The following is a 288,358-nucleotide window of genomic DNA, read 5'->3' on the forward strand; positions in this document are numbered from 1 at the left end:
TGCCAGTACTTTAAACAGAAGTTACAGGAAATGCTTGTGTTCAGCACTGCAGTGCGTTGGTACCTGCTGGGCATTTCAAGCAGGATAACTCCGTGTGCCCTCCTGCCAGGGTGCCTGTTACACGTGCACACCATGGGGTGCTCACCTACCAAGAGGTGTTTGCTGCAATTTGATGGGTGGGTTCACTGCAAATGCACTGCTCCTCAGGGCAGAGCCAAGCTGGGGGTGTGCAGGGGCAGTCAGAGCTGTGAATAACCAAAGCCATAACCAAACCCTCAGGCTAATGAGGTTTCTTTGATCCAGAGCTGCAGCACTCATCCTTGCTTGGCCTATTTATTATTCCTATAGCACCCAAAGGCCTCCTGGCTGTTTCACCAGAGGTGATGGCTTTGGTGGGTGGGCAGAGGACCAGGGCAGCACAAGGAGCACAGGAGCCTGGCTCTGGAGGGGCTCAGAAAGCTTGAGCAGCACCCCAAGGCCTTTCTGCAGGGAAGTCAATGCTGCGGGGTCCCAAGCCACCCACCCCAGAGCTCTGCAGCCTGAGAGCAGCCAGCCTGTGCCTGGAGAGATGCTGCAGGTCTTGAGAAGGGGGTGGGCTCATATAGAGCTAGAAAACCTGTCCACACCCAGCCAGAACACCCACTGCCCTCCTGCTGCCAGCTGTCTCTGCAGCTGAGTAGGAACAATTCTGATGGTGGGCTGGTTCCTAGGTAGGGAAGCTCCAACCAGGCACCAGAGGACGGGCAATGCCCAGGTCCCTGGTTTCCCAAAAACACCCCTGGTACCTGGAGGTGACAAACCACTTGCTGCCACAGGGACATGGCTCCACACAAGCCAGACTGCAGGCAACAGACAGATTTATAATAATGAGACTTCTAAAAGGTAAGATTAAACCCTTCACCCCACATTGGCTGCTCACTACTCACTTTGATGTGCCAGCTGTGGCCTGCCAATTCTTCCCTTCATTTCAGTGTTTTAAAAAGCCAAGTCAGCAAGAGTGTGAGCTCCTCCTGCCTTCGCACAGATGATCTTCCACCAAAGCAGCAGTTATAAGCAAAAAGCTGCAAGGGCAATACTAAAAAAAGCCCCCCACCCTATCCAAAGTTGTCCCATGCTCTGCAGCAACATAACTATGAGGAGCATTTGGATCATGGACAGCAAACACTAAGGAGTTCAGACAATGGAATAGTCTCCCAAGGGAAGTGGTGAATTCCCCCACTTTGGAAAGTTTTAAGTTTCAGCTCGACAAAGTGCACAGACATCTCATATAAACAACAACCTTAGGAGGGTTGGACCAGATGATCCTTGAGGCCCCTTCCAACCTGACATTCTGTGATTCCATGAGCTGGCCTTGTTGCCAAGAAATAGCAGCTGTGCCATTGGCACCTTCTGGAGCAGATGGCAACAAGCACCAACAGCAGATGGCAAGGGAGAGGAGTGAGGCAGAGGCATGTCTGGCAAGAGACTTGTCCCACCACAGCCTTTCCCAGCCCTAAATGATTCATTATTCCCCATGCTGGAAGCTGTCTTCAAACCTGGTACAAAGCAGCCACCAATGGTTCTAGGCCACGGATTTGTTTAATCATTTATTTTTTTTTAAAAGCAATTTTTGTTTCTAGCTTCCCTAAAATGCCAGAAGCTGGAATTTAGGATTTGTCTGTGTGAGGGCTGGATCTCCCTTTGTGTATCATGGAGAGCTGGAGAAAGGCCTGAGAAGCTCCCTGGCCTCAGGCAGCCAGTGCCTTTGGTAGGACTGACTGCATGTGTCTTTTGTAAAAAAAAAAAAAAAAAAAGCTTACAAAAGGGATGTTTTCCACATGATAAACAGCTGGCAGCTGACCTGGTCTGTTAATAAATTAAATTAATTCATATGGGGAGAGGGGGCTGCCCAGCATGGTGTGCTGTACAGGCTGGACAATAAATCACACTGCACACAGCTGGGCAGGGACACGGGCAGCACTACTACTGGGTGAGGCTGCACAGGAGGGTGCTGGGGCAAGCTCCAGAATAAAGGGCAAGGTCTAGGAAAAAACCCAATTGGTTTTGAAACAGAGCAGATGCACCAGCAGTGGATACTGTCCCTGCTGAGAGGCGAGCAGCCCAGCTCAGCAGCCTTACTTGAGTCATCACAACACCCAGCTGCCTGGGTGGACAAGAAGCTTGCCTTTTGGACAAGAAGAAAACCACATCTTGGAAGTGGAAGAAACTGTTCACTTCCCAGCTCTGTATGTAGACACCTGAGGACCAGAAATATGGAGCACCCAAGGATCTGCAGTAGTTTTGAAAGTAGTAGCACTGGAACATCCCTGGGGCTGGGATAGAAACAATCTGAAGTTTGTTCCCAGGAGAAGTCCCTGAACTACTCTGATGAACAGAAGCTTGTTTACTGCCAGCCCGAGTTTTGACATGAAACATCTGGCAGAACTGAAGCAAAAAAAGGGAACAAATGAATAAGAATGCACAATTGTCATCAGCAAAAATTAAAGAGAAAAGATAGTCTGCTTTCATCAAGGAGCTAACTAATTCTTTTTTTTAATTTAAGTACCCACCTCGCCTTTTCTGCATCTGCTCTCAGGTGTGTTAGGAGCATCATGAGGCTTGGTCTCTGTCAGTAGAGGTGAGCAGACTCAGAGATCTCCATTGACTGTGGAAAGCAGGTAAGAACAATTTTACTACCTAAAATTAGGTAGAATTATGGATGATCTTCAAATTTCAAGTTTAAATTATGTTCTGAATGCCCAGATTTAGTCATTCTCTTTTGAGGGGAAGACTCAGATCCATACAATCCACAACTTATAAGCCTGAGAATGTACCTTGAAAGACAGCTTATGAACAGATGCGTCACTGCCCGTTTGGAAAGGGTCAGGATTTAGACTGTGCTGACAACTCCTTTGCCAGATTTCAGCCTGACACAATTTAATAGTGCACAACAGTGATGGGGCCCTGGGAATCCAGTGCTGCCAGCAGGGAGACTGACAGCTCAGGGAGAGGGGGCTTGGCAGAGGTGTCACCTCACTCCCCTTAATCAATTTGTCTTTTGTAAAAAATACTCAGACACACAGAGTCCCAACTTAATAAAAAAGCCAATAATTCCCTGGGGCTTGGATGCAGCTTCGCCGATAACTTAAGAAAGGCAACACCTGGCCTCATCTGTACAGAGCTGCTCTCACTTCACACTTAAACGAGTTAAAAATATGTTGGAGAGCAACAAGAGGGAGGGATTAAGTATTCTTCTGTAAGGCTCCTCCTATACTGTGGATGCTTTGATTGCTGGATTAACAAAGGAACAGGATTTTATTACATGGATGAGAAATATAATACAAAATTAAATTAATACAACTATTTGTGTTACTGAAAGAGGACAAAACACAAGAGCAGCAGTGTGCTGTGGGTGGTAAAGAGATGAATGCATTTCTTTCCTGACCATAGAGGTTTATAGTAGCAACGAAAGTATAAAGAAACACTTTTAGTTCCCCTCCAGGTGAAACTCACAACTTTCTTTGCTCAAAATAGCTACACAAACAAACCTATTTCCTGCCCACAACCTATGGCAACTTAAACTTGCAAAGATCATATTGGGACTCCAAAACATTTTGCAAGCCAGTAAAGAAACTAGTTAACTTTCTGCAATGCTATAAACTAGGACACACTCCCCACCCCTTGAGCTTTAAACAGAGGCATTCAAGTAAGGCACATTCCTAAGAAAAGAGAGAAATCACACAGTTGGGTGATGCGAGTTTAAGACATCATTCTGAACAGTGATGCAGAGCTGCACAAAGATTAAACAGCTGTTGGATATGTTCCACCATTAACACCAAGAAGCCTTCCCATGCAGCTCTGTTGCTCTCCCAAGATCCTGAACAGCAAACTACAACTCCAGGCTGCAAAGCCAGGACCCTCCAAGGGCAAAGAGGCCCCAGCCCTGCACAGGGAGAGCACGGGTGACAACCAACACCACCAGGGCGCCAGTTGTGCCAGAAACTTTTTCCATCAGCATTGTGAAGCTCATTACAGACAACATGCAACAAAGTGCAAAAAAAAGAAAAAAAGTTCCTGTCATTCTGCAAAGCCTTTGCTTCACAGGCTGACACCAACATCTGCCACTCCTGAGCTGGAACTGTCACTGTCCCTCAGATGCCCGGGCTCTGGGATAATGCCTCCACTCCATCCCCCTGGAGAATCCCATATCCCCTGGAGAGGCCACAAAGCAGATGAGCCACAGCCCCTGCAGCTCCATCAGCTGCTCCTCTGAAAGAGCTCCCCAGGGATCAGCCACAGCCATCCAGCACTGCTCCATGATTGCTTCTGAAGCATTTTTGTGTTCAAAAAAATCCTTTAAGGAATATTTCTAGGGGAAATATTAATGCAGAAAGATTTTTTGCTGTCATCATTTTAAATTTTCCCTTATTTTCAAACTTTGATTTTCCATGTTGGCTGAAACCCTGCACAGGGTAGGCTGGAGGATGACTCCTGTGTTGGAGGAGCCTGGCTGGGATCAAGAGAGATGGATTTCAGCTGATTTCAGCTTTGGCTTTACCAAAACATCACCAACACATATGGAAAAGCCCCTCAAGAGTTACATGAACTGTGCTAGAGCAGTTTGGCACCCACAGCGTTTGACTTTGCAGCCTCAGTACTTCCTTAAGTGTTTGCTTTTTAGTATATCTAACATTAATTGAAAAAATATTTCACAATTATTTAACTTAATTTTATATTAATTAAAAATCCATTTTTATGCGAGGCAACTTCCTGGTTTCCCAGAGGGTTCTGGAGAGAGGTGGCTGTCTCCATGCCCACCTCTTCTCCTGCAGAGACCCCTGAGGGCACAGTGATCCCCCAGGAGAGGGGGTGTGTGGGTGCCTGCCCCTGCCTGCTCTCAGGACATGCTAATCATCTTTGGGAAGCACCAGCCCAGATGTCTGATAGAAGGGGCTTCCAGCCCTACCCATTGCTTTCCCACCAAACAGCCTCTGCTATAAATAAGCATATTTCATCAACAGCCCATAAGGAATGCATCCAGCTTGTGAAACAGATGTATATATTGAACCATTCTCTGATTTCCATAAAGAGCAAATGCAGCCAAGCAGTGCTGGAGCAATAATCACACATTCAGTGAAAGCCACGATAAATAGTTTTGTAACTTGAGAACATCTTAACTTCTCCCCCACCTCCATTTTAAAACTCATAGTTGTCCTTGTTTTCTGTCATTTTTATTGTTTTTCACTTCATCATTCTCTGGCCTTTCCACAGAAAGAATGCTTGATCACTTCTCCTAAAAGCCACCAATAAGAAAATTAAATCCCTTTGGCATCACTGCACAGGGAAGTTGCATAACAAGCTGAATATATATATAGAAATTGCATCCCAAGTGTTTACATAAGACCTCAGAATAACACAGATGCAAGAAAAATCCAACTCAATTTACAAATCAGCCCAGTGGTGCTTTTGTGTCTGATAACTTGGAGGAAGAGGATCAGCTTAGTAGCACTACACAGTTAATACTATTCTTGCAGCATTTACATAACTGAAAAAGAAAGATTAAGAATCAAACAGAAGCAAGCAGAAAAGGGTGATTTGCTTAACTCATGGAGGATACCCTTTCTAGCCAGAAAGACTGGCACAGAAGCTGAGGCTTTAAAATACTCCAAGCTATCCAAAATCTCCGCTTTCTTGTGTTCATGCAAATCAGTGTACATCTTAGATCAGGCTTCCAGACATTTGCTGCACACTCTTCTCCACAGCCTCAATTTAATGCTTGGAACATAGTCCAAAAAAATCCAGGTTTGTTCCACAAGCCTTAAGGTAACTGGACAGGGTCAAAATCCAGGCTTCTAGTAATGTAAAGCTTCTTTCCCTTGATATTTTAAATATCAGAAGAAGCACAGAGTGCAAAGGCACCTGGGAGAGAGAAAAACAGGCTGGGAGAATCTGGGGGGATAAACTTATATTGATTCAAATCCATCATGTATAGCTACAGTCTGAAGGCAGGTAAATTGGTAAACAGGTACAAACTGGAAAGCTCTGCTAGAAAGGGAGACCTCTTCGCTCTCTACAACTCCCTGAAAGGAGGTTGGAGCCAGGGGGGGGTTGGGCTCTTTTGCCAGACGACTTTCAACAAGACAAGAGGGCAGGGTCTCAAGTTGTGCCAGGGGAGGTTTAGGTTAGATATTAGAAATAATTTCTTTACAGAGAGGGTGATCAGCCATTGGAATGGGCTGCCCAGGGAAGTAGTGGATTCTCCGTGTCTGGAGATCTTTCCAAAGAGCCTGGATGTGGCACTGAGTGCCATGGGCTGGGAACCACGGGGGGAGTGGATCAAGGGTTGGACTTGGTGATCTCTGAGGTCCCTTCCAACCCAGCCCATTCTATGATTCTATGATTTTATGAAAGGTCAGCAGCACTGGAAACCAAATCATCTACTCTCACTGAACATGTCTATTCAGTTCCTTGCCCTGCTCCTCTGGAAAGGGTTTTTTTCCAGTGGCTAGATAGGGGCAGCTTTTTTTGCTCCAATTATTTCTTTTCCTAAGTCACCAAAGCCCTGGAAGCTGCTGCTCACTCAGGACTGTCAGCAATGTCTTCAGCTGAGCATGCTCAAGAGGGACAGTTTAGATCTTGCTCTCTAAGACCAGCAACCAATTTCTACCAAGGCTGGCTGTTTTCTTGAAGCAGATTTCATAAGGGATGGGCTATTCTCATAGCAAAATCACATATTCCCACTTCCCATCTAGAACACTAGAGTAAAGAATACATAAGTTAAACTGAAATAGGAATTTTCATACCAAAAATTCTTTAAAATGTTTGCTTCAATCTTTAATAAGCAAATAAAACTCTTAAAACAAGCAGCATCACCACTTAAAAGACCAGGGCCAGACTCCTGCCAGTAAAGACAGGAGTGGGGAAAAAAAACACTCCAGGTGTCTGGAGCCACCTTCAGAAGCAGAAAGCTGCAGGTTTTTCACTAAACATTATCCTTGTGACAAAGTGAGCAGCAGTGAGGACTGACAATGATGTGATGTGTTTCTACATGAAGTTATGTACCAAAGCCCACAGCACAGAGAAGCTTCCAGCCCCAGCCTCCCATCTCCAGCTGTGAAGACTGAGTAGCATCATACATCTCTAAAATGCTCCCATAACCCAGAAGAAAATTATATCTGCTTGAAATTTTCATACTAATTACACAATCTATTTTGTGTAAGATCCCAGAGAAATACAATATGAAATAAGAAGGGAAAGAAGACCAGTGCAGAAGGTGAGTTAACCTTCAGCAATTCCAAACTAGCTTTTCCATACTCCTTTCCAGAGCACTTAAAAAACCCAGGCACTGCAAAACCAGACAGGTTCATCCCCTGGTGTGTGTCCCCTCACCCAGGCCTCCCCCAGCCCTGCAAGAAGAGGTAGCAGGCACAGCCTCCCTCTCAGCTCCTACAGCGAAGTAGCTGTAGGATTTGACAAAACACAAGTATTGTTTTTCCAACAGCCACATTTTATAAAACAAATATTTAACATTTTGGAAACATTTGACAAAAACAAAATCTTGGAAGTTTATAAACAATAAGTAGCCAGAAAAGAGTTCTAAAGAGGACAATATAAATGTTGGGGGTTGGCTTGTTTGGAGGTTTTGCTGTGGTGAGATTTTTTTGTTTGTGTGTTCTTTAAACAGGGGTTAGCCTGCTGCATGGGGTTGCTACACAGAAGCCTTTACAAAGCCAGCCACAAACCAGGTTTAGTTTCAGGTGGGTGCTGAGTGATCCAGAGGAGCAGGACTTGTGATGCAACACCTCTGAAGAACAGCACGCAGACACCTGCCCTCCAAGGACATCCAGGGTCCGAGACACAAAACCTGCAGGGGACTCACCACTCAATTTCAATCAAATGTAAAACCATATTATGAATATTATGTCTCCCCTCAAAAAGCCTTTAAAATTTGAGTATTGGTTCAACCTAAGTGTCCTCTGCACTCTTGGAGAGCATCATCCTTCTGTGTGGACCAGGCCATGGTCTGCATCTCAGGTGTCTAACTTGGAGGGGACTCCCCAAACCTCTCCCACTGAGAGAGGCATTTAAACACTGTCAGCAGCTCAGGGAGGCACATCAAGAAGTCCCTCTCTCCTGTAGGATGGAGGGGGAGGTGAACAACAGATAATCTCCCCACATCCAACAGGGCTTGCAGGTTCAGTTCCTTGACCAGAATTGGTTTAAACACGGAAAACTTGTCCTGGCTTAATATGAAAAGCTACAAGAGGTCAAAAGACTAAACCACAGTGGGAAGGGTAGGAGAAACCTCAGCCCTGAGGAGCAGAGCAATTGATAACACCAGAGAGTGAGGAGCAGCAAGTCCAGCATGGGGGAAGGAAGGGCAACCCCATCCTTCAGTTGGGCATTAGCAGCCCAGCCAGGCATCCACCCTTGAGCGGCTTCCTTCAGTGTGAAACTAGAGTAAGGAAAACCCACGGGAGGTCTGAAGAAAGCTACAGACCACTTGGAGTCATCAACACATCACACTGGGTAGGCACTGGTAAAAATCTGTTATTAACAAGTGTTAAGTATATTGTTGTGTGTATTATAAGCACATGCAAGTACTCTATTTTCATAGAATATGTGTAAATAAGTACAAGTGTAAAGAGAGCACAAGTAAGAGGAGACAAGCAGTGGGTATGCAGCTCAGGAAGGGTCTACCTGTAGGATGACAAGTACAGCTGTGGTAGTGGGCTCATCATCTTACTCTCTCTCCTAGGAAGAGAATAAGGAGACTAGCAAGAAAAGGAACAGATTTTAAAACCATCCCTTAAAATGAGGTAGGAAACAGCCAAAATGTGGGATGTCACCCATGCAGCTCCAGAGACTACCAGGGCATCACCAGCACCATCACTGGTATCTTTGCACATCTGGAGGCAGACAGTTCTCTGCTCCCCCTCTCAGCCTCTATCAATAAAGCTTCAGGCATGGTAAGCATGCTTCTTACTCCTGAGTTACGATGCATATGAAATACAAGAAACCAGAAGGTAAATCATCAAGATAAAACAATTTAAAATATTGAACCAATTTAAAAATGCAATTATACCAAGGACACCAGCACAGTGTTCCTGATCACACACCACCAAGACCACCCCAGCAGGAAAGTTCAAGCCGAACCATCTCTAGGGAGCCAAAATGCTTTCAGCTACATTCTATTAGAAAGTTTTAACTGGAAAATGTTAGAACAGTTAAAATACCAGATTTGGAGTTCCTTCATATTCAGGAGAAAAGACAACCTTGGTTGCAACGATCTGAGAATTTTTTTTAAAGCATAAGTGATAGGTATCTGGAATTAACAGTGTTAATTTTCTGTAATAAAAAAATCTTCCTCCTGCTTAGAAAGCCGGGGCCCTTCCAAAGGACACCACATTGCCACCTGTGCCTTGGGTCCAACCCAGCACACACACTTCTGCCAGCTTCCCAGGACAGATAAGGGCAGGTGGAGGGACAGAGCTCTCCCAAGCTCTCTTTCTTCTGACCTCTCTGCAGCATCCAGATCCAAAACATAGCTTAAAATAGAATTTAATTTTTTTCCTTCTGGACAGTGATGGAACAAATGGCCCCATGGACATCAGTTCAGCCTTCTATTACTGTACATGCATTAAACATTAAACCAGCAATACTCCTCTTCTTAGCAGAGGGATTAAAAATGCACAGAACATTTCCAATTTGAACTCCATAATTATCCATAACACTGTAAAAGTTTTATTTTTCAGATGTCTCCACATCATTTCTCCAGTCAACTTCTTAAACCTCACTCTCCTCCATTTCTGCCTGGCAGCTGCTTAACAACTATGAACTGCTTGGAACACAGGCAAACCTGTGGCAAACCCCCCTTCCCCAAACAGGGAAAACAAAAAATCCTCCTGGGTGCAGCTAACCTTATCTCAGCACCACACCAGGCTTCACTGAAAGGCTTCTTTCTCCACTGGTTATTGGCCACATCTTTGGTATCGTGAATTGGACCTGGTAAGCCAAAACCAGTCAGCAGCAGTCTGTGTGGAACCTGTTTCAGCCATGGCCAAAGTCACTGAGCACCCACTCCTCTGCACCCAGCCTTTCACAGGCACTCTCCTGAGCAAACTGTCCCCTAGCTTGGTGCTCCTGGGTGAGGATGAACCTGCAGATGAGAAACATCTGTAGGACAGGGTCACAGCACCACCAAGCCTGCAGGACCTGGGCGGTGGGAGGGCTCAGGGGTGCCATGCTGTGGGGGGCAAAGCTCATCCACAGGAGACAGGATGGGAGCTGGGGAGAGAAGCAGACAGCTCCAGAACAAAATACTTTTTCTTTTTAAGGCAGCAAAAGCACCAGCCACACACTGTTTACAGCTCCTTCGTTTATACAGTTTTAATTCCAGTGTGCTCTGACCTCAGACGCTCCCCATCAGCAAGGGCAGCCTGCCTGCTGATAAGCATCCATCTATTTTTATTTTTTAACTTTACCGATAACCTTCTGGGGGGTCTGAAAGCAATTCTGCCAAGTTCTGGTGTTACCAGGGGAGATGGAAAAGATGCCCACCACCAAGGTCGCTGCTCCCCTGCCTCCATGGACCCCCTTGGGAAAGGGTAAGAGGGACACAGACCCTGCAGAGCCCCCCACCCCTTATGGAGACAGCCCTTGAGCTGCCCCCTCCTCATCAGAGCTGCCCCATGGCAACACCACCAGCATGGGCACAGCCCCCAGGAGCAGCACCCCAGTGTGTGGCCCTTGGGATCCCCTTGCACCCAATCTCTGGTAGCAGCAGATAAACCACCTGTTTATAAAACACAACTTACAAGCCCAGGCAAATGTTTATCTTCTTTCAAGAGCAGTGTTTTATTGCCTGATTGTATCTGCACAAGTGTAATGAAAGCACAAATACCATAAATCCCTCAGGAAGAGGGGCATTTCTGCCAAGGCAGGTAGAAAGGCAACTTCAGGACAAACAGCATGCAGAACTGAGAGTCAGGACATACAAAAGACATTATCTTAAAACCAAAAGGCAGCCTGCAGCCTGGGTACTTCAGTCATTTTCAGATCCTGACAGAACGGGAACAGTTGCTGGCTCGGTGGCCCTTTCAGGCAGAAAGTTTAGGCTGTGCCCCACAGCAAGCTCCAGAGTATAAAATGTATTTTACCTCTGGCTTAGGCATGGAGTTAGCCCTGTCTCAAATAAGCAAGCTTATGAACAAGACTATTTTTAAATAGCATAAACCAACACACATTCCCAAAACCTTTACATTGTCCCCCCATAGCTCCTCCTCTGCCAGATAAGAGGTGAGCTGATCAGCCTCTCTCTGCAGGAACCTGCTGCTCCAGAGTCCCTTTTCTACCGCAGAATCTAGGGGTTTTTTGCAATATTTAAGGGCCTGGTTTCACATGCCCACAGCCCCTAGCCCATCACAGACAGCTGAAATTGCCCTGAAGCCCTCAGAGGGGACAGGCACCCACCAGAGCCCTGTGCCTCCAGGCAGAAAGGAGCAGGGACAGCATGACCCCACAGAGGGATAAATGGCAAAGCCTGGGACCCCATAGGGACATCCTGTTATGTCTCCTCTCCTCAGCAGGGTCACCCCTGCTCCAAATTCTTCAGGCAGCACTGGGGGGGTTCTTGTCCCACCCCAGGGCAGCAGAGGGGTCACCAGCCCCAGCAGAGGGTTTTCTCTTCAGTCTGGTGATAAACCCAGGCACAAGGTTTATTACTTCAGACTCTCAGCTCTGCAGAAACAAGGTAAACAGACACAAAGCAACAGCCCCAGGTATTTGGGCACCTGTTCCACAGTTTGGATCCCAAAGGGCAGAGCTGCTGAGCACCCAACAGAGGAGCAGGGAGGACCTGGGCAGAGATGGGGAGCAATGCTGGAGGCAGCATGGAACCTTCCCTGCCTGGTGGCTTCCAGAGACATCCCTCCCCTAGTAAATATAACCACAGGCTTCAAGCAGACTTGGGACAGTGTAAGATACTCCCTTTACACATCAGTTGTCCTTGTCCTGGCTGGCCACTGGCACCAATACTCCCCTTGGACAGTGCTGAGCCCTATTAGAGCTGCGATGATTTCAGCTCCTGTGCCACCCAGAGCAGGGCATCTTGCATGGCACGGAGTTGCCATGGAAACAGTGGTCTTATATAGGTCACCCAGCCCCTTCCCAGGGCCCCAGGAGATGTGGCAGTGGGGAGGCTCAGGGGACAGCACTGGAGGTGACACCTCTGCTGCAGCTCCACTGGAATACATGGAGTGGACCCTGGCCACCAGGTCACAACACTTTTTCCATGTGTGCAGACCACATCCAGCAAATCTTTTCATTAGAGAAAAACAAAAACAAAACCCAGTATCCAATTCGAGTCCTCAGAGCTTGATTTAAAAAATCAAAAAGTACCTTTCAGTTGTGAAATCGAGGTCATGGCCTTTGTGCTCAAACTCCCCACCCTACATCTCCACCAGGCTGCCTGGAAATGTCAGAGGTCATGTCGTAGTAGAACAGGGCAGAAGCACCCAGTCAGGGGTGTAGGATGCAGGAGATCCCTCCAGAGGAGACAGGGACCCCACCCAGGGCAGATGCCACCTGAGGAGCTTCTTCCAGCTCTCAGTGCCAGCCACAAAACTCATTTATTTGCCTGGAGGGACCCCAAGCAAATTACTCCTAAGCAGAAAACCAATATGCCCATAAAAAAAAACCAATGAAAAATAATTATGATAAAAATAATCACATTATCCTTCCTCCTATCCATACAAGTAGTAAGAATGAGATTTTTTTTTTTTTTTTTTTTGTATTGGCCCCGCTTCTGCTGGGACCCTGCGATAAGATGAACTCTGCCCATGGTAGCAGCACAGCTATGAGAGGGTTTTTTTCACATTAATGACAAGACCAACGAATAAAACCCACCCAGAAATGAAGTAGCTGGCCTGTTTGGGTCCTTGACTGCCTGCAGAGCTGACAGAAAAAAAATATTTGCATTAGTTTAAAAAAAATGCCATGTTTGAAGTTCTTTAGAAGTAGATGGACTTTCTGCAAAGTCACCTTCTGCAGCACAGCTTTGGATGTGGGTTTGAACTGTGCTTAGAGCAGGATAGCAAAACAGCCACTTTTATCACAAAGCCCGAGAATTTGAATGGAAAGTTTTTCTGTCACCCTGACTGCTTGCTAGAGACTGGATGTGTTGCACCCCTTCAAATACCACTTGTGGATCTGCTCTGACAACCCAGCCATGGTTTAACCCTGCTGGGTGCCCAGAGCCCTGCAATGAAGTGCTGCTGGTGCATGCCTCACTGGGCTGGGGTAGCCCTTCAATGCACTGCTTAGCAACAGCCAATGGTAATTTCAGCAGACAGTCCTTCTCTCCAGGATTCAGCAGCTCCAGATCACACCCTTGCAGGTTTGCAAAAGTTAAAGTCAGAGAATATAAATGAAGAACATATTTTCCAGGAGATGTCCAGAGGGGAGCACTGGGGTGGCAGTGATGCTCCAGCAGGTACAGGGCAGGTCACAACTGGGGCCTCAGTTTCCTGGTGGCACTCTAATTTAATCCAACACCCCCACCCAACGAGCACTTTTCATTTCAGCCCTGACCTTGGGAGCACAGCAAAGCACCCAGCAGCCCGACAGGATCAGAGGGGTTCCTCAGGCAGGACGAGAGCTGAAGCAGTGCTGAGCAGAGGCAAAACCTGCACCAGCACATCTGATTTTGTTCACTGCATCTCCAAACCCTTCAGAAGCCAGGAGAGGGAGGAAAAGCCCAGCAGCATCCACAGCAGCCAGCACAAACACTGCCATGAGCAGCACCTGCTGGCAAAGCTGACTTCTGTGCTGCTAAAGATATTTTTCTTGTTTTAAACAGGGATTTACAATCCATAAGAAGGAGCTGCAGCACTAATTGATAAGAAATGCTTCATCTCAACACACCAACGGAGCACTGGCCAGCTCTGGGCTTGCCAAGTGCCTCCAGAAGAGATGCTCCATGGCCAGGGGGACCCAGCCCCCCAGGATTTTCCCAGTTACTGCCCTGAGCAGGACCCCAGACTCACACCTTTCCCAGTCACCACAGCACAACTCAGCTCTAGGGCTCTTTTGGTACCAGTTTAACTGAAAGATTTGTAGTTTATTATTCTGCCCCAAATTAACTACCTGCTCTTACTTCTTGAGAGCAAATAGACCTTCACAAACCAAAGCTTAATTCACTAACACCAAGTCTGTCTTTCCACTTCTGGAAACTGCAAAGATGGCACCAGCCTCATCCAAATTACCTTTCATTTGGTGCAGCTGAAGTTTATGTTGAGCCCCCTCAAGCCCACAGAGCAGAAGCCTGGTGGTCCAGGTACCACCAGCACAAAGCTGCTCACAGGGAGCAGGGAATGATAATCTTGGCTGAGTGTCAGGTGCTGTTACCAGGGCTGTGGCTTATCAAGATGCAAAAAGGACTTGGCTTGATAAGGATGAAATTAAGAGATGTAGCTGGACAGGTTAAAATAAAGTACCCAACTGCTGCCCCATGAATACATTTCATCAGCATCTCGATTGCTCAACGTGTGTGATTTTTTTGCATTCCTCCTCACAGCGACCCAACAAATTCTGTTTGAATATATCAGAATGTCATACACGTGAATAACAGAACAGAAGAGTTGCTGTTACCCCCAGGAGTGGGATGCCCAGGCATGTCCCAACTCAGGGCATCTCCATCACCTCCAAAGGGACAGCCCAGGGCTCTGCAAGCAAGAACTACCACTGCAGCCAGACCAGTGCTGGGTCAGATCCACAAGGACAAAACCCACAGGATTCCTGCTCAGAGCTTCAGGAGACTGAACAGGCAAGACCCCAAAAAGGCAAATACAGGTATGTGACACAGCTTGGCACAGCAGTCTGCACATGTCACATTCTTTCACCCCCTTAGATGTAATCAAACCTGAAGAGATGTCAAAGCCTGCTGTAACCCAGTCGCTTGTACAGACATGGAGTTTGGGCATAGACAACACCTTAAATCAGTTTCTAATAAAACCTGGGAGCAGTGAGATGCACAGCCAACCCTCCCCATGTTGGTGCAGTGTCAAGGGGAAGCAGGAGCACACACTGGGACCATGGCAGCATCCTGCTCTACAGAATTACATTAACAGATAAATCTTGCTTAGCTTGTTATGAAACAAAAAAACTCCTGTTTGCCTTTCCCAAGATAAGCTTGTAATTGGGGGGGAGGAGGGAGAGAAATGAGGTGGAAACAAGGCTGTGACCTGAGAAATCAATTAAACCTTTACATCTCGTTAGTGCTCTGAAGGGTGGAGCAGTTTTACTGCTGGAGATGCAGCCTTCAGCTTATCAGCCCAGAAGACTCCTTTCAGGAATTTCAGAGCTTAAACAGGCAAAACCAGATCTCAGCAGCTAAGATAGAGCAGCTAAAGGTACCCATGGAAAACTTGGAGTGAGGAGATGGAGATGAAGGGCTTGCTGTTCCAGGGCAAGCACAGGGATAGGCAGAGGGGAGAAGGCTCAGGGAACATCTAAACCAGGGAGGTGGAACCCCAGGACCATAAACCAGGACTTGTGCTGTGCAGGGAGTCCCAGGGGACCCTAGTCCTGTGCTCCGTGGAAACAGGTCTTCAACCTTGCAAGTGCAGGAGAGAAGCTGGAAACCCGAGACAGACAAGTTCAGATTCCTGTGCTAAAACCAGTTCCCCAAGTCTCACCCCTCAGCTCTTCTTCTCTACCCCCTTTCCCTGACGTCCTCTCCAGCAGGCGGAAGTTTCTGTTCATCCAGTCAGTGCTCTTCCAGAGTTTTTTTCCAACATTGTGGAGAAAAGGGAAATCGCATTAAGCTCCAAGTGATGAGAAATACCCGAAGCTGTATCTGTTACATTAGCATGAGGATCTGCCCACTCCTATTTTTATCAGGTGTTCCTCACTCAAGCTCTACTTTTAAGATAAAAGCACAAGTCACCCAAGCTTCCAGCAAGATGGCTCAAGATAAATCTGGTGTCACCATTACACAGCTGTGTTCAGCCTCTGCCTGCCCCTGCCCTCTAGGCCCTCTCTCTTCTGGCCATCCTTTTAACTTACACACCTTGGTTTTTCTGCAGACATGCAGCAATTCCCAGCTTTAAGGAAAAACTGCTGCTGAGGCATCTTCAATTGCTCCCAGCAGACTGAAAATGTGCTTCTCTGTAGGCTCCAGGCTGTGCAGAGGCCTGGAGCTTTGTGCACCTTGTGTGGGATGCACCAACACCACAACTACACCCTCCCAGCACAAAAAAAACCAAAACAAAACAAACAAACAAAAAAAATAAACCAAAAAAACCCCCCCCCCAAAAAACCAAACCAAAAAACCAAACCCACAACCCCTCCCCAAAGGATCAAGACACTGGCACAATTAAAGCCCAGAAAGCATAAACACCACTATAAGCTTAAACAAGCTGGATTTTTATCCTGCCAACATGCTCTGCACAGTCATCATGCTGAAACACATTTCACCATACAGGATTTCCGGAGAAATTAGAGAGGAAATCCAACTGGTGCCAGCATACAGCCATGTTACAGACACCACTTGCACCACACTATGAAAAACCCACACAAAATGCAGGCTAAAGTAGAAGGTACAAGCTTAAACGGCTGGCTAGAGAATCCAAATATCTCTTTTTTTGAGTTCAAAGTAACAAAGGTTAGCAGGTGATCAAGGACACCCCCACCAGTAAAGCAGTTTCTTCTTGCCACACAGGCAGCCAAGTGACCAAACAGCTATGGGAGACAGCAAGGTGGGAAGGACTCACCAGGGTGAGCAGAGCACAGCACCAACAGGACTGATCCTGTCACCACAGGTCTTCTGGGGGAGGCATGAGAGCTTCCCCCACCCCTCTGCCCTCTCAGCCCACCACCCCCCTTCCTCCCCACTCCTGGATCCCAATTTGAAGGCTGTGGCCCAGTCCATGGCCAGCTGTATCCCATCTCTGCCCCTGCTCCCATTGGCACCAGTTGGGAAGCATTGCTCTGACCCCCGCCTCCCTGCTCCTTCCCCACCCATTCCTTCACTGCCAGGATCTGGGGCAGAACCCCCAAGCCCCCCCAATACACAAAGCCCCTTCTCCTCCCCACATCTCCCCTGGGGGTCACCCCCAGTGTCACCCCACACCCCAGGAAAGAGGGAGAAGCAGCTCCAGAGGACCAGGGGGAGAGGAGCAGTGGGGGAGGAGCAGTGGGGGCAGTGTAGGACACAGTGCCTGGTCCCTGGCCAGGGAAGGGAGTGTGCCCCCAGGGCTGGCCAGCTGCTGGGCAGCACAGAGCAGGGAACCAGCCCACACAAGCCAGGAGAAGCATCCTTCCCCCCAAGAACTTAGGGACAAAGCTCAGGCTCAAGTTTTTATCCTCATGAAACACAGAACACATTGTGAAGCCACTGCACTGCTTCTGCTTCACTTCCCAGTAGTTTATTCACTGCAAAATACACTGCCAAGGCATTCAAGGATTAAGGCATGACTTTGTGGTACTGATTTATAGAGATTTGTCTTTTAGGGGCTAGTTTCAGTATATTTCACTTCTATTATTGTCCCTTCTAGATGGTTTTCTAAGATAAAACCTTAGTTGGGTGGGAAGCTGACCAGGTTGCAGTCAACACAATTTATTGTTTTCCACTACCCTCATGATCAATACATATCTCACAAAATTTCTCGGAAAATAAGCCAGGAATGGTTAGACATATCTCATTAAAGAAAGCAGATCTGCTGTCTTGGCATGCTACTGACCTTAAGCAGTGCTGTGATAGTTGGTGGGAGACTTAGAATAGTGGGTGTTGTGCTAAAAACTGAGCTATTTTCAGTTCTTCCTGTAGGTAAGAGCTGCATACTCCCACACTTGCTCCCTGACTTTCCTTTTTATTGTTGGAAATCAGCAGACTGTTAAAGGGAATCAACTCCCATAAGGTGCTTTTACTCAAGAAGAAAAAAGTCTCAAGTCAATAATAGCAAAACTCTTCAAATACATTTATTTTTCACCAATGAAAATACTGTACAATAGCCCAAGAAAATGGGCAGAAAAGGTGATGTACTAACACTGGCTTTCATCTATGTCTTTGTCTGGATCCATCTCTGCAGCTTCACTCTCCTGTTGCTGTTTCTTCCAGAGTTTAGCCATAGCAAGCAGTTTGAGATTAGGCTGATTGGCAGTATCTTCTGGGAAAATATAATCATAGTATTCTTCCCAGCCAGCATCAGACTATGGAAAAAAAATACCACAAAGCACGTTTAATTTGCATGTTAATGTTAGCTATTAGAAGGTGCTTCTAATAAGCGTAACAGTGAGATAAAATTAAAATAAAGTGTTTGTTAAACCATCCACAGCAGCTGCGCCCACTGAGCTGAATGGGTGTATGACAGCACTACTTCTGCTGTGCATAATGAACAGACTGATGTGATGAACATTCTGGCTGCAGATTCCCAAAGTTAAGAAACAAGCAGTATCTGCACAGTACTGCCTGAAGCTGTTTTGATTGGTTTATGGCAGGAGTAAATGCAGCTTGAGCATGTGTGATTGTTTGATGCTGTGAGTGTTTCACTCTCAACCCACAACCCATCTTAGTCTGCTGAAGAGCAGGAGCTCAGCAGCATGTGTTTCAGGACAATGTTTTTTGTCAATTACTGCAGTTATAGCACCCACCATAGCCAATTGTGTTTTATGTGACAGAGCCCAGCATAAGGCCACCAAGGTTTCAAAGTGATGACTTGCATGATTTTCCCTCTTACCCCATCTTCTGCCTGCACTTTTCTCCTCTTCTTTATTTTTTCAGGCATAAGCTTATCTATCCTCTCTTTAGTGGTATCAGTTCCAAACTCGTCTTCAAAGTTCCTCCAGGACTCCAGAAGCATCACTCTCTCCTCCTTCTCCTCACAGTTTCGCATTGCCTTATTGGCCTCTTCATAAATCTGCCTGCATCTTGACAAGTTCTCCTCCCTTCCAGAAGACAGCTCGAACTGAGCAAAGCTGATCCAGACCTGTGGTGAAAGCAAATCAAAACCAAGCTGAAACCTCCATTCTGGAGGCTGATAGCTGAGTGATAGATTAAAAAAAAAACAAACACAACAAAGCAGTCAAAAAAGCAAATGTCAGAGCAAGTCTGAAGTATTTTTTCACAAGCAGATTCCTAGTAAATTCACGTTTGTTTCACATGTGACATTTGCCTCATTATGGCAAGACAGAATATTCATGTAAGCCATGTAGACAAACTCCTTGAGGTTGTTTCTGGTCATGGTAAATCCATCTGAATTTAGTCGAACAGCAGCACTAAACTACACTGAAAAAAATCACAATTATTTTTCCCTTGCAATGATTTTTGCACCTAAAATTCCAATGCTACTCAGCAGGCAGAGGGATGTTTGGAAACCTGCAAAACTTTCTTCCATGAGAGAAAAGCCTGTTGTTGTATGCAAATTAGAAATGTCCTTTCCCTCTTCATGTCTCAGACATGGGATTGCACTTAGGCTCACTGCTGATGTGAAAAAGCCAAGGCAGCCAAGGGTTCCCACCCACTGTGGACCAGATCCAAGAATTCTGTGCTCTGGCTGCCCATGAATACCTTAACGTGCTGTGTCCGCTGCAGCAGCCTGCGGTAAAGGTTTCTTGTTTTCTCGTATTCCTCTTGCTCAATCTCAAAGTCAATGAAGGACTTCCAAAGAACCTGCAAAAAAGAAGTCTCTTGTTACATCACAGCAGACTGAGATAATGGAAAAAAAAAAGATGGAAGTGGAAGAGCATGGATGAATGTGGAACTTCTCAGAGAAGTTTCAGAGCTCAGAATATTAACTGACTGTGCAGGCCAGGATTATGACTGAGCAGTGCCAAGTCCTGTGCAGACAATCCGTTTAGCTCACTCCTGTGAACACATTTCTCACTCCACACCTTACCAAGGGGTTTGTAGCCTTGTCACCCTGCTGAGAAGCAGATGCTGCATTAACGAGACACAGGCTAAGCTGCCATGGTAAGCAGTGCTGTGCAAGCTCGTTGATTATTCACAGTTTAATTAGCCGCACTAATAAATACCCTAAAATGGTGCCAACTGTAAAGTTCCTCCCCCCTTACCTCAGGCATGTCCAGCCTGGGCTGGCCAATAGCCAGCTCATATATGGCACGGGCTCTGTCAATATCCCCCAGGATGGTCTCCAGCTCAGCAAATTTAATCCACGATGTGCAGTTTTCTGGTGCAAATTCCAGGAATTTTTCATACAGCTTTCGGCACCGATCAAATTCTCGCAGTTGTAACTCCAATTCAATATAACCTTTAAACAGTTTGTTTTTTGGACATTTACCTATGGATGTCCCCTGTTAAGCAAAAACAAACAAGCAAACCCAAAAAACCCCACTTAAATATCTTGCAAGGAAAAAAATCTCACTCTAGTTCCTACACATCTCTTTACCCTCCAGTACTGGAACTACAATTCATTTTTGAGCAGTTTGGTTTTTAAGAGTCTGGGTCAGGGCCAGTGTGAAATCCAACCAATGTTTGCAAAATGAGTGTGCATCCGTGAACACCAACAAAAACTCTGAAAGCAGAAAACTTTCTACATAACATGGATTACTCACAAAGTGTGAGCTGAAACTCACCCTGCCTCACCAAATGAACACTTCATCTTGCATCAAAAGCTGAAGAAAGCACACTGCCAGTTCGAACCATTCTTCAGGTAAAACAAACTATGTGAAGAGAACCTGTCTCCTGGACTACCATTGCTATTCATCATCCCACAGAGCACTGTCCATGCTCCCTGCCTGCTGACTTATGATAATGGGTAGGTGGAGAATAAGGTTTAAAAAAAATGTTTCCTTTTTGATATGTTTCAGCATCTGAAGAAAACTGTGTCCCAAGGCACAGTGCCAAGCTGTGAGAAAGCAGTTTCTGATTCTTAATCTGGGAATGTTCTAAAGCAAGAGTTATGAGTGGGCATATCTGAGACAAGTATGTAGGAAGCATCACTCTTTGAGTCACTTCAGTAGACAAGTATTATTTATTAAGCACTGAAGCCTGTGTTCCCTCAAGTGTTCACTACTTAATGTGAATTAAGTAGTTTGAAATCTAATTCCCTTACTGCAATTCTTCTGCACAGCTTTCCTATACACATTGATTCCCTTGGCACTTATTAACAATGGAGGAAATCACTTGGAAATATCAATGTGGTCCCCATTATGGCCCTCCAGCTCTACAGAGGGCTCTTCTATATATATGCTTAATTCTTCCCCACAAGCTCTCATCACTATTTTCTTAAGCAGCACAGGGTCCAGCTGATCTGCTGTCTCCAAGTCCAAACATCTCTCAGAACCTGCACACCACCTGCAGCCAGTGAAAATACAGCAGAGAAAGATGCCTGCATGCTGGTGAGGGCTTCAGCTTCTGGAAGTGGAGCTTCTCTTCTGTGGGTGACACAGCGATGTCCTGAAACCTCAGGACAGGAGAAAGGCTCCTTGCCAAAAAAGGGGTTTCAAAGTCAGCTCATTGCAAAAGAAAGAAAGAAAGAAACTGCTTGCCAAATGTGGGTCTGGTCCAAAAAAGTATTATGGCTGCAGGGCAAAATCTGGTTTCCTAAGTAAGAAAAAAGTGACCTATTTAAAAAAGTCTATCAAATAAATCAAACAACAACAGGGAAAAAGACCAAGAAAAGAGAAACCTAAAAGGAAATGAGGAAACTCTGTACTTCTAGGTGGGCACCCTTTTCAGAACCCAACATAACATCTACCCCCAAAGCAAGGCAGCCAGAAGCAGGGTGCTCACTGGTGACTATGGGGATATTGAGCAATGGTCTCTTAAGCCAAGCTAGAACAGCAGCATGCTTCAGGACAGCTGGTTGTCTTCTCCTGCATGGAGAATACTCTCACAGGTGACTTAACTGCCCTGTCCTGATTAATTTTTTTTCTGGTTGTGGACAGGAGTCCACTCAGGAGACAAGGCCTTACCAGCAGCCTGGGGCCAGACCAGGTCCAGGGATAGCTATAAAAGCCATTCCCATTTATGCTCGGACCACTCCTGTGCCACAGATTTGGGGGCAACCCCATCAATTTCCTGTTTAAAGTTAAACCACCTCAACTGTAACCAACATTAGCTTTCTCTCAAAATTCCTAATGCTATCCCCGAGATTATTTAGAGCACCTGAACTGAAGGGACAGAAAGTTTTTAGTTTCAAAAGGTTTTACTGCCCAAATGTACTCCATTGTTCTGTGATGTGCTGACATCCACACAAAGAATCAGCACAGAAGCTCTTCAGCCTGCTCAGTCTCTGTAATTGCTCTGAATCAGCAACCCAGTAGCTGGGACTCAAACCCTCTATTCACCAGGTCCTAATTTCTGAGAGTCAAAACCTCCTATTGATTTAAAATGCTTTTTAAAACACTGTTGTTAGTACAACTATCAATTAAAGAAATCAGCAGCAGTTAAAAATTTTCAAGTGCACTAAGCTGCTTTGGGTACTCTTGCATTCATATGTCTGTTTTGTCAGCTGAAATGAGAAAGCTGCATTCATTCCTGCCTGTGGCTAATTCATCATATCAGGCTGTGCTTCTTTTTAAATCATACATGACAGTAAATACTGGTCCCTGCAGACTTCTCGGATGCTTTATTTAAGTGGATTAAACCAGCAATTTATAAAGGACAATTTAAGATCTTTTAATGCCACCCTCTTGTTCCTATTACTTAGTAAAGTCAATTATGGAATTAACAAAAGCTCACCAAAGCTCTTCTGGCAAGTGGAAGATTTTTCTGGCGTATTTCAAACTGTGCATACAGCAGCCATATTTTGGCAAATGTAAACTGAAAGAAAAAGAACAATGTGATGCTTGGCCTGGAAGCTTAGTGAACAATACTGCATATGTTATTTTAAAAAATAACCACTCTGTCTATACAAGATATCACTGCTATTGCAGTTAATTTGTATTTGATCCTGCTGAAATGTTACAAGTTCATAACCCCACACAACCTTTCTAGAACTAGACAATATATTCCTCCATGGATGAAAGCAAAAATGGCCAAGACAGAAGTCTTTTTAAAGCAGGAAAATGGTCATTAACCAACTGATTAACTGATGGATAAAATATCAAATAACACAGAATCAATTAATAGTCAATTGCCTCTTATTAATCACAGATTAATCCTAATCTGCAATTTGATATTCAGATGACTTAATTAATGACAAAATACAACAGGGAATCCATAAACTAGGATTTCTTGACACTCTAAGGTGATGCTGATTGTTTTAAACATTCAGCCATGTGGGTATTTTAGTTAAAGATCACTAGAAAAAAAAAAAAAATCACAAAACCAAAACCAGTCTTGCAGATGGATTGTAATGGAGAATACACACATGGAAGGTGGCTTATCACATGAACCTTCCTCAACTGGGATCATGAAGGCAACCAGATAAAGCTGCTATGAATTATGGGGTAACCCCACATAAACAGACTGAGGAGTATTCTGCAGAGGGTGTAAGCACCTAGGCTTAGAGCACCTGGGAAAGAGTACCTTGAAAAAGGACATGAGGAAATGAAGGGTTAGAGTCCTTCCCTGCTGCTTATTAGTACTGGATTATCCTTTCTTTGTGTTATTTCAGCTTCTTAAGAGCATACTTAGTAACAGAAAACACTGGTGAAAACCCTTACTTTGCCTCTGCATGAGGAAATCTGATATTTCCTATCCAGTATGCAAATGACAGGCACCCAACATATAGCTGGGAACAACGTATAGCTTGGAATCCAATGTATAGCTTGGAACAAAAAATCCTATCAATTTTGGAAGATTAACATTATGAAAAACTGGAAGGGATATTTAAAGTCATGAGTAGAGTCTTCATGGTTAGTCTAGCAGCCGTGTACTGCTAGACCTGCTTACACACCTGAACTTTCAGGGAAAAGAAAACTGAAGGATCTTATTTTAGGAATTTTAACCCAGGACCCAACACAACCTGCTGGCAGAGCCATACCTTCTTGTGGGGAATGAGCTCGATACAGGCCTGGTACACTTGTCTGGTTCTCTCAGCATCCTGTAAGAACAGTCAAAACCAAACACTGCATCCACTGATAAGATCACAGTATGGATTGTGCAATGACTGCAAAACTGCAGAATCCTATTTTTAAGTCAAGTTACTTAGAATAATGTATACTTAGGATAAAAATGTAGTTTGTGTGCACAATACAAAGTTGGTAACTTCTGAGAATCAGGCATCTTTTCAAAATGAGATTAGCACTAAGATTAGACCATAAAACCAGCAGTGTACCCATTCTGGGGGGGAGGGGGGGGAAGTATTTTTTCCTTGTATAGTCAACACAACCTTATTAAATAAAGAGCAGCTACAAAATACGAATTAAAAAAAAAAACGAAATACTTACACAGCCCAAAAAGCAAGAATCTGACTGCCTCACAGGACAACTTCAAACAGTTCTGTTAAATACAAAGCTACTTCACAAGTCCAGGAAACAGCCTGGAACAGGCAATTCAGATGTGGCTAGAAAGACCTACTCCTGCTTTTATTATCAGCATTTTTCTGGATAAATTGGGGTGAAACTGAAATATTTCCCCCCCTATGCATGGAAGGTGAAAAATTAAGGGAAGAGAACTGTACTTTAATAGCAAGTCCTGTAGCTGGTTACACAAAACAAGACAGTATTTTTAGTTCTCAGCTTTCTTATTAAAATAACTGCAGCTACTTGATATAAGGAAAATACTTGGGAAGGGACAAAAAAAAGCCCGAGTTCTTACTACTTGCCTTTGCCTCCAGCTCTTCATATAATGCATAGTTAATCCAAAGATAGATGTATCTTTTCCAGTGCCTTTTCTCTTGGACTGGGGGTACGTTGGCAATGGCTCTTTCATACACTTCTCTGACAGTCTCAGCATCTGTGTCACTTTCAACCAACCTCAGATAGTCAAACCAGGCGTCGTAGTTATGGGGATTTGCCTTCCAAAGAGAGGGAAGCAGGGCAATGGGAAAGACACTTCAGTTACTACAGATAACAGACCCTGTTGTTCCTCTTTTAAAATACATCATCAGAGCATTAATGAAAACTCGCAGTCTCTCAGGTATGCTTATGCTAAAGCTTTTGGGTTAAAGTGTGTTTCTTTACTTTTATTGTACCTACATTACTAAAGTGAAGGCAAACAAAGTGAGTTGTGAGAAGGGTGTGGAAGTGATGAAACTTGCAGTATTCATTAATACTGGACAGGTGTGGCACACCTGATTTCTCACAAGCAGGTACTTAGACACAGGTGACAGTTACTGTATAACAGAAGTGAGGAAGTTACAAGCTAAACTCTATTATCCCCTGAGGCAACTGAAGAGTACTGAGCTCTGAGTTTAACCAAAAACCTGGGCTCCACAACCTACCTTAGGATGTGGAAATACAAGAACAGTGATTATAAGATCATTCTTTCCCTTGTGGACAGAATTCTACCTCAAAAAAAGAACAGCCTTCCCTTGGCACTTCCTTGGACTGAGTACCAAGGGTAACTTAAAACTCATCAGCCTTCATTTCATGGGACACTTCTGTACCCTGAACAGCAGCTGGAGACACAACGAGCTGAGGGGATGTTTGTGATACAAACCTTCACTTCCTCTTCATACTGGAACCTCCTCTTGCTGACAATGATGTCTTCAATCCCCCTCCTGTCTCCAAACTTCTTCTCAAAGATGGTATAATTCTTGAAGAGATTTTGGGCCTCATGTTTTGGAATTCTATCCAAGGCATACTTGTAGATCACTCTTACTCTTTCAAACTGAAAGTATGGAATATCATTTGAGTAACATTTACAAAGTGGCTTCTACCCTCCCTCACAATTTCTCAATGCTCTTTTGGCAATATTTTATATAATACAGAATATCTCAATATAAACTATTGTTTTAGTACAGGACTAAAGTAAACTTTGGGGAAAAAAACCCAAACCATCTGTAAATACCAAACCCCACCATCTCTTATTCATTTACAGGTGTGGAATGTTTAAAGTATTTTTAAGAGGTTGTACTTTTGGGTTGACAGAATGATGCCAACTCCTTAATGGCCTGGACACTTTACAGAGACCATCTGGGAAAATCTGGGTAATTCAGTATTGTACCATGCAGGCCCACAGCTGCTCAGAACCTTACACATCTGGGGGTAGATATTTGAGTCAGTGACACTGTTCTCAGGCTTGGCAGATTTGGTGCCCACCTATCTTAAAACCTATTTCCTTGATGTCACCAAAAGGCAGAGAGGAGCTAAGCAAAAAAATTGTCTCCTTAACTAAGTCTGCAGGGCAGGATCTGACAAGGTGCTGAAAGCCACAAGTGCTGCAGGGAACGCTCAGTGGCCTGGAGCCAGATGTTCAAGGAGAAACCTTGGGGCAGCTGGTACTGGTCTGATATGTTATCAAGAAGGTCTTACTTCTTTCTGGTTCTCCTCAAACTTTGCGAAGGCCACGTACAAGTGCTCATCCATGTGCTCTTCCCCAAAGAACTCCACTGCCCTCTCGTACACCTTCCTGGCATGAGCAAAGTAACTGTGTTTCTCTTCAAAGCGGGCGTACTTGATCCAGTTCTTCACGTCAGGGTGAACAATAACAAGTGGAGCTATGTTAAAGAAACAGTGGTGGCTGACCTGGAGACTTCAGATTTTCTTCCCAGTGAGTACAGGCCCACAGACTGTACAGAATGGCACATGTCCAAAACACAGCTGGGAAGAAGACACAAAACAGCTCTGTGCATGCAAAGGCTTTCTGTCTTACAGGGAAAAAAGGGATAAAAAAAATTCAGACAAGAATCAAAGAGAAGAGGAAGAAATCTGAATCAAATGATGACTGCAAAAAAGCTGGAAGCACAAGTGATGTTAAATATACACTGTTGTGGCAGGATGTCCACTCACTGAGCTGAATTTGGAGGCACACACCAAACATGCTTCTAACACCTACTGCTGGCTCCCAGCCTGGTGTCCCAGCACAGGGGTGTAAATGGAGACAGAATCAGTGAGAAAGAAATGAAGAGCTTGTTGGGCAGGTGTTGCAATGCACTAAAAAGGATATATCTCTCATAAATGGTGCGTGCCCTGTCCACCTCCTTGTATCTCAGCTCAAAGTTGATGTAGGAATGCCAGGCTTGCTCCTCTGGCTGCCACTCCATCCAGCGCTCAAACACCTGACGTGATCCAGCAACGTTCCCCAACATCTCCTCCATGTACGTGTACTTATACCTTAGAAAACAAAATCAGGGTTTTACCAACACAGTGAACACAGGAATTACAAGGATTTTCAGAGTGCATAAGAGCATTGCTAAGAGTTCTTCGCCTACTCCCCACCTGCACCCCAGGAATGCCCATGGAGGTGGTTGTGCCTGGCAGCACACAAACACCCTCTGTCACCTCAAAAGTACAAAACATTTCCCAAAATTCAACCTTCTTTTTTTTGGAGATGGTATGAAGACTTGGAGAAACAGGAAGCAATGTGCTGCATGATACCCAAGCAGAAAAGTGTAAGTGATGCTCTGCACACACACCAGAACTGGTTGACCCTGGGGAGGGTGGTGATGGCACGGTCCCAAATGTTCCTGGCGTGATTAACCTGGCGGTTCTTCATCTCCATCTCTGCATATTTCAGCCACAGTGTGACATTCCTGTAGTCTACATCTAAAGCACGCTCGTATATGGAACGGGCTCTGCAAAACAAAGAGCAGCAGTGTACACAATGTGCCTCCAAGGCTTTGATAGTGCTTGCCAATGTGTTTTTTTAAAGGTTTATAAGAGATGCCAGCAGCTGCACAATAATTACCTCTGTATTTCTTTCAGGCTTTCCTCCCATTGTGCATACTTTATCCAGTTACTGATAACAGTCCTGTTTTTCCGTATGTTATCTTCAAAAGTCTGAGAAGAAAATTATTTCTGTAAGTCAGCAATGCCTCTGTGCAGACTTGTTATAAATGGCTCATGGAATATTATTGCTGGAATGAATCCTCAGTGTCCTACAGCCACGCTGATCTAGCAAATCATGCTCAATACAACACTTCCTAAAACCTGCACAACAGAGAAGCTGGAAGTATAGATCATCACACAGGCTAGGACTAAGCTCAAGTTCCTGCGACCTGATACTGAATTACTGGTGAAAGAATAACTGACAGTACTAAAATCTTACAGCTGTTCTTTTTTATAATCTCCTGCTTGATGTTTCAATAGCAACATTACCTGACTAGAAGGAAGAGGGTCATTGCAGACAGCCCTGGGTACACCTGCATGCACCACCATCGGTTCAGCCACTTTTAGAGCACTGACACCTACAGGTCAAGGTTTTGTTAAAGCAAGATACCTTCTTCTTATTCTCTGGATTTAATATTCTGGCACAAAATGTGCTAGACAAGCTTCACTGCTCAGGACAACAGTGAGGCCATCTCCAGTGTTTTATTTGGTTATTGTCAGGACCAATGCCACTGGTATGTGACATCTGGATAAGCAAGGTCAATACTTAACGTAGTGGCTCCTTACTGCCTCTCACATGAGATGGAAAAAGGTAACACCAAACATTATTTGTGCAGTTCTGTGGTGGAGGCCCAATTTCAAGACAAGCGTCAACAGTAACTAAGTGTAAAACATTGTGTGCTAAGTAATACCATAATTAAACAAAAGAGAAATATCACTTCCAAACACAGTGTTTTTTAAACAGTTGGGGTGGATAAAGCAAAACCTGAGAATGCCCTGTCCTGCTGACTAGTCAGACATTAGAAACAAGTGTGTGGTTCCCCTTGCAGTGTTCTGAACACACTGAAGATGCATACAGGTGAGATGCTGTGTACCACCCCATTTCATATTAAATAACACAAGTTTAAACAACTTACAACTTTTGCACAAAAGCAGCCTTTTTATGACAACGTTAGGTTTGTTTGGATTTTTTTTTAAGAACTGCTATCCACTGGGGAATATCCACAAGTACCATAGACTACATCTGAAGTCAAAACATAGTACATACAGTGCTTTATACAAGCATGGAGATGAAGGGTGATTGGTTTTCCCTTACCTTCCTTTTCCGGAGTTTATAATCATTTAACTCTTCAACATCTGTGATCTTCTGTTGTGGAGGTGGAGGAAGAAGCTCAAGCTCTCTCTCTTTGGCTTCTCTCAGGAGCTGTTCTGCTGTGATCTGCACTTCCGCGGGCGCTTTGTTTTTCACCTGCAAGGTACGGGGGCTCGAGTCGCATTTGCTTCTACTAATGCAACACCGAGAAATCCCCTCAGGATTACCCCACTCCAGTGCCTTACTACGCTGGGTATTTACTGAACGAGATACGGAGACCCCTCCCCGAGATGGGCTCGGACCTTGTGGCCAGCGCTGGACCGAGCCTGGGCGGCTCCCGCTGGGCTGATGGCCCCGAGGCGGCGGGGCCAGGCCGCTGGGGGGGTCCCGGCGCTGCCCCGAGATCCCGGGCCCTGCCCGGTGGCCCCCCTGGCCCCTCCCGCCGCCTCCCCTCACGCACCTTCGCCACTTTGGGGATGCGCTGCTTGCCGGCCGCCGTAGACGCCATCTTGCCGCCTCTCCCTACTGGCCCCGCCCCCTCACCTCTGACCTCACGTATGCGGCGTTGCCGGAGCAACGGCGCCGCGTCCCGGGCTGGGAGCGGGGAGGGGACCGGTACCGGCACCGGCCGCTCCCTCAGTCGGTCGGTCACTCCGCGGACACTCCGCGCCGATCAGCGCCTGGGAAACGGGCTCCCTGCCGCGGCGGGGACAGGCAGGTGAGTATCCGGCCGGGGCAGCCAGTGAGTATCTAGCGATAAGCAGGTGAGTGCCCGGCGCAGCCGGAGATCCCGCCACCGCTTCTTCCACGCGCCCCCCAGACAGCGCCCCCTTGCGTCTCGGCGGGCTCTGGCTGCCTGTAAGGGGGTGCGGGCTCGGGGGGGTCCGAGTGTCGCGCTCTGTCGCGCTCTGTCGCGCTCTGTCGCGCTCTGTCGCGCTCTGTCGCGCTCTGTCGCGCTCTGTCGCGCTCTGTCGCGCTCTGTGCTGCCGGTGGGTGAGCCCGGAGGTGTCAGCAGTGCGGGCGTTGAGCTCCTGTCCTGCCCTACCCGCCCGAGCCGCGGTCGCTTCCGTCAGGTGAGAGCGCTCCGCCCGGTTCGGGGACTCCCCTTCCTCCGGGCCACCTGAGCCTTTACATTGGGGTCTGTCCCCTTCCCCCGAACCGTTTGGGTCCCGCCCGTTCCTGCTGCTGAGGCAGGCGTGAGCTCTGGGCACGGGATGCGGTGCCGCCCGCCACCTCCTCAGCTGTCCCGGTGCGGCTGTCCCGCAGGAGCCTGCCCTGCGGAACCCTTCCCCGGGAGCCGCTGTGCCTCAAAGCGAGAAGGGGCTGCGGGAGGCCGGGAAGCAGCTGCGGGAAGGGCTGCTTTGGGCTGTGGAGCCCGGGGTGCTGCTCCCGGCAGGAGGGACAGAGGCGGAAAGGCGTGAGCTGCTGCGGAGCAGTGCGTGTCCTGGTGAGAGTGCTGCGGGTTCTGTGTCCCGATGCTGCTCTCTGTCAGGCAGAGCTGCGTGCGTGTTTAGGGGGATCTAGGAGAGAAGGGCTGTGGTTTTTAAAATGAATTAAACTAAACGGATACAGGAACGTGGCAAACGATTTTCCTCAGCTGAAGCAATCGTAATGCTAGACTTAAATTCCATGGCTACACTTTAAAATTCCTGTGTATTTTGATGCCGCGTTGGCATTAATAAGAAAAAGCCAACTGTTTCAGTAGTTTCACGGTTTACAGTTACTTAATGAAATGTGTAAGTGAATTACATGGCCATTTTCGTTGCTTATTTGAAGAATCACCTATCATTTGGCCCCAGTCCTGGTTGCTTTCCACTCCAACAGGCAGAACATCCCGACCTTACAACTTCAGACTTTGAAGTTGCTTACACAAGTGTGGGGGGATGGGGGGGCTGCCTTCTAGGTGTTACTGCTAGAATAAATACTCTCTAGCCTAGCAAGTTCTCTCTACATAACCACTGTTTTGTGTACTAAGTACATGCATTGAAACCTGCAGAGGACATTTAGCCTCAGGTTGGTGCCAGGACCTCTTTGGAAAAAATAAATTTTCATGACTGAGACCTGTGGTATCACCTGTAACAATATCCTGACTGTTCGTGACAGATGCTGCTCTACACGACTTTGTATGTAAAAGGCACAAAATTCAGGGTTTCCTGTGTTATCCCATTTTGGTTGGGATCTGTGGGGGCTAATAAATGGGCACTGTGCCCGGGTTTGCAGCCAGTGCTATGTTTGGCAGATTGGTAAAATTGTTCTGCTAGTCTAGGCATGTTGGTTATTAAGACTTTTTTTGAGTTAGCAATGCTATATTTTGCAGAAGGACATTTAACAAACTTCAGAAAGTTTTTGCATTTGGTCCATTTGTTTTACATGCCTAATTCTTGATTCTATCACAACAGGCCACAATATGGAGTGGCAGCACAGCTGAAAGAAATGATCTGTTGGCTGATAGTCCCAGGTGGTCTGAACTCCTGTTGCCCCTCTATGTTCTGAAGTGTCTAGGCATGTCAATAAATCATTTAGAGCTGGCAAATTCTGTGGATGTGGAACCACAAAAATGTTTTTCTTTTGGGCAGGGAAGCTATAGTTCTTGCAATCCCTTTGGAAATTTAATCATTGCAATTTAATCATTGCAAAATTAATCCTCAAATATTCTTTTTAAAGAAATTTGAGGAGGTATTTAAACAGAATACACTTAGCTCACCTGAAATTGCTGTTCAGTGTTACCAGGGCACCCTTAATATGATTGTTTGCAGATGACCCTCCCAGCCCTTCCAAACTTAAGGCTAATAAATGTGAAATTATTAATGATGAGCACTGTTCTGTTACACAACACACAAATTCCTGTTAAAGGAATGTAAAAACAATTTGTAGCCCATTAAAAACATTTATTTCCCATGTAGAACACACAAAATAGGGATGAAGTATTTATACTTGTGTGCAGTTCACATGCTGTTTGTATGTGCAGGTGGTATGTGCTTTTGTAGAGGTCTATGGGACCTTGGCACTTGAATCACTCCAAATCTCACATCTTCATGGTTTATGTAAAAATCCATTTCATGTCACTATGTTGAACAATGGACTTCAGCAGGATCACCCAGAACAGCAATGTTTGCTTTCTTGTTGCAGTCTGTAAGATGACCACAATAACTTCTGCAGAAGGAAATATGGAGGTGGTCAGTGCCAGGAGAACAGAATCACATGATGTTTCAGATATTATCAGCCTCTTCAGCTATTCTACAGAATTCATTTTTGGAAGGATTGATGTCATGTACCTTTTGTAAGTAGCAGCATTTTTAGGACATAACCTTTCTTTCAAAAAACTTCAAGAATGTTCTATTTAATACGGCAGAAAACATGAGCTCCTACATGGTGTGGCATGATTTTTCACAAGAACAGAAAGAAAATCTGCTTCTGTCTCTTCTCTGCATCACATATGCATGACTAAAATTTGGACTGCTGCTGTCAACGTGGTTGATAAGATTTGACTCTATACTAGCCTCCATATTATGAAAGTGCAGAAAAAATACTTCCGTGTAAAGTTTTAATCACTTTGTAGCTGTGAGCATTCTGTTTTCTTTTCCTGTGTGTGTCTAAACCTTTTCTTTCTTTTCCAGTTGCCCCTTAAAAAATTGAGGTGGTTACTTTTTGCCTCTCTTTATTCTGTCTTGGGAGACAGCCTTTATTTGCTCTAAAATATGTTTCAGTGTACCTCTTCTTTTCATGCCCTCAGGATACCTAATATTCTCCATGCTTTGATATGTGTATCTTAGCTGCTTCTGTGGCAATATCTTTGGTGGAAATAGATGGTTATAGGAGTCTTTTGTTCCCATATCTTCATCACTGGAAAGAGTGATGAGCCTTGTGCACTTGCCTCCTGTGCAATGTTGAACAGCAGAGACAGAAGGTGTGAAATGCTGATGGGTCACTTAAGTTTTTTTTGTTTGATTTGACTTAATGGCAGATGTCTCAAACCTGCTGTTTGGGGAAAAAATAGAAGCATGCAAAGAGAAAATTACATGAATTGTTTTAATGTCAAAATACACTAAATAGTTGAAGTTGAATCATTTTAAATTAGGATGTGGGCAATAAAGTTAAACATGGTTAATTTTGCAATTCTAACAGACTGAACTAGTAGCCAGTCACTTTTGATTGTAGAGTTTTTTCAACTTCTGCAAAATTTTAATGTTTTCACAGAGAAAAATCAAATCTTGCTTTGACACTCTGCAACGAGAAGAATGAGGTTATAGCCAGTGCTGTCTTTCTGGACTATCCAAATTGGGATCTCACTGATCAGTCTGATTGGGAGTCATTCTTGCATGAAAACTATGATAATGATAAATGGACTGTAAGTAAATTATGTAATTTTAGTTGAGTTTTCAGACCATGCGCCCATCAGTCAGTCCAACTAGAAACTGCATCCTGTGATTGTTGAGGAAAGATGGAAAATGTTAACCATAAACTCTCAAATGCTAGGCAGCATGTGCCAGACACAGTATTGGCAGTACTGAATTTCTCTCTAGACAGTCTGCTCATCAGTTTCCAATGTTGTTCTGAGTGACATTAAGCAATGGCTTGCAGAAAAACTGACTAATACAGAATTGTGTTTGAAAATGCTGTGTGCCCTTAAAAGTGATGAAATTATTGCAGCCAAAGAGAACATAGAAAAAGAAAACCATGTAATTTTCTTGTAATCTGTTTTCTTTGTCACTTGAGCAGTATTTTGTGTAGAGGCACATTTCAGGCACAACCACTTCATTCAGTGTGCAGCTGCAGCTGCTCCCCTTGGGCTGGGATGTGCTGGCAGATCCAGGAGCCTTTCCTCAGGCTGCCTGCCTGGCAGGATCTCTTGCAGCAAAGCTGTAGCTGACTCGAGGGTGCAGGGGCATACAAAGAGAGATGACAAAAAAAAAAAAAAAATCTTGAGCATGTTAGGAATTGCTACTCGTAAACAGGAATAAAAGGTACTTTGGAACACTGAGAAGGAGCAGAACAACTCTTTTTCTAGAATGGAGATTATTTTTGAAAATGTGCAGAAGATTCAGCATATGTTTTATGCTTCTGTACTCAAAAAACAACTGAGCCTATTCTGAGTTAGGTAGTTGGTTAGCTGCAGGGTTAAATCCATGCAGGTGTGCTTATAAAACTGAGATTTGAAAATAGAATTTCTTAATAGCTTAGTTGACAAGTCTTTGTCCTAGTGCACTGAAATTATAAGACAGGTAAAAGGTCTCAATAAGGAATCAACTTGTGCAGAATTTAATTAGTCAGGAGGCTTTACAGGACTGCCTGGTTACCATCACTATTCAGAAACAGTTACAGGCCAAATCTTGCCTCCTAGGCCTCTTCTGGGACCTCAAGAACAAAGCTTTTTCTCTTTGTCCTTTGTCTTTGGCATTTAAACTAACAGAAATTTCTAATTTTTGTTTAGAAATGGCTTTTCATGTTTATTCATTACAATAGCCTGTTGCCTTTATGCTGTGTCCATACACTGCCACTTCTGTTAAAATTGTTCTTGCTCTAATGTTGCTGAAATTTGTTGGTGACTCCAGCCATAACGTTTTATTTTAATATCAAACTATTCAGAAAATCTCAAGTACTACCTTTTGAAATATTTCTTAACAAATATTTACTCTACAAGTAGACCTTCATTAACTCAGCTCTTGAAGTTAATATGCAAGAGGAAACAGCAAAATTAATAGCACTTGCCATTCAAGCACAAGGGTTTTCCAGATTAACTGGAGGCATATAGGGCAGAGATGTCTTTCAGTATGTCCTGTTTCTGCCTGGGTATTTAAATGTGCCTAAAGATGCAACCTGAAAACTTCATAATTTTTCTCACTTTTAAAGAAAAGTCCCTGTAGGAGTAAAGTAAGTATGGGATGGTTTTTTGTTTGGTGGGGGTTTTTGTTGCTGTTTTTGTTTTTTAAACTTATGAGTAGTGTCTTTATCAGATAAATATTAAATGAAATTTAATTTTTTATGGTTAAATTAAAATGTTATTAGTCTGGAATTAATGCCTTTAAGTATGGAATTATATGTGTATACTGCAAAAAATAGCAGTCTTGAGAGCTAACAATAAGTACTACAGAAGCACAAATTGTTATATTAAAAAGTCCTTTAATCACATAGCTTTATCCATACATGCTTTGAAATTATCATATATGTGAGGCTGTGTGCAGATCATATATATTGGAAATAAATGTGTATGTTAATGCTTGGGTTGACGTAAATATTAGCTGCATGGTTTTTAGATTTTCATTCCTCATTTTATAGCCTTTGAACACATTGTTCATGCATCTTTTTGTGGCAAAAGAAGAATATACAGCTGGATGTTCCCAAGAAATTGTCAGGTGAGTTCATGGGTAGCTTTCTGTAGTGAAGTATGTGCACTCCTCTGTCTTGGTTTGGAGAAAGTATGGAATTTAAAAATGTCTTAAGGTGATCACTGGATCAAAATTAAATCTGTCTCTAAAGGGTGTTGGAAGGTAATAAAACATAACCTTGTATTAATCAAATATTAATCAAGCAAATTGCAGTGGGTTCTGTGGCTGTTGAATTTATGGTTACTTTGTCACATCAAGACAGCTCATCCGGATGCCAGGTCAGAGATATGGCATCTTTAATTTTTCCACCATGGGGAATTGGTATAAAAAGGAAAATGTTTGAAATCTAAAGATTGGGAAATTAAGAAAGAAACAAAGTAGAAAAAAAATTTAAAAAGCATGTCCAGATAAATTTCGTATGATCTTATTTGTCATAAATAAAATGCTTTCATTTCTGAGCCATGTGGACTCTGGAAGATTAGAGACACTAGAGAGAAAAAAAAAATCTATTAGAAGACTAGCAGTTGTGTCTAATTGGTGTCTGTAATGATGAAAAAAGGAATACAGTTATGTTATTTCTCCAGGAGAGCTTTCATCACAGTACCAGAACTGCAGTTTATACTTCTCTTCATTCCAGCTATTGAGAATTTAGGTAAGATATAATACTATTTCATTCTTAAAATAATGAAAAAAATCTTAGATCCCAATATCATTGAAATGCACTGCATTGGTGGGCTTTTTTGGGTGTGGTTTTAAAAATATCAATAACAGTTTTTTTCCAAACATGCCAAAAACACGATTTTGAAGCATCCTGTAATGGTCATGCCTTGTAAAAGAGGCTGATGTTTGCTCCAGCTGCCTATTTCCTGCAGTGTTTGTGTTTGCCAGAGACACACAGGACTTCAAACAGGAATAAAAATCTTGGAAATAAATTCCCACAAGTTCTGTGAAGATTTCTGGCTGAATATATTCATGACAGTGTATGTATTCATGGGCACACAGGTACTTATGTCCAGTCGTACATGCCAGCCTCCACTTCCCTTCAGCATACCGAGTCCTGACAACAAGATTCTCCAGGGTCATACAGTCTTGGGTATAATGCTAATATTTCTGTAGGGATTTGATTTCTGATGGAAATTTTGTTCAGGTATGGAGTGCTGCATTAATTAGCAAATTAATCCAGTAACAATTATTTTTAATGTTTGTGGTACTGTTACTTCATCTTCATATCTTAAATGTACAGACTGAGAGCACTGTGTCATCTGTGGTTTGAGCTCAAAACTCCGTTTTCCTCTTAACAGTTTTGCTGCTAGTTTAAAAGCTTATATAATGAATTTTCTCTGTCACTCCTAACAGATTGTTGTCATTCACAGAGCTAGACATGGGAAATGTCTTTGAGGAGGTGAGGACAGCTCCAGGTTCAGTACTGGGCACACATTTGACCTTGCTGCTGTGCCCCCGGCACCGCTGTCACCCACAGCTCTATGTTCGCAAAGCAAGGTAGTGCAGTTTGTCTCTACTTGTATGGGCAGACCTCTCTGTGTTAATTGGGAGAATTCTTTTGTTTAGAGCATCAGTGTCCTAGTCAAACTGCTGTGATTTTCCTATATAATTCTGTGGTTATGTTGGTTTTATTCTGTTTCATCATCAGATCATTTGTATTTTTATAGCACCAAGTTGCCTGCAGAAAGAGCAGTGTCAATGGTGTTTATTTTGTGAATCTGCTGGCTTTGCTGTGCATTTTAGTGAGTTTCCAGGTCTCTTAGACCATACTCTGACTTCCAATTTTCTCTTGTTACATCATCAACTGACCAGTGTAGCAAAGCCTAAATGGGAAAGCTTGTTGTCTAAAATAATTAAATAATAGCTGAGTTCCAATAGTCTTTCAGACATGGAATAATCCCCTTTCGTCTTTTGTACAGTTTTTGTGTGTAAGTACTTCATGCATTCACTCTGGCTGTTTTTCAGGGGCACAGGTCTCCTCAGTGTTTGTGAGAGCTTAAAAAAATGATGGGGTAACCCTTTTCCTTCCACTGTGTCATCTATTTCAGTGGACATGCTTTGGAGCAAAGACTTTGCCATATGCTCATGCAACATTCCTTTAACACAGCCTTGCTAAGGTGGACTCTGAATTATTTTCTTCTGTCTGTTCAGCAGTGTCCACTGGACAGAGATGCAGGTTTCTCTAGTAACCTTGCCTGGCTCCCTGTATGGTGGCTGTTACCACTCTTTTTCCCTCCCATTTGGGTTCTGGCTCTGCCAAGTCACAGCTTTGGTGTAGTGTGTGCAGTACATGAGAAGTGCAGTGTTTCTTATTCAATGGGACCTTATGTTTTTCTTTGTAGATGGGCTGCTGTTGCTGTGTAGATGCTGCCATGCAGTGTGGTAGAAGTGTAACTAGTACCTCTTGTGTTTTGATTCACTTCTCCTTACGGTGGGAAGGGTGCATGTAGGGCAGAGTTTTATGAAGCAGCAATTTTATTTGATTCTGATTCATTCTGGAGTTGTTTTTATTTGTTCTACATGTAAGTGTTGCCATGTGGTAATGTAGCAGGATTATGATTAAATCAGCATTTCTAGTCATTGTAGTGGAAACTGAAGTTCAGGGCTGAGCACATCCCTGTATCACATCATACTGATGTGGGAGGTCTGTATCGACTGCTGGTAGTGCCACATCAGGCATACTGACATCCTGCACTGGATTCTGACAAAAGCCTGTCTATCAGAGATGTTTTGCACATGTTTACCAAGTACGCCTAAAACAAATTTGCAGATTGTGCTCTTTATTCTATAGTTTTAGTCAACGTTTGCAATGCCCTGTTATGTGACTTTGGAGCATTTTAAGAAAAAGGACTGAGGCCTGACCTTGACCACTCGACACCACCCTGGTACAGGTCTGGGTATTTCACTATATAAGAAAATTATTTGCATACTAACTTGATCTACAATTTCTAGGTTTTTTATGAGTATTTCCTTTGAGTAGTCTACCATCTATCAGAATGTGAATGAACTCTTAAACTGAGAATTATCTGTAAGTGAATTTATTCCTGAGGATATAAGGTTTTTCCATATGTCTTGATTCCAACTATTATGTTTGGCTTTTGTTTAGTTTGACTCAACTCTTTCTTTTGATGGCCAGTGGCTATGAGACTGGAAATGTCAGGCTGTGCCAATATTCCACATAAAACATACCATCTTGCCTGGGAGTTCTGTAGGTTTTTTATGAATAATAAAAATAATTTACTTTGATAATTAAACAAACTAGAAAACTAACCAGGAAAGTGTTTTTTTCTTTGAGTTACATGGTATCTGGTGATATAAAATTAATACTTTAATATTATCTATCAGTAGATTCTCTGAGTAAGCGAAAACATGTTTGCAGTAGATGCTTTGCCTTTCCTTTTCCTCTGTATTCACCTTTGTACTTCACTGGCAACCATAGTAACATTCTGTGGAGCCCTTTAGAGATGTATCTATGAAAGTTGTCCCCAGCCACCTGCCTAGCAACATGTTCTGGGGCAATGATAGGAAATGAGGGTAACCTCTGTTCCCTCTTCTCTTGCTTGTAGAAGGAGGGGAAAAAGAACCTTAAAGTGATCCTTTGCTTAACCATTAATTTTGAGGTTATTCTCCATCTGACGTCTATGTTGTGAAAATAAATCTGTAGTGCACCAGGAGGTAGATCATGAAGTTTTAATATTAAAAGTTTCTTGCTGATACCTCATCTTTAGATCCTGTCATTTTTGGGTTTGTACCATACATGTGAGAGCTCAGAAATATACAGCTCTGCGAGATGCCTTTATTGTGCTTGTTCTCACAGCTGAGGAGTTTTGTTGTATTGGGTTTTGTTGTTTTGTTGTTTTGTTTGTTTGTTTTAAGACTGTGGTGTTAGTGGAGGATTGCAGAGATGAAAAATCCAGCCCGTGTTTGCTAAAATTAGAAATACAATCTTTTAGCCCACTTGTGTTTGGCCTTACATGTTTCTGGGCTTAGAAGGAGAATTAAAGAGTAGAAATGAAATCCAGTTTATTTTGTTTTTCTGAATTGCTCTATGTGCAGAAATAAGACTTCCAAACTCTAGGTACTAGTACTGAGATACAGCCACGAACCAATGTAAGCAACAAGACCCTGAAGCAAAACATAAGTTTTTTTAAAAATGGAGGGAAGTAATAATAATTCGTAGTAAGTATATTCAGAAATGTGTTTTTACAGTATGTAAAAAAGGAACTATTAAGACTGGTTTTAATAGACATCTTATTTTAGAGATAGTGGAAAGGATATCCCAGTCAGAGACCATGTCAGTATGGAGTAATGGCTTTGTCTGACTGTACAACCTCTGCGGTCCTTCCAGCTCTCGAGCCAGCCTGGTGGCCTCCGTCGGGCGGCAACACTTCAAACTTTTAGGGAGCCAGGGCTTTTCGGTTTTGTTTTTATTTGTACCCGAGGAGTGGATCTGGTAGCCCGGCGGTTCTGTCAGGCGGTGCCGCCAGGGGTCAGCAGAGAGCCGCGGGCGGCGGGAACTCTGCTTCCCTCAGGCGCGGCGGGACTGCGGCTTCCCGCTTCTTGGGCTGCCGGTGGCCGCCGTGCGTGAGGTAAAAGGGTCTCGAGAAACTTCAAAAAAGGTCAAACTCGGAGTATTTTGAGTGTTATAAGTAAGATGATGCGTGCTCCAAAGAGGAGGGGGCAGGACAGCAGGTGGCGCTCTCCCAAGGTAGGTGTCTGTCTGGTTTGCCTCCCCAGCATGCTAGCTGAAGGATGCAACCTGTTATTTCAGAGAAGCCGCTTGTGGTGGTCTCTGTTTCTTTCAGTAAGGACAAATGTTTGAAGAAGTGGGTTAATTCCTTCATCCTGTGGAGCTTGTCTGTCCTCTTCTGTTTGTGTGTGTGGTAACTGGGATAACCAAAAGCATGTTCAGCAGCACTCTGCTTAGGGCCCTGAGGAGAAAGGCTTTTCTCAGCTTGACAGTCCAGCAGTAAAAGTCACTCCTGGATGGCCCATCACAGCCCTGCTTTTCTTACCGCTTTTATTTAGTTGCAAAGCTGTTGGTTGGATCACTTAATTCTTGCATTTTTCAGATAGATAAATGAAAAAGTAGCTTCATCTTCTTATTGAAAGTTCTGTGCTAGAGCTGGTTTGCCATCGGCCTTTGTGCCACGGCTGCATCAGAGGTGACTGAGGAATTCCTTCACTGCATTGGTAAAAGCACTACTTGTTAAACTGACATTGATCCTAGTTAAGAATTAACATTTTTTAAAAAGTTGTTTAATGGGAAAGTCTCTGATACCCATTTAAATAAAAATCTGTGCAGTTGAGGGCCTGTATGAGTTTCAGGGGTGGATCTGGACTCACTGGAAGGGGCTCAGCAGCGTTCCCACCAGCAGCACGCAGCGCAGCCTGGAGGGTTGGCGGCACTTATTGCTGGGATGTGACAGATCCCCACCTATGCAGAAATCTTTCCTGAGGCAGAGGGATGGGGTAATTGCACTTTAGCCTTTGTATCTTTTTCAGTGGTGGAGCATTAACTTGACCTTGAAAAGGCATAATGGCTTGATTTCTGCCAGGTGCCTCCTGCACTGCTGCGTATAATAACAGTAATCTAGACAATACTCAGCACTATTTCTCCCATACTAGAAGGCACACCCCTTCCCCTCGTTTACTCCCTCCCCCCCCTCAGTTTAGTGTTAATTGGGACCGTGTCCTGGGTGAAATTATTTCTGTATGGAGGCTTTGTGTCAGGTACTCATAATACTTACCCATATTCTAATGGAACAGAACAGAAGTATCAGTGACTACTAAAGGTAGAGCTGTAGGATATTACTTCATCTCTTTTTTGTAGGTTGGAAGATTACGATGATCTCATGGCAATCCTGATGGATCAGAATGAGACTCTGAAAGAAATCTATAGTGAATATTTCCTTGCTGATCTCATAGAAAATCAAGATGAAGAAAATCAGGCAGCTGTTTGTGAGGTCAGTCTTCCATGAGCTCTGGTTTTGTCTAATTATAACATTAGTGATGTCACATGTGAGTGACAGCTCACACTGCAGAACTGTCTTGCTTCTGGGAAGTAGAATTCATGATCTGCACACATGCCATGCCCTCTGCCACATGGTTTGTGCTTTTCCTTTACTTAGGAGTAATATCTCCTGTTATGTAAATGAAGCAGCAGTTCCCAGTAGTCATGTAGTCAAGTAATTGGAACAGACCATCTTGAAGAAACCATGTTGCCCTTTTAGATATTTGCATTATAGATAACCAGATTTCATTCCCAGTAAAAATTAATATTACATGTGAAAACTACTAGCCAGAAATACTTTCACAGTTAAAAATGCTGTAGGTTTTTTTCCACCTGCTAGCTTAGGCAGTCAGAATGTTGCTGAATTGAAGACAGGAACCCAGGAATTAATTTCAATAAGAAAGAGGTAGTAATAGTTACCCTGCTGAAAATGCCTGTTAATGTTTTTGTGTTAGTAATTGTGCGTGATACTCTGAGCTGATAGGCAACATAACCTACTTAATTCCTGAAGTCTGCTCTCTTGCAAATGATTTTATAAAATCTTAACATGTAATCACTACTGTTGGAAGCCAAATGGGAAACAATAAACCATTAGTGTAACAGCACATTACAAATGGCTATCTTTATAAATAAAACATTTCAGTTGTACATTTGTAGCTCAATATCATACCAGCAAAAGGTGTTTCGGGCCCTCATCGTTTATACTTGCCGCTGCTGCCACAGATTGGAAAGACACCTCCATGTGAACCAAGATAGATGCCAATTTTCCCTGCAGAGAATGAAGCTGGCAACCTCTTTTTGCACATATGGCAGATGGATTGGTTAATCAGCCTCTGCTGAGCCTTGGGCCTAAAATTACATAGCAGCCAGACAACTGCAGCGACCCAGCTTTTGTTCAGTTACACAAACAAGGCAAACAAACAATCACTTGTTGTTTGAGGGGGAAAAGAAATTAAACTTTATGTATTTATTTTTTTTTATTGGAGTGCTGATGGCCTGGTAAAACAGCTATACAAATCCAACCACTGAAGTTTTTGTTATTTTTATAAAGGAGGCTTTCATTATTACTATTAAGAAAGAAAAAAATATAACTTTGAGTATGTGTATTTCACCAGAAAGTTGCGTTTAGTACTAAAAACTGAAGTGGTGTCTTTCACTAGGCTCACCTTAGCTTAAAGCCAGAAAGCCTCCAGGCATGCCAATTCTCATTTTTCAGAGTTTATTTCTTTCTGGAGACTGCAGCTTTCTGGAAACTTTCAGTAATAGTCAAACATACAGAGTAAAGTGCCATTTTATCAGTGCAGGGATCTTGTAGTTTTCATACTTGCTAGGGCATATCTGTTTTTAAAGACTGGTTCTTGCATTTGTTTTCAGAACTTGAGAATATTTAGTGCACTTATTATTGTTGCAAGTAATACATACCATAAACTGTAAGATATACTTTTATACAATAGATAATTGCTTTCTTGAGTTAATAATTGTAAATGGAAAAGAAAATACACTTCTCAGTTTGAGGACAACTTTGTTTAAAAAGTGGTGTCCAGTAATTAGTCAACCATTATGGATGGGTAAATGCAGATTTTACTTTCGCTACACTTTAAAGAAAAATTATACTTTTTTTGGAGGTATATAGTTAAAAGGTGTATATATTTTTATTTACTGTAGCAAATCTTTTATTGGAACAATAGGTCATTATTTGGTCTGTTAATAGAATCATAATGTTCTTCTAAGTCATAGCTAACGAAGAATTATAACATCTAATATAGAGGTACTAATATTTACATTACAAGGATGGGGGAAAAAATTAGAATATTTTGCCAAAATAGTTCCTTTATAGTTTTCTATTATGCACAGCCAGAGATGGAACACTAATTTTTATGTTTCAGGGATTGTTTTGTTCAATTTTTTTGTCCTGACCCAGAATGGCAGGCTCAGCTTTTCTGCATGTGTGATGCTGCTTTTGTATTTCAGGATGGTGATACTGCTGTAGGATTCATGAGCGTATGTTCTCAAGTAAATGTCTCCTTGCTGCAAGAATGTTTTGACTTGGGGCCTTTCCATGGACTCTGTAAACCACATCCTGAAGATGTTCTCAAAATGCCACAGAAGCCAAGCATTCAAGAAGGTATCTATATTCAAAAATGCTAGATAGATTCAAGGTGCATTTATTTCTAGCTCCTCAGTAAGCAAAAGATTGAAAGAGGATCTAGGTTTACTGTCAAGTTCACAACAAAAACCCCCAAGCAGCTCATAAGCACAGTTCCCCTCCTCTCTGACTTTAATTTTGTTTAAAATGTGATTGGCAGATAGAATTACGTTGTTTGCTGGGGGTGCTGTTGTTTTGTTTTGTTTTCTGGAAGTCTATTGTTAAGCCTTTCCAATATAAGGACCAACCTGTATCCTTGGAATTTATTAAAGTATCAGTCACACATAGTTTTTATTTGCTTATATTTCATAACACATGCAGGATTGTATGAATGCTGTTTTAATGATTGCACTGTTTCTGCAGGCTACTGTATTGGAAATGTACTGCCAAATTGTCCCTTAATGTGAAGGTTCACCAAACACCTTGCATCGATAGAGGATGTGGACTTTCCTTTAATGAATTCAAAGGCTGAGAATTAAAAATGCAAGCTACGTTGCTTTATAGAGTAGTTTTATGTTCCTACATTAAAAACCCCCACATAAAGATATTTTTTCAAGTTCTTTAGCTGGTAAGAGAGATCAGAGGTTGATAGTATTTTCCTTTCAAAATGTAACACTGAATAATAATGAAAGAGTATACAAAAATCTGTCTTTAACACAATATTGATATGCCACTTGCGTTTCGGGGTAATTACAGTAATTTGGTTGTTACTCTATATGGTGTCATGAATTAGTAGCTAGAAAACATTAAGGGAATGATTCAAGGGCTTTTCATCAGGCTTCATGGTGAACTAGCTTCTTGATCCATCTGACTGTTACCTCTGCTAACAACCCAGTAATCAATGAATTATTTTCATTTTCTTTTTATTCATGTTCCTTACTTCTCTAGTGCAACAATATTTACATTCTTCCCAGTCACTTGTGCACAGCATATATGTACACAGTGATGTGGCTGGTTGAGGCATTAAGGGATTTCATTTTGGTATAAAGTCAGAAACAACATATCAATATTTACATGACAACAAGAGACTTGTATTAATTAACTTCTGACACCTGCAAGGCTGTTTATAATGAGAAATGTAGCTGGGTTAATCAAGGCGAGATTTGATCATTTCTGTGAAGTCTCACATCTGTACTACCCTGGGAGAAACTATGATTTCTAACCCCTGTGTTTCTTTTTGCCCTGCACATTGCATCTGCATTCAAGTCTGCTAACAGAGAAACTAATTTTCACATATAAGATTTTTAAAATACTTTTGGCTCTGGTATTTTAAACCTTTGGGTTGTTTTTTCCCTTTAAAAATAAAGGCAGTTACTGTATGCAGAAGTGCTTACATGGGTGAGTGTAGTTTAGATGGATTTCCTGAGTTAAAGCTCAGACACAGGAGTGAAGAATTCTGCTGTGCTGGATTTCCTGAAAGTTTTTTTTTTCTTCTTTTTGGAGATCAAAAGCTTTTACTTTCTTGTGTTACTGGAGCTTTCAAATGCAAGGACATCCTGGCCTGCCTGATGTGTTTTCTGCAGCAGCAATGCCTGCACTTCAAGAATGTATTAATTAGAACTTATTTCAGGCTATATTTTTAAATATAAAAACAAAGTCTGAATGTAACAGTAAAATTAAGGAGGTAACAACATAAGGAATGGCAGAACTGTTGAAGTTATGTTCAGACACTAAAAATACAGTGCCTGACACTTTGCTTTAGTAATTCCAGTGGTTATTCAGAGTAATATATAGGATTCAGTAGTATTTCAATGTTTCTCTTCCAAGTTGATGACTGAAATAATTTTGTTCCGTAACTTTAAATGTGACCCTTACGTTATCACATGATCTCTGGTTCTGAATACCCTCACCTTCCACTAATTTGAAAGAAAATCACCCATCACCATACAGATTTAGGAGCTGCTTTCCCCCAGTTGTGTAGCATACACATGGTGTATGTACAGGAATGGTGGCTGCCTGCTGTCTGGCAGCATTGTGATGTTATGAAAGTTCATAGTTGGTTCTGTCACACTCGTGTCAGGTATCAGAAGGGTTCTTTCTATAGGGCTGTTGTGTGTTGCTGTGTAAAACTGCGAAGATCTGTCTTAAAATAATGGTTGGGCAATTGAAATAAAACGTGTTCATGTGTGTCCCAGATTGGCTTTGGACACTATTGTTGTGGTTTTTTAATATTTTAAATATCCGCTCTGGATTTGGCTCTGGTCAGGGGACTGAATAGCAAAAAATGTGTATAGTGCTACTCCACTAAACTCCCTAACATGTTGATGTTTTAATCTGCTTAAGCATCTGGACAGAGATGCTGTGTATATTTACCTGTGTATATGAGAAGATGGATGTAGCATCATATAGGTGTGTACTGTGGCAGAGAGTGTTTGAATATTGATTCATCAGATGGCTATAGAGAATTTTGTTCTTTCACCTTGGTTATTTGTCTGCCCACAAAGATGATGTTACTCGGGTTGAAGTTAACTAGACTAGAACGTTAGTGTAATGTAATGATTTGTCGTGCAGATATAAGCCTGCTTGCTCTTATTTTGATTGTAAAGTGCCTTCCCTTTTCTGGAGCTCTTTATTTTTTTTAATGTTGCTGATGTCCAAAGCCTGTGGTTGCTACTGCCGTGGTGATTCTATGATTCCTCGTGTGGTTCAATGAGTGTCTTTTTTTTTGCTATAAAATCCTCCACATGTATTCAAAATAGAAATGATTGGCAAAATGCTTTGAAGCAGTTGCTTCAGCATCCAAGGAAAGTGGCAGAGAAGTTAAATTCTTACATCAGAGGAAAGGAGGACATAAACTGGCACAGGCTGATGAAAGAGCAACCACTTTTTTTAAGAAATAAAATAGGTTTCAGAGAGTGAGTTTGATTTAGTAACTGAGAAGAGAATTCAAATTCCTGTTTCGTGTTCCTGCTTGAACCAATAAGTAAGGGTTCTGGTTGGACTGGGAGTTATTCTAAGTTTCAGACCTTATAGGAGAAATCTGAGAATCAAGAGCCCTTGCTCATCTTTGTGATCATCAGAAAACAAGTTAGCCACAGGGTAGATGATATGATTCATTACACTATTGAGTCATGGTTTTCTCTTCAGATGGGGTAAAAAATTCTTACATATAATAGACATATTAGCAATGGCTTCCAAGCTGTCTTGTTAAATTCTTATTGAACAGCCAGTTGTCTGAATTTTTGCCTTGAAATCAAATAGTCCAAGGAAGTTCTAGCCAGGTAACTATAGAAAGGTCTATTTTAACTCTAGGTGTTAAAAATAACCTTTCAGTAGAGGTAGTCTGGCACATTCTAGTTGTTGCTGTGATTCTGAGGGTTAAGCTATTGTTTTTAAGCCTGATGCATGTATTCCTTTTTGTTACTCAGATGAAGATAAAAGCAACCAAACAATTGAAGAAGGGGAGTCCGTTTCATCTCAAAGCTTTGAACATATTCATGATCAGGATGCAGCTGTGCAGGTAATGCTGATGGACTCAGCATTGCTGATAACTTCAAAAGCTAATTTGAAGCAAAGGTGGAGGCTTCCAGGAGCAGTAATGCTTATTAGTTCCATTCCTGCACCATCCTTTGCATGAGCCCACACTTTGCATCTGCTGTTGTGTACAGATCAGAAGCTGCTCTGACCAGGAGCTGGATGGGGTTGGTTACAGTTATTAACCAAATGAGTTTTGCCATTGGAGTTCCACATGAACAGCCAGGTAGCACAGGGGTGGGAATAAAGTGTTGCTGAGGGGGGACATGGATGGTGGTCTGTTTGTGCAGGTCTGCTGCCAAGTCAAGTGTGTGGAAGCAGAGCTCTGAGCAGGCTTATCTGCAGATGTGGAGAGGGTGTTCCTGAGCAGACAGAACATGAGTCCTCTTGTGCTCAAGGGCTGCAAGTCCAGGGGTTTTGTCTTGACTGTTTTACTGAGCTTGACTTGACTGTATTACTGAGCTAAAAACCTGCTACTGTCAGAAAGCCACCAAAGCTGAAAAAGCAGCAACATAGCTTCAGTTTCCCCTGTGATCTGTAGAAGTTAAAGTGCACGTTCTGTCTGTGCCTCTTCTGTTGAGCAAAGCTTGACTTGATAAAAGACCATTATTTTGAAATGTTTTGGTGCAGCATAAATCAGCAAAGAATTAATCCCTAGGAATTTTTCACAATCACAATCTGTCTTCTCATTTCTCTCTTGATACTATCCCAAAGCTTCTCTCATCTTCATCCCATTATTGCCCATTTCCATTTCCACACTATTGTCTGCATTGATGCCATTTTCTTTAGCATAACATGTTTTTAAATTTCACCTATTTTCAATACACATCTGGAAACAACGTTTTCTATATAGCAACATTTGTGACAGATAAAAATTTATTACCTCTCAGTGGTATATTTTAATTTGTAAAACCCTTCAGCAAGAATGTATATATTTTTAAAGGCCATTTTTATCTAGTGCTTCAGAAACATAGTTATCACATTAAAAATACCTACTTGGATTTCTGTGTTTGTCGAAATGTGAAAAGCAAAAACCACATCTCTGTGTCTGCTTGAGAGGCTATAAGATAGGAATGATGTGTAAAGAGGAAAATATTTTCTGAAATATTTTGAGTGATCGCTTGTATATTATTATTGCAGCAAGGTGGAGCCACTGCTGTTTCCCATGCTGAACTGCTGCTAGATGATGTCAAAGATTGCAGAGCCTCAGCATCACACCTCCCTGACACTGAAGAAAAAGCTGCTTTTCATCCAGTGTACAAAGGAGCTTCAAATGCCTTCTGTATCTGTCTGTTTTGTATTGATGAGAAGCATGAAACCAGGTAAGTAGGGATCAATAGTTACTGTTTCCTAATCCGAGTAACAACTTTCAAGGTTATTTTTTTAGGACAAACCTGAAAGCGACAGCACCTGCTGTAGTTAGCTTGGACTTTTTTCTCATCTCTTTAATTTCTGTTTTACCTTCATAATAACTTAGTGAAATTTTCAATCTCCAGCTGCAGCTTCCCATCTCTGTTAGGACCATGTGGGCAAAAAATTAAGAATTTTTTTTTAAAGGAAAAATGCTTGTTGAAATGGCCTTATACTAGGCCACTTCTTGCTCTGAGGACCTGTGAATTCCAAAGCTGGCTAACTGTGAAAAGAGCTGGATGTTACAGTCCTAGTCATCTCACTTGGGTAATAAAGCTGCTTTTTACTCTGCAGTTAAATGCTCTCATTTCTAAACCCTCAGTCTTCCACAACTGAGAGAATTGATTAATTTTTCTGCAATCCATTATAGCAGGGAGGAGACAAAGGCTTTTTATTTTAAAGTGATTGCTGCTGACCTTGAACTCATATCCTGGTGGAGTAGAATAGATCTATAAATGTGGTTTAGAAATTTATTTACCAAATTTCTCAGCACCCTCAAAGAGAGAACTTGTATTCAGCTACATCAGTAAAAGGAACATTGGCCCTTTCTAGTATAAATGGGCTCTGCTCTTGGCTACAGGTCCTAGAAAGAAAGATAAAATGTGTAGGCACTTAAAAAAGTAGACATAAAGTGGCTGAATACACCCAAAAGATCTTCCATGATTTAAAATATGTGCAATTTCAGAGACACAAGGCTCCAGCAGCAAGGACCTCATAGGTGATGATTTTGACAACTGCAGTACTGTTTGAAAAAAACATCTCTATTAAAACTTCTAAGAAGGAAGATCAGAACTCCTTGAAAATTAATTTGTTTATGAAGCAGTTTCTTTCTTAAAGAGGGGGCCTACCCAAAGGCATTGAACACTCTGAGTCTGCTACAGATGAAATTATCTGAAGTTACCAAAGCAGTGCAAAGACATAGCCTTCTTGGTATATATTTATCAAAGAGCATAGCTTGAATTCATTAGGTAGAGAGAAAAAATGCATTACTAGAAGTCCGTGGTGTACTTAGAAACACTGATCAATATACATAGGACAGGACAATCACACTGTGGAGGGTCCATTCCAGAATGGTTAGCTTATGGACAACCTAATCTAAAATAATATTCAAGCAATATATTTATTCCAGAAGAAAATAATTTCTTTTTTTTTTCTACTTTTTTAATACTGAGGTGGGGGACTCACTCAGAAATTACTCCATAATAGTGAGATATGAGTTTCAAAGCTCAGAGCACACCTCTTCGGACATCCTGCCCTTCTTGTGTACTGTTGTTGTTCCTGTTCAAGATATGTTCATGGTGTCTATTGTTGGAACACTGCAGTCCCATTCTTCTTTTCCCTGGAGACATGTATGAAACAGTTTGGATTCCAAGATGGGTATCTGTGGAGAAGATAGCATTCCTTTCTGAAGACTTTTAAGATTAGCACTCAAACAAGATCATCCTCCTCTCAGAGCTGAAGAATCTGTAAATCTTGGTAGTTTCAAAATCTTCACTTGTTTTCTTCCTTGGCTTGTATTTGCTTGATCCACCTGTTTGTAAAAGAAACATTAGAAAAGCAAACATGTTGTAAGGACAGCATGAGGTAATCCTGACTGTTCCTCAGAAATTTTGTCCTGTAGGAGTTCCTGTTGGCCCAGCACAGCATTGATGCAGAAATAGGAGTCTGGTTGTTGGTGAATGTTTCCCTCTCTGAAATCTAGAGCTGTCATGTGGCTTGTTAGAGCTTTGAAAAAGAAACACAAAAGAACTGAATTACTAGTTTATCTGCAGCTATTTGTTACCTTTAAAAGACCCTGAAATATCTCCTGTCACTGTTACTCTGTTCCTTGCTGCTAAGGAGGCACTGGGTATCAGAGAATTGAAAACTACCTTGCAACAGCATTTTTCTCCTGAATTTACTTGTCCTATTAACTAGTCATAATTACATATTAGGTACAGGAGTATATAATACCCCAATCCAAATCTGCATTTATAGCTGTATTTTAAGTTTTCATCAAGCATAGATATTTTAATTAGAAATTATTTCTCTTTTCATTGAGTAATGTTATAAGTGCAGTAATTAAAGAGAGCTTAATTACAGGTCTGTAGGGAGAAGGGGTCTTACCAATATTTTTTAGGTAATATCTATTGAAATTCTTCAGAAGACACGGTTTGTACAGTGGAAAAATACTTTCTGAATCTTCAGCATAACTGTGTGATGGGTTTGGAGCTCTTTGATATCCTACACATAGGAAAAGCTGGACAAATTTGTTATGTTTCTCATGTCTTTCTGAACTCAAATGTCACATTTCACTGTCACCACGGAAGAGAGAGTGGAATTACTCTAAACCAGTAGGTGAGAAGTGGAAAGAAGCAAAGTGTTCAGAAACAATTTGGAAGTATTGATGTTTCTGTTAGCCTGATAAAGTACATCACGTAGGTTTACCAAGTGGATAGCGACAGAACTCTTGGTACCAGATGAAAACATTTTGGACCGTAGCAAGGACTGTTTGTAACCTTCATTAACAGCTGCTGTACAGTAATGCTGCCCTGGCAGCCCATGAGTGAGTTCTGAAAAACTCATGTTGGAGTCCTTTTTTTTTTTTTAAGGGAAGAGCCTAATGTTTTGATAATACTTCAGACATTCAGATTTATTCTTTTTAATACTGATGTTTTAAGCACTAGGAGTCACCAACCCATGTGCAGCAATGCAACATTTGCAGTTGATTTATGATGAACTAGCAGGACTGTCTGTTTAGGTCTGTGAATAAAAGTTCCTTGCACTTATGGGGATGTAAATACTGAAATGTATAGGAGCTGTCTGACTTGTTCTGTACTTAACAATGTTTACTCTTGGTTGCAGATCACTGGATTTTTTGCATTATGTTTACCAGCTTTTTCCAGTACGTATAATTAAAGTTTTTAAGTTTGTGTGCATGTGTGTGCAGTTGTCAGCCAGAATACTAAGATCCCATGCCCAAGCAAGTCAGTGACTCCCAGGAGGATGCTATGGCTAGTTACCCTTCTGAGTCTGACTCATTCTTGGCTGCTTTTGGACTTCAGGTGTTTTGTATGTCCTTTGTGTTCCCTGGAGACCTTTCCAAGATGCAGATTTAGAAAGCAAATCCTTTAAAATCTTGTGTAGCTCCAGACTGTACTTGAATTAAAACAAGGGAAAAGACATGAAAGGAGGTGGAATTAAAGCCTAGAAAACAGCAGTATTAAGGAAACCCATAGTATTTACCAGGGGGCTAAACAGTGGCACTGGAGATTTATGTTTCAGGCAAAGATGGTGTGCAGCAGATAAGGATGGGAATTCCCAGTGCAGAGGCTATTTCACACTGAAGCCCTGTGTGTTCTGTCTTTATCTGAGGTAGCAAAGTCCACTTTCTGAGGCATTCTGAATGCACACTGCTGTGTGTTGTAGCTTCACACTGCAAATTACTGCACAGCAGCATCCTTTAGAGGCAGGTCCTGGTGACTGGAGCTACAGACTTGGCCTGGAATATCACCATGTTAAAAAATGTTGCTTACACCAAAGAAAGTTGCCAGAGAAAATGAACATAAAATGCATTTCCAATCTCTTAAGTAATTTATTCATTCAACAATGGCTCTGTCACTCCTTGCAACAAAATGTCACCAGGTGTAGTGAGAAAAATTAAACATGGAGTGTGTTTAAAGAGAAGGAATGGAGTTGGATTCAAATAATATCTTTCTACTGAAAAGATGCCATAGAATAATCAGCCAGAGTAAACTTACCAAATATTTTCCAGATCTGTGCTACAGACATGTGCTACATCTGTGCTAGAGTCTGGGCATGTCTCTCTCGTGCTGCATGAAGTGTCCTCTCAGTTGTGAGAGTTCTCTAACATCCCTATGTGCAGTGTGGTTATCTTAAAGCATGTATTCAATAAAAAGAAATGGTGAAAGGGAGTGCTTGAGCTGCTTCAAGGGATAAAGTTATTTGTGGCATGTGGATTTATCTCCAGAGGATGCTCTCTTCCATCAGAGAGCATGCAGCAGAGATTCCTGCATTCCTTTGCACCTCTGCAGCACAGGTTTCTGCACACTTACACTGGCTGCCAGTGCAGTGTGTCTGTGTGGGGGTGTGCATGCCAGCAGTGCCAAGCTGGGGACAACCTGGACATCATGGTGCAGATACCAACTTGCACTCACCAAGTCTACTGTGCATGCATGCAGCCAAGTCAGTCTCTGTGTACACACTAGCTCTTTGTTCAGGATTTGAGCATGTGATGCTCTACTTGATGGTCTCACTGGGCCACAAACATGAAAAAGACCCCAGGCAGACGTACGTTGTCCTGAAATTTCACTGCAGGAGAAAACACTAAGTTACAAAAGAGGACCTTTTGAGGGAAAATGTTAGCCTTAAAGGTGTGGGCATATGGAGGTCATGTTCCTACTAGGTAATTGGGCTTAGGTGATCATTGTAGGTCCCTTCCAAGTGAAATACCCCATACTGCTGAGGAAGAAAGAAAAGAGAAAAGGAAAGAAAACAGGAAAAGGATCATTGGGGAAGACTGGGACATTAGCTAATAAGTCTTTACCATGGGAGCTGGAAGACCTCTTCCTGTGAGCCAAGCTAACACTGAGCTCATCTGTTCCTTTGTGCTGCTTCATATCCTCTCAGTGGAGCAGTGCTTGGAGTCTCTGCACATCACAAGAACTGCACTCAGGTTTTCATTCTGTCCTCACTAGTCAGAAGCTTTTTTGTAAAGCTTACATTGAGATCACTAACAGCCTTTATCGTTTGCAAATGTTTTGCAGGACAAAGACTTCTGTGTCATCCTCGTGCCACATCATGTACCAGAGTTCCACCTGATCAAGAGTTTTGTCCGCGTCGTCCCTTTTTGTACTTCCAAAATTGGTCATGAGCTTTACGTGTTCCACCGTGCAGGGTTGCTGAAGTGAGTCATGGACCTGGTGACACAGCTGGCTTCCTCTGAGCAGATTTTGTAGAGCACAGCAGCATCATCTAACCTAGCACCAGATGGATTTCTGTCTCTGGATAAGCTGGCATTGTGTACAGTATGGCACAACATCTTACAAAATGGCAGCTTGAATCCCAAAAACAGTGTAGTTGAATAGCACAGGACTGTGCCTGGAGCAATTAGGAGCAGAGCAAACTAACTTAGCCTTTAAGCTGTCTTGCTTTCTGTTGTGGAGTAAATCCTAAACCTGCTCACATATAGCTCTACAAAACTCAGTGCTAGGCAGTGTAGAAATAGCCTTATATTTTCATTGAAGTAAAGTAGTGACATGACTTCTAGTGAAACAAAAAATGAGATAATTAAGACTGTAAAAGCAAATATAAAAGTCTTCTGACTGCCAGTATTTAGATATAATTATGTATCTATAGATAGATATTAGATATTATATATAACTATATTTAGTGTAGACATTAAAAAAAACTGCAGTGAGAGGATTAATTTAATATTTGCATGTACAGTACTAAATGAAGGTGAACATTGGTATGGATGAGTAGGTGCTTAAATTATCTTGCAGCTGCAAAGTGCAGCATTTGGCCCTTTGGACTTGGGTTAGGTTGTATAACATTGACATGTGAAAGCCTGCTATAGATTTAATCCTTGGAAACATGGTATAGTTCCCTTAAGAGGAATGCAGTAACTCATTTCTAGAACATGCAATACAGAATGCAGCAGTAACTTCATCACTAAGTATTTTGTATCATTTATCTCCCATCTTTTTGTTGAATCATTTATTTCATAGCTTACAAATTCTGTGATACTGTGAGCACTTCTGTAGTCTGAAATACTGGTGAGCAGAGACAGAAAACATCTCTTGTTATGACTTCTGTTAGGTGGTGAGTTTTCCAGTGCTTTGTTTGTATAACAAGCCTATGCACACCCAAACACCAAGCTTAAATAGTGGCACAGTTAGAGATTTTCCTTTTTCTTTTTCTTTTTTTTTTTTTTTTTCTCAATGTAGCTAAATACTGTGTGGTTTCAGAGAAATACTTCTGTTGTAATTGCATACTTAATCACCTTTGATGGTATACAAATAGTTCATGCAGGAACTGGCCAGCTACTCCTGGAGCTGTGCAGAAGCTTTGTACCCTGGGATGAAACTGGGCTCCTGTGCCCTGTGTGAGAATCCAGCTGGCGGAGGAGGAAGCCGCCGGAGTAATTCCTGTTAATCTCAGTCACAGCTGTTCAGTAATCCACCAGTAGGATTGGTAGTCATATGTCCTCCTGTGATTTTGGTCAAAATTGATTATCAGGGTTTTGGTTTTTTAAAAAAAACCAACAACCTTACAATTCTGATTAAATTGTGCATATTCCAAATGATACCAGCCCTTCCATGAAAACTGAACTAGTAGCATTTTCCAAGCCTCCCTGAATCCGTGAGGAAAGTGAGGAAAAATAGCTTTTCATTGAGGTTCAGGATCGAAAAAGGTGTGGAAGAAGACAAATAAAGCTTTTGGAAAGTTTCTGAAGAAAAATCTCAGTGCACAAGAGCATGTGCACTCCTAGCTGAAACTAAAGTAGGAAAAAGTAAAAGATCAATGTATTGTACTTGCACTGAGGGCTTTCGAAAGGCATGTGAGTGAAAAGTCACAGAAAATGGATTAAAAGAAAAACAGGGAGAAGAAGATGGGAATATGAAGACATGAAAGGGCAAAATCAGAAGAGGCACAGGCACAAAATGAGATACTGATTAGTAAAGGTTGTAAAAGGAATAAGAAAAAGTGTTAAGTACACAAAAAGCAGGAGTGCAGCAAATGGAAGTATAGGTCTGCTACTTAACAGTGAAGGAGAAAAAATAACAGATGACAAGGCATAGGCTGAAATGCTTAATGGATACTTTCCTTCAATTTTCACTAAAAAGCATAATAATAATAATAGCATCCTGGTCTCTGAGCAGTCAAAGGATCTGGGCACCTAGAATGAGTTAATTTGTTTCTGGAAGAGAACTGAGCACAGCCCTTGGGCAGTCCTTCCAGCTACTTCATGCTCACAGTGGATGTGGTGGTTTGGTTTATTTTTTTAAAAAGCTCTACCAGTTTTCTACATGTTCTGTTTTCCTTCATATTAAAAAAATTAGGTCATTATTGGCACAATTGCCTCCTCTTGTACAGGGGTGAGGAGCAAGACTCGTGCTCAGTGGAGTGGCTGGAAAATAGCACATTCAGGTTGCAGGTGAACCATGTTGCTGGTCTTGCTGACCATTGTCCTCACCCCTTTGTGTGATCTTCCAGTTAACTGCTTGTGGAAGTGTTAACAAATGTGGAGTTGTCTTAAGCAGATGTGTGATCTTTTATTTTACCATACCATTTGGAATAACAGTCATACAGCAGTCAATTTAAGCTTTTAAAAGACATGTTTGATGCTTGTGGAAGACATGTTTTCTTAAGGATGGGAATTATTTTTAATTTGTCACAGAGCAAACCTCTGCACTCTTATTTTTTTTCCTTTTTACAGGTCATTCAATGTAAGAAGGGCAACAACCAATGACCTGTTTGGTGTCAAAATGCTCATTAACACCCTTAGCTTGAATGAAAGTATACTGAATGACTCAAAGACATTTACTCTGGCTCGCAGGGATCCAGTGAGTATTTGCTAAAAATATACTTACAAGAGCATAGATAAATAATGGTGAAAGCATCCAGAATTTACTCTAAACTATATCATTACATATACACAGTATATAGGTACTCAGGTCAGTGCCAGCACTTGGTATACGCTGTGTTCAGCCTCACTTGGTTTTAATTGAACCTCTGGTGTATCCAACTGCCCTTCTCTGTGGAGTCTCCTCAGATGCAAGAAGAGAAGCAGACTGGATGCATTTTTTTTTGGCCACCCACAGCATGATTTGTTGCTCTTTGTTGCATGGACATCTGGTTGTGTCATGAGCTCGAACCTGTGTTTCCTCACATGATGGGCTATCTTTCTTCTGCCCATGATGTGGCCAGATATGTGCCCATCAGACAGGAGGGAGCACCTGCATTTTGGTTGTGTGGTGGAATATGTTGCAAGATGACAAACCAAGCACTGTCATTAGCCATTTTCTACAAGTATATCTGTCTTAATAAATATGCTTTTCTAAGATCAGAATTTAAACCAGAACTAAATTAGTGGCTGAGCTTAAGCTCTCCTATAGCAGGTAGATCCTAACTGAAACTTTAGTTCAGTAAAGGTCTGCATGGCCAAAAGTCCAGCCACAGACACTAGGAAGAGTGGTTAAACTGGAGTGGTGTGGAGATTGTATGCTGGGAGGGGAAATTATTTAAACTGTGATTTGTGTGGGGAAATACACATGACTAAAAAGAAAGATTCCTAATGAAATGAGAAATTTGCACGTTGTTTTTGCCTTGCAGGATGGAACCCCAGTACAGGCTTTTGTAGCAGAAGTTTTGGACCAAATAGTTGGCATTTCTGTCATTAGAGATGAAATGGTAAATTCTCTTTCTATTTTGTTTGAAAACAATAATATTTTATCCTCAACACTAAAGGCTGAGTTTTGTGCTTGCCACTGTATGTGTACCTAACAAAGTATATTTGAAAGACATTGCTTCTATGAACTTCCTTTCTCTCTTTCCTGACTAGACTATATGATTTCCCTTCTCATAAATGAGGATTGACAATCATGAAAAAAGTCACATTATTACTTGCAAGAAGTTGCTGATGTGTTCTGAAAGTCTGCCTCCCGTACCTCTCCTTGCTTCTTTAGCACAGAGCCATTCTGCCTCCAAATCCATTTATATTCACCTGCTTTGCCCCCTCATTTCCAAAGTCAATAAGCAGCATTGCCACATGTTCTGCAAAGGGGAGAAGTTGTCCTTCTAGACTTGCTTTCTTAACTTTTTTTTCCAACAGTAGATTCTGTGAATCAGACACAACTTCAAAACAAATAAAAAATAGACAGTGTCACACATTGTTCTTGTAAAGTAAACATTCTTGAAGGCTTCTGTGTGTAGCATTCTGCTATGACTGAGAAGGCATGTTTTAGATTGTTCATCAACTGTAGTACTCAGTTTTTAGAGTAGTCACTCCTGTTGTTAAGAGTAGTTTTGTGTGAAGACCATTTTGATAAGAGGATATGGCAATTTCTCTGGAGTGTATAAATATGCAAAAATATCAGCTTATCACTTCAACAGGGAAGGGTTATTGGACCCTGTCTCAGTTCAAGTTTTGTGGAGGACAGTCTAGGCTTTTCTGTCTTGATCTCAGCAAACCTAAGCATTGGTGTTTTTTCCCCTCCATGAATGTCTGTTAACCTGTCAGACATGATTGTGAAAGGGTCAAATATACCTTCCTTGTAAATAAAGGTGGGCAAGCTGTGAGAAGAGATTTTGATGCAATTAAAAGATTTTTAGGAAGAGTATGTTCAGTCAGAGTGCTTTCATTGAGAACAACTTCCAAAGGCTCTTTAATGTCAGTGTTCAAATTCAGTTCCTTGACTGGTAGAAAGCAACTCACTGGCACCTGCTAAAATGTTGTAAACATAGCTGTTTCACCACTGCTGATTTCCAAATTCTTATTTCCCAGGATATTGAATATATTCGTTCACATTTCAACATTGAGGATTTTATTAATTTTAATCTCTACCAGCAAGAGGAACATGGACATCTTTACCACTTTGTCTTAAATCCTGTATTTCATCACTATGCAAAACACTTTCTAAAGGAGATTCTCCGCTTGGCCCACAAATCTTCTCTTTACTATCCTATTTATCCACAGTATGTGGAAGGTCAGGTAAGGAGAAAGTTATTTTTGCTTCTTATATTAAATGTTGTCACCTGAGCTCACTTTATTCTGCTCTTTTCTTCTGTGAATGACTGTAAACAGGAATTTTTTTAGGAAACTGCAGCAAATTGTACTTTCTTCTTGCATGATACAGTCTGCAGTCATGGGCACAGCTGTTGTAAGGTACAAGAAACTCACAACTCCTCAGCTGAGGGGGCCAACATGTAATAGTTTTCATTTAATTGTTCTTAACATGCTACTACACCTGGTGTACATTTGCAAATAGGTTACCAATTGGGTTTTAAATTACAAGGTGTAAACCACATCGCATATCTTTATATTTAACAACAGTGTTTCCTGTCATGGCTCAATATTAGAACCAGATGAAGTTGTACTGTCCCACATACCACTGCTCAGCCACACAATTAATTTTGAGAGGTACCAGTATTATCTTAGATTCAGGACAAAGTGGAGAACAAGGAAGAAAAAAGGAATGATGTCACTGTACATAACGTTGCATGAATAAATGCAGGGGACTTGTATTAAGAACAAATCCCTGTGTTTTATAAGAACTTTTCAAAAGTGATTTAAGTACTCTGGACAATGTTTTGTCTAAACTCAGGGGGACCTAGGCACCCCATTGTCATTGAAAATGTGACTTGTGTTTCTGTAAGTGTCACAGGAGAACCACAGGAACCTAGTGGTATGTGAGAAAATCTGTCTCTAAAAACAAGCATAGTTTGTGGAAGCAAAAGAAAAGATTCTTTCAAAAATACTAATGTATTTGTCTTTTCATCAGTTCCATGTCAGAAAAAGGGACACAAGGTAACATTTTCAAAAGTGACAACTCATTGGTGTGTAGCCATCTGAAGTTGCTATCTGGCCCAGCCTGATCACCTGGGCTCCTGCCAGCTTTAGTGGAGCAAACAGGGTGCATCCAGAGGGCAGTTCATCCATCCATCATAACTGCCTAGCTCAGCATGGGAAGAATTGCCCTCTGGAGATGCTCATCTCTAACTCTAGGGTGTCTGCATGGCCAGCTAGAGTGAGCACCTTGCTTGTAGATAGCAGCTGAGATGAATTCTGTCCTCAGTGACCTAGGTGGTTTTGAAATCACCACTGTTTTTAACACAGGAATTTTGACAGGTTAGACATAGGTACATTTTCAGAAGGGTGTTTTTTCCTGTGCACTTTTGTGGAGTTTTAAAAAGTGTTCTCTTGAGGAACCAATGTCCTTGTGTAGCATTAGGTTCTCAAGAGGCACTTCCAAAAATACAGTTTAATGGGAGTGGATGGAAAAGTTAAATCTTACTAATGATTCCAGTTTCATCTACTTCAGGCTACAGAGTTCCTTTAAGTTACTTTAGCTTATCATTGCTTTCCAATAAGTGGTAAATGTTATATTTTACTCAGTTCTCTACATAGTTACATCAATTTTTTTCAATATTTATGGATGGAATGGTACTTTGGTGTAATTTAGTTTGCATTAATGTTCATTTTCTGTTTCCTGTAATGGTCTTGTTTATTTTTTTCCCTTTCATATTGTAAATTATGACAGAGCCAGTCATGCTGTAATAAATGGAATGCAGCTCTTTCTAATGATCCATGCTATTCGCATTAGCATTAGGGGTTTTGCTCACATCAAGTTTATGCCAATTTATTAACATTTATCGTTTGGATGAAATTAACATTTTAGTCGGTATAGAATTTCTATATAAATTCATAACCATTCTTTGCCAAACAAGCAAAGGTTAGCAGTAAGCAGATAACATAGCTTAATGAGGTCAAATCAAGCTGATTCATGATCACTATGGAGAAAAATATCCTCCTGGGGAAAATACTTGTGCTGAAAAATCCCATAAACCAAACCACTTGTTTATCTGTCATTCCCACAGAGATAGTAATGTAATTACTCTCATAATTATCTTCATTAGTGTCAGGAATTATCTGCAATTCATTCCTCTGCTCTGAGTATGTTTGTTTATTTGCTGATTTTTCTCTCAGATTTAGCCAACAGAGCTAAGAATTTTGTATTTGCAAAGCCATACAACAGACATCTGTGATGCACTGTTCTGACATTCTCTCTGCTGAAATATAGATTGCTGTCTTTCAGTTTCAGAATCCCTGTGCCCATTCTCTGACATCTGCCCTTCATTACATGGTTCCCGTGCGACCAAGACGACAGATTGTCTATCCTCTGGAAGAGCTTGGCATCAACGCTCCGTCAGAGCAGGTCTCCAAGGATCAGGTGGGGAGCAGGAGCAGCAGCAGGCGGGAGGCATCATGCCAGCGAGCGCAGGGTTTGGCAGATGGGGTGGCATTACCATCTTCGTGTTCCTAGCTTGCTTCTTAATTACATCGAACATGGTGCCCATACCCTTACAGCCCCAGCTTTGCTGCTGCAGGGACACCCGCTCTTCTAAGATGAATTTTAAAGGCAGGACAGGCAGGAATCACTGAGCTATATTTACCTACTGAGTGCTTACCGTCTGACAGTATTTTTTCACAATGTTACTTTCAAACTCCCAACACTTTTTAAATGCTGTGGCTTAATGTATAGCCATTTCTCCTGGTAAGTTTATTTAGCTATTATGCTCTGAAAGTGCAAATAAGACAAATAGCCTCTGACTATTTCTGCAGAAACTGCTGAAGTAACTTTTATTTTTCAGTCAGGTTTCTTCCAAGCACAAGATACCTTCAAAGAGCACTTCAGAATATGGGAAATGACTTAACAGCAAAAAAAAAAAGATTGTTTTCGCTACCAAACAGCCCTCCTTTGCATAGCACTCATGCAGTCAGGAGGTCCTGAGCTAAAAGTATCTTAAAATTTCTCATTAAATAACTTACATTTTATCTGCCTTATGTTTTTAAGTAACTAAAATTTGATGAGAAGATGGCTTCTCACAGCACTGACTAGCAAAGCTGAAATATTAGGATAAACACCATTAGTGATGGATACTCTCAGTAGGTAGCTGTAATTTCCTAACGAAACATAATGAGGGAGCTTTATGTCTGTCTACTGACTTCCAGTTGGCTGAGATGTGCTCCCATATAATATTTTTAGTGCTGTCCTTTTCACAGTTAATCAGTAATTTCTGGCATCCCGAACCCTTAATTAGGCAGCAGTTGGCAAAGCAAAATCCAGAAAATGGATGAGACCATTGGTCTGAGTTTGGCTTTGTTGAACTGTCTTCCCTCAACATGGCCACTCCTGCCTTCCTCCTCTTTGCAGAATAAACTGATGCTTTTCTTTACCCAGCTTCCCATTTTATCTTTCAAATGAGCTGCTGTTCTTTTACGAGAAGAGCTCCTCTTAGCTTGGAGCTGGAGAATCACAGACTTCTCATGCCTGAGAGGTTTGCACAGCTGTTGTCTGCTCCATTCCCAGGTTCTTCATGTGGATTGCTGAGTTGCAGGTAGTGTGATAATTGTCTAAGAATTTCTATTAAATAAAATGTACGAGATGTTTGCTAACAGTTTTGCTGGGGAAAAAAAAAAAAAAAAAAAAGGCTAGTCACTGTTTAAATATCTCTACAAATGCACCAGCATTAATTATAGATTTTTGACAGACTGTGTTCTATCAAAACTGACATCTGGGGCTGGTCCCTAGGTGGTAACTTGAGCATAAAGCTAGTCCACTACTGCTGGCTGTAGTTTTCTGAAATACCAATAATTTGAAACCATACAGAGCTAAATTGACTCCTCTGCTGAGTAAGTGAAATGACCTTTGGCCACCATATGTTGGGACAGCTTTATCACCTAGGAGGGGACCTGCCAAAGGGGCTCAGTGTACTTGGGAAAGGAAAGCTGGTGCTGCTTTCAGGTCCTGGATGGTTTTTTAGCTCTGGTATAGCCAGACATAAGACATTTGCCCTATCTCTCTACTCTAATTTTTCATTAAGGAAGATGGAGCCTCATCAATAATCTTGTTCCCTGGAAAATCTTGCAGCTATATTATAAATAAAACTAAGTGGTTTTTATCAAATTAATATAATCAAATTTAAGTAGGCAAAAAATTATGATATTCTGCCTTTTAGTCAGGCAGCCTGCTAAGACATTCTGTAAGCAGTAAGACAATCTGTGCTGCAAAGAGCAAAATATCCCACCAAGGAGCTAAAGGTGACACTTCTGCAAAATGGAAAGGCTGAGAGTTGTCACTTGTAAAAATACTGTGAGACAAGGTGAGGCATATTTTGGTCATGGAAGATGCTAGCAGGCTGGGAAGTGAGGTAAAAGGGAAATGGAAAAACAATGTCATAAGGAAAGCCTGGAGATGAGAGGGACAAAAGTGAAAGGCAGACAAAGCAGCTGGAGTAGGGATTAGTGGGAAGTTGTCTGAGGCAAGCATCTGGGTAGCAGTGAGGAGAAAATGTCTGCTATCGACTTTGTGACAGGGGTTTGAAACAAGATAGCAGCAGGATCTTGCAGGATCTTAAAGGCTTTGGGCAAGCAGAGGTTCAAAGCAACTGAGACTGCTCCTCATTTCTTTATCATGCTTCCCTATTCTGACTCACTGGGCTTGTTTTAGCTGAGGGGGCTCTGCCTTCTCATGTTAAAAGTAACTTCTTTCTGGTATGAAGCCATGCCTGCTTTGTTCCTGATAGCTGGAGGACAGGTTGCCATCCTACTTCTTGATTTAGATTGCTCTGCAGTCATGGAAGGATTTTTTCACTTAAACTACAATACAAAGATTGCAAACGCAAGTCAGTTGTAAAGTCAGGAATGTAAAATTTTCATTTGTCTTCCTGTCCTAATTAATTGCTTGAGTATCTATTGCTTATGATGGAGATAATCGTAACGAAATTCTTGCTTTGATACACACAAGACACCCCTTGATATCCAGCCATCAACATCTGCTTCCCATCTACTGCTTTTACAGCTGCCTTCCTCTTGTTCCAACCTTCTTTAAGCTTGCTCACTCCTTTTCGTGCTACAAAATTTATTTTTCACCAGTAACAGCTTGGAGCTCAGCAGCTCAGCCATTCAGTGTTGAAGCACAGCTCTTGATTTGTGCATATATATCTCTGTAGGCCATTAGTGGCTTAGTATCTTAGAGAGAGTGCACAGTGGGAGCCCTGGGGCTCAATCAGTTTGTGTATCTCTTTAATACCTTCCAGCCTGCTTGTGAGCATGAAGAGATTCACTCATAAATATTGACCCAGTACAGATAACTCAACCAGGACCCACAAGGACTCTCTCCCATTTTCATCTTCCAAAGCCAGAAGCAAAAGCATCAATCTAAATCAGCAAAGCTCTGCCCTCAGCTAATTCCCATGCGTTGCCAGTGCAGATGAATCTCTGCTGTGCTGGAGATGTGGCTTTCCTTCAGGTCTGGATGGGTTGTTACAGAAAGATGAGTACTAGAAATTAAGCCTGTGGTAACTTGTTCTCATTTTCCCACTGTCAAAGTCTCTGTTCTGCTGCAGAGACTGGGAAAAAAAACACAAAAAGTGGGAAATTCCAAGCACTGCCCTGCTTCCAGCAGGCAGTACGTGCTGTGTTTGGGGGTCTTGAGGAAAGCACAGGTCCTTTTTCCTGTAGTCTCTCTGCATATAGGATAGCTGCATTTTAGGTGGTGAGATTTACTCTTCAAATTCAGAAACTTACCACATAAAAGCATAACTCACCATTACCCAAATGACTCCTTAACTGCAGTTTTCCAGCCATGTGGTTCTGTGCATGCCCTTGTGATACTTCCCTTGGTTCAGTACTGCTTCTAGTTTGAGACAGGTTTTTGGTTTGTGTTGCCTCTTTGATTATCATTAAAATGACTATGACTCCGAACAAGTACAGAGTTTAGGAGCTCTACCTGTTCTTCCTCTCTGTTGCTTAGACTTTGGGTTTCAAGGCAATCACAAGTTGTTCACTCTCAAACCACAGGACCTGTCACTTCTCAAGCCCTGGTTCTCCATTTCCTGAGGGGCTCCACATTCTAATGGAGATAGTAATTATCTTCCTGTAACAGTTGCTAATGACAAGGAGTGGAGTAAAAACATACTGTGAGATGGCAGACATTTTACTGATGATTTTCTGTGTCATTTCCTACAAAACTCTCCCATTGCTTTACTGAAGAAATGTTGATATATCTGGTAAGAATTGACTGAGGAGGCCTTTAACCACCTTGTGCCCCATCACATCCCTCTGGAATGACACAGAGTTTAATGATCTTATTTGCATCTTGTCCTGGAAGTGCCCAGAGTTGGGGATGCCTGTTCAGGCAGTGCCTCTGCAGCAAGCACATCAGAGGCTCCACACCTGAGCTCAGCATTGCATCAGGCCACATGTCTGCCATGCTCTGGGGTTTCAGGACACAGACCTTCAAAGGCTCCTGTCTGGTCATTAGATCAGACACTTTGTGCAGCTGTTCCAAGTCAAAATGAAGTCTCTGATTTTTGTATTCTGAATTGGTAACCAGCACTGAAGTGCCAACTGGCAGAAGATCCAAAGATTGAAAATCTTAATTCCCCCAGTGTTAAAACAGATTAGATTATTATTGTTTTGCACATCTGTCAGTCATTGCAGTCCTGTTATGTTAAAAAACACTTGGTTACCACAGAATACTAAACATCTTACAAAGTGCTGCTGGCCTTTACAGTGCATGTAATTATTGGTGGAGTAGAAAACTATAGATAATTAAATAATTTTTAATGATTTCTTCATAAATAAACAATTTATAAACTTGTTTGCTTTCTCACCATCTGGGAGCACTCTGCTATCCATCTGCTTCATGTAATTATCAATAAAAGGGAAGAATAGGTGATATAATTAACAAGAATAACTGATCCACAGCGAAGAATAAAAATGTCACACATCTGTTGAATTGTTTTCTTGTTTTTGCCCCTCCATTATTACTCATGTCGTTGGGTTCATTTTTTTTTTTTTTAAATTTCATGGCTGCATTCAAGCTGTCAGATTATATTGCACAGGTCAGAATTGTTTTTTCTGCTATAGTTCATGAAAAGAAAACAGCAGTTATAAAAGCATTGCAGAAGACACTTTATGATGTTGTATGAATTTCTTTTGAAAAAGCTAAACAAACCAAATTAATTATTAGGTATAATGGGAAAAAAAAGAATCTCAAACATTATCAAGCTTGACATGCTTTCACCTTCGGTGCAGCTTGTTTAAAAAGGAAAATAAGCTTATGTATGAGGGTTTGTATAGGAAACTCTTCTCTAGATGGTAGTGTCTGCCCCAGCAAACTCTCGAGGCGTTTCACTCTCTGTAGCTTCCACTTCTTCATGTTGAGGCCAGCTAAATAGAAGTTTCTTTTGCTCTCTTCAGTGGTACATTAGTGACTCTGGAGTTGGGTCCTATCTGACTACACCTTCCTCAGTACTTACTGAAAAAATTTTACAGGACCTCGAGTCAATGGCTCAGAGTGAGCACAGTGCATTACCCTGACCTGTCACTGAAGAAGAGCAGGAAGGTCTCAGAGCTGTCGTGCTGTCAGAATGGAGGAAGGCAGAGGAAAAGGAAGGGATGTTTGCAACAGATGGCTGCAAGTCCCAGCTCTGCTAGACAGTGCAGCTAGGAAATTACAACTCAGTTGCACTTAAAGATAATAAAATAAATGAGTTAAAATAAGCAGATTTTAAAACATGGGAGGAGAGGCTATTTACAACTGAACAATCTTTTCTTAAGCAAACCTTTTTGCTTCTAACTGAGCAATTGAGGGCAAGTGAGAGAGCAAGGTTTTTTGCCTTATGCATCTGAAGAGTAATGTCCAGCAGGAGTACAGGTACAGACAGGAGTGCTCTGCAGCAGCACAGCCTGTGCTGTGGAATACACTCCTAGCTGGAGTGCAGATGTGTGAGAACACATCTCCTGTGGCTCATGGGGCTGCAGTTCCTCCCCTTCCCGGGCATGGTCTCTGTGTGTTACACAGAAGTAGTTCACCAGGCTTCTGCAGGTACTTTCTCCAGCTGTGCTCTGTACTGAAAGTTGAAAATGCACTGAGTTACTAAGAGTGGTGAAGAAAACTGTTGGTGTGATCTCGTCGTACTGCTGTCTGCCTTACAGAAAGTCTGTTCTGACTTTGTAGAAAATATGTAGGAATAGGAGGTTTCATTTTATCTCAGTTTCAGCTTTGTATGAATTGAGTTGAGGCAATGGAATATCCTGAAAATGGCTAAAATGTCAAAAGTTTTTCGTGGATTTTTTTGGTAACTTTTAAGCTTCTGACAAGAAAAGAGAATAAATGCAACAGAAAGAGCCTAGGTAGGATGAGCAAGAGAATGCACTGCTTTCTAAATATTGGGGTTCATGTTTATCATTAAAACTGAAGAATTCCTATGTGTTGAATTTGTAAATGAACACATGGGTATTGCAAACTAAGGTTTGGTGTGTATCGTTTTCACTTAACCAGGAAAGTAGGATTAATTTTTAACAAAGTAATTGTTGTTTAAGATGCTATTGTCCTGGAGTAATGAATTTTTAATGCTTTTGTAGTATGTGCATGGACTAAAATCCGTTATTTATTGTACCTTTATCTTATTGTAAAGGTGATGATTTTATAGCACCAGTAGTCATGCAGACACAGTCATTCTGAACCAATGGCTGGTAATAAATTTCCTTACTGTAAATGTCAATGGGTTTCGTGTGTTGCTGCCATTACATCTTGTTTGGAAGGCTGAACATTACACAGTTATGGGAGGCACCAGATGGCATCATTAACAGGAATGCTCTGAATGTTTACCACTTATGTGCATGTGTGAAATTAAAAGTAAGATGACCTATCTTTATTTGAAAGCATGATGTCAGTACTATACAGGTGCTAATGACATTTGCAGCAAGCTAAAATAGTAATTTCTGCTCAACAACAGGTCAGACTTGTTTTAAAGCTCTTTCAAAGCATTTTGTGGATTGACTTTGGAAGTAGCATAATTGCAGATTGTAAGGAAGGCATAGATATTTTCCATGCAAAGATGATGATCAGTATTTTACAAAATGGAGAACCACAGCTGCTGTCACTAAAATGTGGCTTTGTGGTGAGCTGCAAAGCAATCTCCCCTTCTATCCTCATACTGTTATTTGGTTACCTTGTGTTCTCTATTTTCAGTGTGAAATGTGATTGGGGTTTTTACATCTTTTTTTCCAAACTTTTAATGTTACAGTTTATTATTACATTTTTCAATGGATTGAGTGCATGTGGAGAATGTTGCCTCTGTTGCCCGAAGTCTTTCGGCAGAGCAGGTGAAGTGGACAGAGTTGCTTCTGTCTTCTGTAGTGCCTCTTGGAACTGGACCAGAGAGGTGAAGCAGGACTTGCTTAAAATCCAAGCTTGAGGAAGTCTTTTAGTTCATTGTGGAAGAAAGGAATCTAATGTGTGGAAATGCTAGCAGCATTTTCAGTTGCAAATAATTTTGTTGTTTATAGGTAGCTCCTGATTTTATTTAGTTTTGTTTATTCTTCATGAAGGTGGTATAATTAATGTATGCTCTGATGGCACAATAACTCTGTAAAACAGACCTGAGCAGTTCAAGAGACACTGTTGCAGTTAATGATGGTCTTTGGCAGGCTGTTCAGACCCTGGCCCTAGTGCAGGGAAGTATTCCACAATCGAAGCCAATTAGAATGAATGAGTGGTTTCCCATTAATTTTTAATGGCTTTGGTTCAGACTGTGTGATCCCAACTTCTTGTGTGAAATTGGTGGTAAAGAATGAGCTTTGACTGAATTGATGTCATTTAGAGTCTGCTTACTTACCTCGTTGGAATGACTTAGAATCATAGAATCGGCTGGGTTGGAAGGGACCTCAGAGATCATCAAGTCCAACCCTTGAAGCACTACTGCTTAATAGTGTGTTAATAATTATGCCATTAAAAGGAGTATTTGAAGAAACATTGACATGCTCTTTGGACTCTGCAGGCCCCAGCCTGTTGTGTGCAGGGGCACAGAGCACCAATACTGATTTTGGCCCAGAGCAATGACAGTGCTGGACCTGCACTGGGGACTTTCTGGATGTGCATGTTAGGAGTAGGCTCAGACACCAAGGTCTTTGTGACTCACCATGAAAGCCAGGCTGGTTGTTGAAATTTGTTCAAGTAACCTGTTTAAAGATGACAGTTACCAAAACTAATTGTGTGAATTACATGTTTAGCATAAACCATTAATTTGGGTAGTTTTCAACTTCTGAAAGTTGAAATGTTTTTTCCAAGTTATTCAATCAGCTTTTTATGGCAGTCTTAGTGGGCTGAGGCCCTTGGATGAGTATCACAAGCTCCAGGCTGATGTGCCTTTGGGGTCAGGCAGATTGTCTCTGGGAGTGAATCATCTGAGCTGCTTGGTGTTAGATGTAGTAGGCTCAGGGTGCTTGATGTAAATTTGACATGCAGAATTGAGAGCCATCCAGCTCAACCTCTCCTGTATTTCTTTCCACATTTATGTTTGGAGTCCAGCCAGATATTACCTGGAAGGTATTGCAAGCTGAAGTTCCTAAGTGTTACTACATTAATGTATATTTTTTTGAATCCTGGTTAAAAATTTTAAAATTCTGTTTACTACCTTCTTTCCCCTCCCTCCAAGAATACCCTGGGGGATAGTAGTTGGTCGTGAGTATATGTACTGTTTTTCCTTGAGCTGAAGATCAGCATTTACCCATATGAAGATTGGTATAGTAATACTGATTTCATTCATAAAGACCTTTAGGATCTGTGGATGAAAAACATTATATAAAGGCTTAGTGTTATCTGTGCAAACTGGTTCTGTAGAGCCCTCGTTACTAAACGTGTTCTTTGACAAAGATGACAAAATTCAGGCTGCGGTCTTCATCACAGCTGTGTTTCTTCTTCCTTTTCCTTCTCTTTCTTGTGCTTGTGTCAATCTGTGAATGTTCAGAGGCAGTTTTTGAAGACATGTTTACTGACATTCCTAATGAGACTTCTTGGAATGTAGCTCGTATTTAGGAAAAAATAGTAACATAGGCTGAAAAAGCATGCATTTTGCAATACTTTTTGTTTGTATCTTCTTGGTAAACATTGATCTTTCTGTTTTCCTTGTGATTCAAATGGAGCTTGAAATTAAAACAGCTGTTTGTTCACCTTCTAATTTGCCTGTCACTATTGCTGACCTCTGCACTACTCTAGGAAGAGGTTTGTTAATAATTTTTACTCCTAATGTTTTTTACAGTAACACAGTTGAAATTATGTGAATCCTTACATTCATTATCAATGCTATAAATCAGTCCCACTGTAGCACATCTTATGCTCTGAGGTGGAAGATGAGTTTTATATACAGGGTTTGTGTTCCCAGGGGAGTGTTCTGAAAAATGCATAAGCATTTTTAAGGGACATAAAATTTGAAGACCTCTAAGTGTACAGCACTGTCTGTCCACATGGACTGTCTGTCCATCAGGAGAGACCATTGTGGTCAGCAGCTGGAAGAAGGCAAGGATGGCCCTTTGCCCCCCAGGTGGGAGCAGTGGGACAGGTGGGGCAGTGGCAGAGCCTGGCAGGTACCAGAGTGGAAAGGGGAGGAAAGAATCTTCTTGACAATCAAAGAAAACAGACTTTTCTGAGCTAGGTATGCCTTTTCTAACAATGTCAGTTACTGCTTTTTGCCTCACATTGGTTAATGATTGCTGTTTTATTTAATAAATTGAATACAAAATAAGCAAGTTAGAGTTTGCGATTGACCTATCAATTATGATGTCTGATTACTCCTCTGAGGAACATATGTAGTCATTTGTCCTGACATTTTGTTAAATAAGGTGGTATTATGGGACCAATCCACCTAATTCCTTACTCCCTGGGGCCATTTAGTGTACTTAGCTGTGAGAAAGGTGATTTCTGAAGCATGACAGCTGTTGGTGTTGGGGCCATTGTGTGGCAAACAAAACCGGTTGTATTCTGCTCATGTGCAGTTATTGACACAGAAGCCATTTCATAAATTAGGTACAACTCTCCCCTAGGAAATTCTGTTGCTGCTTTTTGTTTCATTGTTGCAGTCCATTTTAAAGAATTCACAACACAACACTGCAGTAGATGTTTGAACTTGGTGTTGCTCTAAGGGCTGTTGGGTTTATCCTGTTAGCTGCTGACCTTCCCTCTAGTTATTTTGGTTGATTAGGTACCTACACATAATTTCTCTTTATGTTCTTTTTACCGTTTTATTAATTTTGTTAAAAGCCACATTTCAGCAAAAGCCTCAGTAACATTTTTTCTCCAGGAGGCATTGCTTAGATAGAAGGTTGCGACTCTCTGTGTGCATTGCAAAAATAAAAAAAAAAAAAAAAAAAAAAAAAAAAAAAAAAAAAAAAAAAAATCCTTTCAGGGTTTTTTTCTGCAGAGTTCCCAAACCCAAGGATTTGAACACCAGCACTGGGGCCTTGAGCTCAGTATCTTCACCTCTTTGTGGTCTCCTGAGTTCTTTTCAAGTGTCAGTACCTGCAGAAAAATATATAATATTGTAGTCAGAGTGTACCACAGAGCCCAAGTTTTATTTTGGGCATCGTGGCATGCTTTTAGTAATTGCCATTGGTTCTTCTCATTTCTTAAAATCTCTTCCAAAGTATGACAAGGGTTTGGGCAGCAGGACAGTTGTCCTGTGGCTTAGCCCTGGCTGGTCAAGTTGTTCCGTGGTGTAGGGCTGTGGGCATGTGCCAAGTTTCACACATCTGACTCCATTAAGCAGCAATCATTGGCTGGTATGCTTGTAAAGACATTTTCTGGAATTTTCTTAGTGCAGTCCAGTCTCTGAGATGGATCTGGCTCACCACTGGATGTCATCATTGCACTGTAGTGGACTGCAACCAGAAGAACATTTGTCTGGCTGTAAAAAATAATGTTGCCTGACCACAGAAGACATTAATTTCTCCACATTTAAACTTACTTGATATACAGTGCTGACAGTTTGCAAGTAATTGGTCCATAATCCTTTTTTGAGGAAGAGGAGAGCACCATAATAATGTGTTACACAGACAATTCTCCACCTTCTGTGGTGAGGCCGTGCTGAAACCTCAGCTCTGCATCTCCACCAATGCACAGACATGGTGCACAAGATCTCCTGGGGATCTCAGTGTGCCATGCACTTGAGAAGGCCAATGTCATCACCATAGCTCTAAAGTAAAATACTTATTCTTCAGGTATTGAGTTACTGTCAAGTAATACCTAGAGAATATATTTCTACTGTAATTTCACAGGAGGAATTTAGAGGACTTGATTTCATTAACCCTCTGCCTTCTATTTGTAATAGAGGAAAACCTGTTAGAAGTCTTGGACTGCTTCCTGCCCAAGTGACAGAGCAGAGATAGTGTCTGACAAATGATAGCAGTTCCACTGCCTATTTTTCTGCAGTGCATCTTTGAATCTCCAATTATACATTCTGTGAAATGTGAATGTATACAACCCAAAGCAATAAGAAAAAATGCAAAGTATTGTATTGCAAGATGGAAACTGTTTTCTTGTCTTCTCTCAGAAACTTGAAAACTAAATGTAGTTCAGAGCAGAACACACTTGCCAAATGTAGTATTATCTCTTGACCCTTTCTTGCACAGCTGTTTTGAGAATCTCTGTTAGCTAGTGAGACCTATAGACATGACTTTAAAAAAATATTAAAAAAAAATAATATATATATATATACACAGATGGGATTTCGTCTTAACCAGTGTATGCATTAAGACCAGACAGTGAGAAGCAAGTAAGTAAAAACTGTATAGTAAGATTTTTGGCTATAGTATTGATCTCAGTGGCACTGAAATGCTAGTTTACGTATTTGACAGCATGGCTTTCAGCATAGCTGCTTTGTATTTAAGAAATGAGGAGGTTAATTCTATAATTTTGGAAGAGAGTTTTTAATTAAACATGCACACACCCTCAAGATACAAGTTCCTAGTTAATTCACAAGTAAAACTGTTCCCATAAATAAACCAGCAAGAGTAAAAACCATTCTAGAAGGTATAAGAATGGCCATAACATTATGTAAATGTTTCCCAGGTATGAAGTAAATGGTAATAAATGACAGAAGAGGCAGTGTGTTCCCCTCTCTTACAAGGACTCTCATAGCATCTTTTCCAGGAGAAGCCAGACCATTAAGCTCTGCTAACTTTCTGTCACCTATTAAACATGCTCATACTTCAACGTTTTAATATCTCTTATCTCCTGAGCTATCTTGTGGTGTGCACAGGAAAACCACAGTATTATTCATGTCAGTGAGTCACAGTAAGTTTTGTATGAATGCAAGGTACTGCGCAACTGATGGTTTAATGATTCTTAGCAGGATTTTGCTTTGGGGGATTTAAAATGCATTTCTCTGTCAATTTACATGTTGTGGTTTTGTTTTTTGTTTTGGTTTTGGTTTTTTTGCAGTTGAGTTACTCTTTGAACCACATAAATCGAAAGCTGGTACTGGGATCTAAAGTATCTGTCAACACTAGAGTTGTGGTGGTTGGTGCATCTGATGTTGGAATCTCTTTCCTGGAAACACTCATTTTTTGGTAAGTTTTTTCTTTGGTTACTGAGAAGAATGTGTTACCTTTGTTTGAAGGGGCTAGCTTCCTCCCTTTAGACTGTGCTTTGAGCCTGTATCCAAGTACCAGATGTTCGAGGTCTGAGTGTCTGCAGATGGAAAGGGACAGGCACTTCCATCCTGGCTGGCTCTGGAACTCAAAGTGCTGACAGAGTTGCTAGAGATCCTCAAGGAGAAGATATGCTGAAAATGAGAATGCCACTTACTTAAAATCTCTTTGACTGTTGTTGCACAAAAATCCTTTAAGTGGAGGTTAAGTCCATAGGCTCTCGTGTGTGTTCCAAAGCAGTATTGATCTTTAAAGCCAGTTGTGCCCAGTGGGATGACAAATCCCTGTCTGATTCCCTCCCTTCTCTTGCCTCGCTGTCATGCTGTCTTTTCAGAGCTGTGAAAAAATGAACAACATAAGCTTGGGGAGTTGCAATCTCACTGTGATTCTTCTGATTCTGATAAGACCTTTTGATACCTTTGACTGACCTCCTTTCTTGGCTCTGACATTTTTGCTGTAGAGGCTGGAGTGGTGTAGGAAAGGTCTAGCAGAGGACACTGCTCTCTGGCAGCCACAGCCTGCTTGGTCACCCAACTGAGAGCACAGGACACCAGCATACATTATAGAATTTTTCATCAGTTAAACTGCAAAAAGAATAAAAATGCTGTGGCTGTGCTTGAGTTATGCAAACTGGAGTTAATAGCCTGTATAAACTGATTGAGAAGGGGAATAAAAGTATACAACTGTTCTTCATAACTTCCACTGCTTAACTATCGCTGCTTTCACTTTCTGTGCAGTGTCCCCTCTATACCAGCTTTAGGGGCTTATGTGGAAGTCAGGCTGTGTATGTAATAGTGCATTTCTGTCGTGATCTTATTTTCCTCAGAGATCAAGCATATGTACCAGAAATATCTTTAGAGACTTGCAGAAATGAATGTGAAGTGAACAAAATGTTCATTGCAAAACCTAAGGGAGGCTGGAAGTTTTATGGCTGGCAGAGGATTGAAAGTTTTGGTAGTTTTTTTCAGTTAGGCCAAGAGTTTGCATTTCTACAACATGCATCACAAATTTAAATATCAACATGGCTAGAGAAGAAGTTGAAGTGCTGTACAAATTTTGTTACGTTTCGGGAGCAGTGCAGAAAAAATACCTGCTACTTGCTGGTTTTGCTTAGTTCCTGACTTCTTGTAGAACATCCCTTTGTTATAAATGACCGAGACTCAATATTCTGTTAATGGTTTAATTTAATTAATAAAATTGCAATAAGCAAAACAGGGCTGGGGGCGTGGGGAGTCTCCGCTCCACTCACACGCACAACCCCTAAAACTCTGGAATTACCTTTTATTGATTACAATCTATGCATATTCAAAAGGAGGTGGGTTTACATACATATTCATAGGATTACCTCATGCCATTGTAACATTCATGATAGGTGGAGTCTGGGTGGAGTCTTCTTTTTGGGGAGATATCCGGGGGTTGTCAGGGGGTCTTTGGATGAAGTAAGAGGTCTTCCTCAAGCTTGAACTTTTTACCTTTCTTGATTTCACTGACTTCATTGTATTGTTACAAGGTGATATCAGGCCCTAGCCATAACTTTCCCCTTATCTGCTGGTTGTGACATCTTTATGTTCTTTTTGTGCAGATGTTCACATTCCATTGGTGCCTAGTTAGCTTTGGCAGTGCCTTGTTTTAAGAACAGGACCTACACTTTTAATTATCTTTGAGACAGAAGTTAGCCTCGTTAGGGCCTTGTATTGTTCACACTGTTTCAGTGGAAAATTCCATGTCTCAACTGCTTTGTCTAGCCCCCTATTCACTTCTTCCTCTGTTTAATTCTTTCCTGAATTTTACTGGTTAGGAATACAAATTCATCAACATATATTACACCTTCTTGGGGTAAAATAATTTTCCTCTCATCTTTCTGTTCTCAGCACATTTTAAGTTTTCAGTTCCACTCAAAATTCAGTTCAAAATGTACTTTAAAGCTATTAGCACTTTGTTGTTGTTCATCCTGTGCAGTTTATGACTATGCTTTCAGTATAAAACACTGTGAGGGAAAACCAAAGTGCGTCTATGCTCCAGTCAAGTCTGTCAGCTCTGGCTGTCAGCTAAGTCCTTCTTCTCCACTGCACAGGACATACAGATATTATTGTGTGTGGGACAGCCCTCTCTAGGTGTCCTCCTCTGAGATACTTCAACTCAGACTCCTCAGCCAGGAGTTTTGTCAGAGACATGTTCTAACCTAGGGTTGTTGCAGAACGTGTCCTTCCTGTGCAGAGGAGAGTGCTTGTCCTCAGTGCTGCACAAATGGAGTGCTCCCACTTCAGAGACACTGAGTGTTGGTGTGAGATGCACAGACCAGGCAGCCAGCACTTAGTGCAGAATTTCATAGAATTCATATTCACATGTGTAAACTTAAGAAAGATGTTTTTTTTAATTTTCACATCAACAGCAGATAGTCTCCTGATCAATGTGAAGGCCCTTTAATAGAATTTAGTCTAATTTACTTACAATTTTCTAGCATTCTTTGCAAAGGTTACATGCACTAAAAATAGCTAGATTGAATCAATTCATGAGCCCCTAATCCTTAAAAAGAGGAAGCAGTTTTCTCCTCATTATCCTTTGTACTTAATTATTTGACATTATTAGTCACCATGGAAACACACGACTGTAATTCACTTACCTACATAACAATTATTAGAACTAGATTTTACAAGTGTTTTCAACTTGTTTGAGGATGAAGAAATGCATTTTTCACTTAGGAGAGAAACAGTCCTGAGCGTTACCTCTCCTGGCTGCCTGGCTGGGGCAGAGGCTCTTGGGGAAGGAGACCTTCGGTGCTGTCACTCCTGGGGCAGTACTGTGGAGCAGAGACTCATCAACCCGAACCGAAACCGAGCTTTGCCATCCGTGCAGCAGCGGGGAGCTCCGGCCCGGCTGTGTCAGCCCCTGGAAGCAGATGGTTGCAGAGGTCAGAGCAGCGCTGCACCCACGGAGGTGCCCGTACTTCAAAGGGCAGTGCAGAAATGCTGGGAATGAGTCTGTGGAATGCCTGCCAGCAGGGGAAGCTTCTCCCCAGAGCCCCGGAGAATTGCGTCCCTTGTGCTTAATCTGTCGCTAGGTCAGTGAAGGTGATGTCTATTATTCATGTTTCACCATTCAAATACATATCTCCTGCTGATTTTTTTTTTCTCGGGGTGTAATCACACGCAGACATGTGTTTCCAGCTGTAGTGCTACTTTTCCTGCAGGATGAGTATGAATTTTTAATTCAAGAGCCAGGCACGTGTCAGAGCCTCGCCTGAGGCTGCGGGACAGGTGGGGAAGTGGCTCCGGATCCACTCGTGAGGAGCTGCGGTGAGCTGGGCAGCAGAGCTGGGGAAGGGGGAGCGCCAATTGCGTCATAAATTGCTGCAGTAATTAACTTCCCTGCAGGAGCGTGGCAAGCAGGGAAGGAGTTGTGACTCCCGCAGTTCCTGCGGGAGGCTCCTCAGGGGCAGCACCCGGGTGCGCTGCCCCGGCACAGAGCCGGCGCCTGGGTCACTGAGCTCCAGGGCACGGCTTGGATAAATTGCAGCAGCAGCTCGTTTGTTGGAGCGGTGTAAACTCAGCGATGTTCAGTCTCGCCAGGAGAAGTCGCAGCAGAACAAATACCCCCTTGAGAAGCAGCAGCAGCTCAGCCCGGCAGCGCAGCCCCTGCCTCCATTGTTCTCTGCCCTCCAAACTGCTGGTGCAGGCTGCTGCTCCTGCCTCTCCTTTGTTGTGGGATCTGGGGAGAAGGCTCTTTCAGCATCCCAGTGAATCAAGGCAAAGAAACTCCAAACAGAGGTTAAGCTGAGATGCAATTTTTATTTATTTCTAGCTTCCCTTCAGTGACTTGGTCTTGGTGGAATTCTAAGGAAAAGAGTTTTAGCAGACATTCTGGTAAATATGTGTGTGGCCCCACTTACTTTGGCTGTACTGTGAGACACTAAAGTTGACAAGCTATCATCAATTAAGACCCTCAAAAGGAAGCTGAGTTAAGACTAAGAAAGAAAGTTTTAAAAAAGTTACCCTTTTTTTCTCATCTTGGGTGAGACCAAGTATGTGTGTACTAAATCTATAAAAAAAAAAGATGTTTAAAATATTCAAACTTGCAAGTATTCAATGAACATTGTATCTGAGAATGATTTGCAGTGTAAAATGTTTCAGTGAATACAGAGTATCAGGGCCTACTGATCTGAGAAAAGGGGTAAAGAGTTCATTTCAGAGTTCTGCAAGGATCAGTTCTTGGAGGTGAGACTTAGCAGGAAAAGTATTAACCACCGTTAAATAATTTATTTAAAAACCTGTGAACAGCTAGCAATGAGGATACTGAGTTGCACAGTACTCAGTTAAAGCAGTATTCCCCTAATTGTGTATGCTGGTGAATGTAAGCTATAGGCCAGCATTTCATATTCCCAAGTATTGAGATGCTTTAAAAAAGAACTTCATCACTGAATACTAATTTAGCAGGAGGGCAGAGAGGTTTTTTGTTACTTGTTTTATTTGTAGTTTCAGAATGATGTTCATGGCAGCAGTGTTATGCCAGATGAATATCCACTTTTTAAAAATGGCATTTTCAGTTTATTCTGGTGGCTAGTTCACAGAACAGCATGCTAAATAGTGCTCCCTGACAGCAGGTGATTGAAGTTTGGCTGCAGGAACACCAAAAGCTTGCTCACAGCAGTATCTTGTCATTGGTTCCAGTGTAGTGAACCAATTAGCTTTTTATCCACCTCTTTGCATATAGCTGTGGAAAGCTCTATTGTCTTCTGATTATAGGGAAAACCCTTTTAATCCATAATTTCGAAAGCCTTCTTAATCCAACCTCTGGTATAAACAATGACTTATTCTCTGAGGACATTGGAAATATACATAGTGTGCTACACAAAATAGCAATAAATGAATGGGGGCTTGGATCACATTATATGAAAATGTTGTGCAATATATTCACCTTTTCATTTGGGTGCATCAAAACAGTTATTGCATTGAAAAAGAAAATGGATTAAAGTATATTTTTGTCAAAGCCCTGAACTTTTGAAGTAGAATTAGAATCTAACACAGTAAATCTGTGAGGTTTTGCCTGTAGGATGGTTTTCCCTTTGTGAGTTTAAGTTACCTAAATTAGTGTAGAAATGGTAAGGATTTTCAAAGTGTGGTTTCTGATGGAACAGCTACAACTGCTGTTATCTGGCAGCACAGGATTGTACAATATCCTGCACATCTGTCCTGCCTGGCAAGAGTTAGCATAATGCTTGCTGTTTAATTAGGCTTTTATCTTTGCATTTGTCTGAGAACATCTGAAGCCTTTCATGTTGCCTGTCACTAATTAGTTGACTAATTAAATAGTTAGTGCTTACTTGCTGATCACAGAGCTAACACCTAATGAATGGTTTAGTGATCATCATTGTTTCATACTATCTATCTTTGCCACACCAGTTGATCTACATGTGCTTCCTTTGGACTGCCTTTTTTCACACCAAGGCAAACCCAGAAAAATGTTGTAGTCCACAATGTGTTCAGTGTCACTGGGCCTGCATCCCTCAGACATTGTTGCCTTCCATCATTCCTGGTGAATGGAGATCAAGGTGTGACAGAGATACATCAGACAGGTGATATCTGGCCTTGTTTATTTGGGATCACAGTGAGTGCTGTCAGTGACTGGTACCAGACATAAACTTGGAGAGAGGATACGGGTCAAGATCAGCCCCCCTGACAGCCTCCTGACTTGCCTCTGCCAAAAAATTATAGTCTTCTAGCACTGAGGTGTGCTTATTTTATATATTCTTGCTCTAGAGGCAGTTACCAGTTTTAATTAAGATTATTTCAACTTTAAGTACTTGTCCTTTAAACATATGCAAAAATTTTTCTGAGACCAAGATATTCTTTCACCTTGTAAATTTGTATTTGTAGGCTTTATTTCATTACTATTAATATATGAATACTCATCACTTCTTGGTGCATGTTAAAACTGTCTTGGCAACAGAAAAGGCCTGTTTCAGAATTGAAATTACTCACAAGAATTATTATAGATTTCTACTTTGTATTTATCACACCTCTTCTGGTGACTAAGTATGACATCAGCATGGCTGTTCCAGCAGCTTTGTGCAGATCTTGGTAACCTGACTACCCGAAGCATCTGGTGGCTCTCAGCAATGCTGTTCAAAGCAAATAAAGAAGCATTCGAAGAGCAAACACTGTGCACAGATTTTCCAGTCCTCTGCTGAAGCAGTGGAGGAGATGTACTTTCTCTTCTGTACAGATTTGTTTCCCAGACCTGTTGCAGAGGTGTAACTATGAGTGGTTCAGAGCAGCCTACAGACTGCCTGTGGGTTAATTATGAAGCACAGAAAACTGTTCAGGCTGCTGTAGTGGGTAAAAAAATGAGTTGACTTGTTGTGATCCTTTCATGGTTAGTGTTGATTTGATTCCTGTTGGTGTAACGTTTGTGCTCTACCAGGCAGAGTGTGGGTTGCAGCAGCTGAAGATCACTATTGGAAGGAACTTGCTTGTTTCTGAGTGTCTGGTGAGCTGAAAAGGGAAGGTTCCTTTTCTGGGTTGCTGTGATTACCCTCCAGACCCCAGGAATGAGATGAGTCTGGATGCAGTTTACATTGCAATGAGCATCTCATTGCTCAGGCAGCGTAATGAGGTGGTGACTCTATACATGCTGTAGTCCCTGGGTTCCCCAGACTTCTCAAGTAGGTTGGTGAGGGTAGGTGGAGCTGCCCAGTGCTGTTGCTGGGCTGCTCCCAGTGCCCATGTACCAAGCTGCTTTGTGGTGTGAATTGTAACATATTGTAGTGTGTCCTTTGCTTGCTGAGGAGCCTGGTGGTCAGCAGTGCCTCTGCATTAATCAGATATAATTTCAGTTTCATGTGAGCTGCAGGGCATGGGCCACCTGGGAAGGAGCTGTTGGAGGAGTCTCAGGTTGCCCCTGTTCTCTGGGCTGTTTCATGTCCAGGGATGCAGTCTCAGCCAGGCAGCTGTGCTCCTCGGGCTGCCAGGGCTGCAGGTGCTGCCAGGCCCAGATCCACAGCTGTACCCTGCAGATGTTTCAGACCAGGAATTTTGGCCCAGCTGACTCCTCTGCCAGACATGTCCTTGTCCTTCCTGGGCTGCCAGCTTTCTGACAAAGGACATGGTGCTGGGGTGGTGCCTCAGAACATGCAACTTTTATGAGAATCTTCTCTTTCTGCCTGCTCTTGCTGTCAGGAAGAGAATGTACACAGCTAGGACAAGAACATTGTTACACATCTCAAGCCCTTCAAATTCAAGGGAAGTCAATCATTTAACATGTACAGGCTTTGCTAGGGTGTATACTTTTTCACCTGGGTGAAGGCAGTGTTGCCAAATCTACACCAAGAAAGGCCACAAGGTCAAAGTACTGTTATCCTCTGAGGTAATAGGGGAAATTGAGGTCTGGTAAGTAGACAGATAGAAAAAAAATCAAAGCCCTTTAGTTTTGACATGGGTGGCTGGTTAATAATATTTAATGTGTCCAGTTAACAATGTGGAATTTGTAGTGTGTTATTCACTGAAACATTCACATAGGAACAGGCAAAAGAGCAAAATTTCAACTGCACTCTAGTTTTACTGCCCAATTTATGGTATCTTTATTTGTGGAAAATAGTGTTGATGTCTCTCAACTGTGATTTTGAATCTTCCAGGTGATTAAATTTGAACAGCTAGAGACCATAACCACCAAGGTCATAATCAGTTTTCCCTCATTTTCTGTCTAGAAAAATAATTGCCCTGTTTTATACATTGAACAGGATGACATGCTGAAACATTTATGGAATGGAAATCGAAATTTTAGTAAGGAAAAGCTCTCACTGAAGTAATGATTGGATGGTACTTTGATTTTGTCCAGTTCAAAACCAATTTAATGTTTGGAATAATATTGCCAATCTTATGAACTTCAGAGCTGTTGATGTTCCCACATCAGGAGATGGATGTGCCTGATTCAGCCAGGTAGTTTGTGAGTGCCAAGGAAAATGCTCCTCAGGTTTTCCAGTTCCGTCAGGTAACAATTCATACTGTATGGATTTTGTGCTGATTTCAATAAACTAGATCTGGATGGATGGGTGTTTGAAAGAAGAAGCTATAAAAAGACATATTTGGTACTGTACAGGGGCAAATTGAGATCTTAAGGTGATGTAAAGCTACCCAAAAAGAGAAATTAATAAAGGAACTGAAATGCAGCAACATCAGAGTTACTGATGTTTTTTAATCGTAATTTCTAGGAAAAGGGCCAGCACAAAGGAAAAAAGACAAGCATTAAATTTACAAGATGGAAGGGAATCTAGTACTAACTACTTAAAGGAAAAAACCCAGGAGAGCACTAATTGATCTACCCTAGCAGGAGAATAAAAATTTAACTGGAGAGGAGCAGTTTTTGAGACAGGGAATTGAAGCAGGGTTGGCCACTACAGGGGAAGGATTCCACATGAGCTAGGATCAGTGAGGAGACACAGAAGCTTTGCAAGAATAAGCAGATCTTAAACATGAAAAAAACCCCAAGTATTAAATTCATTATTTGTGTTCCTATCCAGCTCAAGTGGATAAAATTGGTTCCCCAACAAATATGAGTCAGAAGTTGCAGTGAATGATCACTGTGGAGAAGAGAACACCTTCCAGTAGGCATACTGGGGGCCAAAAATATAGTTATCTTCACAATGGTGCTTGTAAGGCTTGTAACAAGTTTGTGGTTTGGTGTTTTGGGCTTTTTGTTGGTCTTGTGGGTACTAGACTTCAGCACTAAGGAGTTGCCTCCAAGTCCTGTGTAGAATCAAACCATTAAGTTCAAAGTTTGGAGAGAGACCTTGTGAGAAAAAGCTGCCAGCTGGGGAGGGAGAAACACTTGAAATGTGCTAGTTAAAGATCAAAGTAAATATTGCCTGTTTTTTTTAATGGATTCTTGGTAAGATTTCAGAAGTGGTGACAGTGGTGGCTCTCATGGCCTGGGCTTATAGGCAGCAGCTCTGTGGAATGCAGCATCTGATAAAACTGACTGTCAGTAAACCTGGTGGGAAGTTTGTGAAAAAACAGTGTCTTAATAAAAAGCACTCTTCCATCAAAGTGTAAGGTTTTGAAGGGAGAATGTTGTTTTGGCATCAGGAGGAAGTAACTGGGACATGATGAAATATTTTTTTGAGGTGTCATTCAAACAAAGTGGCTCTTTTTTTAAAAAAGAAATTACATCTTTAACTTTTTTTAGAATCAGAAGCCAGCATTTTAATCCCTGTTCTGGACAATTTAGAAGAGTGTTTTCTGAAATAAAAAAGGTGGTGAATTTTACCAGTGTTATGACCTATCTTGGAATGGAAAGAATCTTGTTCTGGGAAGACAAAAACGTGAATTCTCCTAGTGAAGGAAACAACCAACTTCTCTAGACCCCTGTCAAAAGTGGCAATCAAATTAAATCTACGCTGCCAACAATTAGATTAACTTATCTTTTTATTCTCCTCAGAGGTGTTCTTTATGTCTTTTGCTGGTCTTGGGAGGAAGAGACATCCTGGATGAAGTTTACAGAAGAAACGAATATGTGGAAAACCCCTTTCCTGACCTCTGCATTGAAAAGTGTCCCAGTAAAGACTTTATTGTTGTCCCCCCTTTCATGAGCAAATTCATTCACAATCTTAACACTTTTTCCTAAGGTTGATCCAATGGAGAACTGGCTTATCTTTGTTTACTCGTAATTAAAGAGGGATAACTTGGAGATGGACATCTGTTGGTGAGCAGTTAAGCTGCAGTCCCATCCTGAGGTCTGTAATTGATGCACTTACATAAGGTTCTTGAGAGCAGACGCTTCTGGTAATTGTTGATACAAACAATAACCCCTTTCTGCTGCCTCTGTTACTGACTCTTGCTGAAAGCTTTATAACCAAGTGTTGCAGGATCAGCTGAGAGCCTTCATACTGCTCGAATGGCATCATGTACCATCACACAGGGAAGCAGTCTGGCTTTTTCACATATCTTCAGTCTTGATTTTGCATTGGTTTCTTACTTATCTGAGGCAAACATAGCTGCCCAGAGAGTGGGAGGAAGTGGAGAGAGGGGAGAGGCTTTTACAGCTCTTCCAGTGAAAGCAATGGCCTTTGTCCAAGCAAACAAAAGCAATCTAGTATAATGGCAACGTGGAAACACATTACTTGTAAAGATTACTTAAACCTATAGTGCTAAGTAAGGCGTTTTCCGTTGAGTGAAACTAGGAATGAGGGGGGATTTCTGTGTTAATAATATTAACAACTTTGGTGAGCTGAGTGTTTCTGTTTGTAGCTTTGTCTAGAGCTGGAAAAGTTATTAAGAAATCTTTTCCTTTTGGAAAAATCTGTTCTTCCAGTCACATCCCAATTACATTGTTCTTGAAAGGCACTGACCTTCCCTTAAAAAAAAAAAAAAAAAAAAAGTCCTACTTTGGTAAATTGTTATATTATTTGGGAAAAAGAGAACTACTGTCTGTATCTGCCTGTGACTTGTACCTGAACACTTTAAGATTCTGTTGTTCACTGAACATCATGTTATTGCCTGCTAGGACTCTTATCCTTATATCTCATTCTGGGCTTCTTCCTCCCACCAAAAATCTTAAAGCTTCCTTTTTTTAATTGCAAGACATAGATTTCTCTGATTTCCATGTTTCATTAATGCAGGAATTTATATTAAAGTTTCCAGCATCTAGTGCTGAGAACAGACTAATTTGTTACTATTTTTAGAATAACTTAGAGTTGTTTTTACAAATGTTCTGCCACAGGGAAGTTGAGGATACAGTATAATTAGGACTTTACTTTTGGTTAGGTTATAATTCCAGATATTAAAATTACTTTTTAAAGATTACATATAGAGGAGAATAGTGCACATAGTTAGCTATTTTGGTAGCCAGATAAAGCATTAGCTTCTGTCAACCTTTTTTATTTTAGTTTTTGTAATAAACAAAAAAATGAAGGGTGATGCTTTGTTTCAAAGAAACTGAAACGCTTACGTTTGTGTAGACTACTTCACTGCACTTTTTTTGTAGCAAGAATGATTTGAGTTATTATTTATGGTAACAAGGGATGTAATGAGAGCAATTAATTAAATCATTTGTTCAGGCAGTTTCTATTATCTAAGCTTCCATCATGATACCGTATGCAAGAGGGAAGAAAAAAGGTAGCAAGACATCAGGCAAAAATACAGAAAAACTAGCAAGGAATATTCTAAGAGATTCACCAGTGTCAGGATATATATAAATAACTAAAACTTTTTTTTTTGTTCCTTTGATTATGCTCTCAGTAAACTGGCAGTCCTCTTTGATTGTGAGGACCAGGGTGTGTAAGGCTTTTTTTTTTTTTTTGTAGCTATCCTCTAGAACTGTGCAATGAAACCCAATACCTTTTACTTATTTCCCTAGATACTCTAATCCCTCCCTGCTTTACCAGTATCTTTGAGCTCTTCTTCCCTTTGTATCCACAGCAACATGAATCCCTGCTGGAATCATTTGCTTCTGAAATGCAGGTGCACTTGTTTAATGTTGCAGTGGTTCAGGCTCTTAACTTGAAGACTTTTTCACCAAATGGGCCCCTCTGCTTTCAGCCTACTTCATATGAGGCACTGTTATATATATGTTAGCAACATGTAAGACTTTTGCTCTCCTAACATGCACTGGCTGTTTCTCAGAGCCTTTGTTGTTTTTCAGTTATTAAGAGCTTTTAGCCAGTAGTAAGTAATCAAAAGCCATAAAAACCAAACCATACTTTTTTTAGCTTAGAAATAATAATAATGCTGTATAGAGGAAAGGGGAGAACACCGCTGAGTGGCAATGTGCCTGGCAGTCACTGGTCAGAATACCCAAACTGTCACCTCCTGATAACTGGGTGTGCCAGTGCCTGAACACCCACAGTTTGCAGGGACTGAGGCGCCTGTCTGTGTATTTAAAACCCTAAGATCAGGCATATCAACTACAGTTATGGAATCAAGTGTTTGTGGCATAAGATACTAGGGTTTTATGCTTACTTGATTTAATGTTGCTGATAATTTCCACAAGTGCCAGGCTGTGCTTAAACATTTGACAAATTTTGATACTTAGTTGAAGGGGATTTTCACCTCTCTTTGAAAACGTGACCATTATTTGCATGACATTGTGCATGGTGCTTGGTGACTGCTTGGAGCCAGGAGGGCAGCATGCTGCCCAGGGCACTGCCAGGGACCAGCCTCTGGGTCTCTGCACACCTCGTAGGCAACTTTAGTCCAACCCTCTTTGTGCCTTGATTTGTGTGAAGTGGGAATCAAAGCTACGACCGTTCTGTCAGTGTTCTAAGGAGATACCATCAGCATTTTGATGCCTACAAGATTAACCAATGCAATGGTGTGTGGGGCATATCGGAATGCCATGGGAGAGGTAGCAGTAAGTCATTAGTTGGTAAATTCTACTGAGTGAAAGGTCTGAGTTGAAGCCTGATGCTCAGTGGGGAGGAACTGAAAAAATACTGTTATGGCTGGAAATCCTGGATGGCTGTGCATCGGCTGAAAGGAGGCAGAGCATCTGCAGAAGAAAACATTATGTGACAAGATCAATAAAGTGCATCATCGTTCAGTCATACAAAAGAGGCATATTGATGTTGGTTGGGACCTGCATTCTTCCAGGTTTTTATGCTTGCTTCCATCATTTTCATCTTAAATATCATTAAATTAAATTCTGTGTCATTGTTACACCTGGATTTAGAGACTCATTGGCAAGAGGCCACACAACAAGAACTGGGTTGATTTCAGCTCTAAGCTGGAAAGAAACTTCACTGCTATGAGGGCAGGCAGGATAGGTGAATGTCTAGGATGTTTGTGTACTGTTGTAGTAATTTTCCTCATAATTCCATGTAAACTAAATGGCAAAAAGTCACACTGTTGAGGTTCCTGTAATTGCTCATGTTTGCACCCCACAAGGAAGGCTTCATAAGTGTGGATGGCATTCTGTACAATTTAAATTCAGCTTAATGTATTTGGCTCTTATTTGCATGAAGACTTCTTTGTATCACGCAGCCAGCATAATGTGGGCCTAAATGAAGAGCAAATTCTATTTACAACCACCTCTGCAGAATGACCTTAATTTAAATGAGAACCAGGCCCATAATCTGTATAAATATATGCACTCTGTTACATTAAGGTTATTTATTACATTGCACTTGGCCTGAGTATGCATGGAGATTTGCCATAGATAATCCATAATCCAGAATTAAACTATTAATATGCATTTTGAAAGGAGCAGCCATAACCTTGAAATTCCTTGGTTTAAGTATGACCTTTAACTTTGTTTGAATATATTTTTTAAACGCAGGAGTAACAAATTAACACTGGTTGACAAAAAACATTCTGATTCCTTCCTACCATTTGTATCAATCCATACTTAACTTACAGAAAGCCTTGAAGATTAGAAGGCTTAATCACTCATAATATTTATTTGTTTTGAAATGTCAGATCACTTTTAGTTCAACATACTGTCAGTCTTGTTCCCCCCCATGCTCTGGTGTTCACAAAACTAGGGTGGGAAGTATTCTTCTTTTTGTGTCCAAAGACACCTGCATCTTAGCAAGGTGATGAAATGCTTTGTACCTGGCCTGTGCAAAGGAATTGCTATCTGTGTCCTCCTGTGTCTGCCACAAAAATCTGTGCTGCTCCTTTGATGTGCCCTCCAAATTCCAGTAGCCCTGTTGCAGGAAGCAGGTCAGGAATTCTTTTTTTCCTTTCCTGCAAATTACAGAAGGTGAGCTATGAACAGCAAAGGTGTTTGAACAAAGGCTCAGTGCTTCTATGACACAATGTGTACTCACGGAAGGGAAGTCCTGCAGGAAGGTCTGAGGAGCAGAGCTTGGTAGGTGTGTGATAGAATCCAAATATCTCTGTCAGAATTGAGATAATATTGTACTGGATGCTGTGCAGATGGAAAGTCGTAGTGATGGACTGGGAAGCTAAGCTGTAAATGCTGTGTATAGCCATACAACCATACCTGAAGTGCAGTTGTGTTGTGCTTGTACCACACAGTGCCTCAGCAAACTTGCACTGCTTCAAATGTGGAATTCTGCTTTTCTCTCCACAGCCCGCATCTGAAGTTCAACAATCTGACCTTGATTTCAATCCATGGCCTTCCAGGAAAAGACCTACAGGGCTCCAAACACAGAAGATTTTTAATTAACAGGTTTGATTTAATACCTAAGCACTTCCATAGCTTCACTGGAATATGTAATACATTGCAATTCTCTATTGTCTTAAATTTTAGAGAGATAAATAGACAGCCTCAAAATAATCCAATCTCTCTATGCAACATGCACTCACCTGTGAAATAAATTGAACATCATTATTACTGGGGAAATATTGCTAAAGCAGTAACCTTTTCCTAAGTATACTGTAAAAAAAGAGTTGTAATAACAGAACTTCCTTCCTGATGGAAAGTTGCAGTTCATAGCTGCCTCACCAGAATTAGCTTTTAAATTTGAGAGCAGATTAGGAGTGAAAATTGAACTCTGCAGGGTATGATTTTTGAAAGCATCCCTGTGATTTTGGACTGTCAGTCTTCAGGAGCTTTGCACCTCAATTATAAAGGTGCTTTTGAAAGCCCTCATCTGTCCTTGATGTCCATTTTATTTATAGATTCCTGCATGATTACAGTTTAGAATTGAGAGTTGCTTTCTTCCCTTACTTATTTGCCTCCGATATTGGTGAGCACAGAGGATGCAGAGCACCTCAGAAAGCCTGATCATTCAGTCCTAAAATTCTTCAGGTCATGAAAGCAAATTTATTTGCTTCTGTGGCATCCTGTACGACAACATTGGGAACTCAGTAAGGATAATTAATGTGTAGCAATCAGCTCTGGTTTAGCAGACTTATTCTGGCACTGATGGCACAAGAACAGCTGTTTGTGCTGAGTCTCCTTCTCTGCTGCGCTCAGTGCTGTAATACAAAGGCATCAAATGCATGCACATGAGCAGAGTCCCCTTCTATTTAATCATATTACATTTAGTCCTGTGGAGGAAAGTGGGATATTTTTCATCACTCATTATCAGTACAAATTAAAGTTCCTGAGCCCCTGACTGGACACGAGCTCTGTTTGGTAGATGGAACATTTGTTCTGCAGTGACTTCAGATGACAGAGGGGGAGAAACCCAGGATTTCCTCATTCCCATCTTGTCTCACAGGTGCAAAGTGCTAGCAGGAGTGAGACTCAGCTTCCTTTCACACAAGATGTGCAAGTTTCATCTTCTTGTCATTTCACTCTCATCTCATAAACCAGGCATCTGGGTGACACCAGACATTTATCTTTTTGCTTGTGTAAAACCTGTTGCATTCTTTTTCAGTAGATGCTACAGATTCATCACTCCACAAACTATAAATGGGTTTGGAATTAGGATTATTTTTCAATGCTACTGAAAAAACCTAACAGAGTTTTGTCTGGTGTAAGTTTTCAGTATCATGGAGGTATTGAGCTCAGTCTAGGTGGATTGGCAGCATGGCCAGCAGTGTACTGTGTGTTTCCATAATGGGCTACTGCAAGACTCAGTGGTGTTCAAAAGTCATAATGGACCTTGTTGAAAACGTTATCTCTTTGCCTCCCCGTGCATTTTATAGTGATATATCTATTGTACATCTGTATTGACATATTTTATCTCCAGGAATCTTTCTTTCTGTTAAGCAGAGAGGGTAATGCAAATGCAATAATAAATAAGTATCTTGGTATTTGCTTAGTTGGGCAGGTTGAGGGCATAGTCTGAGTCATAAAAGACCTTTGGAAATAATTTTAATTTTCATTACTGAGGCATTAAAAGATGTTTTGTTCCATTTGGGTTTTGCTTCAAAATTGGCTGTTTAAATAGCAACATCCGGATTCTTGCTACTTCCATCATACATAAGGATATTATGATAGATTACACTGAAAACAGGCTGTAACACTGCTGAAACCTGCAAAAGTAAACCTTTTTTTAGGTTTAGGTTCCTTAGTTTAGATTTTTAGGTTCCTTAGTTTTTGGTACTGATCCTGAATGTACACTGCCAGATTGTGGGGCTCAGAACGTACCACATGCACCTTGAAAACTGTATTTCTGTCGAGACATTCAGAGACAAAAAGCCCTGGAAACCCTAGCCATGATAGAGAACAAGGTGGTTCTTCTTAGAACAGGCAAACCTTTATATGGTTTGTTACTTAGCACTGCAGGTAATTGCTTTAAAATTATAAAAGTTGCTTCCCCATTTTCAGTAAGAATAAATTGTTGTTCAGTTACAAATGAGTGAAGATTATTATCATCTGCACTGTTGGTGTCTCTCACTCACCTGCTAATTTTGGGTTTTTTTGGATAGCCTGTGTGATAACTTCTTCTTTATTCTTGCTCCTATTCACCTTGCAGAGGAATTCGCTTGCATCTTAGAGACTTGAAAGTTTGAGGGTAGGGAGTCAGTTTAGTATGTTTCAGAATTTTTTGCTTATTAATTCCTGCATTTTGAGAAAGTTAATTTTGAAAGGGTCTCCAAGACAAAATTTGAGATCTCTGCCTTTTACTTCTAGCTCTTACAATTTATTTCTGAGCTTTATTTTTAAGTTTTTCAGATTAATTCTTTGGAATACAGATGTCAAAGTGCCTGTGGTGCCTTCATCACATTTATGACTTACCACAGCCAGTACTGATATAGCTGAGTACCAAATGAAGCAAAAGTGAGGAAAAAAACCCAACTTCATAGGGGAATCTTGTACAGGAGAAAGAGTTAGACAAAATATAATCTTTGCAGGTGTGAAAGTCTCCTACTTACATCAGCTTGCAAAGAAAAAGCAGACTAAAGCATGTATTTTTGACTTTGGTTTTAAATTATGAGGTTGTATGGCTCAATGCTGGGAGGGATTGTTTGGTTTTAGCAGAAAGTTGTCAGTTTGTAACTGAGTATTTCATAATGACTAATCTTGTACTATAGACTGCCATAAGCTCACAGTGAGAGAACAGACTGGAACCACTAGGGGACTTGAGCTAACTCACCAGATGTCTAATTAATGCCTGCTGTCAGCTGCTGAAATGTCACTTACAGATATTCTTTCTTCACAGCCACTGTTTTAATGATGAAGATTATGCACAGATGTCACTTTGTTCCTGGGTTAACGTCGTGGTTGGTAAAATGACTGGCATAAATCGTGCTGCCAAATATGTAGTTGTTTCCAAGAAGAAAAAAGTACCCTATGACTACCTAGTTCTCTGCACAGGACTGAAGTACCAGGTAAGAGTGTATGCAGAATGAAATACGTAATACATATTTAGTTTTTAGAAGGCATAGTGTTTCTGTAACAAATGAAGTAGTAGAGTAGCCCAGAAAGATTTCAGCACTTCATTGTGTCTGTAGAGTGTGGAGGAGATGAGAGGTTTTACAGCCAGCAGAGTCACTGCTCAGTACCAGGTATTAAGAAAAGCTGCCAGTGTTTTTGCCACCATTACCATTAAACCTGCTGAAGAGTAAGCCCAGTTGACATGTGGCCCCAGCCACAGGAGGCTGAACTCCAGCTGGCCTAACGCCATTTGACCTAGTTTTGGCAATGGAGAGAATTCCTTATCAAATTAATTACTCATCTCATGTGATGGCCGTGCCTTGGCATGCACGTGGTGCTCTGTGTTATTGTAGCACATGGCTGAATTTCCAGTGAGATCAGAGCAGACCCTCAGTTGCACGTGAAATGTGGAATCAAGCTCTTCTCCACCCCCACAGGCTCAGCTTTGACTCAGACACCCCAGGTAGGGTTCATTTGTTCCTGAGTCTCATCCCATGGCTTTCACACTGTGTAAACTACCTGGACATCTTCTGTGCAGCCCTGCTGCTCACAGTGAATTTGCCTCCCTGGTTGGTTTTGGATAGGAGTCACCAGCAAGGTGTTTTGCCTTTAAAATCAGGAGATCAAACTGAGCATGTGCCTACAGGTTTTTACAGTGCTGTTCACTGTAAGTCACATGCATGAGGGTGAGCTGTGGTCAGCCCCATGGTGAAATCTGGACCACATGTGTGCAACAGATTTGTGGAGCAAGAAAGCCCCGGTTTTTCTGTAACCACTTTTCAGAGTAGAGCCACACTTTAAACAGCAGTCCTTGTCCACTACTCAGAGGGACTGAGAGAGCTGGGGCTGTTCAGCCTGAAGAAGAGGAGGCTCAGGGGAGACCTCATTGCTGTCTACAACTACCTGAAAGGAGGCTGTAGCGAGGTGGGAACTGGACTCTTTTCACAGACGACCTTCAACAAGACAAGAGGACACAGTCTTAAGTTGTGCCAGGGGAGGTTTAGGTTAGATATTAGAAAGAATTTCTTCACGGAGAGGGTGATTAGGCTATGGAATGGACTGCCCGGTGAGGTGGTAGATTCTCCGTCCCTGGAGACATTTAAAAAAAGACTGGATGTGGCACTCAGTGCCATGGTCTAGCAACTGCTCCGGTGGGTCAAGGGTTGGACTAGATGATCTCTGAGGTCCCTTCCAACCCGGCTAATTCTATGATTCTATGAAAAGTTGAAGTGTGGTCTGAGGGACTTCAAATGCTTGTAGAAAAAGAAGTTTGGAGATAAACTCTGACTCGCAAAATAATTTATGAAAAGTAGTTGCACAGAAAGAGGAAAAAAGCTACAGAAAGCAAGAGAAAACTCGGGTTTTCCTTGCCCTCAAGAAGAAAATCTAACATCATCTCTTGTCACTTTTAAGCTCTATGAAGTTACAAAATAATTATTTTTATCATTTTCTGTTTTATTACACTGAGCTGTAGTCCATCCTTTTTATAAGTTGTCTCTTATTTGGCAAGAAATCAAATTAATGAGTAGTAAAACCTTATCATTGTGTTTAAGAGGATTTACTTGTTGGGTAACTAAAATCTTTTGATGTCATGCCTGGTTTTATATGACTGAATAGTATTAAAGTTGATCCCATTGGCAGTGAGAACATTGTTTAGGATGTTAATGCTTATTTATGTGCTGTAGTTGTCATAGAGGAGATTCGTGTATAATTCTTACTGAATTTGTAACAGCAAAGCAGAATTATGCAATTACAGCTTTACTGAATTCTGACATTTTAACAATCAAGCAGGTATTGGTCCCTTTCTCTGGGACAAATGTCTTAATTTAGAAACCTGATTTTTGCCGACAAAAGTTGGAGGCAGGCATGCTGCACATAGACTTTCCAAGTGTCATTTAAAAGGTGGATGTTACTCAAATTACTGCAGAGACCCTTCAGCCATGAATTTATGCATTTCTGCTGCTTGCTGTGAAGTCCCTTTCATTTGTGTGTGTTGCCCATATGGGTGTTCACTTGTGTTGGAACTGCTGTTGAAAATGGTCACCCCGATCCTGTAGCAAATTTGTAAAATCTTTCCTAAGTTCTCCAAGATATATGCCATATATTTATTCCTCTCCTTTATTCCATTTCTTCTAGGTTCTGGCTCCCACTGGAGCAGATATCAGTAAACTGCCAACTAATAGAGAAGTCATAAGTAAGTGGCCACAAAGACACACGGGGAAAATCCCTTCCAACCATTTTACTCTCAATGACAGCCACGACTGCTTGAAGGCAACGCAGTGGCTGAAAGAAAATGTTGTCAATGCAGAAGGTGAGGGCTTTCCTTCACACACACACATTTACAGAAACGTTTTCTAGGCTTATTGTTTGCTTAATTCCATGGTGTAATTGCTGCCTGATTAATTCTAACAAAGTCTTTCATCTGCTGTGCTTTGTTTTCCAGATAAATTTACAATTTGTTGTCATTTTTGATACCCAGCATATTTAGCTAGGAAAGAAAGGCGTGAGATAGATTAATTATCTGTAATGATTATATAGCACAAAACGAGTCCCAAATGCAAATCTGTCTGGAGTCATTAATTAGCCAATTAAATAATAATTTAATTAGTGGATGTGTTTCTCTGTTGTATAGAAAAATATCTAGATTTGAGGCATAACACAAAAAACTAGGTCTAAATTAGGAAGTGAGGGGTTTTTTTCAGTATCTGTCACCTTTGTATTTGGTTATATCAGTTACAGATTTCCTCATAGAACTTCAGGCTCCCAGTATTTTAACCCTTGAAGTCACACATTTGTGCAGATTTTTGCCCACCATACCTGTGTTTCCTCATCCTCTTCATGTGTGCTTGGTTGGTATATTCATCAGTTCACTGAGCATGTACGCTGTTGAAAGTACCTGGAATCATCCCAGCTTCCGAGTTAAATCCTCAAGTGCAGAATAAGCCATCCAACAGTAGATGAATCCACATCACATCAGTTCTGTGTGCCAGGTCTGAGTCAGGACAGAGGCCAGAGCAGGAAAGCTGTCTCTGGGAAAAGGCTGTCGATGGAGTGCTTCAACAGGAGTTTCCTGAAGGTGTGGTTTACCTGGCTCCTTTGTAGAGAACACAGTCAAAACGGGTAGTGATCTGGTGTGGTTATTTGGGGCTGGTGGTAGCCCCTGCCCACACAGGCCTGCCTGGTGCACAGCTGATGTGCACAGCTGCCTTTGCACAAACAGATGAGGTGGTTGGGTTCTGTGTTCACTGCTGTCAGGCTTTCATGTCAAACCCTGTGTGCCCTGTCTTGCAATGTACAGATATGCAATGTACAGATATGCTGCCTCAGAGCCTGGTGCTGGCTGGGCCCCAGGGTGCCCAGGAGGATTGCTCTCCAGCCAGCAGCAGCTTTACTGCCCTCAGCTTGCCTGGGGCCCAGCACACCTTTACTTGTTACTAGTGCTAAATTAAAATTATGTTAATAGTAATCTTATTGTTGCTACTGACTTGCAGTGCAAATATGGGTATCTTAATTAGGCACTATCCCTGCCTCCAGGTACAGGCTAAATCCACAGCTCCCAGTGAGGCCAGTCCGGAGGGATGTTTTAAAGATATGGTCTGTGGGAGCATGACATCTTCCTTCTCCCTGCCCTGCCTCTGGCTTCAGTTCTATCTCTTCCACTTCATGTCCCCTGCAGGTGCCAGCTATGAGGTGCCCAGCTGGGTAGCTCTCCCTCTTCTCTCACCTCTCTCTGTTCTCCTCCCCTGCTTTGTTTCCCAGCTCTGTTTCTTACAAATGCTGTTCCTTCAGACATGTTCATCACTGCATCCCAGATCCCTGCTCTGTCTGAAAATGAATTCCCCTGTCAGCCCGAAGGCTCTGGGCTGGCAGGGGTGCAGCAGCAGGGTTCCTGTGGATTATTTGGATGCCTGTCAGCTCCCTGCAGGCTGTGCTACTGCTCTGCTGACCACAGTTTTATGTCCGCATTTACTTTTCATCCCGAAATTCTCCAGGTCTTAGTTTTGCCTTCAATAAATGGTAATACTCTGCCTCATACATATTTCATCTCATCAAAACTGTAAAATGTTTCTCAAATTCCCCCTGACCTCTTTAAACATGTTAGAATTGGGAACATTAAAAAATCTGATTTGCTTATGTTTAAAGGAAACAAGCAGGCCAGTAAAACTAAATATGCTGGTTATTGTAGCCCCACAGAAACAGGCATTTCATCTTCTGACTTCAGATATAATAATAATTCTTCTTCTCAGCTTATACTCAGTATTTTCTCCACACACTTCTGTTTGTGCTCCTTGTATTCAGCCATTTGCTGCATTTGTCAAAAGTAGTCTGGAGCCTGCTGTTCCTGCTCTCCCTGCAAGTAAGGCACTAGGCTCTGCCCTGGATCAGCGCCCAGCACCCCTGTAGCCAGCCCGGGGCTGGGGCAGGAGCAACCCCCATGGTGCCCACCCAGCGTGGTGAGAGCAGGGGGCTGCCCCAGGGGGGATGAAAGCCCCGGGTGAGGGAGGGTGGAGGTGCCTTCAAGACCACCTGTAGTCCTGGAGGTTTTTGGAGGGAAGTGTTAATCACTGAGCTTCACAATCCCTGTCTTATTAGCTTAATTGGATGAAATCTTCATTTAGTGGCACTGATTTTTGAGAGCAGCTTTTAATTCAGAGTTAAGATAGGGTTTCTAATTGCTTTTCTTCCCTCTGAGCCCTGTGTACCCCTTCATTCTGGATGGAATCAGTGGATGCTTCTTTGCAGAGGCTGTGAGTTGCTTGGGGTCAGCCTGCAGCAGGTGCTGGGCAACAGGGGAGTTGCTGCAGCCTCCTTCCCGGGCTCCTCCTCACCAGCAGAAGCTGTCTGGGTGCTGCTGGGGGGCTGCAGAGGGTCCCTGGCTGCCCAAGGCCCAGAGCAGGGCAGGCAGCAGCCCCAGGGCTGCGACTGCTCTGATGAAACCCAGCCGGCTAATGCATGTAACCCATTATAACTGTAATTGTGACTAATTGAAATTCATCTCCTATTAGCTCTGCACTTTCCATGAAAATAAAAAGTAGGATGGCAGTAAAGTAAGGAACAAAACTGCTTTAATGGCCCAAAATGGAGCAATTATTTTTTCTCTTTACCTAAACATAGTTTACTGCCTTATTAAAAGCGTGTTTGCAGGAATACTATCGCATTAAAATTCCAGTGCATGAATCACCAACCGGAGCCACCGATGCTTCAGCTAATACTGGTTTTCTCCCTTAGCTTTTGCAAACTAAAAAGATTCAGGTCATGCTAGGGTCACTGAAATCTTTTGCTTCCACTTGTGGAAAATGAATCAGCCTGCTCCGCAGCTGAACACTGACATTCTAGTACTAAATGATAAAACTGCTCCGACGATCTTTATTTATGGCTGCTTTTTTCCTTGGGAGATTATGATGTTTACTCACAAATAGATACATTTTCATGTAGTTAAATAATAAAAGCATCCTGAGGAACTGCTATCTGTCCGGTGAACATAATTTCAGTCCATAATGAATATCAGCAGTTCCTAGACTACTAGCACTGTAATCTAAAAAGCCACTAATATTGTAATAAGCAGAAACCGTAAATTGTTGATTTACAAGAGGTCAGGAAAGGAACATTGCTTTCCTTCATCTAATGCAGTTGTGTTTAATATTACCATATAAACCAAAATTTTAATTTTCCTTAAGAAATGCAGGGCTTGATTGGGATCTTGCCCATACAGAAATGCCAGCAGGTAATGTAAGAACAGAACTTCCTTTCACAGGGGCTGGTTCTGCCCAGTGCTGAGCATCTCTGTTGCTGAGAGTTGTTTGCCTAAGAATCAAACTTTCCTGGGCTGCACCTTTGGAAAGCACTTCTTGTTCCCCTTTTCTATCCACTGCATACTCTTCAGTTTGTTTTCACCCCTTGCTAACTGAAAATGTGTAGATGGAATGCCAGGCTGTCAGCATCCACATACCACAGTCTTACCTGCACTGTTGGAATATTAGATTACTGAAAACTAATAGATCAAAGTTTGTATTTCACTACTGGTTCTGCTTGTTTACTTCTTGCACTACAACCTGCTGCAGTGGTGAAAAAAATGGATTGTTTTTAAGTCTTCCTTATTTTCTGGCTCCCTGATAAGGACAGTACTGCCTACACATGGGCATCCTGGCAGCCAGAGCAACTTTGAAAGTCAGTTTAGCAGTGTACACGTTGGATGGAATTCCCACTACCACACATTATCCATATTCTTTATTACATTTATGAAAGTAGTAAGATCTCTTTCTTCTTGTGATCTCAGATGAATACATTTGCAGGTAAAATTGTTCTGTCCCTCTGGTCATTGATATGAAAAGTAAAAATACACTTTCCATCATTTCTAAGCATGTGTAATCATGGGGCAGTTCTTTTCTCTGGCAGTTGTGAAGAGCTATGTTTATTTGTCAGCTATAAGTAGCCAAGCTTTTATGGACAAATAAAATAACCTTTTATGCAAAGGGGAATGATGGAACATCTGTTAACAATCTTTATTATTAATGTTTTTGGGAGCTAGAGCTTTGTGAATGCTCTGCTCAGTATTGCACTGTGTCACATTCAGTAAAACATGGTCCCAGTGAAATTAGTTTAGCCTATGAAATAACAAAATGTAGGTTGAAGGGGATGCTGTCACTTGCAGGGAGACATAAACGCCAACACTGAAATAAACACGCAAGTTAGTTGCATGAGGCACTCTCTGACCTCTGGTCGCTGGTTGCTGCAGTGAAATGCTGCCAAAAGTCAATATTCAGCCAGTTGTGCGAGACAGGCAGCTGTTGGTCCAGAATCTGGTTGCTGCTGTGTAGTAGAAGGGAGCCAGTGCCAGCCCCTGTCTCTGTCAGTTATGGGCCTCTCCTGCAGCACCTCCAGTGTTTCAGCACTGGTTTTTCTTCAGTACACTCCACCCTATGCTTTTTCTTCAGTGCCAGACTACAAGTTATTTTCATAGAGCTTTTAGAGAGATGTCTGACTCTTGTCCATCAGCCTTCTTGTATGAGGAGGCCCTTTGTCCTCTCTGTTATCCCCCAGCTTTGACCTCCCTTCCCTCAGCTTGGCCGTGGCCCATGTACCAAAGGGTCCTTAGCCACCAGGAAAGGAGTTCCTAGTCTGTCCTTCAAGAGCTATGCCATTTTGCATGGGTTACTTGAAGGGTTAGTGTATCACAGGGCAGAAAAAAGCCTCATGTGCCAAACAGAGAGGAGAGGAGCACATTTCAGTCCCTGCTTATAGGAGGTTTTTCTGTGTTTTATGTTAAACCATCTTTTAAATAAAACAGATGCTCTGATGTGTCCCAGCTCTGCCTCCCTCTTTGCCAGGAGGTCTGTACACATTAGGCTGGAGAGTCAGACTGTGTCACACAGATCCTGCATCCCTCCTGTCATCATGGAGTCACTCTGAGCTTCACCTGCTCTGTGCATTGCTTCAGTGGGAGGGTTTGCAAGATCCCACCAGAGAGCTGCAGCTTTGTAGCTAAGGGCACTGCCCTGGAAGGTGTGAGAGGTGCGTTTGTGTCAGAGCCCTACCAGAACGATGGAGCTGATGTAAATAGTGGCTCCTGCTCTGGTGACAGTGCCCTGCAAAAGGAGCAGGGGTTTCCCAACGCTGTTTTCCTACCAACTGATCAGAAATGTCCCAGCTCTGTGCCCTGCAGCTGGCAAAGGGGTGTGTCAGTAGGGACATCTTCCTTGGCCAGAGATCAGGCTTTGGCAGAAGGAAGCAGCTGCACTGGTGACTTCCACCATTGCACAGTGGCTTGTTTCCTATAACTTTATCTTTCTGCAGTTGGTGGGGTTTTTCTGCATGATGTATTTAATTTGCTCCTGTCCTCCCTGCCCCCAGTAAGTCCAATGAGCAAAATTGAGGAGTGAGGGGAAAATAAAATAAAAATGAGGTGGTTTTTTTTTCCCCTAGCAGATTTTCAATCAAAATAATTTCAAATTATGGGGTCAGAATGAATATCGTACTTCTATGTTAAGTACTTGCCTACTTTGTGGGATGTTTTGTACAGATTCTTCGCTAAATTATCTTAGCTACTGTTGCTAGGTAACATTGTTTGCTTCATAGCATCAGAGAAATAAGAGGGTCAACGAGAGCAATTTTTTGTTATTATCATCTGAGTTATACTAATAAGGTTTTCATTGTATATCTTAGATTTTTCCCCCCTTTTTTTCTCTTAGGGAATGTCATTGTCTATGGGAATACAATTGACATTTACACCACGGTAGAGACCCTCTTATCTCTTGGAATTGGTGGTTCTCGCATACATCTCGTGCAGCCTCCACTCAGCTCAAACATTTCTTGCCTGAACAACAACGAAATTGAAAGTGCTGTTGAGGAGGCCCTGGCAGAGGCTGGGGTGTCTGTGTATCGGGACAGCATCCTGGCACAGTGGGACGAGGGTGACGACCCAGACCTCATCACGTGTGCTGCTTTCACTACTGATACAAAACCCTTTAAATTGCAGTGCTCAGTAAGTATATGCTTCCATTGTTTCTCCTTCAGTCTGTTTTTTTAAGACAAAGACCATCAAATTTAGATGGTCCCTCTCTGATTTATCTATTTTCTCATTGTCTTCAGGAGATTGAACACTCACTGGTTTGTATAAAGGACTGGTTTTTTAAAACTCCAAATGAAACCATTGTTAATGCCCTGACTGAATTGGATTAAAATGTATTTAAGTCACCTGACTCATAGACAGTTGTTCACTGCTGAGTGACAAATAGTCTTAATTCATTTTCTAAACAATTCCAGAGAGCCTTTTATTATTTAAATGCAAAAGTATCTCCTGTCTATAGTTGTGGGCATTTGATCAAGTCATAACAGAAGCCAGTACTGTTAGGACTGAGAGGCTTACCATGTAAATTTGCTTGTGCAAGAGAGTCTCTTGTGATTCTGGAAAGCAAGAGCCATGTGCCTCTCCCAGAGAGGTGCCCAGGAGCTGGGGTCCCTGCTCCCCCCCTGCCTCTGAGTCACTGGGTGGGTGTTCCTAACCCTTTTCTTTTAACATATGGATAGTTAAGCCCTTCCTGATGGAGGCAATGACCTTGCATAGCACTTGTATCCACTAGCAGTCTCCTGACTTTGGCCCTGGGATCAGTAATGATGTTCCTCCCTTCTTTCTTCACATGCAGCTTTTCAGTTTCTCTCATCTTTCCCCAAGATCCCTCATTTTTTGTCCTTCTTCCACAGAAGTATCCCTGTGGTTCTTGCTCTTGCAACTTAACATCTATTCACCACCTGCTCATCAGCCCTCCCCTTTTTCTCCACCTCCTTCCCTTTGTGTCCTGTGCCATTGCTCAGGAAAACCAGGTCCCCATGGTTTGTGTGTTGGTGTTGGCCCTTTTGTGCCCAGTGCTTGTCCTTCCTCCAGCCATAGTTCTTCCCTCCTAAAGTCTCTCTTACTCAGCCTCTTGAATCAGAGACATGCAATTACTGGTGATGCCTGGAGCTTTGTATTCTCCAAAACCAGTTCAGCTGTCCTGCATGGCTCTTGTGTCTGCATTTAGCTGCTGGAGGACGGGCTCAGAGGAGGAGAGGGCTCTGGAGAGCATCCTCCAGCAGGAAGGCAGCTGCCTGTGCCGGGGATCAGGCAGTGCAGGAATCGGCCCTGCAGCGGCTCGGGGCCTTTTGGGATTTCAGCCAATATCAACTGTTGATTGGCAGTTCTTGGGGGCTTAATTTGTTGAGTCCTGCAGGATAAAAACAACGGGAGAAAATCTCTTCCCCTGAAGCGGCAGCCTCCCTCCCTCCCCTCCCGGGCTGACAGATGGCTCCCAGCCTGGAGGTTGCAGCCCTCCCCTCCCCTCCCCTCCGGTGACACCGTCCTGCCTGTCAGCCGGCGGGGCCTGGGGCTGTCCGCTTGCCCTGGCGGGCAGAGCCTCTCTGATTTCACATCTACTAGATGGTTACAATTCCCTTAACTGCATGTAGTCCCTTACTTGTTTTGTACACGAACAAGCCCAGAGGCTCTGGCTCTCCTGTGCAGCATCTCTGCTCTATTGGTGTCGCTGAAATTTGCAGTTCCCTTTCCTTCCATCTGTCTCTTCCAGCCTGGTGTGAGCATCTGACACTCACCTTGAGCCCACAGGAAATCTCTTTGGTGATGTGATTGGGAAACACCTTTTCCCAAGTCACAGCTGTGTCCTTCCCAAGGCTGACACTTGAGAGAAGGGCATGTTACAGATGCTGCTCTGCCCTGGTGCAGTTGTGTCTTGGGCTGTTAGGGTTGAAGGCAGCAGGATAATGAGTGCTTATCTGTTAACTTTTCACCCTTTCCTCGGCTTGTAGTTATGTTTCTTGATGGTGGGCAACAACATTCAACTTGTCTAATCATTTTAAAAGCTGAGGGTGCTGGTGAAGGCTCTTTGTAAAGGCTCTGGAGGTTCATAAGCTGTGTTGTAGCAATCAGACAGTCAATCTTCATCTGTACCCTTTACAGACCATCATGTTGTTTAACACATTTCTCAATCTTGTCATTTTTATCATTTTTAACCCAAAATGTCCAGGGTGCACTCTTGTTCTACTGTATTCTGGGACACTAGTTCTGCCGGGTTTCAGTTTATCCTTTGTAAAAGGCACCTATAAAGACACTGCTTCTAGTTGTGGCTTCTCCTGCTTTGGCTGCCTGTGGCACTGTGGTGGAGGTGAAGGCGTGGGGCAGGGACTGCAGTGTGCCTGTGCCCCTGGTTCCAGGCTTAGCCTCACTTCCCTGCTCCTCATTTCTGGTGTTCCAGAGCTGAGACATCTCTGGAGGTCTCAGAGGGTTTTACCTTCCCCAGTGCCTCTCTTGGCTTCATTTGAACTTGCACTTGTGTCCTTAGTGAGCACATTTTTGGTTCCAGATTTCAGATTTCAAGTCACCTTTAGGCCACGTAGAAAACTCTCATCAAAAGAAGTGTCAGCTGCCTGTGATTCCAAATCCCTTTGTGGGCTCCTCTCCAGCAATGGATGCATGGAACCTGCAGACAGAAGGGGAAGGCTGTGGTAGGGCCCTGCCCTCCTCACTGCCATGCTGTGCTGGATCTCACAGCAGCTCCTCAGGCATCCAGCAGGTTCTGCACATCTGCTCCACACCCATGCCCAGGACCCAGGACGGATTGGTGGCCGCTCCCAGTGCCGCCTGCTCTGTGGTGCTGGTGGCAGTTGTGCTGCCTCAGGTCCTGTTCTGGGGAGGTGAGGTCTGGTGTGCCTGCTCATGTCCCACAGGAGGGAGCGTGCAGGTGCCACAAGAAGACAAAAGAAGGGAATTATCACTAGCTTTTTTCCTTTAGAGGAAATTTCCTTTAGAGGAATTTAAGGATTTAGTGTGATTTTCTTTCAGTGCCCTTGAAGTCTTCCTGTGGGGAAAACGAACTTATGGCTTCATTAGATGCTGGCCCCGAGATAAATCCCACTTCAGAGACAGTGCTGTGAGGAGGAGGAAGGCAGCACAGGCAGTGTTTTCAGAGGATGGAAGTCCCATCTTTTTTCAGTCCAAAACCAAAAGGTAGTGGATAGGCATCTGCAGTGCTCATTCCCAGACACAGTATCTGACTGCTGAATGTGCCAGTTGCAGACACAGCCTCCTCTGGGCTGACCTGGATGACAGAGAGGGATCTGACACCCATCTAGACCTGTGCCCTGTCCCTGAGAGTGTCTACTTCATACGTTTGTACTAACACAGAAAATATGCACATCCACTCTGGGTATTTGACATAGTTAATGTTAGCATTTTTTAACCAAAACTAACCTAATAACCAAAAGTAGATGGATCTAGTTTAGTAATTCTCCCTCCAGTCCAAAGCATAGGATTTGATTTATGAAATTAGTCAGTAAGTACTGTATAATAACTATGCTTACTTACATCATTTTTTAGGCATTTTTTAGCTTTGCCTACAGGGAAGTGGATTATGAAACCTTTAAAGCAATTAATGATGCTTGCCTTGTTTTTGATGGAAGACTGGTGATTGACACTGAGTTCCATACAAATGATGTCAGTATCAGGGCTGCAGGTCCTTTAACAAAGTACTCCAGGAGATACTACGCAGACGAATGGACACACAGCAACTTCAGCTCCAAAGAGATTGGCTTTGAGCTTGCTACGTCTATGCTGAACCTCTTTGATCCAACTTGTGAGCCCACTTCCAAGCCACCAGAAGACTCAGATAGACTCATCCCCATGTACAAAGGGTGTAAAATTAAAGGTATGTCAAAATGGATTTCTGTTACTCTTTCATACCTTCTTTGCTATTTTTGCTGCTATATAATATGGGCAGGTCTGTCTCTCCTATGACAGTGAAGTTCTCAAAGCTGTAGATCTTTGCTAGTAACAGACTAAGTTGTTCTTTCATTTATATTGCAGTAAACGTGGAGTGTTTCCAGTGAAACTTGGTGTCTGTATTCCAAGTTCAAGATGAATAAAACTATAATGAGAACTTTCCAATGTTGGGCTACTGCACAACAATGTGTAAGAGTACAAAAAGTTTATAACATGAGGTCCACCAAAACAAAATAAGTTCTTGTTTTCTTGTCAGAGATATTAAGTAAACAAACAAAAGATTATAGGAGAGGAGGACAAACCAATACTTTATTTTGTTTGTTGCTTATGATTTATTAAATCTCATATTTTCATTTATGGCAGGAGGTGTTCTTCCTGGAGGTTATAATTACTTGCATATTTCCAAACCAGAAATCCCCATCCACTTGGACTTAAAACTTGCACTGTGTGATCATGTAAGTTTAATTATTTAACTCTTCTTTGTTTTGTCCTCCATTTGGAAGGGTGTTCCTATTTAGGATAGTACAGAAGTACCATGTATCTTAAAAAATATCTTGAGTAAGCATGGGTTTAAGTATGCATTTAGAGACTTTCTGGAGCTGGGGCTTATCAGTAAACTATGGAATGGAACAAACCCATACAAAACCAAATCTCTGTGTTCATTTGAAAATGTTCCATTTTTTAAAATCTAAATCCACTGTCATATTTTAAATGTGAAATACATAAAGGTAAGATTATCCAATTAGCTTCTTTACAGCACTTCTTAGTTCTCTGGCCATTAAATCAACCCAAACCCAAGAGGTTTTTGGTCCTTGATGGCAGGAAATATTTATCAAGTCCTCATGCCCTGAACTGTTCATTACTGTTTGTAGTACTTTGGGTTCTGAGAGTTCCCTAATGGGGCACTACAGCTTCAGTCCTTGACCCTTTTTTTCCAGGACTGTTCCTGGTTCCTTAGGCATTTGTTTTAGCACAGGCATATATATTTAATGTAAGTTAGGCATATATATTTTAAGAGCAATGGTTATTAATAATTTAAAAGTCTAGAACATATCCTGAGTGAAATGTCCTAGCAGATCAAAGCCGGTGTCCTGCAGTGGCAGGCAACTGTCTAGTACATTGTGCCATTCACACAGTTTATAAATATTTTTAGAACTGAACCAGGTTCTTCTTGGTATGTCTTCCCTTGTTGGAAGGCTGATCCATCACCTCACACCTTTGACTACTGAAACACTTCTCTACCAAGCCAAAAATGCTTAATTGGTATGTGATAGATCTCTGAGCTGTAACATAGAAGTTTGCATCTAACTGATTGATGTGGGAGTGTTAACCCTCCGCCTGCAATCGTGTTGCTTCTGCCATGTGCCATAAGTTTGGACTCTTCATATGTACCCTTTGCATATTAATATATAAAAACATGTGCATTAGTTACAAATCTGGAGAGAGAGTAAAAGTATGCCAGTGAGTTCTCCATCCATCTGGGTGGTATCCTGCAGTAAATTTTTATATGCCATGTCTGTGCAGTAATATGGACTCTGTATAATAAATTAGGATGAATGGAGTTCAATTCAGTTGCCTAGACAGAGGCATCCAGTGTTGTTTGGGATGCCTTAGGGCATCCCTCATGACCTCCAGCTGCTGCTCCAGGAGGTCACAGGTCTCCCATGGATCCTGTGTCACTGCCAGTGCAGTTCAGATGGCCCAGATACCCTTAGGTGTCTCTATGGCACTCAGGATTGGGCAGCTAAAGCCCATGCTGCTCATGCAATCATTTTGTGTGCAGTTAGTCAAGGTCTAAAACAAACAGAAAATCTTTGTGTCCAGGCACAAGTGCCTTGTGCTATAAACCACGTTACCAAGAATATTCTTGTTTTTAAAAATGGGTTGTAGATTTTAAGGAATGGTAAATATCAAGTAGGAGACCCTAGCTCAGCCTGTACACATGCCACGTTAGATGTTTGTTCCATCTCCGCAGATTTCCTTTATATTCTCTGTTCCAGGGGATGGAGATTGTAACGGGAGAGGCAAAATGTGGGAATTATTTCAGGATACACATTGACAAATACAGTACGGTAGACAGCATCACCTGCTTTTCAGAGGAACCCTTTCCTGCCTCCAACTACATTTGTTTGTATGGACAGCACGAGCGTCTTCTAAACGATCTTTGTTACCGCTGGAACCAAGGGCAGATCACAGATCTTTACAGGTAAGATAAACTCAGCAGTCTGCATAAAATCTACATGCTGGCACAATTCTAGTTTTATTTTATTATGGTTTATCTTTTGGCTGCTTTCTCTTAGAACAAAAGATTTACTTTAAAAAACATTTTCCATTAATTTTCAAAATTGTCAGTGGTACAGTGCAAGCCCTACAGACTTCCTGGAAAGAGCTGTGTGTCTGTATTTATTTAGAGAAGAAGCAGTGGTTTATTTGGACCATTTTTCTTCTCAGAGAACTTCTCCAGTATCTTTGTAACCTTTTCTTAGAATACTCAGTCAGCTTAAATCATTAAGCTGAACATGACCAATCCTTTTTTACTGAAGTTTCCTGTTCAGAACTCACTTCTAAAAGTTAGTATTTTTGTCACTTGTAATCAAATTTTTAAGCCAAATGTTTCTAGGGAGTTTTTAAATCACTCATGATGAAAGTCAGCAACTTGCCTGCTTATCTGGTGGTAAAACAAACCCTAAAAAATCCTCTAGACCGGGTTCCTTGTGTGAGAGAGTTATCCTCTCTTAAGTTTATAGCTGGAGACTTCTTCCACTGCAGCACCTTGTAGCAGTGCAGCAGGTCTCACAGGGTTCCTGGGGTGCTGACCCAGCCTGGCTCCTGGGGGTTTGGTGTTCTGAGGTAACTGAGCTTCTCTTGGGTGGTAGGAGAGACTGAAGAGCCTGGCTATTTCTAGCCAAGATTTATGTGCTTCTCTCTGAGACAATTTTTCATTGTTTTTGGAAATGCAAGCTTAATTAAAGAAGTTATTATGGAGAGAGGAGTAGCTGAAAAAAATGCAGTCTACTGTATCTTTAATCTTCTGCTACTTCTCAAAAATTTCATGTCTTAAAAAATTACCTGGCCTTAAAACTCAAACTTGTTTTGTTCCTTATGACTCCATGAAAACAAGTGCTTTAGAGGTCAAGCTTGATTAAAAGCCAAAAAATGAACCAGGCCTTCAGTTTCATTCATGGGGTAGAATTCTTTGAGCATGTAATCAAAACAGGAGGTAAAGAAGAACTTGCTGATACATCTTACTCTGATTCTCATTTTAAAAATTACCTCACAAGTGGTAGCTTGGGGACCTGAATTGTCACAGGTACAGAAGTAAAATACCACACTGCAGAAGCTGCTTTAGGGACAGAAAGCCAAGCTCCTGCTTATACAACAGGAGCAAATGGAAAATTTCTGTTGTGATACGAAGATGATGGTGGTGCCTTAAAAAGTCTCCAGGTCTGAATTCCTGCACCTCCTGCACAGCTTTTGCACTTGTGCTGTCTCAGTGTTCAAAAGTTTCAGCAGAATATGGGTAAGGCATTGTACACTGGTACGACAGAGACAGGAGAATGTCTGCTGAAAGCAGGGAGCAGGGAGGGAGGCAGCTGGGCCCTTCAGCTCCTGACAGAAGCTGGGTGTGTGCCATGCTTGGAGTGTCAGCTGCCCTCTCCAGGGTGAGCAGGACTCGGGCTTCACCAGGGCAGCTCTCGCAGCTCTTCTGATGAGTTTTGCAGTTGTCTTTACTACAGAGACTAGCTCCTCAGTGTTCCCCCCTCATCTTGCACTAAAAGACAGGGTGAACCCAAACTTCCACAGTCTGGTTGAAGAGTTTCTCTGAAAAAAATGATGCTTTACAAATTTTGCTTCAGGAGACCTTTGTCTGTCTCTGCTGAGAGGAGTGTGAAATTTGTGAATTATTGCTGCTACAGGGACCGACTGTGATTTATAGAAAATGCTGGGTTTGCTTTACAAGAGAGGAATGGCACACAGCAAATGTAAAATTCTCATAAGCAGTATATTGTCAATAGGTGTTAAGTAGAAACTAAAGGAGGATGACACAACTGGATGATACAGGGCCTACAACAGCAGGTAATTTTCTCTCCCGGTCACAGCTGATGCTGATCAGCAAATGCATTTTGAGCACTGGGAGAAACTCCATATTTAGGTTGTAGCAAGGTGTTTCACAGTGTCACAGTATGCAAACACAGATGTGACCTCATCTTTTCTGTGAACCACAGGTGTTGCAGATGCTTACACTTTTGTGGTTATATGTAGTAGCAACTTTCACACAAGTATCAACATCTGGAAGAACAAGTCATCTTGCTTTGGGATTTCTGCCTCCAGCACAGGTAGAGCACTCTCCTGACCCTGACATAACCAGTGCTTGTTCCCTTTCTCTCTCTTGTGGTGTGTTGGGCAGGTAGCTCAGCCCAGGGGTCTCAGTGCACCTGCACTGACCTGCACTCCAAACAGCTACCCAGGGAGAATTTGGAGAGATGAGACATTACTTTCTGAATGGGTGGCTTATTTCTTCATGAGAGAAATTAAGGGTGTATTAGCCTGCCTTGCTCGCATGATGGTGGTAGGGTCCCCACAGCAGACGAGCTGATCAGGGGATTACAAGTAAGATCAAGTTCTAAACATCCACAGAGATTTTTAAAATCTCAGGAGGAATGAAGATCCTGGTAATGATCTGTTAATAGGATGTCAGGACAGCCAATGTTGCAGGAGTGGTAAGTGTGCAGCTCTCCTGATGGCAGCTCATCAGCTCCTGCCAGACTGCTCGTGTCTCAACTGTCCTGTGCTCACCAGGACCCCAGCCCGTGCAAGGTGAGGGTCCCCTCGCATCCCCCTGCTCACTGTGTCCTGCCTGTCCGGGTGGTCTGGCCAGGATCAGCACTGTGCCACACAGAGGGATGCCATGTATCAGGCCCTCATCACATCCCTTGAGCTCTTCTTAATTAGCGACGATGAAATTATTCTGGAGCTGTCTTTTACAGCCTTTAGATGTGGATGTTGTTGGGGATCTTTTGCCTCATTATTTTATCTCACCTCTCATTAGCCTGTGGCAAAATTCCTGAATTGCAGTTGCCAGGATTTTCTTATCTGGTTGTTTTATTGCCTCCAGTCCTGTTTCTCATCTTCTTTATACCTTATCTAAAGATAGGTTTGTTCCTTCTTGCTGTTTGGTCATTTGAATGAACCCACATATGTTGCTCTGTAGCAATTAACATATGCTGCTCTTTAATCCTCTCGCGCTTGTTTCTTCTGGCACTTTCACACAGATGCACACACACACACGTTTCCCTTCATACCACTCTTGATATTTCTGTTACAAATGTCCATTCTACGACAGATTCTCTAGCTAGTCCAACAGGTAGGAGAGAGAGGAGCAGCCCTTCCCCTGCAGTAAGGAAAAGCAAGCCCTTTGCAGTCAGCCACAGCAGCATGAGAGGACCAGTGAGGAAAGGAAGAGATAGGGAGAAGAAGCAGCAAACTGCCTTTAATCTCCACAGAACAGTTCCAGCACAAAGCCAACTGGCACAGGAAATTGCTTCTTTCAGGACGTAGAGCAATGGAAAAAGCCTGGCAATGTAATGTCTCATAATATATAGTATCCCCTATACAATACATATACATCCACATCCACGTAATGCAGTGTTATATACAGTTTATATAAGTATGTGGAAAATACACAATATACAGTGTTAAAAGAGAGCCATGAAGAAGACTCTTAGAAAATCATTAAATTGAAAAATGTTTTAGGATAGGTTCTTTTGTGAGATGAAGATTGTCTTGAGGCTTTTATGCAGATAAAAAGTGGTACCTCTTCTTTTGGTGAGGAATGTGAAAATGCATTTGTTGATTTTTTGTGTGTGTGATAAAAAGAAGAAAAGATGTTTTGTGTGGTGTTCACATGCTCTATAATGATCTCACATGACTGTGTGAATGCAAACCTGATGTTAGGGCTGAATTTCTTTCTGTGACTTTGAAAAAAATCCTTTTAAACTAGTACACATTACACTTACATCCACTTGCAGTATCTTCTAGCAAGTTGTGAAGTGCCCTTAGAAAATGCAGACCATGAAGATGTTGTGATTTGTTAGTTAAGCTTCTAAGCTTGCTGGTTTGAAGCATTCATTCCCCTGCTCTCTTCTTTATGCCTCTGTTTTGGGGAGGCCTTCCCATAAGGCAAGAAAACTCAATTTTTTAATCTTTTGGTCTGCATTTAGATTTCCCAGCATGGCATCTAGTTCCAGGAATGGACACAGTGGAACAGCTGTCACCTGGGAGCTAATTTATTTCTGTGTAGCATGCAAATTATCTTTTAAATAATTAGAGACTGCACCTAGCAATGAATTTCCTCACTGATTTGCGTTAGGTATAAGGGCTGAAACTTAACCCCATGGTACCAGATTTCCTGACCATAATGTGCCAGTGCCATTTTCAGATTGGCATGAACAGCAGCCCCTGAAGGTTCAGCTACCTGCAGAAGGAACCCGTTCTAGTCGTGTGCGTAAAGCTGCGGCTGGTGGCAATAATGAGATAAATAACATTTCCCTTTGTCTGAGAGAAAAGTTCCATTGATTTCAGTGCAAGTTCAGCATGATTAAAAGCTGCAGGAGTTGACCCACAACCAAAAGAAAGACTGAAATCGCTTCTCTTGCTCCTCCCTTGCCCCCACAGTAAGAGCACTGTGGAGAGGCTGAGTGGGGGGGTGCTGGGACTGCCTTAGCCTAACCCCCTGCCAGGGGAGGAAGCCCCTCAGCCCCTAGGTCTGCCAGACCAACAGTCTGGCATCCCTGGTCACACTTATTGTGTGCATCCAGGCTGCTGCCCTTCAAGACTTGAGGTTCACAGATGTATCATCCTAGCAAGCAGTGACCAGAAAGGCACCATGAAGTCATGAGGCAGCACTGCCACAGTCACTGGTGCAGGAGCACACTTGAGAGCATCAGCTCTTCACGAGTTGATGAGGGTACCTACCTCTTCTCTGAATTACAGTTGTCACAGCTCACTGGAAGCCTCAAAACACTTTTGAATTAGATTTTTTTTTTCCCAGGGAAAGGATGCTTTTCATTCTTACAGTTGAGCCAACCAATACTATCTGATGGAACAAAAGTTTTCAAGTTCCTTTTTCCTTTCTTGTTCTTCAGCAGACAGGTACCATGGATGTTTTCAGAGGAGGTCTTGTTGCAACTCCACAACTGCACAGTTAAAACGAATGCTCCTCAGAATGCATATCTGCCTTAGTTGTGATCCCAATGATATAGATATTAGTGTGATAACAACACGTATTAGTCTTTTTCGAAAATGTTTGCCTATAGTTAAGCTTTTGCAGCCATACTTGGGCCTGATTCTCATAGGTGTTAGGTACTCCATGTTAACTCAGAGTAATGTCTGAGTGGGCTCAGCTCATTACTTAGCTAAACATCAATTGTAGAGCCAGTGCTTTTGTTCCTACCTGTGCAAACAACAGGAGGAAATGGGCTGTCATGCCAGAAGATGACCACATCCAGTGAGATCGCTGTCTCTTCTGACTGCTCCAAAATGGGATGCACTTCATCCTTCCAACTCAGGCCTACTGAGGAAGTTGTCAGGCAATTTTTACTGACCAAGAAAAGACTCAGCCTTGCTTGTCATTGTGCTGCAAGAAAAAGGCACCATTGCCACAATGTGATGGTCACTCTTCCATCTGCCTTGTGCCACCACTGTCGGTGTGCTCTGTAGCCACTATGTTCCTCAGTAGAGAGGACTTACAGTACAGTTTTCTGATGGCAGGACAGGCAAAACCATAGGAACCAAACCTAAAGCCGAGGATTTTGTATACAAATTTTTTGTCACCTGGAAATTTAACAGCATTACTCTCTAGATTTGGAATCCAGTTCAGGAAGGAGTTTCTGCAGTTTTGATGCATTTCCCATAAGATTGCATCTCAAAGAGGGCTCAACTGGAATTTGAGCACCCAAGAGTGAGGCTCTTTCCAACAGGCAAAGCTTCTCTTGAAGGAAGAAGAAAGCAAACTCCAGCAGGTTTTATGTGCAGCATCTCCTGTACCACATTCCTTCCCTCCCCTCAGAGGTTTCTGTTGCTTGATTGAAAGCCTTCTCATTCTTTCCATTGCCATAGCAGCAGATAAAAGAGGCAGGGGGAGAGAGTTCCAAAATACTTATTTTATTTTTAAGCTCACAGGTCTGTTACTAATCATCAGTGCTCCATACTGCTTCACAATGGAAGAATGTCACTAGCCAGTGCCACCCTTTTGTATTCTCCTGAGATGAAGACAACTGTAAGGCAGTTGCCAAGTTATGGAACGTGTCCTCAGAGCGGTGGAATCTCCCTCTGCTGCATCTGAAGGACAAAATGGATAATTAGAGGGGTCTCCTGATACTTGGCAACCAAATGGAGGCTCGCTGGCATTGTGCCTTTAATGTGAGATAGGAGTGCTTCAGGTAGGCTTCATTTGGCATCCATACCTGTGCAGAGGCTGAAAAGCACAGGGGATTTTGGTGAAGTGGAGTGACAAGGGAATTTTTTTCCCCATGCCAGAATAGCAGGTAGGATTCAGAGCTCAGATACAAAGGAAGCAAGCGACTTAGCCATGCACAGATGGGTGATGATCACCCCAGATGTCTGTGAGAAGGTCTGTACCCACTGCTGTTAGCAGGGAAGAGGCCATACATTTTTTGAATTCACTGTATAAGCTAAATGCTCAAAAACATTTTGAGCTGTATAAACAGAAGCAGAAGCATCATACTGGCTTGTATGGCTTGTTTACTCATGCAACTCTAAGAAATCATAAAATAAATTAGGAAAAGGAAGAATACTTGATGTTTTCAGTATTATTAGTTAAAGGACTAGGTAAAAAAAATACTAATTTATTACTTCTAGCCTGGATGTTCAGCTATCATTTAAACATGAAATGCATACTACATAGAAAGGATATTTTTAAACCAGACTTTCAAAAATGAAGAATGATTGTTCATTAAGAGAAATACTACAATGTACTGCTGTCTGGAATTTGCTGGATCCCATACTATTAGCACACTGTGATTACATTTAAGGGATTCCACCTTAGGCTTCTGTTCATTATGCAGGCTGTGAGACTTATTTTCTGCAGCAATGAAAAAAAACAGAAAGGAAATATGGCAGGTAGTGAGCATGGTTGAGAGGGACTAATGCCACTCAGTACACTTTACAGCCTAATTAGAGGAAAATTTGTGTGCTTTTTATGAAGAGAGACAGGATAAGGAAAGAGGAACACATGAAGTGATATCAAAGCACGGACAGCTTTTTTTCCAACCAGAATTAAATGCTAACCCTGAGGTGTACTGGAAAGCTCTGCTTCCACAGCAAATCAATATATGTGGTAGACCCCTTTAGGTGGCTATGGATTTCTATATATTAATATAATTTTAAAGGAACAGCTAACTCACTAATGAAGAGCTACGTTACTAAGAAACCCCATGTCCAAATTAGTAAGTAAAGGCTGGTCAGCTGAGTCCTACCACATTAATTTGCAGGCAAACCTTGCTGATTCATATTAGTAATTATGCAAACCATTATGAATGATTGAACTCTGAATTCATAAACAAGTAATTGAAGAAAAGTAATCATACTACTGCACACAGCGTATTTGTTGAGTCAGATTTAATTTCCTTCTAATTGTTTTTCATCACTCATTACATGCGAAACAGCACTATGTGAAAAAATGCAATAAACCTTGCTTCAGGTCAGCCATAATTGTCTGATAAGACGAGCAGACAGCAATGGTTTTATATCCATTTTAAAGAGCAGAGAGTTTAGAAAGTTTGAAGAGCAGTTTGGTGAGAATCAGCCACCTGAGTGCTATATCCAGTAAAGCATATAGACTTTACCAGCCGATTCCAGTGCTGAAATCATGGACAGTATCTCTCAGGGCTGCTTAGACTAGGACAGGATGGCAGTATCTCAACGTGAAGCAGGTATTGCCCAGATGTGCTGCCTGATGGTGCCTCCAGGAAATGGCACTTTGGTGCGACGTGTCTGGGACATTGGAAATGCAGAAGGCAGAAAGGATTTATCAGTCCCAGTGGGTACTAGGCATGGGCAAAGCAAAGGTGCTGGCAGGCAGCACAGAGTCTAACCCTTGCCCCAATCCCTGTGCTCTACAGGTCTCTGCAGTAACCCCCATGAGTTTTTGGATGGGCCCCAGGGGGGTCAGTGGTGTCCTCAATGAGTTCTGGGTTCAGTGTCCATTTTACTCAGGAAGAACCACTGGATCAGCCACACGGCACTGTGGTTTGTGCTGCAGCTGCAGAAAAAGGGGTTTGTGAAACCACAGGTTTGAAACTGGTTGTCTGAACAAGTGACATTGCAGGTCTGGTCACAGTTCTGCTTAATGTGGTAAAAAGCACAGGCTTCCTTTCTGTGATTTACTTATCAAAAAGTACAAAAGAGGTGTCAGCCTATAAATTAGTAAACATAATCATTATTTTCTAAATCTGCCCAGTGAAGTAAATCACAGATTCATTGTCCATAAGACCACTGATTTCACTAATTACTGTGTCAGAGCTGTTGCTTAGTCCTTGATGAGTTAATTTAACAGGAATGACTAAAATGCACAGGCAAACAGATGTTTGGTGAGTAGAACCACAGAGCAAGGAGGTAAACGGCTTCATTGCTCCCATGCTGTTTGTTCAACATTTGCTTGGTTATTGAGCAGTTTTAAGTGAATTTTAAGAAATTGTAAACCAGGGAACATTTTACATTCTTTGTGATTAAGAACAACGCTTCCAGGTGGTGCTTTACTGGATTTTATATAAACTAGTCCTGGTTTTTACCTATGTAAACAGTCTGTCTTTCAAAAGTAGCAGTCAGCTGATATTTAGCAAGAAATGTTCAGTGGTTTTATTTATATTGTCGTTACTATTACCAGTTAAACTTACACTTCCAGCTGTGCTGGAAATATTCTTTATCTTTTACTGGAACCTTTGTAACCAAGAGTCTTTAGAACATCTATATATTGCCTCCAAAACAACACACCTTCTTCTTTCTGGGTGAGAGGGGATGTTTCTTAAGTGCACTTATGTTGGAAAAAAGACTTTTGCTGTTCTGCAGACTGTTTGGGCAGCACCATAAGAATGACTTGGCAGTAAGAACTGCGTTGCATCCCAGCCCACCCAGTGCTCTCTCCACTCCCAGGAAGTGGAATTCCCTGCTCTTCATGGGCACTCCTGGTGTCATGGTGTTGTACTCGAGCCCCTGTCAGCTGACAGGCTGCTCCACTTCACCTGAGTTTGTCCTGGTTGGGTTCATGGTGTCTGCAAGAGCAGCAGCTTGCTTCTTACTGAGTAGCCACTGCAATACCAGGCTGGAGTGAGGTGTATGCTGCAGGGAAACAGCAAAAAAAACCTGGGGGGTTTTCCATCATGTGCCAGAAACACTGATGAGGAGCTCAGTGTCTGTAAACTGCCAAAACACTCAAGTTTAAAGAATTCGAAGGTGGTAGGGAATGACTGTGAATATTATGAGCTCTGAGCATTTGAGAACTGGTAGAGTTCCAGATACAGCCTGGAGATTCTGCATTTCAAGCATTATGTTTTGCCTTTTAAAAAAATAAATTTAAACTTGGAAAAATGAACAGCTTGAAAATTCACCATGTAGTACTGAGTGTGGGAAGCTAGAGAGAGGAAAGGAGACTATTTGCTACTTGCACATTAATGGGATATGAAGTTTGTCAGTGACTCTGCCTGATACTGGGCACTATAAATATATGTGCACTGCACATGCCGTGTCCCAAGGAATGGGTGCCACCTGCCCTTCCAGTTTCTGCAGACCCTGACCTTGTCCTGCTCTCGTGGCAGAGGGAAGTCCCCAGAGCAGCACAGGGACAGCTGCTGAGGGCTGTGGTTGGCATTCCCTCACCTGGATGCTGCAGCAGAGCACAGAGTTCTGGGTGTGCACAGGTAATTGATAAGCACAGCTGCAGGGAGGGATTATTCCCTGTGACTTAATGAGCTGAGGGTGCCCACAGGCCTGTCCACAGTGACACCACCAGCTATCTCTGCTGTCATCAGGAGCATGCAAGCAGCAAGAAAAGGAATGGAAGTAATTAAAAACATATTACAATCCTCATATTAAAAAGAAAACCACTATTTTTCAGGCTTTAATAATGAGATTTACTTTCACAGTAAGAGCAATGAGAAAATGAAACCTTTTTTTTAAATTTTTTTTGATACATTCAAATCACTGCTTTCAGGTTCTTTTTCCACCAGTGACTTGTTTTTTTTAAAGAGGATTTCAGCTGAGATTTTTCAGGAAAAGTACTCAATATGTAATATGTAAAGACAAAATCAACAGTGGTCCTTAGAAGCCCATCTTTAATCATATAAGTGGAAATTATTCAGGACTTGCTTTCATTCATTTTCATAAAGGGAAGCTCAGATTGCAGAGGCTTGGCAAATGTGGCAGTGGTGTGACAAAACTGGTCTGTAGGAGTACTGCAGTTATGCCAAGCTTGTGATAAAAGATCAGATCTACTAGAGCAGTTAAGCTCAGTCTACAGAGCTGGTCTATACCTTTCCACCATTACTTTAAAATTGTTTAGAAAAACATCAGTTATTATTTTCTTTAACTTTACATAATTGCTTTTTGTTTTCTTGTTGCACAAACTGAGTCACTTATTCTGAAGGGCTTTCACTAAATTGTAAGGTTTTCTGGCTTTCACATGTTGCTGTGGGTGATTCATCCTGTGCTGTTAGACCTGCCTGGGAGGGCAGGAGCTCTGCCAGAGTTCAGTGCTGAGTCCTGACTGCCTGGAGTGCTGGGACACACTGCAGGTGTATGGCAGGTTCAAGGTTTGCTGTCACAGAGGCAGATGTCATGTTCTCCAAAAGTGGTGTAAAGTTGCAAATGAAATGGAGAATAAATACAGCTAGGTCCTGAGCAGAAAGCTGTGTGTGTGCACGCTACACTTCTGCTTGCTAGCAGTGGCCAGATTTGTTTGGTTTTTTAACACGGAATGTCTTGAAAAGGGAGAGATTCCATCTCTTTTGTACAGGAGCCCATCAAATATTTTCCTCCTCCTCATTCCTACTCCATCTAGTGAAGGTTGCACATCACAAATAAAGCAGAACAGACTTTAAATATTGTTTGTCAATGGAAGGCGAGACCAGCTTCCTAGCAACAAAAAGGATGTGGCTGATTGTCTTCAAAAGGGGAGACCATTTCATCCCACCTCGTTACAAATGCCTTCCCATGACAGCTTCTGGCAGAATAGAAGTTCAACAGCAGAGGATCCCCCTGTTAGAAAGTGACCAAGTTTGAAAACCCGTTATGCTCCTGGCAGACATTGTCATCTTGTACATATTTAGCCTGATTGCTCTGGCTGGTTATGAAAGAGTAAATGGTGCAAACACATGTGGCAGATGCCGTTCTCCTGATAGTGGAGGAGCCTTTGAGCCTCTGTTGGTCGCATGCCAGCTCCATCCTGTACACTGAAGAGCATTATACTTGCAAGCCATCTACAGCTTGCCCTGGGGGACTGCTGCTGAAGTGGTAATAAAAGTCAGAACGAGCCTCAGAAAGTCGACTTGTTGGTTTGGCTTCAAATGGTTTTTTTCATTATTAAACTTCCCTTTAGCTGCCATATGTAGGTCTGCTTTCTCAGAAACGCCATGTGCCCCACTAGGAAGGTGACTTGAACTGAAAAGATCAGTAGATAAAAATGTAGAGCCAGCCAAGAAAGTGGATTGTTTCTGTGAAGTGTATCTTTAAATTGCTGCTGATGGTTATGTTTCTTTAGGTGAAGGGAAGGGGATCTGGGAGTAAATGTTGTTTACTGGTAGCTTCCTTTAGCATCCATCTAGAAAATACATTCTCCATTACTCAAAAAAAGGTCATTTTATTTGCATCAAATATTGCAAGCTGGGTAAGGCATTTCAGGTTTTTAGCTCCAAATCTGTGAATATTGACAGGAACAACTAAAAATGCAGTTCTGGACTGAGCTGGTAACAGTAGCAGTAATATGCAGCATCCCTGAAACATTTCATAAACATGATTTAATGCACCATCTCAGTGAGACAGGTGAACAGCTTAACCAGAGTGAGGCAGTTGGAAGATGTGCCTCAATCAAGAGATTAAATCACCTTATCAGGGTTAGAACTAAGATACTGACTTGAAAACAAAATGTTTGGCCAGTGGAGCATGGCTTTTAGCAGGGCATATCAGTAGAAACACCCTTTAATTATGTTAATGTGTTATTGTAGAACACCCCTCTTTTCTCTGCTTTGCTATCTAATATAAACGTCAAATTAAAGGTTTGTGTTGGGTGGGGGGTTTCTTCTGAAATTGAAGGGGTTTAAAATATTTGGGGAATATCCTGTTCTCCTCCCAGTCCCCTGTACATGTTATAGGTATATAATTACTTAGAGATTTTTAAAGCTGAGCTCACCTTTTCTAACATTTCACATGCAAATGAAGAGGTAAAATGCTGGCAAAGACTCCTGGGCTGGGCAGCACTTCCTGTCGCAAGAACAGGGTATCTGTAATAGTGGCAATAAATATTTATATTGTGAAACCATCAGTGGGAAGAACCCTGCTGTGGTGGGCACTCTGCAGACCCGGGAGAGGCAGCCCTGGCCAGCCTGCCACCCACAGGGAAACACAGGGAAACACAGAGGAAAGGGGAAGGGAGCTTATGATGGGATGGGCAGGTAAAAACCAGCAAAGTTCTGCCAGGTGCACAGTGTCAGGCATTGTGCAGGGCAGGAGTGGGAGGGGGTAAACGCTGCCATTAGGCACTAATGAAAAAAAAAAAAAGAAAAATCTTCTGCAGAAAGGAAATGGCACGTTAGTTTTCCAGAGACAGATAATGTCAGAATTATTAAACTTGTGTAGCACCTTTTAAGTTGCTTTATCCAGATGGTCCTTTGAGGACCCTGCAATGCGTCCTCCTGACAGCAGGGCCAGGCCTGCCTCTCACTGAAGCTGAAAAAATTATTTTTCATTCGAGAGGGAAGAGAAATCCCAGCTTTGCAATCTATCTGCCACCAGTTATATTTACAGCCTTGAAGTTCTACATTGTCTCCATCCTTTCACTCCTTTTTCACAGAAGAATGCTGTCGTGAATGCTGCCACTGAAAGAAAAAGTTACAAGAGCTTCCTCGAATAGGTTCAATTTAGCTTCTGTGTACTACTGCAAAGAACATATTGCAACACTGTGGTGGCCTGTTTTTCTGGCCTTTATTAATCCAGAAACCTTAATGATGAACAACATTTGTGTCATTGTCTACACAAATTTAATTTGTTTATGCAGCAGTTCAGTTAATCCTGCAATCTGCTTTTCTCAAATGAGGACAGATAATGGAGACACCGTTCTTTACAGGTCTTCAGGCTTTTAAATTCTGATAAAATCAGGATTCTTCACTGAGTCTTGCCACAGCTCTGAATTAAGCCACTTTAAATGTAATTACTGAAGCTGGCTGTACATCAGGAACATCCATTAAAAGAATTGATTGACCATGCTGTTACAGGAGGCATTTTATGAACAAACGATCATGATGGGTCCAGAACTGTAATTTATAAAGGCAAAAAAGCAGGTAAATACTTTATTAGTGGTTAATGAGAGCTTCACAAGATAACTAAATTTCTTCTTTTTTAACCAGCTACTTCAGGGAATCTTGGTCCATGGCCATCTATCACGATCGGTTTATTGATCTCAAGAAGGAACTGCGCCAAATCCTGATCTCAGAACAGGTAAGAAAAGTGGCTGCTGAGTGTATTTTATTATTGAGGTAATTTGTTAGTGTTGTTCACTTAGGTTTCTTCTCTCATCTTTCTCCTATAGCTTTACATTTCTGTTTAGCTATTTTCCTTCAGACACTGGAGCAGACCTGTACCTCACAGGGGGGTCACTAAGCACAGCATGTCAGTCAGTGTTGTTATTTGGGCATTTTTCAAATTTGCTGCTAGAACTTTACATTGCTTTGCTTCCCTTTACAGCATTTGTGCATTGTATGGACAGTTTAGTACAACTTCCCAGCAGAATTTGGAGGTTTGTTTGTCTAGTGACCCCCCCCCTTTTTTTTTTTTTAATCAATGCTTGCTACTAAGAATAAGCTGCAGGCCATCCTAAACATGAGCTGAGGTTGTGAGAAGTAGATTTTTCAATGTCTCCCTATGGGAAATGGCTTTTGTAGTGGGAAGAGTGAAAGCAACTGGCTTTTCCAGTAGTAAGTAGTTTTCCTGAAGGATGCAATTAAAATGTTTGCTGGTGCTGTTTCCAGCTTTGCTGCTAGCACTGTAGACAGAGGCATAAAGTCTCGGCAGGCTGTAACTTTGCCTGCTCAAAATCCAAAGCCCACTGCACCCCATGAAAAGGACTGCTAACTGCAGATTTCCAACAACCCAAGAACTGCCTCCCCCACCCCCTGATGAATTTCTGGCTGATTTCAGACATAATTTGCTGCCTGGATCTCGATACTTCCAACCCACTACTTGGGACCAATTTACGCTCTTTCTCCTCCCGCTGCTTTTGCTTTTGTTTGGAGCAGTGACATTCCCTCTGATAGCAGGATTTTTTAAAGTATTCACTTAAAAAAATTAATTTTTTTTTTTTTACTTGCGGAAAACGAACAGAACAAACTGTAAATGGAGGCAGGGTGACAAAAGGGAAGGAAGAAGCAGCCCACCCATTTCCATGGCCCAAGCTGGCATGCTGTCGTGTGTCACAGCTGCAGCCACGCGTGCGCTCGACCCCTGCCTCCTCCCAGAAGGGCGAGATGCAATTTTCCTCCTATTGTCATGACACAGAAAGTGCCTCAGCACAGTTTTATTTTACACTCTCTTGGAAGACATCTATAAAAGACCACAGAATGAAATTCTGCGCAGAATGGGAGGCATGATGAGAAGTGTTTTTCTTGCTGTCATTCAGCCGCATTTCTCATGCTGTAAGTGTGAACAACTTTAGAGAAAGGGGAATTCGTGTCCTACAAATTAAAGACTCGCTCGCCTTGCCCTCTTCTTGTTGCAGTAGCCCTGACACACTAAAATAGTCTCACTGAACGGACAGAAGGCACCTCTGTGAGCCAGAATTGCTTACAGAACATAGGGGTCAGTATCTGCCTCAGGATGCAAGTTTGTCTTTACTTCTTGCATTTTTTATTTGGATTTTCTTTGTGGTGATTTTAACTATATTTCCTAAGCACCACATTGATGGGACATGTACCTCTTGCGTGTGCCTTCCAGGCACATTGCCACTGCCTAGGAGGTACCATGCACTTATGGAAGGAAAATCCCTGAACTCAATGTATTTCTATGTGGAGCAAGAGACCTTCTGTCCTTGCTTCCTGTTGCTCATATTTCTGCTCACTTCAGCATGCAGATAAACGAGTCATCAAATGTAAAAATGAGAGGAAAAGACACCTTTGAAAGAAAAGTTTAAGAACTGATTGTAAGTATTTATGGAAGACAGACATTTCTGGGTGCAGTTTCCACAGAAACTGGAAATAGGTCTCATGTGTTTAGGGATAATATTTGCAGGAGTGTTCACCAGCAGTAGGTAGTGTGTGCACAGAGGGGCCTGATACAGCTGGGACAGGGACCACGTTTTTAGACTGTGTATTGAAATCCTCAGCCCGGCATGCACTTGTTGCCGGCGTGACTCCGGCGCGGGATGCCGAGAGCCGAGGGATGGCGCGGGGAATGTTTACCCTCCCGCAGGATCCCAAACATGTGTTTGTTTCAGCATGCGGAGCTCCAGCTATGCAAACATGCAGATGGCGGGGCTGGGTGTTCGCACCTCCGTCAGCTGTTGGAGTGTCGCCGCAAACTGAGGGCACACACGTGTGGGAGAGCCTCCTGTCCTCCCGGGGAATAGCGGGCTGGTGTGCACACCGCAGCTGGGGTGGCTCTGCGGGGTCGGCTCGGTGCAGGCGGTACATCAGGCACCGGGGGGGCAGTTTCCTCCGGGCTGCGCTCGGGACGCCTTCGGGGAGGACACGGCCTGGCGGTCCCTGCGGAGGGGCGGGATGCAGCACCGGGGGAGCGGAAAGCCCATGGGGACGCTGGCCGTGCCCGGCTCTCCCAGGGGGGGCTGCCGACCGGGATGCGAGCCCCGCTCGGAGCCCTCCGTCTGTCTCCTCTCGCCCCCGTTTTTGCGGGGTTTTCGATCCCTGCCGCCACACCGAGATCCGACGGCTCTGCCTTGCAGGTTCCCGGGCTATCCCCCGCCGACACGCCGCCCCCGGAGGACCTCGCCGAGCAGAGCCCCGGCCCGCTGGCCCTGTGGGACCCCATCCTGCGCTTCCTGCGCCGACACCGACACCACCTCCCCATGTACGCCCCGGCCAGGATCACCGGCACCGGACCCCCCCCGATGGCAGGTGAGGCGGCAGCGCCGGTTCCGCTTGGCGGCAGGGCTCCACCCGCCTTACCAAAGCAGCGCCTGGAGGGGAGGTGGGAGTGCAGCTGAGATGGGGGAAGTCCTGGTGAGCATCTCCGACGGGTAGGGGGTGGGTTCGGAGTGCAGCCCCGACGGGGGGGGGGGGTGGAGGAGGGGAGGGGGCGGCGTTTCGCTGTGCAGCCCCGATGGGGAGGGGGACACGGCTCTCGGTGTGCAACCCCGGCGGGGGGGCGGCGGCGCGTGCCCGGCGGGCCCACAGCTGTATGCTAATGTCCGCGGGCCGCCCCGCCCCGCCGCACGCCTGTCGCACCGGGCGGGTGGAAAGGGGGTGAACGGGGGGGGCGGCCCCTCACACACACACACACACACACCCACCCATACCCATGCCGCCGGGGTGCCCGGGAGATCGGCAGCCCCGCTGCCGGGCTCCCCCCTCTCCTCCCCTAAGCCCACATCCCCCCCCCCTTTGTGCCGCCCGCCGGGAGGGTCGCGCAGCTTTATGCTAATGAGCCTGACAAAGGCTGCGCGCGGGGGGGCCGGCGCTCGCGTGCCGCCCGCGTGCCCCGCCGCCCCCCACAAAGGGCCGCGGGGGGAGAGGGAGGCAGCCGGCTGCTCGCTGCGGGGGGCCACACCGCAACACCCCCTCCTCCCTCCCCCTGCCGTGTCACCACCTGCGACGCCAAGTCCCCGCGCAGCCCCGGGGCCACGGACAAAGGGTTAAGGGGAAGCGGGACCGCGGGGCCGCGGGCCGGTGCTCGCTCAGCTGCACCTGCCGCGAGCGGGCACCGAGACCCCCGGCCTGCCGCATCCCCGGCGGATCAGCTTCTGGCGGGGCCGTGCTCTGCCGTGACACCGCGCTGCTGTCTGGGGGAACGGGGTGGTCGCCCAACGCTGCGGGCGCATACCCCAGAGCCGTGCCCGTCCCCGCGGCCATGCGGGGAGCTGGGCCGCATGGGGAGGGCGGCTGCGGGCGAGAGTCACCGCCGGTGGCTCTGCCGGCCGCCCGGGTTCCCTCCGTAGCCGGGGACATTCCCCTCACGGTGGCTGCGGAGCGCGGGCCAGAGGGCCCGCTCTGTATCCCTCCCCGCTCCTTAGACCTCTCGTTTAGCACCTGATGCCGCTGGCGGACAAAACCCACCCGACGGCGGGCAGTGTGCCCCCCTCTCCCCGCCCCCTCCCGGCACCGTCAGCCACCGTTAACGCGACTTAGTCGTCTCCAAGTTTCCGTCTCCCGATGCCGACCCGCCTCCCCGACCTGGGGGACCAACGGGGGCAGCGGGACCCCCGGGCCGCCCCCCCCCCTCCGCCCCGGGGCGGCACACAAAGGAGAGCGCGTGCCGCGGAGCGTGCTGGGGGCGGGGCCGGGCGTGTGCCGCCGCGGGGGGGCGGGGGGGGGCTCAGGTGCACCCGCCCCGCCCGCAGCCGCCGCCGCTGATTGGCCGGAGCCGCCGCCGCCGGCCCGAACAATGGCCCCGGCCCGCTTAAAGGCGGCGGCGGCGGGCAGGGCCGGGAGCCGGGGCAGCGCCGGAGCACCGCCGGAGCAGCCGCCGGCGCGAAGATGCCCCGGGGCTTCCTGGTGAAGCGTAGCCGGCGGCCCACCCCCGTCTCCTACCGGGCGCGCTGCTGCCGAGAGGCCGCCGCCGGCCCGCCGCTCCCCTCCGCCGGCCCGCCGGCAGCCTGCCCTGTCGCTCCGCCGCCCGACTCGCCGCCGGTGCCCTTCGGGACGCCCGATGCCTCCGTGCAGGCGCTGTACAGCCCCACGCGGCCCGTCAGCAGGGACAAGTACCTGGAGCGTGGCTTCAGCCTGGGCTCGCCTGTCTCCGCCGAGTCCTTCCCCGCCCCGGCCGTGCCCGGCACCATGGACCCGCTCCTCTTCGCCCCGGCCGAGCTCAAGCTCTGGGCCGCCGCCGCCGGCCACGCCGAACCCCCCGCTGGCCCTGGCGGAGCCCCGGCCGCCCCGGCCGCCCCGGCCGCGCCGCCAGCCTCGGGCCGTCCCCCTCCTGCCAAGCGGCCGCCGGGCGCCGGGGAGCCCGGCCGGCAGAAGGCCCCGTCGGGCAAGAAGGCGAAGGCGATCCGCAAGCTGACCTTCGAGGACGAGGTGACCACCTCGCCCGTGCTGGGGCTGCGCATCAAGGAGGGCCCGGTGGAGGCGCCGGCCAAGGCGCGGGGCGGCTGCGCCCGGCCGCTGGGCGAGTTCATCTGCCAGCTTTGCAAGGAGGAGTACGGGGATCCCTTCGCCCTGGCCCAGCACCGCTGCTCCCGCATCGTGCGGGTGGAGTACCGCTGCCCCGAGTGCGACAAAGTCTTCTCCTGCCCCGCCAACCTCGCCTCCCACCGTCGCTGGCACAAGCCGCGTCCGCCCGCCGCCAAGGGCGGCCCCGAGACGGGTCGGGCCCCGGCGGAGGAGCCGCCGAAGGAGGCGGGGGGCGGCAGCGGGGGCAGCGGCAGCGAGCGGGACACGCCGAGTCCCGGCGGCGGCTCGGAGGCGGGCTCCGAGGAGGGGCTCTTCGAGTGCCCGCGCTGCGCCAAGCGGTTCCGCCGGCAAGCCTACCTGCGCAAGCACCTGCTGAGCCACCCGGCACCAGCACCGGCAGCCGCCCCCGAGCCCGCTGCCGAGGAGCCACCCGCCCCGCCGCCCGCCGAGTGCCGGCTGTGCCCGGTGTGCGGGGAGACCTTCCCCAGCAAGAGCAGCCAGGAGCGGCACCTCCGCCTGCTGCACGCCGCGCAGGTCTTCCCCTGCAAGTACTGCCCTGCCACCTTCTACAGCTCGCCCGGCCTCACCCGGCACATCAACAAGTGCCACCCCTCCGAGAACAGGCAGGTCATCCTGCTCCAGGTGCCGCTCCGCCCCGCCTGCTAGAGCCGCCCGTGCCTTCCCGGGGCTCCACCGGCACCGGGGCTGGGACCGAGGCCGGGGCCGCGGCCGCCCGGCCGAGCGGGTCCCGCGGGCTGCGCCTCGGACTCGACATACGATTAGCTTTAATACAGCTTGTGAACTGCTGGAATCTGGCTTTACACTTACCTTTCCGGGGTCTCTCTTTTTTTTGTTTGGTTTTGTTTTGAGGTTTTTTGTTTGGTTGGTTTTTGTTTGTTTTCTTCTCTTTGGTTTGAGTTTTTAATTTATTTTTTTTTGTTCGTTTGTTTCAGTTTTTATAAATGTGAACAGATCAAACCGCTTGAAGTGATAATTTCCTTTAGTATAGCCACAAATGCCTTGACTCTGCTGTTGATGGTCTCCAGAAAATGCTGTAGAAATTGCCTTAACTGTGACATGCCAACTTCGTTTGTTTTGCCCTTACTGCGGTAGCTCATGAGTTGACTATCTGTATATGTTGGTTTGAGTAATTATGTTATTTATTCGTTATTTATTTATATTAATTATGAAGATTGATATTATTTGATTGCAGATACTCTAATGCGCTTTTTGTCTCCCCCGCCTGCCATTTCACTGTGCGTTTTAGAAGGTCTTTTTTTCTAAAGGGATCTGCTAAAAAGGTTTTAACTTTTATACCTAGAATAACACATGATCTGAACCATTTTATTCTGTGCAACTGACAGCTCTTACTTTTAGATGCAACCTCTTTTTCTACACACATTATTTTCTTAACTGTTAGCTATTTATAGAGTGCTTCAATAGAACTGTTTCAACTGTATAATTATTTACTATTCAAATAAAATATTTTCAAATTCAAGCGTGCCCTTGCTGCCTCCTGCTTCTCCCTTCAGGGCTGGCCCTGGAGGGTTTTGGAGGGGCAGGGTCCAGGCTCTGGACTTCAGCTAGCTGGGCACTGTGGTGAGCACCCCCCTGCTCTGCTGCCCTGCTGTGCCAAGGGGTGCACAGGGACTGCTGCCCCACACCCTGCTCTGTGCTCTGCTTCTGGCCTTTGGGAAGAGCTTCCAGCCATCTTCCCCTCAAAGTGTTGCAGGGAAGGGGGCACCTTCAAGGGAGAGGATATGGAAAACTTGAGCAGTCATCCCCTGTGCCAGGACGTGCTGTTTGCTTGGGTGGCTTCCCCGCTGCGATGTGGGGCTGGGGTCTGTGGAGAAGCTGCATCCTGATGTTGTGAGCCAGGGAGGCTGGGCTTGGAGTGCTTGTTTCGAGGCTGGAGCCTGATCCTCTCTGCTCTTACGCTGCGTGGTGGGGTTTCTGCAGTATCTGCCTCTAATGAGGGGGTTTTGGCAAAACAGGTGTCCTAGAGCTGCCCTCTGGAGTAGGGGAGAACTATGCATGAGGAAACCTGGAGGGGCAAGGGGAAAACGAGGTGCAAAGCACCCCGGTTCACCCAGCCCAGGGAGGTGTGGCCATGTCCTATGGCCCATGGCAGGGCTCTGTGCAGGATACATCTGGTCCTGGGAGCGGTTTTAGCAGCAGCAGTGTGGGGCTACCAGCCCTGGTGTGTGGGGGCTCAGGGCTGGGCTCTCTATGTGGGAATGATGTGAGTCTGGTCAAAAATGGCTTCATTTTTTTTTTTTAGCAAAAATAGTTGTAATACCAGTGTGAGTGGGAATGATGTGTGCTGGGTCAATGACAATCCTCTCCCAGGTATCCCAGTGCAGCTGTATGATCTATCCCTTTGCTGGCAGGAGATGCCACCCTCATGGTCTGCTTGGCACCCCTGCGGGCAAATACCTTATCACCTACTGATGTCCTAAGGGCTAGATCTGGGCTGAGGCATCTCAGCTGGGGTGTTTTGGAACCATCTGTCTAGGGGACAAAAACACCTTCAAGGCTTTTGCTGGCTGGAGGAGGTTTCTAACCTGTTCCTGTCATGTGCACTCACCTAAAGGCTCTTGCCTGAGAGGTGGCTCTTTCCTTGGGAAGGGAAGGAGACCTTCCCAGGACATGACTGCATTTTTTTTTTATATAGCAAAGCTTCTAGAGAAAGAAAAACTAGTTTGTTGGTTTGGGTTCTTTTCATGTTCAGTCAAGCTAAAAGGCTCCAAAACCAGTGCACTCCTCCTGCCTTGATTCCTAGGAAAACAACTGCCTTGCACTTCAGGTCCAGGCGAAGCTGTGGTTTTAGCTGTAAATTGATACTCTGAAAGAGAACATCCCAGCAGCCTGAGAGATACGGGCAGGAAAACATGCCTGGCAAGAAGTGTGGGGTGCTTTTCCTGGCTTCCCTGGCCCTGGAAAGCCCCAGATGCTGGGCTGTCACAGCCTGGGCTGTCACAGCTCTCTGAAGGCAGGCAGACTGGTCTCTCCACTCCCTGAGGGGTTTGCCAACACACAGGGTGATCTTCTTGGGCTGTTGAATGCCGTTTCCATACCAATGCCCAGCACATCCTTCAGAGAGGCTCCATCCATGTCTTCACAGTGGTGCCCCTGCTGAAATCTTTGCTCTAAGCATGTGGCACTGACAGGCCAAAACCACCTGCTTCAAACCACTGTTGATTTCCCAGTAGTCAAGTAAATTTGTGCCTGTCCTGTTTGGAGTTGGATAAAATCTGGTGGGGTCAGAAGACTGTCCCAGGTTTGTGGGGAGCTGCCATCAGCTGCATCTGCTGGGAGGACGGCACCCTGCAGTGGGAGGTGTGACTGGGGAAGGGTCGTGTTCTGGGGGGAGTAAGGAGAGGTGGAACTGTGTCACTTGGTAAGCTGGGCTCTGTTCACAGGCACCTGTGGAACAGGGCCGTGGCTGGGCTGAGTGAGCTGCAGGGCCACTCATGGCCTCGCCCCTCCTGTCACCCATGGTTACAAAGCCACCTGCTGATGGCCAGCCTACTCTGGGCAGTATTTTGTGGAGGGATCTGTCCCACTGCCCAGGCCCCCTGACATGGGACCTCAGCCCAGCTCTCCTCTGCCTCCACCTCTCCATCTCGACAAGTCGAGAGCTGAGCAGCGTGGGTGAAGCTTGCAGCAGCTTCTGGGAATGCAGGTGCTGCCTTGTGGTGCCATGGTCTCCACATCCGGCCAGTGCTGTGCAAACAAAGCCTCCTGCTGTCAGCTAACAAATCAATTTGCCGATGAAGCATCCAGCAGGAACAGGTTTGGGCACCGTGGAAAACACGGATCCTACCTCAAATACTCTGTGAGGCTGTTTTGGCACCGGCGTGGTGGCTGCTGGCTCTGGGCAGGGGTCTCCAGAGCCTTTCTGTGCTCCCAGCATACCCACCTCAGCACATATGCCAAAACGAGTTCTCTGCAAACCAAAAGGAAATCAGGGAGATGAATTACAAGAACCTCTGGGGTCTGAGATGATATAGCTCCACACCATGCCTGGACCATAGGTGCAGAGGTGGCCAGAGGTTGGGAAGAGCTTTTCCTGTGGGGATGACACTGCCAGCACTGCTGCTGCTCCAGAGGAATGGGCTCTGGGTGCTGCTTCTCCAGGGTGACCTGTGTGATCACCCAGACCTGCGAGAAGACCCAGGTAGCTTTCTGAGGAGCTGGCAGGTGGAAACCACGCAGGGAGCTGCAGGTGTTCCTGCCTGCCTGTCCTGGGGGGCTGTGGAGTGTTGGGCAGCAGTGCTGACACACCTCCTGTCTCCTAGCCCACTGCTGCGTCCCAGCGGGCGTTCTGGGCCGGCATGGCTCCAGCACCTGGGTACAGCCAGTACCTGGGGCACCTTGGGGAGCAGGGTGCTGGGGCTGCCTGCAGCTTGCACATTGCGTTCAGACACCTCGAATCCTTCCATGCAGATAAAAAGCCTCATTTACGGCTTTTAATGGTTTTAATTAAATTTCGTTTACAATCCGCAGAAGAAAGGTCTGCCTCCTGGAAGCGTTTGATGTTAATCAGAAAGGGCGTGCGCCAAGCGGGGCCTTTCCTTCCCGGGGCTACCCGGCAGGTGGGGGCTGCAGGGCAGGACACCAGCCAGGATTTTTTGGTTGAAAAACGTTTTTTGAACAAAGCGCACGGCTGAAAAGAAATGTAGTGGCTAGAAAAGGCACAAACATCCCTCCCACACTGACCCCAGGTTCTGGTTTTGCTGTCGCCACCAGCGCAGGCCGGCGGAGACTGATTCGGGCAGAGGCTGAGGAAGTGGCACCGGGAGGTGGCCTCGGACACCCCCCCCTGCCGAGACTGGGGCGTGATTTGTGAATCCACCCGTTCCCCGTGGAAAAGAGTCGCTGTGTATAGGTAACAATAAAGCCGCGGGAAAGAAGCTCCAGTTTCTGATCCTCTTCTAATGCGAGGGGGGGGAAGTGGATTTACAGAAAACGTTGTGAAGCAGCGCAGAGCGGGGACTGAGAGTTTGGGAGGCAGGGAGGCTGTGGGAAGGGTCGGGGAGATAAATGACCCAACTCCAATCTTCCTGTTTGTGGGGTAAAGAGCCGAGTCAACATTTCAGTTGCTAATTTTACAGTTTTCATATGTAAATGGCACGTATTGCAGTAACAGTTCAAAGGGGAAAACAGCTGAAGCCAGAAGAAAACAAACATCTGCATCGGATGGGGATGTGTGGCTTGGCCTGCAAAGTTTTATTTTAATTGTACACACACTCACACATAAAATAGAGAATTTAATGCATATAATAAGTTATAATTCTACCTAAAATAAATATATAAAAATTTTATTACTTATATATAAATTATCTACACAAAGTATACTTCATAATGTCTAGTACAGTGCGTATCACACATATATCTTATGTATTGGCTATTATATCATGCATAAGACATTCCATATGGTGCATAGTATTAATTATATATAATTATTCATACATTATTAATAAATAATTAAATAATATTGGCTTATTTAATTTTTATTAGCTTTGTAGGGCTGTACTATGGAGCATAGACTATGCACTAGATAATGCACTGTTGTGTGTGTGCACATAACAACCTACACACATGGGGGTATGCATTGGGGCACACCTATGTGTGAACATACATATTATGGAGAAGCTGTAGTCTAGGTGTGTTGTACAGACTGCATTGCACTGTCTGTGATGCACGCATAATATACGCACTGTGCAATGTATAGTGACGTATATATTCATTATATAACATAAACTATTCATACAGTGCTGAGATTGTATAACTTTTTTCTTAGCTAAATCATTTAGCAGAAGTATACTACATATGTGCTATGGATAAAATATTATTCATATAGTAATGTTCTGGTTAGTATACTATTTACTATAATATAGTAGTAATATGTTAATTATATATCAACTAATAATATGCTTTAAATATAATAATATAATGTAGTAATATACACATATATCTAAAGTGTATATGACGTGTGCATATATTTATATACACATATAATATATATGTAATATATATGTGTAGCCTAGAATCAGTATTTTAATTAAGTATATAATGAATATTCATATTATTGAGCAGATTTACGAACAATATTTGTTCATGAACAACAATTATATAGTGCATATATAGTATACTATACTGTATGTTGAAGTATTTCACACTATGTACATCATGTAACAGATTATAGATAGATTCTATTATGCTTAATGTTATATACATTATATCTGTATATTTACTATCTATAATATATATCTAATATACATAGGTGATATACATAAAATATTAGATATAGAGATACTATAGCATACAACTTTATATACTTAATATTCTAGATTGTTATTAATAATATGTAGAGCATTTATGTCAATTAATTTTCAATCAATAGATCCAGCAATAAGATCGATAATACATGGAAAAATGTCAGGCATACTTATGTATATGTGTAAATTAAGTTTTTTAAATTTTAGGTTTTTTACTTGATTCTGTTGCTCATGGCTGTCTTCCTGTGGGTGTTTTCCTGTCTGTCTTTGGTTAGGACACGTCAGGGTGTGGGGATGGGATTCTCCATGGGAGGGGAGGAATGTCCCCCATGGCCAGGGGATGTCTGATTAGCCATGTGCTGACTCACCTGCATCCAGGGCTTTAGCTGGAGCCATTTGGGTTCCTTCTCCATCTCTGGCTGAAGCTCCTGGAAGCAATTTCAGGGAGAACTTTGTCATTTCCTCTTCGCAAAGGGCCAGACAGCTCCACGCGTCTTCTCCCACTGCCAAGTGATCCCCTCCCCAAGTGGAACCCCTTCCACTGCCCCTGACCCACGTGGGCAGTGATGCAGGAGCACCCCTGCTGTCATTCTGACCAAGAGCACGGACCCCTCCCTCTCCTTGGGCTGGGAGAGCAGAAGATCCCCAGACCCGCAGAGCAGAACATCCCCGCTGGACTCTTGCTCTGTGTCTGCTCCACGCAGAACGCTTGGCACTGTGGCCTGACATGGCTGGGCCAGCCTCAGCATCGTGTCACCAATGTCCCCTGGGGTTCCCAGCAGTCTGTGACTGTCACCAGCCAGCAGTCATCACCCCTTCAACTCCAGCTCCTGAGGGTGTCCCTGGAGTTCACCACCACCACGTCAGCTCCTGCCCCGCGGTGCCGCACACCCCACCAGGTACACAGGAGCTGCTGCAAGCTGAGATTTATTGAGGTTTTGTTATCCGGTTCATAGTACAAAAAACACAACTGAATTTTTACAAATTGATATTTTTAGTGATTTGTTTTGTTTTTTTCTTTTTTACATCAGTGCTCTTTACATCATCAGTATTTTAATTCTTCCCTGAACTAGAGATGCATGTTGCTATAACAAGAAAAGTCTTGTTCAGAATAATGACTTTGAAATTATTTAAGACCACTTTATTGGATAAGTAAGAACAAGAGAGCCTCCTTATCCAGTTCTGAAAATAGAATAAATTAAAGTACATTTTATTTTCTAATTTCCTTTACAGACACACAATCAGTAGGAAGCAAAACCAAAAAAGGTGAGGCAGGAAATCAAAATCATGCCCCCTTGTAAATGAGGCTCTCCCCAGCAGTGTTGATACATGGTGTCCTGGGCAGCCACGGGGCTGGGAGTGGACACACAGACACATTCACACAAAGGTACAAGTGCAAAAGCCACAGTGGCCCCATGGTGCATTTTGCTTCATTTAAACCACAGCCCACCAAGTGCCAAGGTGTGCATTTGAATGCTGAGCAGCAAGCCAAACAGAAACTGAACAAAAAGTGGATTTTGTTTTTTGTTGTTGTTTTTGTTCCTGAGGAGGGTTAGGAAAGCCGGGGGGGGGTGGTGGTGGTGGTGATGGGAGGGGGCTAATGCACCACTCAAGCATGGGCAGATGCTGATATTCAAACCATCAAAGCAATAAAGGTGACACAGTGGTGTCTGCCTTACAGCCATCTTCTCTCCCTGTGCCCTGCCCCGGAGGCCAGGGGTGCCCAGGCTGATTGGGGGTGCCCAGCCCCAGCCCTGGTGGGTCCAGCAGCCATGGCAGGAGGAGGCTCACGTTCTGCTGCCCATGGAGTGTCCCACCAGTCCCATCACAGTGGAGCACCAATGGATTTCTGCCTTCAGTCTGGCCGTCCTCCTCCACACCACGGGGTAGCAGGGTAGTGCTCAGATTTGTTTCTAAAATACAGGATTTTTAGCTATAAAAAGTTACGCCCCTAGAAACCTATGATACACCTAGACAGAAATACGTTTCCTGTTGAAAATGCAAGCTCTGCTTACTACACAAAGTGCCAGGAGGACCCTGCATGCCCTCCAAAGCCTTCAGTTTTAGTTTATTCTAACTAGAGATGCTTCAAGTTGCAGACTATTGCCCTGATGCATGCTGTGACAAGGTGAGGTGGTTACCTAGGAGGGCTAACTATGCAAACCATGGTGAGCAGTAGTCATGGCAAACATGCAGCAGTTTCTCTTCAGAAAGGAATTTGGTTATTTTCCTAGTGAGCAGTTCACACACGCAGGCATTGCATGCACCATGGCGGCTGGCACAGCCATCCTGAAGCCAAAGCCATTGTTGGAGGGAGGGCCAAGACATGAAGGTAAAACCCAACTGGCCTGGTAGCTGCTCACAGGTGCCTCCTGCCTGCCCTGGTGTTCACATGTGATCTGCTGCACCCGCAGGGCCCTCAGTGCCTTTGGCTCCAGCACTGCAGCCAGCACTGCTGGGTGCCCGTGCGCAGGGAGCGCGGTGCAGGTGCTGAGCTGTGAAACGGGACATTCCCTCCTGCATTTCAGGTAGGTGATCTCTGGCAATTACTAATTCTTTGCTATAGGCACAGAGCCAGTGCTGGATGACCACAGGCTGTAGCCAGGGAGCAAGGCTGAGCACAGCCTGGAAAGCACCTCCACCACCCACCCGCTCCCAGGAGGGGATGCGTGTTTCCTGGCTTGTCAGGTGAAAACCTCTGTCTATTTAAGATTCCCTAACAGACAATTAAGTGCCGACTGGAATGACTACGTGCTCTACAGTTACATTTAAGAACTGGTTTCAGTACGGTTTGTGTCCTCTTGCTGTGACACCAGCCCCTGTGCTTGGGCAGCCACTGCCACCCCAGCAGTGACAGCTCCTGCCAGTCTCTGATGGAAACGGAGTGAAACGCAGGAGGGTGAGCAGGGGAGATATGAGCATCAGCCACCCCTGGCTGGCTGCAGGAGAAAGTGACCAAGCAAACCCCTTGGCTGCTCCCTCTGACACCTGCTCATCCAAACCTGCAAGCTCTGTAGAGGCAGCAAATTATTTATTCTAAGGTCCCTTGGGTGGAGTTGTGCTCCCACAGCCCCTCAGTTGGAAGATTTGCTGAGTGCGCTGGCTGAGCGGCGAAGCTTCCCCGAGACTCTGTTCCTGGAGGCACGTGGCAGCGTGGGAGAGGGCAGCTCTGCTAACTCCAGCCCTACGGTGGCAGCCAGGTCAGCGCTGGCGCTGGTGCTGGTGGTGAGGCAGCCTGGAAAACACAACGGGCAGAGGACACGTCAGGAGAGGAGCAGCCTGCCCGGCTCTGCAGCACAGTGCAGCCCCTCTCCACCTCCTCTTCCAAATTCACGGGGGGTTCCACTCTGGTGACCTTGGCATTGATAGTGGAAATTTGGTGCAGGTGGCTGAGGAGAGGCCATGCTGAGCTCTCCTGGGGAAATCAGGAATTTCTCTTTGCCAGCTTCCAGAGGAAGGGAGGAGGGGCTGGGTGGTGAGCACCCAGCAGCACGCAGACAAGGACTCAGGCACCCAGGGCTCTGGGGCACAGCAAAGCTCCTGCAAAACCCATGTAACAGAACTTGGAAAAATGTGTCTTTCAAGTGTCTTAGAAAATAATTTTTTGCTGTGTGTCACTAACAGCTCTTCCGTATTAAATCTACTACAGAGCTGGAAATGAGTTTTCATAGTGTGAATGCTTTCATGGCACTCTACCTGGAAGGCATCTCACCCTATGCTAAAAAAAAAAAAAAAATTCCAATTTTTTTTCTAATAATTTCCACTATTTCTCCAGGACACTAAGTGCCATCATTATGGTGAGCTCATGGCCACCATTCCAGCACTTTATCTGTGAGCTGGGGAACCTGATGGCTAGAGCAGTATCTCTGGGTTTACACTTTGCTGTTCAACACTGTCAATTTACAGCTCAGTTACTCCCCCCAGGTGATTACAATCAGAGGCCAGGACTAAGTGAGCTGTCTGAATGAGAACAGGAGAGGATACAGCTGTTAACCAGGGAGTAAATGAATAAACTGAGGTGTGTGACTCCTCCCTCTGCCCTGTGGGACGGGGAAGATGCTCTGAAGAAAACCAACATGCATGCTGCAACCCAGCCCTGCTCTTGCTGCTGGGGCTCAGACCTGTCCCCAGGTGTGCCCCGGTGGCAGTGCCATTTCATCACCTCCCTTGGGGCACAAGTATTTTTAAGCCATGCTACAGTTCTCTCTCCAAGCCTTAGCACAAGGGTTTACATTAGTACTGGGGGGAGGAGCAGCCTTGCACTCAGGCACTGGCAAGCCTGTGGGAGAAGGAAGGGAGGCTGGAGCCCTCAGTGAAGGTGGGGGCAGCGTGTGACCAGCTCTGAACTCCAGGCTGAAGATTCTATTTTGCAGCACAAACGTATTTCAAATTCAACAATAGGATGTATTTTTGGCTTGCACCTTTATTTGCTTTGACTTTCTGTGCAGAAAACGCACCAGAACTCAGAAGCTGTGGATGGCTGAGCAAGGGCAGTGGGGAGCAGGGCTCCAAGCCTTGGATGGAGCAAAGTGTGTCTCACTCCCCTAAAACTTCTTGGACAGTCACAATCCAGTGTTTGCATTTCAAATACAAATCTTTACTTACCAGATTTAGACTTCAAAGCAATTGACTGAAGGGGAAAGACCACATTTAAGGAAAAAAAAAAAAAAGGTGAAAAATGTGACAGTGTGTAAAGGCACTTTAAGGCACTTTTTGTGAAATATGTGGTGCTGTCAGTTTTGGATTAAAAACCCAACCTGCAGTGCTGCTGGGGGGAGAAAAGTATGTGGGAGGGAAGGGCTGTGAGGGAGGTGTCGTACTTTACATTCCTGCAGTTCAGCAGAATGGCAGATGGTCGAAATAATACAGTTTTCACCAAATGGACAAGCTCAAGCAATATTCATGCAAGCACTGAACAATGCCTCCCTCGGCTGTGTGTATGAGAAGCCGGGCAGCAGCGGAGGTTCAGGCCCCTCAGCTGGGAGCACCCGCAGCACCCGCACATTCCTGCAGTCCCAACTTTCCTCTGGCCAGTCCTGAGCTATGTGATCAACCTTGGAGCTCCCCCGAAACTGCCATGATTGATCGGGAGGCAGCAGCTGCAGAGTGAGCCAGTAATAACCACGAACGATAAAGGCTTTCATACAAATATTATAATTCCACTTGCAAGCTGTCTGGCACGCACTCTAATGACTTGGCCGTCTTGCAAGGGGAGGCTGCAACTTTGCTCAGAGGGGAGGCTGCGCTGGCCGGGCTGCGCGGGGGCGAGGAGGAGAAGCAGCAGCGTGGTGTGTGATGTGCAGGTGCTGGTGAGAGGCTCAGTTCCTGTTCTTTTGGCAGTGATGGAGGGGAGGGGTTTTTCCTTCTCTGTCTGTGTTTGTTTCAGGGGCCAATGTGAATTTATGAGTTGTAAAAACCAAGCAGCAGCTCTGTGACAGTGTAGTTAAATAGAAAATACTACTTTTGGGCTCAGAATTGGACCAGAGTGTTTAAAATTTACAGCTCAGTCAGACAGCTGCTGGCATCAGCCGTGCCCAGCAGCAGCCGAGGAAGCAGCAGCCACCCGGGAGGGCAGCGGGCACCCCATGGGACTCAATGTGGGGAGTGGGAGGAGAGGGGCAGAGAGACAGACTCAGAGAGTCCAGAGCCACTGCAGCCACCCGAGCACAGGGGGAGGAGGAGGAGGAATAGGAGGAGGAGGAGGAGGAGAGCTGTTAGTGATGGAGCAGAACGCCAGCGGGCCTGCGGGAAGCATCACTCTTACCTGCGGCAATTACCATAACGAGACCGTTACATATTCTAATCTAAAGGGAGAGAACACAAAACGGTGTCAATGCAGACACAGAACACCCACACACCCGCCTGCAGCCCGGCCCGGCTGCTCAGAACCACCCATGGGTCACAGGGGGCACCAGCCACAGGGCAGCTGGTGATGCAGAGTTCACCACTGTGCCCTGAGGAGCTTGGAGAGAAATGGGTCCTCACAGGCTCCTTCCTTGACCCCGTCAGTCTGTCAGCTGGAAATAATAGAGGCAGAAAATGTTGGCAAAACCTGGAACTTTTGCCAGCCTTGCTGATATGGTAGAGTGGGACTTCAGAAATGACATTTCCAGCAATGTTAGTGACCACACAATTGCAAACTGGGTAAAATTGGAGGTTTCACTGGAATATAAACCAACAGAAAATGACCAACATCCATACCACTGGGCCACACAAATATCCCATGAATGGGAATGCTGGTGCATGGAAAACCACAGGGTGGGCAGTTGTACACCCGCACACAACTAAGTGAGCAAGAACAGGTGACAACATCATGCATGATTAGAAAGGATTGTAAAGCTTGATACTCAAGACCCATGAAGTTTTCCCACCTATCCCCTGCCCTCCACTTAACTGATCAGCTGTGACAGCTCTGTAGAAACTTTTATTTCCTTTCCCAGCAAATGCGAAAGTAATGAAGTTCTGGAGAGAATCACACCAGAAAATCTGCTCACCTCTCTCACATGCTCTGTGTTCCACTCACGTGGATGTGGCTGAAAACATGGGTGAGCAGCATCCCAAGCCTGTGTGGTCAGGGGAGTGTGTTTGGGAGGAATGATCATTCATTAAAGCAGTGGCTGTGTTCATCCAACACTACGAATGTTGGATGCTCTGAAATGCTGACACAACAGCCAACTGCATGGAGGTGCAGGAGATGGCATGTCTGCACTTACACCACGTGGCCCCTTGGATGACTTGTCACGGTGAGTACAAGCTGCTGAATTATTTCGTATTTTGTTAGGAATGACAGCTGCTTCACACCCACACTGACACCTTCCATGTACCTCGTGTCTCTGTGCAAACCCCAAAGGCTCCCTGGTTTGACCTCAGCAGCCAAACCCTGGTACCTGAGGTTTGCTCCACCATCTGGTTGTGGAAAACAGGAAAAGCTGTAACTGAAGGGGCAAGGAGAACCTGAACTGCAGGTTAACCACAGGCAGAAACAACCCTCGAAGAAAGCAAACCCAGCTCCCAGCACAGGTGCTGAGTGCCCCAACCATCCCACACCAAGCCCTGACTGCTCTGGAGATTCGGAAATGAACCCTAAATGGACACATCAAAGTTCTAATTAGTCGTGACTGGGAGCAGCCCCTAATTAGTCCTGTGGGGGTCAGCTGGGCAGGGCCTGCAGGAGGCCCACATGGGCAGATCACAGCCGGGGGGCTCAGCCCTGCCCAGCACCGCAGGGCTGACACAGGCAGCACAGGGACCAGGCAGGGGGGAATCATTGCCTGGAGCTCTCTGGGAGCTGACAGCTCGAGCAGCTGGAGCTGTCACCCAGCAGAAGCCAGGGGGCCATCAAACTGATACTTTCTCCCACCCCAGGGCTGACTGCAATGGAGGGAGCCCCCCCCTTGCCATCGCCTCTCCTGGAGAGCGCAGCCGGGAGAGCTCCCTCTGAGACAATCAATTAAATGACAAAAAGAAAGGGCCCAGGCTGAGAGCCCTGGTGCTGTGCTCCCACCCTGCCCTGTGGATCCTGGGGTGACAGTGGTTGCAGCCCCAGCACCTCCAGTACCTCAGGGACATGGCCAGGCTGCAGGGCCTGAGTGATGGGCAGAGGGGAAAGTGCCCCTGAGCACAGGGACCCTCCCTCTGCTCAGCCTCTGAGCCATCCCACACGGGTCCCTACACTGATGACCCAGATCTGGGCATCCTGGGTGGGGATTTACATCAGTCTGAGGAGCTACACGGGGTACAGGGCTGATGCCACCTAACCCTAACCATCCATGGTATTCACTGTGACTTTGCCCTGTTTAACAAAGGGAAAAAATATTACTGACTCCAGGAATTATTTCTCTCCCATGTAAACATGCAACTTCTCACCCTGCAGACATGCCAAACTTTTGCCATGTTACACACAAAGAGGGTCTGGCTGAGGTGCAGGAGTGGGAACCTGGTCCCTCTTCATTCCTTCATACAGAACTACCAGCAAGGGGTTTAAACTCCTCAGATTGCTCCATGTGTGAGCACATTAATCAATTAAGGAAGACAGCACAGCCTAGAAAATACTTTCTCTCACTGACTGAGTCTGAAGGAGTTTGGTGCTTTTTTTTGATTTCTAGTGCTGCCTTTGAGAGTAACAAGAGCTCTGGCAGGAGGAGGGCTGCCTCTCCACCCCAGCATTGCTTCATCAATCAGCAACATTACCATTGTCTTTGTAGCACCCACAGAAATCATTGTGATTTCCTGGTTTTGCCATTAAAAGATCTGGAAAGCAGGTCAGACTTGCAGTGTAATGTTATTTGAATTCACTCGTCTGGGTTTGCCAGGGTGAGAAGGAAGGAAGGAGGCAATGGGAAACATGAAATGGACTGATGCCCTCTGTCTTGCTGAAAGGCATCTCTGGGGAGAAAGGGTAAATTTTGGGTTTCTGCAGAACATCCTGACTTGCCTCCTTCATTAAATCAGGTAATTATGCTTGATTTGATTGAAAATGTCATTTGGCACCTTTTCATTCTCTGCTATCAAGCTGCTACCATGGGCCAAGAGACAATTTTCCCCAGGCAGAGAAGAATCATCAGCCACTGGGCTCTGCCTCTCTGTGATGCTGAGGTGGAGCCAGAGCCTCATCAAGTTCAGAGATGGGCTGGGAGCTCAGGAAGGACCACAGTGGTGGGCAACCTCTGTATTTCTCAGCCAAGGGTTTTGAAGCTGGCGGTGAAGAAAATAAAAAGAAAGAAACACCTTGGGCCTTCTTCACTGCCTCTCCCACTCCTCTGTGCCACCTCTCTGAGCTTCTCCTATTTGTTTGCTGCCAGGACAACCTCTGCAATGGCAGTGCCTGGCACCTGGGATGGCACAGTCCCTCTCCCAACTCATGAGGAGCTCCTAAGGATGCCCCTGCTAACACCCTCACCTCCTGTGCTTCCCTCCACATCTCGGGGCAATGCCTGCACTGGGTAGGGGAGGGCTGGGCACAGAGGTTCCAGCCCAAGCTCCACTGCAGTGTTCTGCTCCAGCCCTGCCAGATGGTTCCAGCACCGCCTCTTCCCGCGGGGGCAGCAGCTGAGCAGGGGGCTCCTAACTGCCAGGCAGCCTGGAATTTCCCCAGTCCCAGCTACAAGGAACTGATTTTTTCAGTTTCAGACAACACTGTCGTATCTCTCAAACCCAACACATGGCATGTGCTGCGGGTGCTGCAATATCATGGCACAGCAACTCATGTTCAGATGTATATTTTCTAAGATTCAGCTCCATCCAGATTCCCTAAAAATATGCTAAAATATTATACAGAACTGGAGAAACTTTTATTTCACCTACTGCACAAAACTGACAAAACATCCTACAGGTTTACAGAGAAAGAAGTAAAAAAAAAATCCCTGCAAAACCAAAGCAAACAAAGCCAAAAGGAATCATTGCCTAGTTAGCATTAAAAAGAATGTATGTCTGTTTAAAACAAGTTACTCTGGGTTTTCTTTTGTTTCTGTCAAAAATATACTTTAATATTACATGGCCATTTGAAATAATCCTTTTGCTTTGAAGTGGTAAAGATAAAGCTCAGCACCAACCAAAAAGTGTTTTAAAATAAACCGAATCCCCTTTGTTGCATATTCATGTATTTTCTACAAGAAGTGTATGCATGTAAAAGTCTGGAGACAAAAGGAAAGCATGTGCCACCTTTTCAACAAAAAGGCTGCAAAATCTCAGTTTTATGTAAATAAGCAGACACGGCTTCCAAGGCTTTAAAATCAGGGAATGCTGAAAACATCTATAGTTCCTCAACTCAAGTGTTGCTCCTAGGCAATGCAATAATATTCATTAAAGAATCCATTTATCAACAGATACCACATGTCAGAGTTTTCCAGCACAATTTTCCTGACACTCCACTGAAAATGATGCTTAAAAAAAATTTGAACTAGAAAGCAATAATCTGTGATGCCTTTGCCTGCTGCTTCATCCCACAGTGGCTATTAGCAACTAAAAAAGTAAAGATTTACAATATATACTTTCTGATAACGTCAAGCATTATGCTTTATTTTCCAAATCATTAGCATGCACAAGAATGACCTCATGGTGAACAGATGCACTTGGATATGGCAGTGATTAGATCAGTCCTCTCAGCAGTCAAGTGTGCCCATTGCAATTAACCCTTTGAAGCACAAACTGCAAGGCTCTGCTGCTGAGAAGTGGGTTTGTGGCTTCTCTTGAAAGTAAATATCTGCCCTTGTGAGCATAAAAACCTCAAATACAAACCTTCCTCTGCTGGGACACTTTGCCTTCTAGAGTATCCAGCTACTTCCATTTCCTAGGAGTTAATGCGATTCTGGCTTCTGATCTTAAATGAATAAAAAACCCCAAACACACCAAGCGCTTTTTAGTCAGCTGAGGTAATTAAAGTTGGAACACTTCCGTAGCTGTTTGTGCCTGTTCCATTTCTATGATTTTTTTTTAATTTTTTTTTTTTAAAGAACACCCAAGTGTTTTGTTGAATAACTGTTTTCCTTTTTGGATGAAGGAGCAAGAACAGAAACAGATCGCAGCTTAAAACCCTGTCCTCTAAACCGAAAGAAATCTGCAGAGGGAAAGGATAAGAATAATTCAATAGCGTTGGATTACGGAGGATTTCCTGGGCTGACTCTCATACCCAGCCTAATTAAAATACAGCATGTAATGTACCAGTTTAACAACAAAGGACCGTATTCTCATCTTTTGTTCCTAATCTGCACATCCCCTAAATGAGTTCAGGGATGTCGGTGCTGCCTACCAGGCTGCATTTTCCACGTTCAGGATATGGAGGGCTATCTCTGGTATAGAGAGGGAGTTTACAGCTCTGCTTCTGAAAAATGCAACAGAGGTCAACTGGATGATTTTTGTGCATAAAATGGAGCAAAACTATTTGTGAGAGGGGAGACCAAGCCAGGGCACAATTCAAGAAACCCCTGTCCCCCAGAGGGGGAGCATCCCTGCAGGCAGCATCGGAAACCATAAAAAGACTCAGTTCAAATAAGTAGATGATAGCTAATAACACACCAGCAATGTGTGTCACCAGCAGCCACTGATGCAATTCATTGCCTCAGACTGTGTTAACTGCTAAAACTATCTTAATTTTCATAAAACGCATACTTAGTCACTGAGCCTTTCCACTGCCTGTGAACAGTCAGTGATGGCAGGGTGACAATTAGGTGGCATTAAGAATAGCATCAGAGAATCTATCTTAAATTTACCTCCGAAGTTTAAGCTAGGCAGGGTTAGCAGATTCAATTGCCTTGTTACTTGAGAAGGGGAAACACAGAGCTGTGTCACCTCCCTACATTTACTGCTCCGTGATCCATTTTTTCTGTTTCAGAACAGAAGTTCCCCTGTTACATGAAGGAAAATGCTGTTTGTGTCTGTTGAGTGCTAGACAGAAGATCTGGGGGACACAGGACAGGTGAATGGGAGCTTCAGGCCAGCCCATGGCTCCTGGGACAGGGCCTGGCCCAGGGCTGGGCTGGGAGGGTGCTGGTCAGCTCCTTGATGACTGCCTGGGTGGCATTTGGTGGCAAACACATCTCAATGGTAATGTCTGACACTGCTCTGCCACTGAACATGCAAGGAAAGCAGCAGGTGACGTGAGGAGACCCTCTGAAGCAAAGAGAACTCCTGACCAGCCTCTGGGTTCTGTGAGAGAGAGCATGAAGTAAACTCTGACCTCACAGGTCCTAAAACCAGGACCTCACCGGGGCAGGTTTTACTCTTAAAAAAAAAATTAAATCACAAAATCATAAAAATGGGCTCAGGTACTAACCACCTAACAGTGTTCTGAAAAGCTTAGGTAGATATTAGGAAACATTTTAAATATTTTTTGCATACATGATCCCAGACAGCATTATCACAGCAATCTGTCCTTCCTCGTCAGCTGAATTTGTTTACAATAAGATCACTGTGTGAAGTAAGAACATGAAAAAACCAAATACCATTCTGTATTTAGCAAAACATTTTAAATAGATCGATACATCTACATTTTTACTTGCTGATATGTCAACAGATAAATGATTCACAGTGCTAACAGCACCAGGCATGAAATCTACATTTCTATTGAAACTGATAATTTTTTTTTTCTCTCAGACTTTTGGCAGAGTGTATAAAAGAATTTAATTCACAGCTGTTCTACTTTTTAATGTAGAAAACATTAATCAAAGCTTTAAGTTATAAGCTTTTCTAATGTTGTTTAGTATTCCAGTTCAACAAAGATCAATAGAGGCCATCCCTGTGTTTCTTGACGCCTCTCCAGGAAGCAGAGGCGCGATTATGTAAATAGCACCGGTCCCCTTTGCTGCTGCCAGCTTGCTTATCTCCAAAGCCTTCTGCCTGCTGCTCCTGGCGACCAATGCAAGGACATGCATATACCTCTTATCTCCTAACAAAGCTCTGAAAGCTCGAGGATTGGAGCCAGCGGCGTTAAACAATGCCACGCGGCTGATTTTATTTGTAAGTGATTTATTTTGGTAAATTTAATTTCTTCCCTCAATTTTTCAGTTTAGATGGAAGATATTTGCTAACAAGTCAGGCTAAAGAGAAATAGAGCAGATGTCCTGAAACACTTATACAGGTTTGAAATAATCTATTAAACAATCCCAAAGAGTAGCAGAGAATAATGAGGAAGTGCCAGCTTCCCCCTATGAGTGTAAAAAAAAAGGATTAAGGAATCATTGTGAGAGTCCGACACACAGTGAACATACACTTTTTGAAGGCTGGAAAAACAAATCTGGAGGGTACCTGAAATCTGCAAGTCAGAGTCAAAGCTTCCTCTCAGGAACCATTTATTGCAGCTCAGTGAAAGCAGCCAAGCAGGGCCCCCCTCTTGCTGACTGCACGCTGGCTTCACATCTCGACAGAGCACGGAAGGAAGAAATTCACAGCACTGGGCATTACATTTTCACCTTCCATCAGCAGGGCTGGTGAATGGCCATCAGCATTCATGTGTGTGCACAGACACAGACACACACGTGTGTGCATCCACACGCACGTTACAAACAGCCCCACGCAGGCTCCAGGCCAGGTGTTGGAAAGAAGCCTGAAATTTGCTCATCTATATTTAAGGGAAAGGTTAGTGTGCTCCATGCTGCTATGATTTTCTAACAGAACACCATTCTTACATTTCTTTTGCATTAATCCCTGACCCTGGTATCTCAGCAGCATAATCCCCTTTTAGCATTAGTAGCAACGGCTTCTACTGTGAGGAACTATTTCTCGATAAGTAAGCACCGATTCAGGCATAGCTTTTGAACAACATATTCCCAGCTCAGCAAGAAACCCACACTCCTGAATGAACCCGAGCACATTACTGAGAGAAAGTTCATTAACCTTGCTAGATTCGGGGGTTAACAGGATAGCTGAAGAAAGGAGCAGAGTGAATAGCTCTGATGCAAAACAAATTAAAATGAATGTCATCATTCCTTTTGATATTCATTAGTTGATTCAGGGGAAGAATGGTCTTCTTAAATTTGCAAGCATTTATCTACAAAAAACAGGTGTACATCTGCTGCTCAAGTGCTTCTTAGTGCTAAATAGAAGAACAACGTGCAGACTCACCAGTTCCACCCAGGGAGTAGCTGGGAGAGGGAGAAAAGACCTGAGCGGCAAAATCCTCGAACGTCATTACTTCTTTATGGTTCTGGATTATTGCTTCGAGATACAGAGCTCTTTCCTCATAACTGCAACCACCAAGTTAAGGAAATGTATGCACAGATTCAGATGTTGCTACACAATGTGCAGGGACACCAGCATCACGGATCCACAGCCACACGGGCCTGGCTGGGCACGGACAAGGGGAGAACAAAATTACCCAGTGCTGCTTCACAGGTCTGAGCCTGAGCAACCAGGAGTGAAGAGGCTGAACGGCTTGGAATTAAGGCTGGTACCTTTTAGCTTTGTGAACGACAAGCAGTGACTCTCTACATCTGACAGACTGCTGAAGTTACTAAGGACAGGGCTGCAGGCTTTTTCAAACCAAACCCCACTTTACCAGGCAAGCTGGGGGCATTAGGAAAGTTCCTGGTAGACAACATTCCTCGTACAATGACCCTGTCAGAATAGAGAAATTATGAGATCGGAGAAACAAGCTATAGGACAGAGGAGAAACCCCCTCCACATGTTTGTTTAATCACTGTATTTCTTAAAACAAATTCAGCACAATAAACAGAATTCCTGAGAGCGTGAAGGCTGTGTTTAAGGCAGGTGCTGGAAGGTGTAATCTTATGTGTGGTGGACAAATGATGTGCATTGGAAAAATCCACCCCACAACTCGCATGCATTATAGTCTGCATAATGCAGGCAACAAAGCAATCTAAAATCAAGACTATTGCCTTTTAATTAAAACTCGGCAACCTGGAACACACAGCATTCAAATGTGTAATCAAAAACCAGTCACCAATAAAACTTACAAGCGTAACAAGCTGAAGCAACTTTCCAGCTGTCTTAATAGGACCCCTGCTTGCAGCAGCTTTTCACAGCAGAGAAAGCAAATCTTTTCCTTTTGTCTGCAGCTTCTGTTTTCTCAGAAGGTGAATCAGACACTTCCAATAACAGGATAACGTCTGAAACAAATCTACAATGGGCTGAAGAGCCTCACGTATGACTTTGTGAATTAAGGCTCGCAGGAGCCAGTATGACATCTCACTCTCCATTTCCTCATTTAAAACAAAAGTTTCCAGCTCCCCATTGTGTTTCTGTGAGGGGGAAATGCATTCTGACTCTTCAAGGCTGTTCTGTGGGAGCAAAGGCCAATTTAAATTTAGAAACTAGGAGCAGTAAGAGTAACACCAGTGACAACATAATGCAGGTGAGGGTATTTGAAACTGAAAAGCATTACCAACTAATATTGAAGTGGCATTTGTGACTTTCACTATATTAACAAAACCACTATGGAACAGATTAAAAAAAAAAAAAAAAAAAAAAAGCCTGATAGTTAAAGCCAGGACATGATGGTCTGGTGTTCTGCCTCATGGGGAACAAGCAGCATGCATCTTATTGGTCTGCAAGTTCCTATAGGTGTGGTGGAAAAACAAGAAAGTAAGAAAAGGAAGCAAGGAAGGAAGCATGGAGGGAAGGGAAAAGGAAAAGAAAGAGAAAAGGAAAAAGAGAAGAGGAGAGGAGAGGAGAGGAGAGGAGAGGAGAGGAGAGGAGAGGAGAGGAGAGGAGAGGAGAGGAGAGGAGAGGAGAGGAGAAGAGAAGAGAAGAGAAGAGAAGAGAAGAGAAGAGAAGAGAAGAGAAGAGAAGAGAAGAGAAGAGAAGAGAAGAGAAGAGAAGAGAAGAGAAGAGAAGAGAAGAGAAGAGAAGAGAAGAGAAGAGAAGAGAAGAGAAGAGAAGAGAAGAGAAGAGAAGAGAAGAGAAGAGAAGAGAAGAGAAGAGATTAATTTTGGGTTTAGTACTAGCAGAGGACGATTGATACGTGATAAATCTTCTTATAAACTTCCCGTGGAAGGCCGAAGAAAGCAAATCAATAGGCAGCAGAGCAGAGCCTGCACCTGCTGGCAGAGTGATTTGCTCGGTGCCGGGCTCCCGCTCCCCGCAGCCCGGGAGGACGCGCTCCTGCCAGCCCCAGCATCAGCCCGGGCTGCCTCCCCATTATGGGCTGAACTCCTGATGACTCCTGTTAATGAATAGGCTGCCAAACTTCCGAGGAGAGCAGGCACACGCCTGGGCCCCGCTCTGAAGGGACTGGCGGATGCCATTCACTCCTCATTAGGGGATGCCGATCCGGCGGGGCTGCTGGGCCGTTGCCAGGGCGGTGGGAGCGGGTCGGGGCGATGGCCGTGCCCGGGGAGCTGCGGGACGCGGGGCCGGGGGGCTGGGGGTCCGTCTGGCCAGCAGCCCCCTCCGACAGGGAGCCGGCACGTGCTGGCGCAGCGGGAGCAGCCCCGGGCGTGACAAATCTCTGAAAGGGCCGGGGAAAACCGGCGGCTGCCGGCCACCTGAGCCTGCCCGCCCGGCAGCACCGCTCCATTCGCTGCGCTGCCTTCCCGGACGCTCCCGGGCCCGCTCTAACCAGGGCAGGGAGAGGAGAAAGGCTTTTCATGCTCTGCCTGGTATTACACCCCGCTGGTTTGCGGGAGACCGCGCACAACCGCGGAGCGAGGGCCGAGGCACCGCCCGTTCGCTCCCATCCGGCTGAACGGCGGCGGCGAGGAGCTACTGGTTAGGTTAGCTTCACACCTCCTAAAATCCTTATTTATGAGATGGAAAATGCCCCGAACGATACAGGAGACTGGGGAAAAGAAAACAAAAAATCAACCAACCTAAACCCAACCCCTCAGCAAACAGCTGGGCAGCTACAGGAGCAATAACCCAGCGGGCTGGAGGCAAGCCAAGGCGCGGGGAGCCGCGCAGAGCTCCCAGGATGGTCCCAATTCAGTGCCACTCCTGCAGATGAAAAACCAAGAGCAGTGCAGATACCACAGACAGGGTGAGGAAAACGGCTGGATCAGCCAGCTGCACTTCACCACCCCTCTCAACTCTCCTTATCTCTCTCCCAGGCTCCCTGGACACGAGCACCAGGAGCACGGGCACTCTGTGAGATTCCTGTATTAATGTCCACTTACAGCCTAACCTGAAAAGTATTAAATCACTGCAAGAAAATTAACATCAGCTCTCTGCTATCTCTAATTTAATACATACACAAATTAGAGAAGGCAGTTTGGATTCACTAAAAGAAAAAGAAAATCAGCTAAGTAATTTTAATGCAGGCATTACGAACATAAGCTGTAAAGAACCCTCTGAAAAATACCTCCAGCCTGTAAATGTAGGTCAAAAAAGCAGCATGACATCACAAATACCATCTGAACTCTTCACACAAAATCCTTGCTCTGTAAGTCACTCCAGTTCTGCTACTGAGATGCAAACAAATCCCATGCCTGTGTCAGACCCTGTGCAGGCATCCCTGTGCTGTCACCTGCCAGCTACCCTGGAGCCCCAAGCCAGGCATTCTGAGGACCTGACAGAACGTAATGTACTCAAAGAGTAACACTACCGGGTGTGTGTGTGTGTGTGTGTGTGAAGACTCAGCATTTCCAGACCGTTTGTACCAGAGAGGTCTGAAATAGTAATTTTCAACTGCAGCCCCAGGAAGCCTCACATTTGTGCTCCTGGAGGAAGACACTCACTCCCATCACCACTCCTGCAATACCTGACCTCAAACCTGCAGCCACTGCAAGGGTGCCGTGTCCTCACCCTTACAAACCACTGATGGGATTTTACTGCCTTACACGTATGAGAACGCTCAGCTGAATCTTTCTAACATGGAATTTGTGTCATCTCTCCTGTGAGTTTTCAGCCTCATGTCTCTGACCCGGGGGTGCTGAGCCTTGCTGTGTTATTCAGCTGGAGACAGCACAGAGTGCCACACAAACTACTACTTTTTTAAAAAATGCAGCACATCTCTCAGCCAGCTCCCACTCCCAGCTCATTGCTATGCTCCGGGTCGAGCAGGGCCAGGAGAAAGCTTGAAGTGCCTGGCTGGCTTTTCTACAGAAGCCTCAAGGCTAGATGGCTGAAGTGAAGCATGCAAATCGCTTTCTGAGGAGGGGCTGCCTCTGAGGAGGATGGGTTATGATCTTGAACCCTGCCCGGTGCAGAAGCTGGACAGCTGGCTACCCTGATTAACTCAGCCCCCCTTTAGCTGAAGGTTTGGGGCGTCCCCTGAGATCTTCAGATAAATGGAGTTATACTAGACAGTCAAAGGAGCTGATCAAAAGCAGCCTCTTTTAATATGTATGGCAATTTGACCCACCTCTCCAACGGCTGCATTATTTTACATTTTGCTTCTACCAAGGCACAGCTCCAGAGCAAAATGTTTTCAGTGGGCACAAACATATACTAAATGACATAGAAAGCCATGACCAAGTGTGAATTATTGACAATGAATACACATAACTATGGGAGGGCAGAAATTTAGCTCCTATTTGACTACAGCAACCAAATCTCAGTATTTGAATAATATGAGGTTTTAGACCTGTTTAATCAGTTTATCAATTATTTCAGTAGTTCAACCATACATTGTAAGCTGCTTGAAAAAAACATCACAATGCTAAGATTAACTGTTTGCAATAAACCATGTCAGCTTACTGCAAGCAGTAGGATAAACTGAGGAGTTCTGTGTTGAAACTCATCCAGGTCCTCCTTTCTCTCCCACATGGAGCCAGTTGCAGACACAGAGTTGAAGACGGAAAGCCTTCAGACAGCTCTCAAACACCTCTCGTTGCCTGGGTTCTGCAGGTAACTGAGACATCCTGGGGGCAAGATCTGCCCAGTGGTTCCCTCTCTGCACACACGATGTTAAACCAGAAGCAACTACATGTTTAGAAACAAGGGGAACATAGAAGACTATTATTCAAATAGATCCTAAAAACTTGGAACTTTTGCTTTTTCACCTTAACTCTTGCTGATCTCAAGAAAAATACCAGCTGCCACCCCTGTGGATGGCAATGGCCATGAGCTCCTACCCACACTACAGAAATTAAAAATATTTTGGCAACATTTACATACTGTCACCAATACGTGGCAACAGCTGTGTATGTTGTTAACATGGCATTCTTTCTATGCAAATAAAAGGGAAATTTTTATTTGTGGGGTTTGTGAAGAGGCAAAGAGAACTGACTGGCTGCTCTCCATGGCTCATTGTTTGCCGTGTGCCAGTGCCAAGAGGTGCAGCCCCAGGACTGGGACCCAACCACTGGGGTCCATGGAGAGCACAGGATGACACGCATGTTCCTCTGGCTCCAGAGGGACTGCCAAGGAAGATAATGCAGGCTGTTGGCATCAACCTACTGCAATTCCCATCTGTGATGTGAATCCCACCCTGAGCAGGGCTTTCAAGGCATCTGGCCAGTGGAGAAGCTGGAAGCATAGAGCAGACAGCTCTTTCCAGCCCATCAGACATCGAAGCTGTCTACATGTCCACATGCCAACTCCTTCTTCACCCAACTACGGAGCCCTGAGGAAAGATAAAATCATTGAACTACCTATTAAAGGCAAGAAAGCCTACTGCCCAATGCTATGCCAGGGCTCGTCAGCTCACCAGTGCCCATACAGGTGTAATGTGTGCAAAAGAGAAGGAAAACTTCTGTTTGCTCATTATTTCAAGATTTTAGTACCAAAGAACACCTGAGAAGTAATTTCGGCCCATCACACATATTTCAGTAGCCTCCTAATCTGTATCATAAGAACCAAAAATGGTTCCACTAAAAGGGTTTGCTCCTGACACCATGACAGCAGTTTTGAAAACAAATGAGAACATAAATGTTTGGGACTTACCCAAGCTGGATAAAGCAGAGGCCATAAAGTTGAGGTTAACATAAATGTCTCAGTGGGTGACCTTTATGCACCTGATTGTCCTCCTTAAGCTCTGAACAGGACTGAGTTACTGTGCTTTTAAAACGCTGAGATAGGCAATTTCAGTGTGAAACTCAATATGCTTGATTGGGCTTGCCATCATTTATGGTCTAGTGGCTGCCACTACTGCATAGAATGAAAACTTTTGGGGGAATTTTAGTAACAGATACCCTTCATCAAACAGGTGCAATTAAACCATACCCGTCAACAACTGCAGATTTATGTGCTCTTCAAAACTGAAGCATCTGAGATTTAAGCTTTTCAGAGTGAGGCATGTCAAATACTGGTTGATGTAACATGTGAGAGAGGGACCAGAGGAGGCTGACTGAAGTGTCCAACTCGAGCCCAGGGTTTTGTGCGGGCGGGGGGTGAGATGGGCTCCCTGCCCGTGGTCACCCCCAGGAAGGCCATCTGTCTGTGGTACCACGGGGGAGGCAGGGCTCTGTGCCCTCCCTCAGCAGAGTGGGGCTGGCTAGTGCCAGGGCTGCTGTTCCTCCTCCTTATCCAGCACAGGCAGATGATCCTCTGCTGCCAAAACCCAGAGCTCATCCTCTCGGCAGCACAATGTTCCTCTGCTCTGCCACCCTCTGTGCGGAGTGCCAGACGGGCAGCCCTCTTCTACCACCGTGGTGGGGGGACTGGTGGGGGGGTTTCCACTCATGGGGGATGGCTGCAGCCCAGAACACCCTGGTGCACCAGAGACATGACTCTCACTGCAACCAACGAGCACGGCCAGGTTTGCAAATGTATTTCTTGTTTGTGGAGCATTTGTCCAGTGCTTCAGCACCATCTCTGGAGCTCTGCCACCTCCCTCCCCCTGACGCAGGGCCTGGGTCTGCACAGGATTACAAAAGAACCTCAGTCCTGACTGATGGAGATGGGGCTTCAGGCACCACCCTAACACAGAGTAAAAGATAACCTGTAATTGCTCCAAGGCCACAGCAGATGCTCCAGCATTGTCCAACCTGCACAGTGCAGCACATTGGTTTCCTCACAGACAGTCACCATTAATTGCTTTAAAGAGGAAAGCAAAACAAAACAGCAACAAAAAACCATGTTTCACATGGTTTCAAGCCATCTCCCTGGAAGTGAAGGAAACAGCACTATTACACCAAGGGGGCACAGAGGCAAAAGGTCCTGCTCACACTCTGGTTGTGTGTTAAGTAGCAGGATGCTCAAGGTGTGCTGCAAACCACCAGCCTGGCAGCAGCACTCCCTGCTGCCCTAGGATGTCACAAATACATGGCACATTAGTCATGCCCAGTGCTTCAGGGGAGAGTTTTGCATTTATTAAGAGTAAGGCAGAAAACAAGCTTTCATCTTAATTTACTACCACTCCTCCTTGCAGAAAGCCCCTGGGAGCAGATACCTCTTACCACCACAGATCAGCCACATGGTAGGAGGAGTGAAGGGAACAATGGGTTACTTCCCTGATACAGTTCTATACTTTAACCACACTCCTATTTATCCCTGTTTGAAGCTTTTTTAATTCTAACATGTAATACTTGAGATGATGTCCTATCAGGCAAGGCCCTGTACATTTGGGGTTGTACAGTCAGCCTTCTAAATAACCTCAGTACACTTAGCAGCTGCACTCCTTGCCTCACCAGAGTGTAAGGCTTCGATGAAAACATTTCAACAGATGAAAATGAGGATGTAATTGCCAATTATCAGTTAGAGCAGCAGAAGCCTTAACTGGTAAATCATTCCACAGGGCACAAAAAGATTTAACCACCAAGAAGCTACTTCTGAAAGTCTTCTGTATTGCAAGAACTACTGTGACTTCAGTTATGCAAGATTTTGGCCCCTGAATTAGTGGGACATGATTCCCCCAGCATCTGTGCTCTCTAGAAGCATTCACATAGTTAGATCCCTCTCCAGTCCTGAGACATACCCTAGGGGGACAGAACCTGCTCAGGTCTGCCCCATGCCCCAGAGCAGAGGGGTGTAGAGATCCTCTCTCCTGAGGGTGGTGGGGTGAGTTCTCTTCTAGCTGTCTCCTCCAGTACTTATTCACCCAGGGAAATACCCTGGAGACTGAAAAATTAATGATGGGTAGGAAAGGCCCAGAGAGCACAGGGTTAAGAAGATCTGCTGGTCTCCCTAAGGTATCAGGAAGAGATGGACCTTCAGAGGAAGCTCATGAAGAGCAGAGCCTTACCACGTCTTGCCTTTGCCTAGGGACTGAGCAGGAGCTGCTGCCATGCAGAAACCTGCCCGGTGACTGCAGAAGACAAATCCCTAGGCTGTGTTTTCATAGAGATGATAATAACACCTTGGTTGTCCCATTTTATCAGTGTATGTACAGCTGCCGATGCTCATGTTCTGCAATTATCTGGCTTGTTCCACAAACGGGGTGATCATCAAGGGATAAATAACTGGAGGAAAGGTCACATGTTACCAAGCAATGCTTCCCCCGTGCTTTGTGGCAGTCTTAAATTTATTCAAACACTAACAAAATGCACCTATTTCAGTAATGCCACTAATGAGCTGTTACTTTTGGACATCTTAGAAAAGGGCAAAGGTATAAAGGTTCAATTATTTGTCATTTACTTATGCCTTCCAGTCCCTTCAGATTGGCAGCTTGAGCACACAGGGATAATGCACCATCCTTGGCCTGCTATTGTTCCCCATGTACCAGCAATCCTACCTCTTTTTCATGTCCCTTTGTCACAGCATACGTGTGCTACAGGGAAGGGGAGGCTTCTTTGGAAAGCTTGCGTATTTTTCCACAAAACCAAAAAGAATGTTTTCCAAAAAACCCCTAACATTCTAATTCACTAAACAACTAACATTCTAATATTTTCTGTTTGTGGCCAGCAGCAGCAGGATTTCCAGGACTGTCAAGTCACACACACACCCTTTGGGAGGGACAGACAGAATGCTGGCAGCTTTTAATGGGCAAATCTTGAGAACTTTTGAAGACCTGCACCCTGTAATACCAGCAATAAAGCCTGATGACTGCAAAGCCAGGTGTGAGACTGAGAGCTGACCTCCTTCCCCAGCAGGCCAGCCCTCCAGAGGCACCATGCAGAGACAGCTCATGAAGACAGGTGCTGCTCTGCATCAAAAAACCTTGTGGAGAAAAACCCCATCCCTGTTTGCATTGGGTGGTTGGCATTTTTAATTCCCATTCTTCAGAGAAGGAAAAGTGATGGAGGAGACAGCAGTGCTGTTTTGGAGCTACATACCCAAGGGCCACAAACAAACCATGACAGCAAGGTGTGTACACAGGGTGCATCTCCCTTCTGCTGAGGGTGGGTGTTCTCCCAGACCCTGCAGCCTGCTCCCCGTGGGTCAGGCCAAGGAGAAATTGTTAACTTGCTGAGATTTGCAGGATGTGAGGACCAAATATTTAATTAAAGCCAGACCTGGTGTGTACTATCACACAACATATCTTATCTGAACTTGCAACATAAAGATGTTGTCCACCAGTGTTGGTGATTGATTCAGCACTGACAGATGGCCAAGCCACATGGTGGGGTTCAGGGTCCCAAGCACAAGATCCTCACCAGGAGCTTGGGGGACCTCATGGAAAGGGCCAGAACACACCGAGTGGGAAACAAACATGCTACATGCACACCAATAAATTAAAGATGCTGAGGAATGCTCTAGCACTTCACCTATTTTTTTTTGTTTCCTAAGCAGGATATGTCCAACATTTCTCAATTTAGAAGAGAGAAAACCATACAGATGGCAGTATTAGTGCCTTCATTTTACAAAGGAGGTAGGTACCAAGAGACTGAAAAATGCACTTAGAAGTTACACTGGATGATTTTGAGGTTAAAGAACTAGAGAATAACTTGAGACTCCATTTTTTTTCCTTAACAGATTTCCTGTCTCACCTGTTTTAATAAATGTAAAATAAGTAAGTGACGTGTTTTTAAAATAGCTCCACTGATACTTTTTTAGAAACACAAAAGTGACTTTAGGTAGGGTTTTTTTTAGTGAGTGGGAATTCTGTAACTTTAAAATGTAAAATTCTTTTTTGCTAAGCTAGAAATTCTCTCTTTCATAAGACCAAGCATCCATTCTCAGTAGCAGCAGCAAACTTTTGTTTGCAGCAGCAGTAGCAAAATACCCAAACTTTTGGTTAGTCCTGGACTTCAGCACCTTTACCTTTGGGCCATGTACATGTATTAACTGGGGAAGCAATTTCGGAGGAGAAGCAGAAACAGTTTTTCTGGCAGCTTATTGTTTGCATTTGACAGCTGTTGGAAACTGCTTACATGCTGGAAATATTAATAGTCTTGATGGAGATAAGTGAGGCAGGCAGGCAGGAATTAGAGGAGCTGTTTATCACATGGCTCTCCTGTATGGCTGCAACTTCCTCTGCACTACCCGGATAATACAATTTGGTCCTAAAACACGTGCAGCAGAGAGTGGAATGTTTACTTGGAGCCCGAGCCAGGAAATAAAGGCTGCAGCAGGCTAAGTAAAAGCCTTGCACCTTCTCCTCACCTGCCAGGTATTTGTAGCCACAGCAATTGCTTTTCCAGCCTGCACAGGAGAGAAGGAGAGACTCTTCCCTCTTTGCTGTGGACCCTGTTTCAGTGAATTATGCCTCTGCCCTTTGGGGTGAGGTTGCTGCAGTGTCCCATACACCTACCTTTACCCTCAGGGCACTCCAAACAGAGCTGATGAGGATGCAGCTGCCTGCTTATTAAGCAAGAACCCTTGCAGGGAGCTCTTTCCTTTGATCATTGCACATATGAAAATACACATACAAATGTAAGCATACATACACATGTGTATCTATTTAAACACATGTACACGCTCCTCAGCATGTTTAATGTTGCTACATCTATTACCACCACATTCTCCAAATGCAAGCACATTCACCTGAAGTAGGATTGTCACCAAACTGGTACACTGCCACAAAAAAATTCTAATGCCAGGTCAGCTCTGCTACTCAGCCCACTTGCAGCTCACATCCTGCAGCTTGTGAGAGGTACAGGTCACTGCACTGCCTCAGTCCAGACTGTCAAACTCCATCACAGCAATACCAAAGTAAAATTTACAGTTAAGAAGCTCCCAGGATAAAGGCATGTTCAAAACCATTTAAATGTGGGATGTACCAGGAACAACCTAAGTCATTCTCAGCTTTGAAAATTAAACTGCCACAGACAGGGGGAGAGGGAGATAATGACAGATTCATAATTCAAAATTCTTGAGAACTGTTCATCTGATTTACAAGACAATTAAGTAACTTGCAAGACAATTTTGCTACAGCAAATCAGAAGTCAACTTTTGTCTCAACATGACATTTAATTGATAAGTAAGAGGAAATTATCAAAATACTTCCCTGCACATTCACCTCAGAAATCAGCAGACTTTGGAAGTTGAAAAAGGGAGAATTGCCTATAGCTTAAAGATGACAAGCAGAGTAAAGGCAGGAAAACATTTGCAAAACACCCGAAGCACGGAATCTGCTTCACCCAGCTGTGCACCAACACCTCACTTGTGGCAGCCCTGCTCCTCCAGGTGGCAGAGGGGCTCCCCACTGGTGGGGGTGCAGCTCCTGCACTCTGCACCCCTCCCAAACTTGCTTTGTAACCTAACTTACTGGTTAGGTTAACATACAGCCCTGCAGAACAGGGAGATGAGATATGATAAAATCACCTAGAAAATCTCTGCTAAACAGGGAAGAGTCCACACTTAAATTGTGTATTTGAGTATATAACTTTCAGAAGCCATAAATCAGACAAGATCATATTAATCTAAAGATTTCCAGGTGAAATTCCATTTCAAGTTTCGGAGCAAGATGTTACAAGTGTTATTTAAATGGGGCATATTCAGCAACGACAAGTTAGGAGAATGTTTTTACCCACTTAAGTAAAAGGAAATTCCCTTTCTTGATTTGAAACAAATGGAAACAAAAACTGTAATTCAATTAGTTTTAAATCAATGTTTTTGTCCAGAATGAGAGTAGAAAGCTGTCTGCCAAGCCAACCTGCATCACACTCATATCTTTTTGATGGAATAATCTATATCTTTAATTAAGGAGCAAAAAGCAGTGTAAGCCTACCTGTTAATTCACTACCAGAGAGGTAGTGAATTAACTACTCCATCGCTTATAAGAATATAATACTCGATGTATCACTCACACAAATAAATTTGATTTCTTGATATTCAATAGTGGGGTTTCCAGCTCTTCAAAAATTAAATTTTCTCCAAACATGAATCCTTGGAAAACTTAATTTCTCTGAAACTACAAGCTTTTGCAAACTCTGAAGCAGTAATAAGCACTTACAAATATTTATTATTTATTTTTGAAAGAGGACATTCCATAAAGGATCTTAACACCTAGTGTAGGAAAAAAAAAAAATCAACTGAGGTACCTTTAATCCTGCAAGATTCCCCTTCCTGAAGGAGCAATGGGGGCTGACAGGATCCCTGGCCTGGAATTCCACTTCCCATCACACACACACACACACACACACACACACATACAAAGGTCACTTCTGTGCTTTGGCTATCACCAACAGGCTAGCAATCTCTCCTCCAAATCCTCACTCTTTGGTTAAGGGCAAATCCTTTTAAATAAATTTATAATCACACGTATTTCACCTACTAAAGGCTAATAAGCCCTTGCTGCCAGTTTGATAAGAGCGTGAGGATCAGGCAGCTACCACCAGAACAAAATATAATTACACAAAATAATTCTGCCCCTTCTAGTATATTACAGATCTTTTCATTATTTCTGAGGCTAACACTAAATGGCTCAGTTTCAGGTCTATTATACTTGATGATTTACATTCATTACAATCAGGGATAGGTAACCGTGGGGCTTATTATCACATCCATTACAAGTGACACCATTTGCAAGATGCTCAGAGCTAAATGTACTTGTTGCTGCAGTGATATGGGCTGGGAAACTGCTCTGCACTAGAGGATGGGAAGGAAGAACACATCAGAAAAAAAGGCCACCAAGAAACGAGCAGAGATGTTGCAGTGTTAAACCAGAAAAAGAAAACAGAGGGGGAGGTTTAAAATCATAATCGGACACACTCATAACTGCTGTGGTTACTCCAAAGCAGAGCAGACCTGGGGAGTGAGCAAAGGACCTCCTGGGCACAGAGCTCTGAGTAATAGCCACAGCACATGGAAAAACATCTTCTCAGGTTTGATTTTGTGATTGTGAGGCCAGCAGAGCTTCACGGGGGCTTAATTTCAAGCCAAGACTTTGGCACTGCCCCTCCTGATTCCCCCCAGGCCCCCTCCTGCTCTACCTGAGCCCAGCAGGGTGGGGGGCAGGCAGCCCCCCCTCTGCCCACCCAGCCCTGCTGCTGGCTCCCTGGATGGCAGTGGGCAGGGAGGGCTCAGCTCCACACCTGGTCCCCTCCTGGGCAGCTGATGGGGAAAGGGCTCTGCCAGGTGGCTGCACTTCAATTACACGAGCTAGGCATTGTAGGGTTAACAAGTATCCCGAGGAAATCTTTTATTCATATAACACAGTATGCCTTTGTTGATCTTCGAATAACGTTGCTTAAAATCCATTAAATTAAAATACTCTTTCAAGCCTGCAGCCTGCAACAGGTACTGCAGTATGTGCCAGCGTGGCTGTGGGCATGCTGCAGGAAATCTGCACCCCAAAAGCAGATGATTAAGTCAGCATTTCAAATAAAATTTGCTTTTTTTTTTTCCCCTGGAAGCAACCTCTCAGCAGGGGGAACAGATTCTCCTTTATTGCATAGCTCAGCCAGTCAGCTTGCTGTGATATCTCTCTGTTTTCCCAGAGGAGTAAATTAAAATTCTGGTGCACGTTTATGAAATCTGCTTTTTTTTAAACTTATAAAGAGGGGGTGGAGGGTGTGCGAGGAGGGGAGGAAACAAAAGTGAAAATGCAAGCAACTCCCTCACAAAACAGCAAGGAAACACAGCAGCTTCCCTCTGCTAACTTCTAAATATTCTACTGTTCCTAAAAAAAATTTCCCCATAGGTTTTAAGCAGCTCAAGTTGGCCACTGAGCTTTATCAGCACATTTAATTAGGAGCTAAGAGGTGAGTTAATCACCGAGCTGTACCTTATGCTGTTTAAACAGCCAAGTATGACATTCAAGCACACAGGAAATCATGGTGAAAATGGAGACTACGAGGAAAGTTGCCACGGTTAAACTAACCCCCCCAAAATGAGCTGCAATCAGAAAACAGATCACTGTGTGCAGGCGATATAATGCACAGAGGAATAGGCACACAAGTGCCAAAACCTGCCTCAAAACAGTGTGAAGGAAAGGAGGAAGTAATTAGATTACAGAAGTAATGTGACAGGCTTTGAAAAACCAGCAAGGTGGTCAGCAATAACAGGCCAAGGGCTGCTGGAGTCCTTTCCAGATCAGGGCATTTAGTCTCTGTTTTCAAATTAAAAGCTATTAAAGTATGCTGCAGCAGAGAAGACAGGCTGGATGGAGCTGGGCTGTGGAAGCTGCAGGTCCCAGGGGAAAGCAGTGGGACAGGCTGTGCCCATGGTGGGGACCCCCAGGGGCTGGGGAGGGGGCACAGCCTGGGTGAACACTGCTCCTCGTAGACAGAGCCCCTTGAGCTGGATTTCTGAAGTGCTGGTGTTGAGACGTTTCAGGTGTAATGGGAGGATGGGAATCCTAACAAGAAAGCAGGAGAGCAGAAGTGGTGAAAGCAAATGGTGGAAGCAAACAGGACCTAGTGAAGAAGCAGCTACACAGCAGCAATGCCACGAGCTGCTGCCATCCTCCCTCACTAGAAAATACAAGTGCAGACTTAGGTAAGATTTTTCTTTTCTCAAGTTATCTTACAATTTTTGTTAAGTCTTAAGTTTATCAACAGAACACCTCTTCAGCTATAAGCTTTCTAAACTACCATAATTAAAAATTAAATTTTAGTTAAGAAATTACTTGTGAAACAGTTCTGAACATGGTACTTTGTTGAATTTGCAACTTCCTGGTTTTACAATTGCAGCTTTTTGAAAGCCACAGTGCCTCCTGCTCAGGAAACACAACAGGCAAATTTTCTGAGTCCTGAGCAGAAAGCTGTGCAGTGGACTAGATGACACTTCCCTACAAGATCCATCACCAGAGGATAGTTTATGATTATTTAACTTACTCTCTCAAAATTCAAACACCGAATCTCACCCAACTCTATAAAGCAGAGGCTTCATCATTCAGTGGGCAACTATTCTGTCTCCTGCAGAACACAACCAACACTGCAACCCCTCCTGCCCAGTGGCACACTGACACTCTCCCTGTTTATGTGCAGGAGGAATTCAGTGAACTGTTTCTTCAGAGTCAGTAACAAAAGGAGAGCCGGTGCCTTTGGCAAAAGTCGGAGTAGCTGTAAACAGCCCTTCTCCATGCAAATTTGTCACTACGACTGTGTCATGACCTACATCAGTCCCCTGCTACGGGAGCCCAGGTCCTCTGAGCAGCCTGCAAAATTTCATCCATTTGCTGGAAAATATCCACTGCAACACGAAATGAGGCCATCCAAATAATTTCACTTGCTAATTAACTTTGGAAATACATTACAGCCTTGTCTTCAAGAGGGATTTTAACAGACTACAGTGCTTATTGCAGTGCCAAGCCTCCTTTCCACTTTCAAACAGCCTCGTTGGGCTGGTGTAACAGCAGCGATGCTGACAGACCCAAGTGGGTTGGTTTAAACTACGTATTTCACTTTTTTTGCAGCACCTGTTTTCAACAAATGCCTTGGCTTTGCCGTGGTATTTATCTGTGCAAGCACAGTGTTATCTGATGGCAGTGAATAATGCTATTAATATTATTGCCTATTTCTATTATGCTACCTTGAGCAAGGTTTGGCTAGCAGGGTATTAGAATCTGCCTATATGAAGCAGATACTGTTCTGCAGCTCAAAACAATGACCAGCACTTCTGAATGAAAAGAGAGAAAGTGAGCATTAGCACATCAAAGGCCCCTTTCTGAGAGAAGAAAAATTGCATGATGCACACTTTAATCTTTCTGACAATCTATGCATGGATTGAACTGAATTCTCTTTTGCACACACATGTGAATGCTTGATATGAGGACATCTTTACCAACAGCAAAAAGAACAGAGGAAGATGTGCTAGTGCAGCCTTTGAACTTTTAAAATATGGATTAACATGCAGTATTATCTAACAACTGATAGAATGACATCCTTCTTATCTCTCTTAATAGACCCAAATAAAGCAACAACACATTTTACAGGCAGCATAAAAAACCTGCTATAAATACTTTAATCTTTAAAAAAAACACAAACTATTTAAGAGATTATCAGTAGGCACATATAGGCAATATTAAAATCTCTTCTAAATGCCTATTACTTAAAATCAGTTACCCATCACAGAACCACTGTAAGTGTAATTCACTTAATTATCACTTCTATTAGATAACTATGGGTGGAATGGGACCTGTTTATAGGCTAAAAGAAAACATTGCTAAAATATGTATATACCATCTATGACACTAATCGTGTTCATCCTGCTGCAGCAAGGGCAGAGGCTCCTGTGTATAGATTCTCTCACACTGCAGAAGCCTTTGATTACCCCTTTTCCATTTAGGCAAAACTTGATTTTATTCCGTCCCTTTAAAGAAGAAGCTAAAAGCTGAGTGCAGGTCACCAGAACTCTGAGGGGGTTTCTTCAGCAGATCCACACCTAGAGATGGCCCAGCAGCTTTGGAGGATTGCTGCAAGATGGTTCCTCACATCCAGATGGACCTGCACTTCCCTACAGAGGGACAAGGAGGAAAGGGAAAATGAGGGAAGGGCAAGATGTTTCTCCTCTCATTCCTGTATCAGGATGCTTTGTTGCTAATATTTCACCAAGATTGTTTGCACATTTTTTCTGATGATGTGTTTAACTGTTGAGTCCAAATAATTGTGGGGAACAGGAAAGGGATGGTATGGAAACAATACCCCAGACTTCATGTACACAGAACTCATCCTTGTAACTACCAGCCTGGGCATGGTTTTACAAACGAGCCTTATTAAATGCACATACTAAATGAAGTTGTTCCTAAAATAAGCCTAATCCATTTGCTTGTAGCTCAATCACAGCCAGTGGAATGACATCTCAGAAGAACTAAATGAGATCACAGCTTTTGACTTGCAGAACGTCACCACTGGAGAAAGGGGGGGCACCAAAGCTGAGCTCACACACCTGACACTTGGCACAAACTGGTACATCCCCAAACACAACCTGCACTTCCCAAAAGGCTTGTGAAAAACACTTTTTTTTTGCATGTACGTCAGAGACCTGGAAGTCAAATCACTGCAGTTGCAAAAAGGAGCAGCAAACCACCTTGAGATTTGCCTGAATGGACGGTCAAGAGCATGAGGTCAGCACTGAGAGGTGAGGTAGCACATGGAAATACTGAAAAAGGAACTAAAAATCAGCATTTGGGAAATCTCATTAGAGACCAGCAACTGAAGGTACAGCAAAAGCTTTTAATACTCATTTCACAAGTAATGCCAGTACTGTGCAGGGCAGGCAACACGGCTCAGTTTTCAAAATACCATGGTTCAGCCCCATACCCAAGACTTTTGCTTCACTTTGCATTTTGTTTCACCAGCACAGACATCCAGTCAAAGCACTGGCTAGAAGGCATGCCAGGGGAGGAAAGGCTGACAGGACAGACAGATGGTCTGCCTTCAGATGCTGAAAAGGATTTCGAGGACATTGAGTAGTATGACTTAATTCTTGTCCTGAATATTCAAGGTAAACACAGCTCAGTCCCAATGAGGTAAAGCACAACTACAGTACTGCAATACTGCACTGTATATAAACCCAGCAAGCAAAAATGCCCCAGGAAAAAGTGTCCTTTTTCTCCTTTCCTCACCTCTCTAACTAAGACACTCATGACAGTGATGTGACAACTAAATTCTGCACAGCTATTGACCATGCATCCTTAATACACAGAAATCTTCAAAGACTGTTTTTCTTAAAAATCCTGACACTTTTGAAGTACTGCCTCTTCTGCCTGAGCAGGGAACAGAAATTTACCTTCATTTTCCAAAAAATGCAACAATTTACTCATTCCACATAAGCTGACTCAGCAGATCACTACAGAGTCAAAACATGCAGAGGAAAAGCAGCAGAAACACTTGAGGTATTTAGGAATGTCTGTCCTATTGCTTTCTCACAATTCTGAACAATTATTACAATAGTTTCTGTAACTCCAGCAGCACTAGTGGATTCCACTCCATCTTGGAATCTCATTCTACTGAATAGTACAAAAACCCCAAAGCCACCTCAGTCCTGATGTTCTAAATGTAACAAAAAGATGAAATAAAAAGGGAGGAAAGCTTGTATCTGCATGTGTTGTATTTCTAACATTCTAATGTTCTTCCAAGGAGTGCCAAAATGAAAAATGAAGCATTTTCTTTACTGGTCTCTGTACATCTTCTTCGGTGGTACAAGGGAAGATTAAAAATTCTTGGTCTGGCCATTCAAAAAACCAGTAAAGCCATGTATTTGTAGGTACCAGTTTTACAGATACTGTAACTGACATGAAAAACTGAATCTCAAAGTAAAATCTCTGCACTCTGCTTTCCAAGATGCTAGCATTTTATGAGTTGACTTCTGGGACTCCCAAATGCACGTTGCTGTGGTATTTAAAAGAGCAGGAAACACTGGCATGCAGATCCCATCCAACAACTGGAGAATACTAACAGCCTTTACAAGGCAAAGAACACGTTAAAAGTTCATTAATTAAACAGTGCTTGTGAACAGATGGAATGGCTATCTGGGCTCTAATTACTGTAAGTTGGTACAGAGGTTTGCAGACCTTAATGAGTTTCAATAAAATGAATGATTACACATCAATCACAATTAGAGAAACCTGTAAGATGAGCTGAATTATCATGGCAACAAGTCATAAAACATGGGAGTACAAAACCCAGCAGGCTGTACAAAAGCCTACAAAGCAAACATTTCTGAATTTGAACAGTTCTTGGGGACTGGGACAATTCCTCTCTGCTGCCAAGTCCATAAAAACCCCATGATTGAACTGTGGGGGCTGCCCTGTGTCCCTCCCTGACACACTGCAGGACTGCAGTACCCACAGGGTTGGCAACAGCAAACAGGGACACGATGGGAATTATTTAAAAAACAGGACAGAAAAATAAACCCAGCTACTTCAATTTTACCTCTGGAGCAGCCTGTGGGAAACTGTTTTCAGAACCTCGGATGTCCTGGCTGTGAGAGATGCTGCCAGCAGGCAGGGGAAGGTGGTAAGATGGAGACAGAAACTAATTGCCAAGGGAGGAGTTCACTTATGACACATGAAGTCTCTGAATACCAGCTTTGGTGCTTGTTCCCCAGAGTAACAGCTCTATACTTTTAGCATCTTCTCTGCCCTGCTACACTCATGTCACCCTACTGGTGTCAGTCTGGCAGACAGAGTCCTTACAAACTCCAGAAGGCAACTTTCAGTCCCAGGAAGGCAATTAAGTCCCACGGATGGCACAAGCTGAGGTGAGATCTTTCAGGAACAAGGCAAAAGAAAAATAATAGCTCCAGTTTATTTTCTAAATTTTAAAATTTAGAAATTTTAACTTCCTGATGTCACTTTCCTGACGCTGATTTTTGGTATCAAGACTTGGCAGTAATGAAAAGCTGAGCTAACTCCAGTTTTGTTTATTCCAGGGACAACATTAAGATTCCTAAGTTAAAGAACTGCTACTTGAACAACTCTGCTTTGCCCAGCTGAAAGGTGGGCAAGGAAATGCCTGTTGTGTTTAAAGAAGCCAACAAACTGTAGACCAGCAAAGTTTTATAAGATCATCCACATAGTTGCAGAGGTGAAAATTAGTAAAATGGGCAATCCTCAACGGGTAATCTAACTGTTCAGCAGAAGTTACAGGCTCTCAAACAAACCTGGCCCAGGCCAATTCAGAGGAAGTATTTCCTGAGGTTTCTTTTAACATAAGGTGCTGTATGTGTAATAGATGGTTACTTAGCATTAGATTTAAGAAATCATTAACAGTCATATGCTCCTGTTTATGTACTCGAACTTCAACAGTTAATCTTACTGTGAAATACACACGTAAGTACAATACTGAGGAGAGCAAAAATAATAACTAAATAAGCTAGCCAATAAACTCACTATGAAAAAGCAGCTTTTTCCTTTTCCTCTCTCTTGCTGTCTCCATGTTTATGTTCCCAGTCTAACAAAAAGTCCCCAGTAACAGGATGGCTTTAAAAGTTTTTTAAGTACATGCAGAGGGAAAGCCTCTTCTCTTCAAAAAAATCCATATAAGCTTATGGTGATACCATTAAAGCAGCTTTTACAGAAAAGGCACAGAAGTTCTGCACCTCATCCTCTTAATGCATAGAATCAGTCAGGTTGGAGGGATTCCCAGAGGTGATCTAGTCTCACCTCCTCAAAGCATGGTCAGCACTGAATTCAGATGCTCATTTTTACTAAGACAGAAAAAAAGCAACTAAGAAAATTCAGAGCTAAACCTAAAAACACTTTTCCTGCTTAGAAAATAATTTCTGAACTTTTGAAAGGAGTACAGCATGTGTGGTTCATGAGAAACATACCCTAAAGTCAGGTTTTCTTTAAAGAAAAGTTTGAGAAGTGATGCAGACCTATGCTGGTGGTTCCATATCTGAATTAATGCCAGTGCTGCATCACTGGGGTCAGGCACATGAAGATGCCCACGGGCACATCCAGCTGGTCCTTCTGCACCTTTGTGGCCTTCTTACCACCTGTGGAGAGGGCAGTGGGCGATTTCAGGGACATGGGAACTGCCTTGCTGGATCAAAACCAGCTTCTGAGGTTGCACCTCAGCTGTGCTGAGGATATGGCACATCACACCAGACCTGATGGGAACCCCACAGACACTCTCAGCCTATCTCAAACACCTGCAAAGACCTTCTGAAGCCAGAACTTCCTAAAATCACTCCCCCTGGAGCACGGCCCTCGCTGATGCAGCCCCCCGGGGGCTCCTGGTAACAACTTGCTCCTGGGGAGCCTGCATCACCAGCTTGGCCACCTTCATCCTTCCCAGCAGGTCCCTTTGTTCCTTTGTTGTGAAGGAGGGAGCAGGAGCTCTCACCACGATGCCTGCTCCGGCCCTACCGCTCCCACTTCCCTGTTGCTTTTTCCTGGTAACAACAGTAACACCTTTTCACTCTCACTTCAAACGAGTCTTTTGGTGACCTACATAACAACTCCACATCCAGGCAGAGTACCCACGTGCCATGCAACCAGGACGTTTGCCCTGAGTTTTGCCATTTAATTTGATGATTATACTCTAAAAATTAAGATGCATCCTTTTAATCTAAATTTACTGAGGGTAATTTCACTTGATTTTATTAAAATGTAGAAACAATCGCTCTACGTTCTGCACAAAGGAATTAGACTGGAAGGTTTAGAATCGGCATCAGCGATCCCAGCAGCTCCCTCTAGTTGAAAACTGTGTTATTATTCTCCCTCGAACAGTGAGCGTATAGGAAAGGTTGCCAGATATTACAAGCTCCTTACAACAAACAGCTTGGTAACTCACGATGTAATATCCAATCAGGGTAGATCTAGTAGCTACACTGCTTCGATTCTCTCTTAAATGAAAATAATTTTTTATGCTGACTTATGCTTTTTTTTGTAATATGTGAATACCAAAAGATTAAAATTTCCCAGCATTTCATAATGGATCTACTTTGGAACAAAAAAAAAAAAAAAAAAAAAGAAAACCAAAACAACAACCAACCGAACAACAAAACCCAAGCATATGTTAGAGCAGTGTTTTGAAAACTGTGTTTTACTGAAATTAAAAACAAGTGCTAGAACTTGCACAGGCTTTAAATACATCTAGGGTTTCATATATTGATCCAGAAGCCACCTCCTTACATTTGCAAGGCTTTGAAACTAAAAGAAGAGGCTTTTTAGCCTGAGGGGTTAAAAGTGTGGGTGTGGAAGTGGGGCTTTTGTTAGAAAAATTAGCAATGCTATGAGTCATTGTGCATTAGCGGCAGAATAGTTTTGCATCTTGTATGAATCCAGACACCATATGCCATGCGAGGGCTCTGCTACTTTATGCGGTGCCGGGCGGACACGTGGGGCATCCCCAGTGGAAGGGCTGCGGGGAGCGGGCCCGGCCATCCGGACACGCCGGACATTGTGGGGAGCAGCAGGAACAGCTGGTAAGCTCGCCCAGCTCGCCCAGCCAGCAGAGCCAGCATGCTAATGAGAGGGGCAGCACAGCACAAAGCCCGACTGCACGGGGTCCCGACGGCACCAAGTTCTGGAGGTGCTGGTGTCAGCCCGCTCCTCGGAACCGGAGGCGCTGCCCCCCGAAGGCGAACGGCACCTGCCCCCTGCCAGCCCCGCAGAGGAACTCCTGCCCACACCAACATGCCCTCCGCCCGGGCAGCACTGCACAGCACGTCTTGCATTTCAGCTTCAGTCACCTTAAACTCTACTTTCTTCTTTTCTTTCTTTTTTTCACCCGTTCGTGACAAAAGCCAAACCAACCCCGGGAAAGGCAGAGCGCCAGGGAGTGCTCAGCAGCAGTTTCCAAACGATACAGCAGAGGCTTTAGCTACACAAATCCCTTCAGCAGTGATGGGGAGGAACAACAAAATCACCAGACCTTACTTTGAAAATACAAATAACACAAACCCTTTTAATTTGTCTGGTGTGTAGGTGAGAAAACACATCTCACAAAAACAAAATAAAACAAAAACAACAAACAAAAACCGAAAAACCCACCACCTTAATTTGCCTGATGTATAAGTGAAAAAAAACACCCCACCAAAAAACCCTCTTAAGATTGAACAAAGTACTGAGTAGTAACCCATCTATATCCATTTTGTTTCCACCAAAGGTTAAAGGGAGCCTCTCATTAAACCCCTCAGAGGTTCTCTGTCTGCTACAACAGAAACCATAAACCACTGTGTGATAGCCCTGTGGACCTCTGCACATCTTACCTGAAGAGAGCAGGAGCTTGAGCTGGCACCTTGCTGTGGAAGGTACACTTAGTAGTTAGTTATAAACAGAACTCCAGCAGACAGGCTGGGGGTTGTTTCTGCAAGTTAAACCCAAGGCAGGCTTCCACCATGCCATGATCACACTAAAAAAACTGCAGCTTCACCAAAGACTGACAGAGACATCTATTGCACTTTGCTTGTGAATACACGAAGACCTACACTGTGCTTTCACAGCTCTGAACTGGATAAACACTGCTGCCAGCAGCCTGAAGAGTGGCAGCAGTACACACACCGTCTGCACATCTCAAGTTGGATTCAGCGCTAGAACACAAGTTTAAGCAGCACTTCAATAAAAAGCCCAGTTTCATCCAAAATTATTCATTAACAGATAATATACTACTGATGAAGAAACAGAATCAAGAAACCAAGCGTCTCATTCAAAGCAGCAGCTTCTTCATGGCAGAGGAGAGTTAGGATTCAAATTCCCAGCTCCCAGCCCTGATCTGCTGCTGATGCTTTATGCACTGCACTGTGCCCAGCAAGATGGTGACTTCCCAGTCTTTGGTAAGAGCTGAAGAGATATGGCTCTGGATTTTAGGAAGCCTTTTTTCCATTAATGCACATCTACATCATTTAACAAATTCAAAGGTGAGTTTGGGTTTTTTGGTTGGTTTGTTTGTGGTGTGTGGTTTTTGGTTTTTTAATTTTTTTGTATTTCTGACACACATCACACAGTACATTCATTTAAAAGAACATTATGTTAGTGATGTCACTTCACCACAGGCTCATTTTTGAAACTACCCACTAAATCACTTAGCAAATAAAACCCTTTCAAACTGCTGGGGTTTATTTACTGATCCTGAAGAGTGCAGTTGCTGCACTAGGACCAGCATCAGGAGGGGCAGCAGCTAGTGCCCTTTAAAACCCTGCTACAGAACCAGCTTGGGACTTTCTCAGCAACTTAGGTGATCTTCACAGCTTCCAGCCAGCTGTGGAGAAGAATAATGATGCTCCATGTTGCAGCATAAAACCGAATTGCACTGTTAACACACAAGCTTCACTGCTGCCTCCCTTGCCTTCTGCAGAATGGGGAGGCTCACCAGCAGCTCACAGCAATGCCTACAGAGGATGTGTCTGTCAAGGGATGTGAACAGGGACAGGTCTGTGGAGCAGCATGCACAAAAATACAGAAACGTAAAGCCGTTGTGTCCACACATCCTTCAGCAGTGCGTGCAGCTCAAACCCGCAGCAGCGGGACACACTCCCTATAATCACAAGTGGGATGCAGTAGATTTCTCTGCAAGTCTATGAATAAGAGCTGAAGAGCCGCCTCCACAATCCCATGTAATGCCACCTAAAAGCTTTGCCTCGCATGACTTATTACAGGCTGGAGCAGATTAGAGGCATCGATCGCTGCCTGGAGAAGGTTCTGGCCGGGAGGAGGGAAGGCGGCGGCAGCGCCAGCCCGCCCGGCCATCGATCGGCTGCCGGGGAGCTGCGGGATGGAGCTCAGAACTGCCGCACCACCGCGTCTCCACCAGCCTCCCTCCCAGAACCAGGGCTCCTTCCTCTCTGCAGCTCGGGCCGGGCCCAGCAGCCACCGGCCCAGCCAAGGACGGGGAGCTCAACCTGCTGCTCCCTGCAGACAAAGCAGCGGAGGGAGCGGCTCAGACAGACGCTCCCGACAGCCAGAGCCCGTGGCTGGGGCTGCGCTCTCAGATGCCATGTCACATCAATTGTCACAGCTCCTCTGACACATGCTGCAGCCTTCCCTAGTCATTTCCAACAGCATCTACACAGCTCGAGGGCGTAACTTCTTCGGATGAAATAAAGGGAACAAATTGTGAACCCTTCTCTAAAAAGACCAACAGCTTTCTATTTCACTTTCATGGTACGATCACACACACCCCCTTCAGAACCAAAGCAGAGCTCTAGATGCCAGCTCAACAAAGCACATTTTGAAAAGTGCACAGAATGTGTTTTCAGGCATCTGGCATTATGTGCACCTACAAAATGTATGACAGCCATTCACACAGTGTAGTCCATCATAGCAAATACCTTTCTTTTCCAGCCTCTGATAAAGCAGGTAAGCTGATCAGTTGCTTTACATGAAATAAATCAGAAATTGGCTTACACCAACAAAAGGAATTCACTCAGAGTTCGAAGCTGTTGCTCTTCGTTTAATCCTCATGATTCCAGACATGACAGACTACTACATAGTACATCTGTTATTAAGTGGATAGGATGTAATGAATTAAAGTCATGGATATCTTTTCTTGTCATGTATTTAGCCAGTCTTTTGATTTTGTCCTACTGAACCACTTGTTTGGCATAGTTAGCAGGCACACCACGGGCATTACAGTGGGTAGTACTTTAAGACTTATTCATGTTTCAAATTACTTCTCCAAATTCAGGGTTGTTTTCTCCTGGCCCACAAACAGGATTGCAAATTGTGAACAGGGAAATGGTGACATCCAGTGCTCAGACATTATCTGAAGCATGGGCATCCTCGCTGTGCTCTGTGCTGTTTGTTCTGACACACAGGTGTGTTACATGGTGGCAAGGTACTGCCTTTCCCTGTGCAGCTCCATGGCAGCTTTTTTGCTCAGACATCACTATCTCCAAGTCCCAATGTCTTTCTGGAGGCCAACAATAAATTATGGACCAACCAAAGTGCCCAGACTTGGTTACATTTTCATATTTGGAGGTTTACTAGCACCTAAACCATCAGCCTAAACAGCATCTGTAAATCAGAGCTGAATGCAAGCTGGAATCTCTACAGAGAGGACCAGGCCCTGGACACGTGCACTGCTGCCACTGGGGGCAACTGGGACTCCCCAGTGTATGGATGTTCCAAAATACTTTTCCAACTTAAAACTAATTTAATATAAGCTGGAAGAGGGCACAAAGGTGCAGTTTTATATCATCACCACTACCATTTTTTAAATATTCATTACCAGGACCAGAACAGACCCTTGCCTAGGAGGTCCTGCTCAACCCAATTACAGTTTCACAAGGAACTACACTAGGAATGCACTGTTTTTCATCACTGTTCAGAACTCCTGAGGCATCCTGCTCATAGACTTGTGTTAGTCTTAAATACTGACAACTAACAACCTCTGATTTAATTTAGTTTAATTAAGAGGAAATTTGCATTTGATACATAATTATTTGCTTGTAAGATTAATTGTTCCTTCCTTTTCCTTGCACATGAAAAGGTTGCTTTAACACTTTAAAAAACTTGCATAAATATATGCACTTGATACAACGATCTTAGTAAGTTTAAATATTATTCCTCTTTGTTTTTATTTCACTCAGGTCACCTTATTGATTATGCTTTCTGTAAAATACAGGGGCACATTTAAAATAAAAATCATTGCCTGACAAAGCAGACTGGTGAGGCTGCTGAAACACATTACCTTGCACTCAACAGTTACTTAAGGATGGTGAGAGCACCAATTAGTACGATCTGCAGCCGCTCAGCCTCAGTGCTTCATTACACCAAGAATGAATGCACTCCTGAAAAAATGGTTAATTTGAACATTTCCTAATGTATAATCATCCGTGACCATGTAAACATTGCAGCAGCTACAGAGACAACTGAGCTCTAACTGTTCAGAAGCCAACAGAGCTATGCATTAACTACCCCAGTTTTGCTCCTGTGCAATGCTGCCGTTCAATGGATACAAAGAGCTTGCAGCCTGAATGGCTTTAAACTGAAGTTTAAATATAGTTATTTTTAATGAATATTTCTCTCACCCGAATGAATTTCTTAAAACAGAAACAGTTGCATAAACATAAAAAATAGATTTAAAAAAAAAATAATCTGACACAGTCTGCTGTAGTTACCTTCCTCATTTTCAAAGAGATTTCCAACAGAAAAATGTATTTGGGCACGACAGTGGAATTTGTGTCATCATGACCAAGCGATTACAGCGCAGCCAGATTCTCCCGCGGCTCTGCGGCCCTGGTCCCCATGGAAACTGGACTCGGATATTGTCCTCCCCTCGCTGGAGCACCGGGACTCGGGAGCCTTTTGTGCCTGATGAGATTTCTTCCACAACCTTCCAGCAACAGACCCTATGCTTCCTCCTGACTCTTTCTTAATTGAGATGCAAATTAATCTCTGTGGCTGATTACACTTCCCTTCAAGCCCCTGACATGTGCAGCTGTAACCGGAGTTTACAGACTTTCCAACAAGTGACTTCAGCTGTCACTGCCAGCAAGAGGCTGCCCCAAATCCCCGGCACGCGACCCCACGCCAGCAGAGCCCCCCTGCCCCACCAGCTCCTTCCCTGCCCCTCGCCAGCAGCAGCTCTGCTCTGCCTGGAGCAGGGGCCCACCAGGGACCCCACACCCTCCACATGGGCACCACGGGCTTGGCCTCTTACCACTACTGAGGCACCTACACCAGAAGTGTTTGTGCCCCGTTTCTAACCAGACCGAAGAAGATGTTTGTCCCCTGACCCCCGATACGGACGTGTGACAAGCAGGGTGCTCCTCAGCCCTGCCTCTCACACCTCTCCAGCACTCACCCCAGCAGCAGTGTCATGCCTGATGTGCTGCCAAGCAGCATCTGCTACTTTTCCAGGATTATTCTTTTAATGAAATTTTTGGAGTTAATTCACCTTTGAGTTATTGAGTCTGACAAAGTTACTATGCTCTTTCATTCCCTGTTCAAACTTGCTGGGTCAGCTTTCCCCTCTCCTCCTGGCAGCAGCTGGCAAAGCAAGCACCTGGGCAAAGGCCCCCCCTGCTTGTGCACCCTCCCAGAGCTGCAAAGCACTGCTGCAGCCCTGGACACATCCAAACACCCCCTTGACACACCCCTACATTTACAGCCCAGCTCCTGCCTCACTCACAATTTATTCTATCCCAAAGTGTTGCATTCCCTACAGCAGAAGTCACAGTCAGCTTTCTCTACCACCCCAGTGTCACCCCGAGGGGATCTTTCCACCACATTCTCTCTGCCCAGTTTGAGAAGCTTCTGCCTCCACCTCCATTCATCAACCAGACAAGGGGCAGTTGATTCCCTGCAGAAATCGTCGGTGCAAAAGCCGGCGCAAGAAGGGAAAGAAAAGAATCTGGGGACAGATGCTGCTTCAGCTAGAGCTCAAACATATGCTGAGGGGCAGCATGTGCCACCATACCACTGCTCCTCACGTTTCCCTGGGGACCAGGAGGGACCCAGAGAGACCCTGTGGGGAAGCAGGAGCACAGCAGGCTGGTGAGCACTGTGTGCTCACAAAATGCTGAAAGGCAAGAGGTGAGCAGGAACCAGAGGTGGTGGGACAAGGAGGGAGGGGACATCAGCTCTTTGTTCTTGTCACCTCTGTTCCCCACACTCATTTTACCACGCTGCTATTTAATTATTGTACATCGACTATACAAGAAAGTGGATTAAGCTAAATTATGTATAGAAGAATTCTGGTAATTAGCTAGATTTCTCTTATGAAACAAAAGTGGAAAACTTGGCAAGTTTTGGATCATCTGTTAGGTACTGCCATGGCTGTGCATGAATTCAACTGCTTACACACAACTGTCTTTGTTTTAAAATGAGCACATGATGGGGCTAATAAAATACAAATTAATTTATCCACATTGCTACTTTTAATTTCTAATGACTTTTGCAAAGTATACTGGATATAATTTAGCCTGTTTTTAAGAAAGCAATATTTTGAGGATATTTTGTGGTTTTAAAATGTGTCTCAAACTAATTCATCAATGTTCTTTCAAAGATCAAAACATGTAATTTACAAACTCTTTCTCAAACTCATATAATTAGAAAAGCCCTCAAATCAAAAGCTCCACAAAGAAAACAAAGTGAAGTGAGTGTTGGTCCTGAGATAAATTTTACAATTAACAAGACAAGCTATAAAATGTTTCTAGAATAACTATGGCATTATGAGAAAGTCCTAGAATAAGTAAAAAACAGTAATAATCCTAGAATAAGTGAAAAGTAGTAAAACACTGTCAGTCTGCATATCACACAAGAATAAAAGTCTATGCTACCATTTCTGTACCAGAGAAGCCTACCATGTAGTTATCTTCCAGCAAGTGTTAGAAAATATGTTCTGAAAACACCCAAACACAGACATGGCTGGAATGAAACTGGAATTTGGGAACTAAAATATCTCTATCTGAGGCCAAATCCCATCTGTTTTATTAATGTCATGAATCCAAGTAAACTCCATTGGACTGCTTTTCTGAAAGAGAAAGCAACACAACCCAGCCATGTGTATTCAGCTAATATACACTGTAGGTAACTCCCCTGAGCCTGAAAGATAACTGAGTATTATCAGTACTTACTGTTGAAAGTGTCAGTGTTAAGTCCAAGCTCAACACCAGGAGACTGCCTGAAGCTGCTGCTGAGAACACTCTTGTGTCTTCTTTTTACAACACTGGATGATAACTGGGTGTGAACAACTGAAAACACCCAGCTTGACACCAAGAAAGCTTTGACCTGTTCCAGTAAAATCAAAGGGGAAAGAGTTTCACTGAAGCTTACCTCTCTGCAGAAGAACATTCAGAAGTGAAAACCCTACCCAAAGGAGCCCTGCCACAGGGGAGGAAAGGATACAAGCTCTGGTAGAGAGGGATGAGTGACTTGACAGCTCTGCTGGCATTGATGCACGTGGCACAGATGAGGCTTGGCAGCAGCTTTGCAGTCACAATTGCTCCATCGAAGAGAGGACCAAAGAAGGGCACCTGTGGACCCCAAAAGAACAATGCCAGTCAAGCCAAGCCAAATGGTCAGCATGGAGCAACTTACAAAACCACCAGCAGAAACACACTGCTGGGCTCCAGAAAGGGAGGTTATCTGGTTCCATTAGAAGCAACAGCTTGCTCTAGGTGTCCTCTCCAGATCCTGGCCAAGAGACTCCTCCAAGCAGAGCAGCACAACACCAAAACAAACCCCCTTGGCAGGTTGTAGCCCCCAGACCATGACCACCAAGGTCCATGAGGTGGGACCCTTGCCAGCACCATGTCCCGTGTCGTGCTTTATAGTACTGACATTTGGAATAAAAAGCATCAGACCAACTAGAGAAGAGCAGTACATTCTGCTGTACAGTATGTGACAACATTATTTTCAACACTGAAATTTCTGGTGTCATTTATCTCCTAACTCTTTAAGTCTTCCATAATTGCCATCACCACACTTTGAATAGGCACATTTCACAGAATATTAAACATGAGCTTATTATTCACATGAACAAAATCCTTATGTGAATTTGAAATCGATGTTCCCTTTTGAGCAGCCATTAAGAGATGTTTACTGTCTCACATCCCAAGAGGAGACCCTGATTCACTGGCTGAATCCTACACGGGCAGGAGATTTTGCAAAGAAGTATTTGTTTCAGTAATCCCCTATAAAATCCTTCCATGGACTTCACTGAAAGGAAAAAAAAATATAATAAGCTGATGCAAGGTAGCAAGGGCTGAGGGAAGCAGAGGAGATGGCAGAAAAACCCCACCTCTCTGAGGCAGTGCCCTGTACAGAGGGTGGGATGGGCACAAGCAGGTGGAACACATCAAGGTGTTCAAACATTGTTCCTTCAGGGTTACCTCCACAGGAACCTCCCCTACAATGTCATGTGGTGACTTGTGGCTCTTCAGGTAAGGGCTAAACTAGGTAGAACAGATGTTTTTTAACAGAGAAAAACGTCCAGAATTGCATACCTAAGACATGACTTTGCCATACCAAACCTAGAAAATTTAAATGTGTAAATATGAACTGTTGTTATTTACAAGTGATCAAACTCATTTCCCTTTCACAAACTCAAAATGAAAAAAAATCCCAAATCCAAAACTCAGCCCAACCAAGCCCTTGAACAGAAGCTAGCAGCAATTATCAATATTTAAGCTCTGGATTTTTTCCATCTGTACAGAGGCTTATCACATAAATAAATACCCTCTATTATTCTTCTGCAACTGCTTGTGGGTGACTGTGACAGTCATTCAATAAATGGACAAAGGGAATAATATAAATCCCTTGCATCCAGGGAATTCCTCTAATTAGAAGTGGCAATGAATTACAGAAGAAATTTGGTTTTAATATAACACCTGCAAATGACAGCTGTCTTTTCAGGCAGTTATTTTGTCATTCCTTTACTTAAAATAATTACCTGCCCCTGCTGCCCCCCAAAATAGATTAGTGTAACATGTTTCCACAGTGGGTTTGCCTTTTTCTTAAATATTACCATTACTATTCAGGCAGCTGAAAAGGAAGGTGACAGGCAGAAAATCTATGCCACCAAAGGGATAATGCTCTAGAGCACAAAGTTTTTCCTCTTTAAGCAATACATTTTTAACAGATACTCTTCTTACAAGTATTGACAAAAGGAAAAAAAAACAACTATACTTTCATGCAAGTACAAATAAGGAGGATAAGTACATACTAGAATTAGAAGTATAACAACATAAAAAAATACTACATCTTTTAAGTCAGATTAGCACTTAAATATGCTACTACTGTACAGGGAAATTCACTCTCAGGGGTCTTTTTGTAAGCTGTTTTTACTTAAAGGACTTTGTTTTACTGTTTTTAAACCACCTGGAGTCTAGTAGATTTTAACACAGTATTACAGAATTTGTATACTTTAAATACAAAGTGTGTATATTTTATACACCTTATATATGAGTATCTATAAATATAGAAACATCTCTATATATTCTCAGATTTAAAAAGAAAAACCTTGCAGTGAGCACCATCCAGAAAACTTATCAAAAACACCTCCAATCTGCCTAACATTTTAAAACAAAAAGGTCAGCAACAGTTTTCTCTGAAGATTTGCTAGTCATACTCCAGAAAATCTGTGTGCAGTACTTCTCTGCACTACAGAATTGCTTTCAAAGAGACAGGCAGGCCAGCTCCAGGAGAATCCTACAGCCCAAGAGCTCTCCTCAGCATCCCTGCACAGTGCAGAGCTCAGAGTGCAGTGGGAGCTCCCCAGCGTAACTTGCACAGAACTGGGAAACCTGTTTTATCCAACCATGTTGCAAATCATCAGATTATTTCAAGAACTGTGTCCCAGGCACACACTTTATCAAGAAGCACACATTTTCCACGACTCAAAGCTGGCACACCCTGGCAGAGAGAAAAAGGAAATAATGCAGAGGTTGGGAGGAATTTTGAGTGAGAGCAACCGATTCCACACGGCCAAGGAAAAACAAAGCATGACCCACGCAAAACCAGACCCCGGGGCAGGGCTTCCCCATGGTGGTTCTGAGGTTTCCAGACCCCTGGACTCACAGCCCAGGAGCACACCAGCAGCCCGAGTGCCTGCCTGGACACAAAGCTGGGAATTATTAATTCCCGAGCAGATCTCCCGGCCACGCTGAGGGTCATTAAAGTCAATGGAACTCGCATCTCGTCAGCTTCCATCTGCACAGGGGGCTCTGCCCTAACGAGGAGCTGGAGGGGGGAGCAGGCTCCCCACGCAGCACTTGTCTGGTGTTAAATGCCCGTTGGAGGAAAACAGAGTTGTGAATGGCTACAAAAATATATTGTGCTTTGATAGGAATCAAAAAAGCAAAGGGAAGCATCCCCTGCCCCAAGTACTCCAAATGTCAACGCAAGTAATCCGTGAAACAAAAATTAATATTCAGCCCACTGCCAACACCTGCTTCACTACAATTTCCCAGAAAAAAATAATTATTTCTGTTGCATGCAGTAAAAGTAGGCAAGGTTAAATAAACCTTTTGAGCACAAAGACTTGCCCTCTATAGCAAGCACCACTAGTTAAAAGAGTGGGGAATGGGTAAATTATTGTACCAAATGGCTGAGAATTAATCTCTGATGACTAGCTGCAATCTAACGAGGCATCTGTGTCCCAGGGAACCCGCAGTATGTCCCTGGCGGTATGTGCAGTGTGTAGAGTCTGCCTGGCATGCTTTGTCCTCTTTTGCAGGCAGCTTTTCGTCTCATTGTTCAGAATATCCTCATGCATCTGTGACGCGTGGAATGCATTCACACTAACAGACTTACTATTGTCTTCCCTCAGAAGCTTTGTCGAGCAAAGACTGCATCACGGTTCCTGATAATTATATTGCTTAATTAATCAAGACAAAAAAAATTTGCAAATCATTGCCCCGTTGCCAAGCAGGCAGATAAAAAATGAAAACAATACAAGCTGAAGCAATATAACAAAAGTAACAGCTATCTGATCAGAAATTCTTATATAATGAAGCTATTAATGCTAAATCGGTTAATGTTAACATTGCTCCAGGTGTCTCTACTTAGATGCAAACAAAAAGGCTAACATTATGTATATAAAAGGCCAAATGTTGCCATGGATTCTGTAACCTGATAGAGAGGACAGCCTTTTCATTTGATTAGGGAATGCAATTTAAATACCAGGGACTGAAGCCAAACAACAGACATTTCTCTCTGCAAGCCTCTTTCATTCACCCTGGGGTCAGTAGCTGGTGAACAAAAGGTCAGCCACACTTGCCCTGGAAATGTCTGGATTAATTTTATTACATTGTAATGGTTTGTACTTTAAATGTACGGATAACACTAAATTTCCAGTTAGCTATTATTCTTTCTGCCCGCTGGGTATTTTTGACTAATATGGAAGATGACATAGCTTTTCTCCATTGGTTCACAGAATTTTCAAGCAATTTCATAACACTGGGATCTGATTTTCCTGATAGAACATTAAAAGCTAAAATTCCCAAGAAGTAAATTGCAGAACTCAAAACCAAGTGTAGGAAAAATAACACAAATCAAGTTTGAAATGTCCACTGGCAAACAATTGGCTGCTAATGTAAAATAGATCTGCATTCACAACTCAAGAAGTATTGTGTACAGCTAGCAAACATCTTATCTGATGTATACATGTTTCCACTGCTGGTTATTCTCTTGGACAATATTGCCCCTCATATAAGGGAAATGGTATTTATCACACTGATTACTTTTATAAAGTGTATTTTATACAGAGTTTTGCATCCATAATGTCCCTGCAAACATTTATTAAGGTAGCTTTTTATATACATAAGTACAGATGTACATACACACAACCCAACATTTTGCAGTGAAAAAAAATTCCATTAATTAAAAAAACCAAAAGGCATTGAAAATGGGGTTGCATAGCAGTTCTTTAAACAGAAAATACTAAGCCTCAAGTACTTTGTTTGATGTAAGGATATCCAAAGCCTACATCATCCCATTGAGTCAGATTACAACGATGGTCTCAAAATCATGTGAGGTTATGCACTATACCATATGTACAACAGTGACCGAGCCGTATGGGGTGAATTAAGAGCAAATTAGGAACTTAAATCTTTACTATTTTGCTGTGTTGCCTGACACTAAAAACTGACAATGATTTGAAATACCATTCTTTGTACAACAACTCCTATGAGTTGAGAATTCTGAAATACTTCCTGAATCACTAAGCATGAATATAAAAAGAGTTAGTAGCCATCTGAATTCCTATTAGTAATTCTAGTTTTAAAACAAAAGGTCATTGCTCAGCATCCTTACACAGTGAGATGGACAGACTATGTTTTATATTTGCTGGAAAAACAACCCCAAACTCTAAACTCTGAGCTTTATTTAAGCAAGAAAACTGTTGGTCACTTGCACAGCACACAGAACAGACCCAATAAAGCAGCCAAAACATACCTCTGGTTTCTTCATTATCTCTATGAAAAACATGTGATTCTTCATGGGATAAATAACAATTAGAACATCTCCAAAGTCTGTGGGTATAATGCCTCTGCGGTAGTTCCTGGTGTGCTCAGACCAGACGATGTGAACCTCATCATTTCCCAAGTGACGAAGCTGCAACAGCAAATTGGCTCTTTATTAATCAGAGTGATAACAACAGTTTATGAGGGGTCATGGCTTACAAATTGAATTACAATGCTCAATAGTAGAAATATTTCATTACAGAAAAAGTTAAAATATTGTTTTTCTCCAGTTGCTCATGAAAAGATCAGCTAAATAATTTGCTCCATTCAGCGCACATTGTTGTCTGATGGCTTAATTAAGTCATTATCAAACTAGCCATTAGCACGATATGTTAATGTACAGTACCTACAATAATTTAAGATGGGGATCTGAATTACTCTAACAAAACCCTAGTCAACAGAACATCATATTCCAGCTAAAATAAGGAAGCTGTCACAGAAACATTAAGTGCCTTGACTCCTGTCAAGCAACTTCCCCTCGTGAACCACTGTTACTGAATTTATTGTATTACAAACAGCTCCGTGCTGACTCTGTCTGGAGAGGGCTTCTGTTTGAAAATGTAAGCCAAATATCTGGGCAATGTGAGTGAAATAACAACAGGAAATACTGTAGGATTTGCCTTTTTATTTGGAAAGAGAGTTGCATAAAACATGTATAAAATCTAAACATGCCATATACCAAACGCATCGAGAAGCCTGTGTGTTTGCTTTTTTACTGGAGGAACTGGAGGTGATCTAACAGATGGCAAAAAGTATTTGGCAATCACATACAAGCTACACACAATAGTTGCAACTGTAAGCTTTAAAGTTAAAATTTAATCCACATGCAGAAGGCCAGCACAAAGTATAAAGAGAATTTAAGTCCCGCTTCAAGCTTAAAAGACATCCCTGCCCCCCCTCCCCAATTTGATGCTGGCCCCTGGAACAATGTGCACAATACAGCTAACAAAGAAGCCAAAATGTAGCTCTGCCTTCTTTACTGTCTCTGTGCAGGGAAAAAAAGAAAGGAAAAGAAAAAAGAAAAAGGAAAAAAAGGTAGTGATTTTAATTGGTAAATAACAACTGAGTACTCTCCACAGGCCTTGTGTCAGCCGGTACTGCACACCTGTATTTCCTCTCTCCACAACCAGGTGAAGTCTCTACTGCACAAGTAGAAACTTTCATTCCTACGTATTGGGTGGCAAACTGCACCCGAGTTATAAGAGAAGCATGGCAAAACCAGAACACCTCAAGAGAATCAGAAAGTTAATACCATGAACTTGGCTTTATTTTACTCTGCTAGAGTGCAAACTGTAAGCTAAGTTCCTGGAGTGACTTAGATTCTTAGTTTATTTTAAATGAAACAGAAGGTAAAGAGTTGTATTTTGTTTACACCTATGAAAACATCATTTTTGGTCCTGCCTGAAGACAATACAAACCATTTGTGTCTTCCAAAAAAAGGAAACATTAAGAGTACTATTGCTAGAGCTTTTTATATGGACAAAAATCAGTTCAAATCACGGCTCTCATGGTCATCCTGATTTCTGTGCACTCCCTTGTATTCTCTTATTTGCTCAGTAAAAATAAAGCAACACCCAATGAAATACCTGTGTTGATAGTATCACAGTGCAGACTGGCACAGACAAAACTAAGCAGCAACTTACATTCAGAACAAGATCCTGACTTCACTTGCTGTGAGCAGATGCAGCCAGGTCACCTTAAAACCCATTAAAAGGCAGATGTAAAGTTTAGTCTTAAAAAACTCAAAAATCTCTCTGGCTACAGACTGATTGCTGTCTTGTGCACAAGACTTTGTGCACAACAGGTTACAGAGAGCAGGGATCCAGGTGAGGCTGTTCCACCCTTGGGTGAAGCTGAGCTGTGAGTTTCTGTGCAAGGACCCAGCTCCCAGCAGTGACTCCCAGTGCCCACCAGTGCTCAGCCTGAACCCACAGCATCCTGACACTGCAGTGAGCCCTGGCCCCACAGCACACAGACAGCCACAACAGTGTTATGTAGCAACATCTGCTTTGAAAAGCCCAACAGCCAAAGAGGGAAACAGAATTCTGTAAGGTAATCCAGCTGTCCAGTGGGACGGGGCAATGCAAACTGCTCCTCATTCTGTAAAAACAAGGCATGACAAAAAGGTTCTGTGCTGCCTGCCCTCCTATTGCTGCCAGAGTGATAAACAGCACAAACCACCACAAGACCAGAAAACAAAATATGTCCAAAAACTGCTTCAGAGACCCTTTTTAAATCACAAGGATCTATTCTGGTAATCAAATACTTTTCACACTGTTGAACCCCCAAGCCCCTCTTACTTGTAACACATCCAAGACAACAAAATTCTGTAAAACAGGGAGAAGTTAGATCAACCAAGGCTTGTTGGGCTTGTTTGAGACAGGACATGATGCCTATGAGCTCAGAATCTTGCAAACATCCTGAGATAATAAATCCCTTCCTTTGCCACAATCCTCATGGCACGCTAGTAACTCATTTTAAAGCTGGAGTCCCATCTCTGATTTGCAGTCAAACTTCCTGAGTCATTGTGTTTGTAAGGCAAAATGGTACAAATACAAAATCGGTATTAATAAAAAATATTTGCTCTTGAAAGATCATTTCATTGATAAAAACCATTGTAATAATCTTATCTGCGACAACAAACCAGCTGCTATTTTCCTGTATTCCTCATGCAAAATAACAGCTGTGGGTAGATCCAGTACCCTGAAGGACATGAATGAGTTTTGCTTAAAGGTCCAAAGCAACACAGATGATGAATCTGGAGCCCAAGTCCTGTGCTGTGCTCTCTTCTCCCCAAGCTAATCAGGGGGCAAAAAAAAAAAAAAAAAAAAAACAAAGAAAAAGAAAAACTACACACACACAACAATTTTAATTAATTAATTAATTAAATAATCATAGAATGGGTTGGGTTGGATGGGACCTTAAAGATCTAGTTCCAACTCCCCTGCACAGGCAAATCCCCAGGCAGCCAGGAAGTAACAGAGTTATTTCAAAGCAAAACCAAACTACAGGCTCAGCACAACTACCCAGGTCTTTCAGCTTGTTGCTGACTTGAACCACTTCTCTACAAACGCTGCGGAAAGGCAGCTCTTGAAACAGCAACCTCTTCTCTCCCCAGGCAAGCCACGGGCACACGGCTTTCCAGCCTGCAGATAATCCCAGTTTTCCTGAGCTTAGGAATCCATGTTCCCAGCTCAGTGTCTCGGCCTGGGAGCTGGGTCAGTGTGCGGGCTCCGAGGAGCATCTCGCTGTGGCTGCTGATACCTGGGGTGTGTTCCCCAGCACGGGCCCGTGGCAGCCACTGGGCACGGTGTCCCCTCTGCTGTGGTGTCCCCTGTGCTGTGGTGGTGTTCCCCGTGCTGTGGTGTCCCCTGCACGGTGGTGACCCCTGTGCTCTGGTGTCCCCTGCATGGTGGTGACCCCTGTGCTCTGGTGTCCCCCTGCGCTCTGGTGTCCCCTGCATGGTGGTGACCCCTGCATGGTGGTGTCCCCCGTGCTCTGGTGTCCCCTGCATGGTGGTGTCCCCCGTGCTCTGGTGTCCCCTGCATGGTGGTGTCCCCTGTGCTCTGGTGTCTCCCGCGCTCTGGTGTCCCCCGTGCTCTGGTGTCCCCTGCATGGTGGTGACCCCTGTATGGTGGTGTCCCCCGTGCTCTGGTGTCCCCTGCATGGTGGTGTCCCCCGCGCTCTGGTGTCCCCCACGCTCTGGTGTCCCCTGCGCTCTGGTGTCCCCCGTGCTGTGCTGTCCCCTGCGCCGTGGCCAGGCTGCTCCCCGAGCACACCTCCTGGCCTGACCTCCTTTCCCTGCTAATTGCATTACCCAGCCAGCTGGCTGCAGAGAGCAGTCGTCTGCTTGACTGAAGAATTCCTGCTTTTGGGGAGGCACGGCTGCTACTTTTGCTAAGTAACAGTCGGTCCTGACATCCCCATTGTCTGGCTGACAGTGTACCCATCCTAAAATCTAAGTTTTATTTGTAAATTAACCAAGAAACTTCCTGCCAGAAGAGTGCTGCCTGGAGACTGATAATGTGTGCCTTTCATTCCCTCTCACTCTTACTGTATCACTGCCAATTTGTTTTTCTGCAGCCCGCCAGCCCTAGGCTATAAAAGCCTTGTAAGACATAAGTGCAATTATAGTCCTGGAGTCAAATGAATTGGACAAATCCAATAGCACAGCTCTGTCCCCACTTTGCAAACCCCTACAGCAGTTAAATTAGCTGCTAAAAATCTAATCTAGCTCTAGCTAACAAATTTCTGCAGCGAAGGAGCAAGAGTTCAGTATGGGGTTGCAACCAGATTTCTGAATTGAAAAAGTTCTGCTGTGACAATGGAGAAGATGGAATAAATCACTGAAAAATTCTGCAGCTCATTTTAAAACGTTAGGTGCAATTTAGGTAGAACAAGACAGGGGACAGTAGGATGCTGTTACTGGATTGATTTTCATTTTTGCCTGAAGACAGCCAGATTTTTAAAAAAAGTTTAGAACCAATGATGCTGAACCCTACTGCAGCAAAAGAGATCAGCTGAATTTTGATTATCCCACTAGAAAAGATTTCTTTCAGGGCTGAGACTTACTTGGAGAGTTTGTTAGTTTTTTGTTGGATTTTTTTTTTAATGAGCAATATGTCAGCATATACTTCAAATAAAGGAATAAAAGCTGCAAATCACAACTGTTCTGCACAAAAATATGGGGCCAAACTCATCTTTGGTGGAAGTGCACTTATTCTTGTGAATTCATACCATAAATTAATTTATCCTCCTGTGTTCAGTAAAAATAAAGAAACATAACACATTTAAGCAAAATTACTGCATCTGCTTAATTCCTCAGCCCACAGAATTTATGGCCTGCTGTACTACTTCCTTGGCCAGCAGGTGGTAAGACCTTCTGTTCAGCTCCGGAGCTTGCAAGAGAAGCACAGACTCCTTTCTGCCTGTCTGTAGGCAAACAAGGCAAAGATGACAAAGATTTCAGAGATAAGGAGGACCTTAGATCCCAGACTGTATCTGTGCAACCCCAGCTGATGGAAGCAGGGAGAAACCAAGAAAAAACAGTTGTGGCCCCCACTGCATCCTGATTGTCACCATGATAGAATTTTGTCCTCCCAGTAGCCTTGTCCTCTGTCACCAGGCAGCTCAGCATCTCAGCAGTGATGCTGCACCTGAACCAGGTGTTGCAGAGCTCACAAGCATGGTACCAATGGGGGGAGGAATAAATACATTTTCCTCCCGTTTAGTGTGCTGCAGGCAGGCACATGTTTCCTTTCAGGCACACACACCAGCTCTGGTCTGCACATGCAAATGCTGCCAAAATCAACATGGCACTTTGGCAGTCAGAGGAATTTTATTGCTAAAGCATCAAGGTACTTGCCTTTATGCATTTCAGTGTATGGCTTCCACAGCAAAGATTCACAGGTGAAATTTCAAGAATTTGTAACTTTTAGGGTTGTAAGAGTACCTGCATGATGTTAAATATTGCCTTTAGAAATAGTTCAGGTATCCACTAATGCTCAGAAGACTGGTTTCATATGCAGTCCAGTTCATCCATCAGCATTTTTCAAGAATTAGCAATCTTGCAGAGACTTTACAGTGCCTCTGAAATGCATCTTTGCCTCCACACTTAGCTGCAGTTTGGTAAAATTTGTTAAGAAGTCTATGCTGATTTGCACTGAAATACATGCTTGCTTACAAAAGAGCTGTGACAAATTAAATGAACCTGTTCTGTGCAGAAGCATGGAACCATGCAAAATTATAGGTTAAAAAAGACCTCTGGAAGTCATCTGGTCCAACCCACTGCTTACAGCTCCTGAGGTCCATTAGGTTGCCCAGAGCTTTGTCCTTCTTTACAGGGATACACAGTTTGATCCCTGCAGGGTTCCATTCCTATAGCAGATTTAAGGGTTTTTTAAAAAATCTTAAAGCAATTACTGTGTGGTATTCTCTGTGGATAATATGGACTGGAGCTGGCCTTGTTTCCCAGCACTTCAAGAGTTGGGGACTGGCAACTACTAAATGCTTTTGCTTTTTATTTCACATGAAGAAGAAATTTTCTTCAAGCAAACGTAGGGAAGACAATTAAATAGAATAACCAGACTCTCTAAATGTTTGTATTAATCCCTAATGTGGGTGGGAATTAGGAAAATCAGTAAAATAGACTGCAATTAAAACCCATTTTTCCCTTGTGGTAGTTCTGTCAGACTGTGCTCTCTCCTCTCCCAGGTGGATATATTACTCAACAGATAGAGGATATTTCACTGCCTTTGCTATTCTGACACAAAATCCAGGAGCTACGACTTACAAGGGGGAAGATTAGACTGAAAGACCATGATCTGTTTAGGAAAAATAAGACTGGGATAGATAGACATGGTAGCAGTTCTCAAGCACAAGTAAGTCTGGCTGCAAAATAATTTGTTCTCCCTATCCATGTGGGTAAGACTAAATGGGCTTAAACTGAAGCAAAGGAGATGCTACAAGAAGTCTTCTCATGTTATGAAAAGTAAGAGCCTAGGAACACATTGCCTAGGGAAATGGTAAAGCATTCATCACTGGAGTTTTTAAATAGCAGCTGGATAAATAGTGGCCAGAAACAATAAAAATGCAGACAGTCCTGCGTTGGTAGAGTGATGGAGACTGTACAGCCTCTTGGTACCTACATTAGTCCTCCCTCTCTGCCCTAAAGGAATCAGGTTACAGGTTTTTTCCACAGTCACGTAAATTCACTAATTTAAAGATGAGTTTCATACATAAAAAGAAACAATTTTTTTCCTTTATTTTTTTTTTCTTTTTAGCGACAGATATCTTAATAAAAAAGAAAGGATCTAGCTTTACTATTAAATGCTGAGCAGTTGTTTAGAACCAGCAATCAGAAATGCCATCTTTTGAGGAAAAGCACATGTTATTCTGAAACTAAATGGACAGTCACCTAGTAAATACAGTCACCCAATGACATATTTATAGATCATTTTTAGAGCACAATAGTATCAAATGGCAGACTGGATGGCTGCAGCAGCATTACAAGCACACATTAGCAACCTATGTAGGACAAGTTGCCAATCCTAATTAAAAAGGCAAAGATTTGGTATGCATTTAGAATCTTCTTTGACTCTAAGCAGCAGTTGGCAAGCAACATAATCTCAAATCACTCCTTGCTAGGAAAGACAAATGATTAAGTACTGATATCAAGAAAATTTTGGGCTGGGTTCTGGCTATCTTTGAAGCAGAGTCTGCTTGTCAGAATTGTGAATAACTGGATAATGGCTTTAAATATCAGCTGGCTGCTTTTGGTACTATGCTTGTCACTTCTCTTTCACTTCTTTTCTTTTCTGTTCCACGCTGGATGATTCATCTGTAAGGTTTTATTATGCTGCACTTGGTTGTTTTGTTCTACCAAACTACAACAGTTTTGGCAGGCAGACATCATACAAATGAAATTATTGCTAATATTATTACTAATGGTGGTATTTGAGGCTACCATGGAAATGTTAACTGTGCTTCAGAATCCAGAATTTAGATGCCATTTAATTCAGATAATGTAGCTGCAGAGCACCATGTGGCACGGCAGAGATGGGCTGCTAGCACCAGCTCACACAACCTCTTTTGAGTTTAAACTTCAATGTAAGCACTTGAAGACTACAGACAACATTTTGAAATGCACAGCAAATAATTTACCTTTTTGGTGAGTGAATCATCTGAATCTGAGGGCATTCTTGTAGAGACATGAAAAATGATTTCCACAGTAGAGGTAGCATAGTAGGGGGCAGTGAGCCCCGTGCTGCCGTTGCGCTGCAGGCCGCCCATAAACCCACCGTGTGTTGAAAGGTCAACCTGATTGATTGAAATCCATAATTAGAAGAAATCAGAAGACTGCTGAAGAATCAGTATTTGTTTATATATCAACTGGTGAATATAGGACTCTAGAATTCTGTAGCCATCCCAGAGAAAGAGAAGTTTTCTCCTATGGGCTTGAGACCTTTGCACTAGATGTGCCCGTTTCCCATTCCTGTGTCTGCCATTTACTAAAAGCAAACATCTCTAAGCAGTCATTATCCATATGGCTTTTTCACCTTCCTCCCAGCAAAGAACAGCAATGCAGCAGAAACATTCTGTCACAGGCTGCTGCTCTGGGGACTCTGCCCTCTCACAGCACACACCACCAGAAATAATGATAAAGTGCAGAGAACATACAAACAACCAGAAAAATTGCAAAAGAAACTGGAGATTTGTACAAAGAGAGAAATCTTCAAAGAAATTACTCCAGAAGATTATTCAGAAGTGCCTCTCTGAAGAAAAGCCTGTGTCCACAAGGTGGTTTGTTTTCCCAGCTACACCAGCCTGATGGTCCAACCTCTCCCTGCAGACCTTGTATCACTTAAATCCTTAAACATGAAACACAGCTACTTTCTGTTTCCAAAGCCCATAAATGTTCATGTCATTTAGCTTACTGACACACCATTTCAACAGTGCAAAGTAAAACCAAACAAAGCAGTCCTGTGGGTGGGTATGTGGTCTGACCTTGTGGAGAGCTAATCAGAGCTAAAATTAAGGTCAAATTATGCTATAGCTCTTAATGATGCAGAAAGCAGGAAAGTCCATTGCAGTACCACCTGTCCATTAGAAACAGGAAGGATGCATTCATCCAGAAGCAGAGTGTGGATTTACAAACCTCTGCTAAAAAGGTGGTATTATAAGTACTGCTAAATACTAGCATCCATTAAAATTTACCTTTTGAAAATTAAAACCAGGCAGTGCTATAAGCAACTTGCTTTTCAATGTGACAGCTTGCCTAAATTTAAGACTATTACCTCCCAGCCTAGTCCAGCAACGAAATCTTCATATGCCTGGCTTCCCCTTGCATTGGACAGGATGGAACACTTGTCCTCCTGTCCTTCTGCAATGTAGAACACTGCAATCTTGTGAGTTTCACGGCTGCAAGCAGATACCAGAAGAAACAAGAGTTAAAGTTTCAGTTTCAGAAGTTTCTTTTATGCAAAGAAACACATCACTCAATTGCAGAAATGTATTTTCATCATTTTTTTTCCCCACAGACACCACAGCTCAGGAAGCAGAGCCCAGGCTACTCCTTCCCTGCATCAGCACAGGGAGTGATGAGCAAGTACCAATTACAGAGCTAATCACTCACAGCTGTGCGACCTTCCAGAGACAGCACGACTGCTCAGGTGCTAATGGGAGCATCACAGAATTTTAATTATAGGGCGATGATATATGAGAAAGAAAAAATGTTGACTTCCAGATCCTGGGTTGAGTTTTACAAGGCTGACAGTGACAGTTGGCTTCTTTGGAAACAAGCTGAGAGGATTTGGTATGAAAATTGTTGGGATATAAAGAAAATCAGAACTCCACAATGCTGCAGAAAATATTCAAATAGCTGGATGTCAAGTAATGAAAAATAAAACCTAATTTTCAGAACTCTATTCTGCCACTACATAACTGCAGAATAGTTCTATGGAGATTGCCCCTTGAAATCTGCTTTTGAGATGAGATCACCTTGCAGAAAAAAATTCTTTGTGTGAGCTGAGCCAGGGTAGAAGAGAATTTTGGAACTTCTTCCCTCATATCCCAGGTAAAGCAAACAGGAAATAGGTTGCTGTGTCATATTATTTGGTACTAATTTTTACTGATTTTAATTCTGTTTATATAGTGCCAGTGACAAAAAACTTTGATTATTCAAGCTCCAGAACTCTACAAAAACAATCCATTTTTCATACAAATATTTGTATTGCTAGCACATACAATTTTAATGAAGTTTGGATTTTGGTGACATACTTGTTCTTTCTTAGGAAAGCCCATCTGTCAATGGTGTGTTCAGCAAACATCACCTACCATTGCCGGGAATCCAGGTTTTTCAATTCTCGCAGTAATTTTGAATTTTTCTTAAGAAGATGAAAGCTTTTCCTATAAATATATAAAAAAAAAAAGATTTGAAGGAAAACTTAAGACAATAGAGACACAGTATTTACTCAGTTCAATACCTAAAAGAAGGGAATCAAATTAGCATGTCTCAAACTATTTTTAAAAAATATTATTATAAAGCACGTACAGATGTCTATTTAAAATCATCACTGAGGCAGGTATACGCGCAAGTTCAAAAGGATGACTACCACCCAGCTGTATAATTCTTACTTCCCTAAGTGTGCACGGGTGTGGGAGTACAAGTGAGAAGAGTAAGAATACTGTAAATGTGTTCTGAATCCTCTCTTCCTACCTTCTGTCCCAGGAATTCATTCCCAAGTCGTTTAGCAACAGCCGACAGAAATAAAAGGAGGCCTGAGGTTCAGCAGGACGTGGTTCTTCTTGACAGCCCACCTTCATACTGGAGTCAGAGCTGCACTTAAATATATACTCTTTTTCCTGGGCACTCTGCCTCAGCAGGGCTTCAGTGATGGCATTTTCTTGGTCGTGGCTCATGCCAAAGGGTGGTGGTGAGGGCTCATTCAGCTTGCGCTGGGGATGCAGAAGGCACTCGGGACTGCTGCTCCCGATCTTTTCCAGCAACTGGTCAAGAGCATCTTCTCCTTCTTCCACCTGAGCAATGTCCTTCTGGGAAATGAAGTTGTGCTCAGGGTTTCCTGAGATGACAAAGGTGTTGGCTGAGCTCTGCCGTGGGAGGCAGCCCTCCAAAGGCCCATACAGTATTCTGCCATCCCAGGAGTACTTCCCAGAGATGTCCCTGACGATGACCCTGACACTGGAGGGGGCTGCTGCTGGCTCAGTGTCTGCCTTCTTCTCTGCAGGGATTTGGAGGTAAGATATGAGAGTGCTGTCATTAAAGACAAAGAGCTGCAGGTTGGGACTCCGGAAGACTTCAGAGGACAGCTCAGAGGACTCCACGTAGGAGTTGTCGTGGTTCTCACTAAGGAGACTGTGGAGAATAGCAGGGCCTCCACTGAGCGGGTAGTGGCTCAGGTGATTCACCAGGTGAGCCATAACCATCCGTGCTGTTAAAGGTATCAACTCCAAATTCCTCCTCTTTTTTTCTAAAACAATCAATGAAAAGATGATACATCAGGAAGAGCAGCGAGAGGCAATCAGGAAAGAGCATCTGGCAAATTTCTGTCATATTTCAGACACCTGCTTTATCTGTTCCCTTAATCCTTCCTGTTCAGGAAGATCTTCACAACCACTTTCCAAGAAATTTTACCTGTCACGTATTTCTATTTTATTTTAGCTGTGACATTTAAACCTCTGTGACATGCAGGTCTCCACATCCCACACAGTAAGGCCTGCACACCAGGCCCACCACACCTGCTGTCACTACACTGTCCTCTGGCATGTCAAGCTGTTCCTCCTTATTCCCCATTCCCCCACAGCCACCATAGCAAGAGAGGGACAGGTGCAACCATCAGCCAATGCTTTCTGATCTTTACCATCGTGGTGGTAAGGTTTGTTGTATGAGGCAGGAGGAGACTTTCTGGATCCCAAGATGTTCCCCTCAGAGCAGACAAATGGATCAGTTATTTCATAAGCCACTGGCCCTCTCCTTACTTACCCTCAGCAACAGTCAGCAGGTTGCCCAGATCCATGGAGGGGTGGCACTGGGCAGGCTCAGAGCTCTTGACATTTCCCAGTGGCAAAAAGGGATCATAATCACTGGAGGAGAGATCTGCCAGACTCAGCACATAATGGCTCTGCTGAGTGTACGTAGAGGAGCCATTCACACAGCAGTGCAGGACCTGCAAGCAGGCAAGGACACTGAAGGAGTGACCAAGTGCACACTGCAGCACCATCTAAACACATTCAGTGAGGAGTCACACAACAGATTTTTTACACTGTGAAATCCAGGGCATGCTACAAAAACCACCTACGTCTAAATGCAGCATTTTTAAAATAACACTCTTTGCTCTTATCTTGTTATTTTGACATTTTGCATATTTACCTTGTCATCTGCACAACTTCCACCCTCACTTTAAGAACTCATGATTTTCTACAGCTTGCTAAAAATGCTTCTGTGCCTAACAGGATCTGTGAAAAGCATCTTTAAGCTTCTAGACACAATAAATCAGGTTCATTCCTCATACTCACCCTGTAAATGTAGTCCAGTAAAGGTGCTTTGGATGCATGCTGATCTTCAAGAGCACCAGCAGACACTGGCTCCAGTAGCATTTTCATGGGCAGTGCCATACACCAGTCCAACAAGCAAAGCAGCAGTGAAACTATAAACTAAACAAAACCATGTAACACAGTGTTTAGGTATATTCTACTAAATTCACCCAAAATTAAAGGTATGAGCATGAAAGTTTAAATCTGATTCTGGTTCTAAGAGACTCACCTAATAAACATCTCGTACAGCACAAAGAAAGCAGGGAAACTGCTCTCTTCAGCAACATACCTTTTTATCTGCTTCCACAGAGGAGTACTCAGCACTTGGCAAAAGAAATGCAATAGTGGCCACAAGGATCTACATTAAAATAAAAAGAATTCCAGATAGACATTTAACTTTCACTATAAAGACAGAGCATGAGCTTCATTTGAACAGGGTATGAACAGGTTAAATTGTCTTGGGAGCATCTAACTACCCTTGCAATCAGTGTCCAAGTGAAATTAAAAGTTTCACTGAGCATTTTGGAAACAAAGAAATACAAATGAGAGATGCCCTGGTCCTATGTCTACAGCAAGAACATCTCATAACAATTGCAGAAGAAAGAAAAAGCTAAAATCACAGTGGGTCAAGCAAGGAATTAATTTCCATGCAAACATTTTAAAGAAACTGACATACTTCAGTAATTTTTCTGGAGAGAGAGGCTTGATACTTCTGAAGCTTTTGCCAATAAGAAACCAGCAGCTGAAGAACATCACAGGCTACTTGAGCTACTAGTTTATTAGAAAACTGGAAAAAAAAAGAAGATTATTAAAAGCCAAGTAAAACTTTCAGATACAATACAATGCATCCAGTTTTCCCACATCTTAAACTATTTTGTATCTATGCAAACAATAAAAAAATATAACTCTTGCAAAATCTCACTGCCAGCATCAGGACACAGCAGCCCTGGCAGCAGCTATGTCATCTCAGTTTGCTCTGCTATGGGAAGAGTCTTCAGGTACATAATCACATGCTATTTTTGCAAATATTTTGCACTTCTGTATAGGATACGCCCCTGGGGACACTGAAGAGCTGTGAGAGACTTCACAGGAACCAGAAGGATCTGAACCATTCTCACTGAGTATAATGAGCCACTAATTAAAAGCAAGAGGAGACACTGTTGTGAAGGTGGCCAATGCCACATCACTGAGGCTATGCAGCTGTGTGTTAAGCAGCACCCTCTTAGAGCTTGAAGCAATGAAAAGACAAACCAGCAGACTGTGCTCCAGATAGCCAGCAACTATGGTAAAAAATAAAAAAACCCTCTTTTATACAATTTTTATTGAGTACAGAGACTGTCACAGTAATACCTTCAGTGTCACACCTATGACATTGATGGCCTCCTTCACCTGGGGATGGTTGGTGCACTGTGCTAGCTCTTCACATATCCAAACTCCAAGGCCACAAATGGCAATGCATCTTTTTTAAAAGAAAAAGTGTTTTTGTCAGAAGTTTTAGAAGAATATTTAGAAAAGAGAAAAAAAAAAAAAAAGGAAAAAGAAATACACAAAGACTCAACCTCTCTTTTCCCACTCCCAGATCACACAACAGGTCAGCACCTTCATGGCATGGAGTGAACCTTATCTCAATAGGGCCAAAGTGAGCAACTCATCCAACCAGGATCAACCAGGCAGCAGCAACAGCTCAGTGAGTTGTTAAACAGCAGCAAGAAAGACTTTACAGTTTTTTCTTTTACTCGGTATTTTACCTTGCAGCTTCACTTGGTTCCTCTGTAGCATTCTTCAGTAAAATATTTATGAGGTAGCACTAAAATAACATAATAAATTAAAATAAGCATCTTTTCCATAAAACTACTTTAATGCTGTTGAATTTTGACATAGTTGCAAGTGAAATATCTAATTCTCAGTCTTTTTTTAAAGCATTTTTACTGACTGCCAATTTTGTCACAGGAGAAACACTTAACAGCTGGAATATAAAGGCCCTTGTGGGTAAATCTGACTTAAAATCATGTACAGGAACTAAGATGGAAATTTATATGTTTTCAGAGCTGATGGGTTTTCACTAATTATGAATTGATCATTTGCTAGTAGGAACTATAGTGTTTAAGTTCTAAGCAAGCCATATTTTAAAAAATTTAGTATATTTTTCAGTACAGAAGATACACTTTGAAAATCTGGACTGCTTTAATACACCTCCAATGACTGTTTGAGGCCTGGTGAAAAAAGCAAACCAGGAGCCAAGCCAGCTAAGGGTTTTGCATTCTCTCTGGTTCTACCTTCCCAGCCCACAAGAGGAACTGGGAGCTGCACCCCAGCTGTACCTACCTTCATGCAGTGGCTTGTGCCAGAGCAAACTTTTGGACAGGTTTCACCTGCAGGTGGTACTCCAGGTCACCTTTGTTGGGTCTTTATGGGATGGTGTGTGTGATTTTTAATCTTTTTTTCCCTAGCAAAAGTATTGCTGTGAAGGTGGTTCAATTACAAAGCTTTCCATCCAGCAAAACAATTAATGTCTCAAGGTCTTCTACAGAATTTAATTCTTAGGGAAAAACAATTCCCTTAAGTTAATGGTTCTGTCTAATAGAGGAATTTTCTTAACATTTTTCTATAGCACAAGTAAGGCAAAAAAGCCTCCCCTTATGCACACCCCACAACTCTTCCAGGACAAACTAATATACACAGATACAATGAACTTTAAATAATACCACCAACCTAATTTAATGAACTGACCTGGCAGACATCTGTCTGGAAAACATTGCATTTGATCACAGGCAGTTCACTCTCCTTGAAAATAAAACGTGATTTGCAGTGTCTAAGATGTGCTAATTTCAAAGTGCATCTCAAGCAAAGCAATGCTTACCAAGTAAGTACATACACTGTGAGCAGTCATGGGGCTTTGAGCAGGAGGAGGGATTTATTTTCTAGTAAACATGAAGTGACTTTATAGTAAAAATGTTTGGTCACACAAGGATTCACAAACCAAAAGTGAGTTCACCTTCACATCTGACGTTCCCGCGATGAGATCTCCAGCGTCTGAGATGGGCCTCAGGAGTGGGATTTCTTGGTAGATATTTGGAAAGCAAACAAGAGAACCAAGGATGGTGTGAGCTTCTGAGCGGGGAGCCTGAAGAGGGAAAAGTTGACAAGAAAATGAAGATGGCCTGAGCTATGAGATAGTGTCTATCCCCATGAATACCAGATGTGCTGTACTGACTGCAACAAGGAACCTGCCCTGAGGAGCATGTCCTGGCAGCTCTTCCTTTTCAGCTGCAGCCAGAGCAGCATTAAAGCAGTGACTTACAGACACTTTTCTGCCTATGCTTTTTGCTGCAGTGTTGCTCTGCTCTTTTTCTGAGACCAAGCTTCTCCTCCAGCAGGGACCTGACCCTGCTCCTAAGCATGTTCTACATTTTTACTAACTCTTTTGTTATTACACAGTCCAACTACTAGTGATTTGGTGTCAATAAAAAAATACAGATCAACCTAAAGAAAAGCTGTGTGGGAGTTTAAAGCACTAATCCAGCACTACTATTAGCTGATTGGGTGACACAGAGGACAGTGAAATGCACTCAACCTGACTGTGTACGTGATAAAACCACACAGAGATTCCTACTTTAATACAACCATCAAAAGAAATATGGCATGAGCTGTAAATGCATTAACTACTGCTATATCATCTTGTGTAATGTTGAAAATAAATGCACACTAGGTTTAATGCTTGTAGGAGAAATTTTCCAAGGAAAGTTGTGTTTTCATTTCTTATTAGCAATTTCAGCTTTGGATCAATGATCAGGCTGATCAGTTTTTTAAAAAGAGATGTCAGAACATTATTTGCTGTAAAACTCTTTGAGGGACAATGGAAAAAGCACAGTGAGGCTCATCCTTTCAGCCCTGCTGAAACAGGAGAGGGCCATGTCCCTGCACAGGGCTGCCTGCTCAGCCCCACAAATGTCAAGAGCAGCAGTAAAAGCACTTGGCCAACACGGACAGAAAGGCCTCCCCTGAGCTGGTGCTTCCTGTGCAACAAAGCCTGTCTGCTTCCCCAGACCTTCACCCTTATTTTGGCAGCCCATCACTCATTTGCTGTTTTACTCATCCTTCACTAATTTAATCATTTAGAGCCACAGTTCTGTTAGTGTTGATATTTACTAAGAATTTCTACTTTGCCAGGAGGGTTCCATATTGTCAGTATCTGCTCGCTGGAAAAAGCTGATGAGATTGTGAAACCCAAGTCCTGCTTTTAGCACACCAGCCGGGGATACCATTCCTCACACTTTGGCCTTTTGATGAAACACCTCTGCAATCCTAGCATGTCACCTTATCCTGCAATTTCACACATCAGCTGCCATGGTATCTGCCCCAGGAGCCCCGTCTGGCCTGGCACTAATGAGCCACCACCTGTTAGAGCAGAGCTTGTTAGCGCAGGGTCCGCTCACCTCCAGCAGGTCTGAGCTCAGCACCCTGGCTGCTGCAGAGATGAAGTCCCCAATCAGCACTGTGAAGCCAGGTAAGCTCAGGAAGAAAAACCAGGGTGGGCAGTGCCTGATGACAGTGTTCAAGATATCCTGAAAGAGAAGGTACTGTGAGAAGAAGAAGGAAAAGCCTCGAAATAGAAGAGAGCGTTTGAGAAGATTTCAGTTTGTAATTCACCAGCCCCACAGGAATCAAGGTTCTAATTCACAGAGCCACACACACAGCTCTGTGTTTAACTGATCATCACACAACAACCACCAGTCTCCACTGCAGATGCTTTTAGTAGGAAAAGTGCATTTTTGATTCTGGTACTCTTGAACTCCTGTTAAAAACCCAAAACAAAGCAGACATCTATCCCTCTTCATGTCTAAGCATAAAAGAATTGCTCTCCTGTTAAATAAGACTTAGGATTCAAACCATCCAGACCATTAATCAGTTTAAAATGAAGCATTACCCCTCTCCACACGAGGCACTTCCCAAAGTCACATTACTCAAAACCCTAAAGCATGAGGTGACACAAAGGACTGGCAGCACCCGACTGGTCCTGCAGGAGGAGCTGACTGCAGCTGCTCCCCACTGCGGGGATGCTCCAGCACACGGGGGGCTGGAGGGGAATTTCACTATTCTGGAGAGCTGCAAAATGCAGGGATGCCAAATGCAAGGAGTGATGATACACAGCACAGCTCCACAGATCAATCCATGCTACCCCGACTACTATAGGTCACTCCTCGAGATAATTAAGATAGCAAATATAGATAAGCCTTGGGAAAAAGTGCTTTGCTGAGCTTTAGAAGGAACGGGGCTTTTTGATTTTTAAGAGGCAGCACTACATGTAACAGCCCACCAGCCACAGCTTTGCTCTCAGTAGTATCCTGTGACACAGAACCCATTTGAGATAAGCATTTCAGCTGTAATCCTTCCACGTTTGAATTCATCACAGTCTCTCCAAATCAGACCAAAGTTCCTGTGTTTAAGATTTCCTTCCTACAAGGTTTCAGCAGGTTTAAAATTAGGCACAAAATCCACATAATCCTTACCTGCAACATTACATTTGCTGAAGAATCAGATAAAGCTATTTCTGTACTGAGTAGAAAATTATTTTCATCTTAATAAAATCTCAAAGAGAAGATGCAAACGAAAACCATGTTCAGTGTCCATCTTTGCTGGCTTTATGAGTTGTTAAAGAAGGCTTAAATGTAATCAGAGACCATTTCCATATGCTCCATTTCTACATCAGAAACTAAAAATGCCGAACTCATTTTCCTCTATATAAAGATATGCTTTAACCACACCAGCATTTTATCAAAACACTGCTAAACACCAGGACAGAACCTGCTTAGTGTTCCACTAAGTATTTACAGCAGCAACATCCTATGAAATAACTCGTTTATATTTTAAATCAATAAGATGAGTTTTTAACATAGTAGCAAATAATGCTCTTGCTTTCCTGAATAAGCTAAAATGCCACTTGAGTTAATGTTTAAACTAGTTTTAATCACTTCCTTTGATACATTTTAAAGTCAATATCAGTCAATGCAAACATTCAAAAAGAGAGCAGATGGATGCAGCAGCTCATAAAGCGGGTGGTAAACTCCTGCCTGGGGCAGAACAAAAACCCCACCTTTTTATAATTAAGGATCTGATTAATGCACCGGGCTCCTCGCAGCACAACACACCTGTAATTACCCACAGAGCCAGGTACTGGGAGGTCTTTGGCCTGGGAATAATTGGGCATCAAGCTCCAGGGCAGCAGATGGGAGTACTCTTGTGTTGACATATGCCACAATAAGGGAGCCCATGCTAACCTGGCCTGAAAGGTACAGGGAGAAGTGCAGAGACCCGCTGCAAACAACTGCCCAGCTCCTCTCCTGGCTCCTCAGTCCCATCTGTTAAACACCCCTGTAACCATCACCCCCTCTCTGGCTCTGAGCTGTGGTGGCTGTGCAGAGCACTGAGGAAACGTGGATAAGAAAGTTCCTGCAAACCCATCACTTCAGCACATGAGCATCTGTGAGCTGACAGCGCAGCGTAACTAACACGACTTTAACAAGTGCTGGGACAGCACACACATCCCAAAAAGCTCTGACAACATGCCTGCACAGATCCATACTTGCTACCACTGCAAAAATCAATTTCTGCTCCTAAGAAACCTTTGAAAAACTTATTTTGAAAAGCTAATGAAAAAGTCCTCTGTTTCCCTTTGTAGCTTCAGACACTCCATTCCCAGCACAGGGTGTGTGGTGGGGTGACACAACACACACAGCTATTGGGAGTGATGTACCACTGCACCACAGCCCAAACCCAAGTGTGGTCAGCCCAGCTTGCAGTAGTTACCACTGCAAGTTTTCATCTCAGGCACTCCAGGATAAATTTCTGATATTTTGAGTGACTCCATTTACATTCATATGAGGCAGAAGAGGTCCTGCCTGCGTTGTTGCTGTCCTGCTGGAGCTCAGTCCAGACAGAACAGTCAGGACAGAACCCACAGCCAGGGCAGGTGGCTCCAGGTACAACCTGAGAGTTTTCTGCCTCCCAGCCAGCACACCTTCCTGCACAACAGCAGCCAGGCAGCTCCATGCAGTAATTCAGTAGCATTGCCAGCTTATCAGAGGAGTCAGGCTTATGAGAAAGAGACCAAGTGAGAACATATGTCTTATCAGTGATCTTGCAAAAATCAGGTAATTCAAACAGAGGCAAGTTGTTTCCTTCCCTTCAGAGCACTGCTCTAGAAATGTAAACTGTCCAGCAGCTTACAGCCTAGTAAATGAATCACTTTAATTGAATGCTATGTACACAGTAACTGGAAAAACACAAGCAATAAGAAAAACATATGGTGATGGCAATAGAAATTGGTTTACTCATTCTGTGTGGTGTTGTTTCTTTGCTTCTTTCATAATTGACCTTTAGAACGATAAATGTGTAAAATAATTTTGGTTTATTATGGCTCCAAACCTTTCAGCAATTACACAAAATGAAAATTTAAAAGGAAGTATTCATTCTGGAAGCATTTCCATTGTTTACATAATTGCACAGCTGTAATTTAGTGTTCATGTTGTTAAAGAAAAGTGAAAAAAAGGACCATTATGGACTATTTCAATTCAAAATGATGCTCTGTAGTGTTAAAAATGGGAAGGAGTGGAGAGGAAGCAGCAATCACATGCATGTCCTTCTCAAATGCATTAACCCTATAAATGGCATAATATTTCAGTATAGGTTAATCCAGTAATCCAAATAATAAGGTCATAAACATCTACAGAGTAAGTGAAAAAAATTTATGCAAGTTCACTGAAAGGTCAATTACAAAAATATTCCTCACCTAATTTTTGTTCAAGCTTTTGCAGCTTACAGGTGTAACCAAATAGCCTGCCATCTGCCTTCCTCACGTTTCCAATTGTCCCTCTACAGGAACAACATGGATTTTTCACTTAAAGTTCACTCTGTTCTTCACCAAGAGACACCTCATTAGGGGCTGAAATTTACAGCATGGGAAAGATTATGAATTTACACAAGCCTTAAGTAGTAAATCCTTCGTGGTTTGTCTTAAAGGAACAAATGCTTCCATTTACGTATTCCAAGTTTTAGCTAGCATTTCATTTCAGGCAAGGGTTATCTTTCAAAAAAATTATTCCAGTAAAAATATTAACTATTTTGACACCCTCAGAAAGCACAGGACTGGCTTGGCAGCCTCAGCACTGCCACACTGGTTCCGCAGGGGTCCTGACACAGGTATTCAGGCAAAATGTGTGCCCCAATTTTGTACTTTATGGGGGCTTTGATGAAGTGTTAACAGACAGCAAGTAGAAACAAAATACAACTACCAGGTCTCACATGAAATCCTGCACACCCTTCTGCTCAGGATAAGTTGGGAGTGCTGTAGAAAAATAGCTGCTGGGATTGACTGGAAGAACGGGAGCACCAGTTAATGCTGATTGTAGGAGCATATGAGGAAGATTAAAAGAGTGAGAAAATCACAATAGTCATTCCAAGACAGTCATAAGAAATGAAAATATGGGAATCTAAGCCTTACTAGGCTATTATGATTATTTTCTTTTAAATGGCAGTCTGGAAAGGAATCTAAAATGAGTTATGGTTTCTGAAACACTGTTCAACTAAGAGTCCTCATGTGCAATAAAATCAGGCAGAAATCTGGGCAAGAAGTACTTATTCCAAACCATAGGAAAGCAGAGCTGCTCATCTCTTGTACCTCTGGAAGATAATGCTCTACCCAGCTAATGCCTGAGCAGTCCAGAAGTTGTACACCACTTCTCACCATTGAATAAGAACTTAAGGCAGATATAAAAGCCAACCAGTACGATTTTTTTTTTAACCTTCAGACCAGTGTTACTACAAACAGGTAATCAATATGGGTTCTCTGGTAGCAACTCTACTAAAAATGTTTCATCTGACAAACCAGTCATCTCTCATACAAAGAGCTACAGTCAGTGTTTCTATACAAGCTTAGTACATAACTGGTGTAGCTTCCTTTACATAAATTAGCAACAGTGAATTTTAAACAAATTAGGAGGCTTATAGAAAAGCATCACTTGCATTAGTATCTCACCATCTATAGAGTATTGCACCCAAGTCATCCTTTCACTACTAAAAGTAACTGAAAACAGCTAAAAACATGCCTGTTAACTCCTCTGCCTACAGCTGGGCTGTGTTCTGTGGGCAGCCCAGTCTGCATGTGCTGAAATTTAATCACCAAGGACATCTGTCAGCTCATTTGGATTTGGGCTTTCTTTTTTTTTTTTTTTTTTTTCCATACTTAAAGTTTGCTCTGCCTTTAACATCACTAAACCAAAAATAGTCATCAGCACAGTCTCGTTTCCTATTAGCTGTCCTTTCTACAGAGAATTTCTGAATTTAACACTTTTTATTATGTTCCTTACTATCTTCCAATAGATAGGTACCCTGGCAAGCCAGTATAATTGTACATTGATTAAAAGTATTTGTTAAAACTCACTTCAAAAGTCAGGAATATAACTAACTTTCCAGATAACCTCAGACTACTGGACAAAACTTTGCTGGCATGTGTTGTCACTGGGTGACACTGGACTAATTGATGCTAAAGCTCTGGTATTAGGGTAAGACTTTCTAAAATGATGACACTAAAACAGATGAGGGTTTAAAAGTTAAAAAATATTGAAAACCTATCTGTTCTTCTGTGGCCTAGATACAAGGTAGGCACCAACTTGCATGGAATTCTCTTCTCAAACCAAGAGAGCAGATTTAGACAGAAATAAATCTACAACGTTTTAGAAAATCACCTGTAATCTGGACCAAAAGGACCAGAACTGAAGAATCAGAAATTTATCTCAATAGCTGGTTTTCTGAGAAGGGGGGCTGAATAATATTTGTAGTATTTTGGAATCACAATTTGGTAGTTTTGTTCTTCAGCAAGAACAATGAAGTCATGAGGCAAGGAGATGCTCATGTACCTTTTCAACTTTATAGAACAAAAATTACTGCAGCAGTAAGGAACCAGTAGCAAAAATGAAATACTCTTCCTTTCCTGGTTCAGGAAGTTTGTGCATTGTACTATTAGACTTTGGTTTGATTTTAAAAGATGTATTTATTGTCCAAATCATACACACATAGAGCTGCAATCCCTGGAATGGGGTTCTTCACCCATCGGTCTCACCCAGCAGCATAAGGCAGCTCTGCCTCCCCAAACTGCAAAAGACCTAAAAATCACACCCCAAGAGCACTTCATGGCTTTCTATAATCCAGACAAGAAGCTGAAGCAAGCATAGCTGAACCATCTTCACCACCTGTATGGTATGGCAGAGAATGCCCAAACCCCCTTTCCTTTAATGCTGGAGGTCTGGGAGGGGAGGGGGTGAGCCCCACTGCATTTCAGTCAGGAGAAGTGAAGGAAAAAACCCCCAGACTCACTACAGCATTGAAATGTCCACTGCTCTGAGCACACAGGAGGAGAACCACCATCCCCCAGAGAGTCACTTGGACCCCCCTGAAGCTGGAAGCAATGACAAGGCCAGGCTGAGACTGACTCCTGCTGCTGCTGACACTGTGACCTCCCCCACCTGAGAAGGTGATGCAATTGCTGCACAGGATTGTTCACTTCTTCACACAGAGATGTTTGTTGTTGAGACACTTCCACATGGACAAATTAGATGCAGCTCATTACCTCACTAGCTCCTTTCTCATCTCCTCAGCTAATTGCTACATCTGGAACTCAGCGTGCCACGGGAGCTTTCTATAGAATAAACCCTTACACTGCTCTTTCATGCACCCCAGGAGACAAGCCTGCACAGTTTGGATGCACTTGCCAGGAAGAACACTGTCCTAATTCCTAACCATGGTAAGAAATGTATTATTTTGGTTTTCCATCAACACCAAAACCCACAAAAACCAGCAGAAATTTTGAATGCTCATATCCCTTAAGGTGAGGAGTGGAAAGAGAAATGTATTTCAAACAGAGCCACTTCTGATGGTAACTAAAACACTGACAAACACCGCCAGGCAAAGGGGTTTCTGAAGCAGCCACTGTCATCTCCTGGGTAGCTCCACCTTTCTTTTGCCTTCCCCCAGAAATTTCAAAGCTGTGCACAGAAATTCCCCCATGAGAACCACCTCCTTTCTCCTGTTCATGTGCCTTAGGAGTGAGAAATTTATGCTTGGGTTATCAAACAAAAACAGATTGTGCTGAAAAAAACTGCACTAGAATTTATTTTGGTATGCAACACCTTGAATCCTAGAAACCATGCTGTCTAGGGGGGAAGATTCTGCAGCGCTATGAAGAACCAGGACCCATGTTCAGTGACCCTTGTGCCCCATGGTATCACACTCCCTTTTATAAGAAGTTTATCAGGTTATAGCACATACCAAAAATCTCCCAACCAGCCCTGGTGCTGTGTGGTGGCCATTGTCATCATTATCCTGCTTCTCACAGGAAGCTGTCAGACACCTCACACTTTTTGCTTTGCTAATGTTTGCAGGTACCAGAGGAGGTGGCTCTGCCTCCTCCAACACAACTCTGGGTTTGTAGTTATTATCCTCAGCATGCAAACTGTCTGCATTAGTCTCAGAACCCATCAGGCTCCTTGGCACTAATCATACTGGAGGTACAGAAACAGGTATAAGGGACATGCTTCGTATCAACATGCAGCATGAGAATCCAAACTCCCAGGCACCAGGAGCTGACACCTCAACCAGCTCCATAACTAAGGGCAGCAAAACTGAAAGGGAAGTAACATGACAAAAAAAAAAACCCAAAAAAACCAACCTTATGGTCAAGTGTGCCACCAGGAGGCTAAAAAAGCCAAATCAAGAGAGGAGAGGCAGAACAAAAGAGCAGCAGCAGTGTGCAAAAGATCTGGGAGAGCCTGGACTGATGTGCAGCGTGGGGCTTCCCTCTGCAGTCTTCACATCTTCATCTGCTGTAACTTCTGGATTCTAACTCTGCACAAGGACTAAAGCCCTAGCACAGCAGCAAGAAGCTTAAAATCTGTGGAACTGTTATTACCACCAAATCCCAATAAAAAAGGTAAAATCTCCCAGGTCCTATGCAGGAAATACTACTTCTCCATGAAGCAGTCAGATATCAAAAAAATAGATTATCCCCTTAGCTTAAGAACTGCTGACAGCTGAACACCTCTGTCCACTTCATGGAAATGTGTAGATGAAAACTACTTAAGTTTTAAAATTATTGGGCCCTGTGTTGGCAATGGCTGCTATACAGATTTCAGGGTCTTTGTGTTTTCAAACACAAAAATTTTTCTTTAAATCCGGTTACATCAGGCATTCAAGGTTTTTTGAGTTGTGTGTTTTATGAGAAAGGCTTTAGACAGGGGTCTGTGTGCCCTCTGCTGGTGCCCACAGCACAGCTCCAGCTATTGCTTTCATTTTACTATTTATTTTAAGGAATAAAAAATCACTACAAAAGCTCATTCCCATAAAAACATGGAGATGTTTTTAGCTATTCTCTATCATGTCTAATGAGTTTTCTCATAGTTCTAGTGGGTATTTAGCTCTTTTACACAATGATCTCCTTACATCTTGACGAAGTCTTTTCCTTATGTCTCACTGAACACTATTATTTAGGCCAACTCAGGACACAGGGACCTAGAAACATTTATCCACAGAAACAGAATGTTTTGGCAGCACCTCTTGGTTAGTGATAACATTCTGTCTGTTATCCCTTCAGTCCCCTTTGCACCAGTCAAAAAGAGCTGGTGTGACACGCTTAAACACCCCCTGAAGGACTAATCTGGACAAGAGGAGTCTAGAGAGGACAACATAAATTCTAATTTTTGAGGATGTCTTTGCAAGCAGTGGCACAGAGCTCTCAAAAGGGCATCCTGAAAGCAGAAAATGATCATGCAATTAAGTAGACTATGCAATTAAGTAAGACTATGTAATCAAAAGAGAGGTCCAGCCTAGGCAACACAGGCTAACTTCATGCAACAAATGGTGCAAAGCATTGCTTCCTTTCTGCTTCAGATATGAAAATACAAACATTTCCATCAGCACCCAGTAATAAAAGTAATTTATCAGGTAAAGCTTGTACCTGGTCTTCACTTGTCAAGCCAAGGTGCATCACAAAATAAAAATGAACCAGGAAATCAGAATTTGGCAGAACATCTTGCCGCCGAGTCATCATAGCACAGATCAGCCTGTATGCCTGCAGTTTGCCTTCCTTATACTCACTGGGCAGGGTGGTTGCCTGGAAAGAGCAAAAGCATTGTGTTATTACTTTTTTTCTAGTAGCCAGCTAATGCAAAACTGTACCTTCAGTGTTTTTTAAGATAGATTTGAGTCCACCTAGCCTTTGGAGGGTATTCTGTCTTCTTAGCCAGCAGCAATCGTAAAATACAAAAATAATGCAACTAAGCTTACACACATTCAGAACCAGTGCAGATGAAAATACTAATGTGGGAAAAATTGAGAAATAACTCACCTTGAATAACCATGAAGCAAAGATTCTGAGAGGAGGAATTAAGACAGGAGGAGAAGGGGTAGACTGGTTGTCCACACTGATGGCAAGGTTGTCCCGTATCTAGGGTTTTTAAAAGGAGAGAGTTAATTAAGCTGATAGGTTACTTTATTAATGCACTTTGTTTAATACTATTGCTTTTTCATCTTATTTTATGCTTTGTACAAAGCTGCTATTTAAGCCAAAACTACCAGGAGATCTTGTTGTGTAGTGCTTGCCCATGGCTAAAGTAAGTGTTACCACTGCAGGACATTCCATGGGCCTCTACACCAAATAACGTGTGCAGTGTTCTCTTCTATACCTCTGGGTTTTTTGCTACTGTTTGCTTACCCCATTTAAATTAACTAATCTACATTCCCATGACTGAAAATGAACAATCTCTATTGGGGATATCTACAGGAAAACACACAAAATCAGCTTTAAGACAGAATCCTCCAAATTTCATGCTCCTGTTGCAGATACTAACATTAAATCAACTTTAATAATGATGTTTACAGCAAAACAAAAATCATAATCATTAGATGTCAGCATCATGTACAATACCTTTGCAAGTTTAAACCACAACTCATAAAGATACCCGAAAACTTTTGCATGGATTTTAGGTGACTGTATATTGTTCACATCTCCAAGAATCCCCAAGATCCTCCTCCACAACACTGCAGCAGAATCAGGATGCCAACCGATGAGGCTTCCACCAGCAATGATACTGCAGTCATCAGCTAGGAACTCACTACTGTCTGTAAATTTGAAAAAGTTCCATTTCTATTAATTAAAAATGCAGTGTAGGCATTAATTTGGTCAATAAAATAGGAGCATAACTCTTTCTGACCATCTTCCATCACAAAAGCATTTTTTCCCACCATACCATCTCTCCCTTTTTCACTGAGCAAACTAGCACATGAATCAAAGAAAAAACTCACAGAAAATGTAGGGTAAAGGACCTTCCTGTTATTTATAAGCCACCTAGGGATCAGTGGATCAGTTTTACATCAGACAGACTACCCCTACTCCAGGTTGTGATGGTCTTTTTTTTTTATCAGGGATGCAAATATAGTTAAATGGAACATTCATGTACTCTCAGAGATCCAGTCAATCAATAAGTGGCTTGTACAGGTAATATTTCTATTTATAAAAGTCCTTTTTTTGTTTTTTTAATGATAACACAATACAAAATAACCTGGCAATGAAGCTGAAAAAACATGTAGTACTAGTGATGCAGAATATGCTCAGACTTGATCATTTACACAGAAGCAAGACACTGTGGCAGGCTAAGGGAGCACAAGTGTTAGCTGTGACATCTCAGCTGATCAGGAGTTTGACATAGGAAGCAACCCAAATGTTTTGAACTGTGTGGGTCACCATTTAGTGCACTTATGTCATCTTCACTCTGATCATCCAAACTGCTTAAACTCTGGGCACTCAAATCTCATTTTGAATGAGCATTATGAATAAAACTTGGTGAAAATGTGAAACGAAACATACTGAACTGTATCAACTCCTTTTTGAGATAATCTGAAATGATAAAAACATTTTTATGGACTACAGGTACCTGTTAAATTTGCAGTGTCTGAGGGACTAAGCTGAAGCCAGCGAGGGGCATCAGGATCCACACAAACATCTGCTGAGGCATTAACTTCATGGTCATCTTCAGCAGCTTGCCAGGGGATCAGTGCAATCTCCACTTCATTATTATAACCCACGGACGTGTCACTGCTGACACTTTCACCTAGAGCAAGAGGGGGATTCAGCAAGGTCACAGACCCTCTTTTTGAAGACTACATCAGCAAAGCAAGATGAGAAAAGGGTTGAATATCTGTAACAAGACAGAATTATGACACTGATTTCAACTGCTACACTTAAGAAAAATACTGGAGCTTACTTTTCTCTCTCTCTCTGTAATTTCCATGAGCCTGCTGCAAGTCTGCCTTCAAATCTAACTCAGCTGTACTACTGCTTCTTTGTACCAGTGCCTGCAGAGAAAAAAAGCTCATCTCAGCTCGTTGCAGTTTGGAGAACTAAATCACAGTTTAGCAAATCTGAGATGCACACACAGTTATTAGAAATAACTACTCAGGATATTTTGATGAACATTTAGACAACTCAAACACCTTTAAAAGCTTTAATGAAACCATAATGCCTTCAGTTTCAGTTTTTATCCTTCCTTTCTTAAACTCAGTTTTCATACCAAGAAGCAGGAATTTTTACTTATGCTTTTCCACTAATCAGACTAGGCTTTCCTTCCTTTTTGAGACACTTTGTTACCCCAGAAGCAATTAATGAAAGCACTGCAGAAAGCACCTCACCTCTCCTTCCCAGAGCTAAGTGTTAGTGGTACTTTCAGTACAGATGTATGGGCAAGCCAAGGCCAAAGCTGCATTTTACTGCCACAAAGATGACCAGCCTCACTCATCTATTGTTTCTACTGTTTATTCAAAAGGGGCATTAAAAATTCACAAAGCTTGCCTAATGTTAACTTACACAAACATCTGCAGTGCATAGCTGGGAATACAAACTGAAGGACAGATTTCCCAAGCACTTCAAACCATCAAATATTTATCTCAGAATACTGTAGCTCTATAACTGTGAATTATTCATATAACATGAACTTATTTCTATTTCATATTAAAAAGCACAAAAGTCTTGTGTCAGACTAGAATATAGCCAGTTACACCAAACTGCCTCAGCAGCAGACACAGGATGATGGTACCAAACAGCACATGAACAGCTGCAGCTCAATTCCAGATGCACACCAGAAACGTGAGGAATGATTTTTCATGCTTTCAGTAGCTAGAGATTCTAAATAGTAAAAAGCACCTGATTAAAAATAATCTTTTTAATTAATTGATTTAATTATTAAAGTAATTAAAAAATTAAAAATAATTCTACTGTTAGAATCTTATCAATAATGCCTTTTTTTCCTTACTTGCTCAGCTTCTTGTTCCTTCTTCATATATCCCTTACTTTCCTGAAGTGATTTGGAGTCTGAAGAAGTTAAATTATGAGAGCTCCCAGACTTTTTACCTAGAAATTTTAGAAAGTGAAGGTAAAATATAGATATTTGTGGGACCAAAGTACACAGGAAACTATGTGAAAACTTCAATTAGCTTGGATAAACACTTCTTACATTTAAAGCATATATGCATATGCTTATATACATTATATATAAAACTATGTTTATACTTGTATACAACATTAAGACAGAATACATGATGTCTTGACAAATCCGTCATCAGCACAACACACATGTAGGAACAGAGTAGAACTGTAGTCTGCTTGCACAAAATTTAAATGCAAGCCAGATTAAAAGGGAATTTTCAAGAGTTACATGTAACATGCATACACTCAAAACTTCCAGTTTTAGCTGCCATGCTTCGTAAAAGGTCACGTCCTGCATTTGTGGTAACTTCTTGAAAACAGTTATTTTAGCAAGACACCAACAATTTATTTACTAAGGAAATACGACAAAAAACATTTGAGAGCAGAACTGGAACCCAAGGTAGCATTTACAAACAAGTCTGAGCAAGTCTGGACACTTTTTTCAGAAGTGAATTGCTACATTTTATCAGAATTACCCTGAAAAAAATCAGATGGCAACTGATCAGCAATATCTGAGGTGCTGCTGCTTCGAGTTAGTTGCTGCTCTTGGTCTGCAAACAGCCCCGTGGCTTCTGATCCTGTTGAATTTTCCAGCTGTTGAGATTCTTCAACTTCTGTTGATTTAATTAAAAAACAATCCTTGTATGACCTCAGAATGAAATACACATGTGAACTCCTTGCTCAAGAGATTAATAGGAAAAAGCAACCCATCCAAGTCTTGTAAACCCCCAAGTTACAACGATAGAAGGCAACTCCCAGTGACAGAATTAAAACTTCAGTTTTACAGAATACCCTTAGAAAAAATTCCAGTGTTCAGAGAGAGATGTATGATCAGTGTAAGTGCTAAAGGGTCTAGAAAAAGGACAGATCTGACTCTGGGGGCTGGGAGGGCACAAGGAAGGGCAGCAGGATGCCAGGTGAACAAATCTGGTTTTCAGTACTAGAGACCCAAATTAGACCCTGTTTGTTCTGGAAAGGGGGAGAATAGAGGAGAGACAGGAAACTACAATAAATGCAGAGTGCAGAAAAGACAACTGTGCTTACTGACATTTCCTCCAGAAAGAGGGGAAGGGGAGAATAACAAAGGCAACAATTCACATGGAGTGAAAAAGGAACTGAGCTACAGATGATTCACGTTTAGTTTGTGAGGACAAACTGAACCATGCAGCTCTTCTGCTGTCACTGAACCTGAGAAACAAAAGCAGGAGAGGGGCATGAAAATCCAGGTGAGAAAATAAATTTTCTGACCTCCAAGTATCACTGTTGACTTTAAATGTCTTACAGAAAGCAATAAAATAGAATAATAAATCTATTTTTTTAAAAAAAAAAAGGTTTGTCTTTCAGGTCAGAGCCCATATTCAGTAGCTAAAACAATTTCAGTGTTACTGCTGAGCACTGTAAGCAGCATGAGATGAAAAAACACTACAGATATTTCACAGAACAGGAATCCCCTAGGGTTCAGGAGTCAGAAATCCCTCCCAAGACAAAGTCAGAAGGTGACAGTCTGATCTTCAGACTTAACAAGCTGGAAACAAACAAACAAAAAAAGGCAAGTCTGCTAACAGGACAGAAATCTGGCTACTTCCACACAGATGTCGTGGCCAGGAGCCCTACAACAAAGCAGCTTTGTGTTCCTGGGCCACCACATCTGCTTTTCACAGCTGTGCCTGGGTACCAGCACAGAACTCAGTTCAGAAGCTGTATACTTAGGGTTTGCTCCAGCTCCATTTATCACAACTGCAAGTTCCTCAGGACAAGACTGTATCAAAAACAAGAAAAAAGTTTACTACACTTTTGAGCAAAAATACGCCCATTTTAGTCCAAATAACCTCTAAAATTCCCATATCTGGATTGCTGCCTTTAGCTTTTTGCATTCCTAGCCCTTAGTATATTTGGTTTGCACTATATGGAAACTTTAACAACTGCTTGGAAACCTTTAACAAATTAAGTACTTGAAAGCATAAACATGAATAAAAGGATTTTTTATTAAGAGATTAAAATCAATTTTACGTTTGTTACTAAGGAATATGATTTTAATTCATAATAAACTTTAATATTAGACAAAAACTGCACTGCTTGCAGTACTACAAACATTTTAAGAGAAATCAAAACTATCTGACAATGAAGAGGCACAGACAAAGCTTTCAGACTTGCTCTTGGAATCAACAGTTACATGAAGAATTCTTTAGAAGAAAAAAACCAAATTTGTAAGCACTTGTTACTGAATGTAACACAGATTGAATGAGGTTTTCCTTTAAAATCACACAGCCCAACCAACTGCATTTCTTTGCAGATTCTGCTTGCACCAGCTGATACACTCAAGCATTCAACCAGTTTCTGCAGCAGTGCCTTAAAAAGACAGAGGTCTCCCCATCTCCCTGAAAAGGTTAATTTGGCAATGAACTGGGTGCAGGAACAACAGGTAACAGAGAAGCATCTGAAATAGCCACTTTTTGTCACTCTGAAAAAGGAAAGGACCTGGTTGGCTTTTAATGTCCCCCAATATTAGTTAACACCATGTTTTGGGTGTAAAACATCTCATCCCACACTACTAAGGGAATCATCCATGGGACAGAAAGGGAGTAAGTAGAGAGACATCAGTTTAAAAAATACAAAGAACATTTATATAAAAGATGACTTTAAAGTACAGTACCTGACAGTCTGTGAGAGCAAGAAGTGTAAGAGATACCAGGTAAGAGAGAGCTCACAGTGTGAAGCAGAAGAGGTACACTTTTAGTGGCTGGCAAAGCCTCATAAAGATGAGCACAGTTGCTGATAGACTGGCTTCGCTTAGCTTCCAGGAAAAAATAAAGCAAGAATTAGGTCAGAAAAATTAATGAAATAGTTGGGGTTTTGAATGTCATGATACAATGAAACACAAAGCTTTTGAAACAAAAATGAGAGCTGGTTTACATCCCACGAAAGCCAGAATAATTTCCTTTTTCTATGACTATGAGACACAAAATGAAACTGCATGAAGTTCATTCTCTCACTGGCAACCAACTTGATGCCTACCAGCTAAGCTTTTCCTACTAAAGGTAGGAAGTTCCTTTAATGTGAGCACACACACAACCATCTCCTTGCTGATCAATACTTTAGGTTCTCTCTAACACTCTGGTGAGAAGTCTGGGGGAGAAATGCTGTAGCAGAAGAAAGAAAAAACTCTGCAGGAGGACAAACAGGAACTCACTGAACTTAAAAATAAGACACAAAGAATCAATTGACTCCATTGCCAAAATGTTTTGTGATCTGAGCTGAAGACAGTGGCTTAGTTATGAAGCCTGTAGCCACAAAAACATACTAAATCCACCTTCAAATTCTTCTGGTAAGAAACACAGCTCATCTGCTATGAATGAGGAAGGAAGCTGTGCAGCAAAATCTCTCCTGTTTTTTTATAGGAGATATTTTGTATAGGATATTATAGGGATTATCAGGATACTATAGGATATTGTATAGGATATTATATCTCCTATACAAAACCAGGAGATTTTCTATGCAGAGTTTTAATCCACAGCACACTGAAGTAGAACATAAAAACATGCTATCATGAAATAAAAGATATCAAATGCAGGCTGCTGAAATGCTTGAAAAAACAGCTCTCTGCTCAGTGCCAGGGGTCTCAGACATCCCCCATCATTCCTCACCCCTGGTCTCACATCTCTTTTCTTCTTTCCAGAAATAAATATCAGAGAATGAAAGGAAAAGGAGACACTATACATGCTTCATGTTCCTGAGTATTTGGGAACATAAGGATTTAGCTATGGCCTAACCTGTTGCTCTTTGACGAACAATATTTCTTGCCTTCTCAACTCCTGGGGCTCCAGAGGTTGTTGCACTTCTGAATCTCATTGGCTCCACAACTTCAGGGTGACTCTTCCAGCTTAGTGAAAAAGATCTTCCCACTACAGCTGTCTTCTGAGGCTCTAAAATGACACCTTAGAAAGAAAGAAAAGAAAAAATTCTCTCCCATTCTATGATTTGGCACATATTTTTCTTAAGAGTACAAGTGGACTTAGAAGCACTCAGACATGAAAAATATTAATCTCTTAAACATCATAGGTGAATGTTTATTTTTATTAAAAAACAACCACTATTTCAACTATGTGCATCAATTGCAAGGAGACACATAAATGTAGCTTTAAAACTAATTAATAAAATTTAATAAAAATACAAGGAAAATAATTTTTTAATCAACGTCTATGTCAGGTGACAGCATAGGAAACCACATTTCAGTTCTGCTACAGAGAAAAGACTGAACAGGTAGTAAAAACTGCTAAATAGCCATCTTCTGTTGACCCCAATTACCTTTCTTCAATGCAGGAGGAGAATACATAAATTCAAAACACTTCACACTTGATTAAACATGTTCTTACAGTAGATTAAACAGTATTTCACATTAGATTAAATTTAATTAATTTTTAAATTTACACTTAAATATTTGGCTTGTTTGATAGAGAAAGCACTACAGCCCAGAGACTAACCTTTTCCTCTCTGCTTTTTTTCCTTTTGTTCACTGAGCTTATCCAAGGGTAGGTTTGTCATTTCCACCCCATACACAGTTCTTGCCAGCACTGCTGTGAGAGAGTCCATGATATTGGCCCACTCGTTTATCAGCTCCTCCCAGTCGGTCAGGGAGGACAGAACACTGAGCAGCTCATCCCACAGCTCCCGGGAAATGTAAACACTCAGGTTTGCTCTGATCCAAGCCACAATCAGGGTCTGAGAGGCAAGAAACAAGTGACAGTTCATGGATTTCTGTGAAGAGCAATGCAGCACACCCACACCATCCTGCACGTTAGCACTCATCATTCACGATGCACAGGATTCTTTATTGGTATTTTTCATTAAAAACCCATTCCCATAAACTAGTGGGTCAATAATCATTAAAGTTACGAGTACAGAAATCTAGAATTTCCAAAATGTGTTTCAGGTGGTGGATATGTTCTCTAGTAAGGTGGAGTAATACTAGAATGAAGAACTGTCTCCTACAGCTGCAGAATGGTTGCAGGGGTTAAGCTGCAACACTCCCACCCAGACACTGTATCTGAGCAGGCAAGGTACAACACTGTGTAGAAATGTCACCCTCTCATTCACTGTGACTCAGTTTTGACTTGCTAGCTGAGCTTGAAGGAAAAGTTACATTAAGCTCACACTTCAGAGCTTCTCATTGAAGATGTCTCACAAATAGACTGTGTGCCTTCCCATTCTGCCACGGGTTGTAACAGAGCCCTGAGGACAGACCAAACCAAATGCCTGCTGCACCTGCAATCTCTCTCCCTCTGTTAGGAACAGGTTACAGAATAATCACTCGTGTTATTGCAAAGGATACGTTTTTCACTTTTTACAAGTAGTTTGTACAGGACTGTGTAATAGCAGTTGTGTAAAACTATGAGTATTCACCATGAAAAACCAACATAAAACACAAACCCCAACACTTACTCGGAAAAGTAATCCTGACATGCTCTGAGCAAACGTGTCCTTCACTTGGCTTTCTTTTGGCTTCTGCATCACAGCTTCTGTTATTCTAAGGAGTATTTGTAGCATCTGTTCCCTGGTCCCAAAGAAAAATTGTACTTTTTGTTTGCATGTTCCATTAATTGTACATGTTAGTTTTCGTGTACCAAAACCCCCTCTTAATTCCCCAGTAAGCCTTACATATTAAGATCACAAACACACTCCCAACTTCACAGAACATTTCAAAAGAACACCAGTTGATCTGAGAAAGTCAAGTCAGGAATGGCAATACCAGCCAGAATCTGGAACTCAAATAGTACAATGAAGCAGACTAGCAGAACCTGCAGTCTCACAAATCAGAGACCTGTCACAAGTGTCTTTTCCCTGTCCACTGGGTCTCCCGTGAAGTTTAACTGTTGATAATTTTCTCTCAAATGACACAATATATTAGGCTTACCATGTCTTTTTGTTCATCGATAGTTCCATTATCATGCGCCTGAAGATGCCCAGAACTGCTTTGCAAGCATCAACTTGTTCCTTCAGAAGCAGAGGGACTTCAAGGCACGGTTCCAGTAAGAAAACATTTGCAGAGTTTGTCACAAACACCTTCAAGACAGCATTTACAGGCAGCTTATTTTGTGTCAGGATAAAAAAAGTCAAGACTTAGAGCAGAGCAATTGTCCTTCTCCTGTCAAACCTTTCACTTTCCTTAGAGCAAGCTTCCTGATTTACCTGTAACTTTATTTTTCTACTTCATTCTGGCACAAAGTAAGTATATTATAATTTGCAGTGCAAACAAAATCATCAGGTAAGCTGCAGCCTCCATCCCTTTATCCACCACGCACCTGCAATGCTGCTTGAGCACCAGCTTTAACATTTTTGTCCTCATCCTCTACCACACACCCTCTGCTAACAGCACTGGTGAAGGAGTACGTCCTGCCCCAGCTGGAGGAGCGCTTGTGTCCAGAGTGCTCAGAGGAGAGCTGCCAAAAACACAGCTCAGTTAGTGACAAGGCAGAACACAACATGTCCAGAGTCATTCAAATCCCTTTAAAATGTCAAAACTGAAAAAAGGGAGAACTGTCACATCCTACATTCCATTTCAGCAAGGAATTCATGTTTATCATTTCTTCATCTCTAAACAAACAGGCTGTATATGGAATTCAAAGGTTCATAAAGGTTTAAGAGCTGTGCTGTTGGAAACATTTTATGTCACATTCTGTAGTCATCACTTGCAGTACTGTTTGAATTTAAACCTGGCAAAACTGTAAGTCCCCTATAAAACACTGTCAAAACCTTGCAATTCTCACTATGTTTTAGAACTCAAACCTCTTTCTCAGTAAAGTTTCCCTTTAAATAACTTCACAGTGTCAACAGCAAAGGCAACTTTTACTGATAGTTCAGTATTAGATACCAAAACTTGTACCCATGCTTCAATTTTCTAGATTAAGTTATCTGAATCCAGGTATCTCATCCAGTACATACAACTCAGTATGCAGTTCCAAATTCCTAAGTAACTACCACCAAGAGGAGGTAGTCCTATATGCAACAGCCCATAGTTCAGTGTTAATTTGAACACTGAAAAGCTCATTAGTGTTTCTTTCATTAAGTTCTTGCTATCATATTTGCAAAGACATGGAATAATCAACAAATTGCATTTTTTAAAAAAGCTGCAATCTTTCCCTACACTCAGCAAGGGCTACTGAGTACTCAGCATCCATTTACATTTTTAGGCCTTAAATAAAACCATATTTTAGTTTTGATTTTCTACAATTTTGGGAACTGCTACTCATTTACAAAGCAAGTTCAAAACTTAAATACTACACAGGAGGCCAACAGAATAAAGTAAGTAACAATGATACCATACATGTTTACCATCCACTTGCACTGACGACTCCTCTAAGCTGGCAGCAGCATCCTGGCTGTCATCCTTCTTGTCTGGCTCCTCCATGAACACAGGTTTCTCCTGCAATATCCACTTCCGATACACCTTCACCACTTTCCGTGTTGCAGAGATATCAGAGGGAGGCAATAAAAAAGCCTAAATTGAAAGGTGAGCTGATTTTACTATACAGAGGATATGTATATGCATACATAAACACACCCACCCACCAACACTCATGAACACAGCTCAAAAAAGAAAGGCTACCAAATTTTTACTGTTATGTCTGTACCAGGAGTCAGGATCAATCAGCAGCCTCTGTGTCCATCTGCATCACTCACAAATCCCCAACTATTGCTTCCACCTTGCACTTGTCTGGACAAAACCAGAGAGGTGGTTTCTGCTCCTTGCAAGCTCACTGACTCCAGGGGGCTTCACCTCCCAAGCCATGAGCAGCCTGGAGGCCTGGCAGGCTGAACCCCACTGGAGAAGATGACCTGAGACTCCTCAGCAGGACAGGATGTGAAATTTCAGCACATGAAGGGAGACACAGGGCAGGGACTCCTGAGCAGCACAGCAGTGCCTGGCACTCAATCCTTTCTCACTACACTATGAATTTATTTGCAACATGCTTCTCAGTGATCATGTTTGGGAATCATGCTGGAAATACATACTCTCTGAAAGTTTCCAAACTGGCTGCTGCCCCACATTTCTGGAGGTCTTGAGAGAATGAAAAAAAAAAAAATAGTGGTAGATCTCTGTACTGCAGTGAACAGGCACAGAAATCAGTATCTGAAAATGTCATCTGGTACAAAAAGCATATTTTGAAAAAACCCCAACACTTGATCTCAATAAGCAATATATTATAAAACCACTGAAACAGATGAAAATATATGTTTTTCATACTAAAAATTTGTGCTTTCAACTAAAAAGAGAATACCTCCTCTCCATGACCAACAGGGACAAAAACTACAGCACTTCTTAAACCCTGTTTAGATGCCAAAAACATTACAAAGGTATTTTGCACAGGTCTGGGAAAAATCTGGCATCCAATAGCACATTTGTTTGAATCCAGCTGGCATGAAGTGCAACATCCAACAGCTGATTTCAACAGGAACTGAAGGGATAGCAAAAGGAAGTCACAACATGCCACACAACAAGTGTGTGAAACTTCTGAGAATGTCTTCACAGTCACTGCCAACTTATTAAGGATGCAGAAACTGAAAAAGCTAGAAGCCAGCTGCTCAGATATTAGAGATGAAGGCAATGCTTTCAGGAAGGCCAGGAAGTACAGTAGGGGGGAAAAAAGGTGCAGAGGAATTCACAGTGACTAATGAGATTCCTGGAAGGGAGAGAGAAACACCAAACGGATCCAAATGCAATTATCTGTTTCAGCTACCGAGCACTGATCACAGGGAGCTGAAGTATTTCATCCTGTCAGCTTTTGTGTTGTTCCCCGGAGCTGCTCTAACCTTCCACACTCCGCACAAGCGCCAGGAGAGGGCAGCAGGCCACAGCCATTCCAACTGCCCAGTGCCACCCCTCCCACTGGTACCAAGAGCACCGGCACCAGGAGCTCCACACCCTGCACAGAAAACTCTCCACAGAAAATCACGAGTGATCCCTCAGCTGCGGGAGAGCAGCAACTGATGCTCCAGCCCATTCCTACCTTGGTACCAGACACACAGACACAAAAAAGGTGGGGATGCTCCAGTAGGCCCATGTGTATTTTATTTTATCACAGATAACTGAAAAGATGCCAAATTAATGAAAAATACTAGTGGGACCAAACAATACTCAAACAGATATTAAATACTGACATTAATGACATGAACAAGAATCTTATAATATAAATAATAAACTTGTGAGCTCTTTACCCACCTATAAATTGCATCACAATATCAAGAAGAAATAAAGTGGCCCATTCAAATATGGCATGTTGCTGTCCAGCATCAGCAACAAGTTTCAGTTCCTACAAAAATGTCAATTTTACTGATAAACTAGACCTAGGAAGGACTCCTATCCAAAAGGGTGGTGCTGTGATTAGCATCAGCTTTGACCAGTTCCCTGACCAACAGCCTTGGCAGTATTCTTCTTTCTCAAAACCATGCCATTTCTTTAAAAAGAAACAGAATAGCAACTAAACACACTCACTTACTTGTCGAAACACCTCATTAACAAAGTTAACATATCCCCGGGTGGATAAGAGGATCCTCTGCACCATCTCATAGACACTCCTGTGCTGCTCCTCGATGCTGCAGAGGCTGGAGTTGCTGAGCCTCCTGTCAGACAAGGTGCTGCTGTTGGAATGGCTTCTCTCCTGCTCACTGCTGTAAGACATACTGGTTTCCAGCTCTGCATTTTTATCTTGGTTTACACCACCAACAGTCTGCACAGAAGAAGATGCACAATTAATTAAATAACAGGAACAGTGTACACCAAAACCCTGGAATACTTACGCAGAACTCAAGACATTAGTGCTCATTTCCAACAACACACTGGGACCCCAGCACTTAATTTTCAGACTACTGCTTGGTTCAAGAAGGAATTTAGACTTATGCTCTGCATGAAGTGCACTGCATACAGCCACCCAGCCCAGAAGAGCTGCCTGACTCCATAAGACAAAAAAGAGGGAGAGGTGCAGTGGTTGGAGTGAAGGAACAGACACAGTGGAGAGGAATCCCCAAGTCTCTTCATTTTTTGGGAAAAGATGGATCACACATGGAATGTGCACCACTTGTACCAGAAAAGAACCCAGCTGACACAAACTCAAAGCATGGCCCAAACTCAGCACCAGTGAGGCTGCCTTTGCTCACCCATGTGAGCAGGAACAGAGCAGCAATCCCATCTCTGCTGCTTTTCACACTGAACTTTTTGTGGTGAGATTCAGCCCCTCTAGCAAGGCACAGGCCACAGGCAGTGAACTTCAAAGCCACCAAGAAGCCACCACGTGCCAAAATGGGTGAGCAGCTAAATGTGTTACCTTTTACCTACTTCCCATTTTGAGGGCAGCAATACCCTGCAACCTAAACATTTATTTGGTGCCAGCTGTCTGTGAAATTCAGTGAAAACAGAAAAAATGGCTATGTCTGTGGTAATGGTACAACAGCTCACACAACAGGTAAAATTCCTAATGAGAAAGAAAAGCTCACCAAAAAAAGCACTTTCAATAGGCAAGCTGCATTTGGGTGCTTTAGGGCTTCAAACTTCTATAGTCAAGAACTCCAAAGCAACTGACATGAAAATATACAGTTCTACCATAAGAGTGAATGTATGCTTCCCACTGAGTCCAAATCTGACCCTGAGTCATGATTCAAAAGAACAGAAGGTGACACTGATCCTAAATTTTTAACAGGAATCTGGAAACTGTCTGAAGAGAAAAAGCACTTACTTCTACACAACTCATTGTGAAGCCCCAACCAGCAACTGGGAAGTGAAGTATTTTTCTAATATCTCCTTGTAAGCAGCTGCTATAATCAAGAGCAAAACAAAGCAGCCTTTGATGTTCCTGGGAAATGGTCCCCAGCACAAATAAGTTTGACAGTTTACAGATTAAATTCCAGAAGTCTAAACATAGTACTGATGAAGTTGGTAAGCAAACAGTAATGCTAAAGAAATTCTAGTCAATTACTAAAGGGTCTCCCTTGGCAATGCCTTGCTTCATCAAAGAAAAAAAAGTTAAAATAAAATAATCAACAGCATTGATTCACTTAAGGGTAGCTTTTCTTTTTTGCTTCAGTTGCCTCCAGAGCAGAGAGATCATTTGCAAGGTTAGCAGGTACATCAGAAATGAGAGGTAAACTTTAAAGCACACCTGAATTATTTTAGGGAGCATTTCTCCTCCATTTTTGTTATTCTGAACAGCAGTTAAATATTTCTTTTCAAGAAAGAAGGTAACAAGCCACTTAATAAAAACAACTCGAGCTGCCATATATGGGATTTTTGTGCAATAAACATTTTCATTGTTTCGTGTTGCAGTAATGTATACTGGTCTTGGTCTCGTATCAGGAATATCTGGTGAGATAAAAAGAGACAAAGAAAATCCAATCTTAAAGAAATTGTAACTACTGCCAGACTCTGGTTAAATGTATTGACCACATCACCATCAGTATTTCTCCATATAAAATAACAGATGCAATGACTGACTGATTTTGTTATATTAATGCTTGTATTCTATGGTAACTTTATTACTCCTAAAGAAAAGCAAGAACATAAAAGCACAGATCTTTCCTAGAGGTTGTAATTTGTATCACAGCAAGCAAAGGAAAGCAAACGAGAAGGGCAAAATTTGAAACAAAGTACTACTTCTACTACAACATAAGTTAATTTTACAAGTTTCACAGAGTTTGTTAATAGAGTGAGAAAGAAGAAATGTGTCTGGAACACTCAACAGTGCAAAGATCAAGAAGAAAAAGGATACTTAGTACATTGGAAATCAAATTTAACTGGGGTGCAAAGAACACTGCACAGGCTGAAATAAAATAAAGAAAACCCAAGGGAGGAAATGGAAGACAGACAAAGGGAGACAGGCTGGGTCATAATTCATTCAGATGCTTAGATTTAGGGAAAAATCACTTGAACACAGCTGAAAAACATGGAAAACCTGGAAAAATCCTCCTTCACCAGAACTGCAGTGACACACCAGCAGGTACCTGAAGTGCTACTAAGAACAGTCACCATTACTACTTTTCCACTTAAAAAACAAAGTTCCCTACTTACCAAGAACAGGTTTGTAGAGGTTGGTTAGCTTTGTAAAAGATGGAAATAAATGAGGAAGATAATATTTTCTAAACAAAGTAAAGAGAAACTTAAAACCAGTGTCTTGGTTCTCCTTGTTCTTCCACTCCAAGCTTGCAGCCTTTGTTATGGAGTTAAAGAGAAACAAATAAAAAGCTTAACATGAGTGCCTTACAATTATTTCACACTGAACATAAAAGATAAACATTTTTTAAAAGAGAGAAATAAATCAGCACTGTCCCACAGAACTTACAAGCTGCAGTAATAACATATTACCATGAAGGTACAGAAAATGCCATATTTTAGCAAGGTTACTGCCCAGCTGTGCTCCCCTCTACCAAGCAACACAAAGAAGTGAATTCTGATGAATCACAATGCAGTTGGATTTAGAGTGTAGTCAGTTTGTAGTTTTTCAGATCCCAAACACATAGTGAGGATAAAAAAGAACAGTGACAATGTTTTTTAACTGAAGTGTTGTGAGACTCTGATATGTTAAACAAGGAGTGCTGTGTAGGAAGTTGATAATTTCACACAGCCACTATTCAAAATAAAGCAGTTATTCAAGATGACAAAAACCCTTCCCAAATATCATTTTGGTCTTGCCTTTTGATATTAAAAAAATTATCTCAAAGTATTTAGTTATCTTTTATCTTTTTTTTAATACTGAGTACTTTCATGTACATTGTCTACACAGCTTTCACTTCATTTAAAATGTTGCTTAACTTGTACTTTTTAAACATATACATTATCTTAATTCCTTTCCTGTGCAGATTAATCTGCTCTATTTCTAATTAAATTTTTATTTACATGTTACTTGCATGCCTTTAAAGAACAAATCACAGAAGCCATCTCTCCTTTTTTATCTTTCTCCAGTGTTCCTTTGTATGTCTCCTCAGCTAAGTACATGTAAACTGAGAAAAAATTGTATCTTTGCCCCATATCAATTTTCTAAATGTGACCACAAGCCCATAAAGTCAGTTATCCTGCAAATTTGGATAAGATTCATTTGTTCTTATCTAAGTGTGAAAATTCTCTTGTTTTCATCAAAAATGGCAGAAGGAAATACCTTTGGGATGATCTTCCTTTTGAAAGCAAGAGTAAGAAAGGGCAGAAGACAGCTCCTTCTTGGGCAAGGGCAAAACCAGTTCCATATAGATAGCAAAGACCTCATTTTCTACCACAGATACATTCCCCCAAACATGAATAGTTTAAAACATGCATCCTACACACCTGAATTACCATATACTTTAACAGTAGCTGAAGAAAATAGCAGGTTTGGTCTTCAGCAATTTTCTCTCCAGAAACAGCTGGCAAAAGTGGAGTTATTTCTTCTGGAAAAATCTTGGCTAAAATGAAAAGATGTAATTTTAAACATATAAAGCTTGAAGTTAAGTAAAAGATATTTTCTATAAAAGGATTAATTTGAAAGTACTGATTAATGCACTACTAAGTTACACAAAGCCAAAGCCCAGCAACTGCCTGGGGCTCCTCTCTGTCCCCAGGTCCCACCTCACAACAGAGGATGGCACAGCCCCGGCAGTGCTGCGGTCTGGAGGGGCTCACAGAGGGGATGGCTGCACATCAACCAGCAAGCTGGAAAACCACACACACACTGATTTTGCTGTAACATGTTTGTATTACACCAACAAAACCAAACCCGACTCAGAAGGCCAGGATCAGAGGGTTATACAGCCACAACAAATGCCAGAGCTGGGCAGACCCCGAGTTGCAAGGACATAAAACACCATCCAGTGCCATCTGCCACAATGACCCCTACAGCTCCACAGCAACCTCAGGAGAAGGGGGAGGCAACACACCCACCACGGAAAGTCTGATCATTTACTCACCTTCTGGAGAATTAGGAGGGCTAATGAGGTTATCTAGTGTACAGGGGCCTCGGGAGGACACAATGGGTGGGAAGCCAGGCACAAGGCATGCAAATATTAATATCTGCTCTTCCGCACAGTTAGTCTGAAGCGCTTGAAGCCAGAGAAGAAACAGTCGGATTCCTTCACATCTTATCTACAAGAGGATGATTTTATAGAGAAAGATACTGAAACAAATCTGTAAGTGCAGTAACACAGTTAAATAGCTAAGAAAATGCAAGACAAGTACTTTCATCCCAGCTCTGTGCTAGAGTCCTTCTGTCAGACCAAAGTAACCACGTTATTGATTCAGTGGTGAGCAGAAGGGTGGGAGCAACCTGTACCCAAGGCGGTGGTACCCCAAGGAGGAAGCATGACACTGCAGCTTACACCACAGGCCAAACAGGGTAAAGCAAATTATGAAGCAAAATATACTGATTCCTTCTCCAACTTTACAAAGTTAACTTTACAAAGGTCATTAGAAACAGTGAAATGACTGAAGAAGATAAAAGCTCATCCAGGAGTACAATAATAAAATTTATGATTAAAAGATAAGTACAATCACAAAGCCTAACAATCTGAAAAATGCACTTCATAAGAACTAAACTGAAAAGAAGTATGAATGCATCAAAGGGAAATACCTTGAGGGAATTTCCAGTGTGTAAAAGTTTCTTCAGAATTGACCCTGGATTAGAAAAATTAAATAGGCACATGTGAGACATGAGGATGGTCACTTTCCACCAGAAAGCCTTTTGTAAAAGTACTACAGAACAAGCTAGCTAAATGCCATTTACTGTGTGGCTACCATGCTGTGTTTAATAAGAAAACTACACCGTGAAAAAACCCAAAGTTAATCTAATTGTAATAATCATCAGTGTTTTCAGTTTATATATAATGTGTCTTTACAGAAAGGTATTTTGGTTTTGGTAAGATGAAAAATTGTCAAATTATTGTCATTAAGAATATGACATCTGGGGGAATTTTGACTTACTACATTTGAAGAAATCAAGAAGTTCAACTTGCAGGATTAAAGCATTCAAATACACCAATATTGACAATAGTGACAAGAAAAAGATGCCAGCAACCTATTCTACATTCATGCCTAAAAAATGCAACTGTTAAAGCTGCACAACTGATTCTGGTTTTAGAAGCACCAGACTAACTTCCCTTAACCTCAGATGACCTAAAAATCAGAGACAGATTATATATCAAATGATTCAGGTAAAAACAGTTTTAATCCAGTTCTGATAAAAACAACATGATGAAGCACTTAACTGTTATTTCTGCTGGATTTGTGAATTATGTATGTTCCTTAACTGGGATCCTTCCCCCAGATCTCACCATTTCATGGAAATTATCAACATATAAAGCAAAAAGCAAATCACAAGATACAATTGTAAATAACTACACTGACAGATTTTGTAGCTGACCTGTTTTACACTCTAAAAAATTAACCAAATATGACTACTGAAGGAAGCATAAATCTAAAAAATATACTAGCTATAAAACAACTGCCTAAAACCAATTTGTGCTGGACTAATTTGGATGAAATGGTAGTAAAGTGGTCAAGCAGATGTCTCCTTTTATTTTTGTCAGTGCTAACTGGAAATGTGACAACAGCCCTTCCCTTGACCTTTAACTTCCCCTCATTATTTCTTCTGCAACAGCAAATTCATTGTTCTGATGAAAAACATGGCAGCTGATGAAATAGTGCTGGAAACCAAACAACAACAGAAGAGCACCACTGAGAAGGAATATAACAACTCCCCTGCTGCCAAAGTGGCAAAAAATTTACTTTAACAATCAGCAAAACAAAATGTTATGATCACTCTGGCAGCATTCACAAGTGGAATTTTCAAAGTAGTGATGAATCAAAGAGGTTTCATGGCAAAGAAATCATCAGGGTATGCTACTTAATTGGATTATCTGGTGCTTTGACTATCAAAATAATTGTATTTCACCTTGCAATATATCTGTGCCTATTTGACTCCTGCTTTATTTAATCTGGTCAAATGAGGAGTAAATTTTGCTTTCTAGCTCCTGTACACGATTGCAAGGTCAAGAAGTTCACTAGATACACACCGTAGGCCACAGTGAATATTTAAATCATTAAAAAGTTAATAATCTTCAAACTAAAGCTAAAAAAAACATTTTTCCCCCATAGCATTAATGTTCAAAGGTATTTAAAATCTTGGTTTTAAGATTTGTATGGGACCTTAAGTCCTGTACAAACAAAATGACAACTTCTAAAAATCATTATAGTTGTTCAGAAAAATGAATCCTGCTTCTCTTATTTAGATTTCCAAAGTTCAGGAGTGTCCAGCCCAAGCCTGTTAGATAGCTATTAACATTATGCTTAAAACAACTACATTTGAGGAAGAACATTAGGTAGTCTAAGCCAAGCACTCCAAGCCTTAACTAAGCTGGCAAATTTATTTTGTTCTTTCCCATGCATGTGTTGCAATAGGATCTTCAGCTGGGTGCTTAGGAAGCTCCTCTCTGCAGAACACCCACCCCACAAAGCATGCAGCACAGACAGAGGACTACAGAAAGCAAAAAAAGAAGCAGAGCTTTCCTAACTCCAAGACTTCTCTCTGCCAGACTCCTCTTATTCCTTCCCCTGCTCCAGACAGCAGAGTATGTGCAGTAAATGACTTAGGAGCCATGGGAAACCCATGGACCATCTTGGTTTGACCAGGTGAATGCCATCCACAGGTATCTTGTGTTTGCTGTGGGCAATGTCACATCCTAACAGGGTGCTTGGCAAACCCTCTGCTGTGGGAGAACCAGTGAATGACAGCTAGGGCTAAGGCTAGTAAAACTGTTACCAACTTATTAAAATTAAACAAAAAGAGGTGCTAAAAAGTTTATAGTTTGGTGCCTAATCTCCTTCCTTCATTATCCCAGCTCTACACCAGAATCTCCTCATTTAATTGCCACAAAGTGTGACAACTGAGCATTTCAGAAATGCTAATGAACTGAACTGCACAGGAGTATCAGAGCAGCAATTCAGCTCCTGGTCACTGCAGCAGCCCCATGGTTTGCTCATTCACAGCCCAAGATTTACAGACCGAACTTCAGGAGGAGGCAAGGGTCGAGTTCAACACTGTATCAGTCCTCAGGCAACACTCAGCACAACAGATCTGGATGGGCACCTTACACAGGCTCACTGCAGAAGACTGGCAAAATGTCAATCTGCAGGAGAGACACAGATTCCACTGCCCTCCTCATCTTGATTTTTGTTGTTAGCCAGTGGATACAAAGGGGACAGAATTAGAAGCTGTTTTATAACCTACATCACCTTGACAGCTTCCAGCACATGAAGGAGAAGAGAGAGAACACAGGTAAATCCAAGACTATAAAAATTAAAAGAGCATTTGTGCAAAATAAAACCAGAGCAGGCAACCAGAAACACACGAAACAAGGAACAGACAGAGCTGTTGAAGCAGGTAAAGAGATTTTCCAGATGTTTCCAGAATTTGCAACTCCAACTCTTGTTTGTACATACTATTTGTGTGTGGGCAATACTAAGGGATTCTGTGGTTAAGAGGACTAGCAGAACCAGGGAAGTGACTACAGTAAACACTGATTTGTACTAGAATGTTTTTAAACCAGTCCTTCTTACCTATACTGCGAAAATGCCATCGATAAAAAATCCTCTCAGGTAGTAGCTGCAATATTTTCTGCAGGAAACAAAAGTAAATAGTAAAATTTTCCATAATAAACTGGCTTGTTCAGAGGATACAGAGAAAGTAATACACAAAACACAAATGAAATGGTAATATATACAGAGAAGACAATAGAAAGCAAATACCTATCATGGTAACAACTCCTGCCCATTACTTCACTCTCTTGTCAGGGAGAACAACACCTGGAATGGTCCTGAGTGAACACCATGAACTGCTTCCCCTCTGCCACTGCCTCACAAACCCCTCACTCTCCTGAGTGTAAACTGATTTCTAATGAGGAAGTTACAGATCTCTAAGAAGCTCCCTTTGGGTTACGTTTTCCTGAAGTGCCATGTGATGACCAGAGGCCAGATTCTGAGCTCCTGCAGCTTAGGTGTGATGGGGTCTGGTCTCCCTGCTGCAGCAGAGGAGCAGCAGTGCAGTTGGTTTCACTGCCAGGTGATTTACCTCTGCTTTCAGCTGGGCAGTGAAACTGACCCAAATCACACAAAGCCAGAATAATTTCATTCACAGCACAGACAGTTCATAAAGCACTTATGTGGAGTAATATGTCCTGGCCTGCCTCTGTGGTTTTGGACTGATGCTACCAGAGGCAGAGCAAACAAAGGAAGAGGCTGTGGTCAAACCCATTCCCCCTCCTTGGTTTTCTTCACTTCAGGGCACCAAGGAAGCAACACAATTTAAGCCTACGCTTAAGTGCTTTCCTGAAGGGACCCTTGTGATCCCAGCTGTAAAGAACATTTGGGGCTAACTACATGTTTTGCTTTCTCAGTCTAGTGGATGGTAATGCTATTTAATGATCTGTATAAATAAAAACTATTCAGGGGTGTTACTTGGGTAAATATGGTTTTTAAAAGGACTTCAAGCTAACAGCCTCCAAGACATCTTTTTTTGTCCTTTTAACAAGTATTATCAGTGTAGACTAGGGCTCAGCAAGTAGGTGTATGAATGGTACAGGACAGTAACTTCGTGCTGCTCAGCCTCTCAAAAAAACTGAGAGAACATGTAGATGTCACAGAAAAACATCTGGATCTTACAAGATTTCAGCTATTGAAATATAAAATTACGGAGGTACATTTCAATGGGAAACCATTTTAAACACCTGCTTTTGGAACTAAAATTAAACAACACTATGGATTACTAATAGTTAAGAGTCCCTTGGAATTATCAAACAAAACCACTGGAACAAACTTCTGCACAACAAAGCACCATCAAGTTTTCAGAAATACTACATGCAGGATGCAAAATGAATGACAAGTCACTTAAGCAACAGTGACCCATTTGTTGGTCTTTTGCACATAAAAGCTCACAAGAGGAAATAAAGCACCACAGCCAAGAAAGCAAGAACTGGCATTTTAGGCAAACCTTAGATGGCCAACACATGAATCATTATTGCTGTTAAAAACAGTATGCCTGAGAGATGGAGTAGGACAGACTCATTTTATATAGTTTTTTTTACAATAAAATGCTTCAGAAATTATATACAACACTAAAAATCGAGTCTTTTTGAAAATGGAACATTCCTTTCTGCATGGCAGAAGATGGAAGTCACAAGTTCATAGCCTTAGGGAGCTAGACCTCAGGTCACACAGACAGACTGGTCTTCTGCACATCTTCACCACAGCACATGCTCCCCAAACAGCATTTGGCATTTCTAGAAGTTTACCTAGAATAAAAATACAAATGGGGCACATCCTTCCATGTTCTCAGTGCATTTTGTTTCAGTCCCCAGGACACTGTGGCAGCAGGGACCAAAGGAGCAGGAGGCTGGTGGGCAGAGGTCTAGCTCCCCATCCATGGGCAGGAGGAATGTGCTTGGGATGGAGGATCTGACTGGCTAAAAATGAGGCCACGATTCACATTTGGGCTTTACCTGATAGTTAAGGACCACGTTTCTGCCAATCAGATTGCAGGATCCACAGACAAAGAATTATCATTATCATCTAAACATTAAAATACTACCAGCCCACCTTTTTCCACAACTATTCCTGACATTAATCTTTACCTAACTTGGAGCAGAGCAGAAAGGAGCTGTGACCCTAAATCATGAAAGTTCACATCCCTGCAGGAGTGGTGGCATTTCCCATGCTGACCCCACACCAAGTGCTCCATTAACACAACCCTGACACAAACCTGGGGTACTGGTCTGCTAAGACAAAAAATGGTCTGGATTTAAGTATCAGAATGTGCTGCGGGGAGGAACTCTCTAACATCTTCATGTTTATTATAGAAAGCCAGACAAAAACAGGTGTATTTGTTTCCATTGTTAAGGTCATTAGGAGAAGTACAGCAGCTTGTTAAACCAAAAGCAACTTCTTTTTACAAGGAAGTTTATCACAGGACAAGATACCTCCAGCTTATCTTTGGATGTAAATTCTCTCCCATTTGTTGCCAAACACTAACTTTTGAAAACAAGTTTTATTAAACATAAAAATAAGAATACAAATAAAAACACTCCTTCTATAAAAGTGTGTTTCATTAGAAATTTGTCCCAATCTGGTGAAAATGCCTTTGTTAGTATATCTCAGGTGTTACAATAAGTAACATCTGTAAAAAACCTTTATAAACTCTATGTTTACTTCATGAAATGTCTGATGCATATTTTAACATCAGGCACAGCATGCTTATGTGTTACAAATTAAGGTTTATGAAAATAATCCAATCCTGTGCAAATAAATTTTCCTTAGTTGCCAAAAGAAACACTTCCCAAGAGCTTTTTGCAGAGGTTTTACAGCTTACATATCCCAGTTGATTCAGGAGCAGGACAAATAACCACACTTTTTGGTTGTTTCAGACTCCCAGCACAGCCCAGGGCTGGAAGCTGGGCTTTCCTACATCCCCTCTGGAAGAGCCAGCACACAGGACCCATCCCCTGGGGAAGGGCAGAGGCAGGAGGGCAGGCAGCAGAGTCTGGGGTGCCACACAACCCAGAGAGCCAACCTTGATAAGGCGTGAGCTGCATAAGCTGATAACGTGGCAAAGTTGCGTAACTAAGATCCATTTTGGAAAAAAAAACTTCATAACAAACTCTTGCATCCAAGTGCCAATGAATTTCAGGTTATGCCCAGAGAGAATGTGGAAAACAAGTGGTGTTGCAAAGTACAACAACCAGCAGGAAAAGCAAGGTAAAACTTCAGATTGCATGATGCTGGGAGTCTTGGGAAAGAACAGAACCTGCCTACAGGTTTTCTCTTTAAAGAACACAGAATCAAACACTGTTGGCAGGTGACTAAATCAAAACAATTCAAGGGTTGAAATGAATAGTAAGAGGACAGAAGTTCCTACCCAAGTGAAGTATCCATATACCAAAATCATTTTATACAGCCAAATTTGAGACACTTGAAAGTCACTTCTCAGGCCCTTCTCAATTTCAGTATCTCAAAACCAGGGGAAAAAAATATATATGGATGCACTATGAAAAACGGAAATATGTGCTTCATCACCTACACAGTACTACCAAAGGGTAAACAGAAGCCATAAAAAAACAACAAACCCCCCCCCCAAAAAAAAACCCAACCATACACACACAACAAAAAAAAGCCCAAATTAGACTGCTAGCAACACAGCTACCTACTGCAGCTATGAGAGCTTTGAGCAGATTAGAATGGATATAAACAATTTAAATTCAGAGTCCGTGTTTGCTCCTGCAATGTAAAAATAAGTTATCATGGTTGCAAGTCTACATTATTAAACAAAACCTTCTGAATGATACAAGTTAATTCCAAGTTACAGCTACAACATCTTCTACCTGGGAATTCTGGTACCCCAGCATTAGAGTCCCCAGGCTGAGACAGTGTCACAAAGATTGCCTGAGCCCTGGACAAGCTCCAGCTGCTCTCCTTTCAGCTCCCTGTTTGCAAGAACATTTCTGACACTCTCCCAGCCCCCGGTGTTCTACAAAACACACATTGCTATGCCTATAAAACAAATGATGGTTTCTTCCCCTCCAGCCTAGACTTTTAGCAGTACTGCTGTGAATCCACGCTGGCTATTGACACCTTGTTTCTTGTTTCACAGTACACTAATGGGAAATATTTTAAGAAACCCCACAGTGTGAAATAATATTGCTTTTTCAGAAAACACATAGATCTATTTAATGCTTAGTGCTTTGCTGCATCTATATGGTAATCCATTATAGCACACTTGAAATAGAAATTAGGTATTACTACTGATCAACACATCAGGGTATCTGTCAGTTCTTTTAACTGATTATCCATAGTTCTTTTTCTTCTGGACTTCCTGCATGACTAGGAATAATGTTAAGTTTAAATCTTAGTTTACACAGGATGCTGCTTTTTGACAGATATATCTTGCTATTTTACCAAAGAGAAATAAAAAATTCCAAGGTTTGTATTTTAGCAGATTCACTCTGACTTCACCAACTCTGCAATTTCTTTAGAAAAACGTGACATCCTGAGTGTTTTCCATCTGAACTGACACAAAAGTGAGATGAGAAGCATTGTCATTCCTTCTTCCAGAGCTACAAAAGCTGTTCCTTAACACACTATGCAGAGTCTTGTATTAAACAGCAACAAAACCAAATGTGCTCTTGCTGACTGGACATGTTCTTAGAGGCAATGTCAATGGCAAGTTCAGAAAGTGTTCATTCCAGGAGAATGCAGTCTGAGAAAAAAAACAGCTTCTTCACTGAGACCTGTAGGGATAAGGAGTGTCTCAGTCAGTGCCAGGGGGACCAGCTTTAAGCCAAGTCAAGTGTAGAACAACTCTCTGTTTATGTACTGCTTGGTATCTCCACAGCAGCTTCAGAGCATTCAAACAGCAACAGCAAATTACTGCAGTAATTTAAGAATTTTCCAGCTATTATGCAGCAATTTAAGTAAATCCAAGAGCCCAATGAAGTCAGCCTCCTGCAGAACTGCAGCAGTTCAATATAAATAGAAGCACACTTCCATTTATTGCCTCAATAAATTATTTACAATTATTTGTTGAGGGAGAATGTCTGCCCAAAGCGTGCAAGATACTTATTCTTGCCCTGGGCATAACATTAAACAGCAAGATCTCTGCATCTGAGCATGTGCAGCACAGAGTTAGAATTTACAGCTGGACACTGCCAGAGTAACACTAATGTTTTAAGTGCAATGAATGGATGAACTGATCAGAATGACAGCAGGACAAACTGTAGATGCTTCAAAAAGTAACTTTACGTGTGTTGGAAAGAAGAGCTATAGACAGCTTTACTGATACAAACAAATAAGCCCTTTTTACTCTACAGAGCTCGAGATACAGCCAACCAAGCCTGTGTGACAAACATAAGGTTAAACAGTGGAACTGGCAAGCACAGTAGGCACAGGGAACCAACCAAAAAGCTGTGGTTTTTGTAAAAGGAACTACTAGAAATCATCACTGGCTTTGAGATATAAGCTGCTTGACCAATATTGCCAATTCACACGGTAGTTTATATAAGGCAGACCTACAATTTGGTGGAGTAATGCTGGATTTTAAATATCCACAGCAATCTTAGTCCAGAATGAGCCAAGTTACACATTTTACAGATGTCACTTATGTGCACTACTAGGTGTACTGAAAAAAGTGTATATTCCCCAGTTGTGTGCACAGAGCTCTCTGGTCACCCCCAGCACAGCAGGTGTTCCTCTGACAGATGCAGTGTATTTACTATGCAGGGTCTGTAATCCACTTTTCCAAAGGGCTGCCAACAGGCAATTATAAACCTATACTGAATGATCATTAGCATTTGCAGAACAGGTAACTTACACACATCTGCAGTAATAAACTGAGGCTATACAGCTGCTTCTGTAATCATTATGTTCACATTCTGATAGCAGACCAATCCCTGTTTCAGTGGATTCATACCGCATCTTAATCTGCTGAGTATGTGGCCATTTGTGCTTTTAGATGTGCTTTTAAGGACCAACATACTGTATTTAAAGCAGAGACTGTCACTGTGAAGAGCTCGCAGTATGGGTGGGCAAGTTCAAACAGTTTATTGATTATCAACCATCTCTGGAAAAACCTTGGTGTTCCACAAAAGCCCCAGCAGACCCTGAGCCTGACTGTGTACAATACAAACTGTCACCACATTTCTATTCTACTTTACCTCCACTTAGTATTTAAACCCACTTGATTGCATACATACTCAGGATACTCCAAATCAGACCTAGAAGTCATACACTAAAGCTGCTGCTGAATTTCTAAGGAAGGCCAAAGCAGAGGTCTTTGTCTACTCCTGTGTGTAAGCACAGGCAGCCAATCCCCCCCAGCAGAGCAGGAGGTGTTGGGGCAAGGCCAGGCCTGATGGACACCAGGGCCTGGAGGCAGCAGCACAGCAAGCCCAGAGTGAGGTACACTGGGTACCCTGACAGTTATAATCCTGTAGATTCTTAAAAAAAAAAAACAACAAAAAAACCAACACAAACCCATTGTGCTTATTGTGTGTCTGGACCCAGGGACTCACACCACTCACCTTCTCCCTGAGTCCAGGAAACCAGAGTTCCACACAAAACATGGATTTGCAAGAACTGAGAAGAGGCTATAGCATGGACAAACATTTTTGTACCATTTTGCTGCTTTGTAAGAAAACCACAGTATGCTTTTGTAAACCAGGAGCTGTGAAACACAAGGGCACTTTAAGTTATATTAATGTGCACTAGGAGAAAATGAAGCAAAAAATCCCTACTGAGAAGCTTCCAATATCTGTATCCCCTGTAGGAGGTGGGAGCAGCCAACCCACCTGCTCAGCTAGCTACAAAAATGCACTGGCAGCATCTGAAAAGCTTCTAGCAACAACAGCAGCTACTGTGAGCAGCTCCAGGAAGCTTTACTGCATTACAAAGAGTGGCTGAAAAAGATCTAAAACTAAAGTATTTCCCACTCTGAATGTGTTAAATCAGTGTAAGGAATTTCATGACTGTATCAAGACAAGCGTGGCTGTTCTTCACTAATGAAGTATAATTATTATAGAGAGGAAAAACAATTATCTATGTATTGTAGCAAAATCATCAGCCTGCTCTTATTCCATTACAGATGGAAAAAACTGCCATGTCAGAGAAATCAGGATATGATGCTGCAAGAAAAAAATACTTTATTATTTTAAAAATCCAAACTTTCACAATCAAATGATGGTGTCATACTAGAAAACTGACACTAACACAGTGCTCTGTTCACAAGTTCTGTGACACAGTGCTCAGCTGACAGCTATAAAACAATGCCCCCAAGCAGCAATATAAGGAACAGCACTAGTATGTTCTGAAAATATATTACAAATCCAGAGGATAACTACACTATACCAGAAAAAAAAGCAAGGTTTTCACATCATTTTGGCCTTTTAGCTGAAACGGGGAGAAGTCATACAGATAATTAGAGCTGCTTTACCATTTAATGAATTTCTATTTGGAAAATGGCCAAAGCACCTTGGAGAATATAAAATCAGATCTAGAGGACTTGGTAATACTAGAACTTTGCAATAAAAAAGCACTTTACAAAATGATCTGCTAACCTTTCACATCGTTGCCTTTGGGTTAGTATTTCTTCTCTGATTAATATGCTGTTTGATGTTACTGTTGACTGGCCAGGTTATGTAGCTGGTGTGTAAAATTAAGACTTCAATAACTGCCAACTGAGCCAAATTAGTTTTCAGAGTACTTGTGGAAAAGGGATTTGTTACTTTTACTCAATATGCACACTAGGTGTCACTCACCAGCAGCAAAATACCCACCAAACTGTGCCCAAAAAGACAGAAAACAATTCCTTTCATAAGTATTTCTATTGATTTTTAAACTGTTAACCCTTAGCAGCTGGATTTGAGATTTGTCAGTCCTAAGTAATTACCTACTTAGCCAATTAGAAGAAAACTCAAGAAAAACTCTGGCTCATGCTGGCATCAGATTAAATAAGGAAAGCTTAACTACCAATTAATTTTGTTTCCTATGGCTAACAATATGAATGTTTAATTACTTGGCATTTACACTTTTTCTTCTCTGGTATTCAGACTGACATACTGTTGGTCTCTGCATTAAGAGGTCCTCCAAAAAGCTGACAACACATCAAGTTTTCATGTTGAGTCACAAATGGATTGCAAACTTCATTCCAGCAGATAAACACCACGGAGCAGATCACCCCAAATTCCACACAAACACCTGAAAAAATCTCTTCTATCTCCAAGCTGCCAATAACTAGGCTATGACACAGTTCTCCTCCAGCAGAACCAAAGCAACACCTTGTTCCTAAATAACTGTGGTTTGTTTTCTCCACACACCATGCTCTCAAGCAGTATCAAATGGGCAGTGAGCAGCCACCTCTTTCCAGGACACAGGAATACATATTTATTTACTTTAACTGGGTGAGTAAACATTAGCTATTTTCCATTCACTGACACAGCCACAGAAATTCAATTAGTTATTCAAGACGACAGAGTAAATGTATTAATGAGCTCCAATTAAATTGCACAGCCTTGCTCAGTGGTAGTGATGATACCTTCTCCACGGGGTGGGGAGGGAGGAGGAAGGAGAATTTCTCCTGCCCCGAGATGGCACTGGCAGAGGTCTGAGCTCTGACAGATAAAAGCTGAGAACATTTAACTTTCATTTTACTTTCTAGAGGTTTGTTGTTTGATTGGGTTTTTGCCATCCTTATAAAAAAATAACTCACAGTATAAACAAAGATAACCTTTCTCTGATGCAATACTCAAGTGAAAAGATAGTAGTTGGATTAACAAAGCTAAATCAACAGAGGATGTGTGTGTTCACACTTCAGATAGAAATTAGGCCAATTATTTACCTAATTATCAAAAAAACCCAACAACCAAAACCACCCCTGATCTCTGACATCAGAGACAGGTACAGCTTATTTTGAAGACTTCTGGTGTGCATTCTAAAGAGTTTTTAATATGTTAAGCTTTCATCTGGTCCTGTGGTTTTTTCTCACAACCAAATATATGTAGATAATAACTAATTAAAGAGGTTCCTTAGAAACTATCACAGTCTATTCTTCTTTTAAATTAAAGACATCCTAATTTGATTATGCAAAAGCTAACCAGCTAATATTTTCTTCTTAGAAAAGGCTACGACTGCCAGTGCTGAGGAAGATATGCTTCTGGAAGTAAAAGGTGCTCCACTGAATTAAAAAAAAAATAGTTAAATTAACACATCACACACTCGGGTCAAACTGATAAGCAGTACTTGACAACTCTTATCTTCTTATTTTTCTTGTGCTGCAAACCCAAATACTGCAATCATAGTAGATGCCTTGCTCTGAAAAGAGCAGAGCCCTAACTCCTGCTGCAGCACTCAACAGAAATGCAACACTGAACTTTATACCAATAAAAGACACAGAAAAAGTTCTGTTGCTCTGAACTAGCTCCCATGTACAAGACAGACACAAGAATTTATTTAATTTTTTTTTAAGAGACTATTTTCACAGCTTTATCCTAACAGAGGCTATGCAATTTTTGATTACTTGCTCCTAAATTCCACTGAAAAAGAACAGGATACAACCAAAAACCAAAGAGATGATCTTCAGTTCCTGAGGACAAATCTATTACTGCGTGGTTTTCAAGTCATTTTGGTAAGATCTCATACCCCTGGATATTCACTCAAACAACACTCTCACTGCATGATAAGTTTTTTTCTTGCTATTTTATCTGAAAACTTAATGCCCATCGTAGCTCTTCTCTGCCTTTCCCCACGTAGAGCCACAGACACCTCCTGTCACTGAGTTCCACCCCTCACTGCAGAGGTGTAAGTAACCATACAATGAGATTTAAACCAAAAATTAGTTTCATGGTATTGAAAACTTACTTCAAAAAGAAAGAGAATGGAGTCCAGCTCCTCCCTTTGTGACTTATTCCCTGCAAGACAGAAACCAATATTGTTTTGCTGTAAATATGCAGTTGTACCATGTATGTAAATATGATTGTTGTGCCCAAATTGCACTGAAAGCCATCAAAATGTTTTTAGAATTATTTTCAGCTATTTATGCCATTTCAGAGAGCAATCTTTCATGGACATCTCTTTTAATATCACGAAATTAAAATAATTAAAATAATTGATACTAATACTGTACTGGATGAAACAATACAAATATAGATAATCGTGTACTATATATTCTAAGCTCTAATAGAATGCTTTTGAGAACAGGCAGGTAAAACTGACTCAATTGCTAGCAAATCCCCAAAACTTACCTTTTTGTTTCAAGCTGTTTTCCAGTGTTATGAAGTTTTCATAGAATATAAAATAAATTTGAGAATAATTGTTCTCAAAAAAATGCTTCAAGTCACTTCCATCCACATTATCTGAAAAGAGGAAAAAACAGAATTACTGCACATCATCAGAAAGCTGGGAAATGTCTTCAACCAAATTTAGCATTACAGAATGAAATTAAATGTGATATGAAACAATTTTGGTAAATTCATTAAATATTCTATACTAAATTATGGTTCCACCCTTGGAGGTAAAATTGTGAAATTTCCATTTTTATTTAATTTATGAAAGCTTGTAGTGCGGATTAGGGTCATTTGTTCTCCATAAAAACACCAAATTCCTCCTGTATCATCAAAACAAGCAGGTATTGTTGAACAAAGAAACACCAGCAATGATTTCTATGTACAAATAGCAAACCCAGTTCTTAAATTTAGCTGACTAGTGGATCAATTCAGAAAACAGCACATTTCCATTTAACTTAAAAAATAATGGAAACCCAAGCATGCATCACTTCTCTAAGCCTTAACTTAAAATTTGAAATAAGTTTATTTTTAAAAAAGAAAAAAAAAAAAGGTAATGTTTACTAAACTTGACACTTGAAAAACACTAATTTCAACTGTTTGCTTTTTACTATAGCTGATTTGGTCAAGAAATGATGGATGATTCCACCCAAAATTAAGAGGATAAGGAGCATGATTTCCTAACAACACATCTCCTGACTCAAGTTTCACCTTTCAAGGAACACATCCACTAATCAAGACAACAAAGCTGATTACTACAAGGTGATCCAATAATATCACACAACTACTGTAGTCCGTAAAGTAGTCACTCCCAAACCTTCAGTCCTGGACAATGTTTGAGGTTTACGGCAAAATTATAAAGACAAGAAAAAAAAAAACCAAACCTAAGGCAAACAAAACACAAAAAACCAACAAACCCAACTTTTCAGAAGTAGGACTTCATTTGGTTGCTTGTACTAGAAAAAAGATTAGTGCAGGGGAGCTCCTTTACACGATATTGGTTTCCCACAAACTACGGGTCTTGAATTTGCAAGCTAAGTGCAATTATTCCTCTCTAGAAATGCATTCTGCTAAATACAGCTCCAGGAGAAAACAAGGCTTTCATTTACAAGGATTTCATATGAAGGAATGAGGTCATTAAATCTAAACAAAAAGGAAACTTTCCCTTTAAGCTGTGAAAGGAAGAGAAAGGAACTGCCTCATCAAAAAAGTAAATTCTCCTTTTCTATAAATGTGGCATTTCAGTGGTGACTCATCTGGTATTCTGATGTAAGCTCGCACTCTCACAGCTACATCCTCTTCTCATTGAACTGTTTTGTCCCTTCTATCCCTTCACAAGATACATAGGAAAACAATTTCTAACCTTAAGAGGACAACTATAACACTCCCTTTTACTACCCTAAGAGTAGACCTTCCCTCAGCATGGAAGATTTTCTTGCAATTCCACATTCAAGCTGTCATTCTGAGACCAGTGCCCACTTCACTTAAAGAAATAAATCCAAACCATAACCAAAAAGCCTCACACCCTGTAGTTCCAGTGCTCCACCAGAGACGTAGCTTCCTGGGGCATTTCACTACCAAACCCTTTATTTTGTGCAAACATTCAGAAAACACCATTTCTTAACTTCTTCACGTAGGTGTTCATGGTGAGGAGCAGGGGGAGGAGCACGGATCACACAGAAGGCTCCATCCTGGCCCTGGGGCTCAGGAAATGCGGGCGATGCCTTGGCTGGCTCAGCCCATGTCCTGCTGGCAGAAGGACCAGCCCAGATGGGACAACAACACCCTTCCCAGCCCACATGGGACAACAACACCCTTCCCAGCTCACATGGGACAACAACACCCTTCCCAGCCCACATGGGACAACAACACCCTTCCCAGCTCTCTCCCTGCCCTCTGTGCCACGCCAGGCTGAAGGAAAGCCTCTCCAGAAAGGCAGCCCCACGTTCATCTGCAGGCTCTCCCCACAACCCAGCTTCTCCCACCCACATCACCAAGGGGCATCCATCACCAGGGGCACAGAGATCATGACCAGGAACACTGCTGCTCCCAAAGGGTGACCAGAGTTGGCAGGAAGCCCGGGACAGAAGCCTGGATCACTATGATACGCAGTGTCACTTGCAGCAGGATAAGGCTCATTCTTCTGGTTTTCAAATGGAAACGATCAGTGAAAGCTGTATGCACCATTTATCATTTCAGACACTAAGATAAAAGGCTGCCGACAGGCAGATGCTTTCCAAAAACAATTCAGGGAAACAAACTGCTTGGGTACTACTTAATAAGAGCACGAGTCCCTTGCCAAGCTCCTCCTCAGATGAAAACCCTGGAGGGGACAATAATCGTGTCCTTAGAACATCAGCTTCCCTCTTATGTTCCCACCAACTACCACATTTACTGCACTGATTTCAGCAGTAAGAAATCCTCCCTTAATTTCATGAGCTTCCAAAGTCACTTGGCTTTATGCTATTTATGTGAAGTTCTCTCAATTCTGAGGGGTTTTCTTTAGCACGGGTACTTAAAAAAAATTGAAGGAGATGAAGAGACAAGTCTGCAGTCATATTCTGGTTAACGATCAACTTTTATTATTAGCCTCACCCCAGAAACTACATGCAATTTTTACTAACCTCAAAAAACCCAAAAAACCCCTCCCAAAAAAAGCCAACCAAAAAAACCCCCCACCAGAAACCAGAAAAAAAAACCCCAACCAACACCACCAACAACCAACCAAATAAAAAAAAACCAAAACAAAAAACCCCACACTTTTTCAGATTAAAACTTTAAATGTCAAATAAAAGCCTGGAAAATAATTTTTCCTTCACTATTTCAAAGGCATGGAAACATACTGCTAACAAACCCATCAATGAGAACCCCTTCTAAAATACACTTCAAATTTTTCTTGAAATCTAAGGAGCAGCAACTGTTCTAAGTTCAGCAAGAAGTCTGGAAACATTCACTTTCAAACGCCTCTAAATGAAAATTTCTACGATGCTTGTATTAATCTAGCTGCCCAGAACTGAGCAAAGCAAGACAGTGCCCTGTCTAAAAAACCTGCAGCAACCCAAACCTGGGTGCTACTGATCCTGGTGCTCACACAACCCCTTATTTACAGACATACACATTCCTTTCCTTCATCCCTCCCCTATTATCATATTTTCTCTGATTTTATCCTCCTACATCAGCATACCCTCAGAAGAGTAACTGTCACTTTGTTTACAGTTTAATTCCTGTGATTTAAAACTAACAAAAGAAGAAAGGATGGCATCTCCTAAGGAAATACAAAAACAGGAGCAGTTATTTTGAGAACTTGTGCCACTATGACCTGAGGGAAGCAGTTGAGGACAGGGAGTGAAATTACTGGGGTGGGGGAAACACTGACACACACATATTGCTGCCCCTGGCCAGCACAAGAAATGCCACATGTGGAGGAGGAAAGTTATAAAAGAAAAAAAAAATCCAACTACTTTTGAGCCTTCCTACCAAAATCTTTGTTTTCCCCAAATACAAGTGAGGTTCTTCCCACATACTGCTTCACTGTCTGTGCTGAATACTGTAAAACACACATTTGCAATGATATCTGTGAAGATACAGCCTTTAAGAAGCCATTTCTATATTATCTAAACCCTTTACATTGATGTTGTCAAATGCAGACATCTCAGGAACCTAACAAGAGCCTGCTTTGCCACAGTCCCTGCAGCCAGACATCTCCCCCAGCAGACAGACAGCTGTCATATGGCAGCACCTCAGCTAACATGCCACTAATACACACCCCACAGGCACTGAGAACAATTTGCACTTAAAATCAACATTCAGTAATAAGTTTAACATTAAAAAAAAATCAGGTCACTATCTCTAAATGGAACAGATACTTGGAAGAAGAGTTATTTCCTGAGGAGTGACAGGTGTATTTTTAACCCCCTTGCCAACTGGGTAATAAGTATCTTTACAGAAAGCCACCAGACAGCACTACCTTCTGTACCATCTGCTTTAGGACATAAATTAATTTTGTTGTACTAATAGCAGTATTTTTTCCATTTGTCCCACTCATCAGGGCCATCAGAAGAGCCTGGCAATCTCCTCTATACCACACTGGCACACAAAAACATAACATCCCCTTGAGATGAGATATAGCCAAGAGCCATAGTAAGTCCAGTATCTCATATTAAACTGTGTCTCTGTTTCAGCTGTGTCTTTCTGAGAGGCTGAAAGGGGAACAGTAACAGAAAGTTGCTGTATTTTCTGTTCTTCAAGTCCATTTCAGCAAGGCTGGTGGGAAAGGAAGAAATGTAAGGTTGGCAAGCTCACACCACAATCTTTAACAGAATGCTTTCACAAAACACTCTAAACCTCATCTTGTAAAAAAAGTTTCAAAAAAATGTTTTACGGTGAAATTTGACATTATCTTAATATTGTTTGTACAGCACATGAGCAGTGAGACAGTTAAAATGCATATGCTAATGCAGGCAAGGTACACTCTCCTGTCTTCTCAAATTCCTGCCCTTAGGCACTTAGATAAGGTGGTATGATTTAAACCTAACAAGCAAACAGAACAAAAGAAAACAAGCAAATGAAACATTTTATATACCTCCAGCAGAAGAAACATACACCTTTGGTCCTCAGAGGGCAACTGACACAGAACTGACCACCAGACTGCTCACTGTGGAGATTTTCTCCACACAGTAATACCAGGAATGAGAGCGAAGGGGCAGTGCTGCTCACAAAGAACGTGCAGGCTGCAGGTGCTGAGGGTCTCTCACACTGAGTCCAAGTGGTGAAGCTTAAATATCTCTGGACTGAGCATGCTGAACCCAGAGGTGTTACTGCTCAGAAGCTGAGCAAGACCTGACCACTTCTACAATGTGACACAAGACCACTTCTGGATTTGTACAGCACTCTGTCCACTGCTCAATTACCCACCAAAATCTCTGTTTCAGGTTAGTTACTTATATGCAGCAGACCACAGGGGAATAACATCTTCAATCATCATGATCATTAAACACCTCTACACAACCTGTCCCCAGAAAACCAGCAAGAAGCCTTCCCACAGAGCACAACTTTCTCACTCGTCACCACTCTTCTCCCTCAGGATCATACTCAATAGTCCTCACCACAAAAGCTCCTTGCTTTGCTACAGCATATTCAAAACTTGTTTTTCTCCTGTGGGTGGGATGGTCACAGGAAAAAGCTTTCAATCTCAAACTCAATCTCGAGCAGCACCCATGAGCCCAGACTGCAAGCCACAGCCAGGCTGCCCAGAGCAAACCCTGCTGGTGTGTGCAGGCACCAGGAGAAGGGCTGAAGGGGAGCACCCTCACTCTGGCAAGCCCTGAGCAGTGACTCAAGCTCCATGCACCCCACACACCACAGAGAGCAAGGATGCAGGCAGGCTAAGGGCAAGGACAGGAACGGACTGACCAGAGAACACCTCCTGAGAAGATACAGCACCCAACTTCTGCTCTCTCTGGAGGAGACACCAACCTCAGGCCCTCTCCTCCAGCCACGTAACGCGGTGTCTGTGAGGCTCCTACATACCTGCCAAACTCGACTGAAAAGCTTGGCTAAAAAACTATAATAGTACACAAGGATCACAAATCAGATCTCCTCCTCCTCCTCATTTCTCAGGAGAGCAGCAATCTAAAATGGGATAACCAAACACCAGCAGTCTGTCACTGATCCTCCTGAGCTGGGACAGTGCACAATAGCTCCTAGCAGAGCCTCTTCCTGCTGCAGTTTGCTGACCAAGAGGCTACAGGAGGCCAGCCCCGCACAGCTCAGCTCACAGCCCCCAGCCCCGCACAGCTCACAGCCCAGCATAGCCCAGCCCCCAGCCCCGCACAGCTCAGCTCACAGCCCCGCACAGCTCACAGCTGAAGCACATCAGACAGCTTCAATGTGCAGAATAAAGGGCTCAGAGCCAAGGCTTCAAGGTGTGAGGGAAACCTAGAGAAAGAGGTTCAACAGGCATGGCAAGGGCATCACAGAACACTACTACATGATCCCCTATACACTTTTTTGTTTGTTTTTTTAAATTACAACCCTCACATTAGTCCTCTTGACAAGAGCAGAGCTTCTACCGAAGAACCTCTCAAAGAACCCCGCAGGAGAAACATTTATGTGCTCCTCATTTGTACCCAAACAACACCACCGCAGTTCACAAATACTTTGACACCGGCCGGTACAAGTTTCCCGAGCCAGGAGCAGCGAATCGGAGCCGTCAGGCTGTGTGTGGTGAGGAAGGACACGGCAGTGCCGTACCCAGCACGGCACACACGGCTCCAGCCCCGCAGAGCTGAGGAAACCGGGGGCAGGACACGGTGCTCTCCGACAGGGCTGCCTCTGCCCGGGGTTTCTCACTCGGGTTTTCCCTCATCTTCAGCACGACTCCTGCCCAGCCCCCCCAGCAGCCCTGTGAGGCGGCGCGGGGCTCCCTCAGCAGCGAAGGGAACCGGAGAGCACCGGGCAGCTCCTCCCTGAGGGGATCCCGCCCGCTGCCCGCTGCCCCCGGTGCCCTCACGGCGGCGGGACGGGAGGGGAAACCCCGCGGGGAACCGGGGGCTCCCCGGCCCTCCCCGCTCCCCTCAGGGCGCGGCGGGAAAGGGGTGAGCGCCCCGGCGTCCGCCCCCACTCACCCAGCAGCGCCCGGAGGTGCTTGAGGCGGGTGAGTACGTCCCGCTTGGGGTCCAGCGCCTTCTGCGTGGATTTCCTGACATCGGCGTGGCCCTTCCTGGAGAACATCCCGGCGGGGGGCACCCGGCGGATGAGGAGAAGGGGCTCCCCCGGGGGCGGCGGTGGCGGCGGGTCCGGGCCGCGGGCGGCTGCTGGCGGCGGGAGGGGCTGAGGGCCCCGGCGGACGGGCAGGTGCGGGGGACGGGCGCCCGCAGCCCCGCCCGCTGCGGCTGCGGGGAGGGAGGGAGGGAGAGAGGGAGAGCGGCGGATGGGAGCGTCCCCGCCGGGCCACCGATCCGCCGCCCTCCGCCGCCTCAGCGCTGGGCGTGCCAGCCCGGAACCGGCCGCCCTGCCGCCGGCTGACCGCCCCCCGCCCGCACCGCCTCCTGCGCACCGCGGGGGAACTACAGCCCCCGGCATGCCTGGCGGCGGCGGCTCCGCGCGGGGCACGCCGGGAGCGGCGGGAGACGTCGCCTTTGACGTCACGCCGGCGTCGCTCTGACGTCACCCGGTGGTGAAGCGGTGCTGGGGTTTTACGTCAGGGGATGGGGAGCGATCCTGTGGCGAAGGGCTGAGCATCCCGGGAACTGCACAGCACCGGCAGGAGCTGCCCCAGGCTTGGGAGCCGGCAGGGTCTGAGCGGAGGGTCCCCAGATCCTGTCAGTACAAATCCTGGGTAAAAAGGTGAATTTTAGTAAGTGCCAAGGCAGGAGGCAGCCCTGAAGAAAAAAAAAGAAAAATCAGTGCGTTTCAGGTAAGTAAATAGCACTTACGTGTAGGTTTCAGTAAAATCATTTCAAATTTAAGGGTCATATATTTATAGAAAAAATAATTCCAGCTCTGACTCATTGCTGCAAACCAAAATGTCACCAAAATTGCTATTGTTTGGACCAGAAATGCGTCGCTGCCCTCCCTGGTTTGCTCTGAGCCCTCTTGGGGATCATCCCCTCCGTGAGGGCTCAGCTCAGGGACAGCCCCAGCTGCAGAGGGGACACGTCCCAGGCACAGCGCTGCTCAGCAGTCTGGGGCTCACCAGACCTTGGGCCATTCCTGCTGCTCTTTAAGAGCTTCCTTCCTGCAGCCATCGGAGGAGGAATGGTGCTGACACACAGCATTTAAAAAACAGGCCAGAAACGCTCAAAAAAACCCCACCCCACTTTAATTCTTTTTGTTATACAACAAAGTGTGAAGGCCTGGCCTTGGAATCAGACACAGGATTTCTCATCACCTCGCAGCCCATTGTTTTGGAGCCTGGTTAGGGCTTACAGTAATTCATATTGCATATTCTTCCCATAGCAGCCTTACACAATGCCTCATTCTAGAAAAGACATAAATCTTCCACCATTGTCTAAAATTTTAGGTCACTCAGTTGCAAACAGAGTGCAGCTTCCTGACCAGAGCAAATTGGGTCATTCCAGCCTTTCCCTTTCACTGCCACAAATCAATACGTGCAGTTGGCTGAGGAAGCACATGGCTCAAATCTTGGCTTGCTCTTTTCTTTTTTTTTCCTTCTTATTTTATCTGACTTAGAAAAAACAGCAGCTTTCTGTTTGCCTCTTCTGGCAATTTCAGGTCATTCCACATTCTTGTCTTGTTTTGTTTTGTTAAAAAAAAATGTGCTCTTGCAGGTAAGGCAGTTGTGATTATTTAGTTATTTTAACATCTAATAATTTCTGTGATAACTGGGGAAGCATTTGGTGCTCAGCATCCAGCTGCACAGCTTTGGGCACTCAGTGCTGTGAAGTTTTCCAGGGGTTGTTCTGGTGCAAGGCTCCACAGTGTGGATCTCATGGTGCTCTGCAGGGCACCTTTCCCTCCCCATCAGGACCTGGAGCAGGGGGTCGGGTAGAGAGCTGGGCAGGCAGCATTGTCTGACATCACCAGAGGGGCTGGGGCTGCTCCTGGCTCTGCTGATGCAAGAGATAAGCAGGGGCAAACAATGACATCACTGAGGATCCCTGTGAGAGGGGGTTTTGGCCTCTTGGCTGCAAGGAGGAAAACTTCAAAGCCCCCAGAGACTGAGGTGCTTGCATACAGGGTGTGACTTTGCTTCTCACAAGTTTGTCCTCCTAGTTTTCATGGCACGTGTCACTTGGAAAGACACAGCCTAATAAAAGCTTTTAAAAATGGAAGTTATCCTGAAGATTTTTGACAGTTTTCCCGTTTATTTTTGATGCATTCTTGTGTTAGCTGAACCATCATGGTACAAAGATGGATGCTAAAGCATGGGTGTTCTAACTTACATTTTCCTCTGCATATCACATCATACAACATGGAATAATGTTTTGTTCTGCATCTGGGTGCATCACCACAGCTGGCTCACCTGCAGGGGGTAATGTGCTTTTGTCCTTTCTTAGGAAGAAGCAGTCAGGAGAGCTGCAAGGTCAGACCCATTTGGCAGTTTCACCTCTGAGTTTAGCTAAGCAAATACATCCAGATGAATATATATATATATATATACACACCTTTAGGAACTGGGAATTACATGCACCTGACCTTTAACCTATCAGTTAAAGCATCATAAAATAGAACCTTGCAAATGATTCATTTACGAGTTGATGGTGCATAATGCAAACCAGAAATCCCAATAAACTTGCCACTGACTTCAGTCTGTGTGGGAGAACTGCTTGTAAACTCCTGAGACTTGTGTTTTCTGACAGTGTCACAGCTGCCATTTCCCAGCAGGTCGGATGATGCATTTTCCAAAGCTGATGCTCAAGGTGAAATAATTTCCTGAAAGGGATTCAGTCATTCAGCGTTCAGGATCTGAAGTAAAATCTATATAAAGCAGTCAGTTAAGGAGACAAAGCAGTAATCACTTATCACAGAGCTGCATTTGTAAAGGTCACAGCACAACGTGATGTCCCAAGCAGGCTGGACACACAAACCTGAGCACGGGTTCAGTATCTGTGTAGATAAATCTCTGTGCAGGAACCTGGCTTTGTAGCAGTGGGTGGGATGGGGTGGGGGGCAGCCCCCCACTCCTGCTGGCTTCAGTGGAGGGAATCACATCCAGGTTGGGGAGATTTCTGGGAAGCTGTAGCACAGCCAAGACTCTACAGACAAAAGAGAAAATAATGACCTTGAAAATAAGGTGTCTGCGGTGTCTGCCCCCAGAGGAAAGCCTGCCTGCTGGTCACAGCCCCCCGCTGTGCCTGGGAGCTGTCAGAATCACAGGATGTCAGGTTGGAAGGCACCTCAAGGATCCTCTGGCCCAACCCTTCTCATTGTTGTTCTGTCTCAGCACCAGCTGTCACTGCTCCAGACATCCATTGTGGGTAAGCTGTACAGGTGAGGAGCAGCCCACTTTCAGTCTGAAATAGAACAGCCTGAATTATTAACATGCATTTATGCTGGGGCAGGCACGCTATCCCTGAGCTGCACAGCCCATAGGTTTTGTTCCTCCCCTCGTGGTCCTTCCAGGCAGTGTCAGGGTGGCACCAGCAGTGCCAGCCCTGCAGCAGGCATTGCCCTGCTTGTCCCTGCTGCTCAGTGCCAGCCTCTGCCTGCCCTTGGGCACTGCCAGGGGCACACAGGGGAGCAGAGGCACAGTGCTCACCACTGCTCTTGTCCTTGTGCCAGAGATGACTGACCAGGACCCGAGGGTACAAGCACACCTCACACATCCTCCACTGTCAGTTCCTCAATTTCTTTCTGCTGTGCTGTTTTCAGTGTAGCAGTGCTGAGGAGTGAAGGGGAGCTGTGTGTCCCAGTGCTTTGCTCATCCTCATGCTTCTGAAGACATCCTCACTTCTGAAATTTGGTGACACAAAGTACGTTGCCATGGTCAGGGAGCTGTGTGTCACAAAATGCCTTGAACAGAACCACAGTCAGAGCAATAAAAACCAGGATGTGCCTAATTGGCTTTCATCTTCCTCCTCGGGTGGGCCAGGAGGAGCAGGACTGGGTCTGTGTTCCCCTGCTCCTCATGCACCAAGCTCCTTAACCAGGCAGAAGCTGTGTCCTGTTCCCTTCCCTGCTGTCAGCAGGGGCAGGTGCTGGGCAGGAGCTCTGCCTCTCCCTGCAGGCTCTGTGGGAAGGTGAAACCCACCTGAATGGCACTGGACCTGACAAACAGGCAAGGTTACTTCTCCTGTTGGGTCTGAAATTTTAATGACAGATTAAATTACGGAACTTCTCTGCTTGCTTGTGTCAACAGAAAACTTTATAATGAGCCTGGAAAAAAAGGGTAGGGGAAAAATAAACAACAGAGACTTGCCTCCTAAATAACGTCCAGGTGAGATAATGATTTTCTAGTGCAGGAAGCTGGTACTGATAATTTGTCCTTCAAACCAGATGATCTAAATTGTATTCAGAACGTTATTTTTTTGTGTCCTGTTGCTTATCCTCTGTGTGGCACATCTATTAAAGCATACCAAGTTTTTATTCTTTCTTCCATTGATTTAAGTGCAGTATGGGATGGCTTGGAAGAGCTTTGGTACTGTGCCAGCGTGCTGCATGTGGAAATGGAACTCCTCTGTCTTGCTATAACTACATGTGTGTAAAAGATTTTTCCAGCTGGCTCTGAGTTTGATGGATGTATTTTCCTACCAGTGTTCCTTTAGAGTACACAAGCATAGATCCCTGCATCCACACAGTACTGCTTTAGACTTAAAACCAGAGAGTTAGTGCTTGATTTTCAATACACTCCCACCTTAGTTCATAAGACTGGATCCTGCAAGCAGCTCTCCATGCCATCAGCTTCTGCAGAGGTTCGAAAGCAGAGGCACCTTGTCCTCACTGAGGATCTCCCTCAGTGGCTCTCATTCAGCAGCTGAAGAGTTTCTTGTTGTCCCCTTGCCTGTAGCAGACACATGACACAGACCCCAAGTGTCCCTGGGCTGGCAGTGCCCAGCTCACCTGGCAGGGGCAGAGGTGCCCAGGGCTCTGTGGAGTTTGTCTCCTGCAGAGCTGTGCTGACTGAGCACACTGCAGCCCACAAACTTCCCAGAAAACTTATTTACTTATTTAATAATTACTTCATAGGGGTTGAATATTTACTTTAGGAAAAGCAGATGGGACTCTGGTACACAAAAGTGCTTCCCTCTCAGAGAGATTTACTTCTGGTTTAAGCTGAGAATGGTCTGTGGCTGCAATGCCCATGTTCAGGTTGGAGTATGGACCTGAGTATGGCATTTGTTTTTTCAGAAGCTCCTACCCCTGGAATCTGTCAGTAAAAGGGAATGGAGCTTCTGGCTACTGGGATATTTAGGAAAAATCTGATGGAAAGTTTCCAACCGTTGCAGCATATGAGGCATTAAAATGGCCTTCATATAGAACAAATTATAGAAGGAAAAAAAAGCATCAAATAAAAGACATATATTTCCTTGTGCTAGAATTTCAAACTGTATATAGAGGGAAAGAGAGGAATTTTTGTCTATGGATGGAAAAAAATCCAAAATAGAAGGAACATGGATTGCATGTCCCTTGATGCCTTCCAAAAGGAAATGGCAGGGGGAGTGAGGAAATTTCATGGAGTAAAAATATCTACCCAGAGGTTTGTGGCAAGTTGAGAAATCATAACCTACTGCCCTGGCCAAGATCTTTCCATGAGGAGGGGTTTCAGCTCAACTTGAGACTGAACCAAGAAGGCAGAGATGGCTGAAACCATAAAAGCAGGAAAAAGAGCACTCTGCTTGCCTGCTCCATGTGCCATGGCACAGAGATAAAGTGCTGCTTGTCTCGGCAGCACTAAATCCCAGATAAGTGCTGTTTACTTCTCCCCTCTCCAAGAGGAAAGGTTACTCGTGGTCTCGGTGGAGCTCCAGCAATTTCCTCCTGGCAGGCTTCGCCGGGAGCCCCTGCTCCCCTCCTTTGGCTGCTGAGCTGCATCCTGGCTTTGGGGGACAGGATTAACCCCCTCCCTGCCAGCCCCAGCCCCTCTGCCTGCCCCAGGGGCTCTCAGCAGACCCTGCAGGCAGCGAGTTGCTGGCAGGCACTCGCAGCCTTCTGCTCCTGAGGAGTAATGCTCAGAGGTTAAGGAGTAGAGGTCAGTTTTTAGTACAAGTTACAGATGGAGCTGTCCTCCCACATGAAGTGTCCTATTTTTCCTCTTGTCCTCTGCACAGCTTTCTTGCATGGGGTTTTACATTGCCATAAACTTAACCTAAGATCCCTTTTTGACTCAACAAGATGTTCATACTTGCGTATTTCTCTCAGCTTGTGTTTGCTCCTTATCACTCCAAGGAACAGTAAATGAGGAAGGATCATCCCTAAGCTGAGCTCTGTTAACATCAGGCATGACCAGGTTGTCTTAACCCTTAGTGTCCTTTATGCCAACAAACCAGGCTGTATGTAATGGCTGTGCAACATGTTAAATTCTTCTGAAACTAAGATCTCAACTTCTCTTGTACCTAAGGAAGAGAACAAAACAACAAAAAAGAATCTCCTTGAAGATAAACCAGAAACACACAAAGAACCACTGGCCACTGATGTTATGTAGATTCTTCCTTCTTTTCTTCTTTTGCAAATAAATGGCTGCAGAAAGCAGTGCAGTAATTACAGCCCTCAGAAATGGTTCAGGTTTTCCTCCATGGACAAGCATGGCAAAAAATAATAAAAAATCATTTTTACCAACACAGCTGGTGTTCAGATGAAATTATGTGGTTAGCTTTGAAATTATATTAAAAGAAAAATTTTAATTAACCTGTACCACTGAGTCAGAAGATAATATCTGATGCATATAACAGGCATACAGGCAAAATATGATAAAATAATTATTTGCAATTAGATATATGCATTACAGACAATGTTGTAATTAAAATGTACTTAATGTCACAGGAGGTCCTTTATTATCAAAATAATTCGTAGAAGGACTGTGGAAACAATGTGATGATTATCCATCCCTCTGAAAAAAAACCCAAAAACCTCAACATTTATCCAGAGCCCACAGCCTCTCTGTTTCTGGAGTAGAAACTGGTCCAGTCAAGCAGCCAGACTCCCCTTTTCCAGTGCCAAGCCCGTTTGTCACCAGAGTGTTAATGTCACCAGTTTCTTGGTCCCCGGGAAGGTGACCGCCAGCAGATGGCATCCTGGGGACAGGGTGCAGCTCCTGATGTCAGGGAATCCCTGTGCAGGTCAGAGGGAGAGCAAATGTTGTGTTTGTGTTTCGTTACAGTCTGGGTAGCAGTGCTGGGGCTGGCAGGGCTCTGCTGCAGCTCAGGGACTGCATCCACCAGGGCTGATCCTTGGCTCTGCTGCGGCCCCTCCAGGGCAGTCAAAACCCAGGAAAAATTACCCGTCTGCTCGCCTGAACCTTTTGACTTCTCTGCCTGGGAATTATCTGCCTGGGAATTATCAGAGTGTGGGTGGGATGAGCAGAGCCCCGGGGGTGCTGAGGGGCAGGACAGGGCTCAGCCTCCAGCCCTGGGCGGGGAAGGGGTGGTTTAGTGCAGTCCCTGCAAAAGATGGGGTGAATCCCAAGGGAACAGTGGCCAGGAGAAGGTCCTGCTGCTGCTCTCATGCCTCTGAAGAACCTTTCAGCCCATCTGAGAGGTCTCCATTTCCCCTCTGAGAAAAGCAGGGCCAGCACAGCTCTGACTGGCACGGGGTGCTGGCTTCTGTGGGGAGACAAACTGATGGTTTTCAGTGGAAACCCCGTTTTACCCAGGTGATACCCAAGCTCTCATTCCAAGAGGGTGTAAAGATGTCATTCTTGCACACTGCTGTGCTCCAATACTCATTTTCATGAGCCAAGCCAATGCTTGGAGGCTTTTTGGGACCCTATGCCCCAGGCTGCAAGGCAGCCCCTCTCTGCCAGGTCAGCCTCTGCTCTGCCCACAGCTGGTGTGTCCCCAGGTACCCGACCCTCTGCAGTGCCAACCACCTCGCCCATGGTGTTAGGAACAGCCCCTGCCTCAACTTTTGCTCCAGCCAGCCCTTGGGCTCACATTAAACACCCCAAGGTGCCACGGATGGCCCCTGGTGCTGGGTGCTGGGTGCTTGCTCTGGGGCCTGACCTCCCCGATGGAGCTCATGAAGGTTTGGGCCAACCTCTCCACCTGGTTAACATTTCCCTGCTCAGAGACACTGCACTGTACCTGTGGGGGCTGTTTCTCAGGCAGACCTTTTCTTATCACCACTTTGTGGAACTGTGCCCCTGCACTTGTGAAATCCCTCACAAAGCCAGTGAAGGTTTCGCCTGAGTGGAAGAAGGACTCATCCTTGTCCCTTATCCTAGGGACACGTCTTTCTGGGAAGGACAGAGAGTAGCAATCAACTGTGAGGCAGTTGGTGTTTCTTTATGGAAATACTTACTCCTTCAAATCATAAATAATAAGTAAAATAGCTGCAAAGTGTATTAAACTGAAGGAATGGCTCAAGGGGAAAACAACCCCTCTAGTATATCATCAGCTGCTTCTGTACCTCCCCTAAGCTTCTCCACTTCCCTGTTTGCAAAAGAACAAAGAGAATGTGCCAAAGCTGCTTCGGGATTTCAGTGAGAAATAATGAGAATTCATTGCTAATTAGGGCTCCAATTAAAAAAAATTATCTTTGCAGGAACACTGTTAATGAACTTGTAAATTGCAGCTGCAGACACACATCCCTATAAACATTCTCCTCGTTTGGCTCCGTTTGTGTAAGCAGAAGTGGTGAGGAAAGGCCAGAGGCTCCACCAGGGTGCATGCTGGAAGGTTTGTCCTTCCCAGCAGTGCCACCATCCCCACTCAGCAGGACTGGTGGCCTTGGCCTCTGTGCCCACAGCTACTGGCAGCACCTGGGAGGTGGGAAATGGCAACAGTTAACATGGGGAATTGCTGAACATTGAGCTGAATGTTTAAACTAGCATTGCATTCATCTCATAAAACATTTGGCTCTGTAATAAAAAGACAAATTCATTGGGTATTCTTCATCAGTCTTAGTCTAGAAACCTCTTTGTGTGTTGGTGCAGTCCACTCCTCAGAGTGGTAGATACAGGGTAGGTGTTGCTGTGTGACTGCATCTTACAGCCAAGGTGTGTAAATCACTCTCAGAACACTTCAGTAAGGATCAGTGGCTACCTCAACCTTCCTCTGTGGTACCTGCAGTACACTGGTGGGCTGTGTGTGATGTGCTCCAGCTTCTGTGATCATTCCTCCCTCTTCCTCAGCTTGCCAGCAGCTGTCAGGAGGCACATCCCCATGGATGTGTGCCAACACCCCAGCTTCCCAGGAGAACGGTGTGAACCCAGCAGAGGGCAATTAGCAGGGGTCTGAAGCCCTCCTGAAACCTGATCAGAGGTTGGAGTTGACAAAACATGGATAAAATCCATGTTAATTGAACACATCTTCCTATGGCCTAACAATGAGACAGGAACCCCACAGTGGCTGGTGCTGGCAGGTCACCTCTCCCAAGCCTTGCTGAGGCAGGGCTGCCCAGAGGCTGCTCAGCACCATGCCTGGTTGGCTTTTGGGTACATCCAGGGACAGAGCCTGCACAGCCTCTCCAAACAACCTGGGACATTGTTTGACCACCTAAGAAAAGTTTTCTGTGTGTGTAATGCAGGAATTCCCTGCATTCCACAGGGGGTTTGGATGTGCTGGGGGCTAAAGGTCCATGGGCTCCGTGATGCCTGCATGACCTGCTCCCCACCCAGCCCCAGGCTCAGCCCCTGGGGTTGCTGTACAGCCCTGGGCATGCACAGAGGGTCCTTAGGGATGGGCTGCACCCATCCAAGAGCCCAGAGCCAAGCAAGGAGTCAGTCCTGATGGGAGGCACCACCTCGGGGGGCTCCATGGAGCAGCAGGGATGAAGTGCAGTGTGAATATCAGGAGCATGGGAGGGAAGTGAAACATTTCATCCTTGCTCTCTAGCTGGGTATATTAATTTTTCCTGTTTCACTCAGATGTGTAGATTTTCTGGTAGCATGTCACAGCTGATAACAGACATAATGGAGCCCTTCAGGGGCATCTCTGAACATGCACTTTTCCCACATATAAAAATGCACCTGAAATTTTGAAAGATTGAGTACTCATTTGCCAATTTAAAAAGAAAATGGAAAGAATAGGAGAAAGAGGTTTGTTGTAAGTCTTCATAGAAAACCGATGGCAAAGCACATGTACATTCAGATTGATGCTGACATTTCTGAAATAAGAGATATGGTGTTTTATCTAAATTATACCAAAGCCCTTCAAGATAATGTGCTGTGAAATAGCTACAGTTTTAGACACTATTTCATTTTCAAACAATTTTCTAGACAAAAAACATGATTCTTATCCACAATTCCAGTTCAGTGTTTGACAAATTATTACTGTGTACTTCCCAACTACCCCTAACCTAGGGAAAGCTATATTTTAGGGTAAAAGCCTCCATTTCCCCCTGCTTTGCCAGCATGTGCTGGCCAGTGAGGAGGCAGGGGCTGAGCCCAGGGGGGAGCCCTGCAGGTACTGATCATCCTGAGCAGCATCACCTGGGCCCAGACCCACACGGCCCCCAGACAGTGGGTGGGCAGCTCTATTTAAGCTCAGCTCCAGAGCTGTGCTGGCTCTCCTGGCTTCTCCCTGCTCCTGGATGGATCCTGGACCTGTGCTGTGCAGGCAGCTTCTCTCTTGGTGCTTGGGCTGCTTGCTCCCCTGGCTCAGAACCAGCACTGCCTGCATGTGCATTGCAAGCAGCACCTTTCTCAGGGGTGGGAGGTTTGCTTAATGTCAGCCTCCTGTTCCTTGTAGTGTGTGCTGGGTGGGAGGAAGAGAGAGCCCAGAGCAGCTGAATGCTCTGGGAGCCCCCTGAGCCTCACTCAAGCAGCAGGCACAGGAAGGTTTTTGTGCTTTGGGAAGTCCTAAAGCACCAGAGAGCAGCAGAGAAGTCTTGGGCTTCCTGGAGAAAGCTTCTCGGGAGCCTCTGGGGGGAGCTGTTTCGGTGTTTAAAAGGAGGTTCTGAACACGTGCGTTTGGACCCCCTTTGTGAGTTGTTCCGATCTGCAGTGCTGGCTGGGAGTGCTTGTGCTGGTGGGCCTGGGCTCATGTTACCCAGGCAGTTTCCTTCTCTTCTGGCAGCTGGAAAGGTATAAATCCTTTTGACACCCACTTGGCATCAGTGATAAAACCCTTGGCATGGCCTTGGCTTTATCTGGAGCCAAAGCACTTCCCGAGACCACAGTGCAGGTGAACCTCACGGTGTGCAGAGCCTTGGCAGGGGGTCTCTGCAGTGCTGTACCAGCTCTAAGGGACATAAAAACAATTGATTTAAAAATGTAAAAATGAAAGGTAATACAACTCTATTTCTTGAGGGAGCTTGCTCTTATGGGTATCCAAGTGAACCAGCAGGTTCTGGTGCTCTTGGAGGGGCAATCAGCCTGAAGCTTCCCTCCAGAGTCCCTTGGCCTGATGCTCCCTCCTTCCCACCACTCCCTGACCAACTTCCCTGGAAAGGTTTGCAGGGTGGGAAAGTCATTTCCTAATGCTGTGTGCTGGGACACATCTGCAGGAGCCCTGAGTCAGGAAACTCAGTTCTGTGCTCATTCAAAAAGCCTTGACAGAGCTGGCTAGGTCCAGCAGACTGGTTGTGTGCTAGGTGCCACCTGCTTACCTGGGAGGTGATGTTTCCATGGCTGATGGGATGGGATGGTGAGCCTGCTCCCTCTGCAGGGAGTTGTGACTTCATTGCTTCCTCTTCAGTGCAGAAGCAGAAAAATTCCTTTCTCCTGAGAAGCCATTTCCAAGTTGTCAAACTGTGGAAAGTGGTTTTTTTGGTTTTTTTTTACATATATACTCACAACTCATCCCCAGGCTCCCAAGAAAAAAAAATGTGTGGTCACAGTGATGTGCCCCTGCCCCTTCAACAGCCCAAGGGCTGCTGAGAGTGAGAAGAGGTTTCAGCACACCTTGTAATTAGCAGAGGAAGGAAGGTTTTCATGACAACCATAAAGCAACCAAATGTAACTTAAATTCTGCTAGGAAATTCAGTTCAAGGCACAGAAATAGTTTCCTTGGCAAGCTAAGAATAATGCTGGCAATGCTCAAACTGGTTGCTAAGTGAAGAGGCAGAGCAAGGAAACGGCAGTGGCTGTGAGTAGTATTGCTGCTTTAACAAATACATGCCTTAAAGGTAGTAAAATTATACTTTTAAAACTGTAGAGCTTCCCAGTGTCACAAGGTTTTCTTTGTAAACTGAGCAAGGGAGCCAAGGGTCAGTCAAGGCTTGGTATGTGTCTGGGAGGTAATCTGTCCATGGTCAAATCTGTTTATTGCTGCTGGTCACTAGGAAGGTTATACCCCCTCTATAAATATGCGTGGAGGGGGGGGAGGTTCTTTGCAGGGCTCAAACGGGTGCAGGAGCTTTGGTAATAGCAGCATGTGATCAGAAGGGGGAACTATTACAAAGAGCAGCTAATTGCTGGGCAAAAGCACTCTCATTAATCTCTGCCTGGGCACTGAGTGCAGGGGCCCGGATCCAGCTCCCCCCGAGCTGGAGGCAGAGCTGCCCCTGGCCCCGGGGGTGCAGATCAAACCTGTGCCAAGTGCCACTGGAGCAGGCTGAGCAGGAGAGGAAATTGCTGGGGTTTGGTTCTGGTCTGAAAGGATCTGTGGTAGGACCTTTGGCTTAAAAATATTTCTCTGTCTTTGTGAAGTGTTAAGATCTATGTCTGGAAAAGTGCTGCAGGACTGTTAAATAGTTATAGAGAAAGCTTTTGCCACAAGCAGTGGAAGCTTTCCTGAGTTTGTTGTTTTTGTGCATCGTGTTGAACTACTGCAGCAGCCGGGTCACTGTCAGAAGTGGGGACATAACAGGAATGCTTCTGCAGTTCAAGTGAGTAAATTGAGCAGGCTGCTATTCTGGGGCAGGTATTGCTGTCAGCCAGCATGTGGGGCAGGGATCCCATCAGCCTTCCCGTGCAGCTGCATTGCACGGTGCAGACATCCCCAGGGAAGGATCTTGAAGGCACTGAGCTGCCTCACCTGGGTGCTAATTAGCAGTGAAGCTGTAAGTAGTGAAAGCCTATCCATCCCAGTGTGTGTGGTGTTCTGCTGAGGGCAGAGCTCTGTGTGGTGATGTGCAGCCCCTGTGTCACCCCTGCAGGAGTGGCTGCAGCCCCTGCTGGGCCCCCCTTGCTCCCCAGCTGATTGGGCTTTGCTCTTTTATACCACACATCTGTGCAGTTTCAGAAGTTTGCAGCAAAGGGTGGAGTGTTCTTAAACACACCTCTCTGCCCACTAAGGGGATCTTTGCTTAAATGCTGTCCAGAATTTCCTATCTGCTTGTCAAGTTCCCCATGAACAAGAATACAAAACAAGAAAAGGTAAGTTTTGAGGTCTGAGGACAGGTAATGTCTTTACATGACACCCTGTCCTGAGGTGTCCCCTCAGCAAGGACTTAAATGTTTCTAATAGTTTGAGATGTAATGTAATACTTGGGGCTTCCCTTAGGACAGGTGGTAACCATTGGACATGAGGATGTGAATATTTAGGTTTGTTTTAAAGAAACAAACTTGGGCAAAGCCAGGTTATTTTGCTTGTACAGTGTCAGCAATGCTGCTGAGGGGTGGGATGTGACTCCCATGTCACATCCATTTCCATGTGCAAAGTTAAAATCTCAAAGCAAGCATTTTGTGGGATTCTGGAAGGAATGTCAGAATTCTGTAAAGTTTAAGCAGGAACTAGATGAAATAAAAGATAAATATGGAACAGATTTGACGCTAATCTTCCCTAGCTCTACTGGTGTGAGCTGGCAAGCAGAGCAGTGCTGGCCTTGCCTTGTGGAGATGTCTATGGCAAAAGGACTTCTGGAGAACAAACGCATCCCTGGATGCTTGGGCTGTTTTCAGTATGAGAAATGGGTTTGCTTCTGGCTGTAGGAAAAGGAGAGGCACAACTGGATGGCAAGATGAGAACTGGCAAAATTAGGTCTCTCTGAGGTCATTAAGCCAGACACTTGTGCAGCCAGAAAAGCTTCAAAAATTGTGTATAGCACAAAGGATGATAGACTTTTAACTACCTGCCTTAGCTGGGACCACTACAGTACACTGGGATTTGAATTACTCTTTGTTTTGCTGTCCTACAGTTGTTGGCAGTTCCCATACAGAATCTGTGTTTTAATGTTTACTTGAATGTTTAATTAATGTTTTATTAATTAATAGCACAATAATTGCCACGTAGCTAGAGGAATTACGTGGTTGTCTGTACTCTCTAAACCAGTCTCAACCTCATCTGCAAACAAATAATTATGCAGCTAACATACCTGTTAAACTTAGTAATTAGCAGAGAAAGGAGAAATGTGAAAATGCAGTCATTACTTTTAAAAAACCTCATGGGCAAAGTTCCTTAGGTCCCTGATTTCTTTTACTATCGTGATGTTAGACAATACAAACTGGAACTAGGAAAAAAGTTACAGAATTAAAGGCTGGTAAAGCTGCCTCTGAACTTTGTATCGATGGCATGTTATTTCTGTGGCCTGATATTTTTTTCGAGCTGCAGGTTGTGATCAAGCAGAAGAAAATTCTCCCAAATAACTTTGGATGTGCGCTGGCTGCACCTGCGAATTTTGGTGCCGCCTGTGGGATCTGGCAGGGAAACCACCAGGTGGCAATGTGCACCAGGAAATAAAACCTGGCTCTGCCTCGCACCACAGCACTCCTCCAAGGTCGAATGTTCAGCTGTATTGGTACTTGTCCTGTTACAGAAGTTGGTGTAAGAGTTCAAGCATCTTTTCCATTTTAGAAAGATTTTAAAGTGTAAGAATGCAAATGTCTTTCCCCAAGAGAAAAGGAACCTGTAAGGGTGAACATCTCTGCTTACTGCTTTCTGTCGTGCTGATGGGTGTCTCCAGTAAACGTGCAGCTGTGTTTGCTTTAGGTTCAAATGTTCCCTTTTCAGTACTTGGAACATGTTTTCTTTTGTCGCTGGTTTCCTACCTGGAGCTCTGCCCCACACAGCCGGGGGGGGGTGTGGGTCAGAGTTCTGGTGCTCTGCTGGGTTTGGGATGTGGACACAGCACAGGGGAAGGATGTTCCTTGGGTGCAGAAGGACCCACTGTGTGTTTAAGCAATAGTGCACTGACGATTGAGATGCACTGGGTTTATTCAGAGTAAATCTATTTGCAGACCTGGATTTTCTTCATGGATTCTGGGTAACAACCTTGAACGGTGTATTGTCTTAAAGAGTGCCGAGTTTGTTGCCTGTTGCGTTGCTTTGAGGAGGGCAAAACTGCCTAAATTCAAGACAACAGAGCTCAAAACCTTTTTTTTTTCTGGGTTATCCTGGTGCTGCAGGAGCAGCATGTGTCCAGCTGGGACTTCTGCACCACAGAGCCACACCAGGAGTTCAGGTGCATCCCTAAGGCGCTGAGACCTGTGGAGGGGCTGTGCCAGGGCACTGTTAATCCTCTGGCAGAACAAATGCTGTGAATTATCTCCTGTTTGCTAATCTGGGCGCTGTGCGTTCCCCCCGGAATGTCTCCCAAGCTCTGCCCAGGAGAAGCCCCGGGCTGGGTTTGCTGCCTGCCGGCACCAGGCGGCATCACGGCTGAGCCAGGGGAGCAGAGGCAGGGGGAAGCTCAGCTTGGAGTCTTTCTGGGCATGGTTCCAGGCAATAATATCTTTTCCCACCAGTTGTGAGGGATCTGAACTTCAGTTTGCATGAAAAGCTCAAAAAAGCAACTGTTTAAAAAAACAGAATCCCCTTTCTGGCTTGCATGGTGCTTGTGGGAGAGCTGGAGTGCAGAGCAACGCTTCCAAGCACTCCTCTGGCTGTTTGCAGGGACACAGCTGCCTCCGTGTCCCCGTTCCCTGGACCTGGGGGGGGTTTGGAGGGTGGTCAGGGGCTTTCCTAAACGGGCTTAATGTCAGGGGCACTGCCCGCAGCAGTAATTGCTTGCGACAAGTGGAGCTTTCCAGACACAGTGGTACATCTCGGCCCTGTGCTGAGCAGAGCCAGGAGCAGCACCCAAGCATCATTTTTGCAAAGCCCATGAGCCAGGCGTGCTGGTGTTGTGCTGGGCAGCCCCCCAACACAACAGCCCGCTGGAACCCACCCTGCTGAGCCCAGCCCAGACCCTGCTCTTATCTTTCCCACCTTTTCTGGTCATGTTTTTTCAAAACGTTTATATTCTTTTGCTGTTTGAGCTTCTTTTTCATTTTTTCCCCCTCCTCTGTGTAGTTGCAAAGCTTTGAAAATGTAAGGTGTTGCTCTTAGCAATTTTTTTTTTCCTGTGGACAAAGTCAGCCCCTCCAATCTGGCTCTCTAAAGATAATATTAGTAAGCAGCACTGCTCTGCTCGGGGCAGGGCAGGTCAGCTGGAGGCAGAGTTGTTCGCTGCCCGACACATCCACCCGCCTCAGCCACTTGATTTGAAACAATTGGGGTTTTTTTCTGTGGATTTATAAGGGCTCGGTTCAGCACAGAAACAAACAGCAAAGATGATGATCACTTACATTCATCTGTGTCCTGCGGGAGAGGAAAGCGAGCTTCACCAGCACAGATGATTTTCCAATGAATTGCAAGGGCTGGGTGGGGAAGTCAGAGGCTCTTTTCTGAAGAATAGAGCCCTTAGTGTCTGCCCTGCAACACTATTCCCCCTCTGTCCGTCTGTCTTTAGCTCTTTGTTATGTCAACATCTGTAGCTGTGAGTAAATAGCCCGAGAGGAGAATACATCTTGTGCTGCATCGGGAGCAGCCCGGCCCGCACTGTGCTGCCTCTGTCTGCAGCGGGCACGGCGCTCCCGGGCCCTCGGGCTGCGCTCAATGAGCCCGCTCAGTGCTTCATTGACCCAGCCAGAATGGACCCACTGTCAGGACTGGGGAGATGCTGGTCTGCTGGAGCCCAGCACCTGATGCTGTGATCAAGATGGGGTGCGAGTGCTGCTCTGGTTAGTTCATGAAGCACTCGTGTTTTCTCTTGTCGGCTCCCACCAGGTATTTTTTCAGCTTTGCTGATTCGTACGAATAATAAAAAAAGAATAGCTGGATAAGTGCTCGAAACTGCTGGGAGAACTCGCTTCCTCGAGAAGGACTTGAAAACCCCACTCTGTCTGCAGCCAGGACCACCTCCTGGTCCTCCTCCCATCCCGTTCCAGGCCCGGCTCAGAGCAGAGGAGCTCTGCTCCGTTTGTGGGACAGGGAGGTGGTGGGAGGGGGTGGCTGCCCTGAGCCTGGCTCCTGCCAGTCCCTGGAGCTGCGGGGTGGGAGATGGACAGCGAGATGTTCCCCAGCTCTGTGGCTGGGGGAGCCTGGCTAAATGTCACCTGGCTGCTGGGGGACACAGCCCAAGCACAGCACCTTCCCGGGGGGGCTTGCTGTGCCTGGCAATGACGCGGCTCGGGGTGCCATTTCCCTGAGCAGGGAAACAGCTGATGAGCAGGGGATGGGCTGCTTCAGCACAACCTCGGAGCACAGGCTTTCCAAAGGGGAAAAAAAAAAAAAAAGGTCACAACTACTTGGCAAGGAAATAGTGCTGGAACTATTAGTGAGGCTGCAAGAGTAAACTTGGGAAGATGTGCTCCATCTCTGCATTTTGCTGCTGCTGTAGAGCTCTTAAACCAAAACGCTGTCTTCCTCTGAGCTGTTCTGGCAGCCCCGGCCTCCCCTGTGCAGAGGTGTTTGGGCCCTGCTGGGTTGGGCTGCTCTGCTTTACAGCTGTTCCCTTACTGCAGAATGCGTTTGTTTATTTTGCAGAGTGTCAGGACAACTCCACTGCAGTTGCAAGGTGCTGGTCAGACATGTAGTGTGAGGAATCTGCCTCCAAAGCACTGATGAACTGGTTAGGCAAAGGACAAGTGGGATCTCAGGGAGCCACCTCGGTCAGGCAGCAGTTCTGGGAGTGGAAACGAAATCAGCAGTGCTGGGGGATGGAGCTCAGGTCAAATATGCTTAGATAATTTTGCTGGGCCTTGAGATCCAACTGTCCTGTATCTTTGAACAAAGCTGTGGTGTTAGGAGCTGGAAGTCTGCAGAAATAACCAGGCTGTTGGGGTGAGCAGCTTGATCCACACACCTGGGACACATTTGCATCACGAGTGGAGGCTGCAGCAGCAGAACTGCATCCTGCTATGTGATAATGTCCTGCCCCGGGCTGCCTGCCATCTACTAGTGTGCCAACCAAATGCATTAAAAATACTGCATTGGTTCCACAGCCGGACACAGGAACGTGGCTTGCTTTTCTCTGAACACAAAAAAATTTTTTTCTTCCCATATTCAGTTGAGCTATTTCTTTGTGTTGTGAAGTTAGGTGTGTAATTGTTCCTTCCACTGCAGCCTGTTAGCTTTTTGTGTGTGTGTTGGTAGCTTTCTATAGCTCAGTCATCCAGCTAGCAAGTACCCAAGAACCACGTTTCTCTATTTTACAAAGTGTTGCAAAGAACTAGCTGGAAGTCTGTGGCTCTGTAAGTTAATCTGTAACTTGCCTATCTCTTTTAGAAGGCTAGTGAGATGAGGGGCTCTTCAAGGGGAGCTCTCCAGGGAAACCTGTGGGTCCCAGTGCAGCAGTGAGGCTGCTGGTGGTTTGCAGCCATCATCTTGACAGCTTGCAGCCAGGAACTCCAGCACTGGCACTGGTATTTCACATCTGGAATGTGCATGTTGCTGTGTAGAAAATGAACAGTGAGGGTCAGAGGGGACCACTGGCCCAGCCCGGGCTGCAGGGCAGTGTCACTGCCACTGACTCTGTCACACTTCTCTCCACTGTGCTTCCAGAAGAGGCTTTTGAGGGTGGTGTGAGGTCACTCCTTGGTGGCTGGCTCTGGCAGTTAATTAGTGAGCTTTGTAAATGAGCATCTCTGTTCTGCAGGCCTCTGAGGAGTGGTGCAGCCTCACTTGTGCAGCTCATTGAGCTGGGCTGGTGCACATGGGGTGAGATTTCAGCAGCCTCAGCCTCGAAATGGGGACCTGGACCTGGAACCATGGACTTGGGTGCTTTTCCTTCGGTTTGCACCACTCACATCAGCCAAATCCTTCCCTTTGATCTCTTTTTCCCACCTGTCCTTAGACTTCTGCCCCTCCAGGAGTCCTTGCTTTGTAAGACCTGGGAGTGACCTGGCCACAGTGCTACCAGCTGAGGGAAGGTGTTAGCATTAAGGAGTGTATCTGACTGAATATACATGTGTTCTGTTGTTAACTGAACACTTTATTATTTTTATGGCTATTTAGTTTTTTCCCTATTTTGTCATTTTTGCTCTAATGGAGTATCTGCTACGGAAACAGCTCGTGTACACAGGGTTTTCTTCACTTTGAAAGGAGCCTTTATGGGGCTTTTTTGTTCTGTCACATTCAGAAATGCTGCTTGCAGGCCCACTAACTATGCTCTAGGTTGCAGATTATTTTTTTTTTCCCTCCTTTAGAGGCTTGACAGTAGATTTTGTTTCCATCAAGCAGAAGGGGAAGACTTTTTGAAAGCACAGAGGACTGTAAGGAGCCTAATTTCTCTGGAAGGTTGGGTGCTTAGTTGCCCTTTGTGCCATCAAACAAAATCTCCCCATATGTGTGTTGTTTGTGGGCTTTTCCTTCCCCACATGGGAAAAAATTGATCAGTGTTTGTCACAAAGTTATGAACAAACGTCCCTGGTCTCCTTGATGCATTGATGTCAGCCCAGTGTGTTCTCCTTGCTAACGAAATTAGTTGCGAAGTCAGCAGGAGGCTTTGGAGAACACAGAGCGTGGGGTTTGTTTGCATAGCACACAGGGCTGGCTGCTGCTTAAATCACAAATCAGCCCTCTGCTCACCGGCTCCCGAGGCGGCGGGGGTTTGGTTTTGTTTTAGGAATCGCTGTTTGAATAAAAGGTCATTTACTGCCTTAGGGGGGGGACAACAATGATAATGCACAGTGGTGGAGTGCACACTGGGGTTTTTCAGCGGGGCCACAAAGGAGGTGGTGTGCGGGAGCTGTAAACAGCCTCAGCACCACGGGGCAGACAGGATGGGCGCTGCCCCCTCCCCGTCCATCCCCGGGGCTCCGGGCCCCCCCCCCAGCCATCCCCGGGGCGCTGTGCCCCCGTCCCCGGGCTCTGGGCCCCTAGCCGCCCTCACCTCGAGGGATGCCAAGGGTTTGGTTCCCTCTGATGAGAGCACAGATCCTGCTGTCCCCGGGATGTGTCTGCTGCTCAGTGTCCCAGCACCCCCGGAGCAGGCTGTGGACGGGGACCCTGTGCCTGCCACTCGCCTGCAGCTCTTGCTGTGGGAATCCTCACCCCGGGTCCATCCCCTGGAGCAGGAGGTGCCGGGGATGGAGAGATGGCTCCTCGGGACTTGGCTCGCCGTCCATTTGCAGGCAGCCCCCTCCCTCCTGTACTGTCACCTTTCTCTCTTTTCCTGCTGGATTTCAGTCCTGAGGTCCTGCAGAAGTGCTAAGCTGGTTTATGCTTTGCTGCACTCGAATTCATTATTTACATGTTATTTCTAAATGTCTGTAAGCAAACGGGTACTGGGAACACCAACAAAATGCGATAATCACTTCCACCTCTTTCTCCAGCTTTTTTGGGTTTCTTCTGTAACAGCAGGATCCAAATATGTGCAAAATGAAGAGATATATTTTTAATTTATGTGAGTTCTTAAAAGGCTCCTTTAAGTTCAGATTAAACCCTACTGCAGGTTCAAGGGAAAGCTGAAGAAAATCAATTTTCCCAGGCTAAAGAGAGCAAAACCACTGCAGTTTATATGGTGTCCTTTGTTACTTGAATCAATAGCTCTGTTCTCATGAATGGCTGAATAATCACTTTTTTATATAATGTTAGTATACACGCAGACTTAACTTCCCCAGACTTTGTTGTTGAACCTGCAGTAAAATATTTTTGATCATTAACAGTTTCTTGCTCTTATCCTTGTTTAATTTTTTTCCCGTATCTGAGTCTTGCTCTGAGCTTGAAATGTGGTGATTATTCCCTGCTGTGGCACTGGCATGAAGTATAAAAATGTCTCAGATTAATGTTTTCCCAGTAAATCATAAGAAATGTCAAGCCATAACAGTAGCCAGATCCAGCATCGTCTGAGTTTCTTTTTGACTTGGGAATATTTTCAAGTTGTCAGTTCCAGAATCACTAACATGAGAGAAAATGTACCCAGCTTAGCAAATAGCTGGGTTTGAGAAGAAACCCCCTCACCAAAACCCATCTGGGGAAGGGCTGGCTGCTTTGTCCCATCCTCGTTCGCATTTGGTGCTGCAGGGAGCCCTGGGCCCCTCTCCCTCCACAGGAGGAGTTCTCCTCCTCCTCCTCTTCCTCCTCCTCCTCCCAGGTGTTCCCAGCCCTGGAGAGGGTGGGAGGATTTGTTGGAGCAGAGGTTCCAGACCCAGGGCAGGGGGTGTGATAGGAGGACACTCTTGTAGGAGGCTTTTTATCATCTGCTGGCTTACCTCCCATATTGCAAATCACCTTGCAAGGACATGATCCCTGCAAAACCAGGCAAGACAGGCCTGGGGGAGGCTGCCTGGAAACAAAAGGCTTTTGCTGTTTTGTTTCAGTAATTCATACTTATTACTGCTTTGTATTTTAAGCATCACCTTTTCCACTTTACAAACAGTTACATTATTAAAAAGATGGTTTTTAGCCGCTAGTAACCTTGGCAGTAGTTGTCAAGGTTAATGGTTTGACATTTCAGATCACCCTCAACTAATCAGCTGAGCGTGGCAGCACATGGGAGAGTGCCATTAGGGACAGTGCCATTAGGGACAGTGCCATTAGGGAGTGTGGCAGAGGGAAAAGGGATGGGGAGCATCCAGCCACGGGGGTGTGAGCAGCAACACCCTGCTCTGAAATGGCAGCTATGGGCACCACCTTCTGCAAGAGGCTTTCTCCATCTCCTGAACAGCTGGGGCTGTGGAGACCTTCCACAAGGTCTCTGCCTGGCACCCAAAGTGATCTGTGGCCAGTGGTGTCCACAGGCTCCCTCTGTGCCTTTCTGGAAGATCAGGGAAGCTCAAGGCAGCCACGTGTTCTATCCAATCTCTCTGAAATCCTCCAGGCACGGAAGCCCAAGAAAAGAACACAAAGGAAGAAATTCCTTCCTTGAATAGGTATTCCTGCATGGCAGAGCTGCTAAGGATATTTCTAGAAGTGTCTGAGCTTGCTGGCTGCTAAGGTAATAGCATTAAGGTGCTGTCCAGGCTTTGCATCTGCAGTCTAGTGGAGAAGAGCTTGGTGCCTGTGGTGCCACCTGAGCAACTGCAGTTCTGCCCCAGGATCTGGCTTATCTGGCCTCTGATTTTGTCTAGGGGGGGCTTGTGACAGACATGACAGACATGCCCTGCTTTCAGGAAGGGTACAAGCAACCCCCTGTCCTTACTCCTATTTAATAGGACAAAATTATATGGACAGAGTTCAGGGCTTTTTGGTGGCTTTACCCTTGCAAGGAGCTTTGCTGCTGCAGAGCATGTCCAAAATGCACTGAATTGGCAGAAAAAGATGCAGGTGAGGTCTGTGGTAATCTCCACTTAAATCTTCAAATGATTGAAGTATCCAGTCTTAGCAGTGGCATGAAGAAGTCAATGTCATGTGTGGTTCCTCCAGTGCCCACTTAAGGATAATGTGTTTTCATGGACACAGTTCAGCATATAAAAGGCAAGTTTCCCCCCAGTTACAGCACCTTGGAGTAAATCATGAATGCTAGGACTGTTTTTTGGTTTTTTTTTCTCTTTTGTCCTCTTCAGAATAAGTGAAATAGAAGTAGCTTAATATGGCTGTCACTTGTGTAACTAAGCCTTTGCTTGACACCCAGCTGAGCCCATGAAAGAAAAGGCAGAGGGTGCTTGCAGAGCAAACCTGGTGTCCCAGACAAGCTTCTTCCTTGAGTCTGCCCAGACCAGCAGCACTGCCCCTGTGTGACGTGGGGGTTCTGTGTGTCTTGTTCCTAATGGTGTCACATCATGGTAATGAGCTGAGGGGGAGAAATTTGTCTGAGATATGCTCTTTTTTCCTGGGCTCTCTTACCAATAAGAATGTTTCCATGAGTTCTTTATTCATTTCAGCCAGGGTGTAACAGCCTTGTCCAAATAGCTGGAGCCTGCAGGAAAATGTTGATTTTTCTCAGTTCCCATGGCCACTGGCTTCTGAGTCCAGCTGGGATGTTTTAGCCTTCAGGGGCTAATTAGACATCTGTATTGCAACTCAAATTGTGGCTGCTTCATACAAGTGTTTTAAATCCAAAACCTGTTCTTGTGTGCTCAGTGCAATCCAGCTCACTTGCCTGAGCTGCCATGGCAATTAATTTGTCCTCCCATATACAATTTAGTATTAGATCAGACTTCTCACCTAGCTGTTACAAAAATATTGTCCATATATGTATCATGACTTTAAAGACAGCAAAATAGTTTGCAGATGTTTTTCCTTGTGAGAGTCACCCAGTGACTGGTGAGAGGCATCTTGGCCAGGGATGGTTAAAAGCAGTTAATGGCCTTCAGCAGGGAGGGTGCTCCACAAGAACACACGTCCTGTTTGCCCTATTTGTCTGTGACTGGAGGGTGGGAAGAAACGAGAGAGCTATAACTAAAAATGTGATTTATCTGCTCTAAGCCTCTACTCCAGATGGTAAGATACAATTTTCCTGCTCTGGACATGGAGGCACTGCCTGGCTTCCTAGGCTTGTGGAGCCCAGCATTGGGTGGATGCTGAGAACATGAGGACTGAAAATCTCCAGTGTGGAATTCCATTGGGGTATCCTGGCATGTCTTATTCCATGTCCAGAAGGATGCCTGGCTACCCAGACTGCTTTTGGCTATCCCTCACTATTCAGACAGTGCCTGTCCTCACTTGTGTGTGCCCTGAGCAAATAACTTGGGAGAGAGGTGGGAGAGAAGCCAACACTCAGCTATGGGTTTGTGTTGCTTCTGAGCTCCTGCTGTTGGCAGCTCCTTCCCCTAATGGCATCACTTCTGCCCTGTGACAACTGCTCCAGTTCTAGGGAGAGAATAAGGCAAAAACATGAACTAAGCATCTTTGTTTTCTCAGATTTTTCCTTGTTGGCTTAATTGCAATAACATTTATATCACATAATATAGTGCAGCAGGGTTGTAATTTTCCTATCATCTAAATTGCAGGCTGAAAATTGTGTTAAGAAAGGACTGTAGAGAATGAATTGCTGCTTTCACAATGACTCCTGCTAACTGACAACACGACGGGCAAATGGTTACCAAAGGCAGGGTGGGTTTGTGTATAGTGTTAGTGAACTCTAGCATGGTGTTTCTAAACACATCTCTGCACACACTGAATAATACATTTTTAACTAGAAGCCAGTGTCTCCCTTTAAGCACGCCTGTATTTTTTGCAGGCACTTACAAAGAAAGGGACACATTCAATGTGCCTAATTCTGGGTCTGTTTGTTACTGGAGGAAGTGCAATAAAAGTGTCTTTTAAAATTCAATTTCCACTGTTATTTGTGGATGTTTTTATGTCCCTGTGAGACACATCTTCACCTGTTTCTAAGCAGCTCTGCTTTCCTGGAGCAGTGCTTTCAGTGATGTTTGCCAGGGACACTAAAGGATGCTTCCCAGCAGCTGAACAGTCAGTGGATGTGTTAGAGAAACTCATTTTGGTAATTCAGGTCCTTTAAACCCCCAGTGCTTCAGCTCTGACCAGAAATTCCCATGTGCCTTGGTACAGGTCAGCAGTGGGCTGGGAGCACTGCTGTGATATCTTGTGAAGTTTTCTTGAATACGAGTAGGGTATGGAAACCACAATGATAGCAATTAAAAAGGTTTTACCACAAATTAAGTCATGTCTGAAGATAGGGCTTTCAGAATGTCCCTGTGTTCTGTGCTCACAGATACTGTACTGTGGATTCTCAGTTAATAGTTTCTGTGTAGGGTGAGGTGTTATATTTTTACTTTCTGGCTACTAATAGTGGTTTTTCTTTAGTTTTACAAACAGAAATTTGGCAAAGCTGGCTTTTCAAGCCTGTCAGTTTGAGGCTGGAGGGTTTGCCTGGATCCCAGTCTTTTGGTCCTGTAGTCCCATCCCAGCTGTGTCTTGGGTTTGCATGTGGATCCTGTAACACACCAGTGTTCTGTTCAGGCCATACCTCATGCTAAGAGGAAGGGGTGTATTTGGTGCACTACTGATTCATGGATGGATGATCAGGGAGAACAAAGCAGGCAGTTTCCTTGCTGTATGCTCTGATTTGCTTTCAGGCTTTTCTGGTTCACTCAGCTGTGATGCTCTGCTGGACATGTTAAATGCACAGCCAGCCCCCAGTCCTGGGGCATGGCTGGGAGGGGCTGCAGCATCCAGGTTGGACTTGATGATCTTGAAGGTCCTTTCCATCCATGAGGATTCTGTGATTCTGTCCTGCTGAGTGCCTTGCTTCTGCCTGAAAGGAGAGCTCAGGAGCACTTCTCCTGGGAATGCAGAACACCCTGGTCCACCATAAGTAAATGACCAGTTAATTTAATGTGACAGGTGGCTAATATATTAGAATAATTCTTATTAATTGCTCTGAAACACAGCATCCCCTACATGCAGAATGACTGCAAGCAGCCTGTGAAATTACCAGTTTCAGTAGTGGGGCTTGCAAGGGTACAAAAAGTTTCTGAATTAACCTGTCTGCTTATTGAATACTCCACCTCTGTATGTCTAAGCATGTATTATCTCCATCTGGCTTCCAACCTTAGTTTCATCTGTCTTTAAAAAAAAAAAAAAAAGTCTTATTTGAGTATTTTCTTAATTTTTATGTACTACACAACACCACCATGATTTATTTTTTTCCAAACAGGGTTAGTTTAGTACAGAGCATAATGTGGTGCTCTCACTCATGCTCTGGTTGGTCTATAGATTAGTTCTGTAAACATTACTTACAGCAAGTATGAAGCTTCTTTCACCAGATAAAGGAACTAAATGTGCTGGGAGTAAAGGCTTCTGCATATATAATTCTGCAACAAAATCTCAAAGAAGGCTTTTGATTGTTTAAACCTTATTTTTTTTTCTTCCTTCTGTGTCTTCTCGGTGGAAAAACTTTTTTGCACGTTTGCAGAGCCAAGACCTTAAAGTTTTGAAGCACCAGGTGAAGAAAGCAATTTCATGGTTCATGCCACTGTTAATGTTCTGCTGTAATCTCCAGCGAGCAAGCCCCTTCCCTTGGAGTTTGGGATAATGAAGGGTTTAACTTTTCGGTTCCGTCAAATTAGTTGTGGGAGCGAGGAGAGAGGCCCCCTTCCCTTTTGGTTTTGTGGAGATTGCCTGCACAGACAAATAAGTGAGCATTACAGGTGATTCTTCCTCTGCACGGAGGTAGAGAGGTTCCATTTATTGCCATCAAATGCATTAAGCTGGAAGTCAAAGCCCTTAGCTTTTTGCTTGCTGCCAGTCTGGACCAGAAGACAATCAAACCATAAGGGTCATTTTCTGCATGAGCTAACCTTTTCCTCTCTTATGGTTTGAAGCCTTTGTTGACAATGAGATGCTCAGTGGGAACATTAAATTAACACTTCATATTCGTGGCTGTAAATTTACTGGCAAGCTGAGGAAAAGTCAGGGAAAACAAACACTCCATCATTTCTGCTTCATTTAGCTGCTGAATGGGGACACTCTCACCTGCAGAGAAAAGAGGTCAGGGCAAACAGGGATAATTTTAATCTGACTCTCAGCCTAGTCTTTAGTGGCAGTGGATTGTGTTGCATTCTGTGCTGAAAGTAAAGGTGAGAGTGAGGTGAGAGCAAGAAAATGGGTAAGTACTATGTGAAATACTTAAGAGACCTTGTCGCAGGCAGGCAGGGCTGGCTGGCTGGGTGGTTACTACGGAAACTAGCAGGCTAAATACTATTAATTTTGCACACTACAAAATCAGTGGGCTCTCAGATAATGGCTGCATTAAGATTTCCTTGTGTTGGGTGGCAGATAGCACTCAATTCCTCTGCTGAAGGTTTCAAAAGTAAACTGTTTTTCTTTCACTCCAGGAAAACAGTGCTGGATGGGGACTTGGCCCACGTCAGGTGTGAAATGTCTCCTGCCTCTTTCCCAGCTCCTGGGGATGGATGGCTGCTGGGCAAACACTGCTGCAGTGCTCACCAGTGTCACCACCTGGCATTGGTGCCCCACTTCCCCAAACACTCAGGCTGTCTTGGAGCTGTTAGAGGGGTTTGCCTAATTCTGTCAGCAAGTGAATGCTGTCAAATTCTGTGGAAAGGGAAACATTGCTTCTGAGAAGGTGTTTGGAGGTGAGAAGGAGATGGCTGAAGCGATGCACATGTGATCTGCAGCACTTCTGTTTGCTCGTGTTGCTGGATATCCATGTTGTCAAAAATCCATCAGTAAAAGGCCTTAGATATTTTAATTATCTGTTTAGGGAGCTGAAGGGACCAGAGCATCCCTGGGGCACAGTGGGAGAGCTGGCCAGAGGGAAGCAGGGAGCTGCAGAGAGGAGGAGATTAAGCATCTGAGGAAGTGACAAGGTGATAATAGAAAGCACTTTCAACAGTGTAATCCTTGACATGTGAGGACAAATAGGAATGCTTTTGTTCTCGAATTTAGGTTAACTTCGGGTTCAGGAGTAAAACTTGCAGCAGCTGGCTTACACCCACAGCTCCTGGGGTGCCAGCTGCTGGTTTATTGCTGCTCACCTGGAGCAGCCCGGGCAGGTCAGGGGGGCTCAAATGTAAAGCACGAGATGCTTTTCAAAATTTTCTCTTCCTCCAGGTCATACTGGGCTGGCTTTTCCCCTGCTGTGTGTCCCCAGCCTGTCTGGTCACACCAAGCAGCCCGGAAGCGTTGTTTAATAAATTTCTTACAGCACTTCAGAGAAAGCAGACTCCAACAAGAGGGCTTTGCAAGTCAGGCAGTTTGCATGGGCACACAACTCATCAGCAAAGTCTGAGACAAGGAGAAAAGAGACTTACGTGGAGCAGTGACATGTTTGTGTTAATTAGAGATGTTGTGGGGAGTAACAGTAAAGGGAATGGCAAAATGAAAGTATAATAAATTCAAATAAAACTTTTTTTTTGTCAAATGGCTTTCTGATGAATTTGCAGAAAACTGCAATGCCATACAGCAGAGCTGAAGATATTTTAATTTGCTTTTCCCACCTGCTGACAGGCTGAAATAATTGTCTGTTTACCTGAGCTTGGGAACTGGGGCTGTGAGCAAGGACCTGCGGAGGAAAAGATGCTCCCCTGAAGGCAACAAGGAAGTCTTAAAAGTCTTACAGCAAATTGAGAGGAGGAAGAGGGTCAACTAAAACCTTTCTGAAGGTAGCCATGTGTTGCTGGGAATACTGTGCAAGGCTTTTCCCTGCTGCCATGAAAAGGGCGGCTGTGAAATAAACAGCCAGAGACCTGAGTGACGGGAGCCAGGCTAATGAATTCACAAATTGTTAGCAGACTGGGGGTGCCTGACATCCTTCCCGAGGAGGGCAAAGGCATGGCAGCACATCCCCCCAGCACGGGCATTCCTGCTGGTGGCCAAGGAGATGAGCTGAGGTTCCTCAGCAGCCGTGCTGAGGGAGGGGAGAAGAATGTGCAAAGGGCGCTGGGTGAAATCCCATGTGCTGAGCCCTTTCCTGGGGGCTTTGGTTGCTTATCCAAGAGAAGTGCTGTTCTGGAAAGTCTGAGGGGACCGTGTGTCCTTTCTGAAGCTCAGGAGCTGCTGGTGGCCTCGAGGCAGTGGCAGCTTCTGTTGGACTTTTACTGCAGACCTTTACTCTTCAGAGCTCAGCGAGCTCCTGGCCTGCTGCTGGGCACAGTGCTCAGACAGGGTCCTGCCTGAGTTTCCCTGTAGGAAACTTGCCCTGCCCCAGGCTGGCCAGCAGACACCTGAAGTTGTTTATTAATTTTGATCAGGTTGGCAGGATTTACCCTTTTTGTTTAGCTTCCACCCCTATGGTTTAGGAGCAGGAGGGTTGGCACACGGGTCCCTGTGCTGGACCTGGCTCAATGTTTGAGACCTCTGAAGAGCAAAGAGGAGCAGCAGGGTTTGTCTCACATTGTTTGGGAGCAACTCTTTAATGGGTGCAAGTACAAAGCTGTGGGGATGGGTGCTCCTAGCCAAGCCCAGCAGCTGCTGGTGAGCTGCCAGACCTCGGGGAATGTCTGCTTCCCAGGAAGGAGCCTGGGATTTGGCTCTGGGCTGTTGTGTCCCAAGGGATGGCTGGAAGAGGCAGGCATGAGGAGTGAGGCCAGCAGAGCTCCCTGGGTGCCCTGGCACTGGGATGTGTCATGGGGGATCTCCTTGGCATGGCTCTGAGCAGCCCTGTCATCTCCTGTGTCCATGGGGCTTACACCTGCTCATCTCCCCTTGGGGGCAGAGCAAGAGTGGCTTTGCCTCTGTGAAAATATTACCATTTATTTTACTGGCCTCTTAAAAGACACGGTTGAAACATGGAGTCCTGCAGCTGAGAAAATAAAGAGGATCACACACAGCCTCCATGTACACATGGTAATTTTTAGTCTGGGTTTATCATGTAGGAATTGTAAGATACCGAGTAGGAAATAAATCATAATGTCAGGACCAAATGCCATTTTTCTTTCTTGGTGTTATTTGCAGCATCCCAGTCACACAGATTTCATTCCCTCTCAGAGGGTTCTCCCCTTTAATTGAATTATGCCCTGACTAGCAAATGGGATTCATTCTTTGAGATACAAGGAAATTACCATTTGATGAAACAATGTGTTATTACTTTCTCACCTGCACAAACATCCTTCAGGAAAGCTATTATGCAGATATCCTTGATTACAGACTATTGTTCCTTTTGATCTCTAGCTTCGTTTATCATAACAACAGTGTGATACCACATGAATGTTGTGCAGCAAGAGCACAGATGCATTTGAACTGTCCTCCACAATTGTTTGGTGGCTATTTTCTTAGAACTTCAAAAGAGTGATTTGTTTCTATTTAATTAAAATGCTCTCTGCTGCAGATAGCCAGTGACAAGCAGACCCTGTATCAGTGAATTGCTTGGTGTATCACAGCATCTTTATTTACCTCTTCTTGTCAGGGGTGGGGCATTTCAGAATAATTGAATGACCACCAGGAATGCCATTTCCCAAGAAGTTATGAACTTCACTAATCTAAAGTGACAAATATTTCTATACACAAACCTGTATTACTGCCTCAAGTGAAATGGTGAGTATGGCAATTATTGCAACTCCAGATTTGGAGTATTGATTCTTGTAACTCGAGCCATAGGTCTTTGAAGTTGTATTTTTTAGATTTGTGCTGTTATGTGGTCTTGGTCTTGAATTCAAAGTTTCACTTAATTCCTGATTCTCTCACAGCTGAGAAGAAATTGAGAACTTCAAACCTCAGAAGGCAAGCGAGAAGCCAACTGTATAATCATTACTTTTCAGCTAATGCAATGGCTCAGAGGGGTAAAGGTTTGTCCCTGAGCCTTGTGTCCTTGGGACCAGCAATGTGGAGATGTATTGGATATTGGTGGTGTATTGGCAGCTTGTTTGTGAAAGAAATACTCAAGGCAAGGGAGGAGATATGTTAATTTTGTGCTGCTAACTTTGGTAGTGCAGCTTCTTACAGAGAAATGGTCACTACCCCTGCTCAGGAAGGCTTTTCCTCTCCCCTGTCTGCCATGTGCAGCCTGGGAAGGGGCAGCACCACAGCCCAGCCAACCCTCTGGGACGTTCCAGATGCCCCTGGGGGGAAGGCTTTGCTTCCAGGGGTATTGGGGGTGATCATCTCCCAGGGCTTTGCTTCCTGGGTTCCTGGGGCTTTGCTTGAGTCATGCATGGTGCTGAGCATCAGCTTGGCTGCTGTCACCAAGACCTCTGGGGAGCATTTCTGGTGCTCAGGGGCAGCTCTTAACATGACAGGTTAATGGCATGGAATAAACTGGCCTCGGCAAGCTTGAGAAGGTTTTAAAACCTTTTTGTGCTCATCCTGCAAATGCATCTAGCACTGCAGAGCCTCCCCTCTGTACAAACTTGCCAGAGGATGGTTCTAGGGGGGGTTGAAGAATGAGCAGGCAAACCTGGCACAGTTGGTAACAAAATCTGCCTCCACTGAGGAGGTGCAGGAGGGCAACGACTGATGACAGTAATGCCACATCCAGTTGATTTACTCAGAGCAGTGACTGCTGATCTGTACCATTGCAGAGCTGATGCTGTTTACAGGAGTCATCATAAATATGCAAAACTGAATGTGTAGGTCATGGGCAGAGAGCAGAGGCTGTGGGGATCCCTGCTGAAATCCCTGGGGTGCTGCATGAACCCATGGGAGAGGCTCTGCCCAACCAGGCTGTGGCTGCCCCTGGGACAGGCCTGTGCCATCTCACCTCAAGCACAAAACCCATGCTTACCCCAGCAGCACGAGACCCAAAAGGAAGAAAGCAGGAAAATAATTATTTACTGATTCAGAGGCTAGTTTCATCTATTAAGTTTCACATCTCTCACAGAGCTTATTACACCAGATCTCATTAGCTGTGTGGAGTGGGCTGGAGAGGGGCTTCCCTGTGGATGGTGCAGTCTTAGTGTGGTGGGGATCATCAAGCAATCTTCATTTGCTGAGGCAACAGGCTTGGTGCTGATCTACATGGTCCCTTTTAGCACATGCTGGTGTTCAGTGCTGATGGCTTAAAGCTCCTTGTCCTGCTGGGTGGATTCTGTGTGCTTCCCTGGCATTCCCCCTTTCCTGAAGAATGAATAACACTTCAAAGCCAAACAGCTTCCCAAGACCATCACTGTTGCATCTGGAATGAAGCTGAGATTATTTTGCTGTCCTCCTCCCTCCCCCTACCATGGCTCACAGCATCCTGAACTCACCTCCTGCAGCTGTGCCAGGGCAGAAGTACAGAGGTGGCAGCTTGGGCCACAGCAGACCCTTAGAGACCCAGGAAAAATTGAAAGCCAATGTTTTCCAGCCAGGAAGGCATCTGCAAGAACCAGATTTTGGACTAAAAGTGCAGCACAGAGTCCAGCTGCTGGCAGGGTCAGAGCAGAGTGAGGTGGCTGTGCTGGGGGCTGCCACAGCTTGGGGGGCACAGAGCGCTCTGTAATGCAACCCCTGGGGGCTTGGCTGTGTCTGGCCGGCCTTGCAGGCCCCTGGCTGGGGGGTTGATTCATCCCAAGGTTGTTTCTGCATTTCAAGAGCCGCCTGTTGGGCAGGAGATGGTGCGGGAAGGCTGTGAGTGCCGCACCTTCCCCTGGCTCCATTCCATCCCCCGCAATAAAACCCCTGTGTGCCTCCCGGCCTGGAAACTGCCTTGGGCAAGAACTGGGGCTTTGGCTGGGGACTGGGACATGAGTAGCAGCTCCAACCAGCCTTCAAAGCGAGGAAATTATATTTTTAGGATGGATAGGATTATAGGAACAGCTTCTTTGCAGCCTGTATTCCCAGCAACGTCGGGCAAACTCTCCTTTATGCCCCGACTAACGCTGAGGGGCTTGTCCCTGCTCACTCTCCAGTGCCTTTGTGTGCTGGTAGGGAAAGCAGGCTGATGCAGGAGGGACTGATGCTTTCCTGCTGTGCAGTGGGCCTGAAGTTTGCAGGGGTGAGCTTATTTTCGTATTTGTATGAGAGATGAACAAACAATAAATTTTGGCTAGGTGCATGTGTCCTGCAATTAATCTTTCAAACTAATAGGAGATGAGTAAAGGCTCAGCAGCTAGAAGTGGCTCCACTTCATTTAATCTGAACTCTGGAAATGTTTAGGTCCCCCACTCCCATCGATGGATGCAGAGTGTGAAAATGGCTTCGAGGGTCTGGTCAGTAGGGAGTTAGCAAATGGTTCAGCAAACGCGTTTCTGCTGTGTACCAAAGCCCCAGGGTGTCGGTGGAAGCCCTGCCAGGAGCCAGGCTGCGGGGCGGGTTCTGCAGCCCAGAGCCTGCGGGGCTGTCACGGAACCCGCTCCCGGACAAAGGTGCCTTTTCCTTTGAGTCTTTTGATGGCCGTGGCTTCATCTATAGCGTGGAAGAGGGGAAGTCCATGGTTCGAGCTGCTCGTCAGCTTCGCTGGGATGCGGCTGCTGCTGTCTGTATTTGCATTTCCTGATGACTCCCCGGACCGGGGGTGCTTGAAGCTCTGCATCCTCATCCTCATCCTCATCCTCATGGCAGCGCCAGCAGCCGCTGCAGGAGCCCGGTCTGCTGGGCAGGGAGTGTTTTTCAGGAGGAATACACAATGTTCTGCTGCCATTTCTTTTTCTTTTCTTGACCATAGAGTAGCTTTGTTATTAATGTGATAGCTGGTTGCCAATTAACAAGCAAAGTTGTCTGGGCTGCTGAAGGCTTTTCCACTCCCAGTATATTCACTTTTTCTCTCCTGCCTTTCATCTTTGCAGTCAAGCGGGTGCCACCACTAAAACCATCTGCCTCTCTGCTCTGGGAATTGCTGTCGTGGCTTCTGGCCCCTTCCTGCCTTAGATTCCTCTTTGAGCTTGCCTCACTGCTTTCTGATTTTCTTCCTTCATCTCTGATCCCATCCTTCTCCACTCTCGGCTGCCAGTCTGGCTCTTGGGATTCCTTTCCCTGTGCTTTAGACACTAAAATCCTGTTACCCTGTCCTGGTCCTTCCTCTTGCTGACTTCCTCCTTGATGCTCGTGACACAGATCTACAGATGTTGCTCTCAAGGCACTGCTAGCTCCTTGGGGATATTCCTCTGGGATGGCAGATGGTGGTTGACTCCTGTGTAGGTTTGCTGGGGGGTGAGGAAAAGTCTTCTGTGAAGGGATGATGGCTTCACATCAGTGGAGGTGGGTTGGGAGCCAAAGGGCAGGTTAGTTGTGCTGCCCTCAAAAGACTGTGCATTGCTGTGGAGATGCAAAAGCTTCATCTGGATCCCAGGCTGGGTAATGGCTTCACTGAAGCTTGGGCTGAAGCACAGGAAGGAACCAAAGATGGGTATGACCAGGTCCTTCTGCCTTGTGGTGACAGTGGAGCAGGGTCTGTGAATCAGAGGCACCAGCAAGGCTGCCAGAGAGGTTTTGCAGATCAGGTGAGGTGTTGCACACTAGAGATGTTTCTCTTGGCAGGGCTGGCAGGAGGCTGGTGTGGGTGCTCCTGTTGTGGTCAGGTTGCAGCAGAGGGCATTGGTCACCCTGTTCCCTCTGCTGGCACCTCTTGGGGTGAGAGTGGGGCTGGGGGATGCCCTGAGCCTTGGGGCTGTGCTCTCCTGTTCTGTTACAGCCCAGCAGTGTGCCTAATTCCATTACCTATTTATTCTCTCCGTATGTGTTGTGTGTGTGTCTCTGGCATGTATATTTATACAAATTCTTATTCGCCGGCTTCATAAAATACCCGTTAGGAGTGGGGCTGGGTGGGGGTGACCCAGATGCACAAGAGGAAATGTTTCATATCTCAAGGAGTGCCGTCTGTGCCCCCCGGCAGCCCCTCCCTCCCTCCTATCAGATCTAGGGCTTAATGGGCTTAAGAATTAGAGCAGCTGCTTGGTGCAGAATTTATTGACTGGCTGTGCATAACGAGGGGAATTAAAAACCTAATTGGTGGAGCTGTTCCCTGTCAGTTCATGAGTTTTTACTTTTCTGGGGGCCTGATGTTCTTAACAAGGCTTCTGGACTCTTCCCTCCCTCCCACCTTGCTTTCCTACTCCTCTGCTGTGTTGTGTCTGAGCTGTGGGCAAGCAGGAAGCCTGCCCAGCCCCTGGGGGTGATGCCAGTGGCAGTGGTGGCCACGGTGGCCAGATCCCAGCTGGAGCCTGGCTGGCACTTGGGCTGTGTTGTCTGGCAAGAGATGAGAATGAAAGGCAGACGTAGGGTGCAGAGCCTCACCATGGGTGGCTTCCTGTGCAGGGGCATGAGTAAATGTCCTTGCACAGACTGGAGTATGAACTGTGTCTGCCCAGTGCCAGCACAAAGCTGGAGTTTGCTGTGTTAAGAGAGCAGGAAAGGAACTCACCTGGAAGATAAAGTGTGATTGAAGCATCAGTCCAGCTCTGTACTGCAAGTCACTGCTCCAAAGGCACCATCATAGCTTTTCCTTTTGATAAAGCTGGCTTGCTAAATGCCTCCCTGAATGCCTCACCTGTGCCTGCTGTTTCCCTTTTCCAGCTGTATGCATGGAAGGAGGAAATGAGATTTGAATTTCAAAACTCAGTGTCTGAAAACCTTGCTGTGGATTTTTTGAGGCAGGCATGAAGGGCTGTGCTGCTGGCTGGGCACGGCTCCTGTGGGCCCAGAGCATGTCACCCCTGTCACCTGCAGGGGACACAGTTGTGGGGCTGTCCTCTGTGCCAACAAACTCTTGTGGGTGCCCGCTGAAAAGGCAGCTTCTGTCCATTGTCCAGAGCATCACAGCCAAAACCAAAGGAGGTCCTTGCACAGAGGCACCTCAGGGGTGTGCAGTGCTCCTCAGGTGGGTATGGGGTTACCCCTCAGCTCCTCTCTGAAGCTGGGTATACTGGCTTTCACTGGTGACAGCCTGGTGGGCCATGACTTCTTTCTGGAAGGAGCTGGTTTGGTTTCTAAAGGGTTTCCTCCTGGGCCATCTCTGGAGGTGCTGTGGGGATGAGCAGCTTTCAGAGGTGTGTTCAGTCACCTTTTTGATGCTAGCACATGCTGTTTTAATGAGACAGGACTGCAGAAAGAAGTTAAGTGCATCTGGTGTAGCTGTGACCACAGATCCTCCTGCTGCTCCTCACACTGGCTGGAGCCAGGCCCCTGCTTGGGCTCTGCTCTGCTCTCTGCAGCAGGGACCAGGGGAGGCTTTTCCTCCTGCATCTCTTGCTCTGGGAGAAGCTGAATGGGCACAGAAATAGCCTCACTTAAGGCTACTTCTCATTACTACATTAAGTCAACAACCACTTGAGTATCCAAGGATTTTGATCAAAGCTCAATACTGAAAGGGGGGACAAAGAGTGGCAAACTTATTTGACTTCCACTTATTTCCAGAGCCTGTTGAGCACATGGCTGTACTCCTCACCAGAGTGAAGTGTGTTCCTGGCAGAGCAGCTGACTGCTCTCTGCCTCCCCCCTGCCCAGGAGAAAGACTTCTCCAGGAGCTCCAGCCTGCAGCCCCCTCCCTGCCTGCACCTGCTGGAGGAGTGGCAAGGTGGTCACCCATCCCATCCCATCCCATCCCTGGGGACAGTGACCCTCTGGTGTGGCTGCTCTGGAGGAGACACACGTAGGGGTGTGCTTGGGGCAGGCATTGAGTGCTGCTATCAGCTCGGGTGGGAAAGAGCACAAAAAGCAAACCCAAATTATTATTATTGTTCTCCAAATTATTTTCATGGCTACTTTGCAGAATCTTTTAATAAGTTAAAACAGTAACCAAGGTGAGCCTTAAAGCCTGGGCCCAGTGCAGACTCCTTGGGTGACCTTTGGGTTCAGGGGGGCTTGCCACCTGAATATTTTGGGATTTGGGGCGTTTGTCTTGCTGTGCCCAGCTCTCCCCACCTTTAGGATGGGCCCTCCTCTTTCTCAGGCAGCCTTGCTTGTTGGGGCTGTCTGTGGTCATGCAAGGTACCCTTGCACCAGGTACCACAAAGCTGCCAGCATAGCAGTAAAAAGTCTGCATTTTTTACATAGAAATCATATCAGTATTTTAGGTTCTAGTGAAGGCAAGACTGAGGGGTTTTACTGCAGGTGAGCTTGTTGTGATCACCTCTGTATCTTTAGTCCTCTGCACCTAACGATGCTGTAGTAAAAATAAAAGTAATCTACAGTAAATGTATCCTGGGTACCTCTTTCATGATAAAAACACCTCAGTGCAATGAAAATAAAGTGTTAGTGAGTCTCAGTAGTGTCTACAAAGAGGGTACTATCTCCTGAATTAATGTTGGGTCCCCTCCAACAGTTCTCAGTGTTATCTGCAGAAGACTGGTAAACACTAAGGGTAGCAGCAGCTTTGATGCTTTTTTTTTTTTTCTTTCTTGCAGGCATCATCCCTTAAGGCTGAATTAGACCTGTCTGGTTATCATGCTCCTGGTACAGAAGCAGCAAGGGGTGTAACAGGGCTGAGAGGTACTCCTGCTTTGCATTTAAAAAACACTTCTGTTTAAAAAAAAGCCCCAAACAAAAAACCCAACATTTTTGTTAATGTCTTAGTAACCCTTTGGAAATATGAACACAGAAACCTGTTTTTGCAGTGTCTGAAAGGCCACCGAGGCCCAGGGAAACCCAAAGTTTAACATGGGAAGTCATGGTGAGGGAAGAGCAGAGCATGGGAATTTACATTCAAGAGGGAGGAAAATGAAGGATTTGGGCAGAGAATAACTGATAGGTGCTGTGAATTCATTAAAAATAGGCTATAAAAGATACACGCCAAGGTTCTGGTGACAGACCAACAAAGCTTTTCCTTCCCCTCATTGTTTATACTGTCACAGGATCCTTACAATAGCTGATAGTTTAGCCTTGTACTCCATGGTTCATTATCTATTATTCTATTTATTAATGCATTCTTGGGTCTTAGTGATGTGATAAACCATCCATGCTTTTCTTTTATGGTTTAATAGGATTCTTCTGAAGCCCCCTCCATGTTTACATAACCTTGCAATTCATGGTTATCTATCAGTTATTTCCTACTTCATGCACACTCGATGGAGCCGAGGCAGTGGCAGTGGTGCCCTGCCAGTTCCTCTTCTTATCCATCAGGGTTTCCATGAAATCAAGTTCAGGTGCCCTTCTGTGAGGGTGGGAAGAGATCCAGGTCCCATGGCACACGGGGCTTGGTGGCACCAGGGAATCTTCTCCATCCCTCTCCAAGGGAGTGAATCACAGCACTATTATGATGGGATAAGACCTTTAAGCTGAAGTCCAACGATGGTCAAGGCTTTTGTTCCTGAAGGTCTCTGGCTGGGTTTTGAGTGCCTTGCAAACCCTATGGAAGACCTGGGCCTGGGGAGGTGCTAAACTTGACTTCAGTAGGAAGGAAATGGGGATCAGATGTTGATTTGATGCTTTCTCTGGGCAATACTGGAGCTCCTTTTGAGGAGCTTGGCTGTTGTGATGGGTTGCTGATGAGCAGAGTTGGGACTGAAACCCTTGGTTTAGGCACTGGAGTGGTATCCAGAACTTTTGTCATTAAATACCCTTTGGAAAAGGGAGTCCCAGCATCACTATGGGGCTGCTCTGCATCAGAGGCAGAAAATCACCTAAATATGACACCAACCCTTTATTAGCAATACTGGGGAACTGGATGCGAGACCTCATTTATAATTTCATTCATAATCCCTTCAAAATGAGTTGGTACCAGTATGTGATAAGTGGATTATGTGTTAGGCCCAAGTAAAGCCAGACACAATTAGTGCTTTAATAAACCGGTTGTATGCATTACTAACAACTAAGTCATAAGGGAATTGGTGTATTTACAAACCCTAATTAGTAGTTTGTTACTGTGATACCAAATTTAAACAAATCTGTAGCATCACTGACCATCTGGGTTAGAAATCTCTGTTTTGAATTTAATTAGGAAATAGTTGTGACAGAAAATTGGTCCTTATTAGTTAGCTAACGATCAGCATTCCCCTAATTGAAATGAAGAACTGTCTGTCGGGTTTGTGAAATGTTTAGATTATGAGCAAAGACAATCAAAAAAATATTCTCTCACTTAGGACTTTGTAAGCTGCAATGACTGATTAAATACTGCCCTCCCCCCTGGTATTTTAGCAAATAAAATGCAAATGACAGCTATGAATGTGCATGATGAAATTCTGGCAACTAGAACAGTGCATTTCTGGTTTTGCTTTTACAAATGGTTGGGAAGGGCAGCAGCAGCACACAACCAGCCTCCTTCTGGCCCCTGCTGATTTTGGTGGGATTTGTGCAGAACCCTGGGATCTGCAGGGCTGGGAGTGCTCCTGGGTGCAGACTGTGGGTGTTTAATGGATGGGGGAATGAGAATATGGATCATTTGCTGCAAGCACACTTAGAGCAGAAGTGAGCATCTCAACCTCACGATCAAAATACAGATAGTTTCTTTAAACCCAGGCTGAGGTTCTTAATTAATTTTCACTTCCTCCTTTGATAGTCCTCTGCAGGACTCTGGATATTAGGAGTCCTGGTAAGCTTTCCAGACTAAAGAAACATGCACAGGCAATAATAAACAACCTGACCGCTCCTGTTCTAGCCTCACTTGTTACTGAGAAACTGTTTATATGTTGTGACAGACAATGAAGTTTCTGTAGGGGCTTTAAATCACTTAATGTTGAAAGGAATTCCCAGACGGCTTTATCAGTCACTGTGTAAAATTGTTAGAGATCTCCACCAGCTAATAAATTTGATTTGGGGTTTGTTTTGCTGGCATTTGCACAAACCCTCTGAGAACTATAGTTACTGTATTCTTATACAGTATTTGAATTCAAAATCGAAATGCCTGTTTCCCTCTCCTCTGGGAGAGGAAATAAAACTTTGCAATAGAATATGAATGTTGGTTGTTTTTCTTTCTGAGCCTGTGCATTATTATTTGAGGAGATGTAGTGTTTGACAAAACCATTTATTTTGTTTCAAATATTTTATTGAGCAATAAAACTAGTTTACATGGCTGACACATATGGGGATTTGTGCCTGTTAATATGTAAGGGAGATGAGTAAAGAAATGGGCACCCTGGCCTGTCCCTCTGTCACTTGGTGTCCCTGGTCAGGGTGGGCTGTGCTGAGGCTGCTGCAGGAGGAGCTTTGCCCCTAGTGCAGCTCCCAGGGCTCAGGGGGCAGTGCCCCAAAATAAAGCCAATGCTGTTTGCTGGGCTGAGGTTTGGGGTTTTTTCTTTCCTACTCAACACTCACAAATTTGTGGTGAATGGCTCCTTTTCATGGATGTTCCTACACTGAATGGCAGAGAACCAGTGCTTTTAATCTAGCAAAAGCCCCTGTGAGTGCAGCCAAGTGCAGATGAAGGTATCAGCAGGGCTGCACTGCCCAGCCCCAGCCCTTCTACCTGAGCCCTGAGCCCTTGCCACACATGCAGAGCACTGACAACATCACTCAGAAGAGAACACCATTTGTCTTTTTTTCCCTGACTCAGAGGAGCTGGGCTGGGGTTCAACAAGTCTTGCTTTAGTGCCTGTTTTGTTTCACTCTTTCCTTGGGCTCCTTCTCCTGCTCTAGCATCTCCCCAGGTCAGAGGCTCTCATCTGTGAAATGGGGCCAGCAGTAATTCTCCTCTTCCAGCTTGGGACTGTTCATTTTATGGGGATCATAGCCAGCAGATAGGCTTGAGTTCCCTCCAGAGCAGTTGGAGTTGTCCTTCCCTTGACCTTCCCAGGGCAGCACATGAGAAGCCAGATGTGAGAGGGTCCAGAGGTGTGCAGGGGTACTGCCCTGCCCTGAGCAGGAGGGAGGGATGCTTCTCCTACACCTCCCTGTCAGGCCATGAGGATGAGCCCCCCAGGGCTGGCAGTGTCCCCTGGCTGTGGCTCTGCTGTCACCCACCCACAGCTTGAGAGTGACACTGATGGTCTCCAGCACCAAGCCCACCCCTCCACCCCCCTGGAGGTGGATGACAGCTGCCATGAAGCTTTTTGAGGGGGGGATGGAATTTAATGTCCTGGAAAATCCAGACCCCTGTGGAGCAGGCAGAGGATGGGCAAATGGTGTGAGCTGCAGCCACCAGCAGTTCGTGTCATTTGCCAGGTGGGGCTGGAGCTAGAAGGTGGCACATCAGTGTCCTGCCTAGTGCCCTTCATGCCACTCATTTCTGGGAGCTGAGCTCAGGTGCTCTGGGGAGTGCCTGTGTGTTCCTGGTGAGTGCAGCTGGGACTTGCTCAACTCATTTCAGCATTCTTCTTGTACAGGCTCAGCCCTCTCTGCAGCTCACCCCCTAACGAGTGTTTACTGCAGAATCTGCTTATTGCATGCAAAAAAAAATTGTTCTTTTTCTGGAGTTGCTGCCATAAAACAGCATGTGAGGCTCTTTCTAGGTGGCTTTTTGGTATCTGTTTTGGGCTCTAACAGCCTCGGAGGGACTATTTGTCTGCAGGACAAGTTATTTGTAGAAAATGATCTGAGATGTACAAATATGAGTAAACCAGGGATGCCACCTAGGCAGCCAGGTGTCCTTTTGGGTGGCTTTTTTCTTGTTTTTAAGAATATTGATGTAAAGGGGAGGTTTGCAGTTGTTTCCTGGTTGGCACCCTGATGTCTCCATGTGCCTGCCCAGCAGGGATGGGGGGTGGCCGGAGGGCACCTCCTGGCTGCTGCAGGTCTCTGCTGCCACCAAGGTTGTCACCGGCAGGCGCAGGGACCCGTGGCTGGCCCGGGAGATGGATGGAGGAGCAGGTTTCCCACAGCTTGTCATTAGTCCTTGCTGTGGAAAGGCTCAGCAATTCCTATCGGGTGAATTATGTGCCATCCCTCAAAAAAAGTGGGTTAAATAAATGGGGCTAGAGCATGTCCTTTTTTTGCTGGCGGCCTCAGCGTATTGATTCGGACATATTTTCAGGCCTTGAGTAATCAATTCTGGGGTGGATGGGCAGAATAAAATAATTTCAGGCCAAACTCTTGGAATGATTTGTCATTAATTCGCCTTTTTCCGGCGCGGGCTGTGGCCGGGGGAGCGGCGCTCGGCATCGCCCGGGGCCGGCACAGCGATGTTCTGGGGATCTCCTGGGGCTGCCGGGGGAGGGGGCGACGGGGCTAATGAATGCGCTGTGTTTGCTCATCTTTACAGAGTCACTTATTACCGCTAATTGGGAGGGACAGTTCAAACAAGCACAGCGGAGCAGTTGTGGTGGGAGCGTGACATGGGTTTAAAAGAAGCGGCCGGGGAGGACCGGGCTGCCTGGCCGCGGCCCCCCGAGCCCCGCCGCATCCTGGCCCTCGTCCTGCCTTTGTCGGGGACCCCTCTGGTCCCCAGAAATCCCGGCGGGCCGAGGCGCCTGGGGGTGCCACAGACAGAGGCGCAGCTGTGCGGGACTCCAGGGAAGGCTCCGCGGAGGGAAGGAAGGGGTGGCTGCTGGCTGGGCTGCACACGGGGGCAGGGATGTGCTCGGCATTAATGCCACGGACACCGCCCGGGCTGCTGCTCCCAAAGAGCCCCTTTGATTTGGGAGGGCAGGCTGGCGCCGGGGGATGCTTTGTGCCTTCTTTCGGGGTTGCTGGGAAAGGCAAAAATGCTCGTGGCTGCCTTTCTGGAGGGAGATCTACCCCCAAACACAAACGTATCTCATCTCTCTGAGTTATTTTTACTTTCAAGTGTTCTTATCCAAGCTCGTATTTTTTTATTTATTGTTGCTTTCCCTAATTAAAACCTTTTGGATTATTCCCCTGCAAGCTGGGCGCTTCGTGCAGTTGTGTAGAAATTCCGTTTCTATAGCAGGATCCACCGGTTACACTCATTTTTAGGAGAGTAATTTAACGTTACTTGGGGAAAAGAGGTAGGCATAAATGTTTTAGAAATAAGAGCAGTATGGGCTTTGTTTCTCAGCCAAGCTTTGGGTTTATAGGGTTGAGCAGAAAATCAGAATAGGTTCAGAAAAGCAGGTACCTTGGTGCTGAGGGGATATGCAGGAGGGAGCAGCTCAGGCAGGTGGTGGGGTGGGATGGAAAGGTGCCATGGAGGGCTGCACCCCGGGGGCACCCTGGATGTCATCCAGCAGCGCTGGGTAACAGCTGGAGCTGGGTGAAGGTCTCACCGGGTTCAGTGGCTGCCCCGCACGCTGCTGGGACAGGATGGGTGGCATCTGTTCCAGGGGTGTGGGAGCTGGAGATGCTGTGCCAGAAGTACTTGATGCACCTTCCTAGGGATGTGCCTGGCATGCCCCTCATGCCGGGTGGATGCAGGGCTGGGAGAGAGCATGGAGCTGGAGAGAAGATGGAGACTTCCAGGAGAAGTCGAGGGCTCCCAGTGCCCCCAGGGTGAGGGGCTGGTGGAGGTGCCTTGATGTTTTGCTCACCCTTGGCTAGAGGCTTATTTTGAGAGACAGAGTCTGGTTTTGAGTCAGTGTTTCAGAATCCCATTTTGTCGTCTTTTTTTTTTTTCTTTTCTTTCTTTTCTTTCCCCTTTAATTTAAAAATGAAGGTTGCCAAAGTGAAAAATGAAAGGCTTGCTTTTTCTTTGACTGAGTAATTCCTTGTAAAAAAACCTCAAACCTCCATGGCTCCTATTTGTAATGCAGGAAGACAGAGATTATGTGCATCTGCAGCCTGATTTTAAATATGCTCTAAAGGCGTATTGTACACACATTGTCACTGAAGAGGATAAACCTAAGGAAACAATCTTAATCTAAGAAGTTAGCATCAACCGCTAAAGCACCGGCAAAAAATTCCCCATGTGTGGCTTGAATTCTAAGCGCCAGTCAAGAGGCATGTGAGCCAAGCCTGCCAGCCAAAGAACGCTCTAATCACATCAGCTAACAAGAGAAATTTTTTCTTTTGCATGTGTGGCGAAGATAAATCGAGTTTGTTTTGCAGCCTATTCTGTTTTAGATTTCCTGTGTCATAACAGAATGAATTTGTTGTTCATTGATACCTTACTATATAGGTTGTTAGGGATTTTTTTTTTCCATTTTATTTTTTTTAAGAAGGAAAACAATGTCCCCTTCACTTTGGCATGAATGACTGCATTTATTCCCCGTCCCCTCCGGAAGTCATTTATTTCTCCCCAGGACAGCTGCAGGGTCTGTTTGTGTAGGAGGGCTGCAGGCACTTGGCAGACCCCGGCCCTTCCTCGCTGCCCGTGCCCGGCGGGGCCAGCCCAGCCCAGCCGCTCCTCAACGGCCCCTTTGGAAGGGTCCTGCAAGGAAAAAAAACAACAAAAAAACCAAAGCAACAAATAACCTGCACTTTGCACATCAGAGAGGGCTTGGGGTGAGACAGCACCGACTGCCAGGCAGGGCACGGGGCTACTCCCTCCTCCCCAGCCCTGCTCCTTTCAGTTTCAGTTCCTGGATCGCTGCTGAGCTCTAACCACAGCTATTAAGTTAATACACACTCTTGTACGGATGTTACTCTGCGTTGCAACTTAGAGGTAGCTGCAGTCCGTGGGATGGGTACCTGGGGTATTTTCCCTTTATCGAAGAAGGAAGGGAATTAACTTGCTGAGGAGACTTTGGTGTTGGTTCACTGTAGCCTGTGGATGAGTTCAGTGAAGCCAGAAACTCATCCTTGTGGGGTCAGTGTGTTTAAAATAAAGTCAGATAAAATAAATCTCTTGCTACCCCACAAACCCTTCGACGCACCCCAGAGCAATTTCCTTAAAGAAATTCCATATTTTGCAGGCTGGTGAGATGCCGTGTCCTGTGGGTTATCCCCCACAGGCTTTAGACAGCCATCAGGTTCGATGTAGAAACGGGAGAGGCAAGAACTCGTGCTCCTGTTGTGTCAGCTGCAGCCAGGCATCCCCTGCTCTCTTTAGAGATGTTAAAAGCATCGCTTAGCATCCTTTCTCTGACTTCCCTCCTTTAGGTAAGAAACGCTAAAATGGCCTCATTAAAGCGTGGCAATGAACAAGAAAACCCTCAGTAGATGTGAGAAACTTTAAGGTGTGGATTCAGAGCTGGCAAAACGTGTAACAACTGCAGAGCTGGAGCTGCCTCCCCGGGCTGTCCCGCAGGACCCCGAGATGCTACCGCACACGTTCCCCTTCCCCCCGTCCCTGGGAAGATAAGTGCCTGCTGTGTCTCCCTGGACCTGGGACCCAATTCCTCCCGAGGTGTGAAAGCTGGCAGCTCCCCACAGCACAGATCCCCCCGCACAAATCCCTCAGCACAGATCCCCCCAGCACAGATCCCCCAGCACAGATCCCCCCAGTACAGATCCCCCCAGCACGGATCCCCCCAGTACAGATCCCCCAGCACAGATCCCCCCGCACAAATCCCTCAGCACAGATCCCCCCAGCACAGATCCCCCCAGCACGGATCCCCCCAGCACAGATCCCCCAGTACAGATCCCCCCAGTACAGATCCTCCCAGCACAGATCCCCCCGCACAGATCCCCCCGCAGCCTTCTCCCTGGCACTGGGCAGCCCCCACCCAGATGCTGAGGTTGGGGCTTGCCCTGAATTCATCTCTGGGTTTCCCCACCCGTGCCCTGGCTGGCAGGGCTGCTCCGGGCTCCTGCTGCCCGTGGGATCAGGGCAGGGATGCTCTTTCTCTGCATCACAGTCCGGGGGTGCTACTGTCCCCCTCTGCCTGCTCTGCGGGGAAGGGTGGAGGAGCTCGGGGGGCTCGGCTGGGGCTTCCTCATCCTCCCTACCCGGGCTGCAAACGCAGCAGCACTTCCCGGCCGTGCTAATCAGAAATAATGTGCTGCTTAATAGAACTTCTCCATTAAAAGGTTTTGGAAATAATATATAAAATGAATAGTTCAAACGACTGGGGAAGAAGGGAGGGAGGGAAGGAGGGAGGGAGGGGAGCCCCCGCACACCCACGGGCCACTGCTGCCCCACGCCTAAAACTGGAGCCGGGAATTGGGTTTGATTTTTTTTTTTTTTTTTAATTATTTAAAATTCAAATGTCTGATGTTCTTAAATTGAACAAATGATATTTAAAAAAAATATATCAGGCTCCAACATCTGCAGATTATGATTTGCATTTTGAAATTGGCTGCTTGAATTGAACAAGGATGAATACTGTCACTCTTCTTTTATTCCCTGAGTTTATTTAATGAAATGCTAGAGGTCAACCCTTTGTCCTTAAATTAGTTACTATAAAAATCTTTTTGTACTTTTCTGCTTGTTATGATGTCTTCTAAGCAGAAGAAAAGGTTGCCATTAATTATGTCTTTGTTGAATATGGATATCTATTCATAGTTAGTTAAACAGTTTCAAACAAAATTAGCATTGAGTAACTCTAAGGCCAGCTTTAGGTTGGTTATCAAGAATTTTTTGCTAAGAGAATGCTCTTCTGCAAGTGTGCATTATCTAATATATTCAGCTTTCAGTTGCTAATTTTTTTTTCCAGATGAAGATGGGCTTAATTGAGGTTGTGCTTTTAAGTTTGTAGAGCTCTTCAGCATCTCATACAAAAGCATCTAGAGGCTTTTCATTTGTCTTGAGTATGTTTTAGATGTACAAATATTATTTACTTTAAACTCTAAATCAAAAGGCGCACTGTAACTATTTTAAATAAAACATTATTCTCTGCTGAAATATATATAAATTCAAAGAGGGACTTTTTTTCATTATCACTTAATTTATTTGAAAGAGCCGCTATTAGCAAATTTTAGGATAATATTGAAATAGGAGTTTAGTAGCTGGTCTCAAACAGCCGCTTAGTAATTTCCTTGTCAGAGATAGAGGACGTATATTAGCGTTAAGATACAGCTCCAGTTTCATGTCTAACTCTTAGCTAAGTGCCATTCTGAATAGGGCTTTAAAGATTAAACCGGGTTAGTGTTTAGAGAGGTCTGAGCGCGGTGATACAGCGGGATGTTTGCCCAGGCGCCGCGTTGGGTGGTTCTCCTTTGTGCGGGGTTCGGGTTCTTTTCTCTGCCGGGCTCAGCCGGTGCTGCCAGCTGCACTTACCGGGGCAGCTCTGGGGGCAGGGGGTGCTTTTGGGGGCAGCGAGGGGCTGCGGGGCGGGTGCAGGTTCCCTCACCGAGCCCTGGGTGCCCCTCACCGGGGGGCACCTCCTGACCCTCCCCAGGTTGGGGTCCACCGCCTGCCCCCTGCCCCAAAACCCTGGCAGAAAATGCTCTTAACCCCAGGAAGGTTCCTCAGCGGCCCCCAGGGAAGGGAACCGCCAGGGTGCTGTGCCGGGCACCCAGGTGCTGAGGCTGGGGGGCAGCCCCCCTGGCCCTCACCCCCTGCTTTTTGAGGGGCTGTATGGACCGGCATCCCCGGGCCAGCGTTAGTCCATGGTCCTCCGTCCCCACGCCAGACAATAACGCCCTGGGTGTTTGGAGACGGGGATGAGGAGGTAATGGAGAGAGGAGGAAAAGCTGGGAGTGGGGAAAAAAAAAAAAAAGAAGAAGAAGAAGAAAAAAAAGCTAATTAGGAAAAGTAGTAAGAAAATATAAATGTGGTAGTCGAGGATTAGTCCTGGTCGTTGGAAATGCAAATGAACTCCATGCTCGCTCCCAACATCCTTTTTCTTTTTTTTTTTTTTTTCTAAGCTTGTATTTCAGAAAGGATTTTTCTCTCCTTTTTTTCTCCCTTTGCCTCCTCCTCAGTGCATCAGCACTGCTTTCCCAGCAGCATTAAATATTCTCGGAGATGAGCCTGTAACCTTGTAATGCTTTTAAGTATAATATACATATTTTTTTAATTTTAAATGCTAGCTCATAATGACATTGTGAAGTAGGGATCCCGAGTCAGCCTTATTATCATGGTGTCTCCTTGAGCTGAACCTCTGAGAAATGTGAAGGGGAGACCTTTTGGAATGAACAAATCCTTTAGCTGCCTATAATTATTTATTAAAATAGGCGACTGGGATAAAGGCCGGGGGGGGAGGAGCAGCATTCCTTTCTCTGTGCATCCCTCCGTGCGGGCAGCAGGAGCTGTGCACACCCGGCCACCGAGCAAAGAGAATTTGTGCAAGCCCGGTGTTTCAGAGAGAGAAAATAGCGGATGTGCAGGAAGGAAAGGGAAAACACGAACAGGTGATGGGTGTTCTCATCAGCCCAAAGGACAATTTGCGTCCTGAGCGCTGGGAGAGCATCCCCACCCGCTGGGGAGAGGGTTCTGGGGGGAATGCAGCTCTGTACCTGTGCTCCGGGGAAAAAGGAAAATAAGGATGGGGTCAGTGTTTGCCCCTCAGTGCATGAGTGCTGGAAGGGAAACCAAAACCACATCTGCTGGGCTGGGTGAAAACAAAACAAAACAACAAAACCCAAACCAAACCAACCCCAAGCAAACAAACCAACCCCAACCAACTAACCTGGCTGTCATTTTATTTAATGAATTGCTGTAGATCTGTCTAACTTCAGTGCTCGGCCAAAGCAGCACATGTGGGCTTTGTGCTGTGGAGTATTACACAGGCAGCATGACCCTCTCGCTATACCTTGAGAGATTTTATAAATTTAGCAAGCTATTAAAAAAAAAAAAAAAAAAGAAGAAAAAAAAAAGGAAAAAGAAAAAAGAAAAAAAAATCTTCGGGGTCAACTTTCCACTTGTGCCTCTAGCTCTCCGACAAGTACTTTTATGGTTTCCTCTAATATATAGGATTTATCTGCAGCTCTGTGAAGAGCTTTCAAATTTAATCCAGCGTTGAAGTAGTAATTTGTTGCTCGCGCTTTCTCTCAGGCTTTTCTTTTAACTTTCCCGGGACGCGGGCTCTTTGTGCGGGCTAATCTGGGACACACAATGCCAATCTGCTCGGGTATCTCGGGTGTGCACCTCAGATGTCCTCCAAACACGAGGAGTGAGGGTCGGTGAGTGGGTGCTGATGGGAGCTGTGGGGGGCTCGGGGGGGGCTCCAGCCGGCGTGGTTCCTCCCGCACCGCGCTGTGCCCGGGACTCGGCTCTGAGCTCCTTCACCTGTGTGCACCGAGCTGCTGGAACACAGAATTCATAGGAGCTCCCGCAGATTCCCTGGGAAGGCTGCAATTTTCCCTCACTCCATTTGGATACACGTTTTTATAATAATTTTAAATATTGATTTTATCACACATTTTGTTGTTCGTTTGGTTTTTTATTTCCTAGAGGAGGCAGCGGTATGGGTTGCTGGTTTAATTTTTTTTTTCCGAGAGGAAAATCATGCTAATAGAAAAGGATCTTTTACCAACTGCTTATTTTAATTGAAGCATACACAATTTAAAAATAATTTTTAAAG

At 44.0% G+C, this 288,358-nt stretch overlaps 4 protein-coding genes across 5 annotated transcripts; 2 read left to right on the plus strand and 2 right to left on the minus strand.

Annotated features, from left to right (window-relative positions):
- Window positions 1–17,941: 17,941 nt before the first annotated feature.
- On the minus strand, window positions 17,942–29,499 carry CRNKL1 (crooked neck pre-mRNA splicing factor 1). 2 transcript variants are annotated; one of them, XM_030448417.1, is made up of 14 exons: window positions 29,430–29,499; window positions 28,973–29,125; window positions 27,737–27,828; window positions 27,465–27,623; window positions 26,996–27,162; window positions 26,362–26,540; window positions 25,547–25,717; window positions 24,711–24,902; window positions 23,928–23,987; window positions 22,682–22,762; window positions 20,050–20,289; window positions 19,547–19,648; window positions 18,717–18,965; window positions 17,942–18,189 (listed from the first exon to the last, which is right to left on the minus strand). In XM_030448417.1, the coding sequence occupies exons 1-14, from the start codon at window positions 29,475–29,477 to the stop codon at window positions 18,022–18,024; spliced, it is 2,061 nt and encodes a 686-aa protein (XP_030304277.1). In that variant the 5' UTR covers window positions 29,478–29,499; the 3' UTR covers window positions 17,942–18,021. The 2 variants fall into 2 exon arrangements, with proteins under 2 accessions (XP_030304277.1, XP_030304278.1); XM_030448418.1 differs by lacking the exon at window positions 17,942–18,189 and having other exon boundaries at window positions 18,740–18,965; window positions 20,050–20,246.
- A 119-nt stretch (window positions 29,500–29,618) lies between these two features.
- Window positions 29,619–127,621, plus strand: CFAP61 (cilia and flagella associated protein 61). The gene is made up of 27 exons (XM_030447736.1): window positions 29,619–29,687; window positions 32,099–32,249; window positions 33,167–33,317; window positions 35,246–35,322; window positions 35,880–35,947; window positions 36,669–36,795; window positions 41,132–41,264; window positions 43,283–43,436; window positions 46,826–46,917; window positions 48,072–48,253; window positions 51,186–51,225; window positions 53,108–53,247; window positions 55,783–55,909; window positions 56,679–56,756; window positions 57,850–58,056; window positions 60,161–60,295; window positions 72,353–72,480; window positions 86,587–86,685; window positions 89,573–89,741; window positions 91,924–92,098; window positions 97,977–98,269; window positions 101,654–101,981; window positions 102,419–102,510; window positions 104,056–104,261; window positions 117,691–117,781; window positions 120,237–120,408; window positions 127,375–127,621. The coding sequence occupies exons 2-27, from the start codon at window positions 32,107–32,109 to the stop codon at window positions 127,392–127,394; spliced, it is 3,627 nt and encodes a 1,208-aa protein (XP_030303596.1). The 5' UTR covers window positions 29,619–29,687; window positions 32,099–32,106; the 3' UTR covers window positions 127,395–127,621.
- Window positions 121,895–123,288, plus strand: INSM1 (INSM transcriptional repressor 1). The gene is given in 2 exon segments (XM_030447737.1): window positions 121,895–121,922; window positions 121,925–123,288. Coding segments are annotated over 2 exon segments (1,392 nt in total).
- Window positions 127,622–129,874: 2,253 nt separating the features above from the next.
- RALGAPA2 (Ral GTPase activating protein catalytic alpha subunit 2) lies at window positions 129,875–240,062 on the minus strand. The gene is made up of 40 exons (XM_030446930.1): window positions 239,889–240,062; window positions 233,224–233,334; window positions 232,841–232,890; window positions 223,004–223,061; window positions 220,020–220,063; window positions 219,361–219,535; window positions 218,744–218,859; window positions 217,496–217,634; window positions 216,591–216,790; window positions 214,935–215,165; window positions 212,762–212,935; window positions 211,740–211,877; window positions 211,352–211,500; window positions 210,880–210,991; window positions 209,922–210,159; window positions 209,211–209,375; window positions 208,094–208,234; window positions 205,917–206,054; window positions 205,268–205,365; window positions 204,224–204,314; window positions 203,894–204,070; window positions 202,888–203,081; window positions 202,309–202,407; window positions 201,919–202,074; window positions 193,349–193,477; window positions 191,908–192,036; window positions 190,661–190,719; window positions 190,263–190,371; window positions 189,589–189,699; window positions 189,202–189,270; window positions 188,895–189,032; window positions 188,362–188,545; window positions 187,078–187,849; window positions 186,696–186,767; window positions 185,657–185,780; window positions 184,524–184,679; window positions 176,794–176,952; window positions 171,745–171,872; window positions 142,464–142,585; window positions 129,875–132,141 (listed from the first exon to the last, which is right to left on the minus strand). The coding sequence occupies exons 1-40, from the start codon at window positions 239,992–239,994 to the stop codon at window positions 131,981–131,983; spliced, it is 5,922 nt and encodes a 1,973-aa protein (XP_030302790.1). The 5' UTR covers window positions 239,995–240,062; the 3' UTR covers window positions 129,875–131,980.
- Window positions 240,063–288,358: the final 48,296 nt, after the last annotated feature.

This window comes from Calypte anna, chromosome 3, assembly GCF_003957555.1.
Source record: "Calypte anna isolate BGI_N300 chromosome 3, bCalAnn1_v1.p, whole genome shotgun sequence".
NCBI classification, from domain to species: Eukaryota; Metazoa; Chordata; class Aves; order Apodiformes; family Trochilidae; genus Calypte; species Calypte anna.

Bases quoted from the DNA above. Each gene is read 5' to 3' on its own strand.
- CRNKL1 (XM_030448417.1), bottom strand. From the start codon at position 29,477: ATGGCGTCTACGGCGGCCGGCAAGCAGCGCATCCCCAAAGTGGCGAAG. The intron at 22,763-23,927 runs GTATGGCTCTGC...TTTTTCTTTCAG, and splicing joins AGCTCATTCCCCACAAGAAG to TTTACATTTGCCAAAATATG. The intron at 19,649-20,049 runs GTAAGGGGGGAG...TCTTTTTTGCAG, and splicing joins CCAGGCTGGACATGCCTGAG to GTTCTTTGGAAGTCCTTCAT.
- RALGAPA2 (XM_030446930.1), bottom strand. From the start codon at position 239,994: ATGTTCTCCAGGAAGGGCCACGCCGATGTCAGGAAATCCACGCAGAAG. The intron at 218,860-219,360 runs GTGAGTAAATGA...TTTTCATTTTAG, and splicing joins CCCTCCTAATTCTCCAGAAG to CCAAGATTTTTCCAGAAGAA. The intron at 202,408-202,887 runs GTATTGTACATG...TAAAAACCCTAG, and splicing joins TGTGGTTTAAACTTGCAAAG to ATACGGGACAACCTTGCCAT.
- CFAP61 (XM_030447736.1), top strand. From the start codon at position 32,107: ATGACCACAATAACTTCTGCAGAAGGAAATATGGAGGTGGTCAGTGCC. The intron at 48,254-51,185 runs GTAAGTAGGGAT...TCTTGGTTGCAG, and splicing joins GATGAGAAGCATGAAACCAG to ATCACTGGATTTTTTGCATT. The intron at 89,742-91,923 runs GTAAGAGTGTAT...CATTTCTTCTAG, and splicing joins GCACAGGACTGAAGTACCAG to GTTCTGGCTCCCACTGGAGC.